General features: G+C 39.3%; 4 protein-coding genes across 5 annotated transcripts; 2 read left to right on the top strand and 2 right to left on the bottom strand.

Annotated features, from left to right (window-relative positions):
• The first annotated feature begins 91,738 nt into the window (after positions 1 to 91,738).
• LOC116728834 (voltage-dependent T-type calcium channel subunit alpha-1I-like) lies at positions 91,739 to 98,026 on the top strand. Its single transcript, XM_032577150.1, has 6 exons — positions 91,739 to 91,837; positions 93,086 to 93,243; positions 94,781 to 94,835; positions 94,931 to 95,056; positions 97,370 to 97,518; positions 98,023 to 98,026. Exons 1-6 carry the CDS (start codon positions 91,775 to 91,777, stop codon positions 98,024 to 98,026), a joined length of 555 nt encoding a protein of 184 aa, XP_032433041.1. The 5' UTR covers positions 91,739 to 91,774.
• A 1,596-nt stretch (positions 98,027 to 99,622) lies between these two features.
• LOC116728832 (voltage-dependent T-type calcium channel subunit alpha-1H-like) lies at positions 99,623 to 119,793 on the top strand. The gene is made up of 21 exons (XM_032577148.1): positions 99,623 to 99,798; positions 99,877 to 100,009; positions 100,083 to 100,238; positions 100,347 to 100,397; positions 102,599 to 102,706; positions 104,184 to 104,257; positions 104,536 to 104,659; positions 104,880 to 104,948; positions 105,041 to 105,228; positions 105,339 to 105,465; positions 106,172 to 106,297; positions 107,837 to 107,926; positions 109,367 to 109,529; positions 109,832 to 109,983; positions 110,073 to 110,182; positions 110,262 to 110,395; positions 110,479 to 110,537; positions 112,286 to 112,364; positions 115,245 to 115,366; positions 118,022 to 118,183; positions 119,497 to 119,793. The coding sequence occupies exons 1-21, from the start codon at positions 99,725 to 99,727 to the stop codon at positions 119,584 to 119,586; spliced, it is 2,391 nt and encodes a 796-aa protein (XP_032433039.1). The 5' UTR covers positions 99,623 to 99,724; the 3' UTR covers positions 119,587 to 119,793.
• Positions 119,794 to 146,367: 26,574 nt separating this feature from the next.
• ints2 (integrator complex subunit 2) lies at positions 146,368 to 170,001 on the bottom strand. 2 transcript variants are annotated; one of them, XM_032577021.1, is made up of 25 exons: positions 169,680 to 170,001; positions 168,233 to 168,542; positions 167,979 to 168,117; positions 167,667 to 167,769; positions 166,731 to 166,844; positions 165,752 to 165,882; positions 162,186 to 162,356; positions 161,406 to 161,626; positions 161,175 to 161,300; positions 160,372 to 160,443; positions 159,006 to 159,120; positions 158,434 to 158,502; positions 157,709 to 157,843; positions 156,420 to 156,596; positions 155,985 to 156,099; positions 154,811 to 154,915; positions 153,600 to 153,764; positions 153,133 to 153,334; positions 151,817 to 151,942; positions 150,689 to 150,890; positions 150,327 to 150,593; positions 149,147 to 149,254; positions 148,867 to 148,972; positions 147,743 to 147,919; positions 146,368 to 146,764 (listed from the first exon to the last, which is right to left on the bottom strand). In XM_032577021.1, the coding sequence occupies exons 2-25, from the start codon at positions 168,523 to 168,525 to the stop codon at positions 146,583 to 146,585; spliced, it is 3,621 nt and encodes a 1,206-aa protein (XP_032432912.1). In that variant the 5' UTR covers positions 168,526 to 168,542; positions 169,680 to 170,001; the 3' UTR covers positions 146,368 to 146,582. The 2 variants fall into 2 exon arrangements, with proteins under 2 accessions (XP_032432912.1, XP_032432913.1); XM_032577022.1 differs by having other exon boundaries at positions 155,985 to 156,096.
• Positions 170,002 to 173,190: 3,189 nt separating this feature from the next.
• med13a (mediator complex subunit 13a) lies at positions 173,191 to 271,684 on the bottom strand. Its single transcript, XM_032576368.1, has 30 exons — positions 271,030 to 271,684; positions 254,934 to 255,168; positions 238,487 to 238,655; positions 212,565 to 212,710; positions 204,299 to 204,499; positions 204,014 to 204,208; positions 203,726 to 203,888; positions 202,004 to 202,114; positions 200,301 to 201,029; positions 197,838 to 198,051; positions 193,734 to 193,764; positions 192,072 to 192,193; positions 191,760 to 191,850; positions 190,310 to 190,521; positions 190,005 to 190,201; positions 187,086 to 188,008; positions 186,600 to 186,767; positions 185,682 to 185,905; positions 184,010 to 184,199; positions 183,223 to 183,601; positions 182,579 to 182,810; positions 181,341 to 181,532; positions 180,589 to 180,812; positions 179,408 to 179,550; positions 179,106 to 179,264; positions 177,246 to 177,434; positions 176,394 to 176,530; positions 176,144 to 176,308; positions 174,848 to 174,948; positions 173,191 to 174,290 (listed from the first exon to the last, which is right to left on the bottom strand). The coding sequence occupies exons 1-30, from the start codon at positions 271,093 to 271,095 to the stop codon at positions 174,158 to 174,160; spliced, it is 6,441 nt and encodes a 2,146-aa protein (XP_032432259.1). The 5' UTR covers positions 271,096 to 271,684; the 3' UTR covers positions 173,191 to 174,157.
• Positions 271,685 to 288,358: the final 16,674 nt, after the last annotated feature.

The following is a 288,358-nucleotide window of genomic DNA, read 5'->3' as shown; positions in this document are numbered from 1 at the left end:
TCTAAACAGGTAGGCTTTTAGTCTTGATTTAAAGGAACTCAGTGGTTCTGCTGTTTTGCAGTTTTATGGAAGTTTGTTTCAGATTTGAGGTCCATCTTTGCTGAATGTATGTAATCTCATGCCTTGTAAGGATAGCAGCATTTAAAAAACAAGCAAACAAACAGAATTATGTAATTTTTGAACAGGCAATGTAATTATGGGGTTTTAGAATCATAAAATCTACAAGAGGATGTGTGTTTTTACACAGTACAATATGAATGATTGAAGGAGAGGCAGCAGCACAAAGCGGTAAAAGCCTTATTGTTCTACTTTATTTGAGAGCAAGAACAAAGAAACTAAAGTTGAACATTAAAAATTAGATTTTAAAAAAACTACATAAATGCATTAATCACTGCAGTTTCTCTGTTCACCTGGTTCCATTCTCTGTTTTGGCATTATAATATTGACTAGAGGCCCGAGAATTGATGATGTCTTTTTATTAGCTATTTTGGCTGTCGCCGCTTTGCGCTGCAGATGCTCTGTAATTGCATCTTCTGTCATCCCCGACAGGACGGCCGCAGAATTAGTTGATGATCCTCTCATGGGCAGAGCTTTCACTTTGAGGCTCCTGCAGCTTCGCCACTTATCATGTAGCTGAGTCAGAGCATGAAGGACTTGATTAGTCCTTCACAGGGAGCTCCAGGTGTCGGGTTTTTCCACAGGAGGAAGGTGAAACGCTGCCGCCGAGGCGGGCAATCTCTGGGTTTGTCACAACTTCTCACTTAAACTGACGCTGATGGGATTGAGCTTTGGAAATTAGCAGATCCATTGCTTTCATAATTGTGCGCGACAGGGTCAGTGGAGAGTCTTGCAATTACGGAACGCCAGCAGAAGATTTTTTTTTTGTTTTGTTTTGTTTCTGCAGCGCGAGAACCAGAACTGGAGACCGTTGGCTTAACGGATGTTTTGAAAGCGTCGACAGAACAGAGACGGAGGAGAGAATGGAATTTTTATTTATTTTACAAAGGGAACAATGCGTGTTTATTAATATGAATACATCACATATTCATGTTAGATTCAGCCAGAGAGGCAAATTTTCATCTGTGAGTCTCCTAGCAGGTTAATGGCAGGGATTAAAAAAATAAAAAATTAACATGCATAACAACATAAACGACCCATGATTTATGACAGATTTCATTGTATGGCAATAAGTAGTGTAATTTACAGCAAACATTTATAACAGAAATAAAAATAAGGAGGGGTGCACCGATTTATTGGCCAACTGATTTATCAGCACCGATTTCCTAAATTTTAAGAGACTGGTGATCGGTCGATACATGTGAAGACGATCTTATCTACGTTAGCAAAGGTTTACAAATCAACAGCTATTCTCTTCCGCTTCCCCGTGAGAGAGATTTGACTCACTGACCGGCCAACCAGGTCATGTCTGCGCGTTTTGGAGTTAACAATAGTCACCCCACTGTTGCCAACATTTCTGACAGAAAAATTGGTATCGGACAAAATCGGAATTGGTAGGTTTCAAAGATCGGTAAACTGCAATCGGTGCACTCTTAAAGACAAGCTACATTCGTCGAAAGAAAACATGTAAAAACTATTAGTTCAATTAAAAATTATTCAAAACATGAAAACATCTGAAGCCCAAATAAAAAAAATAACTGACCGAAAGAACTTTTGCAAATGGTATTTTACAATCTCCCCTGCTAATTGCTCTTGTAGTTGTGTTTGATGGAGCCAAATCGTGAAGGACTTTATATAAAAGTATGACATCTGAATAACTGAGGAATGGAATAACGTATAGTGGAACATGGCTGTATGGTAAGCACACTCTGTAAAGTGGCTGAGTGTTTCTTGCTATGGTTCCAGTTGGTAGAATGAGGACACATGGAGACACTGAGCGCTGTTGTTGATGTATCTGGTCCAGCCACCTGTCTGAGCGGCTGACTGGGGCGTTTTCTAATCTGATGGATAATCAGCCCAGCGGACACGCCAACAAATGATTCCCGGTGACCTCCACCTCTATTCCCACCTGTGCCAAGAATCAGTCAGGCTTGTTTCCAAATCTGGATGCAGCTACGGAGAACTAATCAAACCAACCGGGATGCCAGAGGCGGACTGCACAGCCTCTGTGGACCGGAAGGGTTGGAAATATGATGCCGCATTAAAGTATTCACGGGGTTTCTGTTTTTATGGATGAAAAGTAAGTTAGCGTAAGAAAAATATCTGTATTTCTAGCTTTTAATCTGTACAAGCTGTTGTCTAAAAGTTATTGTTCCTATAATTGTTTCTTCCTTTATGTCCTTGTTATCCTCTTATTTTCTATCTTCCTCAATCATTTCCTTCCTTTCTAGTTTGTTTGGGTTCCATATTGAAATCCCTCTTTAAAAATATATGTAACATAATATTTTAAAATGAAGGTAACAAACTGAGAAATGTGGAAGGTTGAGCTTTACTACAAATCCAACTAAAAGGTTTTTTTGTTGTTGTTGTTTTATTAATTTGAGTATCCCAGTTTGTTCTTGAGAAAGAAATATCCTCACAGCATGATGCTGCCCCACCGTCTTTCACACTGTAAACTGTGTTTTCCAGTTTTTGTCGGGAAAAGAACAATAATAATGAAACCATCATATATATTACGGTAAACCGCATAAAAAAAAAACTCGTTGTTGGATTGCAATGTGACAAAATGTGGAAAAAGCAGGACTCTGAATGGCAGCCTTATTAACAACAACATCGATCCAATATGTGTGTTTAACATCTTTAGAACATAGAGAGAGATGATACGTAGAAAGCACATCACCTCCAGGGACATAATATGTCATTTCTAATTGGATATTTCTAAGCTGCACGATAATGATAAGAGAATGAACAGCTCAACAGGAACCAGTTGCACATGAGGATTTATCTCTGTGTTCAATCCATCTTAATGAGGCACCTCAGCTGCCGCTACAAGCCCAACTTCTCATAGTTTATTGGGAAACAATGATCCACCTCAGCAGTGTCAGCGATGACAAGAACCTGGAGAGAGCAAACAGAAACTGAGTGTGAATTGTCCTCCTGGGTGTTTGTGTGTCTGGGAGGGGGTGGGCGTTAAAATCTCATGGAACAGATTAAACAGAGGAAAGATCATGTCTAAATTTACACTGCAGCAGTAAAACTCCAGCAGGCGAGCTCCACCGGTTGTGATGTGGCTCAGTCAAATCAGGGGAAACTGAGAAATCTGCAGGTGAGACCTCTGATTAATGACCGATAAGCTGGGTCGCACTATGTGGTGCGTTACGGTGGCGTAAGAAAAATGATGTGTAGGGAATAGATTTGTTTTTAGGAACAAGGACAAAAAGTATTTCCAGTAGAAGTTTATAAAAACATATTACCCTCCTTAATTATTCATCCTTTTGTTTTAGTTAAATGTTTTAGATTATCAAATTCTTTTTAAAATGTCAGTTAATGTAACCTATATTTAAAGAGGCAGTATTCTGTATTTTCCAGGCATATTGTGGCATTTAATTGCACAATAATGTAACTATGTGAGCTTCAGTTGCTATAAAAATGCTGAATATATCAAATGTGATTAAAATTACGAAGTCAAATTTCTTTTGACACCTTGAAATTGGGAAATTGGAAATTTGCTCTAGCACGCAGACTTCAGGAAGTCATCATAACAACACACCTCTATGAACCCTTTAACAATGTTTTACCAGCTTTGCACTGAGAAGTAGCTCGTACAACGAGCTCAGCAGATGCACAGTTTCACAAGGTGTTTGCTAATTGCTGCTGGCTAGTCTGAAGGAGCTGAGAGGGGAGTCGCAGGGTGAGGCAGACGCTTGGAAACTGCAGCTGAAAGGAGGAGGAATGTCCTTAAAGGCATCGCTCGGTCCACTCAGGCATTTTGCACAGCTGACTGGTTGCCATGGGAGATTAAAGGATTTCTCAAACATGCATGAAAGAATCAATTCCCCAACCCATCAGGAAAAGTAAAAGTTTTCTGCATCCTTGTAATAAAAATGATGCATAATATCCAGACAAACACATTATTACTTATAAAAACCAAAAACATTCAGACTTGTTGGCTTTTTGCGGCAGCTTGACCATTTTATCCCTCGACTAGCTCGATTTTCCTGAATGACAACACATAGCTCTGTACTACTCTAACTTAAAGCAACAAAAAGCCTCCGGTGGCCGCCTAATGTTGTGACATGGCTGCTCTGAATTAGCAGACAGAGAGCATTTTCATGTATACAAGTGTGACGACAGGAGGAGCGTCACCCTCGGCGGCACAAGTCTGAAATATTCCTCCCTGCTCTGTTGACTCGGTAAGATTGGTTATTTCCATTTACATATATTGTGAGGATATGCAAGCAAATGAGGTAGGCAAATTGGAAGAAAGGAAAAGCCAAAGTGGTTCCAGGTGGTGCTCTGTGATTTTAACAGGAGTGGAATAATTGGATGTATTATAAAGTCATAAAAGATTCATTACAGCAGCTATACAGGAAATGGGATGAGAGTGGGGGGGGGGGGAGGAGGTGAGCTGTTTGTTCTGTGCAGAGGAAACGTAAAAATCGGTGGCATGGACAGGAGGGTGTGGAATTTAAATGGAAGAGAATAAAGTGTTTATGAGATAGTTTATCTTAAACAAAAACATTGTTCATATCCTTGCAATGTTGCTCTTTTTTTTACGTGCAACTCGTTTTATGAGGTTTAGGCTCAAAACTAGCGAGAGAGAGGAAGTCGGAAATAACCCGTTGGTGTTTCTTGTTGTGCACATTTTGAGATGAACCGCTTCAGTTTGTTATTTTTTTTTAAAGAACCAAATGACATGCTAAAAACTCAAAAGTGACCAAAGTCGTTGTGTTCAGGGGAGTGGCAGTAGATGGGAATGTGCAGGGAGTCAGCTGGATCTCTGACAAACGGACACACCAGATATCAGACTCCGTATGTCAGCCAATGAGGAAACAGAAGTCATTGACACAGATGTTGTACTAAGTGGAGAGTAGCTGTAGTATAGAAATCTTTGGATATTGTAACAACCAAATGTGTGTGTTTAAATATAAATAACCAACAACACAGTACCCTGATAAAACCAAATGTTAGAAGTCGGCAGATCGGTACAAAAACATTGATAATATCAATACCAATCGGAATCAGATTGACACAAGCATGGAAAGATCAATACTTTAGCTTCAGATTCCCTCTTGAAATTTTATTTTATTTCAGTATTGTAGATTCTCACATCTACCTCATAAAACGTTTTGCTTTGATTTGCTTCATATTATGTATTTTTTTGCACTTTGTTTATTCAGAAAAAAAAACACAGACAAATTTGTTTTGTTTCTCTGTTTATCATGTTCAAATTGTATTATTTTTACTTTTAATAAGAATTTTGAAAACACCTATAAAGTCTGTAAATTCTGTCCTAGGTTTTAACAAAATAATAATAATAAAAAAAACATCTAAAGGTCAGAAGTTTGATGACATATTAAACTAAAATAATAAACAGTATCGGTATCGGTATCTGTATCAGTATCGGCGATACCAGCCCTGTGCTTACTTGGTATCAGATCGATACCAAAAGAGACGTTTTATTTGACAGTGTCTTAAGTTTTCTACTGTACTTCAGCTTGGGACCTACAGATCCATTCAATAAATTAGAATATTATTGAAAAGCCAATTTATTTCAGGAACCTTATCATTTAGTGATGATTATTGATTCATTACACACAAATGGGTGTTTGAAAGCTTTTATTTTTGTTAATTATGATGATTTTCAGATTACAGTTCATAAAAACATAACATTTAAAATTAGTATATAAAAACCTATTTCTAAAAACAGAAATGTCAAAAATTATGTTTAATACCTGCTTAAATGTACTTTGAACCAGAAAATGATTGAACATTGCTGTACTTCTTGAAAAGTGCTACATAAATAAACTTTGACTTAACTTGACACAACTTCCTCTGCCCTAAATGTGACGGTTTCCGTTTGCTGTGGTTACACAGAAAAACAGGTACAGTAATATATAAATACCCAGCATCTGTGAGTAGTGAAGAATTTATGAAAGCTAATTAAGTCTTGTCGGTTTAATAGGCATGGGGTATGTTCATCATTAGTGGACTCATCACATATTAATTATCAACCTAATTGTGTGTCTTCCTTCCAGCCCTCGATCCAAAAAAAGCTTTTACATCGAACATTTGCTCTGCTTTTCTGCGTATAGCTCGTTATGTCTTCAGGCTACGTGTTGAAATGACTGCTTAATGGCTTCTCTCTGACTACAGGCGCTGAGCAGTAGGCTCTGGCTCGTTGGCACTGAAGCCTGTTTTCTCTGTTGTTAACTGTACAGAATGTGTCCCCTAGTGAAAAGAAATATACTTTAGTATATTTCAAATATACTTACATTTGTGTAAGTACAATATAAGTATACTAAGTATTAAGTGTACTAACTATAAATATATACGAAGTATACTAAAAGTATGCTTGTACCAATTTTGTCATTATAACTTTAAACACACTTAAATATAATTGTACCAAAATACACTCTTAAGAAATATATTAAATAAAAGTATACTTTAAGTGAGCAAAATATGTATTTGCCCAAGAGTAAATATACACTTGATCAAGTGTATATTTAAAATATCTTAAAAATACCTGTCAAAGATATTTTGTGTATATTTTAAAATATATGCCCAAAACAGAACTTTTTAAAATTCACTTAAAATTCATTTAACGCTTACTTTAAATTATTAATTTCAGTATGTTTTAATTTACATCTCAGTGTATACTTTAGGTTAATAAAGAATGCCTTTTTAGGTGCCTTAACCCTCTATGGCATGACTTTTTATTTTTTGGGGGAAAAAATATTTTCCTGCATTCTTTGGGAGCTTGGTGGTCCCTAATTACATGTCAATCATAAAATCGGACTCTGACACCTCCTGGAACCAGATTTGGGTTTGTTGCCTCAGGGTAACATTGGTCTAGAACACCAAGATTTTCTACACTGATTATGAGAAATGAAATACAAATCAAACAAAAACTATATTCATCAAAAAACTTTTTTTCGGACAAAAATATGTCAAAAATCATGCCCCCCAAAAAATAAAATAAAGGAGCAATGTGAGGTACAGATATGTGGTTTGTTGCCTGAGGGCAACGCCATGCCATAGAGGGTTAATAATCTTTTACTATTTTTGTTAAAATGGCAAAGAATAAAAAGATAATAATCCTTATAGTGGAACTTGATGTAATGTTTAACAAACTAATGTGTTCATGCCAAAATATCAAACATTGACACTTTAGTGACAGAGATGCTACAACAAAAACAATACATCGTTTTACATCATACCGAATATGATCTGTTTTTTTCAGTTTTTTAACTAAAACACGGAAGCTGTCTTTACCCAATCCATTTTCAGATGTATGATGTAAGAACTATTATTGAACCATTAGCTCCAGTTCACACTCCAGACCAGATGGTGGCGGTATTGCACACTTTCAGTTTTTTTTTTTAAACTCTTAAAACAGCTGACCAGCTTTTCACACGTTTTCACTGGTATTTTGACAATATAATTTAGGTGATAAACTCCATGTCCACATATTCCACCCCTTAAAAAATGTAATTATGGTCCTGAATCTACCAGGAATGGGGTTTTTTTGTGGCTAACTTGCAAAAAACCCCTTAAAAAAAGAGAAAAAGAAAGAAAAATAAAGGAACAGGACACCGCAGAAAACCGGATTAAAACAAGCATCTTGTAAAAAATCTCGAAACTGGGGCAGAGCCTCACCTTCCAAAAGTATTCCCCAAAAGACTTAAAGTTTTATTTGCAACAAACATAGCTCTGTAGAATCTCACTGTGAAGACCTGGGCTCACTTTTCAGATGTTTATTTGTAGAAATATAGAACATGTATCCTTTTCTTTCCACTAAACAATTGTGCATTATTTTTTCATTGATCTCTTTTAACGGCCACATGAACTCTGTAAAATTCATCCAATTGGTGGCTGCGATTTGACAAAATGTGAAAAGGTTCGTTGGGGAAGGAATACTTTGCAAGGAAATGATGAGCCCTAAAAAGATCACAGCAACTGTGGCTTCATTTCAAATGTGCGCAAACCTTTGTTGATATTCCTGTGCTGTCGAAAAAGCCCAATTTCACAATAATGGTGTTTCTATTAAAGAAGAAACAATTGAAATCACATGTGAATATATTTGTTCACAAGGTAAGTCATTAAGCAACATGTTGCTCCATCTTCCTCCTACCACTTCCTGTCGTCTTCGCTCTGTCTTTTCTGCCAGTAGTAACACCTGGCTGTTGATCACATGACTAATTTTAATACAGCCGAAAAACCGCTTTGTCTTTTTTATCAAAAAGCATCAGTTTTTGTCAAATTTAGCGTTTCCATTAAGCAAATTTGTTTTTATATTTCAAATTTGTGCAATTATGTTCAATGGAGACGTGGCTAAAGACACTAACGTAACTTCTAGAGAAGACTTTTTTCACATTGACTGAGGGTGTGTGAGAGAACAGTGGGAAATTGTTCCCGTGTTTATAAAGAAGGATGGAGATAGAAGGAGATGTGCTGGGAAAAGGCCAGCGTAAGGAACTAATAAGGAAATAAACGAAGTAATTCAATCATATCCAGACATCTCTGTTTAAAGCCTGAATGCACTCTGACATTCAAACTAAAAGCAGTTGAATCTCCTCTGCCGTTTCTTTCCCCTCCTACATTACACTATCCATGCTGTCAAAATGATTTAGTGCTCCTCGGCGTGGCTTTGTTCTTTACCTGCCAACAATATCCAAAAAGGTTATTTCATTTCCTGATTCCGTTCCTAGTCAAGATCTTCATTCTTCCCGCCACCCACCCACACACACACACACACAGGCTGGACCCTTCCCCTAAAACACTGTTTAAACCATTTCCGATTTGAACTTATTGAAATGCTGCGTTTTACAGACACTGCGGATTAGCAGCAAATAGAAGAAGCCATGTTTAAACAGTGGCTAATCCGTTAATTGAATGCAGATTTATTCAAGTCCCGCGCTTGGACTGGATTTAACGTCCTCTGCTGGGAACGGGGAGGGATATTGCCTGACAGAGTGGGTCAGACTCGACTGCTGCAGATTGAAAATTGATTCTCCTCCATTTTTATTTTTTTTAAAGAGAAGCTACTGTCATTTATGTGCCATATTAATTCCTACCCCGCTGTGCTGCAATGCTGGGGATTAACCTCTCATGGCTCCGATCTCAGCGGCGTTGACATACCTACCTGACTGAACTGTTAAAATGACCTTCTGTGTCGCTTTGGTTGTGCAAATGAATGTCATATTCAGGCAATCAAATAGTCCGTCGGTCGATTATACAAGGTTTCCATCAGTGTTACAGTCCAAGATCACACCAGTCATCCCCTGCAGCCGGAGGCAGAGTGAGGAATAGGCATTACTCTGTCACACTGTGAAGCGCTGTTATTACTCTGCTGCAACTCACATATATTTATGATGATGGCTGACACGCCAGAGGGAACGCCAGAACTGTGCTGCGTGTTTTATGTGTAACAACAGCAAAGGAGAATCATCCGCTGGGTGAATAAGATGGAAGCCCTCAGTTTATGTGTGTAGTAGTATGCAGATGGCACGACTCGGAAGGTTTGATTACGATTACGATAATCTATTTAGAATCTGACTGGTGAGGCAGAGATACTCGAAAATAGCTACCTTTCCATTAACCATGGAATTACGCAAATCGAGATAAATACATTTTTTAAAAAGTTTCTTAATGGAAGTACAGCAATTTCGAATAAAGTCAAGTTTTTTGATAAAAACTTTTCCCGCTTGGATGAGGTGGGTTTTTTTGGTCCTATATCGATATAGGCGTATTTTGCAAAACTGCAAAGGAAGTTTTTTGGGGGTTTTTGCATGCCACGGGTCATGTGATCAACAGCCGGATGGAAGAAGACTGAGACTGATGGTGCAGCTGCAGGAATATCCCATGTAAACACACAGCATATAGAGAATAAAAGAATAGATTGCCATGTAACATCATGGAGCATAGTATTAAAATAGCTGTAAAAACTGCATCCATTTTTTTATGATTACCAAGAGCACAGCAGTGTCATGATTGCCTTCGGCCTAAAAGGAGGTTCTCAAAAAAAAAAAAAAATAAATAAATAAAATAAAAATGCCATGATTCAGCAACATTCAGAAAGCAATTGAGGTCCTGGAGCCCAGAGTTCGGTTATAAACCAACGTGAATCCAAGTGAGGTGGGAATCATTGTTTTTATTTATGTGGGATGCAAAAAGATTGCTAAACTTGCACGAGGATTTTCCAATCTTTAGCACGCAGGAAGACATAAAACCCTGTCTGATGGAGCTGTTCACTGCAGTGGTTCTGCCCCAGAGTCTACTCCTGGGGCAGAACCAGCTAATGACTCCCAGCTAATGGTTGGGCCAAAAACTCCAGGTTTTCACAGGGACAGGAAGGCTCCTTCTCCTAACAGAGAGAACGACTGATCAGATTACCGACTGTTGCTTTCCGATTGTACACGCAGAACCGACCTGACCCAACGGCGACATAATGCGGAGGCAGTCTCTCTTTGAAATAAGCGCATCAACTAAATTTGATGATTCTGCAGTTTGTACAAAGCTCTGAATCCTGCAGACAGTGAGACTATTATACAGTATATCAACAGCTGTAAAATCGATCCACTCTGTCTCTGCTGGAAGATATTGAATTTACAAGCCTCACTTACAAAATAACCACTGTGAGAAAGACATGAGGTAAAACCAGAGAGAGAGAGGGAAAAATACCCATCAATCTACTGTCTTTAGAAGACAGAAACGAGAATCACAAAGAATCTGCGTATCAGCATGTGTTAGCTTATTTCCCTGCGCGGGACGGATAATTTCCCCATCTAAATATGTCAGAAGTCCATTAGGACATTCCCAGCTCCTCTGAAGTGTCAGTATATTAATCAAGTATTTTAATTTGCCCGTGTCCCCATGTTGCTCTTTTCCTGCTTATGAGGCCCATTAACCTTTGTTTGTGTACAGTTTGCAGCCCACTGCACTAATATGCTGCGCAGATTGAGGGCCGAGCTCACAACACAGCGCCATGATTAAAATCGTCCCCGCCATCCTGAAATGCACGTGGGAATGCCAAAGTCATTAAAGGCGCTAATATTCTATCATTTCCTCCAGATAATCAAACTGAATAATGGAGTGGTGGTAAACGCCTCGGGCTGTACTCTTATTAATCAGCTTCTGAGGGCAAGGCTGTGTTTGCTTGTATGTGTGCAGCTCTGCTCAGACGCTGTAAAAACTATTGCCGCTCAGGACGAGTTATCCGACCGAAACGACTGGCTTGTGAATAGCTCAACGGCGTTAAGCCGACTGCTTTCAGCTGCTTTAGTATCACCGAGATGTGTCGGAGGAAACATATACAGCGTTGAGTAAGACTGAAATGAACTTTTGCCACAGCGTGTCTTTTTTTCTTTCTTTCTCCATTTACATTTTAGTGAGTTGTTTCCTGTTTTTTCCCCTGCTAAGAAGTGTAGTGTTTTGTTTATTCCTACCTGTTTTGCTTTCCATCACTTCTTCATCCATCCCTACATTTATACAAGAATTACATGTACTCCAAATTTAATTGCAGTTTCGAAGCCTGTTGTTTTCCTCTCTCAGCACTAACAGATGAATAAAATGTGTTACCACAGGTCTGAAGTCTTGATGACTGGCAGTTAAAATAGCCTTGAAGTTTGCTTCACACCATCTAAAAGACTTATTTAGTAATGAGTGGAGTGGGCAGCAGCTGCCTGACTCCTTTTCTTTCCCTTTTTTTTTTTTTTACACATTTCACACAACAGCTTGCTAAAAGAAAATATTCCTTAGCAGATCAATTGTGGCTCACATTAGCAAGTTGTCAAATTTTCAAGTTAACACAATAACGTCGTAGCCAAATGTTGGAAATTATTGCTTGCTTTTAACACGACTGACAGACCGATACTTGTTGACTGTTAGCTGCAGAAAGTGAGTTTTAAAGTCTTTTTGTCACACATAAGCATGTTTAATTCCCAACATCATTTGCTCTACAACAAATGTGCCACAGCTTTTGCCCTAGAACAACTGGATTTTATCAAACAACCTGAGTCAGGATGAAAGACAAAAAGGTTACGATGATTTACTGGGGGGCTGTATAAGTAGAGATGTAATTTGACATTTACACATATAATGTAAATAAAACTGAAATTGTTATCTATTTCTGTTATAGATGGAAGTTGATCTCCTAAAGGTTTTTCTTCTTCCTTCATCCCTAAGTACATCTATGGGGAGCCGTTAGCAAAGTTACACAGTCAAAAGAAGGAACAGCAATAATCTGGATGATTTAGCCTGTCATAAAAAAACAAAGTCATACTTTCATCATGTAATTCAATCAAATGTCACAGTCTCAAAATAAATGTTTAATTAGCAAACTAAATATTAAGTTCACAAACTGAAAAGCTCCAGACAAAATATTTAGTCAGAGGCTGAATATTTAGCTAGCTAGCTAAATGTTTAGACCTAGGCTAAATATTTAGTTAGCAACCAAGCTAATTATGTAGTTTACAAACTAAGTAGCTCCAAACTGAATATTTAGTTAGCAAGCTAATTTTTTATATTGATGCTAAATATTTAGTTATTAAGCTAAATATTTAGTTCGCAAAATATGTTTTTGTGTTTATATAGCGTTTAAAAAATACTCACTTTTTATTTTTATTGTCTACTTCTGTCAAGTGATTTTTCATGCTACATTTGTAGTTTGGAAGCTAAATCAAATAAAGTATTTACTTTGTCATTTAAATATTTAGCTTGGTGATAAATATTAAGGTTGTAACTATTTAGCAAACTAATTAAACAAGTATTTAGTTTGAAACTGTGACATTTATAAATGGACAAATAACCTGGTGAAAATGACTGAAAAATTTAATCCCACTAATTTTCTCTTATGACAGGCTAAATAACCCAATTTATTGCTGTTTATTTTTTGACTGTGTAATTTCACAAACACCCCTCCATACACACTACACTCTACTGTTCTGCTCAGCCATCTTTACCAGGAGACGCTGACAGCTTGAATTCTGTTTCAAAACCAGCATTCGTATTAATCCTGGCTGTTGTAAACCAACACAATGATGTGACCGTGGCTGAGGTGTTTTGTGGCTTTCTAATAGGAGCTAACTGTCCTTTGTATGTCAGCCAGTTCCTCTCATACAGGATGTTCCTCTGTTATACAGAAAAAGCAGAGTCCTACTTGAATACAATAGAGTGGTTTTGAAGAATTAATCTTTATGTATAAGATCTCCTACATTCACATTTCCAGTTTTTGTGTATACCAACCACCGCATTTCTCTTTCTCCTTTCTCTTTTATCTCTTTTCAGCCCTGTTCTTTGTCAGCTCAGGGAGAATTTAGCGGTGATGTATAAGAGAATGAGAAACATGAGAACAGACAGCATCAGGACTTTTAAGATCCAAGAACCTGCCAAATCCTCTGAGGTGGGGAGCTGTCAAAATGAAATTTCTGCCTCAGTTTATGTAGCTGGAGAGAACTGCTCTTTATGATATAGTATCTTCTTTTTTTTGTAGGACACAACAGCACCCATTAAAGCAACTCAAAGCTTTTAGGCGCAACAGAAGGTGAAAGCCGAGTAACAGATTCAACCTAACCTTTGCATTTACCAAACGGCTGGGGATGCCTTCAGGAAATTCATGAAATAAACTTTGTTAAACCCCTCTGTCTGGTGTGACTTACTGCGTTAAAGCCTCATATCATGCAGAAGGTGGAACTTAGTGGGACCTGCACTTAATCTGATAAAAAGATAATCCATTTCTACTAATATCAAAGATCTGGATGCTGCGGTCTGTGGAGAGAAAACAGAAGTGTGGATAAAAGCCTTTTCGAATATCCAGTCCCATTTTTTTTTATCCTTTTAGATTACGCGCATTGTTAGAAAAAAAAAAAAAGGATGTGCTTTGTGTGTCTGGGATGTCTTGTCAATGCATAAGTGGAGGATTATGTCTCATAAGTCACAGTGCTGCAGGATTTTTTCTGGGTTCTTTATCCGTGCTAATAGCCTCAGAAGAAGCGGGAATGGGCCTAGGGGAGAGAGAGAATTGCCTCAACATAACAACTTCCAGCTCAGACATAAGCGAAAAACATTCACACGCCGCATGAGTGTGGCGAAATAAAGAGTTAAAAGATAAATGACAGAAAAGAAGGGATGATAAACTGCTCTGCCAACATGTAGTGTAATACACATGCACCTTTTTTTGTTAGATGAAATCAATTTGACTGGGAAATTAGATTTCTCTGTCATATCACTGATGTGATAATAGTATGGTGTAACCTTTCAGGGCCCCTGACAAGACTCATATCTCCCATAGATACGAAGACAAATCCTTATGATAGCAGATCTACTGTCTGAGGCAGAGGAGAAAAATGTGACAAGCTCATTTTACTTTATATATCTCATGTGTCGTAGGCGATACTATTCTCCTCTGCACAGCTCGGTCTCAGATAAGGTGATGTTTGATGGGGGGATAGAGCAACCAGGCAATGACAGCAGAACGGAGACGTTAAGGATGTGTCAATACTGTTTTGATTTTCAAATGGCTTTTTAACAAAATAATAATGAGAATTTTATTACCATTAGTGGAGAAGCTGCACGGTGACACAAATTGGACACTGACGCTAATTAGCCTTCAATATTACATTACTACTTACACAGAGGTTTTTCCATGTGGTCTAAGGTGCAAAGTCAATAAAGGTCAAATGTCTGAACAGTCACTTTCTTGACAAAGCTGCTACCATGACAACATAGGAGGAACAGAAATTTCGCACCACAGATAAGTAATGGTGCGTTCACGCTAAACGCGTTTTGAGCATCAGGCGCATGTGGAGGCGCATCGAGGGCCCATTATTAGCACGGCATGATTTGAACCATTTAGAGCGTTTTGAGCATCCAACTCTCCACATAGACCTTGAATGTAAACCAGAAGTGCCTGACGCTCAAATCGGGTTTGGTGTGAACGCACCAAAATGCACGCGCGTCAAACTTGGAGCATCAGATGCGGTTTTGATGCACGTAACACATTTGGTGTGAATGCACCATAACTCTGAAGTTTACTTGCATTGAATCATTAAATGTACATTTTCAAGGTAGACGCATCCGTTTTTTTTCCCTGAAGTCTGATCAGTGATCGGCTGGTTGGAAAACGAAATATTCCAATATGCTTCCCTGTCACTGTTTGTGTTTCCATCCAGCTGTCATGTGAAATTCATATAGCCAGATCGCAGGTTTGTTTTGGACCAGGAGAAAAAATAAAAGAGTAGAGAATATTTCTCAGTCAGTTTATTCATGCAGACATGAGGTCGGCAGTTAGAAAACCATGTAAACAGCTTAACCTGGTGCGCATAACCTTAACAGGCGGCAGGCCAGCAGCAGTTTGTACTTGGAAATGTAACCACTGGGCCATGGTGAAGCAAACATAAGTCGGTCTCAGGTGTCAAGTGTAGATGCATGTAGCACACATGACTAAACACACGATAGAGCACAGAAGTGCGCCTCCAGCCAAAGTAACCCGGTGTTGTTATTGTGTCAGTGGCCAAGCCAGCCTCACAGCTGACTGGTTTGCTCACGCTCCCAGCAGAGTACCGTGTGTTCGTCTGAAAGCTGCTGGAGGATGAATAAGCCCAGTGCTCCCCGCGTGCTGTTCCCTATTAAATGGTAAGTGGTGTGGCTCGGCCCGCTGGGCTTGGAATATAGGTATTACCCCATCGCGCTTTTGTGATACCTAGAATTCAGTGCACTGTCACCTCCCTTTAAACGCATCCCGAGTCGACAATCAGCAGGTTTGTGCCCAGCTGGTTCGAGGCACCGGCGATGAGATTGGAGTGCAGCTCGCTGCCGAGCACCAGGTGCGGGAAGCAGGAAGCAGTTCGGTAAGCGGAGAGCACTTCAGTCTGTTTGCTTCCATGCATCTGAAAAAAGGAAACCTGCTGATAATAAAAACTGCAGGATATACACTTCACATGCAGTTCAAACCAAATGTTTATATAAACTATTTCAAAAGACAGCCATTTTTACTCACTGTGTGACATTAATTCAAAATAAGGTTTCCCTATTTTAAGTCAGGTAGGATTACTATAATTATTTCTATTTGATGTATTTGTTGCGTTCTTCAAAGTCAGAAGTTTACATACACTAAACTTCTGACACAGTGAACATAAGACCGCTATGCCTTTAAAAAAATGTGAAAAAGCACAAATGATGTCATGACTTTGTATGCTTTTTTTTTTAAAGGCGCACTTTCTGCAATCATGCATGTCGCACTCTGTGTGCGGACCAAATTCTAGCGAGACAGAAGCCGCTAATCTCTTGAATCACTCAGGTCCCAAAATATACTTCTCTCCCCTAAACTGTCCAATATTCTAATCCAGGCAGGATAGAAAAGCAAGGGATAATCGCATTAGTGTAATCACGCTGACCACATGAGGTTTAGCTGCTTAGCTTTGAGTGGATTTTAGATGCAGGTGCTTGGCAGCGAGGCATTACAGCTCATAATGCATGTTAGCTTAAACCCTGATGAGTATCTGTTTTTGTTACACAGTTCGCTCAACCTGATGGCCCTTTTAAATCTAAACAGGTCCAACACCTGACAGGGAGCAAAGGGTGTAAATATACTCATCATACACTCACCCATCCAAGTTATATAATTCAGGTGATCCAGTCAATGCACATATTTACATATTTAAAAATTCAGAACCGAGGCATGCAGACCGCTTCTGCGGACATTTGTCGATCTCAGAAGCTCACTGAATTTCAGCGTGATGCCATGCTGACTTTGCAAAAAGTCCCACTTGGAAATTTCCTTGCTATTAAATACTCCACTTTTGGCTGTTAGTGGTCTTATAACAACGTGGAAGTGATTAGATTGAAAGCAATTCAGCCACAAAATGGTAGGCCATGCAAAATCACACAGCAGACTCAGCAGACGCCGATGTGTATGGCGGACAGTGGTGTGCAGTCAGTAGTTTGAGCAGTATGACAGACAGCCTCATGGATTGGTTTTTAATGACCAAGAAGCTACACCCAAGTCATACATCACTAAAAGCAAAGCAAAATGTTGGATGCAGTACACCACTGGTGGACCTGAGTCTGGATTAATTCCTTTCAGTCCAGCCAGTCAATGCCAGTGTTGTATAAAGTACTGAAATCTCAGAGTCAAGTAAAAGTACAAGTACCTCTCCAAAATACGACTTTGGTAAAAGTCGAAGTCACTGACTGAAATGTTACTTGAGTAAAAGTCTTAAAGTATCTGAAACTTCTTGTACTTAAGTATGGAAATTACTGTAAAAATGGATGTACTCAAGTAATGTAATGAAAAGTACAAGTAAAAAGTAAAACAAGGCAAGTTTGAATGACATTTCTTATATTTTGGTAAACTTGTCAAATAAACTTAAAATAATGTACCCAACCAAGTGCAGGCAAAATGAAACCTGCTAATAAATTGTTCCAGTTTTAAAGAGTAGCACATGTTAATGGTTTGTGGTTTTGAACTTGCATGCCTTTCCTATATTCGTTAAATTTAGTCTGAATTGCTATCGCTATGGCTTCTGTCCCCCATTGAACTAGGGTGACCAGACGTCCTCTTTTTCCCGGACATGTCCTACTTTTCAGACCTAAAAAGATGTCCGGGGGGAATTTAAAAATTGTCCGGGATTTTGGTCAACTGCCTCAAACACATTACATAGCTTACAGTGCATGATAGGGCACGGCGCTGCGTGTCACGTAATCCCTGAGCCGCGTCAGTGCGGGCAGCACTCTTCTGTGTTCGTCCCTCCCACCCGTCCGCTGTAAGGTGTTCTGATTTCTGATTTCCCCAACAATGGGAGAAGCGAAACAGGTGTATCCTATTGGAGGTGATGAACAAGCCCAGGCAAGCAGGCTACGGACTTTGTTCGGTAGCCTACTTGCTAATCAGTAGGTGGGGTCAAAACACTTTGTTTCTCTCTCTCGCTTTTTTGTAACGAGTAACTAAACCACACATTGAAAATGTATCGGAGTAAAAGTACGCAATTAAGTTCGGAAATATAGTGAAGTAAAAGTGAAAGTCATCAAAAATTTTCATACTCGAGGAAAGTATGAAGTACTCCAAAATATACTTAAGTAAAGTAGTGAAGTATTTTTACTTCGTTACTATACAACACTGGTCAATGCACAGGTCTGGGTTGGCAGTTGCCAGAAGAAAAAGCAATTGCCTTTCTACGTCGTGTCAAGTGGGAAGTTTGGTGCAGAGGGGTTATGATTTTAGCTCCAACTTCAACAAACCAAGAGCTTTTGGATAATTCCATGCTTCCAACTTTGTGGAAACAGGCATGCTAGTGTCTGGAAACTCATTTTTGGGCGTTTGTATCCATGAGCACTCCTAACAGACTCTAAAATTGTCATGTTCCGTGTTTTTCTGTGTATTTATTTAGAGGTTTCCTTGTCCTTGAGTTTCTTCGTTGTCCTGTCCTCCCCTTGATTGTTCCCAGGTGTGTCTCGTTTCTGTGATTACCCTCCAGTGTATTTAACTCCACCTGTGTTCCTTGTTCCTCGTCGGGTCCTTGTCAATGTCTTGTCAGTGTTGACTGTGCGTTTAGTCCTTCGTCCTGTCCATTGAATTTACCAGTTGCTACCGGCGTTGAGCCCTGGCTTCTGCTCAGTTGTGCTGCCTGGTTGTGTGGACTTATTCTGGACATTCTTCATTAAAATAATTTATTTTACACATCCTGGGTCTACAGCGTCTGCCTCACCACATCCACCGCACCAACTCATGACAAAAATACATGTAGAGGATCCATTTTTTTCTAATTCAAGGTATAAACACAATAGTACACAAACTGCAACTTCTCAGATTTCCACAGGGTATTTCCAAAGATCGCTGATGGGTGTCACCAAGTTTCCACAACAAACATGAGATGCTGTCTACACTCTGACCACTGTGATGCCATGAAAGGCCTATTCTGTCCAACTATCAGAAACAGAAACATGTCAGTCTTGCTAAACTCTACTGTGACTTTAATTACATGGGACCAAGACTGAGAGTTTCAGTGGCAAACACTCCTGGTGGGTTGCCTTGACGCAAAGAGACCAAATGACCACTGTCAAGCATGAAGAAAGACCTTTAGTGCTGCAAGAATGCTTCTCTTTGAATAAGCCAAAGAGTCTTATTGGAGTTCATAGCCTTGTGGTCTCTTTGACATATCAGGACATTTAAAATAAAATCCTCTGGGATTCTTCAAGTTCCTCTGCAGGGTAATGATCCAAAAATATGGTCAAATCAGGAGAGGAATGTTTGGACCAGACAGAAAAACAAAATTCTTCCATGACCATCTCAGCTCCCAGACATACATACTCCAGAAAACCTTTAGACTGAGCTGCAAAGGAGACAGCAGCAAAATAAGGACTCTAGAGCAAGGGTGCTCACGTCCAGTCCTCGAGCTGCAGTTACCGTCCTGCAACCTTTAGAAGCATCCTTACTCCAACAGACCGGGATCAGCTCTGAACAGGCCTGCTAACCTGCCATTCATTTGATTCAGGTGTGTTGGAGCAGGGAAGCATCTGAAAGTTGCAGGATGGTAGCTCTCAAGGACTGGACCTGAGCACCCCTGCTCTAGAGAGACTGTAAACACTGAATCCCTCTGTCTTTATACTCTGACCCTGACGACTAAATGTTGTCCTATTGGGAGAATGGGATGGTATTAAGTGAACCTTTTGACTAACTCACTGAATGATTGTACTCAGATTAAGAGTTTGACCTTATAGTTTCAGATAATACCACTGCAATAAAAGATTCATTTGTTTAATGGAATTTTGCAAAAATGACCATGGCTCTCCCATAAATACGACAGGTAGCTACTGTACCTATCCAGGTCGTCTTCACTGAGTACGCTTTCACATGCAAAACCTCCCACTGCAAAAAAAGAGAGAGTAGATTTCTCTTCGTAAAGAAGAATCCCCGCGGCTGACTGTTCAATTACAATGATCACCGCACTGTTTCAGCAAGCCACAGAGAGCGATGGTAATAGGAATAGAAACGGTTGCATAAGCCGAATATTGGAGTATCCGTTAAATCACGTCTTTTTCAACAGCTTTTAAAATCTGAAGTGGTTATGAATGTGTCAGCATGGAGAACACTTTATATTCACACTTTCCTTCTGCGCGAGGTGACAGACTGAGGCTGGCGGCTGTAAAATTGAGTTATGCCACACGTCATTGTGTTTAAAATCTCTGTGTAAGCATCCGGCTGAATTACACAGTAAATTTGTGAATAGCAGGCCAACTGACAGACGGCATGAGCCCCTCCGGCAGGGTGAGAGAGGCGGGGAGGGAAATAGGGAAAACAGCCCTGTCTGACAAAAGCAAGACTGATGACAGTAATAACACAACGTCCACGTAACTCTTGTCAAATGCAGTGGCTTACAAAAATATTCACACCTCACAAACTTGATCACATTTTGTCACGTTATCATTACTAAGGTCAATGTATTTAACGTACAGAAAGAAGGGCAAAGCTAGAAAATAATACATTCCTGTGAATCAGTGTACAACAGTTTCCAGATTTCTTCTGTTTTTGCCATTTTGTCCCAATTAGGCCCTTAAACATAATAACTGTCTAATTATTGAGTATGGATAACATGCTTAAAGGCAAATCCCTGCATCTTAATTTTATTTTGACCGATTTTGGATCATTGTCCTACCCGAGAACCCAAGTGCGGTTGAAGTTTGGGTTCTATAATGATGAACAGAATGTTCCTCCTTACGTTTTAGGAGTAGAGAGCTGAATTTATGGTTCTATCATTTTAGACAAATAGTCTCAAAAGCAGCAAAGCAAACATCGGACAGCCACCACCGGGTTTATTCTTCTTTTCAACGCTGTAATTCTACTTCTTTGTTTTTTTATGTGCTTGTTTTTATTTTTGTTGGTTTTTTTTTTTACCATTTATGGATTCCCATACTTTTTTTAGGGGTTTAGTAGCCTACTTCAGATGTCCTGACATTTCTTAGCTCTAAATGTTGGGTAGTAATCGGGTCTGGGAGCGACTAGTGAAACTAAATTCAACATTTAAAAAAACGAAATTAACTGATCACAGTTATTTGATCGCTAGCCCTGTTTGGACAGCATTTTTTCCCCCTTGATAAAATCCTCATTTTTAGCTTACTCTGGTTATTTTTGGCTGATATTAACATTTGTTTGATGATCTAAAACACTGAAAATTTGATTTTAAAAAACCAAAAGAAGAAATCTCTAAGGGAGCAAATTAGTTTTTCCCCAGTACACATGGTTTTCAAAAGTTTTTATGAAATCTGAAAAGTGTGAGGTGTATCCAGTAGAATGTATATATTCATGAAAATCCAGGTAAAATATTCTGCCTGTGATCATCTTTTATTCTCAGCAAAGCGTTGCTCTTGTTCACATATATTATTCTCGACATCGGAGATGTTCATTTACATACCGTGCGCTTCCATTATTATCATCTTAACCCTCCAAGAACAAGGAAACAGTAATAAATGGTTGTTGTTGTTTTTTTCCTTTCCTTCTCCTTCACGTCTCATTTCCGCAGGAATTCATTAATCTATTCATAGTAGAGAGGCTGTTTTACTTTCCTCTCACTTGTTTTAATTAATGTCAACCTCAAGGTTGTTGCATCTTTAGAAACAATATTAGCATAGGTATGCAAATAGAGAGGCTTCAGCCGATTGCCCGCGAATCTGTTCAAAGCCGAGGTAACTTAAAGCGAGCTCAGTTTGCCGCCAGACAGAAAGCGGGATAAGAGAATACGTCTGATTTTGAATGACGTCCCAGAAGCCATCGCTACGGAGAATTTGCCGAGGCACTTGTCAGTCACTCCGCTTTCCACGCCGTCTATGACTTCACTAATTGAAACTTTCCCTTCCTCCCCTATTCATCTCGCACAACGAAAATCCCTGGCACTTCCAAACTAATTACCACGCTGACTGTGGCTAATTAATTTAGAAGTGGTTTACTTTTTTATGCCACGCAGCCCCTGTAACACATCATGGACAAAAGTGTCGCCGCGTGTCTCGCACCAGCTGGGCCTGTTTTCTCCACTCTGCTGGCTCACCAGTCTGCATACATGAGGGGAGGGCAACGAGGGCAGAGCCCAACACTCCATCACGGCGAGGAGGGGAAGCTGTTTCGAGATGACAGCAATGGGGGGTTCGGGGGGAGAAGAGGTGCAGGAGGAGGGCGTCTTGGCACGGTTGTTTCATGAAGCCCCACTGCAGAGACCGCAGTGTGCCGGAGCAGAGCTGCTTGGATAACCGGAACTGTCGGAAGCACTAGTCTAACTAGTTCATCGCTCCCATCTAATTATGCAAAACACTGATCCAAATAGACGGTACGTTCACAGACAAACGCAGTGGCTGAGGACTCTGCAGAGCTGCAGTGTCAGCTCGTGGCTTCTCGAAGGAGCTTTTTGTTTTTCGACCTTTCGGTTTAGGTTTTTGTCAAGCGGTCAGCTCTCACAACAAATGCTTTGGGGAATACTTCTTTTTTTAAGATTTGTTTTTAACACAATTATAAGTCTTCTCTTTAAAGCTTAAATGGGCTTCCCTATTGTTCTGAGTGTTTGATAATCCTGTTTTTGTGCGTGTTGGTAAAGAGAAACTACCAGCTGCAGTCAGTCATGATCAGTGACAAAAAGTCAGTAGGATTCGGTCTTGTCAAGTAAAAAGTAAAAAAAAAAAAAAAACATTTTAAAAGATTAATTACAATTAGCATACAGTGTGGGGCACTGGGAATTGTGGTATTGATCAGATAACAAGAAAGTGCAAGGCTTTTATCACCAATAGCAAAACCGGTACAGTTACTTTAAAAAAAATTTAATTACTTGGTCATTTGAGTATTGGTATCGCCGATACCAATATCAATATCGATACTTTAAAAAGTATATATTGTGGAATTATTTGGTAATTTGAGTTCAGTTGGTAATAATTATCAACATCTTATAACAAGTGTTTTTTTATGAACTTACTACAATAGAAACAACACAATTCCTTTATTACCTAACATTACACCCAATTTTTTATTATGTTAACTGAATTTGTAACTGTAATCTGCTTATAAACTAAACAGGATTGATATTTTTACTTAAATAGTTAATTTTCAGCCATGTTCATATTTCAGATTTGAGGTATATTTCTTTATATAAGTGTATATTCTTGAGTTCTGGTAAGACTTTTTTTTCAGCTGCCTGAATAGATAATAATAAAGCTGTGGTTTTGGGGGGGATTAAACAGATTGCATTTGAAAGAAAGCAAATGTTTTGAATGCAAACATTACAAAGGCATGAAGTCCTGCTCTCAAAATGAAAATGTAATTGATATTATCAATATTTAGATCAATACGACCACCCCTAGATTCTGCACCGCTCATTAAAAAAGTTTGCTAAATGTATATAATGTATGCAATCAGTTATTCTATTGTCTATACTTGCTTATACATGTAGGGTTGCGGGGGTGGGCTGGTGCTCATCTCCAACCATCATTAGGCAAGGGGGACCTTGGACAAGTCACCAGTTAATCACAGGACAAACATACTGTAGATGAGCACACACACATGCACACACAACACGCACACGCATCATAAGAACAATTAAATGGGTCCTATTAACTTAACATGCACATTTTTGGTTTCAGGACCTTCTTGCTGCGACAAAACAATGTATTCAATTCTTGCTCTTAAAGTGTAAAATTATTAACAAGTTTCTTATATTGAGTTTATGTGAACTTCCGATTGTAACTGTAGACGTTATTGGGGGAATGCTTGTCAATTTGCTTTAAAGAGAGAATCTTATACTTTTATCTTTTGATATATACAGCATTTTCACAACAACCGAAGCTAGCATAGTTTCTTGGGTTTGCTAAAAAATGACACTATGTGCCTCGAAAATCCACAATGCCGCCCGTTTAATCACTACGTCAAAGATGGTTGGCAGCTAAACCAGGAGAGAAAAGGAAAGTTCCGGCGTTAGCCTGATGAGTACGCTTAATATTGCAATGCTGCATGACAAGCAGGGCTGCCATGACAACAAACAACTTGAGGATGCTTGATAAAATTGTGATATGCTATGAAAAAATTATATAGAGCTCAATAAAAACAAAATGGAGTTGCAGCTTAGATAACAAAAAAAAAAAAAAATCCCGCCACACTGAACTCTGCTGACACCCCGTCTTGTGTGAAAAATGTAATTTGTACAGACAGACAGACAAGGACAGACAGAGAGAGAGAAAGAGAGGCGTATATTTGCATATATTTGAATCACCTTTTATTAGACAGCCATTCTGCAGGGTGAAACTCCTTTCCCTGCAGATAAACACTGCAGGGCCGCAATAAAAATGCCCAGCACACAGTTTATATTCAGCCGCTGTAGCAGGAACTGAAAAACTCCCCGCTGACCAAAATGAAGTTTTAGTGTTCAAAGACAGAACCATCCGCAGATAAATGTAATTGCAAAAATCCCCACTGTCTGTTCAAAACTCTCTGCCTCTGACTGAAAAAAAAAACCAAGAAATCCAATCGTCACTTAAACAACAGAGCTCTCTGTTACAATTAGCATACAAGTAAACTTTTCTCAATGGAAAGCGAGGAAGGTTTAAACGATAATATAGCTTTATGATTTAACCGGTGTGACGAAAGAGACAGATATTTCTCACCCTGACGCCGCATTAAAACAGAGCCCTGGGTCTATGATCTAATCAGAGAAAACCGGCAGCAGCAATAACAGGAAAAATGACACAATGAAAAGAGATAATCTCGTGGGAGCGTCAGTCGAAACATTAATCAGAGGAGAACGAGATCAGGCTTCCTGTAGGCCTCTGCAGGAGCAGCGCGTCTCTGTGATGGATCACGAGCTCACAGCGCCGAAGATCCATCACTCCTTTCTCTTATCAAGGTGCATGTTGATAAGTAAGTTGTCGTAAATTATGCCCACCAGACGGAAACCGGATGGTCGGGGACCTCGCACCCTCTGAGTAAGAGAATAGCCACTGAGGAGGTGTTTCTATGCCCCTTTTAATGCGTTCAGGAATCAGACTGTGGGGTTTCATAGGCAGCTAATCGTGCGAGGGATGAACTACAAAGACTGAAGGGGAGAGAGTTGATAGCCTGGAAGGAAATTTGAACTCTACTGGCGGCTCAAACGTGGGAGAACACAGAGTTTAACAGGCAGCTAGAAAAAGAGCCTTTCATTGCATGTTAGCAGGTGCGGCTCTTAAACGGTGTAAAATATCACCACGTCAGATTCAAACATCACTCAGGGTCCTGAAAGCTAAAGGATTCAAAACTGAACAGGGATGTTATAAGAGGAATGATGTGAACTCCACTGTTTCAGTTGTTGCTGATGTGAGAGGTCCATCACAGTAGCCTAGAAGAGTAGAAATAAGGGCATGCATAATAATCTAACCAGCCTTCTTAGTTTGAAAATATTTTTAGTTTTCAGTGTCCGAGCTGACTCGTGTAGAGAAAAAATGCTTGTCTTCTCAAAGATCAGTTGAAGGGATTTATATTTTTATAGAGTGATGCAAGCTAGATATTCCTTGCATAACAGTGAGATTTCATGAAATGTATTCATTTATCATTTACCAGTTCAAGTGGGTCAATATACTGCATAAAAAAACTAAACACAAGTGGGCCTTAAACAGAGTCTTGTGGTACCCCATATTAGATTGATGCAGTCTGATAGGCATTACTATAAGAAATATTTTCTAAGGTTTTTGAAATAAAATGTATTTTAGAAATAGGAGTACAATAGTTTGATTTGGAGATGTTCAAGCTCTGTTTTTTTTGTTGTTGTTTTTTTTAAAGAATTTGTATCCGTTATGCTGGGATCAATCAGAGAAAAAACATTCAGATAAAACAGAGGCTGGGAAGTTGCTGACTTAGACTTGAAGAGTTTTAAAGAATGATGTCGATATCATGATCCACATCATTTGGATGAATAAAAAAGTATAAATAGAGAAGTATGACATTTGTAGAGATAAAAAAACCCCCACACAATAGCCATGATATTCCTCATTGTTTGAGTTACATTTTCCCATTTAATTTTTTTTTTTTTTTTTACAGTTTAGGATTAAGAAAAGCTTAGTCATTCACTGAGTAAGTGATTGAAGCACTTTGTTCTTAAGCAAATTGACATCACTTGGTTTTTACTCTTGTATTTTCTGATATTTGATATAGCTCTATATTCATGTTATTTAAAAGTTGTCAAACACACCGTCTTATATTAATCTAAAATTGGTTGATGTCAGCATCTTCTTGTGCAAGCAAAAATCATGATTATATTTAGCTACAGCTGTTTCAAAACCCCGACAAACAGAGTTCCGCAAAAACTGAAAAGTTTTGTATTTAAAAATATCGTAAAGTCTGATTCTTGTTATAGTCATCTTTCCATATAAAGATGAGGCAGAATCCACACAGCACAATTCCACAACGTCTCTAAATACTTCATACTTGCTCGATGGGAATAACCTGACCTCCTGTAATCTAAAGGAAAAAAACAACAAACGTATACATCTCTAGTAATCACTGACGCCTTATGAGCAATGCAAGAACGAAGACATAAAAGAAAAGCTGATGGAAATAAATGGTATCATCCAGAAGAGCAGGATCAATATGTAATGATGTTTAATGGGCCAGAAAAGTGTCTAATAGAAATGATGGCAGCGGCGGGCGGCAGCCTCACAATGTATACACAATGAAGCCAAATAAATTTCCTTCCTTGAGAGCACTTTGCTGTGAGTATAAATGACACAGGGGGATTGGTTTTTATGACCCCTGTTTATGTAAATATGTAGCCTGCAGTCTGTTTGGCTTATTATGCAACTGAGGCTCTGCATAAGAAATGTCTTTGTGAGAAAAGTAGCCGGGTTTATAATGTAATCCTTTACACAAAGCTTCGCTGTCATGGATTTTGTTCTCGTCTTATTTTCTCTGGCAGCTTCATCTCACTCCCAGCTAGTCTTTTGTGTTTTTTTAACAGTTTGAGATGATTGACATCCTCCTGTGTAAGCATCAAAGTTCAGACACAGGACAAGCCTTGTTTGCATCAATCAGTACATTACCGCAGGGAGCCAGCAATGATGAGGAGTATGTTGCTGTAATGACATGTTCTCACACAAATCAAATTGTGTCCCCCCCACCCCCTCACACACAAAAAAGCAGAACGTGTGTGTGTGTTTTTTTTCTGCTCATAAATTAGGCCGTTTTTGCGGCTTCTGAGTGCAACAGAAACTACACAAATGACCCAATTAATTCAATTAAACATAAATTATTTGAACAGGGCTTTGTTCTGCTTGTTAGCGACGCTCTGCCTGTGCTTGTTTAACCAAGTACCGAGTGCTGCAGATGATGCTGTAATCCTCTGGCTCGTACGTGGATTTTATTTCTTTTTTTATTTATCAGCACATATTGACATCTGCAAAAATCATTCACGATAACAGTAGAAAACGGTTCGGTGGGAACCAAAGCAGACAGACGGCGCTTGTATGTCGTCGCCTTGACTAAGCCTGTTGAGCCTGGAGTGGGCTGAAGGCGAACAAAGGAGAGGAATGCAGAGGGATCAAGACTCGCCAAGCTTACCCCGCCCCCCAACATCACGCTACTCACCCAGACTGTGTGCTGAGCCTGCACCAGTATCATTTAGCAACGTTTCAGCTGTGACGTACTCACCCTCGTCCTTCTGTCGGTCGGCTGTGTTTGTTCTGCATCTTTACAAGAGTTGCTATAGAGCTGTCAGAGAGTTGCCTTTGATTAGCTGTCACATAGTCGATGTGTATTTTGCTTGACGATTTCGATGATGGCATTTGACAACGTGTAATGTCTATTTTTTGTTTCATAATTGATGACTGTGTGATGTTTTTATGATGTAAAGCATTTTGAACCGCATTGTCTCTGTCGTGTGCTATACAGATAAACCTGTGTTAATCTGAATCAATGTAAATAGCATTATCAGTGGTGGTAATGGCAACCGTGGTTGTTATTGCTATTACCGTCTTGTTTCAGCTTTAAAATCATCCACAAATTAGGTTTATCTGCAAACGAGCATCAGTTTATAATAAGCAAACTATCCAGCCATTCATCGTCTATACCCTCTTGTCCTTGTAGGGTCATGAGGGGAACTAGTGTCTATCTTCGGCAATCAATGAGCAAGAGGCCCAGCACACCCTGGACAGGCAGGGCGCCAGTCCATCACATGGCAACAGAGACAAACTACCACACTCCTGGCAAAGGAGTGTGGTAGTTTCAGAGACCAATTATCCTTCAATTAACAGTCATGGTCTCTGACTGTGGAACGAAGCTCCCTATTTCAGTCACATATATAAAAAGCAAAACGCACGCTCAGTTGTTTGCTTCACTCAATGTCATCCATACAGATGGCCCCCAGTGTAAAATGTGTTTTTTACATATTTGTTAAAACTGTCACCATGTCGTTACAGTATGTTACGAGTCAGAAACTCTGTGAAAAGATCAATCTCTTCCACCTTCTCCCTGAGTTACTATCTGAAGAAACTCTCCTCTTCCAAGGTGTCCCCAACCAAAAACAAACCAATCAGAGCCCGGAGGAAGGTCTTAGTGCTGTCAATCAAGCTCATGTACCCGCTGCTAAATGTGCTAATGATGGAGAAATAACTTACTGTTCATCCACCGTCATCAGTGGACATCCTAACTAACCTGAGCATTCATGACAAGCTGTGATAGCTACAATGTAACAGAGAGAAGGGGCCGGAGGTCGAGCAGCATCATATGGAGTAGTGATTAACAGTTCTAAGACCCACCTACTGGCTCTGATTGGTTGTTTCTAGATAGCACTGGAAGAAGGTTGATTTTTTTTTTTTTAGAGATTATCTGTCTCATGCCATACTCTCACAACATATTGACAGTTTCAACAAATATGTAAAAAAAATATATAGATTTTTAAAATAAAAGTTACACAATGCAGATTTAGTACAGTGAAGCACAGCGCTGGACAGTGACTGACTATGTATTAACTGTATCTCTGTTCGAAAAGGAGTTCATATTTTACACTGCATCATTGGACAGTACATATTTTTATACACAAATAATAGTCTCCTCATTCTTTAAGAGTGAATGAATTACTAGAAATCAGATCTGGTTTAACCTGGAACTAGAGGTATCAGGGTAGTGCTGACAAAAACACAACTATGTTGTTCTTTCCATATGTCCAAAGCCACTGCATGAGAAATTACTCTCTGAGGACTCTTTCATTCAGAGTATATAAATGTTCTTTTACGGTATATTACATTTTTAGACCAATGAAACGGGTATCAATAACGTGCCTAAGATCTTTAAAGGATCAAATGCTTGAAGTTTGCCATGCCGGGCAAAATTTGAAAGGGCATCCAGCCAATATATTTCTTACTATGACCTACTGAACCGACCTCATGAAAAGAAAATATGTGATGGTAGCTCCATATCTTCCATCCCACCAAGGAGGACTCGGAAGCCCTTTTGTGCTCGAGTGTTCTCAGCACCATCCTTACCTTTAAGCGGGCTAAGATGTTTTCTTTTTGCTGCTGCTTGGGCATTTTGCTCTTTTACAACACTTTCTATCTCTTTGTTCTCTAGACTTTCCCCCCTGCAGTCATAGATGGTTTAGTGTATTTTTTTGTTGTTGTCCCTGTCTCATTTGACTCATCATTTTCCTGCCTTCAGGTAACAAGACAGTCTTCTGCTGTAATATCCATCAACTACTGAACCTTCCCTTCACAGCAGACAAACCCTGCATATTGAAACTGTGACTCTTCTAAATGTTGCAGGGCGTATTTTACTAAGTTGCAGCTGTCAAAGCCCCTCTTGTACTTGCTTTACTCCGTCTTAATCTGTCTTGCGCTCTATTTCCCCAAAGTCAGCATCGGATTATATTAAATATATGAAATGCAAACCTTGCCAGCTAAATCTCAACTAATCGAACTGAGCTTGCTCGGACTCCGATGTTTACATGTGTAAATGCATGCCAAATGGAGGTGAAGAGGTGCAGATTTTACCGAAGTGATAAAGTCACATAAGACACAAGATTGATGTTTTAGGGATTAAATCGTGGCCTATCCAGGAGCCTCATAACGTCAGGAAGAAACAACATAAAATATGCCTGAAAGGAATAAAGTCAAACACTGCATGCATGTAGCCTTGCAATTTAACAAACTTCACAAATGCGCACACGCACACACACGCAGTGTCTACTTTCCCCAGAGCTCTACAGGATGTAATGTGCTGGTGTTCCAGCTTTTTGCTTCCATTAATCAATTTCCCCTCTGGGTAGCTGCCTTGCACATTCAAAGCAATTTAAGGGAAACTCTAACCTTCACCCACCTCTCTCCAAAAGGGTAATATTGGTCAATTTGCATGATTTTACATCTTTTTTCTAATGAGTGAGTATAAGTGTGGCCACGCTGGGCTTCTCGGTTACATCTGAGCAAGTTTTAATGTTGCAGCTGTTAAATTGAAGCTGTGGGGGCATTCCAGTGGAAAAAAAAAAAGTCGACAACGCTGTAAAAAGACACTTTTCTTTATTTTTCGTCTCATGTAGCAGCAGAATTTCCCTGCTGACTACATTATGTCTACAGTCTGCCTTTATGGCCAAACAGAGTCTGGTTTAAATAAAAAACAGCAAAGGAATTGCCCATAAACTGTGTTAGAGACCCAGATACATATTTTTTAAAATGACCTATTGCCTCTGAAGAAATGCACCAGTCCCCACCAAAAATAACCAATCAGAGGCGGGAGGAGGGTCTTAGCACCGTCTTTCAATCTCATGTATTCAAGGCCCAATGTGCTAATGGCGGAGAAACTGTTACAGGAAAACAGTTTATTAGTCATCATCGGTGGCCATGCTAACTAGCCTCATCATTCATGACAGGCTATGCCTCAGAAAAAAACAAGAAAAAGTAACTTCTTCATTCAACAGGGCTCGTTGCAATCAGATATGAATGCGGGGGGAATGAATTAAACCAAAATGTGGTTACAAAGAGTTAAATCATGAGTTAACATTAAAGGTAATAACATTTTCTCTCTTCAACTCTCTTCAATTAAAAAAATAATCATTCAAAAGTTGCACTTAGTTTGATGAGCTTAACCATTTAAGTATACGTCTCCAAGAGGATAATAACTCTTGTCGCAGCAGTGCATTTAAAACATGTTCATGTATGTCTTGTCAGAAACAACATGAATCTAACCTGCTGTGGGTGTTTTCAGTACTGTCTATGATGCAAGTTAACCTATGTTCAGTATCATTGGTCGTTAAGTCTTGTTTTTTCCCATGTTCCGTGAACGCACCGCTTTGCTGCACACGTTACTTCTTGTCTACACAGGAAGCAAACATTTTCCCACGGTCGGGAGAGCAGAACGGCCTTGAAATTAAAAAAGATTTGAGCGATTCAGTCATCATTTTGTAAGCACAGAAGCAAAAATAGTCCAGTGACGTGTAAATGCCACTCAGAGTGGACTAAGTTTATGAAGAATCTCCTGGTAAGTTGGTGCATTTGTACGCAATGTGCTTTTGTGCCGTTTTTCTTGATATGTGTGAACGTGATGCCGATTGGAGTTTGTTGGTAGTTAAAAAAAAATACAGTCAGAATATGCTTTTTGTGTGAAATGCGTAAGCTATGAGCTGCTTATGTTTTGTGAGCTGTATTAGCCCTGTGAATTGTAAGCTATATGGTTGTGAGTTTTCTGAGTGTTGCTGTAAACCGACTGTGAGTTCAACATGTCTACCTTTCATGGGTGATTGTGCTCTAGATCAGTCGTCCCCAATCCCCGGGCCGCTGACCGGTGCCAGTCCGTGGACCAATTGGTACCGGGCCGCACAAGAAATAATTAAATATCTCTGTTTAATGTATTATCTGCCCGCTCTGCATGACGTGTGGTGACGCTCCTCCACCCAAACATATATTAACTGGCTAGTGACATTGATATGTGAAACTTGAAAAGACATTTTCTAAGAGATGGTTCATTTATTGAATTATCTTATTTTATTTTGAAAATGCAAATGTAACATAAGGGTAATTAATTTCACTCATTATTTTAATTTTTAGGAATTAATAGTTGCTTGCACGTTGTGTACAGGCTGGTTTTTTTGAAAGTGAAGCCGAGATGCCTGAGGTATGCTGGAGGTATCGACCCAAGACTTTCCATACCATAGACACCTGATCCCAGGAGGATGGTAGGACCTGAAAGACTTTTCTCTCTCTTCCCCCCCCCCCCCCCCCCCTGAAAGAATTTGGCATTGTTTTAAATTATTTTACTTGAGATATCAGACATTTTATGTGCTACTCTCCTTTGGGTAAGGCCTGATTCCCTAAAAGAGCTGATTCATTGAAAATCAAGTGTAACAGAATTCTACTCTAAATACTCCAGGACAAATGAACTTTAAGTGACTTCACTGGACATTACAGGAACTGAACTGAGTTCAGTGGATGAGGGAACCTGAGGGAATCGAATGTATTGTCTTTTCGGGGAGAGTTTAATGACTCTTGTTAAAGATATGTCCCGTTAAGGTTAAATTCTTCTAAAATACTGTATTCTTTACCCAAAAACTATGGTTGTGTTTTATTGTGGTTAGTTTTTTTTTTCTTCTTTGAACTTTATACAGTTTCCATTGCCAAGCCTCCTGTAGACCTAAGAGAAGTGACCCTAATTGTGTATTCTTAGATTGGTTGATCCAACAGATCGGGCCACCAGATATTTAGGTATATTGGACTACTCAATTTACGAAGGGTTACATAAGTATATTAAAGGCAACAAGATCGATTGTTGCTTTTCCCTCTTCTCCTTTTCCTCGCCGATAAAGCATAAGCATTAATCAAAATCTAATTAAAGACAAAGATTTAAATGTGATAAACATTTTTTTTTTCTCTCCACTCTGACACTCTGGAAACCCCAAGACACTTCATTCTGAATGAGATAATTATGGATGCATTAATTAATACCGACAAACTGCATCTCCTTTTTATATTGAGCCAATTAAACTGTTTTGCCATTTCTCTTAGCAGTCATTAAAATCTGATCCTAATGACAAATTCTCCAACCTTCTTTTACACAGTTCAGTTTATACACTGTTCATTACGTCACATTACATTTTTTCCACTGCCCTAATAGGCTCACTCTTCCATCCATCCAGTGAAAAATCCTCATTTATGAAGCCGTTGGCATCATACCCGTGGTTCGTTCATACACGCCAGACAAAGCTCCAGAGTGAATGAAGGTTTCTCCTTTGTTATGTGGCATAGGGTGATGCAACTCTACCCATGCCAAACCCTTTGCTGCTCTTTTTTAAAGGTTTTTTTCTGGCTCTGTATTTGATAGTGAACAGACGCTCTTCCGCTACTACCACGCCCCATATCCACCTTTTAAGCAACAGTATAAACAGCTGTTGTCACCCTAAAGAAAGTCCGATTTGAGACTCTTTCATATGCGGTACTAAATCAGATGTATCTGAATGTGTTCAGATTGCCTGCAGTCTGAACGGTCATGTCACATTTAATCCGACTTTTATGTCATCGACTTGAGACAAGCGCCATAATTCTGCGCCAGAAAAAAAAAAAGCTCCATTCAGTTTGAACTTCTGTCCAGGGGAGGGCTGACCGTCTGGGATACAGACTAATGCACATACTGTATATGGGGCGGCCCCAGGCTGTCATAATTTAACAAAAAAAGTACATGAAATATAATTTTTATCGACCGCAACGGCCCATTGGTTGATTTTATTGACGGATATTGGGCTGATCCAATGAAATCCCTCAGTCCTCCTTGTTCCCCCCCCCTCCAAGTTTATAAATAGCGCTATTTCAGCTAATCGGAGTCCGAGCAAAGTGAGCGGATTCGAGACCGAGCAGGTCACAAAAACTACGATAACAAAAGCTAAAAAGGGCATAAGCCCATTCATAAAAAATTGTCAAACTAACTGATAAGTTTACCACACAATTTTTGACCACTGGAGCAGAGAAGGAGGGAGAATTAGCAATTCAGGGGATTTATTATCGTTGGAGGAGGAAGATGAGAGAGACGTGATGGGGGACAGATTGAGGAAGAGTTCGGATTAGCTGCTGCTGCCCGGTAAAAAGGCGTGAACATGTTCACGAAGAGGCAGGAGGGCAGGTGTGAGTGAGTGGGGAAAGCTAACGCTAAGCTAGCAGGCAGACTGAAAAACACTGGGATAACACAGGAATAATGACGGCCGTGGAATTAATAATGAACATGTTCTGAGATGTTTTTAGTAAAAATAAGAATTGTGAATTTCGATAGAAAATGTAATAAGTAAGGGAAAACGAATAGAACAGTTAGAAAACAGCTATTAATACCATTTAAAAATGTTTTAAAAATCACTAGATACATCTTAACTTTATATGATCTGGGGGAATTGTAGCCTATATGTGGAAACGTTCAACATTAGAAATGATTGCAAGAATTTTAGGGTTGTGTAGTTAAAGTTTGCTCTTAGTAATTACTTCAAGTGAACTTATACACCTCTTTCACACCTATGTTAAGGTGTCTGACTTATGGTAAATTAGTCTGTATATGTACATATGTATGGTAAACTTATTGTCAGTAAATCGGTTTTCATAGCGTTAAGAATAAATCGTATATTTTATATCATTTGCTTGTACAGGTGGGGTTTGTAATCAAAAGAAAAAATCAGTGGCTGGTGAAATGTTTGAGTGGCTGGTTAAAAAAAATTTCTCTACCCACCACTGTGGCTGGTGGAGAAAAATTTTAATTTCGACCCCTGCTACTGATGTTGCAGTCAACGCCGAGATTATTGCTATTAGTTGTGCTTTCTTCGCATTATCTTCCTTTGTGTTATGATTTTGTGATAATCCACTGCGCAAGTGGGTTTCTTTGGGATTGCAAGCCTTTCACACAGAAGTTTGATTGTGGTCACATCATGGGGTGAAAGTGATATGAACAACCACCTGAAAAAATATCAGATTTCAGCAAAACAAAACAAAAAAAATTTTAATAAAATCAAGACCTGCTGCAAATATACCCTAAATAAACACCAGTTTGCAATAAAGGTAAAACTGTGTGTACTAAGGTAGTACGTTATTAGCTGTCTGTTTTAATAAGGCCATTAGATCATGTCGTGCAGTTTATTTTTTTGGTTAAGGCTGTCAAACGGTAATATTTTCACTGATGGCTATACCAGTTCATGTCTGCTTTTACATATTCAGCTTCTTTTATTATGTTTTCATTCCAGTTGCTTCATTACTCTGAAACTGCCTGAAAAAGACCACTCTACATACATGACAAGTGTAATCAACAGATTATTTAAAACTAATCTTAGAATACATTTTACAGAGTGTAGCAACCATCCCAGCAGCTGATGGACAGAAAACATGTTGACCCTGTCTGACAGAAATATCCACATTGCCTCCAGCTTGTAAAGTCAGAAGCACTCAAGCACTTTAGAAAAAAAGAAGCAGATGTCAGGAGTCATTCTGTTGCTGCTTATAAGAGAAAAAAATATGTCAGGATGTGATTGAGTCGTCTATCTGAGTCCTAGTGTGTCAAGCCTCTGCCAGCTATTTCAGTGGGGTGTCTCTCATATCCTCGTATCGTAGTCTAACTTTGTCAGCAGAGGAGCCAAGATGCAGCCAGCAGGGTTAATGATGGGGAGGGGGGCAGATGGTTTTGGTTGTCAACTTCAGTAATGGGTGCCAGCATTAATGCCTCTGTCATTGAACTTTTGCTGATGGACAGACAATCTCAGACAACCATGGTGACACTGCTATGGGCTGGTAATGCCCTTTGCAATACAACAGTTTGCTTTATGCACTATTCAGCTTTTAGGTCAATGGTGTGGATGGGCACGGGTTATCCAAGCTTCCAATCGTTAATCCAGAATTACCTTTGGAGCAGTTGAAATTATATTTGAACACTCTGGTTCTAAACCATTATTGCTGTTACAACCCAGTAACAAGAAGTTGAAACCAGTGTTGATTCTGCACTGGTTGTACAGAATCAACGCAATTTTGCTATTTAAGTATCAACAATAACCTAATAATAAATTTACTTAATCCTATATTACGCTTTGTGTCTGCATAGGCGAAGATTTTTTTTAACGCTTTTCTCACCTCGGAATGCTGGATTCTTAAAGCTGCACTGTATAACCTTTATAAAAAATCGCTTTTGCATATTTGTTGAAACTGTCACTGACGTGACATTTAAGTACAAGGCAATCTGTAAAAACTAAAATCAAGCTCCTCTTCCTTCTCCCACTGCAAACAACCAATCAGAGGCATAAGGAGATTTTTAGCGCTGTCAGTCACTCTTGCATAAGCTCTTGCTTGCCCCCCTTCCTCTCTGCTGTGCTACAGCTTTGTCCTGACAGCAGAGCTAGCTGTGAATGCTAAGGCTGGTTAGTATAACCACCGATGACTACGAATAAACAGTTTTTCTGAAATGGCAATTTGTGTCTCTACCATAACGTGGCACGTTTAATAGGAAGCATGATGGACAGCGGTAAGACCTTCGTCCTGGCTCTGACTAGTTGATTTTGGTCAGTGGATGCATTTATTCAGACTGGGAGGAGGTGGAGCTTGATCTTTTCACAAATACTGTCTTACATTTAACAAATATGTAAAAAACATTTTTTACTGAAGTTACATGCTGCAGCTTTAAAACTGAAAGTGAAACTGACTCACTGACCTGCTTTCATATTAAATCAGCTAATTATTATCTGACAACTGACGGTGTCCGATAGTGTTGACATTTCTATCACATATGGTCAGCTAACCTTAAATATGAAAAGAAGCAAACCAAGACAGTAGTGTCATGTGTAGCCCTCTTTGGTGGCTCCCCACCTTTTCCTAGTTTAGCTTGAAAATGACATAGAGTCACCCTTTTTTATTATTTGTCAAGGGACTCTGAAACTTTATCAGTCAGTCTTTGACGGCATGTTCTCTTGGGTGTTAGTGGAAATGACTGCAGCAAAATGAACAAAGTACACATTTGAGTCGGCCTGGAAGAGAAAAAGAGCTGTACTTGTGCGGCTTGATACCATAATGAGACAGAAGTGATTCCTCACGCAGAGACTTGGCTGTTTTTTAATTGACTTAATCATTTTATTACTGTACAAAGACAAAAGATGAATGTCCTCTTATCTTTGAGGAACAAAATTAACAAGGCTGCCACAGAAGACATGCTGAATCGTAATGGAGGAACGGTTCCGTTCATAGAGTTTAGAGGTCCACGGGGAAGCTTTATCTTCAAACATTTCAGCTGCAAAAGCACTTTCATCTCCTTGATATCAAAGAAAACGTTCTTCTTTTTTTTTCCCAGGGCATGCTTAGCATTGGGATGTCAAGAGACCAATACGTTAAGTCTGTACAACCACAAGATCCTATTAGTTGCTTTGGTATTTGACAGTACTATTGTGGAAATAGCACAATGGGCCACACAAGGTTGCAGTAGTTCAAAGACTGCATTTTTAAGCTTTGGTGTTGGGGTGATTCACCTGAACAAAACAATCTGATGTAATAAAATAATTTCAATACTGTTTTACACAGCCAGGGCCTTAAAACAAATGCTTTATAAAGTCTATACAAAGGTATGTTTGACTATGTATTCATAGCCCTTGAACTTTTTCACATTTTGTTGCATTAAAATCTCAGCATCAGTGTATATTGTTGGGATTTGTGTTAGGGATCAACACAAAGTAGTTAAGTACATCATTAAGAAGCGTAAGTGAAATAATGCACACCACTTTGTGAAGTTTTCTCAAAGTCATTTGAAAGAACAGCATGTTCAAAAGGCAATTTCTTTTTCAAGTTTTGTCATCGATTCTCAATTGGATTTAAGTCCTTCCATTACTATTGCAACACATAAATACAGACTGACTGTATTTTTATGGTTGTGCTCCAGGGTTAGTACTCTTCCGTAAATACCAAATTTGTTGAATGCATAACTAATAATTTTCTTTAAACAGATTTTCTCTGCAGGTCTTTCAGAGTTACTATGGGATTTCTGGGATGTTTCTTTAAACAATTTGTACTTATAAGCAGCTTTGGTGGATGGACATTTTGTGGCAAGTTTGCAGTTTATGTTTTATTAACGATGGATGACAAAGATGTTCAGAGCTTGGGAATTTGTTTTAGAAGCTAAACTGTTTAAACATTTCACAAAACTTTCTCCCTTTCCAGTTGCACTGGACTTTATTAAAGTGTGTCAAAGCTTACAGAAGTTGTTGGAATTTGATAGATAAAAGTCAAAAACCATGTTTTTTTTTTTCCAGTTTACAATAATTCGTTGCTTTGTGTTGGTCACAATCAGTAAAATCCCAATAAACATTGAGGGTTGTTGCTGTAACTCGACAAAATGTGGGAAAATTTCAAAACGTTCCTTTTCTCCCTCAGCTTAATTCAGTAGCTGCAAAGTTTTATAAGAAATGCTACAAAGTGAAAAAGGCCTTCCAGGGTGTCGATAAATGGGTTTTATAGAATCACAAAGTCGTTAGCAGTCACCTTCCGGGTCCCATAAATGTCTGCATAAATTTTCAGTGGAATCATTCAAAATGTTAAAATACTTCAGTCTGGAAGTGGAGCTAGTCATGCGCTCCTGGATTCAACAATGTAAAAAAAACAAAACAAAACACTCAGTGGAATTTACTGATGTTCCTTTTCTTAGGCTCAAGATTTACAACCAAGGAAGTCATGCTGATTGATTGTTTGCTAGAGTAAAAAGAAACTGTGCCAGAAGTTGGAGCTCAGAAAATTGCAGTGGGACAAATCTCTTTCAATCTTAGCGACACATTTATCAACAGGCACTTTGTATTACACTGAGTCCTGTGTTTAGTGGGAGGATTAAACAATGATATCTTTCTGACTGAACTCCAAACCTAATCCTCATCCATCAGATTCAATGACACAGACAAGTATCTGCCATTCCAGCTTCAAGTCAATCAGACCACCAATGCAGTTTAAAATGATGGAGCAGCAGATAAACCAGCAGTGGATGAAGCTAAAATTACACCTGTTTGGACAGAGATCAAGACTAGTGCTTTGTAATGAGCAATTTCCTCATGGGTTTAAGAGCTTTTTTTTTTTTGCTCTGCACCCTATTGTTCACAGGCTTTAGTCAGATGTCTTATGTGATAACTGGGTACAGCTGACTAGGGGGAGATTGGGAGTACGTGACGGGAATATGGGAATTCAAGGATACGACGACCTCAGATTTTTCCAGAGTGACCTGCATTGCTCCCTTTATTTGATGGCTGCTCAGTGTTCTCTGACAGAGGGGCAGTCTTTTATGTACCATCTGAGATATAACTTCAGACAGGCAAATTCACACGCACCCTCACACATAACGACACACAGGGATTGCATAAACAAGAACTGCAAAGCATAACCTGCAGGCAGATTGTGTGATCTGAATGAGCACTCCTAACAGGATGCTTGCTCACACTCAGAACAAAACACTTTTGTTAGGCATCCAGTTGAGCTAATAGAAATTTTGTCTTCAGTTTTCACCGTTGTTCTAGTTGCAATGAATTAGCATCATAAGTGACACTGACGGAGATAAAGCAGTACAGTGAGAAGTAGGCCTGTCACGATAGCAAAGTTTGCTGAACGATTAATTGTCTCAAAAAATTATTGCGATAAACGATAATATTGTTTGAAGACCTTTTTACACTGATTTAATGAAAATGATGTAATAATGCATGCAATTTCCTGCCAAAGATAGATACACTTTATTTTCAAAATAATATTTAACACTGGAAATGAACAAAACAACCAAAAACAAAGATAAAATGGATTCTCAGTCTCCATTAACAAAAAATGTACTTGATAAAAACTAAAAAACATAAAGCCAAAGTGGAAATAAATACTGCATTCAACCCAAAGAGTGCAGATTATGAAGTCTGTATACTATATTGCCCTTCAGTAATAATTAGATTTAAATAGAGAAGATGGGCACATCGACTACCTGATGCAATAATTCACACTACATGATTTTTTGCTGCTATTTTTCACCTTACAACAATCTTAGCACGTTGGTCTTTCTAAGATTGTGTGGTGTGTTACGGTAGATCGTCGTTGCCGCTCCGATCTAAATCAGGGTTTTTCCCCGACTGGGATCTTAACGCAGCCTGTTGAATGTGACAGGCAGCCAATCAGAAAGCGCGGATTCTCCTCCGCGCTTTCTGAGGGGAAATTACGTCGGGGAATCCCAAACAGCTGATACGGCGCAACCCGAAGTCCAGCGGACATTGGAGATGATACGTGGAAACAACATTAATGTTTATTCAACATGCAAAGAATATAGAAATGACAAGAGGAGGAGTTGGAGCAAAATTGCTACTGCAGTTGATAAACCCCGTAACTTTTCAGCTGTTCTTCGTTAACGTGACGTAAATAGGTTCTAATGATTTTCATTAAGTCAGGACTTTACGCTGACACTAGCCACATGCATTGCAGGTAGACTGTAGTAAAGCATTGATTAATGCCTGGTTTTAAAATTAGTTCACTGGACTTGTAGCCATTATTTTGTGCCCATTGTTGGACACCACACGGCAGGAACGAACCCGATCGAACCGTTATATCTAGGATTTCTGTCGGCTAATGTGTGGTCTCTCAGGTTTTGAAAATGGGCCGACAATCGGCCGACAGCTCTAAGATCGTGTAATGTGCGCTGGGCTTTACACTGAGGAAATGAGGAAGGGAGGAGTCAGTGGAGAGCACCGGAGTTGAGCCTTTTTTCATTCAGTGTCATTAACAGAAAGAGAAAAAGGTCGGGAGAGACGATAATGCCGATAATTGAAATGACGTCGATAGTTTTAATTTATCGTACGATTAATTGATTTATCGTTTATCGCGACAGGCCTAGTGAGAAGTGATAAAGCTTTTCCTCTTCTCCTTTTTCAACTCAAGAGATTGTCTAAGAATGTTTATCCGGCTCGAGATACCAGTTTCTACCTATTTTTTTCCTGATTTTGGGCTCGGTCTTGGTTCGACAAATTGGGTCAAGACTGGTTCGAGACTTAATAGTTTTTGTCAAAATTATAAAAACTTAACTCCCTTTTATTTACACAGGCAGGAGCACAATAAACTGTGAATTAAAAGCAACACGTGTGATCAGAGCACAGCTGCATCCCACAATCTCAGAAAAAGTGCTGTGTTATTATTGCTAATGATCACTAAATCGTGTTGCATGTGAATGTTACAGCATCTGATCCTTGGATTTAAGAGATTTTTGTCAATCCCACAGATTCTATTGGCTCCAATGGTTTTGGGAATTCCCCCTGTGAGGCAAGTTGTGTGCCTGCATGGACTAATAATAATAATATTTAAATGCGTAATCATTTATTGATATGTCCAGGATATGTGTTTTTAGGAACAGTAAGCTTTTTAACATCTGATACTCTGATGAATTGCTTTTGTCTAGATGATCACATAAAAGCAGTTTTTAAATTACGACAAATATTTATTGGCCTAATCTCTCACTGTTTTTTTTTTTTTTTTAGTTTATCATACAACTATTGTCCAATGCAAGCTGATTAATTCAGTTTAGAGAATGTGCCTGAATGTATGTCTGCTTTTAATCACTAGAATATTAGTTTGTTATGACACTATTGAGAGTGGGAGCACATCAAAAGCAACACAGACACTTCAATTACAGGACTGTTTCTCAAAATCCTCTATATTTTCTCATGTTTTGACCCACATTGCATGTTTTTCAGTCTGATAGAATGCATACAAAGATCGGAGTGACTGCAAATCTAGCGAGGGGAAAAAATAGCACCATAGCAGCCCCTTTGGTGCCAGAGCGGCAACTAAAAGGCTTGAAACAGCAAAAATTAAAGGAATGTTTGTTAGAGAATAAAAAAAAAAAACACTTGCTTTTCTTCACAACGCTTGTGGTTTTATATTGAGATTGGGTTGCACCACAGATTGCAGAACTGGGATCAGTTTGAAGAGAAACCCAGCTTCCTCCGCTTTGCAGTCCATCAATATTTGTGGGCATTAAAACCAAATCAATGTCTCTCGAGTGGGAAATAATCCCTGTGGCCTTGTGCTTTGACGGGGCGCCACCACCTTTCATTATTTAACATCAGTTTTCCATGGAGAGAATGAAAGGGCCACAATCACATTACTGACAGGTACACTCCATCAGATGACAGCATCAAAAAAAAAGGAGGGACCCAGCTGCTGGATTTTTATCAGCTTCTTATCCATAGACTTTTATATCATTTCTGGGACAGTGTGTGTGATTTATTGAACAGTTTATTGAAATTTTTTCATGAAATGTTGCAAGTTGTTTATATGCCTTCCGGATGTGTGTTGCTTTTCTAAAGATATTATTCAATTGAGAGTTTTTTTATTCTTTTTTTCCCCCACCAACAAATAGTCTGTCCTCTATAGGGCTACTAGTCTGGGACAGCTCATACTCTTGAAAAAGAAAAGAAAAGTTGTTGTTTTTTTCCAGTTGCACGATGAATAACTTTTCTGTTACTTATTTCAATGTTCCGTCTATTGGGAATGGACACCTCTCTGAGTTATGAAGTGTGAAACCTGTAAAATAAAATCATGTGCATCTCATTCAGGAATTCTACTCTGCATTTTTTTTAAAGGAATAAGACATGCTTTTATCTCTCCTTTAAAATCTAAAAACTTAAAACTTCTCCAACTCGAACTGGAATATGAAATGAGACGAGACTGTTTCGAACCTGAACAAATTTCCTATTAATTCAAAGTTCTTCAAAACATGGCTTTGAATTTGTAAAGCTGTTACTCTTGTGAAAACAAAGAGTGATTATTCAAAAAGATGCTAATGTGGACGCTGTGTGGGGATGGGTAAATGTAGTTACGAAGATGCACAGCAATCCGACAACTACAGATTCTGCATGAGTGTGAAACTACATCTAAAGTGAGACTGATTAATTTGACCAAAAAAGCTCAGGAGTAACATTTACATTTCTTCAACGCTACCAGACAGTCATAATAATTCTCCTGTGGTCTCTGTGGAGGACAGTCTGACCAGGACTGACCTGCAGATTGGAGCCATCCCTCTCCCAATCCCTCCTATTAGATCCACACCCCAAGGCCTATCCTAATCAAAGCAGTGGTGGATTTCATCTGGCGCTGGGCTGACACCCCATAGATTAAACCCTTTATCTCTCTTTCAAAAATTCATCTGCTGCATTTTTTTTTTTTTTTTTTGGTCTCCTCCTTTTCTCATTTCTCCTCAGAGTTCCAATTACTCTTTTCTGGCTAAGTGTCAACAAAAGAACCAAATGCACTGGATCTGATAGAAGCCAAGGCTCCTTCTGTGGAACAGAGAACATTACAACATATAAACTGCTTTATTTCAATTTAATGACACATTAACTTAAACAAGAATTTTATTATAGACTATTAAAATGTTATATGCGTCGAGTAAAGCCGGAGGGGGATGATGTTGAGTTTATGAAATAAAACTCATAATGGCTTTTCAGTACCCTCCCAAGCTATTAAAAACAGATATTTCCCTAAAGAGCTGTTCTGCCAGCTTCAGCTCTAATAGAAAAAAGCACAACTTCATCCACGCAAAGTTAAGGGAGGTGTGGAGCTGATATAGATTAGTGTCGACAGCCCGTCAGGTCTGCAGGAGGACTCAACCAGAAGTGTTTAAATGCCTTGAGAAATGCTTTCAGTCGTTATCTAAAGGGAGGTTGAGCCCATTGAGTGCCATTGGCTCTGGCAGAAAATCAGTGTTCACTGAGCCACTAAAGCACCCGCTCCCAATAACAGAATACAATAAGGAACAAAAGCTGCTCCATAAAATCTGAACGGGATCCATTTTTCCTCCCCCATGTTGGGTTTTGCAGTGAAAGTCAACAGGTGTAGCTGGAGCGAAGGAGCAGCACACAGTACAAGGGAGAAGAGGCGTACAGCGACATTATTGAGATCCACTGCCACAGCTGCATAAGCAGAAAGAAAAGTTTGCAAGTTTTCAGACGACTACCCAAAGATGGACTTTATGATACAATCTTCTCAGACATCAAATAATGAAAATGTATTTTTCAATTTATTTTTGTCTTTAAATCCCCAGAAACCTTTTTTTTTTTTTTTACTTTTACTACATCACTACAGTTTTTATGTTTAACAGGAGAAGGCATTGCCTGGTTTGGCTCAGCATATCACAGTACAAGAAATTGCTAAAAGGGAATTTGAAGAATAGCTTAAATAACTGATGACAACATGGGCAATGGTAAGTTTCCAAAAATTGAGCAATTTGGCAAAAACGTAAGGTATAATGCATACAAACACATATTACGTTTTGTTGTGAAAAGATTTTTGCAATCATGAATTATTTTCCGTACACTTCCACAACTTTGTCGGTTTACCACATGTCATCTCAATAAGGTTTCTATTTGTGATTAGGGAAAATATGAACTATATTAACTAGTATGAATTTTCCGGCAAGGAACTGTAATATGCTCTTAGTGAGAGGGACGCCACTTATCTGAAGTTTGTAGGAGTTGAACTTGATATGAACCCGTTATGGTAATATACCTCTGACAAGCATCAGGATTCTAGCAACAAAAATTGTTTTGCATCCCTTTATATCTTATTCAAAAATGGAAGATAAGTTCAGTTAAAATGTAATACACATATCTTGCATATATTCTGCAACAATATGTTTTTTTTAATCAACTAATGTTCCATTCATTCAGCCTTTTCTTCAGTTTCAGATTGATGTGCTATTAGTAGTCATTCATGAAAATGCATTGTTCAAACAATTTTTTTTTATGTTTGCATAAGAATTTATAACTATATATGCAATATAAACATGGTGTAAGAAGGTGCTAATATAACGTAAAAAAAATACATGGTAATAACAGTAAATTGTACAATATGTAAAGTATATTAGACGAATGCAATTTTCCCATTATAACTTGAGACAGCAGTATTTTTCTTTTGCCTGGGTGGCAGCTTTATGCTTCCACAAGTTTCACAGCAGACACGGCACGTAACCCCCCCGAGACACTCCAGGTGGAGCAGCTGGGCCCCTGGGGGACGATGCCAGCTGCTGTTCCAGTCTGCTGCCAGCAGCCTCATCCACACCTTTCACCTGTTGAAACTGTATATGTCAAAGGATGGTTTATTAAAGCCATTTAACCAGCTATTATAATGAATGAAAATGAATTAACCACTATGATACTTTTATTGCTTTATGCTGGTAATTGTGGCTTCAGTGACATGTGAAAGGCATCTTATCATGCTCCCCATCTTCTCCTGTTTATCCACCCCTAAACCTTACTCCTAGTGTATCCTCACTTGTTGGAAATGTGGACCTTAGAATTAATGAATAGCCACAGGAATAATAGATTTATGCAAAGTGGATACTGTAATTCCTTATAGGTTTTGGCATCGTTAACAGAACTGCATTTTCAAGCGTATTACATCAGAAATGAAAATGTGTTGTCTGGCAGAACAGCATAATCTAAACTAATGAGCCATGACTTTGGCACCGCTGATGCACAGTAAGAAGGTCCATCTACGATTCCCTCTACGGACAAAACATGTCAGCTTTACTGCTCACCTGACTGCTACAGAAGGATGTCTGCCTTCAAACATCAACTTTCACAGTCCTGAAAGAGTTTATTGAGCTACATAAAAGGATAGAGAAAGGGGAACTTTTATCAGACCGGTGCATTTTGGTTTTCTTTGTATATAAATAATATGTGCAAAATGCAGAAGAGATGCAATGATGAGAGGTTTTGGCCATATTTCAGATTTTTGAGTTTTGTAATTTTGACCTGGCAGTATCGGTTTTAGTGTGTTCTGATTTCTTTTAAGAACTAAGGGTGTCTTCAGACCTGATGATCCAGTAGACTCGGTTCAATTTGGGACCTAAACTGCAATATTTGATATATGTTCAGCTGAGCAGCCTGATCATCCCCTCACCTGTGGTGACTCTGCACCAAGAATCACTGAAGAAAATGACACAAAACATTAGAGGACACTGCGCATAAAATGTAGAAAAAAATGGAGTGGTGTAGAATTTCTCTTTTGTCTTTGACACAAGATCTGGAGTCATTTCTCCTGCTAGTGCTAGACTTGTGTGTTTGTTTGGGTTGTATTTACCCAGAATGCCCTGCATTGAGTGGTCTCTGGCATTCACATATCCATTTAAACCGTGCCAGAGTTCACTTCACTCATTCTAGGTAAGATTAAATATATTTACTAAGTTTCACTACAGATGAATACTTTTTGAGTACTGCCATGTGATCTAAGTTATAACAGCAAGATTAGCTTCACTGAGAAGCAGTAAAACTAATTGTTGGAAGCTTCATAAAACCACTAAGCTTTTGCCTAGAGCATCAACACATTACAAATTTAATCTAGGATCAAAATCAGGTCTGTGCCAACAAATAATCTTGAAGTCCTCCTAATGTGCAGCAAACAACGGAGTACCAACAATGAATGAAACCACTGAGAAAAACTTTGCTATGAAAAGTAAAGGTTGCTACAAAGACCAAGTGCTTTCCTTTGTGCTGTGTGTCTCTAAACTCTAAGGAATACAATGACGGAGGTGACCCACTGCGTCATGTGGGATTCTGAAACAAATCTCTGACAGAAAGAGTGAGGGCATGTTTCTGTGTTTGTGCTGTATTTTATTAAGAGACACGGATGAGTCCGGGAAGGAAATGAGAAGCTGTGAGGCAGTGAAGGAACAGGGAGCAGCTTCCTATTTCACAATAGGAACCTGGTTCTATGTTGTTGCTACAACTTGTAGGTCAACACTTGCAATATAGAAAACAGGAACAAAGAGGCTCATATGGGGCGCATGGATGAGTTTATGAAGAACACAGAGAGATTTTATAAAGAGATTAAGAATATAAATGTACATACAATGGCCGAGGACAACCACATCATTCTGAACATTATAAATGTTAGAGACAAAGGGACAATCTGAGGCGGAACATCATCACATTTAGGACAATAGTTACTTTTGCTTCTTTTAATTAGAAATGTTCCTTTTATTGTCTTTGTGACGATTTGATCCAAATAATGTTCTTGCAAATTTACTCAAAGACAACTGCATTTTTCTAAATGGAAGAGTATCTGAACCAACCTGGTTATGGAAGCTCTAACCATACGGAAAGGGTTATATAGCCGACTTGAATGTTTTGGGACTCCAGCAAAACACTGTATTTAATGAAAACATCTTGATCATCCCCCTAAGTTTTGGAAAAATATTTTGTAAATAGGTCTCTCTTGCAGAAAATCTTGACATGAATGTCTGATCATGAATGCAACAAGCTCAATTGGTTCATGCCAAAGGACATTGATAACAAACCACACCAGTAAGTCAACCTCTAAATGGGGAAAAAAAAAAGGTTGCGAAAAGACCTAGTCAAAGTCTGGACTTAATCTGTAGTACATTATTGTGGTACAAAATGAGACAAGCTGTTTATTAAACAGTTCTGTAAAAATGTTTCCTCAGCAATTGTTGCCCCCAAGGATGGCACAACTTGGAGGTCAACTACTTTTCCCCATAGGGGTATGTGGATTTGAATAACTTTTTCTACTTATTCTGAATATTTGTATCTGATATTAAAATTTGTTAGGAGATTTAAAGAAACGTGCGACAAAAAACAATGTGACACCTCCACCCCTTCCTGGGTGTTGCTCCTCTCATGCTTTAGCTATTTAGAGGGTAAAGTTTGGGAATCAGAGCATGCTGGGATCACCTGGGCTTGAGGTCCCAGTATAAAAAATCTCCGACAGTTTATTCTTTCATGGGTTCACAGGGAATCTCTGAATCCCATTACACCACGCAGCTTTTGGTTTTCTTCATGCAACACTTCACACAGGCCTGCATTCACACACTGCTGAATTACTGATCAGCTGTGTTTCCATTGCAAATGTGCTCAAATCTTTGTGTTTTGCTAATGTCAAAACAACACAATTTTGAAATTGCGGCTTTTCCATTCAATAAGAAATTAATTTAAAATCACACATGAATAAGTTTTAAGTCATTAAAAATCATAGCAGTTTTAATTTTGCCATGTTTCCATTAAGAAAATGTATTTACGCCAATTCAATTTGTGCAATTTTATGTTTTAATAGAGACACCACTTCTGGTGTTCTTCATGTAATTTGGGTTTACTTGCATTTGAAAATAAAAATACAGTTTCTTTTTGCTCTGTGACCTTCCTCCCTTTACTTTGGGGTTGGCTTTAAGTCGCTCACAACAAGTAAAAACAAAAGAAACCTGTAAGGGTGTGAATTGTTTTACCTTTTAGTTTTTATGAGATATGTGTTGTCGACTAACTTGTCAGAGAAAAAGGCAGAAGATAAAATAGAAAATGTTGTGACTTAACTTACTGTAAGTTTGACTTAATTCAGAATTTAATTAGTTTGAATCTATTTTCATACAAAAACCATTCAGGGATAATACAAAACAAGTAATCAGGTCTACTTCTAATCCATTATTCTTCCTTTTCCATACCATTAAGATCCAGACTAACATTGGTCAATATAGCACAGATTTTGTACATTTATGATTACTATAAATTGAGACTAAAAAGAAAAAACTGAGGAAATCTCTTAGGGAGTAAATATTTTCTAACCACACTGTTTAGTGATTTTATCATATTTTGTCATAAGCACACTCATATATATATATATATATATATATATATATATATATATATATATATATATATGTATATACAGTATATATATAATATTGGAGGACATAAAATCACCTTTTCTGTATCACTCATCAAAATTGTTACTTACTCTGAATCCAACAAGCCTAGGTAGACAAAGTGGACAACAGAGGTGAATGTTTTCATAATTCCTAACGTGTGCAATACATGTTAATTATTAAAATAAAGACTAAATGATGTGAAGACAGCCGTAATCATTTTTCCAGGTAAGCATGTGTTCTTTACCTCCACACTTTGTGTTTACGAACCTGCAGAAAGATTTGCATAAAACCTATGTGTGGTCAAATATCGGCTGGTAGGCAGTCAGAGGTTTCTTCTTAGCTTATGAATATTGATCAGCTTATGATAATCAGAGCCTTGCTTTGACTAACAGTAACATGTCTTGTTTGAAGACGTTGAGGTTTAGGTAAGAGATAAAGGAGTGATTTGTGACCTTGCTAATTTCTAATGTGGAGAGCAGCATATTGTTCCAGACTCATCTTCTGTCTTGTGTTTGACAATGGAAGAATGACTGAAAAAGACTAGGAGGAAAGAGGGACTGAGTCAATTCAGGACATTTAATGAGAGCTAAAGGCAATTTTTCATAAATATTTATCAGACAGTTTATGAGAATCAGCAACAAGGAGACAACAAGGGATGCATTTAGAATATCTAAATCGAGAATTGTTGGGAAAAACCAGGCTATTATGTTAACAATGACAGGCAGAAAACCCAGCGTCAAAGGAACATTTCTAGCAATGCACCTAGTGCTGCCTTAGAGATGCACCTCCTCCTAGTGTTAGGATGTCAAATTTCATACATACATAATTTTTATAACAACATACCTACTTGATTGTGCTATAAAATTGTGGTGAATAATACAGAATACTGCCCCCTAGAACTTAAAATGAAGAATGTGTTTGTTGTACAAGTATTTTCTGCAGTGGCAATAAATAAATTAAAAAAAGACCAACAAACGGCTGTGATGGAATCATGAAATATTCAGGCCCATTTTAGCATGCTAATTTCCGTTGGGATCGCGTTTCAATTTTATCGCTCCATTTCATTTCCTCCCCATCACCCCCCCCCCCCCCCCCCCCCACAACCTCGCCGGCAGCGTTTAACGTCATTTGTGTTGAGAGCGTTTCTTTACCTGTGGCAGTCTGTTTCACGGTGTGGAGATTACAGGCAGCAGTAATTAAAGCCGTTGTTATATTTATAGAATTAGCGGGGTGTTAACTGAAGCAGAACAGGCCAAAAGAATGTGAAGCGGGCGGTTCACACGCAGGAACGTAAACATAATTCTTTATCAGGCTGCGCTTTTATCTGAGAAGTCAGGGGTGCCAACTGTATTCACAAGGCATGTTAATCCATCACACTTCAAAGACCCTCGTGGGGAGGGGGCGCTAAACAAACAGCACAATGAGCTACTAGCAGGACCTCATTTCAGGAGAAATCTCTCTGTACATCTGCGTTTCATTATTGCTCCAGCGGGTCAGACGACTCACGATGAACCAGAAGCTCCTTCAAAAAGGGTCAAATGTTCTATTTTTAACCTGAAAGGGACTGAACCATATTTCCTCCTCTCTCGTACAGAGAGAAGTCTTTTACTTCATGATGAATTACAACATTAATGCATTATTTTGGCTAACCTTTACGACTCCATGAGAACATGGCTTGAATGAGGCTACTTAGATTTTCTACGCTGGATATAAAATGTCTACCCCGAATTTCCAAAGGTTGCAACTTTTTTATCTGAAACAATAACAACATTTGTATATTCAAGTGGCAATCAAAACATCTGCAACAATCTAGTAAAATATCCAGATGTGTAAGCTAATATGATGATGGTAAAGTGATATCTGGATGGTTTCTGACAGTATTGTGTGGTGCTTCTAATTTTTTGGGCTTTATAGCAGATATCTAGAGAAAAAACACGAGGTCTTCGTGTTCTCAGAAGGAGGTTTTTCATATTTACATGCAGCCATGCTGATTGCAGTACTATCAGTTATACGTCACACTTCCCTCTGTGCTTTCTCCCTCTTTTAACGTGACAGTAATTCGAGATGTAATGGTGGTTGTCAAGTGGTGCTTGTACATATATTTATTTTAACATAGTTTTGGCTTTTATTTGCGTCTTCACAAACGCATTATGAGGTTGATTAATACATGCGCATTATAATGAGCAACCAATGAAGTGTCCAGTATGCAGGTCCTTGTCTGCCTCTGTCTGCGTGACCCCAGATTTTACCGCAGGTCACTGTGACCCCGCTGTCGCTATGGAGATGTTCTGAACTAGACATCAGTTTAGACCCCCGAGTAGAAATTCTTCTGTTTGTCAGATTTTTCTTCATCTAATACGTCATCTTTGAGGACAACATGATGTATCTCACATTCTTGAGGTACAGTGCTCATAATTAGAAGTGTGCAATACTGCATATTTTGCTTTCGATATGATGCCATATCAGCCCCGTATCGCCGATAACAATACTGATACCAATACTTTTCATTTTGATATATTAAACTTTTGACCCTTGGGTATATTTGTACTTTTTTCTTTGAATTGGACAAACTTAACAGGTATCCACAAAACACTTTAATAACACGTGAACACAATTTGTGTACATTTTTCCCCCAAAATAAACAAAGTGTCAATAATTAATCAAAACACTTTTTTTGAGGTAAAGTGGACAAATTGATACAAAAACAACCAAAATTTCAAGAGGGAATCAGAAAACAAAGTATCGGTCTTACTGCACCAGTATTGATCTGATACTGATACCAACTTATCAATATCATCTGTATATTGATCTGCAATCTCTATCTCTATGCATAATATGAAAAGGTGAGTATAACTTAACAGGAATAGAGAGGCATCCTACTACCTAAAAATGAGATCTTGCGCTTGTTTATCCAGTTGAAATATGGAGAACAATGAGCTTTAAAAGAGAGGTTTGTGCTCCACTACACAGACAAACAGAGCAAATGAGCAGCGCTTAGCTTAACTCGTACTGCCGAGCCAATAAAGCCCGCCTGGAAAGTGTTTTTCCAAAAAGGCAGTGGAGTGACAAATCGGCCCCTCTCTCACGATGCAGTGGGCTGCATTGATTTTGCACCAGGGTCACTTCTGTCTTGCTATCAGCCAAAGCATGCACAATCTTAGGCAGACAAAAGGCCCAATACTTTGGCCCAGATTTTACCTGAAAACAGTCTCTATTGAGCTTCTTATCGATATTTGTATCAAGCAAAATCATTGTCCTGCCTGAGTCAAGCACCTGTTCTTTATTAATACCTGCTGTGGCTCTGCACTCCCGTCAATAGAGGGGATGGACACACCTATTACATGTGTTATCTGGTCTTGGTCGCCTGAATGAGACACCACTGAGTGGGAGTTTATTGGCTTTAGCAAGGTCAAAGTGGGACAGAGAGGAGAAAAACTGCTGGCCCAGCACAATGGGCCTTTTATTTTGTCGGGTCGGGGCAGTTGAGGCAATTAAGCCTTCAGCAAAGACAGACTCTATTGATCTGGTCATGTAGCAGTATGAACCCACACCTGTTGTTTTAATTTATTAGCTACCAGCAATTAGATTTGATTGTGGAGCAGTATGATACTTGCAGAGAGTCTGGATCACTATAAACTAATGGCTTAGTATTGTTAATATCAATATGAGTCAGTATTGGTATCGTATTGTATCATATCGTATCTATACAAACATGGTAAGATCAATATTTTCTCCTTAAAACAAATTACTTTTGTATTATGGTTTTTGTTGCACCTCAAAAAAGATATTGTTTAGATTTGCTCTCAAATATCTTTTTCATTTTCTTTAGAAAAAAATGCATACAACTTTGTTTTTTTTATTGTGTCTATGTTAATCTCGACAATCACACTTCAGAGGTGTGATTAATCATGATTGATCGCCATGCTTAACTTTGTAAGCTTGAAATGTAAAAATGTTTAAGAAAATGTTTTATTGTCTCAAACCACACATCTCAGTTTTCCAGTTTTCATATTCAGGAGCGTTTAAAAGAAGTCATTTTGTTTCAAACGTAATTTAGAAATGCCAGCTTTAAGCATGACTATGCTTCAGTGGAGCAACATTACAGTAAGTAAGCTACATGCTAACTTGGTTTCATCTAAACAATTGTTTTGTTTTGGAATTTCCTAAGAAGTTTTTGGCACTTTATTTGACAATAATCTGCAGTGTGCCTTTACCCACCTTCTCACTGCCACCTTTCTATCAAAGTAACGAAGAATGGGATTCCATCTCAGGATGACAACATAAAGGTTCTGCGTACAGAACCTTTATGTGCTTCTAACAGCGCCGTTTTTTTACAGCGAAATTAGCCAGTCTGACTCTCTTTGCTCGTCTTTTGACTCTGTTGGCCACTCTTCATTGTTGACCGCAGTACAAGACCATGTAACGCAGTACTTTCAACTAAGTAACCCTCCGCGGGAGAGAGGCTTTTAGGTCAAAATATGGAATGAGAATAATTAATGTGTTAAACGTTTTAGATTAATTACATGCAGTAACATGAACAGCGTTAATGTTATTAAACTAATTTATGGACACCTATAAACTTTGTTCTTATTCTGTCTTAGGTTTTAACACAATTCAAAGAAGAAGAAAAAACCTAAAGCTCAGATGTTTGATGATATATCACACTTAAATCATTAAAAGTATTAGTATTTGCATTAGTATTGGTATCGGATTGATACTACAATATGCAGTATCGCATACCTCTGCTATAACCTACACATGAATCTCATTATGGTCCTCACAGCTCATCTGTCCTCTCGCCAGCTTCCCTTTGGACACATTGCTTTGGACTCTATGAGCTGTTTCCAAGGAGGTAATTTAATATGACACTTGCTAAATATTACATATCACTCAGATTGGACCAGTGCGACCATCTGCACCGGATCTCTCTTTATATTGACAGATAGGGCAGAAGAGAGCCCAGCGACAGAAGTCCTGGATCAGTCTGTGGAAAAAGCAATTGGGTGGGCCGCTCAAAGCGAGAAGGGGGGAGATTACAGGGTCACGCTGTCTGACAACCCTGAAACCCAGGCATTCAGAGGAAATAGCTGTGTATTTTACAGAGGAGGTTCTCACAGCATTTGTTAGAAAAGCTGCTGAAGCCTCTGGATGAAGAGTGCTCTAAGCTGTGGATTTACACTTTAAATTATTTATATGGTACAAGGCTTCCACTGTTTTCCCCACAGATGTTGTGCTGAGAAAAGAAGATTCTGCTGAAAAGAACCTCCATAACACAGCTCTCTATCTGAGGCTCAGTCAAGAAAAGGCAAGCAAGTGTGTTTGAGTGCGGAAGACATAAAATCCTTTGGCACCGTCAGTGTAATGGTAAAGCTGTTGCTAACTAAAACTAATAAAATAACAAAAACTGAAATGGAGAAAACATTGGTTGTTCAATAATTGAATATTTTTTTAATGGTATTGAGTATTCATTACCTATCAATCACAATACAACACCAACATACTGTATGAAAAAACTGAAACAACTATTATAATAAAAATGAAACTAAAACTCAACAATATTCAACTAATAAAAGCTAGAAAACACATTCCAAAAACTAAGACTAACCGAATTAAACAAACAAAAATTTAAAAACAGATCCAAAACTATTATAACCCTGCTCCCCACAATCCTTTGCTGCATTACTTATCACCGTCACATGACCAAACAAATAACACATGACCGACCTCTTCCAGTCTGCCTCAGGAAACAAATGGCAACAAGATATATATAAACACTGTTAATATCGGCCCAGTTTCATTTATCGGGCCGACACCAATGTGTTAAGAAAATGACTAATATTGGCCAATGCCACTGTTAGTTCTCACATTACAATCACAAGCTCTTAAATGTTTTTGCTGGGATGTTTTATTCCACATATTTAGGGAGTGGAAGGAAAATCCAAAGTGCATTTGTGTTGGAAAACTTAAAAAATATATATTTCTGAATAGTGTTGTGAATAATTACAATTCAAGATCCCTTTACTCGTAGTCCGTTCAGTAAAATCCAGTTCAAACAACTCTCTGGATGCCCTTTGATTAATAAACTTTGTGTAAATTTAGCTCGTCAGTGAAGACCTCAGGGGTTTGTTAGAGAACATTGGTGAACAAACTTTAGGAGGACCAAAGAACACAGCAATAGAAAAAGACATAGAGAAAATTAAAGCAGAGTTATGCTATAAAATAAACTTGAACTTCTCACAATCCAAATATTAAAAACTTACGGCACAACTGTTAGCCCACTAAGGCGTGGCCTTCCAGCTAAACTGAAAGCGTGGACAAGGAGAACATTAAGGAGAATCTGTCGACATGGCAACTGATAGGCATAAGCCACTTATTAAAGGAAGCCATGCGAAGCACCGTTTAAACTTAGCCATGTAGAGGACAAGGCACACATGTGGAAGACAGTGCTGTAAAAAGAAAAAAGATGCGATGGGATTTGTCAAGGTTTCATTTCATACACGATAAAAATTCTGGATTTTAATGTGGACATGTAAACTTATGAGAGCTGCTGTTTATATTCTGTATCACAGCTACTTACATTTACATATTTGTTGTACAGAATGGCAAAGGAAACAACAGGGCTGGTATTTATATTTACAAATTTAATCGGAGTTAACACTCCTCTTATTTGAGTACATTCTAACATGATTTGCTGTCCTCGAGTCTGCCTGTCTAAAAAGATGGCAACATTTTTTCCGAATTTGGTAGAATCGTGGTCTTTTCTTTTGCACTTGTGAAATAACCCTTTTTGTACACAGAAGATTAATATTTTGTCTCTCTTTAAAGGCTATGCTTAGGCTGGGTTTTGTAGCTGTATTAGCTATTTGTGCTTTTACGTCCAGTGCAAGAACCCAAACATCCACGGAGTTTTTTCTCATCAGTCCGGAGGATAGTATCTTAAAAGTCTTTTGTTGATCACAAAGATGTTTTATTTTTTGGCAAATATGAGATATATTTGTGTTAGTTTTTTTTTCCATCCATGTTTAGACAGTTTTCTTTTTTGCCCATTACTTTTGTTGTTTGTTCAGTGTGAGCTCTGACCTTAACTGAGGCCGGTGAGATCTGCAGTGATTTAGAGGCTGTTCTGATTTCTAATCACGGTTCTCATTGTGGGTCGCTGGAGTCCCAAAGCAATAGAAATTATTTTGCAATCCTTGTTGTTAATCTGTTTTTCAAATATATTTATGTATTTAGATTGTTTTAAGTTCTGCTAGCCTACTTCATGTGGTCAGACAGGTTTTATTTAAGGCTGGGTGTGGCAATTAATAGTGAGTTCATTGTGTTTTTCAAAGTTCATTTATGATCAGTAGCAATCACAAGAACATTAGTTTTTCACAGTCAGGTTGGGTCAGATAACTTTTTTACCTTAGAAAATGAAATAATAATTTGACAAAATGTTTGTTGTGTTTTCTCAGCTTGTTTGTCTTAGAATTTTTATATTTGATGATCGTCAACAATAAATATAAAAAACATAAAGTATGACTTAGAAATTTGCTAATTGAGTCAAAAGTAAACATTAGCTTAACTCTCCCCAGTAAACAGAAAATTACTAATAATGATGAATGTATCCAATTTGCTTTGATTTGGCCCTGAGTGGTTCACTGAGTGAGCCCGGTGTTTGTCTCTGAGCGCTGCCCAGTTGGCTCGGTGCTGATGGAAATGAAAAGTGAGGAGCCACCGAAAGGCCACAGTTCCAATTACACGCAGCCTCTGCTCCTTAAATGCCACGCTGTTTTGCCTTACCCAAAGTGTGAAGGCATTTGGCTTATGTTAGCTCCACTCCAGTCACATCTGGAACAATGTTTCCTGTGGCAACCTTAGCAAAAAGGGAAAATGATTCAGCCTCACATGTGTCGAAATCTCCACTTCACATCTGAATGAGAAACGGCCACCAATAAAACCTAGCTTACCACAAAGTCCAATAACAATTAGATGGGTTACATTACTTTTATGAGGATGGACGAGTCTTTTCAGCAGCTCTTGTAATTACTTCAGCGCCGAGATTCATGATGCTTCTTTCTACGCTGTCGGGTTCAGTGACTCCACTTCCATTCACGGCCTCTCGCCTCTCTCCATCAGGAGACCCTGCTGCGCTGACAATTTAGCCGCTTTCATGAACGCTGCGCAGGGAGACGCAGCTCTGCGCCTGTTCTAATTAAAGCCGTGTTAGAATATTGCTCTTCTGCTAATATGACAGGAAGTGAGTCAGAGAGCCTGAGCGGTGGCTGTAGTTGTGCCAGAGTGTCCAGGTGGTGTTCCTTTAATGCTTTGTTCCGTATATGTTTCAGACACACTAAAATGCAAACACATGCTCCTCCTTCAGATTGCAACAGTCGGTGAACATTTCTTGCTTCTACGGGGGAGATTCGTTGCAGAGAGGAGAAAGCGTAACAAAAAATTACAAGTTAAAAAAAAGCAGTTTGCCTTTGAGCCATGATAATATTTCCTTATATCTCATGCACATCTGAACAAGCTCATTTAACAGGCTGAGTGCCTCAAATGGGGATAAAAAGCCATGTTATCTGGTTGTAGAATTTTACAACTCGCCACGTTTAATGGTGGAATTAGGGAAAGAGTTCCCACAGGAACTACGATTGGTCTACGTGCAGCTGGACCAGATATGTACACACACTAAAGGCTGTCGGGTATGAAAAAATCACACACTTATGGATATATATTCAGGCACACCTCAATCACAATTCTGCTGCAAAGTATCTGCAGTCTCCAGGGCTACGTACACACAGCAGTCGACTGCAACCCAAATCCTTTTTTTTTTTTCCCCACCATGTGACCCACATCTGACTTTTTCACCACAGTCCCAACGCTCCAATTCCGATCTTTTCACCACAAAAAAAGATTTGATCCACTTCCCTATGTGGTACTAAATCAGTTGCTTTCAAAGCGTCTGCAGTCTGAACTGTGACTTTGCGTTTAATCCGTTTACGTCAGTGCGTCATAATTCTCCATCAGAAAACAACCAGCTAAATGCTAAAAAAAATAAAAATAAAAGAAATTATGAAAGTTCCACTGAAGCGCATCACATCAAAATCCCACCACTCTTGGCTCCAATTACACATCCAAACACCAAAGTCAGACATCAAATATGTCATAACACCGATTAATACGCACAGCAAAAACTGTACATACCGTAGAAGCTAATATCAACAACCATCATTCAGCTCCTGAGGGTACAGCCAATCACCGCCAAAGAAAATAAATGCTGCTCCTGGATCGGCTGCTTTGCAAAGGCCCGCCAATATCGTGCCATCAACCATTGGGCCGAGGGATTTCGGTTTCCTGAGTCGCATTGGATTTTCGATATGCTCTGTAAAAACATCTACAAATAGGCAAATTTTCAGCAAAGAATTTGCTTACGTTTCATAGAAAACCCAGATAACCACCTATGAAGTGATCTACTCTATATACCCATTATGGGGAAAAAACTGTGTAAGGTTTGTATGTGCTCAAAAAACTGCAGTATACTGCAGAATTATTTAAAACCCGTCAAATATAATTTCTTAAAAAGCCAAGTTTCCACCTTTTTTGAGACGTTGAATATAGAAAACCCTGGGAACGCCAACCGTTGCTCTGGTTCAGTGCTCTGCCTTCATTTTAGTTTGTCTGGAGCATTTTTGAAGCAGAAGGTTTCCTTCACTACTGCAGTAATAAACGACACCCTAATAGAGCCACAGAGGTGTTCATGAACATTCAGCAGAATTCAATATGGCTTCCATAGGGAACATTTTCACCCTCACCGCGACAAATGGCCGTCCTTTTTAACCTGTCCTTTCACCACAAATGGTCTGTTATGTTGTAATCCAACATCTATCCTCTATTTCTTCTTAACAAAAAAAAGACAAGTTGGTTTTCTGCATTGATGCCTACTGGATGTTTTTCCAACTATGGAGTGTAAGCGCAACATAATATTGATTTGTTGCAGTATATAAGCCCTTAAAGGAGTATTTACTTTATTTTTTTTAGACACAGCTGCTTTGTGGCTTTGACTGAATGTTGAAAGAAAACAAAAACATTTACGGACCACCAGGGTTGTACTCATTTTTCCAACCTTCAAGGATTCACAGGAATGATCCGTGTTTACTGAAGGATACAAAAGCATTCTCAAGGAATTCAGACTCCGATTAAAGTATAGATCAATTGATGACCACAACAAAAAATAAATAAATTAGTTACACCCTTTAATGCACTCATCAGCATTTGCTTTTTCTATAAACCTAGAGAAATGAGAGGAAGTGGATCAAGTGGTGAGGGTATTATCGTAGTTTTGCATTCTGTAATGTCATTTTCTACAACGTTGGGTTTACGTAATCATTGCCCCAGGACAACGGTGCTCCAAAAGACAGGGCTTGCTAAGTGGAGGAGCACTGGGCTGCTTGTTCAGTTTGTGGAGACTGATCTGAACAGATGGAGGAGAGATTCCAAGGTCGCCCCAACACTTCCAGTTTCCTTTAGTTTGGACACTCATCTATTTTCCCTCTCTTTAGCATATAAACATTTTAAACCATTTTTGTACGCAACTCAGAAACAAATTAATAGCTTCTGTCTACTGGTGACTAGATATTTCCCTCCTTCCTGCTTCCTTCCTTCAATATAATAAGGATATTGAAGAAAATCCTTATTATTGAAGGATTTTTTAGCTATGTGTACTTTCAGCATAAACCGTCAAAATAGGAACTTAATTATCAAAGAAATCAGCCATCAGATTTTAGATAATAGTCTGAGTTCCTCTTGTTAAACAATTTAAAATTATAATTTGTTGTTTATGATAAACCATCACAACCAGGGGAAGAGGCCTAGCTAATCTACTATAGACACAAATATCACAGATATTATGAGCTTCCATTATTCACTGCGGTTTTACAGCCTGTATTCATTTGCAATGATTAGAAACATTTCCTCAGTAGATTCTGTAAAAAAAAAAAAAAGGCTCTTTGGTTGTACTAACGCAACAGTTAGTAGAAACCGGCAATTGTATTCTGCCTGGAAATAGATAATTAGCTGCCATACACACAGTCTTATGAAGAAACAGAAGCTGTTTTGTTGTGAAACAATGAGATTTTCTTTCATCAGAGGTGCCATAAGAGAACATAAATGTCCCTCGGTCTCTGGCTGGCAGACAATAAAATGGATAAAGCAGAAAAAGAAGTGTCAAAAAACAGAAACCCTTGTGACTCTCTGCACTTTTTATCTGATGAGGTTAAATACGAGGCTCTCCGTACATTAATCCTGACCGAGGGATGCGACCGCCAAGCTTTCTGATCAGATCAACGTCGTTTTACATGTGCAAGACATCGACATGCGGTACTGTGAAAGCATAGGCAAGAAGAAGAATGTCTGGCTCTCTAGAACGGAGCTGAAGACAGGGATTTACAGTAAGCCTGCGAGGAATCACGCTAGGAAAACCACGGGGGGACGCAGTGCCACAGTATCCATAATTGAGTTGAAAGCATTACTGAATATTTCATCTGTGCTATGGGAATTGGATTCTTCAGAGCTCAGCAAAAGCTAAGAGAGGACAGGGTTTTATTTTTATATTAGCCTATTATATTAGATTTCGACTAAACCTTCATCTTGACCTATTACGCAAATATATATTTAGTCTGAAAACAAGAAACCCTCGTTAGATCTAACTGTGGCAATCTAAACAAACTCCATGCTAAATCGCTTTCAGAAGGCTAATGAATGAAGACCTATTGTGTAATGGAGGCACTCTGGAGCAGGCCAATTACCACCAACTTTGTTCTTGGGTCAGAGCATAACTGGGGGCAAGAGGGCCGGTCATTAAACACCAAAGTTAAAGAGAGCCCAAGGACCCTAGAGAGGGCTCAGGGCCAGGCATTTGTAAGCACAAATTCACAGAACCAAAGGCCTCCCAAGTGCACTGAGCACACACAATAGTGTTGTTCTGTGTCATCACTCCAAACCTTAGGCAGAAAGAACATCTGATCAACAGTGGCCCTTAAAGTTGCTGCTTATTCTCCTTCATCTGTGTGCAATCCTCCTCCCGTTTTTCCCAAAGGAGGAAATCCTTGGAGGCCCGGAGGCTCCAGTCATGGAAGGGAGCTAACAGGCTTTAGCATTATGCTTTCTGTCACAAGGGAGTTGTTTGGCTGCTTGGCCCCAGTCACAGTTCTTCGATTCCCTGACTTTCAACAGATGGATCCCGGACAATGATCCCTGGGTGGGGGTGAGGGGTGCATCAGGTCAAAGAGGTAAACTCAACGATGCTAACTCTTCCCGCATTGAAAAAAGCCTTTATTAGCCATAGATACAATTTTAAAAAAAGAAAAAAAGTTGGCATCATAGATTGTGTTTAAAGTGTGACAAATTTCTCTGTTTTCTAGGACATGTGCAGTAGACTTCAAACACTTCCAAACTTTTTCTACAATTGTTGCAACATAAGTCCTGTACAACTCAAATGAAAAACAAACAAAAGGATAAAAACCTGGAATTACCTAGCGGGGTGTGTGTGTGTGTGTGTGTGTTGGTGTGTTGGTGGGTGTGTGGGTGTGTGTGTGTGTGTGCACAACTCTATGATAAATTTAAACAGTTCGGCTGTTTTGGTAGGAATTTCCTCACATTAGCATATTTTAGCTAATGTCAAAAGGTTACAGAAAAGTAAAGTAGAATTTAAATATATATCTTTATGCAGAGGTATTGGTTGAAAGAAGGGTAAAAGTTACACAGCATATTTTTACTGTTGTACATAGAAGAGAGCCATATATGACACAAAATTTATTTTTTGCTTTAAGTTAACAAAAATGCATTAAAGGTCGTGTTTACCGTATTGTTTATTGGGGAAACAATGTTATAAGAAATTTTAGATTTTTGTTGTCGTGAGAAATTGCAATTAATGCAGTTAATAAAACAAAAATTATTAACTTCATTACATTATTTTCTAAAATTATATGTACTATTTTCTCCTCTGTTTATTGAGAGGTAAGAAGACATTAATCCTTTAGTAGGATGGCTTGGGTCAGCTAGTTTTTATCCTTCAGTATACCAGATAAAATAAATGTGACTCTAGTAGCTGATCTATTTAGTATATCCTGTCCTAATTTACCGTAACTTGGAAAAACAAAAAAAGGTTGAACGCAAAGCTACGTTAACCCATTTGATCACCTTTCAGACGTTTTGACACCAACACGGGTGTCCTAACAAGTAGACACGTTACAAACATTAGCAAATGAAATTAGTTGGCTAAAACAAGGACTCAAACATACAGGAAATGCACAGTCTGCACTAAACAGGTTAATTACAGAAAAGAGCGTCATGTTACATAGCATCAAGCTTTAGGGGATGCAGAGATGCTGCATTCATTCTGTAAAACCTCATCATCACAGATTGTCAAGGCACATGTTTATTGAAGTATTCCATCTAACTCCACTTCTTGTAGAAGAACATCTTTGTTAATGATATAATTTCAAAAAACGTGTAAAAAAGAGAGTTTTTTTTTTCTGGTAACTCACCAAACCTCTGACACAGCAAAGCACCAAAACTCGACAGATAGAAAATATTCACTTCATTGGTGAAAAAGCAAACAGGGATACGATTCTTCGCATGAAAGTCTAAGTGGTGACAAATCGGGCCTCATAAGGGCATGCAGTGGCGGTACCCAACTGGTACACACAAGCTGTGGTAAGCAAACAGATGGTGATCTGGGTGTGAAAATAGCAGGTTCCAATGAATCAGGAGAAGGCTCTAGATGTCTACAGACTGAGACTATTCTGGTGAATTACATTAGTCACAGGAAAACATCCTTTTAGCTATTTGCTATTAGTGGAAAAACTACCCTGTCTTCAATGTAACAAAGGCTTGAAATGCAGTATCAGTTCTTGAAAAATAACCCAAAGAAATGAAGCATTTGTCAATCATTTATCTGACTAAAACACAATTTTGGCAATTGAGGATAATGAAGTATTATGTTCAATATGATATCTTTAAGATTTTTTTCTTGCACAAGTCATTGTTATGTCTGTTTGGTGAACATTTTTGCTAATGTGTACGAAAAACAAAACAGATTTACTGTGGGTATTATGAGACGGTTTGCCAAAACTTTATAGAGTTTTGGCAAAACTTTCGAGAGAAACAGAGAGAGCAGCTACTGTATATTAGTAATGTTAGCTTGCTAATTATGTTGCTTATAGAAGATGCTAAAGACAATCTAAACAATTTGCTGCAAAAATAGTTTTTTCTTTCTTCTTTTTTTTTTTTACATAAAACCTTGTTTTACAGCAGCTGATTTGTTTTCATTGGCCACACTATGATTTAAATCAACAAAACTCAACCCACATGTAGTTTTTCTTCCATAAAACAAGATGGCATTGTGAGTTTTTCAGTTTGTTTTATTATTTTGTTGTAAATCAGAATCACTTCCTTAATTTCTTTATTGTGTCTACATGATTCGGAGACATCATAGTAAGTCTTAGTCCACTGCATTTGTAAGTATGGTTTCATTTCTGAAAGTTTTTATCAACTGTTTTTTTTTTTTTAACGTTTGAGCTTCAGGGGTTTGTTTTTATTCTCTGCTACATCAGAAAAACATCCAAACCATTATGTTGAGAACATCACTTGGTTTCTGGATAGTTTGGCAACAAACAAGTGCATGGAAGAAAACCAGTGCAAACTGCAATGAACAGATTTTGTTTTGAAGCACCAGTTCCATATATTTTTATGATCTGCAGATTAAGCAGATCATAAAAAGTTATGGTCAGTCAGTCTGCTTGCATCTATCACAATTGCAAGTAGACTGAATGAGAATGGATTGCTTTTAGCCATGGTTGTCAATGGCATAATTGAACGGTACTGTTACGATGCCGTGCTGAAGGCGGAGCTTTGGAAGGAACAGGAGCTTCTTAAAGAGACAGAAGCCAATTTCAAGGCGACAAACAGCAAAGTCCAATTTCTTTTAAGTTACATTTCAGCACTTTTATAACAGTTGAAGGTGAAACAGTCTTTTACCACATCTTTAAGTGTTGAAAACCATAATTATCTTGCTTTAATTTTTTTTTCCCAATGTTACCGTTTATCATTAATCGCTCATCCGAGTTATGTTCTAAGGTTGAGGCACTTCAAGCTGTTGTGCTCCCTCTGTCTGAGCTCTGTTCCTCGTCTGATTGGATGAAAGTGCTTCAGGATTCTTTCAGGAATCTGTTAAAAGTCACTCGTCCAGCTTAGTGTTTATACCAGCCAACTGATCACCAGCCCTCTTTGATTACAGTTAGCCTAGTCATCTACCGCCAGATTATGACCCTAATGACACACAGTGATCTTGATGTTTACTACTCAGACACAACAGCTTTATGAGCCCACTTTATAATGGTCAAATACAATTGTTGATCTAATACCTCTGCTTATTTACTGTAGAGATAACCCAGAGATTGTTAAAATCAATGTCAGCAGGTCAAAACTTTTCTAAAATCAGAGGTTGGAAATTGGCCATGAAATTTTCACAAACAGAGTGGACTTGGATAACATGAGTTAGAACATCATGTTATCTAATTCCCCATTGGGACTTTAAAAGCTTTATTTTAATTGAATTTAATTCAATAAAACCTTTTTTATTGAAGCTTCAGTACGACTCAAACCCAATAGAAACATCCTGGCCCTAAATTAATCACCATTGACATGATAAAATGTACAAAGAAGTGTTTCGTGTGGTTTTTCCCTCTGGTATAATTAAGTCGAGTAAACTACAATGAGTCACGTGGTATAATTGCATAAAACATCAAGCTCAGTATAAAGCCTGTTTCGCATTGTTATTTGTTTGTGGTGGACAATAAATACGGTAATTAGCTGCTTGCAACGTGGCCAGTGTAAAAACGCATCCATTTCCTGAAGTTTGCATTGTGTCGGAATCCTTTTACGTCTCAATTCACCCTGGTGTTTTTCTCAATACAGATCAGCAAATACGGGATTATCTTCGACAAAAGACAACAGGCTGGAAAACATGCCCGCTGCAGTCGGCTCCAACACATACAGTCTAGTTCTGCTCTGACAGAACATGAAAAGAGAGACGGTGAACAATAGCGTGCCTGCAGGCTACCGTCAGCATGTTGGTGATGCACAGGATTCAGCCATATGGTGCCTATGATTGCTGCCAGTGGGCCCAGATGAGGTATGGGAAGCAGAGTAATTGTTTTCTTAATGACAGAAGACAAGAGAGAAATGTTCAACATGTTGTTGTGGAGAAAACGTTAGGAGTCTCTGAGGTTAGCAGATTGAGAACGGGAGCTTATTTTCTGGTTGGGTTCTGGTGCAACCAGGAGCAAACTACTTCCTCGGCCTACAAAGACATTTTATTTCATGACAGTGCAATTACCCAGACGCCCCACAAGCTTACTTAAACAATGCACAAAATCTACATATCTACTCTATAACTGAATCCTCACATAATATTGGTAGCAGATGACTTAATTTCTGCAGACTGAGCACGTCATTTCCAATGTTGCCACTCATTACCCTTCCACCGTTGAATTATCTGTAGCTCATACAGTGAGTTATGATCTTTTACAAATCACAGTATCACATCTGTAAATCCTCAAGCTCCTCAACAGTATTAATGGCTCCCTTGAAGTCCAGAAGAAACCTAAATTTAAGACACATGTTGGAAAGGTTTTCCCAGAGCGTACATATCAAAGAGTCTCCTGCGTTTCACCTCCGAGGAACCCTACGAAAAGATTACATCTCGGCGATGGCACCGACTCAAACGACATTTTACTTTGCGCTCACCGGGGTCATGTTTCTCTTAACACAGAAAAATCTGGCAAAGACTGACGTGGAGTTTTTAATCAAGAAATGTTCGCAGAGTACTGGCAGCTGTTTGAGGCATGTGGTAGTGCTTATCCATCGTGAACAAACCTATCAGTTATCTCTGCTAAATATTTTGTCAAAATAAAACGCAAAACATTTGCTGTTACAGGACAAATCGGAATGAAAAGGTGAAGAATGAAGACAAAGTTTATCAGTCCCTGAATGTCATAAATAAAATGGAAATCTGCCAGAAAAGCAAACAACTGGAACACATCTCAATTTCACTTTCTCACTTTGCATTTATCAAGTGCAAAATACCTTTCTAACTTGTTTTTCCTACATTCTGAAATTACTCTGAACAGAACAGCGTATACTGTACAAAAAGGAATTCATCTGATTTAAATAATCACTATATTTAAATCTAGAGCTTTCCCGCCAAGATGTTGATGTAGTGTATTGACATTTCATCACAGTTGCTTATCTCAATTATTTTTCTCTTCTTCAGAAGCCTTGTTGATTCTCACCAAATGTGTGTCATTGTCATCAATACCTTGAAAAACCTATGGAAATAAAAGTCTTAAGTTTGACAAACCATGCTTTTACAATTGACATAGATTGGCTAATTTGTTAACTCTTCAGATATTTAACAATACATTGAAAGTCAAAATTTTGACTTGTTTGAGTTTAATATGATTCCAAATATGTAGAGGCCAGCCTTCTGCAGAAAAACCACGACCACGACAGAGCACCGTCGTGGGTTTTTCACAACCGGTTGGCTGTCCTTCCCAATCCGCTCCACTTTGCTGTAATACCTCTAACAGTCGACTGATTTAATGTTTAGTAGCAAACAACTAGGGATACATTTATTGCACTTTTAGGATGCTATCACTCTTGAAGTCACTCCTGAGAGAGACTCGTTCTTTCACGAATGTTTGTAAGAGCGGTCTGCATGCATATGTCACTCTCCGCCTACGCATACATGTGTAGGACTCTATATATCAGTGGCTGTGGAACTGAGCAAATACTTTTGCCAATATAGTGCAATATGTGAAATATATCTACAACATGTTAGCTCAGAATACTTCTGAGCCTTGTACGGTTATAAATACACCTGCAATATGGAGTGAGGTCTCAGGAGAGCCAAGAATATCCTTCGAACACTATTGTTGACTCTAGAGTTCAATTTAAGCAGCAATTTTTGTTGTTGTTTTATTTTTATTAAATGGATTTATTGCAAATTAGTCACTTTTACAGCAATAAATACATTTTGCTGGATAGATATTTTGACAATACTCACTGATCATTGGGAACAAAAGACACAATGCTTGTCATCAGGTTTATCATCAGCTATGAAGTAAAAAAAAAATAATTTAAAAAAGTGCAGAAAATTAGCAGCTGTACACAAAGCTGGCTGTAGACTCCCTGGACAGATTTACATTCTGGGCCAAATTAGGTTCTGGTCACAGTTCCAAAAACAGCCCCTGTGGGAGTTCTTTGTTGTTGTTCTGGTTCTAAAAGCTGAGCAATTTTTTAAATACACAGGCACAATTTTAATAATGAGCGAAGCGATCCGCTGGGAGCGATGCAAATTGCTGCATAGCTGCAGACAAACTGACCTGTTAACAAACCAGGAGACGCAAGTTACAGGCCTGATCCTGCTGACCTTGTTTGGCTTACATTAAACAGGCTAAGTGGGTTGACTGAAATGCATTCCCATGAGTGTCACAGGGTGCCATGGTTTGATTTAAACACATTTAAATCTGTTAGAGCCTCCCAGACTCGAAAACGTGAGCAAATTAGATTTTATTTGTGTGTGTGTGTAAAATTCGGCCAGAAAACAACAATAAACCCGTCAGAAAGATCCAACCGCCAGCTGTCTGCCCAGTTTTGCTTCCCTTTAGGGATATTTCTGCATTCACTCCAGGAGTCATGGAAGTAGATTGTTTTTTCTCCATTTTTTTTGTTCTCAGTGCACTTTGTAAAGCACAATATTTTCATATTTAAATAAATTGCAAACAACACGGCTTGTTAGTAATTCTAACAATTACTACTTCTGGCTGTGGAGGAATATTTAAATGAAGCTTCTCTTTCACAAGAAAGCCGTCTTTACTATAGCAAAGCAGCTACCAAATATTTTAAGACTTTTTTTGTTGTTGTTGTTTGCAAAATAATGCAACAACCAGGAGAAACTTTCCAAATCCCTTTCTGCATTTGTTTCAGATTAAAATTTCCGCTTGCATTCAACACATAAATACGAGGAAAATCTTGTTTTATTTTCAGAACTGCCTCTTGTGGTGTATTAGTTAAACCTTGGTGGCACTGGACCTTTTTTACCATCATAAGATGAGCACACTGTCGTCGTAAAGAGGTGAACATGGCCAGCAATGATATTCAGACGGACTGTGCTGTTTTAAAGCTGGTATTAAAAGACCCAAAATGTGCCAAGAATGTATTCACTATAACATTACACCACCAGCAGCAGCGAAGCAGGATTAATCCAAGTTTATAGCATCATTTATCCAACTATCTGACTGTCGCAGCTGAAATAAGAAGTCATTGCACCATTCAATATGTTTGCAATCTGTTACTATGTGATGTGGAAGTGGGATTGGCAGCGGTATGCTGTTTGAGGGTTTGACTTTTTTGTGCGTTCGGAGGAGATATTCTGCTGAAATTGGTTCAAACGAGCGGTTTGCTTAGCAGCCGTTATCTTCCCGTCATTCTCCCTTGACCTCTCACATTGACGAGACATTTTGATCCACACAATTGCTGCTCTCTGGGTATGTTCTCTTTTCAGACCATTCCTTGTAAACTTGAGAGACAGGTGTCTGAAAAAATCCCAGCAGATCAGCAGTTTCTGAAATAGCCTGACAAGCCCGTCTGGCACCAACAACCATGTCACATTCAAAGGCATTAAAACTCCCTTGCATTCCTGTCATGACTTTAACGATTCCTCTTTACCTCATATATAGTGTTAGATATATTGCATCCATCATTCATTATTTATGTACGAGGCCAGCTTTACCTAAAGCGTCTCTGTAAGTTTATGTGAATCCAGCTGTAGACTTGTGAAAAAACAAATATAATTGACCTTTTGAAACTATGTATTGAACAGACGACTGCAACTGTTTTCTACGTTGGTTTTGCAAATGTAGACTTCTACTTGTTAAACTTATGGTAATTTGTCAGTGGAAGTAGCACCTAGTTGGGGCCAACAGACAGCTAGCTTGACACACTTTACAGGAGTTAATAACGAGGAAAGGTTGTTGCGACAGTCTGCCATGACAGTGTGTGCCGCTCTCTCATAATATATTATTGGCCATATCCAATATATTATTTGGATTTGGCCAATGGACTAATTTAGATTCTCGCATGGAAGCTTGTATGACATTCTAACATATATCCTGTGCGTATTCCTGTTCTATGGCTCTTCAGCATCTCTACCTCACCAGGTCAAAGGCATAAACCCCAAAGAGAGATGGCCATGTTATCTGCACCCATTTATTTCCAGAACAAGTCAGCCTAAATAACCAGATGACCATCATATAAAAGACTAAAGCGCCCCCGACCTGGCTTCCATTAGCCCAGACAGAGGCTCAAAGAAACAGAGTAAGAGATCACAATCATCGCTTCTATCTGCTCTATCTTCATTTCCCGTCACTCGCGTCTGGCCACCACAGGAATTTTTTACTCTCTGTCCTCTTTCTATCTCGGTAACCTCTGCATGACTCTGTGAAATCAAGCCAGGTGGCCGGGCCAAGCTGTTGAACCAGTTGCTCAGGCTCTTCTTATTGCTCTGCATCGGCAGCTGTTGTCAGCACAATCTGCACCTTGCACGGATTTTAGCCATCCTGTTTGTTGTTGCGGCTGGTTTTTTATCTTACTGTGTGGGTGAGAATGCATGCCTGGCCTAACTTATGCTTTGTGGAGTATTAAGCCCAGGTGTGAACTCAGAGAGTGTACACCTGTGGCAGCTGTACTTTGTGCACATTAGAGAAAAGACCCAAAATCTTTGACTACTATAAATAGGTAAGATATAAATGAAATTACACATTAATATTTTTCAGACTTTATGCTAAAACCACAAAACTATAATGTATTGTATTGTACCGAGGCATCTCACCTAAATAAAATGACTAGGTGTCATATGTTTCCTACTTTTTAAATTGAATTAATCAGTAGTTTGACCATGTAACAGCACAAATTGGAATTAGGAAAACAAATATGCTTTATGGAAAGATGCCAATTTTGAAAAAACTCCTATTTTTTTAGCTACGATGAGGCAGTTTTTCGCAGAACTGCACTGGAAACATTTTTCTTTCATCACAGGAGTCAACTGATCAACAATAAAATGTTACTGCTGGCAGAAAAGATGTAATATGTTACAGGAAGTAGTAGGATGATGGCGTGGAATGTTTTTCAATGTCCTGTCGCGTGAACAAACTTATTCAAGTGTGATTTTAATCATTTAATCATTAATTTTGTTTTACAGAAACACAACAATTGATAATTTGTGTTTTGTCAGCAGCTTACTGTCACATAACATTTTAATAGCATTGTTGCGGTCACCAAGCTGCTGGATAGTCGGATAACGCCAAGAAACAAAGCTAATGTGGAAAAACTCAAAACATCTGGGAATTTTCTCTTTAAGTAGAACCAGCTTCTTTTTTAAAATCAGACATCAGGCCCTTTTTATCTTACTTTGAGAGGTATTAAGTCTTTAAAATTTGTGATCAGTTCAGACGAAATGACTGGACAAGCAAACAAGAGAAATAGTACGCTGTTTGCTACAAGCACAGGCAGCCCACATGACTAAGAGCAAAGCGTTAAGTGTTTATATTCTGCGAAGGAACGCAGATCTGCGTTCTGCTCCTCAGTGAACCCTCTTAACTAGTGAAAGGTCATTGCTAATGAACAGGCAGGTGGCAACACTCGATGACTTAGCATATTAGTGGTTTGCCCTTTGACACCCCTGAGTGAGAAAGTGAAGGAGGTAGTAGAAATGAATAGCAGGGAATCTCAGCAGTGTCTTTTGTCCATTTTAAAGTGATTGAATGTGAAGCTGTAAAGTCTGGTGAACAACCTGTAACCAAGAAGAAGGGCAACCAAAAGCAGATTTGTAGGAATTCACTGTCTATTTTATAAATTGGACAGGTATTTTTCATTTTTCTAGGAAACATACAGCAAAAATCTTTACAAATTTCCACACAAAAATATGATATCCTGAAATTGTTCGTTTTTGTTTAATGGTGCTCAGATATACAAGAGAAAAGCAGGAAACTAATGTGCATTGTTTTTTTTTTCCTTCAGTTCATTCTACATTTTGAATATTCTACAGTGGTTCTTAATCAGGCTCGTTGAATCCGGTCTGTAACACAATGACAATTCACCCAGCCAAAGGAAAAAATGAACTAAGTTTATTCTGCTGACTTGACTTCCTTTAGAGGTGTCGTTTTGTCAAAGCATCCAGATGGAGGCTTTCATGGAGAGCCCCAATATTGTAAATAAAATTAGCTGGGGCGAGTAAGCAATAATTGACAGGTGGGGTCTGTGGCAAAATACGAAGGCTAATTTTCCTGGAGCCTGAATGCGACACAGTCCAATGTGCTGTCCTTGCTGCTTTTAGAGACACAAACTCAACAGTCAGATCCATAAATATCAGGTCCTGTTGACTGAAGCCATGTCATTACAGTGGTATCAATAACAACAATGAGCATACATGACCTAAGAATGAGACCTCTACTAATAGCTGCTAAAGAAACTCTTAAGTTTAACCACAAGCAGCATGTATACATGTGAATGGCATTATAAGAAACCTCTATTATATCTCTACCTCTCTTGTCATTTTGCCTAAGCACAAACATCAACTATCACCGTTGCCATGGAAGACGCTATTAATGTTTCACTGTTTACTATTGAAATACAGGGGCACTTTAGCTGCCCACTAATGCGTCTTGAGGATTCCTGTATTAAAACCACTCATCAAATGCACCGACTTTCCCTCCTGCCTCCACAGCTCAAGGCTTTTAGCTGGCAAGATTTGGTTTTGGCTGAAAACCTAAGCAGTAACACTTAGGTTTTACCATCTCTTGGTAATTGAGTCTGCCAGAAAAGATCCGAGAGGCAAATTTGTGTGTTTCTGAAAAATATATCGTCATAGGATATGAGTCAACATTTGCCAGAACAATAAAATCTGTTTCTTTTAGAGAAATAAAGCATCCAGCCTTGGCTTACATGATGTGGGAATATCCTGTCAGGTCCATCGCACAAACCACAACTATTTGTGGGTTAAAGTAAGCAGAAAATCAATGAATGATGAGTATAAAGGCAGAGTGCCGAAATAGAACATGGTGGGTTTGTAGCATTGAAGTTGCCAAGGTGTCTGTAATAACACTTTAAAATTGTTCCTTACATATCTACAATATTCCAGAAATATCTAAGAGAAGTAGAATCCTCAGAAATGGGAAATCGTTAGCTGTAGCAATTACTAAATATATCACACCACTCCTTTTAAGTAACAGCTGAACACAACGTTGGACCAAATGTAGCTTCTTTGAAGAGAAAAAACAGAGAACATAAAGTTATTCATTGGAGAGTAGTAGGAGAAAGTGGCAAAGTGAGGAAAATGAAATGTAGCCTAAGCAGCATAACTATAGAGATAGCTTAGAGTAACATATAAACCACTCCAACCTCAGTGGATTCATGGTATTTGTGTGGGTTAATTAACTACAACTGCTTGCAAATACCTAAGTCTTTGAATACCTGAGACCTCCTCTAGAAACGTTTTAACTGCCTTGTTATTTAGACACCAAATATGTGTTAGAATACATATTATGTAAAAGGGGAAACTTCCTTATCTCCACTCTTGGGGAGTACAGCCAATCAGCTCCAAGATAAATGATTGGCACTTCTGGTCCGGATAGCTTACAAAAGGTGTGTCAACTAGAATCATGTCTAGGTTATTTTAGCTTCCCAAGCATTTTTATGTAAATAATATGGAGCTAAATTCCACAGAAAAACTAATGAGCACTGTACTGTATAGGCTTTATCAAATAGGAAGGTTTTAAACCTCGTCTTAAGAATAGATAGTAATAAAACTGGGAGCTGGTTCCCAGTTTTATTTACTTTTAGAAACTCTAGGAACCACCAGTAGGCCTGCATACTGAGAGCAAAGTGCTCAGCTGGAAACATGTGGAACAAACCGATTTCTGAGAAATATCAGAGCAGGTTTATTAAAATATTTTTCCAGAGATCTTCTATATCCGTTTTTTTGTTTGCTTTCTCCGTTGCTACTTTCCGCTGTCTTGAAATTCAAACACATGCAGTCAGCAACTCCGTGATTCATAGCTGAATAATTATTAAGAAGCCATTCTGATCTTATGCTGGTAGCCAACCATAATGTAGCAATTTCAAACAGATGACATACTGTATATCACAACAGACAATGGCTCTGTGCTGTGGAGGACAGGGAAAGTGCTTTTGAATATGACGAGTTTTATGGAACAGATGGACTTCTCCCATCCTAAAGGAGCCTGGACTATTAGTTTTTATTAAACTCTTATTAACCTTGGTTAGGGAGGATTAATTTGGCACTAAATGTTTAAAGCGGGTGATCGAATACCGAAAACTGACAGAGCATTTGTCTGACACACAGAGCGTCAGAAGAATTGCTATTTAAAAGATGAGTCATACCATTAAATTTAGGATTTAAAATCATCTGCATTGAATAAGAAGTTTGTTTCTGACGGGAAAAGAGACAGGCTGTTCTTAAATAATAATAGAAGAAAGGAGAACTTTCAGTTTTTTGGGTTTTCTACATGTACAACAAAACCCATTATTTATACCACTCTGTAACCAAAGGAAAATTCATTAAAGCGATCAACCCCTTTTTATAACTGCGGAGTAGTTTTTTCCATTTTTCCTCTGGTATATTGATTGTTTCCAGAGAGAGAAAACAAGTCGGTAAAAGTTAAAGGGGCAGTATTATGTAATGTTGACTCTTTGCGCTTTACATCATGTTGTAAAGTCATTCCCTTATCAAAATCATTATTTTGATATCAAAATCATTATTTTGATAAGGGAAAATAATAATCAAAGCAAAGCAACTGGAGAGTTGCTTTGATTTTTTTTTTCTTGCATGTTTGAAAAATTGTTTGATCTTCCATGGCAACCATTCAGATGTACAAAATGCCTGGGTGGAACCGAGCGCCGCCTTCGAAGCGCAGCTCCTCCTCGGAGCTGCGGTTTCCAAGCTGCCGCCTCACAGAGCAGCCCTCCCCAACGACTCCCCCACTCAGCTCCTTCAGACTAGCCAGAGGCAATTAGTTCCACACTTGGTGGAACTGCTCATCTGCTGATCTCATTATACGAGCTGCTTCTCCATGCAAAACTGGAAAAAACATTGCTAAAGAATTAATAGAGGAGCGATGTTGTGATGACTTCCTGAAAGTTCAGTATTGCAAAGAACAGAACTTTCTTAAAGACATAGATGCCCAAATTCAGATCATTAAATTTCAAAGTCAAATTTCTTTTAAGTCGTATTTGATATATACAGCATTTTGATAACAACTGTGGCAGTATAGTTACTTGATTCACTCACACTATGTGACTGGAAAACACATAATAACCTTCCTTTAAGATTATTTTAATTCTCTGCTTTTTTGTGAAATCAGCCAATGAGCACATTTATAAGTCTGGGTCATCCTTGTTTACAATGCCTGAAGATGATACCTGTGTTCTTCTTGTAAGATAATTAAATGCAAGTAATAACAGCATGGTAAGGTCCAGCCATCATAAAGATCAGGAAAGAGATGTCAGTCCTAGAGATGAATAGAGATAAATGTTTGAATTGCCCCCAGAACAAAAGCAGAAGACAAAAAGCAAAGGCAGAATATACTGCCTGAAACTGATCTCTAGCCACTGTGACATGAGTCCTGTGCTAACAGAAACAATCAGGCAGAATGAAGCCAACTCTCTTAAAGCAACAAAGAAAGCTAAATTTTAAGCTATTTTGAAAACGTACAGACCTTCATTTTCCAAACATGTCCTTTGTTTGAATGTAGCTGGAACCAACTTTTTTTGTGTTACAACCGTCTTTAAATCCAGAAAAGAAACAAAAAGCATGCAAGCCTGAGGACACAATCTCAACTGTGAAGGATATGTGTGCAGATGCTTTGCTGAAGGAGGGACTGGTGCACTTCTTAAAACATACGCTGAGGAAATAACATTAGGCGGACATAATAATGCAAAATCTCAAGACGTTAATAGAATAGAATATACTTTATTGATCCCCAAGAGGAAATTGCTTATTTGTTGAAAGCTACTCCATCTCAGGTAAAAAAAATACAAAGTTTGTAAAACATATAAATACCTTAGAGTGATAAGTTCAAAACAAATAAATAATTAAATAACAAGCAATCACATGCAATATGTTAATCAATAAATAACCTAAAATGATGATGTTTGGGATCTTTGAGCTTGGACAATGATGTCTTACAAACTGGGCAACAAGGTTAATGTTTTGGAGTGGTCATCAATAACTTTTTATTTCAGTCTCATAAAAAACTTTTAATAGAGCTGAAAAGTTGTGAGCCCACAAACCTGACTGAGCTACACCAGTTCTGTCAGGAGGAATGGGCCAAAAATCTATCAAACTACTGCAAGAAGATTCTGGAAAGAAGTCCAAAACATTCTGATTACACTACCAAATCCTTAAGGTGCTTAAGTATGAACCTACTCTTTTGTTATATTTGTCTTCACATACTGAGCTCTCTGGTTGATATTAAGCTTTTGGAAAACGGTGAGCTTCTTTTCATCAAGACTTACAGAGTAGTAGATCTTACATTGCTGTCAGTCGTCACTTTGATTTAATGAAACTGGCGAAGCAACTGAGAAAAACTTTACTTTGTTCCTGGCAATTCCAAATGTAAAAAAAAAAAAAGAAACTCTTAAGTTTACGGTCCACATCGGACCCAGAAAGCCATGGCTCTCAAATCTTGATTGAAATGAGTTACAGCAGGAAAAAAAAAGGTCATGGAGAAAACCTGCTGGATTACCGGGGCTTTAGAACAGTAACAAACTCCATGTGTCTGTGTTTCTGTTTGCTCTCAGTGGAGAATTGTGGAGAATGAGATCCAGCAGGGACCTTTTTTTTTGTAACCATAGGAATTTGTAAGGTTTGAAGCAAGAACAATAAAGGCTGTAAGATGGAGCTTAAAGGTGGAGGAAAAAGAGCATAACATTTTCAGGGTTACAATTCTTTGCTGTCAGTAGGAGTTTAGTCGTTAAACCCAGCTAACCTTTTACCGCCAGTTTCCTTGATTGTGGGTTTCTTTAGGTCCATCTTAACATCTATCCACGTCTACAAAGCTTAGTAGGACTTTGACTCAGTCAGAAAGACAGCAGGGAACGCTTTGACAGCAGAGGTGGAAAAAGACACACACACCTCATAGAAATCTGCTCGGATGACAAAATCATAGCAACAACCCAATTTCACATTAATCCGTGGTGGGAGTTTTTTACTTAGATAATCCCCTTATCCCTCAAGAATGTCAGAGGGAAAATATTAACATTTTATTATTGATAGTTGTTTGAGTTACCACTAAATTAGAAGCTCCTAATTGGGAAGCTTGTGTAAATCTGATTGGTCGGTGAAGGTCATAAATGTTTGTTCAAGAACATTGGTGTACATCAACCAGCATCACAGGGACTAGGGACGCATCGATCCACTTTTTTCACTTCCGATACCAATACAGATATCAGAGGTTCAGTATCGGCAGACGCCGATCCAATACAGAAAAACGGTGCTGAATTGACTTAAAACATTTCTTCTTTTTTTAAACAGACATTTATGTATGAATTATGTTGTAATTAAGACATAAATGAGCTGAATTACGAATGTATTTGCTAACTCTGCACCGGTTCAGCACATTTAAATACACTAATAGCTTCACAAGCTTGGTCAAACATGTAATAACAGCAACTTTCATTTGTTCAGTCAGTGCAAATAGGAACAGAGACCAAGGAATCCAAGCGATGAACATCTCAAAGAGGATCATTCAATCCATCATCTGGAGATAGAAAGATTATGGCAATCCTACAAATTTATATAACTGTCAGGTCGACAGGTCTGGGAAGGATTATCATGATCTTCCATGTTTTCATTTTGCATTACAGGATTGCTTTGAGTGGTTTTGAGTTTGTGTCACAAGACAATCTGTCTTTAATAAAAGCTTGTGTTTATTTTCCTATTATCTGATCTGCTTTCATATTCAGTTAAAAATACTTTGTTAATCCCAAATGGAAATTAAATGTCATGCTGTTCAATTTTATTTAAATCAATTATGCTTATTTGTGTTGCAACAATTCACAACATAAGTCATTTCAGGGCACTTTACCATCTGTCCTTTGTGTTGTAAGAATGCAAAGGAACAGCTGTTTAGGCTTTTTTTTAAAAAATGTGTTTCTCCTTCCCTCCAGCACCACATGACCTGCCTCTCCTACTGTACGCCGAGTTCCTGTTTAATGAAACAAACGCAGCTCTTGCCATCAGCTGTCCTCAGATGACTGCTGCCAGACCGCAGTGAGTCAGCAGAGAAAGCAAAAAAAAACAAAAACAACAGAACATGGATGCCACTGAGGGCTCAGGGAACATTGCAGCATCAGCTCACAAATCAAATGGCACTGTGAACCAGAGAGACCCCGCTGAGATGACTGTCATGTTTGACCAGAAAGTCAACCTATTTTTTTGGGAGATTTTTTATTATTTATTTAACATTGGTTGTTATACTAATTGAACTGACTGAACAGATGAAAGTTGTATTGTTTTTACATGTTTCATCATAGCTTGGAAAGCTTTTTATGTATTTAACTGTGTGCTACTGATGCAGAGTTAACAAATAAATGTGTAATTTAGTACATTCATGTCTGTTTTTTTTTTTAAAAAAAAGCATTTTATGACAATCAGTGATGTTTTTCAGCAATGGATCTGTACTGATACAGAAAAACTAAACCTCAGATATCGGCATCGAAAGTGGACAAAAAAATGGATCGGTGCATCCCAAATTTACCCCTAAAAAGATACTGAAGTGTATACCTGTGATATTATGTAACACTATGTACACAAAGGATGACACCTGGTGCCATTTTCTCTTCCTCTCCCAAGTCAGCAGCAGTAAAGCCTCCTATCTTCACTATGGTCATCTGCCGGAAACAGGTCTAGGAGGAAATGTGGAGAGTTGCAGCAGAAGATGCCTGTCTGCTGCATACCTCTGCAGCAAATGTAGATGGAAAAACACCTCAGCAGGAAGAAGAGGAGGAGGGGAAAGAGACAGTGGGAGTGGGGGATGTTGTATGGCAAGTGGTGCAACACTGCCCCCCTGTGAGCAGAGGTTAAGAGTGTGTGTTTAACCTCGGTGTGTATGGTTCCTTTTGAAAACCCTGTCTCTCCTTTTGAAAGTCTGTCTCTCAGCAAAGAGTTGTCCCACACATCCCCGTGTTGTGGACCCCGCAGCCTTTTGAGTAAGACGTGACGCAGCTTTTAGCCTGGATCCCGTGTCGAGCTTATAACCCATCTCTTGAACCTTTGACATTTCTCCTTCTTCCTCTCAACCAGCAATTTACTTGTCAGTCAGCAAGATAAAAAAAACAATACAGATGCAACAAACTGTCACGGAGGAATGGCAGCAATACGAGTCAGAAGTAGAAGCTCGCTCTGCAGATCACCTGCTTCCTGTGAGATTACATGTTGAACAAAGTCTTGGATTGATGCCTTTCTTTGCATGGAAGGGATAGATAGTGAAAAGGCAGTGAGGATGGTTAATGTTATTCTGATCTCTGACCTTTTTGTGGCATGTTTGCAGGCTTCATGAAAAGGGCACCCATGAAACGTAAGAGCCAAGCAGGAAAGCAAAGGGGGAAAAAAGCCTTTCTAAAGCCGGGAGCGTTTGTAATGCATGAAGAGTCGACTACAGCTCTGATCCCTCCGGCTCCGTAACACAAACACAGCAAGAAAAACACAGAGGCGACAACAACAGCTACCAAACAGAGTGATGTCTATAGTAATGAGACATATTTCGGGGGTGGGGAACAGCAAATACAGTGCCTTACATCATTTATTTGCATACAGAACCGGTTGAACCTATTTGTTTTCTCATGTGACTTTTACAAACTTTGGGGTTTTTTGTAGTGATTTCTCATAATACACCAACACCAAAAATAAAAATCCTGGAAAGTCTGGAAGTGACATGGATTTCTATTCAGCAATATGTTGTAAACCAGTTTTTGATCAAATTTATGCTGCAGTCTTTTAGGGTCATTTGCATTTTGCAATACATGCAATCTAGTGAGACCAAGCTAACAGGACAGGGGGAGGAGATTGCATGTGGAGGGTTGGGGCCACTGGCTGGATTGGGCTTGGAACCCATTACTGCTTGCAGTTATCTAATTGCACTTTGACTTGCATCTAGAACTTACAATAATATACTATAAAGTCTAGTACTCTTTATTTTCCTTTTAGACAAACACTGCAAAATTCTGCCTGTGTGCAAGTATGATTATCAATTGATGTATGCACAAAGTTTTTCAAATAAGGCCGTGTTCACTAATGAGCATATTTTCTCCCACTGTCTCCTACATTTTATTCATAAAGGTTTTTGTAGGAGAAAAAAAAAAGAGCTCCTTGTTGAGCACAACGGCAGCTTTGTTCCTAAAATAGTCGGCCTTGTGATTTAAATTCAGTCTGGAGTCTTGAGACCAATGAGACAAGATCAAAGAAGTCTCTTTAGACTCACTTACTGCAGAAAAGAGAGCGGCGAGAGGAGAGGCGAGAGAAAATGCAAGTCTCGCTGGATCACACGAGGAAATTGTTCTCTGCTCGCTTCCACCAAATTATATTAGATTGAGTCACTGTGGCAACCAAAGAAGATCATCTTTAATGTGCTCTTTAATGAGAAGGAAAATGTTTGTCTCCGGTGATTGAGGCTCTCGCTGCGCAAATTATAAGCGAATCAGCTCAGCAGCATGGGCTCCTGACTGATGAAAAGTGGCTGAGGGACAGCATTCAATTAGTGCATTAGATTGACACAATCAGAACATGTAATGGGTTTCAGGGCTTTAGCTCCAGCCTCAACACTCTGCGACTAAATGACTCCTAAAAGGTCATTTTAAGATAGCTGAAGTAGACTCTGACTGGTTCTGACATCCTTTCATCACACACACGCACACACACCCCGCCGAGGATGTTTGTACAGGATTGTCAGCTGTTTATAGAACATTTTTATGTTTATTTGCAGAAAATAAATTGGAAACTAAGTAAATAGTCAGAGGAGCAGTTTTTCTGCAACTATCAGAGCCCAGCAGGGTTCGGAAAGGTTGAATTTTCATTTCTGAGTCGTGAACCACCTGATGTTATTGGGAGTCAAAAAGGCTAACAGTAGCTAGATTCATTATAGCTACTGAATGTTATCTACGAAAACACTGAATGTTATCAGTAATATCCCCTACATCCTAGATAAATATCTCAGCGAAATTAAAATAAGACGAAACTAACTTGCACGTAACTTTTCATCAAGCTGCAGGAGTTTAAGTAAAATAATTCTTGAATATTGATTTTATTTTATTTTTTTAAAAACGTGGGTCAAGATTCACCTTTTCGCCATTAAATCCTCAGCAGAAAGATGCTAGATCATTTTGATGTCTAGGTAAACAATCGCAAAGTTGAATTTATCCAAGAAAAGCCAATGTACAGTTTTTTTAATGTGATGAAGAGATTTAGTCAGTTTGTGTATGATCTCTCTAGCATGGTGTTGTAACCAGTGTGTGTGTGTGTCTTTGGTAAGAGTACGGCCATAGATTGCTATCAGGTGTATTTATTTGTTTCTCTGTGTTAATTTGGCCCGTTTCTGGAACACTGCTTCAGTCATTATTTAGATTGTCGGCATGAGCTTGTGTGTGTAGATCAGTGCAGGTTCATTACTTCACCCACTGAACTGGATTCCGCCACCAGAGTTCCTAATGGAGAAAGGATAAGAACTTGGTGCACCAGTAAAATGGTGTTTTAAAAGAGCTAAAAAGACAATAATATACTGGATAAAAGGTTTTTTTTGTAAATCCTCTCTGATTGGATATCCTTGCAAAGCTCAGAAAAACAAAAATTTAAATAACAAGAATAACAGTAAAGTTACAGCTGTTATGGCTCATGTTTATTGGGCTAACTAGGCACTAAGAAGGTATAATTGAAGATGTCAAGAGAGAGTTTCATCACAGTCATTTGGGATGATATTACTACGTAAAAATAATAAAAAAATTGCTTATACTTAAAGCCAGATTGTGCTGTCTGTGTGAATGAGACACACTTCCCAAACTCTGACCGAGCCAAAGCTTCTCTTTGAGAAATATGAGCTGTTGTCATAGCATACAAATAGTTTTAGCAAACATGTTTGTTACATTGGAAACAGTTTTAAATAAAATGGAGACAGAAGGTAAAAAAATGTGTCATTCGCTGTCAAATGTGAAATCTACAGGTGTCCAAAATCTTTGAAGATTGTGCAATAAAAAAAAAAAATCAAAATTATATTAACTTTTTTTGGCTGCTGACCCCTGAGTGCCTGATCAAAGTGTTTTACAAACTGCTGGTCAACTTGGATTTTCAACTCTTAACTAGGACTGGAAAATATGACTTAGAGGAATATGGTTGAGGTGTAATGGAGGAACATTTACATCATGGAGCGCAACCTCCAAGAGTAAAAGAAGAAAACAGAGGGTTTGTATGAAATAAGAATAACTTAAACAGCTTTAGGTCAGTCATGTTGCACACAGACCCTGGTTTCTCATTTGTTATTAGGCTGACTTCCCACTGTTTGCTATTAGAGGATTCCTAAAATATAATATAGAAAACCCTGGTGCTCATTTTAATCCCTGCTATGAACATGGCATCTAAAGTGTGGCTTGAAAAGTTCATTTTTACTTTAGATTGATGGCTAGAACCTCCCCTTCCCCTTGATAAACATGAAGCCATTTCTTCCACACAGGCTGAACACATCAGTTCTTTAATGAATGTCATCATGGCAACACCTTCAGCTATCAGCGCTAATAATATTCACACCTTATAAAGCTGCTGATTTCTTCTTACGCTCAGCTGTCTCTGTTGGCTGTCAGCGGAAAGCGGCCCTGCATAATCACTGCTAATAAATTAAGCCCAATAGAACTGTCACATCTCATTTGGACTCATTTGCACATGATTGTGTTTGTTTATGTTCAGTCTGGTAGAAGAAAAAAAAAAAGCAGAAGCTTTGACTGGCAAATGGCTGGAATTAATGAATTTCACTGCTGCCCCTCCTCGGCGTCCTCCCCCCTCGCTTGCAAGAGAAATCAAACTCCTTTGCCAGAAACTCGACATGATGAGCGATCCTGAGTTGAACACAGCTGTCAGGCGTCTGCAGACGTTCTGCTTTGATATGCTCTATGTGTGTTTTGGAGTTGACGACTCCCTGGGATGATTAGTGTGGTAAAAAAAAAAAAGGAGACAGCTGCCAGGAGAAAATGATCAGGGCAAAGATGATGACAGACATCAGACTGAATAGTGGAGGACCGTGTGAGCTCCAAACGGTACTCCCTTTCATTGAAGGTCCAAGCCCGCTGAACCTGTAACCAACATCGAATTTAGATAGCTTAGAAAGCAACACCTGGAAGTCCTATTGACATTTATTTGAGGCATTTTAGATTTTTATTACATTTCTGAGTATATGTCAGTATCATGAACCTTGCTAAAATAAAGGTTAGTAATTTTTCTTTGTAAAAACAAAAATCCATTTACTCTAGAAAGATGATAAAGCACATATTATTCTGCAAATAGACATAGTGAAGAGAGGATACTTAGTGAATGTTGTGTGATTGATGTTAACAATTTTTCATTGAGAAAGGATTTGATACATGGATGTGGAAATAAAAGGATAATATTACACATATGGCACTTTCAGAACATTTAAATTAATAAATAAATAAACGCCATTTAAATTAGGGATACTAAAATACAATAAATTGACACCACAGGTAGATATTACCATTTGAACATATTTTTGGTCATTTATTGATAAAAACTGTTTTTTGTAACTTCAACCCGAAGAGTTGCGAAACAACTGAGGACGTGGAGACAGAGGCACGTCAAGTATAAGAATCGGTTCATATACCTGGGGCAGCCAGAACAATTTATTTAGCTAAATTGCTATGGTTGGTTAATATCATTGTTGATTGCACGGACAGACCTGCAGACACACACTTTAAAAAATGACAAAAATATTATAAAAGAGACAATTGGGGCATCGAGGATAAAAGGTATAGGTGCTCAAACCCCCCTGCACGCGCCTGCTCTGCTGTGCATGGAAATTACCATGACAACTACAGACTTAACTGGCTTGATTTCTATTATGTGTTTGTTTTTTAATACTCGCAGGAACTTTGAGATAGTTCATTCTGTCCACAGTTTAAGGGCCAGTGCGACCAAATAATCATCTCCTCCTGTCTGGTAAGTGTAAAGCTAATTAAACCGGGGATTTAATTTGAAAATGTATCTTAAATCAGTTAATGCTAGTTTGTGCGGCACCGTGTATGCAGTCTGTTGCGGTTACTCCTGCTCGCCTCCTTACATTTGAGTTTTCCTACTTTAATTTTGTTTTTGAACGTAACCCTGAAGCTCCCTTTCTAACATATTGGTGGAAAGAAATAGCTATATTTCTTTCACTCGACAACTTGGTCGCATTGTTTACAGCCTAGAGCAGCTGGTTGCGCGAAAGCCGCATGCTGTCGAGGTCCACAGAAATTCCCGGAGAGATCTGGAGAAGACACACCAGGGTTGTAGGGGAGGAAAGAAACAGCACAAGAGAATAGACACAATGGAGGCTTATAGATAAGAGGAGATATAAAAAGTTTCTCCCCTCTGTTACTATGGGCAACGTAAGGTCGCTCGTTAACAAGATGGACTTAACGGAGGTCAGAGCCGAGAGTATAGTTTGTTGTGCTTTTCGGAGACGTGGCTGCCCGAGGATATTCCTGACGATAATGTTTCCATTATGGGCCAGCAGACGGTTCGGGTCTACAGGGACTGGACTGAGAGCGGGAAGCGGGAAGGGGATGGGGGCTTGCCGTTCTAGTGAACAACCGTTGGCGTAATCCCGCTCATACCGCCATCAAGGAGCGAACCTGTTTCCCGGACATTGAACTTTGCGCTGTTGGTTTACCTCCATCACTTTTACAAAGCTCTCCCCCTTAGGCAGATCCTATTGATCTGCTCTATATAGTGGAATTTATTGGAAACTAGGATGCTTGATTGGAGTATACCTTCCAGACCACTCCGCTCTTCTGGTTCTGTTCTGCTCTGCAGCCCCAGAACCAAAACCAAACTCAGAGAAGCAGAATTTAGCTATTAAAGCACCTCAAATCTGGAACAAACTTCCAGAAAACTGCAAAAAAGCTGAAATACTGAGTCCCTTTAAACCGAGTCTTAAAACCCACCTATTTAGAAATGCCTTTGAGAAGCAGTAACTGGAAAATTTATCAATACGTTTGATGATGGCATTAGATGAAATGTAATACTTACTTCTTGTTTTATAATTGATATGATGTTTTTATGATGTAAAGCACTTTGAACTGCCTTGTTGTTGAAATGTGCTACAAATAAACTTGACTTGACTTGGAGAAAAAATGCTCTGAACCACAAGGTGAAGGATATTCACTTCAAAGTTTTACTCTACACTCATCCAGCAAAAAAGACATTAGAATAACTTAAGCTTGTAATTGATTACTCTTCTTTTTGTCAATCCCATGTTGAAACAACTGCGCATTTATTTTTTCAATGTCAATACAGTAAGGTAGTCATTCTCAATGAATAGAAAACGGCCAAGATTGCAACAGGGATGAGGTGAGAACAATACAGAGGTGCTTGAAGGTGAAGATCAGAAGAACTAATTGTTCTGGTGGAAATTCCACCTTCACACCTCATCCGTCGCTCTTCTACTCAGTGCCCCTCCCCCAAGCCCGCAGCTGGTCACCTCTTGCTAGGAGACACCTGGTGAGGCTGCACTCTGGCTAAGATGCAGGCCTTGGGTGTGATCCCAAGGTTGCTCAAAGCCTGTGCCACTCAGCTCTGTGGCGTACTCCCTCTTCAGTACAAGCCTGAACCTACAGAGGGACCCAATGATGTGGAAAACATGCTATCTCCTTCCAGTGTAGAAGACGTTATGTCCCTGTGCCTCCAAGGACCAGAGTTACGGCCTCTGGTCAAACCACACTGGGAACTCTGGTAGTTTGCCTACCAGCCCAAGCTTGGAGTTGAAGATGGCGTCATCTTTCTGCTCAACCATGTATACACCAATCAGTGAGCATTGTGAGAATTATGTTTTTCTTTCTCCAAAGCATTCAACACCATCCATTTGGCTCTACTGGGCGAGAAGCTGTCGGGGATGCAGGTGGATTCCCCCGCCTTGTGTCTTGGATTGTGGACAGGCTGACCACAGTTTGAGCGTCGTAAAGCATGGAGGAGGTTGTGTGGAGGGAAGAGGAGTGTAGGAAAGAGCTGTGAGGGAGGGAGACTACTGAGCTGCCTCAGAGGAGGAGGTTGGGTATGGGACAGAAGTGAAGGAAGGGGGCCAAAGTGGCAGAGTAACTGCAGGCATTCCTCCACCTGCCTGCAATGAGGAATGCTAAGTGAGGAAGATGCACTGAGGGAGAACAAGATTCAGTGACAATGGAGGACGTAGTAGAATAGCTAAAACTATTAAAAAGGCTAATTATTGGCTCTGAGTACCAGTGGGTGTTTCATTTGTGTGATTTTAGGAGTCATAGGTTTGAATAACATTTTTTTTTTTTATTGTATTTTATTGAAAATGTAAAACTTTTGTTTTCTTCAGTTGCAGTAACTTGTTTATACTTCTTGAATTTTCAGGACTGTTAAAATGTACCTGGCTCTCACAGAACGTCCACGTTTCCTTATGTATCGTAGATCGGATTGTGTTCCCGGGGATGGTTCTGAAAAACACACGTTGTTGTAGACAATGCGTGTTTATTGACTGTGTAAAAACAATATTTGAAAACATAACAGAATGTTTAAGATATCATATATGACATGGACATTGCCATGGCAACTTCAGACTTAACTGGCCTGATTTCTATTGTTTGTTTTTAAATTAGTTGAATTAGTTGATTTTGTCCAGACTTTCAGTGTGGGACCAAAGAAGCCCCCTCTTCTTGTCTGGTAAGCGTAAACAAAATCAAAACAAGAGTTTTAATTTGAAAATGTATCAGTTAAATAGTACATTGACTATTAAGGTTTGTTATTGGGTGAGAGTACAAGTGGATATTTTATTTTTTATAATTTTAGGATTTATAAGTCTGAATAACATTTTTATTGTAATTTCCTTTTGAAAAGGAGTTTTCTTTAGTTGTAATAATTTGTTCATATGTGTCAGGACTTTTGAACTTGATCCATATATGATTTTAAAAAAAATACCCCGTTTTGTCCACTAAGCAAAAGTCTTTTGTATTTTAGATTGGATTTGTCTTGAAGATGGTTCTAAAAACAAAATAGTGGCGACAAGTGTGTATTTTCTTTGTTATAAAAAATTGTTAAAATATCACACATTGTGCAAATATGGTAATTACCACGACAACAACAGGCTTAACTGACCTGATTTCTACTGTTTGTTTTTAAATGCAGAAACTAACTGAGATAGCTGTGTTCAAACTTTCAGAGAATCCTCTCTTCTTGTCTGGTAAGTGTAAAGATAAACAGGGATTTAAAATGTACCTGTCAGCCAGTTAATGCTAATTTATAATCTGTCATGTTAAAAACAAATGGGTAATTTATGCATATTCTAACATATTATCAATTACTCCTATCACAAATATCTTACAGTAAAATTACTTCAAGTCTTTAGACAAAGCGTTGATATTTTTAAGGAATACAAATAATTCCAAAATGAAGCAAACTATGCTAGTTTTATATGCTGAATTGTGCATGTAGTTGTGAGGGACTGGGCCGGTCAGCCATGAGGACACAGTAGTAGATTTTCAAAGAACATGGGTTTTATTCCCCAAAATAACAAAATTCAAACAATTATTACAGGGCCTTTAAAAGAAGGTGTAGGGACAATCATCTCTTCTTGAATGTAAGCTAAACAAAGAAGATTTCATAGTTTTCAGGAGAAACAGGTTTAGGTCAAATCCTTTTTACATCATGGGAGAAGAAGCTGAGGTGGTTGCGGAATATAAATACTTCTGTGTTCGCCTGGGCGACAGACTGGACTGGAGATGCAACAGTGAAGCTGTCTATAAGAAGGAACAGAGCAGACTGTGCCTCTTGAGGAAACCAAGATCCTTTAAGGTTTGCAGCAAGATGCTGCAGTTTTTCTATAAGTCTGTTGTTGAGAGTGCCATCTCTTCTGCTGTCATCTGTTGGGGCAGCAGCATCAAAATCAGGGACCTGAAAAGGCTCAATAGCTTGATAAAGAAGGCTAGTACTGTTCTGGGAACGACTGGAACATTTGGAGATAATGATGCAAATAAGGATATTACACCAAGTAAAGAAATGCATGAACAGCCCTGACCATCCTCTTCACAAGACTGTCTTCAGAAAACAAAGTGTCTTCAGTCAGCGGCTTCTTCAAATTAACTGTAATACAGACCATTACAAGACTTACGACAGTCGTGACCATCACAACACTTTGCAGAATTTTAATTAATGAGTTACAACAACATATAATTTGGGATCAACAAAGTATTTTTGAATTTGAATGTAAACATAAGGTTAACAGTACGTGTATCTCTATTTTTACTGCAAGACAGGGACAAGCTCAGCTGCTGTACGTCACTATGACTGAGACCAATGACCAACTGATGACCCAGTGTGATGCAACAGTCATCACACCATTACCAGAAAACGGGGAGCCCAGATCGACCACGGATGGGTCAAATGACTCAGCCTTCCAGCGGTTCTGCACTAAGTTTCTCTTTAGCCAATATCCTTTGATAATTACTTCAAGTGATATTTGTATCAAATAACAAGTGTTGTTTAATTTAACCTATCTAGCACTACTCTCCATTTTTTTAGACTAATCAGGTTACAAAAGTTGTAGGTTGTAAGTCTCAACCTCCGTTGCAATTGAATAATTTTATTAGGTTTTGTCCTTAACTTCACACACTTGGCCAGGCTATATTTCTTTTTTGGTCATAGCGATTGGCTGTATTGTTCATGGAACTTACCTTCCTTGCACAGATGAACATCTCCTTCAAAAGGTGGGAGTTAGATCTGAACTCATTTAGTCACTTGTAACCAAGAACTGTAGTCATTGTCTGCCAGTAATGCATGAATTTCACTTGTTTCCAATCAGATTTCAACACGCACGATGCTTGGCTACTTCTGTGTGGAGCTGATAATCAGACTGAAGGCCCTGGGCCTCCAGGAATTCCTGACATACAACTGGCACATATTCGACTTCTTTGTTATTTGTGTAGAGTTAGTAACCTTATAAGACTCAGGTCAATTTTGTGTCGCAATGCCATCCATGTCTGAAACAAAGTAAATGAAATATAAAGTGTTGTTGACGGAACATCAAAATCCTCCATAATGTATATTTTTTTGTATTTGCTAATTTCTCCTCAGGGTTGTGGACTTAATTTTTGAACTTTGTGATACACACCTATCACTCTCCTATTCAGTTTCCCCATTGCGACTGTTGTGCAGAATTGAAGGTAATCTTGACGGTCACTTGGACATTTACCACAGTCTGCACACTTTACTGCCTGGATGCAAAACAGTACTGGTCAGCATTCCTACGCCGTATGGATGGATGAATAGATGGACTTTATTTAATATTTTCCTGGAATTCATCCATCTGTCAGATTTCACATTTAAGTCTCACCATAGCAGAACTATATTTATATGGAACTTTTGCATGAAATATGTCTGCCAGTTATTTTTATTAGATTGTAGTAAATAAATACATCAACTTTAAAGTGAGATAAAATCCCAGGAATTTGTGCAATGCCAGTCTATCAATTAAAAATTGCTTTCAGTGGTCAATTCACATCTTAAAGGGGCAGCATTATGTAAAATCAACTTTTTTTAGCTTTACATCAAAAACCTTGTCCTGATTCTTTCATGCATGTTTGAGAAATCCTCTAATCTCTTGTGGCAAACATTCAGCTGTGCAAAACACCTGAGTGGACCTAGCACCACCTTCGAGCTTCCAAGCTTGTGCCACACAGAGAAGCCCTCCCCTGTGACTTCCCCACTCAGCTCCTTCAGCAGCAATTACCAAACACCTGGTGAAACTGCGAGTCTGCTGAGCTCATTATACGAGCTACTTCTCAGTGAAGCCTTAGTAAAAACGTTAAGGGATTAACAGAGGAGCAGTGTTGAGGCTTCGTAAATGCAGAGTGTTGGAAAGAGCAGGGCTTTCTTAAAAAGAAAAAGGCCCAATTTCAGGTTACGATGTCAAATTAGGTCATATTTGACTTATACAGGATTTTTATAACAACTGAAGGTTACATATGAATGTGATCTAAGATGATACTACGTAGATGAAAAACACATATTGGTGCCCCTTTAAAGCTGAACATAGAACCATAGATATCTATGGCGACACAAAAAAAACCTGAAGCTTATCCAGTTGTCTTTACCTCTGCAGAGATGCGCAAGTTGGTGACCATGCTCCTAGGGCTCCTGCCCATGCTGGCAAATGTAATCATACTCTATGTGCTCGTCATATACATCTTTGCCATTGTGGGAGTCCAGCTGTGGGCAGGGGACCTGCTTAACCGCTGCTTTTTGCCAGATGAGATGCTTGCGTAAGACACCTTCCAAAAGTTTTTTCCTTCTTCTCTTCTGCCTTCATTAAACTCTTTGGGAATATTCAGTCAGTGAGATCATTCACCAGTTTAAAACTTTTATATTTGTCCCTGAAGTTTCACATATCGTCAGCAGAGCTAAATGAAGGTTCTTCATAGGACCAATAGAGTATCAATCCAGTATATAAAAAAGAGGAAAGAATAATTATTATAATATGTCATAATGTGAATTAAACAACAAATAATACTATTAAATGAAAGGCAAAAACCTAAATTTAAATTGTGAAAACTGTGCATTAAAGCTAGGGTTTAAACAGTTGGATTAATTGTGATAAATCAATTACCAAAATAATTCTCAACTAATTTAGTAATCGATTAATCATTAACTTTAGTATACACATTGTAAAACATCCCAATTGCTGAAAGAACAGCTCCCTCAGAGCTGTTATTAAACCAAAACTGTACAAAGACTATCTATAAAAGAACATATACAACCAAGGACACGTCAAGTGTCATAGTTTTAACTTTAAGGTTCAAATTCTGAAAAAAAAAATAAAATAAAATTCCTAAAACTGTATTGATATTAGGTCAAGAAGAAAGGACTCAGCTTCACGCATGTTGATCTCAGAAATATTTTTGTCAGCTGTAGTTGGAACAAATGATCATATTCCCACTAAAAGAATGATATGTTAATGCATTTTAGGCAGTATAATCTTTATTTTCTTATTTAAAAATGGAACTGTAATATAATATAACCTCTGTTTAAGAGGTTGAATGAAAAATCTGCAGCGTGTACCAATTTTTAAAAATCTGATTACTTGATTAATTGCCCGATAATTGATGGAATAATCGATTGATACAAAAGATGTTAGCTGCAACCCCATAAAATAGTTGCATCTTTACTAGACCCCAATATCTTGCTGGTTAATCTTTCATTACCACACCAATCATTTTGAACTCTCAAGGTTAATAGCCTCTGCCACTGAGAAAAAAATTACTTTTCAATGGACAACAAAGCCATACTTCAGAAATATGATTCTTTTTTTAATAATTTGAATCTTTCATGTGCTTCTATTAACACAGAATGTACAGCAACTTAACTCCGAGCTACGCGTCCGTCCCTGGCGAAAGATCTCCCTTCATCTGTAGCCTTGAAGATGGCATGCGGGTCTGTGAAGACATACCTCCTAGTCGTGAAGGCAGTCTCATCTGTACATTACCCGCTCCCCATCTGGATCCACTTGCTTCGACCCGTAATGGTAGTGAATGTGTTAACTGGAATGCATACTACAACATATGTCGTTCTAGTGGACAAAACCCAAACTTGAACTCTATAAATTTTGACAACATCGGCTACTCCTGGATTGCCGTTTTCCAGGTGAGTTCCAGATTTTTCTCTATTTGTCACTCTGTCACTTTCTCCATATACACTACATTGTCAAAAGTATTTAATTTTCTGAATTCACACACATATCAACCTGAGTGACGACCCTCTCTCAATCTGTAGACGTCAAAATGCTGTCTGCCAACCCCCTGCAGGTTTAACAGCTTCAGCACCTCCAGGGATTAGGGGTTTGTTTGTTGTAATATTTGACTATTGTTCCAGGAGTCTATTTATGAGGTCAGAGACTGATTTTGGAAGAGAACAGCGTTTTACTCAGGCCAGTCAACCTCTTACACACTAAATTTAGTCCTCCATGTCTTTATTGACCTTGTGTTGTATTCAGGTCGTATTGAAACTAGAGGCTTCATCCCCAGACCTTTCCTGAAGATTTGGAAGCATCAAATTCAGCAAAATATCTTGGTGTGCTGAAGGACTCTGCATAAGGTTGACACTGTGGTCTGGTTCCACAGACAGCATCCAATCATTGTCCAAGGACAGAGTTCACTGAGCTCCTGATAGTGATACATTCTCTTACAAATGTTTGTAGAAGCAGTCTCAATGTCTAGGTGCTGAATTTATTGATTTGGATGGGTGAGTGAATGTAGAGCAATGTAGAGTGTATACCATGAGCCAAATTAGAAAACAGGACTTTGGTACTTGTAACTTTTTGCTTTTTAATGTCTAGCTCAGAGTGGACTACTTCAAGATTTGCATTTCTCTGCAGACATGCAAGGTTTAAATTGTAATTACTGTGAACTTTACGAAAGGATGATCTGAACTTTACAACTATCTAATCTATCCTGTCTTGTGACTGGACTTCTATGTGTTCATTCAATTTTTTTTATAACTCTGACCCACGAGATCTTAGTTTCATTCCGTCTTACCAGAAAGTCAATTCACATTTCAGATTGTTGTTTTTTTACTACATTTTTCCCTTTATTTTTTCTGTGTCTTTTTCTCTTCAGTCTGTCACGCTGGAAGGCTGGTCTGACATAATGTACTATGTGATGGACGCAAAATCCTGGTGGAGTTTTGTGTATTTCATCGTCCTCACAATTGTAAGTTTCTGTCTGCATCAGCTGGTAATCTATGGATTTTTTTTTTAGTCCCAAAAAAGCTTCAGGGTAAAAGGTTGTAGAGAAAATGGACATTTCGTATGCAGTGCTCAACAACTGAGATTTCCCCATCTGTAAATGATTTAAGTCGTTTTTTGTAGATGATAGGGTTTGTTTGTTTTTTTGCACTACCTCACATTAGTATTGCAATAAGTTTTGTGTTCCATTGCAATAAATAAGCAAATACACCCTATTTTGTATACAGTCAGTACTAACAAATGTTAATTTAAAATGGCACACATGTACACCTTTAAAGAGCGTGCTTATACATTCTTAACTCTTTGGTTAAAACGAATGTGTTAACTGTGTGTTCATAGGACTGCACAGGACAACAGGCATTATTAACTATTCAGATAAACACAAAAAAGACACAATCAAAACTGTCAGATGGCTTTATTACCCCATGAAAATAATTCAAAAATAAGTTGAATAATTAGGATGTATTTTTCTTTCTTTCCCCCATACATACATCTAAAAGCTTTTCAAAACCTTATATTGTAGCAGAAGTACTTTCACTATTTAAGATGCTGCATGAACAGACCAGTAAATACATTATTGCAAGAGAACGCAAAACGCATTGCAAGGGAACGCAGGGGTATTGCGTGGAAATGCAATACTTTTACAAGGAAATGCAGACTTGTTTTGCTAGGGGATGCATTACTTTTGTGAAGTTTTTTTTTTAACCTTAATGTCATCAATCATTTAAACTTTGCCATCAGAAGTTCAAATGTATGTGTACCACAACTAAAAGCGATGGTTGCTATTAGCTACCAATTTTTTTCTGAAGATTTCTTTTGTTTAAAAAAAGGGATTTTCTCTCCACCCCACACCTAAACATACTGTCAGCATAATCTTGCTCAAGATGGCAACTGCTACAAAGTTATTGATTCAATGCAATCAGCTGGGCTTCAATCTTTAGCTTAGCATTATAAACTGAATTTCACTGTATTTGACTGCTACAATCAAGTTGGACTGTGCAATGATTTAATCTGCAAACATGATTGAAGTGGATTTATTTTTACAGTATATTTGTACATCACATAATAATGGTTCTGTTTGTCTTTTGTAGTACATTTTTCACAGTACAATTACTGTGGATTGGCCCTCACAAGAGCAAACTGAATTGAACGGCACAGTTAATGTCTCATACAAGCTACAACCTAATTATTTGTTGTTTATGTCTTGATCCAGCTCGCCTCCTACGTCATAATGAACACATGTGCCGTTGTTATTGCCACCCACTACTCAGATGCCATGAAACATGAACCTGGAAGGAAGTTTCCTGGTACTGTGAGCTTCCGTGAAGTTTGGAAGGCTATAAAGGCGAGGGTTTCAAAACTCATCTCAAGGTTAGAGTTACATGAGTGGTTATATAAATATTCCTTTAATTGTAACAAACATCAAGGATGTGTTTTAAGGGCCAAAAGTCTACAACCACCTGAAAAACTCAGACAAAAACTTAGGACTTATCATCTTGGAAATACAATAATTTGTAAATAATTGAATAAAGGTCATGCATTGCAATCCATAACTATGAGTTATGGAATAAGGAAGTAAATAAATAAATAATCTAATAAATAATGATTGTCATTTAAACTCAAAATTTGCTATAATATGAATTAATATTTTTCAAATAAAACAGAATTTGTTCAGTATTTATTTAATAGTTTATTGGTTCCTGTCAAAAACCTATACATAGTTTTCATATTTAACAACATATGAAAACATACTGTCAGCATAATCTTGCTCAAGATGGCAACTGCTACAAAGTTATTGATTCAATGCAATCAGCTGGGCTTCAATCTTTAGCTTAGCATTATAAACTGAATTTCACTGTATTTGACTGCTACAATCACATAATAATGGTTCTGTCACACTTCATATGTGACAACATATGAAAACTGATGTAGCGACATCAGTTACAAAGTCCATGAACTTTGTAACTGACAGCCATCTTGGCAGGCAGTTGCTATGGAGTTGCTATGATAAGAATAAACAAGCCACAAGCTTAGAACTAACTCTCAGACCATTCCTATGCAGCTTATAAACAATATAAAGGACATTACAACTACTTGAATACTATACTCATCTCAGATAATAAGATGAATATCATTGATATTTACTATAGTACTGATGTAGCAAAATTAGCTTAGCTCTATTAGCACTAATCAGTCCGATTTTGCACAACTGCACTGTGGCACACTTGCTGTACATATATTTACATCTACTACTCAGTGGTAGTTGTTATTGTGTCTTGTCTCTATGCTGTAACTGCGAAGTAATTTCCCTGCTGGGATGAATAAAGTACTTCTATTCTATTCTATTCTATTCTATTCTATTCTATTCTTTATTTGCAAGCTATGATGGGCATGTATTCTATGTGGACGTTACTACTAGGGGTGCACAGATTTATCCGCCAACCGATTTATAGCCACAGATTTCCTTAATTTTGGGAGATCAGTGGTCGGCCGATGCTTACAGCGGGTAGGAGAAGTATTCAGACCCCTTTCATTTTTTTCACTCTGTGATTTACTGCAGCCATTTGCTAAAATCAAAAAGGTTTATTTTGTTTCTCATTAATGTGCACTCAGCTACATAACATAAGGCTTTCGTGAGGTTTTTCCATACATCTTAAAATCTAGTTTTGATCTGAAGTTTTATATATTGTTCTTTAGGATAGAAATGCACCACGAAGCTATGATATAAACAGGAACTTTACATAAGTAGGAAAGAAAGAAAAAAATACATCCAAACTATTTGGACTATTCAAATTAAATTAAACTAGTTTTTGTAAAAGATTAATTTCAGGAGCACTTCAGCTTGAAAACAGCACTTCTTGGTTCTTGGGGAATTCATGTTGCCCTCATTGTTCCCTTTAATTGTTAGAGTGAGTGACATATGGGGCTCCAATCATCACCACTTAGCGGAATCATCACCACTGGTAAGAGCACAAACAAATTCCCACCCACAAAGTTTTTTTAATTTTTTTATATACTACTAACCAGGGCTTCCCTACCTGACTCTATTTTTCACCAGGGCCGGTGCTGGCTGCCTATCCGTAGGAAGCTAGAGGCGCTTGTGACAGGGAACGTCTTCAACAGGTTTATCACAATTGCTATTTTGCTCAACATCCTAACCATGGCCATCGAGCACCATGACCAGGTAAAATGTTTGCATTTGTAAGTGTTTTGAAATGTTTTTGGCAACATATACAGAGAAGATGTTTTAATACGAATTGTGATTCTGAGTCACATTTTCTTGGTTGCTTTATTATTTTGAAAAGGAGTATTTTAAGCTCTGTCTCTCACATGTCTTCAAAGGAGTTTCAAGCTGCCTTGTTTCTCCACTAGGGATGCACCAATTCTCTTTTTTCACTTCCGGTACTGATATAGATATCTGAGATTTCGTACCGGCTGACACTGATCTGATACAAAAAAACACATCGCTGAATTGACTTAAAAAGTTGTGTTTTTTAAATATAGATTTAGATGTAAATGTACTGAATTACAAATTTATTTGATAACTCTGCACCGGTACAGCACATTTAAATATACCAATTGCTTCACAAGCTTGGTCAGACATGTAAAAACAACATAACTTTAATTTGTTCAGTCAATGGAATTAGGAGTACAACAGCCACTAATAAACTAATAAACTGACAAAAATAATAGGTCGACTATCTTGGTTAAAGATGAAAAGAATAAACTACAACAAACCTGATTTCAAATTTTTCAAAAAGTACATTTAGGAATTCTAAATATAATGTAAAATAAATAAAGCATGTGTTGGAGAGTTTCCCTTCTTCAGCTCACTTCGTAATGTATGAAGTTCAAAAAGAATCAGCGAGTTGAAATCATCAATCCTGTTTATTAAGGCCAAAATACAGCTCTGGTCCATCACCATGTTTCCTTGTGGGAAAACACAGCAAATGGCTCCTGACAACAGTTTCTGATTTCTTTTCTAGGCCTCTATCTAAGCTACGCCCTAAAGAGGGCGTTCTCTGATGTGTCATTTCCTTAGCCATACGTGTGTATGTGCGCGTGCACATATGCGTGTGCGTATGCAAACATGCAAGCAGCTAAAAGAGATAGAAGGAAACACAATCATTTATTCTGAACACATGACATTGCTCAGTTCACAAAACATAGAATTAGACTGAAAAGATCTGCTCTTTAGGCCTTTTGCAATAAGCAATTAAACAGTTAATCAATTAATCACACAATAAATTAAAATTAAGTCAATATTTTTTTATTTATCAGCTTATTGTTTCTTTGTGCCTTTCTCTCTTTCTACTGAAGACAACTTTGGTTGCAACCTTTGGTATGACGCATTTGTCATTTTTCAATAGACAGCGTACAAAAAGGACGGCGCAAAGTGCTTTGTGCTCAGACACATGCGGTGTTGTTCACTTAATCGCTAAAGAGATGCTGCCCATTAATGTTGTTGAAAAGCTGGCATTTTGATAAAGGTTGCAAGCGTTTGGCAGCCAGTACAAAATCCCTGGAAAAACAAAATGCATAACGAACGGCGATTCCACAACTGTACAAAAGTGTTAAAAAGGACATACGTAAGGAAATCAAAGACATTCCATTTTACTCTGCCCTGTTCAAATATGACCCATTATATGAGCTTGACCAGATATTTCCATACCCCTGACACCTTTGGGGAAAACCTGAAATCTGGTTTAGCAGACTGGGGACTGGATGAGCACAAACTGGTCTGCATCACAACAGGCAACAGTGCCAGCCATGGCCTTATGGATCGGACACATTGTCACCAAATCTATAATCTTTTCTATATCAGGGCTAATGCAGATATTAATATCAGATTGGTGCAGCTCTAATCTCCACACACACTGTATTCAGTGTTTGTATGAGTGCTTGAAATCCTTGAAAATGCTTGAATTTTAGCTGGGGTTTATCAAGGTTTGTGAAGTGCTTGATTTATGTATGAAGTCCTTAAAAGTACTTAATATTCAAACTCTGCAATTCTGTAATTAAATTCAATCTAAAGTTTTGTTAATAGCTTAAATTTGGAAAACATTATTTTCAGTTTAAACCAGATATTTACTTACACCTAATAAAAAGATACATAGACATTGCTTTCTTATAGAAAGTTAAATCAGACTAAACTTCTTTTGTTTTAGGTTAAGTTTGAAGGTTAGAATTACCAAAATTATAACCAGTCAAACCAGTCAGGTGTGTAGGGTGTGTGTAAGAGATACATCTCTAAACGTAAAATGTTGTTATTTTCTAGTTTAACTTTTCCTCACTGTTGAATGTACACAATACATTCTTGATAACAGTAATAAATGATACCATATAGCGAATTTAAATGTATTTTTTCATTTTTCATTAGTTCATTTGCATTGCTTTGCTGGAAAAGCTTAAAAATGTACCATGAAAATGCTTGAAAAGTGCTTTAAGTTTTCTGTGGGAAAAGCACATGAACCCTGTGTTTCTCATCTTCCTGCAGCCAGAGATGATGACGAATGTGTTACAGATCTCTAACTATGTCTTCACGGGTGTGTTTGTCGTGGAGATGGTCCTGAAACTGATGGCCTTGGGGTCTGACTACTTTAAGGACTGGAGCAACAACTTCGACTGTCTCATAGTTATCATTAGGTATGATCTCACGCAAATGAATATATCCCTTGACTCATAGGTTTGAGTCGGTATCCAGTGAAATTCAAATAAACATATTGACCCTTTGCAACTATGTCACTTAATCGTTTGAGACGCCATGATGGACGACAGAAGTGAGGGAGGGGAGTTTTGAACAGAGCAACTGAAATCGTTTTTCCGAGTAGTTTTTGCCAGTTAGCCACGGCATCAACTTGTTTGAGTCGGGCTAATTTGCCTGTGAACGTAACACACTTGGTTGGAGTTCACAGACGGCGGTATTTACAAAAGTTGGAAATATCTAGCTTAGAAACCGATCAATACTTCCTCCCTCCTGACACGTTGATCAAATTACTGACTTTACCTGAATTCAAACCGGATGATTTTTATTACTATATCATAAGCAGCGTTTCTCCTTACACTGGAGCGGCGTTAGAAATGCACAAAAGAATAGGACCAAACCAAACCAGTTTTTGGTTTGGTTTGCATCCTTGTCTGTTTGTGCAGCTGACTGCGCATCATCCTGTGACCATTTTTAAAGGGAAATCAACTAAATAATACCAATATAAGGTTGTAGATGTCTGTTTTTTGACAGGCTTTAAAGGGGCGCATAGGTTGTTTTGAAGTCCGTCATGGCGTAGCGGGCAGAGTTCTGAAGAGCATGACGACACGCGCAAAGGGTCAAATACGTAGTTCTCGTGTGACGTCACACTTCCATGAACTTTGTAATTGACAGCCATTTTGGCAGGCGGTTGCTATGGAGTTGCTATAACAACAATGACAATCTACAAGCATAGAACTAGCTCTTGCCTCATTCCTATCTAACTGGAGCAACAACATAAGTAACAGTCGCTACTCGATTACAATTTTTGAGTACTCTACCAACCTCCCTGTAATACTAAAATAAATATCAGTGATATCTGCTGTTCTTACTGGCGAAGTTGTAAAATTAGCTTAGTTAATGTAGCTTTTATCTCCAAGCTAAGACTGATATGTTCTTTGTGTTCACTAAGTAGTTAACTACAGTATATCGCAATATGAGATCGGTTGCATGCGCCTGCCTGCTAAGATAGCGCGGATCACTTTCGGTTCAGACTTGTGGGAACTATGTATTGGATTTAAATTTCAAATGGTTCTCTGTTTCAGAGTTATACATTAGATGTAGAGATGGACGATAGGGCTGAAAAACGTATCACGACATAAGCATTTCATATTGGTCGATATTGATAGTAATTGGTCAGATTTTTTGTTTTAAATATCTGAAATACTGTCAAACTAGGGGCGTTACCTTTCATGTTTGAGCCACAGTTTTCACTCCATGCAGTTTTCTTTTATTATTTTGAAGCAGTTATTACTAGGCCTGTCACAATAACACATTTTCCTGGACGATAAATTGTCTCAGAAGTTATTCCAATAAATGACAATGTTGTTTTAAGACCCTTTTCAAGTTATATAATAACATATTCTCAAAGATCAATAAACTTTATTTCTATCAAACATTTAACACTGGAACTGGAAAACATGTTAAATATCCCAAATATAAACAAAACAATAGAAACAACAAATAAAATGAATTATGAAGTCTCTGTAAACAGAATTGTCCTTCAAAGAAAGAGCTAACTGAGACCAGTGCACCAGACTGAAGACTTTCGTTATCCAGTTTTTGGTAGAAAGAGAGAGAAAAAAGAAGAAAACGATAAATCATGCAAATCAAAATTATTGAGTTTGTTTTAATTTATCATGCGATTAATTGATTTATTGCGACTGGCCTAGTTAAGCGGTATGGTGGCAAAACCGTAAACTGCTGCTATGCAAGTTGCTCTACTGGTTGTTGCTTGGCAACCAAAGAGAAAATGAGTTGGTTGACGCCACCCATCTTACTTAGATGGCCATGAGAAGTTGAGCAGCTAAATCCTTTCCTCTGCCTACTGCCCCCATAACTCTAAGCTGTTCTGGGTAAAGCTATTGAAAATTTTATCAAACGTAACATCTATTGATATTGATCATGTGTCTATCGCAATATGTATTATTAATTTATTGCTCTGCCCTAAATTAGACATTAACAGTAAAGCAAACTAAAATGTTTGTGCCTTTCAGTTTGTGGGAACTGCAAGCTGATACTGACAGCAGACTGTCGGTTCTGCGTGCATTTCGAGCCCTGCGGTTTGGGAGGCTTGTGCATTTCCTCCCCTACCTGTACAGACAACTGATGGTGCTGAAGAGGACCATTGAGGAGGCAGCCATGCTGTGCTGGCTGCTGTTCTTCATTGTCTTCCTCTTCAGGTACATTCTCACACCGAATCTTAAGTCTAGCAGAGGACAGATGAGCAACTTTCACTTCCATCTGGTTTGTCTCTGCAGCGTTGTGGGAATGCACATCTTCGGCTGCGAAATTAAGGGAGACGTAGGCGATTACGGCAGCAGAAGCTTCGACAAGATTGACTCGCGGAAAAACTTTGACAACCTCCTGTGGGCCATGGTCACAGTGTTCCAGGTCAGAATAAAACAATTTTTTTGCACTGTTGTTTAGTTTATTTATTTATTTATTTATTTTGATGCTCATGCAGGTTCTGACGTTAGAAGATTGGAACTTTGTCCTTTACAACTGCATGGCCTCCATCTCACCATGGAGTGCTCTGTTTTTCGTGTTGATGATTATTGTGGGAAAGAACGTGATTCTCAACATCTTGGTGGGGATTGTTGTTGAGAACTTCCAGAACCAGGTCAGAATCAGAATTTGTTACCCCACCACCACCCCCTATCCACTTTCAGAGAGTGACTACAGTAACAAAAATACATTGTCTTTTTTTTGTTGTTCTTTTATCTGAAAGCCTGAAGATCACGCAACACTTTCAGGAATTCCTTCAACCGTTATCCCTCATGTAAGTCTTTAACTTCCTTTATTTATTTCAGTCATCCCTGCTGTAAGTAATATGATGGAGTATTAGGGCCAGGCTACGAGAATTTCTGTTCATTTACGAGAATATAGTTATAATATTAGCTAAATGTAGATTCAGCTTTGTGTAACGGGTACCGTAGCGACAGCACCGCTGTTGACAGATATACTCCTGAAGAACAGGAGAAAGACGAGGAAACGGCTTGTTAACCTCAAGTGTCATGCAGCAATTTATTCAAGTTTTACATCCAAACATACTTGTTGTATTGAGTTTCTTTCTTTACAGTTTATATATTCAAAGTTCAACCTTTTTAATACATTTCAGTGTCCATAAGTGACAAAAACAAACATCTTTTAGCGACAAAACAAACATCTCTTTCCTAAACACATATCCACTCATTCTTCTTCTTAGCTTTCTAGCTGTTTATCCCAAATGAAACGCATTAGACAGTGGTTACATTAACCAGCTACTTTTTAACTTAAGACAGTACTGCATTTGACCTTCAATAAACTAAAGTCCTTAATAGAACCAAACATCATTTTTAAAGTCGCTTTTTTTCCATCCTGAATCCTAATGGTAAAAGAACTATTTTAACACTGGTGGTGGGGACCTTACAAAAGCCAAAACAGAAAAATAGACATAGAGTTCTTCAGTTTCTAACGGTTATTCCAGCATAACCTGAAGTGGGTGAAGCGCATAACAGACTTGGCTAATGGCTAATATTAGCATGTACACCGTGCGTAGTTACTTTCTTCGAACACAACGACACAAAGTCAACAACTGAATAACTAATACAGTGCATAACTATTCCAAATACGTTCACAAATATTCCAAATACGTTCCAGCATGTCTAGTTACTGGATTAAAAACCTATTCGCATATTTACCCACCTGAAGAACAGGAGAAAGACGAGGAAACGGCTTGTTAACCTCAAGTGTCATGCAGCAATGAGGGAAAATACAAGCAGGACACCAAAACCGCCACCCGCCCCCTGCTGGCGTGGAGTAAATGTTACAGAGCACATTACAAAAAAAATATAGAAAAACTCTTCTCCAAAATAAAGTACAGAACTTGTATTAACAATTTCAAGTCATAAACACAAATGTCACACTTTTGTGGTCGCCACATTTGCCACAAACCAAAGTCTTTGAGAAATAAACTTTGATAAAGTTATCAAAATATGACGTGACAGGTCTTGTCATTAATTAGAGGTAAGTCCAGAAAAGCCCAGATCAGCAGTAATCAGAATACTTTATTTCTGTAAACTGAGTTATTTCTCATATAACAATGCAGACATGAGCTACACTGAGCAACACAGATGATCCCGCAACAAAACAGAGACACGGGTGAATTTAAATATGCTCAGAGAAAATTAAGAAAATAAAAACAGCTGCGTCAATTACGCCCAGGTGGCGAGGATGATGATAAATACTAACGACCAAAAAAGCCCATCATGACAGCACCCCCCTCCCTTAACGGCAGATACCAGACGCAAAAAAAAAAAAATAATAATAAAAAATCCAAACCAGGGGAGGGAGGAGGGAGCCCGGAAACAGAGACAGGAATTGACAAAAAAATGCGGATTTTCCAAAAATTAATCGTAAACCAAAATTTTGATTAACCAATGAAATCGATTTATCACCCAGTGCTATGGCTATGTTTGATCTACTCAAGTCCTGCCCCCGAGGGCTACTAGCCCATCTCCTATAAACATGAATCACATCAACAGCTCATTACCAGCCAATTAATCAATCAACCAGCCAAGTTTATTTGGATAGCATATTTCAGCAACAAGGCAGCTCAAAGCACTTTACATCATAAAAACACAAAAAGAAAAAGCCATAAAACCAACATACAGTCAACAATTGAGAAATCATTGATAAACATTACATTTTGACAATAATCAAAATCATCAATATACGTCAAATATATTAGTCAGTGTTACATTTATTATGGTTCAAAAGCAACTCCAAGCAGAAGGGTTTTTTGGCCTTGATTTAAAGGAACTCGAATTTTACTAAGATTTTATGGACATAGATTAACACAAAATAATACATAACTGTAAAGTACAGTAGAAAGAAATATTAGATAGTTGAAACTTCTGGCAATGCTCTGTACATGTCATGAGTTCTGATCAAGCAGACCTTATTTCTCATTCATAAATATTTCAAAAAAAAAAATTTCAGGGCGCTGGAGGTACCGAACAAGACCAACTGAACGCTGAGTCCACCACTGTTCAGGTGCAGCCACTTCAGGTGGAAGAAGCGCGAGCTGTCCCGATTGACCAGGACCTGGTGAGTCTGTGTGAAAGACTCGCTTTAGCAAGAGGCTAATCTTGAAATTAATTTTATTTTTAAATTACTTTTCATGTGAACGCTGGAAAAGCAACTTAATTTTTAAGAAAGGATTTTGAATACCATTAATTTTTTTTTTTTTTTTTTTACATTTGTAGGGATTTTTTATTTACCTTGTATTTATAAGCCAATACAGAGGTTTGTAAAAGTATTCACACTCCTCAATCTAGTGGTGTCCAACGTCCCGATGTCCTGCATATTTTAAACATTTCCAAAGCTAAAGGAATGTACATTTGGCATCTTTCTGGAGGTCTTCATAACATGCTGAGTAGCGAACAAAGCCATTTGAATCAGCTGTGTTGAAACAGGAGGACATCTAAAAACATGCAGGACTGAAGACTGACTTTGGACATCTCTACTTTAAGCCAATTTGTCAGCCCCAAACGTCAAAATATTTTATTGAGTTTTTGAGTGAAATACCATAAAATAATTCTAAATTATTTGACACTGGCACATGGTTTGAAATCATGTTTACAGCCTGTGCATTGTAGACATGGGAAAAGACCACTGAGCCAGTGCATAACCAATTGCTTAAAAGCCAATTATGCAATTGCCTGTTGCTAATTAAGCCAGTTGCTTAATTTAAATAGCTGATATAAAATGTAATAAACTGAAATGACAATCTATTAAAACAAGGATGCAGAGTTTAAAGTGTAACTAACCCCCAAATCAACTTTTTTGTGATGAACTGCCTAAACGCTGGAAGCATCTAATGATACATCCGCACCAACCGCATTACCTGCGTTAAAAATGCATCAGACGCTTCAAGTTCGACGCGTGTGCGCTTTGAATCTAGATGCTTGATGGTGCGTTCACACCAAATGCGTTTCGCGCATCTGAATGTCTATGTGGAGGTGGGTTGAGGGCAGTGATGGCATAGTTACTTTGAAAAAGTAACTTTAATAGGATTGCTGATTACGCCTTGAAAAAGTAACTTAGATTACTGATTACTTCATTTGGAAAGTAACTAAGTTACATTAAAAGTAACTTTTTAAAATTACTTTCAGCAGCTGCTAACAACAGCGCTTCGCCACCTGTGAAAATTACATTGATCTTTGCCAATACTTAATTGCAAGTTATTTTATAATGATTACATCAACAATGAGTCTCTACTTATATGTTTGAACTGAAAGGGAGATTGTTTAATGGTTACAATAGTACAAAAAAACTTTAGTAGTTTTTGTGTGTTTTTGTGTGTTCCACTATTGTCTGGAAAACTACAAATAGGATTTTAGACCCCTCTAAAATCCCATTTAAAGGAGAAACGGTGGTTACTCCCCAAGACGAGTAGAGGAAATAAAATTAAGCACAGCCTCAGTTGAGTTCAAGCAGTAAAACTGCTTGAAAACTTTCAAATTCTTTTATTCATCTTGTTAGAAAGGAGGGAGAACTGACTTGTGACTGATTTACCCCATAGCGAGCTGTAGGCTGGAAGCGCTGGTTCAAAGAGCGTGAAGATTGGTCCTTCTATGTGTTTTCTCCACAGAACAGGCGAGTCACACACACACACACACACACACACACACACACACACGTTAAGAAACAGAAATGCACTGTCGGTGCGTGTAAACATGATGTGTAAAGCATTTGAATTATTGCTTAGACTATCAAATTCTTAACAACTAAATTGGTATTTATATTTCTCACAACCTGAAGAAAGGAAGAAAGTAATATGATTTGTATGTTCAGAAAAAATTATTATCTTCTTTAATATAATCATCTGTTTCATCATCTCCAAATGTTTAATAACTGCATCTGTGCGTTCTCAGATGGCGTCTATTTTGCGACAAACTGGTGTCCCACAGGTATTTCAACTCGGGGATTCAGTTTATCATCATGCTGAACTGCATTACTATTGCTTTTGAGAGGCCTTCCATCCTGCCCGATAGCAATGTGAGAGACACTTCACACACAGAGGTTCTCCCCCAGCCCGCTTTTTCACACACACATTCACAGACAAACACATCCCGATAATGAAAGGCGAGCTACACGTTCTGCAGTCACACAGTGATGTGTGAGAAATGCACCAACATACCCAACCCACCGACAAGACACTGAAAGAAATTAGCTGTGCTGTACAAGTTATATCATGTGAAGTTCATGTGTTTTTCAGGAACGATATTACTTGGATATATTCAATGACTTCTTCTCCGCTGTCTTTCTCGTGGAAATGCTACTGAAGGTCAATTTAGCTTTTTAGCAATTCTATGAGATTTTAAATAAGTAATTTGTATTTCAAACATATCAGATGTTTCTTTTATGTTTTTAAATTAGATGATGGCACATGGACTGATCATTGGGGAGACCACCTATTGCCACAGTCCCTGGAACAACTTGGACGCCTTTCTGGTATTCATGTCTATATTAGACATCGCCATCCTACTGGGAACAGAGGAGGGAAGTTCCAGACCTCTGGCCATCCTTAAAATACTGCGTCTGCTGCGTACGCTACGTCCCCTCAGGTACTTCCTTCATCATGGTTTTGTTTATGAAGACTGACGTTTTAATGTGTCTCTAGAAGAACGCACCAACCGACTGACAGACACTGATATGTTGTGTTTGTGTGATCTAGGATGATTGATCGAACCCCCCAACTGAGACTGGCCGTGGTGGCGCTGTTAGCTTCTGTTAAGCCCATGGGAAACATCATTATCATTTGCGGCATTTTCTTTTTCTTTTACGGCATCCTTGGAGTGCAGGTTGGTTGGAGAGCACACTCAACTGTTTTTTTTTTTCTTTTGTCCATCACTTTTAACTTTTATTAACACTTTCAATGAAAGATAACAAATCATAGATGTAACAGAAACAATTTAAAATGGTCTATAAAGGCCTCCCCCACAGTAACCATACAGAGAACATAGAACAAGATGTCCTACATCCTTCTAATCTCTAAAACTCATGACTAGGAGACTAAAAGGAAAACATCTCCATTGCAAGTGTCCAGGATCTAGAACAGGTTGCTCATCTTTTAAAAGCCTTATTAAGGCCTTAAAATATTTTAATTTCATAAAAAATGTAATTAGCCTTAAATATTTTAATCATAGCTCTTATATTTTGATGTAGCCCAACTATATACTCTCATGGGACTTTTGTGTCAAGCAAAAGTTTAAAATGTTCACTGGCCAGTTTGGACAGTTTTCAGGCGGTGCCACGGTGACTACCATGGCACCGCCATGGTAGTCACCGTATATAAATGTGATTTTCCTTTCACATTTATAACAATTCCCTACTTTTTGTTGATCTATCACTATTAATGCTCAGTGAATACTTTACATTTTTTGTAGTAAAGTGACAAAACATCAAAAGAATCAGTAATAGGCCTCTGAGTACTTTCTTTTTGTGTTGAAGCCTGCATGACAGGTAGTAAACTAAACACTGTACTTTTGCCTTTCACTCCAACTACAGCTGTTCAAGGGAAAGTTCTTTTACTGCCATGGTTCCAATGTATCGATGATCGTCAACAAGTCGGACTGTCTCTCATCCAATTACGAATGGTTGCTTAAGGAGTACAACTTCGACAACCTGATGTCGGTAGGAATTGTTTACTATGTTGTTTTCTTTCCTTCAGCTTTATTTAACAGCTGATTGTATGATTTGTTCAATAAAGGTTTCATTTTTAGACCAATAGTTTAACAAAGCTGAGACATACTTATGGAAAAGTACTGTTTCTTTTTATTTCATTAACTCATGTTAATGATATTTTGAGCTCATTAAACCTTTGGTGGGCTTATGGCAAAGTTTCTGTTAAGCTACTTGTTATGCAATCTAAAACAAAGAAAATCCAGTTGGCCAAATCAGAACTGGGAGTTCTACAATGCGTGTCAAACTTAATGTCCGTGATCCGAATCAGGCTATTTCTGTGATCCTATCAGGTCTAAACTCTGGAAGAGTGCAGAAACAGAACATTATGATGTGTGATTATATATTATTTTACCAGTCAAATCATATCAGATTTTATTTGTTTAGTGCCAAATTATGCAAATGTTAAAAGATGATAAATATAATTTAATCTTCAGGCTTCATCAAATGCGGGGAAACGGTTTGATAATGGGTAGTTTTATCAATGCATTCTCCCATAAGAGGCCCTTTGAGGAAATTCATGATCTTCATGTGGCCTGAAATATGAATTAGTTTGACATCTCTGCTCTATAACATAAGAGTGACCTCCAGTAATCATGTACCTTTTGTCTTGTCTTAACATTTCCAAATTAAAGCAAGGTCTGGTTCGCAAACATTTCTCCCATAGCAATCACGTACTTCCACCTTTTTTGATATGACTTTATGTGATAGATCAACACAAAGCAGTGAATAATTATTAACTGGGAGCAAAAGAGAGTAGCTTCTGTGAAAATACATTTTCATTTATGTACAGGAATTATTATCCAATGATTGTTCCAGGGAATTTTCTTCTTGGATTACCCCTTTTTTAGCACAATTTATCCTTCTAATAACTCTGATAATCTTCCTTTTCTTGCTGAAGTAAAACATCCTTTTAGAATGATGCTGCCGCTACATTTCCTCATGACAAAATAGTGTACGCATAACGGTTTGAAAAAGTGTAGTTTTGATCTCATCTGAGCTCCCACATGTTTGCTGAGTCTCCTACAGGACTCATGACAAACTGCACCTTTGACTTCTGGTGGCATTCTTCCGAAGGTGTAGAGCACATCACCCCGGTTCTGAAGTCCTTCTTCCAGCTCAGAGAATAGACTTTAAAATACTTCTGTTTGTTTAAAAACCACTGAATGATCTGGCACCAAAATACATTAAACACTTGTTATTGCAGTCTTCTGGTTCAAATATGCTCTGCATCCCCAGAATCAGAACCAAACATGGAGAAGCAGCATTCAGTTTTTATGCTCCTATAATCTGGAACAAACTTCCAGAAAACTTCAAAATGTCTGAAACACTGAGTTCCTTTAAATCAAGGCTAAAAATCCACCTGTTTAGAATTGCCCTTGATTAGTAGTAAGTGAACATTGACCAATATATTTGAATTATATTTGCGTGATGATTTTTGATTATGGCTTTGACGAAATATTATTGCTTAGCATTGTGCATCTCTTTCAGGCTCTGATATCAGTGTTTGTCATGTACTCCAAGGACGGCTGGGTCGAACTGATGTATGACGGGCTTGATGCTGTTGGAGTGGACCAGCAGGTATTTGGTTTCACTCCTACATGCAGCTAGAGCTTGACAGAATGGAAAAGAGAAAGATTTAATTATGGAAGAAACACAGTTCCTGAAGATTTCCCAAGTTCTTTTGTAAAAGCGCCTGCTGATAACTTTGCAAAGAAAATTAGTTTAGTTGCGAATAGGGACTTTTTAGATCTTGCTTGCCCTTTCTCCCTAAGTTTGCTGTGTCTGCACAGAAAATACTGGTAACCGCAGCAACTATAGAAGTGGTTAAAAATTTTCTAGATGGGGACACATACTGATACCAATTGGTTGTTTCCATGTGGTTAAAAAATAACAGCAGAGACCAATGACTTGTGTACTACTAGTAGAGCAGTCTTTCACATACTGCGCTTCTCGGAGCACTGGCGTTCCTTGGGCGCCCCCTACTGGTCCGCAAGACACTGCCTGTAAACAACCGTTTATTTGCCGTGACGTGAGTTCAAAGTGCGACGTATGTAGCTAGCTTACCACAGAATAATAAATGATAAGTGGCTTAAAACCGGGTCACTCTAAAGAGAAACTGAACATACCTGTGGAAAGAAAACAAGGTCTACTTACATGATCAGAGGAAGTCATACCTGCTGAGGGCATTGATGCCGTTCACGAGCAATTCAGTTCTTTTGAACGGCTCTATGGCAAGAACGAGTCTCAGTTGGTGAGAACTGTTCTTTGTTTTAACGATTATTGTTGTTAAAACAATAGTCGTTTAAAAATGAAAAATTATTTTTTTATTAATTTTTACTTAATTAAAAATGATTAATTAAATAAATTAAAATGTAGTTAAATTAAATTTATTAAATACAATAGGTAAATACAGTTGATAGAAATAGGTACTTAATTTTATATTTAATGGTGCAGAAGAGGATTTTTGTTTCTGGCAAAGCAACTCAAGTCTATTTTTCTTTTATTCTTCTAAGTAAAAGAAGCTGAATAATAAGGGATAAGTGGCGTAAGTGGTGTGTATTAATAAATGTTATTAATGCACACAATACTTGGTAGTAAAGAACAACTTCTTTTTTGAGTTCCATGTGTTTGACATAAAGGGAAAGCATAGAATCCCTCACTTTCAGTACCTGTAAATAACTTAAAATGCCCTGAATTACAATTACCAAACAGCATGGATGAACAAAGAAAATTACAATAAGTGAATTAAGAGACTAGCATATTAATTTCAGGTTGTATATATTAAGACGTCGTGTTATCGCGAGGCAATTTCAGGTTTGGTCCGTGAGTGTTTGTTAAATAGGTTAAGTCATCCTCAGCCTGAAAAAGTTTGAGAAACACTGTTTTAGAGCAAAGCAGCATTCCTACCATTTGTGGTGTTTTTAAGAGAGAAAATTTATTGCACCAACATCAAGCATGCAGGTACAGAGACTCCAGTGAAGGAACATAGATGTTTTCTGTGTATGTGTTTGTTCTCAGCCTATTCCCAACCACAACCTGTGGATGCTTCTCTACTTTATCTCGTTCATCCTGATGAGCTTCATATTGCTCGACATGTTCATTGGGGTGATGGTGGAGACATTCCACAAATGCCAACGGGAGCAGCGAATAGCTCATAAAACGAAGTCCAGGCCGTCCTCTGGTAAGACTGGTTATGATCTGACTTATCTATAGTGAATACAATCATCTCTACAAGCTGAAAGCAGCAGTGTAGGGCTCCAAAAACTATTGAGTCAACTTGTGCTAAAGAGACAAATGCCATTACTTGTAAGAATGTAAGCGAAAACCATGTATAATTTTCCTTCCGCATTGCAATTCTACTCTTCTTTATGTTGATACAGAAATACACTGGAGTTTGCAGCTGTAACATGAGCAAATGTGAATACTTTTGTAAGGCACTGCAGGTATCGTTATGCACGTATGTTTTAAACGTATGTATTCCAGAGTTTGAAGATGAGGCGTTTTTCCTTCAGTATTCCGCTTCACGTCGAAAAATACATTCCATCTGTACCAGTCCTGCTCTGGAATATTCCATTACGACCTGCATCTTCATCAGTATGTTTGTGATGGGAGCAGAACACTTCCAACAGCCTATGGTAACACCCTCACACAGGTTGAGACAGACTGAAAGATTAGCTTGTTTCAGTTCTTGGTAAGAGATTGAGCAAGTTGTGTCTTTGTTCAGTATGTAACAGTTATTTTAGAGAGCGTCTTCTACATCTTAACCCTCTTGCTGGTCATTGAAATCATACTGAAGTTCATCGCATTTGGCGTCGTGAGGTTCCTGAAAGATGGGTAAGAGACCTTCTCTCACCGCTTCTCTTTTCTACTCTAGTTTCCCAAACCCTTAATGTGTCTTATTATACGTGTTTAGCTGGAACATACTGGACATTTTTATCGTCCTGATTTCTATCGTCAGCATCATTGTGGCTCAGGTGAAACACGCTGAAAAGATCCCAATCAATATGAGCATCTTCCGTGTGATCAGAGTCCTCAGACTTGCACAAGGTACAAAACCAAACACTGAGGTGAAATGTGTTGTGGTTAGTCTCGGACTGCTCCTCCTGACAGTTTCTGTTGTTTCTGTTTAGTTCTCAAGACCACAAAGATCAAAGTTTTGCTCAAAACCATCATCCGGACTCTGTCGCAGGTAAAACACACTGTGGTAACTTGGATTTGAGAAAAAAAAAAATGCTTCTAACTTGAAATGTTCCAAAATAAATATTTTTTTATTACCTACACAAAGTAGTTTCAAACCTTAATAATTTGATCCAAAACAAAATTTAAGACAGGGAAATAAAAAAAGAGGTTTTCAGGAACGTTTCATAATTTGCTCGCCTTCAGTTATAACTCTTAACATAACTATCAAAGGATGAAGATTTTTCTTTACATGACAAAAACTGGATGCAGTTGTGGCATTAGAATCACGGTGTCCACACGTTCTTAAAAAGTCTTAAATTCACGTACATAAAATGAAGGCCTTAAAATGTCTTAAATTCATAAACCAAAAATGTAAATTGACCTTAAATACATTAATCACGTGTATTTAATGTTTTGTCTCAAATTTAAGGCTAAATTTTACTTTGTCTTAAATTTTGTCATGACAAAATTATTTATTCTCATATATTCTCATATGTGTAGTTTTAAGAAGGGATGGGAATTAAAAGTGTTATCATAATGTTTTGTGGTACTATTGTGATAATGATAAAGGTGACAATAAGAACTATTTGTTACTGTTTTTTAGATAATTGAATGGCAGCAATCACAATCTCTTAAGGAATATGCCCATTTTTTAAAACACATCTTCAGGACACCAGTGTGATTTGTATCCCTAAAATCCACATAGTAACTGCATATAAGTATATTTTCACATTTATTGATATTTATTGATACACCTTTATTGAACAAACAGTGAAAACTGTAAATATAACAATCCCAACAATATGAACAACTCTAAGGGCTTTATACATTCATTTGAATTAATAATGACAACAATAAATCAAAATTTTATGAAAAAAAATTAATTAAGATGAATGGTAAATGCCCGCCCCTGGTTTTAGGAGTTATCTGTCAGGAAGAAGTTTAAGTCTCATGCAGACATCTTCATTGCGATCTGTGACTCAAGGCAGTTGAGCTGCTGGTATCTAGCTGCTAATGTACTCTTGCTAGCTAGCAAGCTAGCTCTTTTTCATGTATTATGGGTGAAAGACTCAAAGGCACACGGGGAGCGATGAACGACAGTGACAGGCAAAAGTCTTCGCCACTCATGGGACAAAAGTTGAACATTTTTCCATTTTCTTGTGTCACATAACATTGCAAGCCTGTATGTGCAAGTCAAATTCCAACCAGTTAAAGTAAAAGTCACAGACTTTGTCCAGTTTTCTCTATGGCCTGGGGAGTCTTACAAAGACTGTATAATTATGAGTAAAGCAAAGACGGATTTGGCTAAATCTACACTGGGTACGGAAAGTATTCAGACCCCTTTACATTTTTCATTCTGTTTCATTGCAGCCATTTGCTAAAACCAAAAAAGTTCATACTAATTCTTATTAATGTACACTCGGCGTCCCATCTTGACAGAAAAAAACCCAGAAATGTAGAAAGTTTTGCAAATTTATCAAAATAGAAAAACACATCATATCACCATGTGATAGTGATATGTATCACACATGATCTATTTTATATTTACCATGTGTGGTAAATATCATGTGTGATATTGTGTGTGTGTGTGTGAAGAACATTAAATCTTGTTAGGTCCCCACTCCTTAGAGCAAATGAATACAATTCCACTGAAATACTGTCTTTACTATTAAAGGCACCAAACACTGTTTTAAATTTTCTGCTTCTGCATGGTGCAAATTTCATGACCAGCACATTTAATCTGCTTTTTGATTTCAGGTTGGAAACATCAGTCTCTTGTTCATGTTTTTCTTCTTCATCTATGCTGCCCTGGGAGTAGAGCTCTTTGGCAATCTCGGTTAGTCCCACTATTAACCCACTAAACACACAAAAATGGGCTGCCCAGGAGGTTGGTAATCAGTGTATGGTTCTTTCTTTGGTTTTTTTGTTTCTAAGCAAACTCGCAAAACGAAAAATTATTGTTGGATAACGAAAAAGTTTGTTTTTGTCTTTAAAACCTAAATGAAAAAAAATGTGAAATTAAAATACAACCGGGAAAGACTCACACAGAGAGAAAGTAGCTATTAGAAAGTTTATTTGACAAGTAAAATTCTTTGGCGCCTGGACCTCGGCAGAAGATGTGGCGCGGTTTATCCTGAGGATGAACTGCTGAGGATAAGGATTAGAGACGACTTCCCCCGGGGCTCAGACACTGGTGGGGGAGACGATGCCAGTGGACTGTAGGGAGAGAGCTGAAGGTGGAGAAGGGTTGGAGGTGTGTAGGAGCTCAGCCGAGGAGTAGGCGTACGCAGGATCCAGGGCCTTATGAATAGAGTGATGCCTGGGGAGGCATGAGAAGAGGGGACGGAGCACAACATGAGGTGATTGGCGAGGCGAAAATCCAAAAACAAAATAAAATATTCAGCTGTTTTTTAATATATAGCGATACCAGAAATGACGGAAGTCGCCAAAGAAGTTGAGTGTACAGATTATTCTGCTTTCTAATCTTAATTGCTTTCTTGTAATATTAAATCAATTTTGCTTAAGGTAGTATCATGAGATGTTGATGAAGTGTGTCGACTCCCTCTAAAGAAACACTCCAACTGTGACCAAGGCAGACCAGAATCAACTCCTTACCCTCCCCAAATCACACCCCAGGCAAGGAGCAATAGCAATAGTTTGCTAACAGCTTTTTTTGTGTTAGTGACCCAGAAATGCTGAAGCAGATCAGTGGCTGAGGCCCATTGGAGGCAGTTCATAGTGCATGATGGTGGCCAATCTGAAGGCCTTCATTGGCCTTTTTTATTTGAAGAAAACAGGGAGTAAAAAATATGGACTTGGAGTCTCTGTTTGGAAAAATTGGACTACCAATTTTTCATAGAAATGATGTCCAGAAAAAAATTCAAATAAATCATGATACTTTCCTGTTTTGATAATAATTGCAGAAGACTTTTCGTGAGCACGTTGTGGACAACTGTATATCACTTGTTATTGACCCTGTGCAGCTACATCACCTAACCAGGTTGAGGCACCATGATGGACATCGGAAGTGAAGGGCAGGGAGTATTAAACGGAGCAACTGTGATCGTTTTCCCAAGTTGTTGTTACTTGTGCTACTCAAACTAATTTGTCAATGGAAGCAGCACACCTAGTTGCGGCTAACACATCGGTATTTGCAAAAGTTGGAAACAGCTGTCTGACTTTGACAAGCTTTACAGGAGTTAACGAGCACATAGGTTGTTTGACATCTGTCATGGCGGAGTGATCCACTTTCTGAAGAGCGTGGTGTCGCCTGCAAAGGATCAATGGCACTGATTGCAAATGGCATTTTATTTTTGGACAAACAAGAGCAGTAAGGTGTCTTCTGGGCAAGAACGTCTATGCGACAGAATAGCAGACTGTGTAATCATCTGATTTAGGTTATTGATATGTACAATTTAATGTCCACCAACAGTTACTTGCTAAGCTCAAGAGGAAGAACTTTTATATGACACCGAGCTGATGTAGTGATCGTGTGAGCTGCTCACGACAGTTTTGCTCACCATGGTGTGATTGACCATTGATGTTACAAATTGATATTTAATTGGAAAAACGAACTGAAAAGCATTGATGAATCAATATTTTCAACTACACCGATTGCCGAGGAGGAACTCTGCAAGGTAAGCACGGATCACTTAGTGCTAGCTACCACACTGTTCGAAGTCAGAAAAAAACAAAAGCCTACCTTTCAACCAATGCTGCCTTCTTTCCACTTACTTTGAGTCCTCTTCATTTTAACCTTCATTTAAGTTCCTCCACACTCTGCCTTTGTATTGAAGAATATTGAAGCAAAGTTCCCGGGATAGCCTCATCTTACAGTGTTGCGCCCTCTTCAGATGTCGCCATTCTGTTTGTGATTTGTTTGTCCACAGGAAGTGCCAGGTCCAGAAAAACGGCAGTAAAAATAAAACCGCTGATATCTGCAGCAGATGTCACAAAGCTATGTGTGGGTGTTGCGTCGAGCGAAGAGAGGTGGCTCTAGAAATTACCAAAGTTGTTTCTAGTGCCAAGTAAAAATTGAATCCTCCTGCAGATGGCGCACTTATAAAATTGTAATCTCAAATTTGCTTTTTTAGTTTTGGAATTGTTTTCAATTTTAGTTTTAAGACAAAAGAAACAAGATGAACACACAATTTTTTTTTATTTTTTATGTTTTGTTTTAAAACGGAAAAACCAAAGAATGAATCATATACAGATTGTTGGAATTGTAAAATTTATGTCATTTGTTCAGTTTATATCACTTCAGTTCATCTATATTGCACCAATTCACAACAAATATTACCTCTTTGCACTTTACAAGACAAACACATCCAGTTTCTGTACAGAAATATAGAGTCCATTTCACAAGCCACTCGCACAGGCAGATTTAATTACATGCAGTCCAACTCCATTCTAGTTATAAGTCAAGTTTAGTTTTATCGCTGTAGTTGACAAAAAAACATTTAGCAGCTAAACTATAGGGATAGCTAGGTTAGGCTAAGCCACTCTGAGTTAAAATGTTATTAAAAAGGAAAATTTTAAGCCTCGTCTTAAAGTAGACAGGGGATCTGTCTCATGGACTAAAACTAGGAGGAGCCTGATGACTATTTGATGCTCCTCTAGACCTGACTGAAGCTCTTCACACAGATCATTACAGTGTAAATGCTCACAATAGATTAAACAGATATTTTGAGGAATTTTGTTTGTCTCTGTTGATCAGCATGCTCCTTAGACTTCCCTTGCCTCGGCCTGCACCGCCTCAGCGACTTCAACAACTTCATGCTGTCCTTACTAACGCTGTACAAAGTCAGCACAGGAGATAATTGGAGTGGCATCCTGAAAGTATGTATGAACACAATGAATTATTAAATAATAACATGTGAGCATAGTTTATTAATAATGTGCTAAAACTACTGAAACTCATTATATAAAATCTTGTGTCATTATCTAATTGCTTATTTAGAGTTTCTCAGTCACTTCTCAAAACAGATTTGAAATTCTCCACACTACTTGTTCAATCTTCAAATCATTTTGGCTGGCACATATCAGGAAAGCAGTTTCTTATTTCCTGCAACAAGTTGCAAATGCTTTCGCACATCACCTAAGCAATTATGTACATTTCTCCGTTTTTTCCTACATTTTCAGTTGCTTTTGTCATGTTGATCAAAATGTATTATACAGGTCTCCGTTGAATTGTCTCAACCTCCACGACATTTCAGCATAATTTCATTGTACCAGAACTTCTTACAATTTCTATGGCATAAAAACAATGAAATGGTACAACCTATTGTGGAGTATTGCATGACAGTACATGTTCATGGCAGCAACCCATTGTCTGCAGTAGCTATAGGCTTTGTCATGCATCAGAAGACCAGGAAAGCCATAACAATAAACACCAAGCTGATATAGTGATTGTGGCACCAAATGTCACAAAAGATGTTTTGTGACAATCCACAAAACATCTTGTGGAATGTCACTTCTACATTGATGATGGCCTTGCCTCCTTTTCATCTAGCAACGAAGCAAGCTCCATTGACAAAAACACTCAGCAAATATTGACTATATCCAATTTAAGGTTGCACAAGATTCTATGAAATGGCATTATTATAATGGAAGCATTCCACAAGGAGGACCTGGCAAAGGGCTTTAGAGATCTCAACCTTGCAGCAGCCCCTCCACCAATTCAAAGCCACCTTGGAGGAAGGTGGGGCATCAACACAGACAAGTTAACCTTCAAACCTCAAGTGAACCCTGAAATATTTGCAGGTATTAGGGATCGAAAAGAAATCGTAAACATAGCCATCTCAGAAAACCGTCACATTGCCTCAGAGCAGGAGACTGTCTCTCACAAGTCAATCTCTAAAACGATGAAGCAAACCCATACATTTTTCCTAATCATGACCATCTGATGATCCTTCCGGTATCCCACTATCATTAGACATTCCTGATGCTGTACAAGCTATTTCCAGAGGATGATGTGAGATCAGCTGGCCTTAGGATTGTCGGTGGAAAATGATGCATCTGCTCAGTTATGTACCACTGTGTCATCCGCCGTGAATTGAGATGAAATATGGAAAAACAAAAATATGGAAGACCTACCAACCCCTAACCCCTTTGAAGATTCATTTCAATTCATGGACCGGTGAAGCAATTGAGATCCGACTGTGGAACTAACTTTCTTGAGCACCAACTTGCATCCTTGAAGGTGCTATTTACCAGCTGAGGGAACCATCATTGTGAGTTCTCAAGCTTTGAAATTGGACTGAACTTATATGGCGCTTTTCCAGTCATTTTGATCACTCAAAGCGCTTTACACTAGAGTCACATTCACCCATTCGCACTCACAAACGCGCACACATTTATACACCGATATTCAGATCGGTTAAGTGGGGCTAAGTGGTTAAGCCCAGAGGCACATCGATACGTGGCAGGAGGAACCTGGAATCAGACCTACAACCTTCTGATCGCAAGATCTGACTACTCTACCCACATAGCCACAGTTGCTATAACTCCGGTCTCTTGTGATCCTGCCTGTCCCTTTATTCTCACACCTGCTACCCTCATTCCCTAGAAAACTGGAGATTCCTTTATATTCTGGAGGCTGTTGCAACATCTCTCCATTATTTTCTGGAATCGCTGGAGGAGTCAATACTTGCCCACCTTACAGCCATGGAGGAATTGGCAATCAGTGAAGTCTAATCTTCAAGTTGGAGATCTTGTGCTAGTAAAAGACTGTCAAACCAAGAGGAACCAGTGGCCCATGTGGGTTGTGGTTAACACCTTTTGTTGCCGAGATGGGAATGTTAGGAAGCTTCAAATAAAGCTCAGTTCTTGAGGTACATGCAAGACCTTTTTGAGGCTTGTTACTGGAGTTGTTCTCCTTCTAAAAAACACCTGTGGTGATGTTAAGTTTGTTATTGACCAGTAGAATGAGATCAGTAGCACATGCGTAATGTTTGACGCAGGCTGTCCGTCAGTATTTAGTTAGTCTTTCTCCATTCCCCTTTGTTGCATATTTGAGACATTGTTAACCTATATTTATGGACATTTATATTGAAAACAAAAGAGTTTATAAAGTGGATTTTAATTTCTTCTCTTTTTTTGCACAATCAAGTTATTTTGGCCAAAAATTAAGTATTCAAAAATACTTTATTGATCCCAAAGGAAAATTAAATGTAGTTGTACCTCGTATTAGTGATTGTAGATAGTGATGGCTTTGCAGTAGAATAACAGTTTGCATTCTAAATTGTGTTTTCCATGTTTATTTGTATTTTCACTCTTTTGGCACTGAAACAAAGTAATGTCAATAAAAAGTGGCACATGCCCATAAATCATCTAAGAGTTTATCTATCTGTACAACTGCTAAATGGACACACGGTGGGAATAGAAGATTCCCACTATTAAATTATTCATTTGTGTAATGTTTCTATATTTATTGAATTTAGCCATTTATGACCCTAGAAAATACTAAATAAAATCTCCATCTCTGCCTTGCAGGACACAATGCCAAACTGCGATGTCGATGACGAGAGGTGGTGTCATCCCTACCTTACCTGGGCTTCTCCCATTTTCTTCACCTCCTTTGTCATCACGGTCCAGTTTGTTCTCGTGAACTTGGTGGTGGCAGTAATCATGCAGGCGCTGAACGACAGCAAGAAGGTAAAGTTGCCAATTATGAACAAACATAAATTGTAACTAATCTGACGGTATGCTTAGGCCCTTTGTCCATTTAATATACCCAGGTGTGCCTAACCCTCTCATGCATGCTGGATTATTAAGGGTTAATAAGATGTCGGCCCACAGGTTCAACAATACTGGGGATTCTTTCTGGAAGGTTTAAGAATGTATTTATGGGAATTTTTAACTATTCTTCCATAAGGTCAGACACTGATGTTGGAAAAGAAGTCCTTGTAATCTTCAATCTAAATTATCCTAAAGATATTCTGTCGGTTGAGATCAGGACTTTGTGCAGGCCAATCATGACTGGGTTTGCTGTGGAGCAGTCATGCATGTCTTCATGGATCTGTCTGTGCATCTCCATGTCAGAACAAGAATGGGGCAAACCAAACTGTTCCTACAGATTTGAGAGCATAAATTGTCCTAAGTGTCTTGATATTCTAAAACATTAAGAGTTTGTTTCACTAGAACCAAGTGATTGAGTCTGACTCTTGACTGTGTTTACACTGCTGCCTGAAATGACCCAGTTCCATTTTATTTACTTTTTTTTTTGACGTAATGCGATCTGTATCTGATCCTTTCATGACAGACTGAACAATAACACAGGTCAGAGTCTTTTCAAATGCGACCCAGGCCATTTAGGTATCCGATATGTATCCGATTCAAATGTGACCTATCGTCCAGGTCGCATTCATCTGACCTGAACGTCAGTGACACTCAACAAATGTTCCTATTCTGCATCCTGTTACGCGCAAGCGAAAAGAAAAACAGCCACCATGGCGGACTATAATGAGGATTAATTTGTTAGTTTGTCGGCACCAGTCAGACAACAACTTCAAAATCGGAAGCTATGCTCCACCGTTAGCATCGATGTTTACTTCCGCAAACACTGAGAACTTCTTTTTTGTGGCGGTTGGTAAAACACTGAGATCGCTCTCTACCTGTGACGTTACTGCGCCCTCTACTGCGCATGCGGCACCCTTTCAGGTCATTTGCAGTTCACACTGGAGCACACATACTGTATGTCGCATATTTTTGGAAGTGTGAATGACAACCGCAAAAAAAAGATCCAAAAAGATGACAAAAAGTCAGAATTGGGTCACTTCAGGCTGCAGTATGAACACAACCCTAAAAACAGTCAGTCCACTGTTTGTGTCTGAAATGCTGTTGCCGCCAATCATTTTGTTGTAATTAAAAAAAACAAATTATATATATCCATGTTTAAATTTCAAATTTCCAACTTTGAAATTTAAACATGGAAATGCTTACCTGCTTGATGTTTCTTTCTGGAAAAGGAAGGAGATGGGGAAACACAGATGAAAAGGAGTGTACTTCTCAACGAACCTTCGCTACCTGAACACCTCCTACAGGAGGACGACACGTAAACTCCAGAGAAACCGCCATATTTTCTTTGTATTGTTTCAGCATCTGTTTTAATGTTAAAACACAGTTTAAGGATGTTCTTGACTTGTTTATGTATGAACTATACAATGTTTATACTTTTTATGTAAGTTTTTACTCAAGTGTACATAGAGATGTCAAATGTGTTGAAGAATTGTACAAACGCATGTTAAATTATTGAAGAAATGTATTTTGCCTAATTTTGAAACAATAATCTATATTTCTTTTATTTACATGCATTTTTCATACGTATTCATTAAAATGTGTACCGTTTTCTTTATAAATGAAATTTAATTTATTTATATTTTTTTATGTGATATTGTATAAAACAGTGGTTCCCAAAGCGTGGGGCGCCCCCCTATGGCGGGGGGTGGTGCCATTGAGGGGGGAACATGAATATTTAAACAAATAGGAATATTTAAGGTCAGTTCAGTTTCTGTATTGTCCCCTAAAGGGGTGATTTGTTTTTCAAACAGGCATTTCAAACATGCAAAAACAACATAAAATATATAGACGATGTTAAAAACATACAAAGCACACAAGCTTTGCAGAGACAGGTTTGGTGGATAACATCACCTTCGCAGGTAAATATTGGCCGATCACCTATCCCCCAAAATTAAGAAAATTGGGCCTTTTTATCGGCTGGCTGAACAGCAAATAAATGTTTTGGAATTGTCAGTTGATACAAGAAAGTTTAACACTTGATGAACTTAAAAAATGATCTCTTTGACACTTCTTACAGTCAACTGCATTTGAAGTTTGATGTATCAAGAGTTTTGGGGGTGAGGAGGGTTTGGAGTGTGTGTGCAGAAATGTGCTGAATGCACATAAAATCATATGTTAAGAAATAATCCTCAAAAAGGAGAATGAAGCTTCAAGTTATAATGGGTATGAATACCTTCGTAAAAATAAGCTAATTATCTCCTGGTGTTAAATTTTAATATCCGTTTTGAGGCTTTAATCTCCAACATTTAAGAATTTTCGAAAGCAAAATGTGTTTTCTGAAGCTCCAGAATAAAACCAAGAAGCTCCTTCTCAGAACAAAGCTCGAAGCAAACTGCCTGTCTGCACTCTTTTAACGACGCAACGAACACAGAAACTACAGAGAGGCGCTGGAGCCTCTTAAGGTGGAGGAGCGCTCCACAGATAAATAATGTAAAGCCTCACAAAGTGAGACATGGTTCCTGCCAAATCAACATGACTTTATTCAATAGTTGGCTGTGTCAACATCCTTGCCCTTCCAGATACGTCTCCCTCTGCAACGCCTTCTTTCTAACGCAGCACAGGGGAGACAGAGAGAGGCTGAGATTAAAGAGCCCTGAGGAGAGAGGAAGGCTGCGTTAATGAGCAGAGAGACGACGGCGGAGTTTGATGGGAATGGGTAAGCCTTAGTAGCAAACATCTTACCCCCGTGCTTCTCTGCCTGCCACGCTGCGTCCCTGTGTGGAACAGGAGCATCAATAAATCATTCAGCAATCATGTGAGAGAGGTTGGAGGGGGGGGACGAAGGAGCGACTGTAAACGCAAAAGCTCTTCACAAGCCTTCGCAACACGTTTTACATTGTGTCAGAACGAAAATATCATTGAAATATATAAATATAGATGTGTTTATGTTGTTGGTCATTTCAAGACCGGCCAGTGAAAAGCTCAAAATCTCTTGTGAGACACAAAACATGAAAATAAATTTAAAACAAACTAACAAAAAGATTTCAAGATTTAGTGCCTTCCTCTTATACGTGCAATTCTGGCTGATGTTTATAAAGATTTCCAAGGTTTACAAAAAAAACGGTGAAATTTAGATGTGGTCTGTAAATTTATTACAAATGAATCCTCTGGGCCCCAAGAAAAGAAAAAACAAATTCTTTTAACTTATTTTTAGTTATTTGTATTTTTTTGTGTATAGGAGAAACTAAACACATGCTCCTAATCATCCTCAATTTCACGTTTTGTGTACTGCAGTTTTTCCTTCCACTCAGCTTTCCAAAGCCATGTCCTTTTGTACCTCTCCTTTAATCGTACAGCTTGCAAGTGTCAATTTGTCGTTCATTCTCTTAAGTGTTGAGGCCGTAACATGGTCATATTGTAATATTTATAGATTTTTAATTGTATTCTTGTGTTATGCCAAGTTTTTTTAAAAACCATTTTGTTACTCACTGGAAATCATAATTCTCAAAATGAACAGCAACGAAAGCTTGCAACTAAATTGAACTTGCACCTCTACATTGCAGTGACCGTCAGTTTTTGCTTTTTATGCTTGAAATGTTGTTTATTTATTGTTAAAATGACATTCAAGAAGGTAAAAGAAATGTGGCGAGAAACAGGTCTGTCTTGAGGATGATACCACACATTTCCAATTTAATTCAATTACCTCAAAGCAACACTGAAGCGCAGGATGTGAGAACTGACTTCATTGCTGGACTTTCAGCAATTAGTGTTTAATAATGAGAGCTATTTGCACTAAGGACAGTAAGTGTCTCTGAAGTCCTGAGGGGGAGCCCTGGGCTCTTTGCTCTTCTGACAAGTTAATAGTCATGATCACACCGTGTTAGGCTGGCAATTAAAATACGGGAGAACAGAAGTTATTAAAAGGCAAACATCACCACCATGTGGCCAGGAGCTCAATAAACTGATCCAAAAACAAAAAAAAGAAGTAGATCCTGGACAGAGTGGTTTTTATATCCTTGTTTTATCTATACACTGATCATAAGTGACAATGTCTGTTCAAATCAGCCGCTTGTCTCAATTCAATTCTGACACACTGTAAACCACAGTTTTATCACGCGAGTGTGTTGAAGGTGGAAGGTCAATATGGCTTTAAAACCACAAGACCCTGCGGTGCTTCGGCATCAGCAGAGAGCCCCCTCACACCTCTCTCCCCCCGCAGTTACGCCTCCGACTGTAACTCTGATCTGCCGACATCCATTCGACAAGAAACGAGACGCAGCTTAACGACGGTCTGAAAGCGTTAGAGATGGTTTCATCGATGAGTCATTTTGGGTCAGAGGAGCGCTCATCCGCAGCCTTGAGCGGAACTGGTTTAACAACAAGCACTTTCCTGGGATAGGAGAGATGAATTCAAACATTGATTTCATTCTCCCTCCCCTCCCTTCCTCTCTCTCGCCTTTATCTGTCTTTAAGCTTTAAACCGGAGCAGAGGACGGCTGCTCGTGTGTAAAATGCACTTCTAATTTATCCCAACACCACATGCTGTGAATGAACCAACTCATTAGTCAACAGCCACAAAAATTCCCAGGCCTTTGCTACATTACACGGATCACCAGGGGCTTAAATCGAGTGTTGAGGTTAGTTTGAAACGGAATTTTATTCTCTTCTTTATGTCAAACCCTATTATTATTAGGGTTATTATGTGCATGTTTTGTGACTAGATTAAAGACGTATTTGGAGGCTTTGCCATGAATGAAAAGTTTTCCTACAGAATTTAATTACCTTTACGGCTGCAAAGTAGAGTGGGTGGATTGATAGATGATGTAAATCAAATCTGTCTATCCTGCTGTGATTCCATTAAAAGTACTTGGACATATTTCGTATGGTAAACTGAGACACCAGCTGCATTTCCATAGCAAATGTTTGCAAAACTTTGTTGGTATTCCACTAATGTCAAAAAAACAATTCCACAATTGTGGCATTTTCATTAAATAAGGAATGAAATGAGTTTGAATAAGCTTGTTCACGCGATGTCATTAAAAATTATGGCAGTGACGGAGGAAGTAACAAAATCTTTTTGCCGAAAAACATGAATTTATTTGCTATTTATGGTTAATGGAAACTGAGCTACTGAGACAAAATGCTTCCTAGAATATTTCAGTCTTAGTTGGGGAGATGCATCCAACACTTTTTGTTCCACCAAGTTCTTTTGCCTGGACAGTTTGACCGAGGAAAGCCCACAGCGCAGAGGAGTTTTATTCTGTTCCCACCTGCATTTTTTTTTTTTTATATATAATGATGCCAAGACCAAGGCAACTGCATACCAGTCTAAGCTGGAGAAGTGTAAAAGCCGCCCACCAGTGCAGGTTACTGTGACCTGAAGTTGTCAGGAAGAGGCTGAATCAAAACACCGCTCTGGGTACTTGGATTTAAAGTTTGTGAAAGAAAATAGAATCAGTAAATTTTTTTTTTAAAAAGTAAAGAAATGGGAAGCTATGTGAAATAACTTCACACATCTTTTAGGACAAAACCCAGAAATACTGATCAGGCAAATCTGACGTTCTGTAATTAGATATTTCAATTCAGTAAAGATGGCTCTGCCCAACCCTGTAACAGTGCCAATAGTTTTTTTTGTTTGTTTTTGTTTTTAAGGAGCGTCTGAAAGTTCAAATTCTCCACCTCATAATTATGTGCCGCTTTGAAATATGTTTTTATTAAATCCCAATAAAAAATACTGACGTTGTAAGCTCACGAATGAATTCAAAGAGGTGGAAGTGAAAGTCTGACAGGTTTTGTGATCTACAGGCGAAAATACATTCAGTTGTTTACAAGACGGTTTCAACTCCACATATTTATTCTTAATCAGTGGCTAAAATGTTCAGTTAATTACAGGGTCTGTACTTGATTACTTGAACACTGTACATCAGCAAATTGAGCAACATTTTTAATTCAAAAACCCTTTTTTGTTGCTAAATTATTGAGCAAATGGACATATAAGCTCAACAACAAAGATTTTGTTTTGTATTTAGCCTGGTATTATGATTAGTGCTATTATAGCCTTTCAGCTTCCAGGAACTGTTGATTATTCATGGACTGTCTTCAGAAATGTGGACTGTGGCCGATGAGATTAGCATCGGGGGCTAATCATGCTAAATGTTTAGCACTGAGATGCTATTTTAGGCCTGTACAGGTTTGGTGATAGGCTAACTACTCTTAGCACATTTTGAACACAACAATAGTCTTTTCTGCTGTCCAATCAGATTAATTTTCGAAGCTAAAATTAGCCCTCTACGAGCCAAGAGGAACAGTCTTGTCCTCCAGTATTGTTGTTGCTTGTGTGTCAGATTTTCTGCCGTACCACAAACGCGAGACGACAGAACCTTTGTAAGGTTCCGTCTGGAAAAGATCAGAATTATGTATAGCAGGCTGATTTTCTGAGACATTGAATTTTGCGTTTTCTTCACCTGTAACACCTCATCCTCAAAATTACAAGAAAAGGCTTTTTGAAATCATCTACGCTCTAACGAACGTATAGAAATATGAGATACCGGAACATACCGATATGTCGGTAGGCTATGTTCCGACATATCGGAACATACCGTTCCGATATGTCGTCATCATCCAGCCACTCTGAGCCGCGTCCTCTCAAACCAAACCCTAAATAAGTAGAAAAGTACATTTGTTTCTGTTCATCAAAGAGGTGCCAACCCTACATTCGCTAAGAGACGCATCGAAATTGAAGCAGCCACAGCGGATCTCTGTGACGCGAGAGAGCGGGGCTTTCCGGTGAAGACAGCTGCCACCCTGATCTACAGCCCCCAGCAGCCTCAGTAATGCGGGCCAAATTGCCCAGAGCTGCTGGAAATGATGCAGTTATTGTGGAGGAAATTGGAAATCAATTCTTGTCATCACTGAACATAACTCCCCTCGTAGCAGAGCCACGGCTCGCATATATTTGTGCGAAGCTCGGATGAAGATTGCCGTTGTGCTGGAAAGGTGGAAGTGGACTTTAACTAGACGAGAGGAAGAGCGTGTGAAACCAAAATGTCATGAACTGCCTTGCAATGGCGCCGTTACTCTTTGAAATGTTCCGTTTTGTCGCATTAAGCTTCAAATCTAATTGTACTTTATTGGGATACCTTATAATTGTAAAGTAGAAGGAAAGTGACATACTCTAATGAAGAAACAATCAAATAATAATAAAAAAGTGACGCGTGTTAGCATTCTACAGACTCGTTTCTTCAAGAAACTTCCTCGTTATAACGAGACGACTTAATGACAGAGTTTCTGGTTAAAATGAGGTGAGTCATTACAACAAAAAAGTTTCCAGTTTTAACTAGATATAAAACCAGTTCCTCTGACTGGTTATGACTTGTTAAAAACATAAATTGTCTCACTAAGACTTTCCTTATCGCCTTGTTTTTTCTGGGCGACATTTAAAAATCCCAATAGGTGTTGCCATTTTACTGTTACTACCTTAAAGGAGAATGTATTTTTGTTTTTAATGAGCTAGAAATCTCAGAATTTGTTTTTTTTTTTTTTAGTTTTGTTGAAATGAAAACGTTTTCTCGTTTTGGCTAGTTTTGCATCACAAAGTTTTCTAGTTTAAACAAGATGCTGCTCTTGAATTCATTTCTAAGCTCTGGCAGTTTAACACCTCTGCAGCATTCAGCCCCCTTTAGTCAGAAACCCCTAAATAAAATCTAATATTAGAAGCATTTACCCCCTTCTGTATGTTTTATAAATGTAGGTAGGTCTTTGAAGGAGAACTTTAGTGAGCAAACAGCGTCACGTGAGAAGTTCTGCCATCTAGGCTTCAAACCCTAGGCGATGAACCATGTAGGGTAAAAAAAAATAAAAATGAATCACCCCGACAGCAGCATCCACTCACTGAAACATGGTGGTGGTAGCATCATGCTGTGGGGATGAGTCTCCTCAGCAGAGATAAGAAAGCTGGTGAGAGTTGATGGGTTCCTGAACGTAGCCAGATCTGCGATCCAACCAAGGCTTTAAATTAATGCATTTCGACGCGTTTGAATGGTCTAGTCAAAGTTCGGTCCAAATCCAACTGGAAAAAAACTCCCCAAGACACATTAAGGACAAAGTTCACATGCATTCAAGAGGTATAAATACTGCTGGACGGATATGACATTGATAATAACAGAATCGATAAAGAGTGCGGAGCGATGTGGGAAGATTGCATTACCTGCATAACCCCGAGGCAACAGCTGACCTCTGGAATATTCATCTATAAATATAGACACACTAACTAAAGATTTCCCCGTCACTCTGCCATGCTGTCCTCTGGGTGCTGAGCTCTCATTAGAGATGATTCTTGCCAGTAATTCTCAGCGGTTCTCAGTAATGAGTTTTCTTAACAGATTTGCAGGCGACGAGAGCGAAGCTTTAGCTTCCTGCACTCGGAGATTTTCGCCCCACCGTAGGAGCAACGTGGAACTGATGTCAGGGAAAATGCATTAACCCTCTATGGCATGGCGTTGCCCTCAGGCAACAAACCACATATCTGTACCTCACATTGCTCCTTTATTTTATTTTTTGGGGGGCATGATTTTTGACATATTTTTGTCCGAAAAAAAGTTTTTTTATGAATATAGTTTTTGTTTGATTTGTATTTCATTTCTCATAATCAGTGTAGAAAATCTTGGTGTTCTAGACCAATGTTACCCTGAGGCAACAAACCCAAATCTGGTTCCAGGAGGTGTCAGAGTCCGATTTTATGATTGACATGTAATTAGGGACCACCAAGCTCCCAAAGAATGCAGGAAAATATTTTTTCCCCCAAAAAATAAAAAGTCATGCCATAGAGGGTTAATGACTGTAAATCAGAAGTTTTTTTGTTTTTTTTATTCAGAGCCCTGATGCACTGTTGTTTGTAATCATGTAGGTCGTAGCTGGAGGCCAGACTGCGGCACGCTGAGCGCCTCATAACAACACTCCCTGGTGGGGAAACGGGAGGGGCTCCAGCTACAAGAAGCAATCAGGCCCTCTCTCTGGTTCAAATCTATCTTCCCATAAGGCACTGCTTCAACTCAAAGGGCCATCCATTATGATGCATCAAAGCCTGCAAAACAAATCTCCTTAAACAGAACGGTGTCAGGTGTGATGAAGAACAATCGACAGAGGGGAGGGAGTAAACAAAATAAAGAAAGAAAACACATTCCCTGGATAAAAAAAAAGAATCCCGTTCTTCTCTCGGATGTCCTCCTTTTGTTGTTCTTTGTTTGCCTTGTTATTCAGGCTGTATGTTCGCGTCTCTCGTGGGACGCTCGGCGAGGCGCGAGCCATTCGTCATCCTAATTGGCTGTGTTTAGAAAAAGCGACTGTTGTGTTTTGATAGAGAAGCTCCTCCACTCCTTCTGGTCAGAGCAGAGCTGCTGTCCGCCCGTCAAGAGATGGATCGCTATGGAAATGGGAGTCGCCACAGACGTGTTCATTCAGAATCCAGCCTCGCCTTTTTTTGGGAGGAAGGTTTCCACCGCAGCGGGCCGGCGTTCTCGGAGAGTGTGCAACTCTCACTTTATAGGGTTAGATTTCAAGAAAATTCTCTAAAAGGAGGAAAATGAAAGCCTGTGTTCAGAATAACTCTAATGTTCTTGCTAACATCTTCTTGTCTCCTTAACTCTGTTTAGCCAGGAAAAACCTGAAAAGTGTGGTTTGCTTTGAGTCAATTATTTTAAAGAACTACAATTTGTAATTATTGCTCGACGTCTTTTGGGTTTTTGTCTTTCATAGTTTGCACATCTAGAGAATAAAACTTTTAATGACCATTTTGTGTCCCAAAAATGGAGCCTTTGCTTACACTCTGGACACCAGTCGACCACAGACACACACACGCTACCATTTATCACACACACAAGAAGCCAGAGTACCTCGAGAGAACTCACACATCCACAGAGAGAACCCAGGATCTTCCAGATGCACGGCTTGTTTTTGTAAATAGGTTTTTTTTTAAAATACACATATTTGTTTTCCTTCCATTTTACAACTATGTGTTGATTTGCGCTGGTTTGTCAGATCCAAACCAATGACACACATGACAAACTCTAACTAAAATCATGTCAACTAAAAGTATTTTTTTTTATCCAAAGCTGAAAAACATTTAAAAATACATCCTTGGGTGACTTAGCAGCTTAAATTTGATGTTTTTGAAACTTCTGACGGTAAAGACGACAAATTACATCCTTGAAGTGTTCCCTAGCAACTCCGTGTCGCTGATAGGACTTATCAGCGAAGGACAAAGTCGGCCGCTGCTGATGCATCGGACACCGGAGATCTAAGGGAAATCCATCTCTGTCAATCGGCTACTTTACATGGTGGCAGTATTTCTTATAATGGCCCATTTGTCACTCCATCTAATCTCATCACATCTTCCATTTCCTCCCATCCTTTCCTGTCAGATGGACATTTAATAGCAGTGACTGACCATCACTCAAATTAACGAGTATTAGCCAAGGAATCGAAAGCCCCTTTTACGACTTCGCTGAGTCTCATTTGGCCGGAAAGATTAGAAGTTAGAAGTTCATCCAGGTTTAACAAGAAGTTGTAGCTTTGTGAAGGGGGGCAAAGGAGGACGATGATGTGATATATGCAGTTAACACCATTAGTTAACCACTTAAATCCAGGCTGCCAATCAATTTTTGAAAAATTCTGCCATGTAGTCATGACCAGATAACTTTACTTAGCGGCGGGCAGATTGATGCAAAATATCAACAATATCGACACCAAGTCAGTGTCAGCTTTGGACTGGTGTGGTAACTGGTTTCAGATTTCGTCTTGAAATTTTATTTTGGTTTATACGCTGCAGTTTCTCAACTCTACCTCAAAAAAGAAAGAAAGAAAGAAAGAAAGAAAGAAAGAAAGAAAGAAAGAAAGAAAGAAAGAAAGAAAGAAAGAAAGAAAGAAAGAAAGAAAGAAAGAAAGAAAGAAATGTTATTTAGATTTGCTCTCAAATTGTAATACTTTGAACTTGGCTTATTTAGGGGGGAAAAAATTTACACAAACTTCTTTTGTTTTTCTATATCCTTTCCAAGGCTTTAACAAAATTATTCAAAGGAAAAGAAACACCTAAAAAATAAAAGCTTGATAACATATCAAACCGGTAGAAAGTTATCCAACTCTTTGTGTTGCTATTATTACCTCATTTCATGTTGAATTAAATTCTTTATCAATGATATTTTTATTTATTTTTTCGGTACTCTGAAGGGCAGCATCTGGAAAAGCCCAGCAGTCTGACTGAAGTCGGTGTGGCAGCCAGGTGTGTATGAAAATGCACATATAAAACAGGCGAGGCCCGAGCCGCCCCGTCTCTGTCGATGCTGCCTTCGCGGGCCGCCCTCCATCTGCTGCGCCCTCGCCGCCGCTCCAGCCAGGAAGCTCTGCAGCCATATGTTAGTGTTTGGATGGGAGAGGTCCGCCTTTCATCTGCCTCTTTGATGAGCATCTCTGGTACTGCAGCTGTGGAGGGAAGCAGAAATAAGTCCAAATATGCACAGAGCATAATAAAGGCATCAGTCAGCGTCCACTTGTGTTCATCGGTCTTTTCATGTGTGGAGTCTTGTGGTGCAGTGCAGAAGTATTCATGTTTTACCTTTTTGTCCCGTTGCAAACTTAAACTTCCAACTTCAAATTGGAGGGAAATAATACCTGGTTTCAGTTTTTACTAATAGAAACCTGAAACGTGTGACTCCCTCAGATAACATTACGGAGAATCACCCTTTTCTGCAGCTGCAGGGTTTTTTTGGGGGGGGGGAGGATGTGTCTAACAGCTTCATGCATCTAAAGCAGAGGATCTCAGACTTTTTTCTAACGAGTCCTTTTGTTTTGTTGCACGCTTAAGGACATGTTACAAAAGGACGTTGATTTTAAATTCTCACTGTGAATTTAAAAACATGGGCAGAGGTTTTTAAAATCTAACTGAATTTAAAGCGCTTTAAATCTTAAGTCAGAGGCTTTTTAAAAATTCGTTGCGATACAGGCCCCTACAGGAGATCCTTCCCCGTGAACAACCATCAGCATCTAACCACTCTTTGAAGAGCCTTGGATCGTGTGAGTTGCAACATTTCATTTCGTTTTGGGATCGGCAAAGTGTCTTTGAAATGAATCACGACTGCAGTTGAGTAGAACTTGAGCTTTGCCAAATAAAGAAGTTTTGTTTGTGTGTAAATATTGCGCTGCTGGTCAAACATTCAATTGATTTATCGTAGAATCGTCAGATTCTAACTCTTCCAATCAACAGTGTCTGTAATGTCCTCGCCCGGCTGGAGCATGACGCTGCCATATTCATGTACGCAGCCCAGAAAGTTCAACTTTGGACTCGTTTGACAAGCGCACATTGTTTTACATGTTTGCAGTTTCCATGGAAACAAACCCATAATCCATAATTTTTTCAAAACTTATGGATTTTTGAAAAGTAGCATTTCAAAGCTATGGATTTTCAAAGAGCACGACTGATTGTTTTCGCGCTGAACTGTGGATCTCTGCAGCTCCTTTACTAATCAGTTAGCGTCTGAATGCAAACGGGTGCAAAACTTGGGATTTCAGAGAAAAGGAGACCCATTCAAATGCACGCCACACTTTTCAGATTTAGGAAACTAATCACCGTTTTCCTTCCACTTCACAGCTGCACGTTGCTCTGTCTAGAATAAACCGAACTTTGTCACTGTAACATGACAGAACAAGGAAAAGCTCGATGGGTGTGAATACATTTACAACGTGCTGTACTTGACTCCATGTATAATTAACACTGAGGGAATAACAGGCGTTTTAACTCCCATCTACTCTGCAGGAACCCGCCGCATCTCTGCATCGATGCTGTTTATTCAAGCTCCTGCTCTCAGCCTTTGCAGAGGACAGCAGCTAGTTGCTACATCTGTCCAGTCCAAATCTGCTTCAGAGCGTATTAGTAAAAAAAACACACAAAAAAAAAAAACACTGCGAGCTTCGATACATGAACATATAAACAAACCGAGTGTGGATGAAGGGAAAAAATAAATAATAAAAAAAAAATCACAGGAAGTCAGAGTCATGACATCTGTGTCAAAACAGCAATTACACGCTTGCCTGATTTCTAACGATAAACAGACCAGCGACACCAAACCATGAACGGCGCCTCGCTGCGACAAGGTCCCTGAATTCAATTAGTGACAGACAGTCACTCTCGCGCTCTCAAACACACGCACGTGCACGCGCGGTTTGGGTGTTTTTGCAGCTAAATCTGGTGCAGAAACCTTGAAATTTCCAATTTAAGCGGAAGTCATATTGAGTCCTCCCCCCCTCGGCGTGTTCATGCCAGCGTGACTCCCAAGTTTCCTCGACCGCCCACTGAGCCGTCACTCAAAGCTCTCCAGAGGTGAGCGCGGACTCCCGTCTCCAGTACGACTCGGTCTTCCCTGTTTGTGGAGTTTAATTCCAGAGCCACAAAATGAAATGCAAAAAGAATCGTAGCTGGAACTAGAACTATAACTCAGAAAATGGAGCCCAGGCTCCTCCTTTAAAGGCAAACCTATTTATTTACATTATTTTTAATATTACGTTCACTAAATAGGATTTTATGTACTTAGACCAGGGAGCGGTCTAATGTGGACCTTCTGCAGTGGCTCTTAATAACTTTGGCTAAAATTGACTATCAAAGCAGTTACTCTGTTTTTATTCCTGGAAGAATTTATTTATTTATTTATTTATTTATTTATTTATTGTTTTTAATTTAACAGAATGATGCTAAAAGAACCGCTAATGTTTGTTTAAGTCTATTTTCTTAAACATAAATAAAATGTTTGGGGTTTTTTTTTTAACACCACAATTTCTTATTGCAGGTATACGTCTTTTTTTTTCCTCAACAGGTCATGTAATATTTGCGGCTCTAGATGGGTTTTATTTAGCTTTACTGAGAAGGAAACAAAAATAGCTCTTTGGATTGTTAAGAGCTATTTTTGCAGACCCATGTTCTACAGAGCATTCATATAATTTTTCTGATGTTATGTTAGTTATATCGAGGGGAGGAGGAATAGTAAAAGCAATCTGAAGGAAAATCAACCAGGACTTGATAAAAATGTATATAGAAACATATATAGAATGCTAGTTTTATTGCAGAAAAGAACAAATGAAACTGTTATTGTTTTGTCAAAACAGGCTGGATAAACAAAAAGGTAACCACCTTATCTAGCTTATGTACAGTCAGTTCAAGATATAAGAATATATGTCCTGATGAGGGTTGTTTGTGAGATTAAAATGTCCTTTTTTAAAATATATATATATATATATGTATATATTTTCCAATCATCTGTAAGTTTATTAAAATAACTATGCTTAGATTGTTTCTCCTGCCCCACTTTCAAGTGTTTTCTAGTAAGTTTTGTTCAAGGTTCAGCATCTTCCACTCTGAGCGGTCGGCCTGTTGTGGGAGACGCACAGCGCTACCATTTATCACCAAATAGTGTCCTTATGGTGATATGCAACGTTCTCACATTCATCACATTTTGCATGTGGGCTCAGCTCCATGTGTTTGGTCTCCAACGTGACTGCTGGTAAACAATTTCGACAATAGCTTTCCTTTTGCCACTCCGCTAGAAAGGCCACATTTGTGAAGCATGACATCAATAGGCCTGTGAGATGTTTGAAGGTTTTGTTGTTTTATAACCTCACTCACATTTAAACTTTCTCCCTCCCTGACCAGTCCGCCGTGTTCCCTTCTCTTCATGCAGTTTATTCTCCAATGTTCTCTTAACAAACCACATAAAATCCCACTACAATACATTGAAGTAACATGAGAAACCATGAAAAAGTTCTGGGATTAGGACTACATTTCTGAAGCTGTCTAACTTCTGCGTTCCTCCACTTCTAGCTGACTGATTCACAGTTTTCCCCAGAGGGGGGAGCGGCAGGCTTACAGTCCTACTGGGCCCCATCAGCTCGTTGCTGGGATGAAAAGCACCATCTGATTTCCTCTTGTAGCTAATTGGAGCTTCGGCGGTGCTAATTAAATCAAGGAGCCACCTGGCGTGTGAGCGTGTGCGTCCTCGCGGAGGAACACTTAAAGCCGCTGTTTTATGCAGATATCCCACATTATGCTCTACCAGATTTTTCGACATCTTCTCTGTGTGTACAGGTTGCTCCCCTCCTCACTTTAAAAGCCATTGTTGCCAGCGTAGAAACCTGCTTTGGTGTCTGCACGGCAACAAGAGACCCCGTGAAAATGTCAGGCTCCCTTGTTAGCGATTCCAACAGGCAAAGAGGCAATTATGCTATTTTCATGTTTCCACCAAGGCCCCGCTGCCTCCGACATCATTCCGACACAAGGGCCCGGTGTTTTAACAGCGGCATTACATTCCTCCGCTTCGGCGAAAAAAAAAAACCCCTCATCCTCCCCTCCCGAGCTCCCGTCCCCCGTCGTCTGCCTCTCCTATCTCTCTCAATCACCCTTATCTCTCTCCCCCCCAGCTCTCACCTCCTCTTTCATTTCCCAGACAGTCTATCATTTGGGCAACACGGCGGCATGATTGTGGCTTCCGCTGGAGGAGGAGAGCCGAATGCCATCATCGCTCCCAGGGCCATAATCAATAGTGTCAGTAATGGCGGTGGCGGGAGGAGAACAGCGGATTGCTGCGGGTCTTTGTCTCTTCTCTGGCTCTCCCAGCAGTGCTGTTGAATTATTCTGCAGGCGTTCCCGCTGTCAGCCTCACTTAACTTAAGGCTGCGCAAAGGGAAAATGTATACCGTCATAAAAAGGTATGGAGCTCATATTGCCCGTTGAATGGGCTCCAAATGTATTGTTATTGGCAAGGCTGTGCTTTATAAAACAACTGAATTTCTGCAATGGCCTCAGTCATGTAATGGGCTTCAACAGAGCTGCTTTCTATATCCCTTTACGTGGCTCGGCTTGGTGATAAAGTGAAGTTTCACCTCTCCATTTATTATTTACTCCATTGGCTTTTGAATTTTTATTTCTACAGTTCCATATTTCAATGTAGATATCGGTTTTCTTGAAAACGTTAATATAGTCTTCAGTGGCAGGACATGCTCACGTAATAGTACATATGCAGTGGACAGAAAAGCTCTACTTGTTAAAACTGAATCCTGTATTATTCATCTGCACAATGAACCTGTCAGGGGAGGAAGTGGGAGATTTTCAAAAATTAAAATCTGCAATGACCCGGATTCAACAGTCTTTCCTGAACAACTTTATGATTCAGTTTCAGTCTTTGTAGATAAACACCTACCTGAGGTCGAATCTGATTATCCAGACATAAAGTTTAGCGCCCTAGAGGAAGTTTCATGACATTTGCGTGCTTGAGCTAACGGCAGGGTTGCCAGATCTGACTCACAGTTTCCAGCCCAAAAAAAACAACATGAAACCTGCCCAACTAAAAAAAAAGAACAATAAATGGACTGAACTTATATAGTGCTTTTCCAATCATTTTGACCACTCAAAGCGCTTATACACTAGAGTCACATTCACCCATTCACACACATTTATGCACCCATATGCAGATTGATAGGCAATTTGGGGTTAGGTGCCTTGCCCATCAAAATGTTAAAGGATTGACGAAAAGACGACAGAGAAACTGGCATGTTGCAGAGAGTCCGAATAGTGATGCAGTTTCATAAAATGTGCTTCACTTCTTCTACCTATTAAAAGTGACTGTTGATACACCAAACTCAGGCTGGTTTGCCATGACTTTATTACATCCTGCTTTAAATGGACTCTTACGGAGCTTTTCAGCGCTGCGTTGGATTCATTCCCTCTCAGAGCTCTCACCAGGTGACAGCACCACGTTCAACCAGCCAAGTGAGAAGTCAGCTGTCTCGACTCTCGCGGCCACCGAGCTACTTCTGTGTCAGGGTGTCGGAGCCCTTCAGTGTCAGCTCCAGTGGAGGGGGGAGGGAAAAAAAGGCACCTGATCATGTGGATGCAGGGCCAGAACGCCTTCACTTTGACGAACGTTGCACTTTGTTTTTGGAACCAGAGAAAATTCTTCTTTTTTTTTAAATTTCCGCTGCTGCGCAGAGAAAAGGAGCGACAGGGAGGAGAGCGAGGGGGAGCAGAAAATACACAATTTCACAGCTGAACACGCCCGCTTGGTTTTCCAGCGTGAGCAGGAAGAGATTTCACACCTGAGGTAATAACAGAGCAAGCGTAGAAGATAGGATCAGGTTTTTTAACACCGCTACCCTCTATTTCTCTTCATAAGGATAAATAGTGTTTTCTGCTAGAAGCACTTAAACTAATACATGCTTCAAAAAGGAAACAGTCTGTCTTACTTCCCTTGCGTCTGCTTGAAATGGAGACCGCAAAGGTGAACTAGTAGGGTACAAAGAATGATAGTTTCTTTCTTCTTATTTATATGTTCATAGATGTTTACAGTATGTTATTTTCAGTATGCATTTACCTTTTCTTCTAAAGAAAAATACCCTTCAGATTATGTTCCACTTCAGTCATTATACATGGGTTTCTTGTGGTCAATGGGGTGTCATTATGTTTGGGGTAAAGCATCCAATCGTACAGGCTTTTAGATATAAACATAAAAGACAAAAAGAAAGTGAATGAAAAGAAGGAAAATATATTTTGTTAATACTATCTGATATAAAATATGGTTCAACAGAATCATAACCTGGTACTAACTGATTATCTAAATCGGTTGCAGTGGTGAGGTTTTGATTAGCGGTGCACCAATCCACTTTTGATACCGAAACAGATATCTGAGGTTTAGGATCAGCCAATACCGATCCGATACAGAAGAACTGCCCTGAAATGTTTCTTTATTTAAACAGACATAAATGCACTGAATTACAAATTTATATGATAACTCTGCAGCAGTGCAGCACACTTGGATACACCAATATCGTCACGAGCTTGGTCAAACACGTGAAAACAACACAACTTTAACTTGTTCAGTTAGTGCAATTTGGAGTATAACAACCAATGTAAAATAAATAATAAACCGAAACTGACAAGAACAACAGGTTTGACTACCTTGGTCAAACATGTAAAACATATACTGCAACAAACCTTTTAAATAGTTCAAGAACGTGCAATTAGGAATTCTAAAAATAATGAAAAATAAAGCTTGACGTCGCTCAGAGCAAAAGCATATAATTAGACTGAATAGATCTGACCTTATGGATTGGACACATCGCCACTGATCAACCCAATCTAGAATTTTATTTTCAGGACCAATACAAATATTATCTCTCTGCAGAAGAGAGTATTCCAAAAACTCTACAACAGATGGATCAGAACCAAATGTTTGATTTGAACCTTCTCTCCTAAAGGTCAAAACAGAAGAGGAAGGATTTGTCTGAGTTCCTCTCATTTTGATTACTGTCACTGCTCAGCTAAATGTACAGTTTTCAAAAAGTAATTCCCCAAAGAGAAACCAGAAACATCCATGAAACGATATGAGAGAATACAGAAACGGAGGAGGCCTGGGAAGCGTGTCAATACTCACCAAGGATTGTATCTTGCGTCTTCACCCTGGAAGCCATTGTCAAGTTTCCGGGTGGTTTCCTGACCCACAAGCAGAATTGCATACAGAACTCAGAATTAACAATTTGAGGAATTTATAATCATTGTGCTGAAGGTCTGGGTTTCTGTAACATCTGCAGAGGAGAAGTATGGCGAGGAAGAAAAGAAGATGAATCTCAGTGAGAGACAGAGGAGGACTTACGGGTTGAAGCCGGCCATGGAGGAGGGATGGTGATCCACAGGTGATAGGTGGTGGCGTTAGGCAAAGATTTATGCTCCAGGTAGCAGTGAAGTCAGCAGAGTGTGAGACCCAGATGACCCTGAACAGAGATCGGTGGAGAGGCAGGCAGGTGACAACTGGAGGTAATGGGGGCAGCAGCGGGCGACCGAGGACTGAGTGAACATCACAGGATGACTCTCTCAGAGGTTTCTGGTGAACAGATCTGGAGTTTAGAGATGAAACCAGCAATGCTTCAGTCTGGGAGGTACAGATACAGAGAGCACGAGGAGTGAGCCGGAATCACGTAAACTTGGAAGCAAAATAACTTTCATAAAGACCAGAGCAACTCCAGTGGATAGAAATCAGGGCTCAACTCTGCTAGAGCCCCACAGACCAGGATCCTGATACATCTGGCTTATGTAGAAAAAAGGAACTTTTCAGATTCCTTTTGAAAATACTCTTAAAGAGACAGTACGTTTTTAGCTTTACACCATGTGATGACGTTAGTCCCTCATCAAAAACATACCTGGAGTGTTATCTTGATTCTTTCATGCATGTTTGAGAAATCTTTTTATCTCCCGTGGCAACCATTCAGCTGTGCATAATGCCTGGATGGATCTAGCTCCGCCTTCAAGAGTGAAGCTCCTCCTCTGAGCTTCTCAGCAACTGCCAATCTCAACTCCTGCAGACTAGCAGAAGGAATTAGCAAACACCAGGTGGAACTGCGCATCTGCTGAGCTCATTATATGAACTACTTCTCAGTAAAGCTCTGGCAAAACTGTTGTTAAAGGGATAATAGAGGAGCAATGTTGTGATAACTTCCTGGAGGCGGGGCTTCAGAAAGAACAGGAGTTTCTTAAAGAGACACGGGCCCAAGTTCAAGGTGTTAAACTGTGAAGCAAAATTTCTTTTAAGTCACATTTGATACCTACAGCATTTTCATAACAACTGAAGTTAACATAGTTATTTGATTGTGCTATAAAATGACAGTATGTGGCTGTAAAATGCATGACACTGCCCCTTTAACAGATTTAAGAACTGAACCAAAGAATGAATCAAGAACCTTTGTTTATTGCATACTTTTTTAATACAATGTGAGGTCATTGAGTTTATTTAATTTTAAGAATTTATATAACCAATAAAGCAACTAACTAAACTCTTTGAAGCAAACCTTTAGTCTGACCGTGTGTATTCTCAGAAATGCCTGACCTCCAGGCCAGTAGAATCCACTCTAACACACAAACGACCATCTTCATTTTCCCCACTTTCCCCCTCTAACCTTATTCACTTCCATCATGTCCCAGACACCATCAGTCACAGAGGCCAAATCCAATCTTCTGCTCAAGAATCAATCTCCCATCTCACTGGTAAAGCAGCACCTTATTGCTGTGGCACAAGATAATCAGCCCCCCCCCACCCCTAATTGCTTTTCAGATCAAAACATTAACAGGATTTCTCAATTGTAATGCATTGTGGCCATGCCATCAATATGCATATGACAGTAGAATTGAGCCATCTGTTTAGCTTCCACGGCGCTGGCCGCTTTCCAAACACGGGACGCTCAATTTCAAGGACTTTATTTTGGCCCCCATCCACCGGCAGAATAATCCGAGCGAGCGCCGGCGCCGGGAAAACCCGACGACCGAAATTGATCCATCAGTCAGCCTATTCAGACAAATGTTTATTCAGCTATGCCTCTGTTCAGTTATTCACAGTCGCGGATGAAGGATGGAATAAAATAAAATAATAGATGACGGCAGGGAATAAAGAATTTGATAAAGAGGGAAAAAAAGAGAGAGAAAAAGACTTTTTGCCGCGGTAGGTGATCGCCTTGGGTTACCTCTGGGTGGAATCAATTATACAGGCTTCTTAAAAAGGCACTTTCTGGGCTTCACAGGAAAATGTGAAGCAAACAAGCTCCCGAGGTATGTGAGCATTACTCCTTTTTATGTTGGTACATCAAACTTTCCCCTTTTAAACTTTTTTTTTCTTTAGTAGTTTCTGCCAGAGTGGAAATGTGGGGCATTGGAGATGTTCTCGCCAACTTCAGTCGCCGCCTTCCCTCTCCCTTAACTTTCCCCTCATGACTAATGTGTCTCCCTTACAAAAAGCGAATGTTGTTAGGGGAACTCTGCACCAGCTCCTGGGTGGTGTCCCTATTTTTGTCGTGGCTGTGGGGGACAGGGACATTAAGAGAAAATGGGTTTTAATGGGTATTTCTGACAGCTTTACTTTGCATTTCGGCGTTCCACGATGAGAAAACATAAACCTGACCTTGCTGTGACTTCAGTCTCCTGTTGGAGCTGCAATTCCTGAGTGTTCCCAACGTCTCCAAGAGGCAGTTTCATCGGAAAACATGCTTTTAAGAGGATATTTGAGCTTGAAGTCGTAAAAAAAAAAGAATTTAATAAAAGGTTCTCAAAATAAAACTAAATAGCTTCCAGTATACAATTTTCTTAACCCTTTCGGATTTCATCCAACTCATTTTTCCTCCAATTCAGAATTGAAATAAAATGACATTTTTTACAAGTGGTTGAAGAAAGTCTGAGTTCATACTCATAAAAACACATTTAAAAATGAATTGTGAAATCACAAATAAACTTTAAAAGCTTACAGATATCCTCTCTGCATGGCAACACTGAATAATTAAGCATCGGCTAAAATATTCCAACTCTTGATGTCCATTGCGATGGACGTTCAACTTTGAAAAAAATCCTACCATTTAATGACACAAACTCCTCTCCTTCACCAGTTTCAGAACAACGCTTGCCTTGTCTGATTGCCTGACGCTAACTCATGTCAAGTTAGGAGTTAGAACTTCAATGTCATTGGTCAATAAGAAGCAAGAATCATCCAAATGACAAAATCCATATTTTATTATTGGTTTAAACCCAGAAATATGTCAAGTGGACGTGGCGTCTGAAGACCGATGGTGATGACAAAAGTCCGAATTATGATGGACTAATATAAAAAGTGATTTTTAGTGAAGTGGGGGGAAAGAAACTGTCAGGTTTTGCGGTCATGATGGATCCAGCCAGTGGAAGATGTGGTCAGATGTTTTAATAATGGAAGAACAGAACATGGAGCCATTGTGAGTGCGACCAAAGAAACCAGAGAGGAACAATGAAATGGAGAGCGTCAATAGTGAGGAAGAATGAAGACTAACACTGAAACCAGGTGAGGCTAGTCAGAGGGATGTAGAACAGCTTAGGGATTTTCATTCTTACCTTTTGTTTTTACCTTTGGATAGATGCATACCCCGGCAACATGGTGGTGTTTTTACCAACCGAGAGCAGCTGATTAGCTTTTTAAAAGCTCAAATAATACTTGAACTATGACCTTACATCTCAGAGGCTCCATGGATGGAGAGCAAGACTAAAGAGAGAGGAGGAGGAAGTTCAAACCATCTCTTCCATCAATCATAACGGGCAACTACAACGTTTCTCCCTCTGCCCGGTTTTCTGACCATACGCCAAGACAGAAATGTACAGAGGAGCGGCAAAAGCACATGATGTGGATTAGCAGTGATTGCAACAAATGGTGGTGTCATCCAGAACCCGTTACTGTGGAAGACAGTCTCTGTCGCCCAGATATTGGGCATGTCATGACAGTCATACAGCAACACTGTCTTCAGTCAGAGGCTTTTCCAGACTGGTTGCAAGACTGACAGCTACTGGAGATCCTTCCTGCCCACATCACCATCCTCACTGAAGATACTCACATTATGAGTTATGACAACATTTAATATCGGGATAAATCTCTGAATTGAGTTGCATTAAAAAGGATATCAAATGGAAAAATGCCTAAAACTAACTAGAACTAACAAGACCTTAGCGACAACAACAACTAAAATGTATCAGAAAACAACGTAGATCTTTACATTTACATATAAATCTAAAGAATGCTGCCATCTTAGGACTCCTTCTTTCTTTTTTTCCGCAGCGCAACTAAAACTTTTCAGTTTCTTAACGGGGGAAGTTTTGCTTCACTTTCCTTCCACTTCACAATCACTCTGTGCTTCATGTTGGTCTATATCACATAAAATACATTGAAGTTTGTTACTTTTAACACGGTAAGCATGGCACTACGTTTGAAAACGACGACGCGCTTTGCTCTAAAAGCCTCGTCAAAGCGAACCTCATTTAGGAATGAAGACAGGAAAGGATGAGACGTTTCCGTTCACTGCAAACAGCTTTTACAGCCTCTTCCCCTGAACCTGATTTTGCGGTAGTTTCTTGGAGTTAGCAAAACTCTTAAAAGGGAGCAATTTCTCACATCTTCCTAGCTTAGCTTCAAGCAGCGCGGCATGCAAACAGCCTGTTCATCTCTTGTCTATTATGTTGCTCGGCGGGCTGTTTAAATCCGGGCCTTTTTTTTTTTTTTTTTTTACCTGCTAAAACATTGAAGCTTCGCCTCTTTTTAAGTCTGCGGTTAATTGGCAAACTTGCCTACACTCCCTAAAGGCAGGAGTCGGTCTGCGGGGAGGAGAACAACCGCCACAACACGTCTCAAGTCTCCGCAGGTTTCTTCATCTCTTCTAATTAATCGCGTGTTTAAAAGCAGGAAACCCAAATGCGCCGCTGACACGCTGCCAATTAATTTTCAATCGCAGTCTTCCTGAAGCTCTCCTGTCCCACCGAGGGGAGCACATGAAATAAAATAAATAAAAAAGGAAAATCAAAACTTTGTACAGACTGGTAATGAAAGCTTCAACAGGGCCTCTTTGTTCCTGACAACACATGGTGAAACGTGCATTCGGGCCGTTTCGGTTCCTTGTAATCAGTTTCCCCCCCCAGCAGAAAACATGGCGGGGAGCGCTGATCCAAGAGACAGCAGCGTGGTCTGTCTCCTTCCTGTCTTTGAGGTTCATTCTGAACAGATCCTTTAATTAAGAAGCGTTGATATTAAAACATAACACTTTGTCCAAAGCGGAAATGTTTCCTGGTGAAGCTGGGTAGTCAAATTGTTAGTAATCCAGTTATTGATCACTGTAAGGTCTGTTACAAACAATCAGCAGCTATAAAATGAAAGAACCAATCCTCTCTGGAGGTAATGGATTTTACACTCTGCTACTAAATCAGCACTGCTATTAATTCCTTATCAATGATGGCCTAATTAACTGTTTGAGGGCAAAATTCTTATTATTTGAGTACATTATTAGTCCACATGTATGGATTTTTGAATAAACACGAGGCTGCATCAAAAATGATTCAACTCTCAACTCAAAAATGTAAAATTATTCATGTTTGCATTAAATAAATTCACACAAGAGCAGTTAAATCGCTAAATACAACTAATATTCCAAAGAGTTCAGTCAAATCAAACACTAAAACGCACTTTCAGTGACGATTGTGGTCTTAAAATGATCCAGTAGAACTTTTGATGGGTCATCTCCCGACCTGATCCAGTCAAGAGCTTGAAATAGGACATCTCGTATCAGAAAGCCCGGAAAAATGTCTAAGACGGATCGGAGATTTTTTTTTTTCTTCTTTTAACTTAATTCCGAGAATGTTTGAGAGCAAAAATATATATATATATTTTTTTCCATAAAACTGCAAATAAATTTAGGGGTTAAAACATCTCAGGTTACTTGGTGCTTTTGTAAAGTCAGAGTTGTGGCCCCGTCATTCAACTTGATCAGCTGCAGTTTCTGCGCTACGAACTCCCCAGCGCTGGTTTTGAATGAACAACTGCTGTGGCATGGAGTGCTTAGTCAGCTCATCACTTTATTAGAGTGTCACTATGATGTACCTGTAGAATCACTCTTAATAAGAGTCATCAGGAGCAAAAGAAAGGGATGCTCCACTAACTGAAAGGCTCTTTAAAAGAGTTAAGTTGGACTGATGAGAAAAAAAAAAGCTGTTTATTCTTAGATTTTTCTTTGCTGCCATTTGAAGGTTTGATTCTGTTACAAATGATTAGAGTTGTAATAGGAACTGAAATGAGCTGGAGTGGAGGAGCAGGCTGCACAAGGCTACCACTCCACTGATTAGTGCTTCCAAAGCACTAATCAGTTCTTTAGGAGCTCAAGGGAAATCTTGTCACGTATTAAAAGCACTACTGGGAGCTTTATTCATTTGGAGATGGTATCTGGTGCTGCATTTTCCCCCTAAAACTGCACATAGCATGGCCTAACCCCCACAATGCCTTCTACTGTGTTGCTACACTGAATCTACAGTTTTACCACTCCAGGTGGCAGCATGTTGGCGTACCTCTGACACTTAAAATTCTTATTTATTTATTTTTTAAATCTTATATATAAAATATTACATTTTTGGGGGCGATTATGCTCTCCGTTTTTGGATGCTGTTGCAGCTGTAAGAATTTTTTGCTGATACTTAATTTAACTTTTGGTCATTTGTTATCACGCGTAGCCATGGCAACAAGTTGGTTTCCAACCACAACCGGCTGATTAACATTGAAACAGCTGAAATAAAGCTTTAAATCATGCCTCACTCTCCCATTACACTTCCAAGGTTTCAACAGTTTCTCAGCTGCTCCACCAGATGGATTTGTTTTACGCAAACGTCAAGGATTCAAACATTTCCGGTGCAAAACCTTCTCTGAGAAAATCGGATCACAATCTTGTATTTCTCTGCTCGGAATATAAACCCCATGTTCAGGGGCAACCTGGAAGAGGGCGGTCGAGGGAAGTTAAAGGAGCCTTACAGGGATGTTTTGAGGCAACGGACTGGATTGCTCTTTGCCAGCCACATGGTGAAAATCAATGCCATGGCTGAGTTTGTGACCAACTACATAAATTTGTTTGGACAAAATGAGATGCTTCCATAACAAAGAACCCCTGGATCACCAGCGACCTGAAGGAGCTGTTAAACAATAACAGGGAATCATTGAGATGTATGCAGAAGGCAGGACGAAGTCAGAACCCATTTCCATAAATATTTACTACTCTAGTCAAAAATCTCAACATGTTTGAGTTTTGCTGGTGAACCCCCATAAAGAAAAACATCAGACTTTGTTGCTTCCTCTAAAAAAAACCGAGCACTATAGATGCTTTCTCTCCCTGCCAGCTTTTTAAAAAAATTTTGTTTTTTTTTATTTCTCTTCACAAGAAGTTGTCTTTAAAGATGCTGGATGTCGGAGGCAACGTCAGTGAAAACAAAACTGTTCTGTGATTTCAACTTTACTAGCTCGAGGCGTCTCTCACAGCACCGAGAAAACTGCAGCAGCACGACAAATTGTTCCAGTGCATTTCGTACAAGGCTGGCTTTACAGAGAAGTACAGCTCTGGATATAAGAAAGCCCAATCTCTTTACAAAACAACACCATTTCATTTCTCCCCTTCTGGTTACTCAATATTGATTAAAATACCTATTGATATTTTAAGTTTGTGATTGGTTTCAATCACTGTAACAATGAAGAGACATAGTCCTTGTGTATGATTGTACCGTCAATGCACAAAACCCTTACAACATTTTTAAAAGTTAGAAATAATGGGGGGAAAGAAGATAACATTCTGGCACCTAACCTCTATTTTTCTTAGTAATAATTTAAGTCTAACCGGATGGGGTTGTTTTTGATGTGACAACACTGCCCTCTGGCGAATTTTTAGAGTTCATCCATGGAGAGAAAACAGTTCAATTCAGTTCAATCACTTTAGAGGATTTTATACCGTCACGTGATCCGGATGTTTTTATGTTTATGTTAATAATAAAAAAAAAAAAACATCAAATCTGTAGCACATAAAAACGTGTTCACCAGAGTTTAAAAAAATAAAATAAAACAAAGACTGTACAAATTTAGACAATATAACTCTGGACACTACCGAGAAATAAAAGCCATAAAACAGAAATAAAGCATCGTTAATAAAACTTCTGAGGGGATTTATTATACTTTATTAATCCTTATTTAGATGTAGTTTAGTGTTGACTTAGAGCTGGCCAATAAATCAATAATATCGCGATAGACACTCGATCAACATCAATAGATAACACGTCAGACTTTTCAATAATTTCAACTGTACTCCGATTCCTATACTTTAGCTGCTCAACCTCAACCATGGCCAGCTAACTCTTTCACTTTGGTTGCCTAGCAACTACCTGTTTAGTAACTTGCGCAGCAGTAGTTTCATAAAGACACGGTGGCAAAATAAAAATGAAAACGTGACAGAGTGAAACTTGTGGATAAATCAGAAAAGGCCACATCACCTGTTTGATAGTATTATTTAACAAACCAAAAAAAAATTGTTCAATATTTACCGATATCGAGCGATATGAAACGCTCGTATCATGATACGTTTTTCAGCCATATCGTCCAGAACCAGTCTGACTGCTGATGTGAGCGTGAACACCGTGGTGAGTTTGAAAGAGGCCTCTGGAAGGAAGATAAGTGCACCGTACGAGTTCAGTAGAGGTATAGTCTAAATACAATAGTGGAGATGGAAGTCTCAGTTTCTGGGCTCAGCAGGACCTGACCAGCTCACCATCATAGAGTCCACCGTCTATTCTACAGAGTATCAGAGGGTGCTTGAGCAAAATGTGAAACCATCTTTGGGGAAAAGGAAAGCAGAGCTGGACTCTACAACAGGACAATGAACCAAAACATACCAGGAGATCCATCAAGGTCTGGGTGGCAGTTGAGAAACAGGAAGTCCTGTCTGAGGAGACTTGAAACCAGGAAATGGAGAAAGAAACGTAAACATCACACAGCTGAAAATCAGGGGTAGAGGTCATTTTCAAGCTATTGTGATGTTTAACTTTTTTTTCTCTCAGCTGAAAAAGTATTTCTTTGTTTTAATCAGCAAAACAAGGATCAAGGATATTGGTGGTTACAGCCAATTCAAAGAATCAGGTTCGCCATCAATATGTGAACATAGTTCCTTTATAAAGAATTTTAGATCTAATAGGTTGTCCTAATTTTTCCACATGACTGAAGATTTAAGTCTGGAAGTAAATCCAGCTGGTTTTGAGTTTGATCTGAATATATCTCCCTCATTTTCCTGAATGTTTTTTGGACCAGCACCTCAGCCGACTGCTTCCTTTCCAATATGTGTATTATTCTCTAGTTAGCAACTATGTGAAGTTGTATATGCTGTATTTTCAGCAAGAGATTTCAACCGCTAACTGTTAACCAGTGTATCACTGTCCCAATGATTAGCTTAGAAGCCATAGATTAAAGCTATTTAGTCGTAATGTTACATCAAAGGCTCCTATAGATCAAAAACTTTTTCTTGCTTAGCTCTGAGTGTCGTTAACATTAAATAAGCCCTGATTACTTATCCAGACCTACACTGAGGACATGCACTTTCAAAAAGTGAGTTAAAAAGAAGCTAGAAGTTAATGTATGTACAATGCTTTACATAACAGCGCTCTCACTCATAAATGAACCCCTGGATGTTATTTCTAAAGATAAAAACTATGAAATGTGTTTATTCTCAGACAGCCACCAGATTATTTTTTATTATTTTATTACAAACAAAAACGGTACTAAACGCTCCCCACAGTTCACAGCAACATTTAGCTGCATTAGCTTCGTGCTGTAATGTGCAGAGAGTGACAGCACCCCTGTTAGGAGTGTTGGACAGGCAGCAGGCTGGCTGTCTCTTCAAGTCAGGTCTCTCTGCTTCCACAGAATGTATGAAAGTCTTAATGTGTCTATAGTCCGTGAAGCGTGGAGCTGATAATGTCCATGAAGGTGGCTTCGACGCAGTAGCAGAGCTGCACGTCGGGGTCGGCGCCGCCCAGCTCCTCGGCCGTCTTCTGAGGCAGAGTCAGCTTGGAAGAGCCTCCGCCCGGAGCTGCGGCTTCCTGAGGTTTCTCTCTCAGACTCTGGAGGCCTGGGAGGAGGAGGAAGCTTTTATTTCTACTTCAGCCATAATAAAATGTTTTAAATGTAACCGGTATCCACTTTAATACATGTAATCTGAACATTTGTTGTCTTTTGGAGGTCTTCTGGTAAAGTGTGCTGTAATACCGAGATGGAAGACCATCAGTGCCATCATCAAACTTGACAACATCTCAGGGAACTTCTTACTACTAAATAAATAACTGGGCAGGCGAGAGCCTCTTGTGGCGTCATAATAGTGCGCCAACAAAAGCAATGCATTAGTATGTCTTATAGGTCTGAACCAAATAATCGGATTAATTGTGATTAATCGATTATTGAAATAATCATCAATTAATTTAGCAATCCATTAATCATTAACTGGAGTATATAGACACACAAAAACAACAATTTTGCTGAAATACATGCAGAGCAGCAATTAAGCCATTGATTAACCCAAAAATATCAATAATATCAATGCCTAGTCTGTATCAGTATCGGATCGACACTAGTGTAGTAAAATCAACCCTTTAGTTTCAGGTTTTTATTTTATTTTATTTATGGTGATGTACCTCAAAAAAAGATTTTGTTTTGATTTGTTCTCAAATGATATTTTTTTGCACTCTGTATCCTGCATGAAACAACACACACCAATATGTTTTGTTTTTCTGTTGTTGCTGTTCATCATGTAAATGTTATTAAAGTCTTTTGTAGACACAAATACAGTACTTCGTCCCGAATCGGTCCTGATTTTAACAGAAATTATAAATAAAAAATTAAAAGGAAAAACCACAAAAACACCTAAAGGTCAGAAGTTTGATTAATGTATCAAACGTAGATAAAAAGTATTTGCGATATTTACTTGCATTTGTTTTGCAGTTACTTGGTTTCAGATCGATTGATCGCACACCTCTAACATTTAACACCCGAGCAACATTTATTTTTCTTAGCTAACGGTAAGCCGAACAGTCAAAGTAACTGTTATACTTACGGGCAATGAAAGGGTCGATGTCTCTGACTTTGGTGGCCACATCAGAAGCACAGACCTGGCCCACTTGTACCAACAAAGCTGCCACGTCATCATAAAGAGGAGGGAAGGCCTGACAGAAAGCCACCAGGCACGGCAGCGTGGGCATGAAGAAGGAGAACCGCTTGGCACGATTCAGCACTACAAAGCACAACACACACTTATGAGTCCAAACAGCAGCTGTGCAAACACAGAGCACACTCTTAAGTAGGCTGCTAAATGCCCTGTAATTAAGAGGGATGGCTGCAGTAGCAGCTAGTAGCCAGACGGTGGCAGCATTCTACAGGAATAGCGATACTAAAACACCATGTTTGCTGAATACTAACAGGAGTTAGAATGAAAACAGCCCATAAAGCAGGGGTGGTAGAACTCATTTTCATTTTGGGCCTGTCAGGATCATAAATGTCCTCAGATGGCCGGTTGGATGGAATAATAAAACCACCCCATTAACAAACTGCTAAAATATTAAATAAAATTCAATTCAATGAGAACTTCTTGGGGGGAGTAATATGGATTTAAAAGTTTTAGGATAATATTTTGAGCTGCTATTGTGGTAATAATAAATGTGACAATAAAAACTATTTATTACCTATTTTTTAGGTAACTGTATGGTTGTTACTGCATGACACAGCAACCACAGCCCCACAAACACAAATACTGATCAGTTAAAAAAATAAAACAAACATACCCATTTATAATGCACATCTGTGTGCCACCAGTCATAAAGAAGGATGATTTTGTATCACTAAACTGCATTTAATCAATATTTTGAAACTGATTGATGTATACCAACGCCTTCATTGAACCAACTGTTCAACGAAAAACAGAAAAAGTAATAATCCCAAAATTATGGGCAGTTTTTTGGGATTAAACATTGTTGATTGAAATTTATTGTGACGATAAATCAAATTCATCAAGATAAGTGATAAACGATACGATAAAGACTCATCGCTGGTACAGTTGATTTGATTGATAAAATAATACTTAAGCACACAACTGGCATCTTGAAGGTTCTGAAAAGTTATGGTGGGCTGGATTTGGGCCTCGAGTTTGACACCTGTTCTGTAAAGGAACAAGACGCAGCTGACCTGTTAACAACGTGCCCATCACACTGATGGCCAGCCTGGCCACACTCAGGGATTTGGGTAAGGCGTACTGCGTGCACAGGTATGACAGCAGCTGAATTGCAAAGATCTGTGGGCAAAAGAAAGTACACGAGATGTCACTCATGGATGTAACACAATAAATACAGCACATTTCAACCTAGAGGAGCTGCCGGTGAAGAGTGCAGGTCTATCAGGGAGGCTCTGGCACAAAACCAAGCAAAGTTCAGGATTTTATAGCCTGGAAGCAGCAGGGAGGACTCACCTGCTTCTCCAGCTGGGGCTGGGCCAGCAGCTCTGGGATGAAGTCCAGACAGATATGGATGGAGGGGATGCCTGCCACAGTCAGAGGCAGTAGAGCCTGAGGGTAACCCTGATGCAAAGGGAGGGGGGGGGGGGGGGGGGGGGGAAGAAATATTCATCCTATAATTAGACCATAAAGACAAGGGAGGATGCAGTTGACTCATCCAAACAGTCTTTTTGTGTTTATGTGTTTGTGTGTGTGTGTGTGTGTGTGTGTGTGAGTGTGGATTAGTGGTTTATGTTCAGCAGCGTGTGGACAGAGGTGGATTTACTTTAGAAGAAGCCCACCATATGGCTGTCAGACACTAGTGGGAGAGCTGCAGTTTATTACTGAAGCACAACGTGGCGACTGGTGCAGTCGACGTGATCTGATCCTTCGTTAAAGGGGCGGTATCAGGTGTCTGCCAGCCACATAGCGCCATTTTATAGCAAAATGAAGTTGCTATGTTACCTTCAGTTGTTACAAAAAGGCATATCAAATATGCTAAATATATCAAAGCACCATAATAAATGGAACATTGACCAACATATTTGATGTGTAATTAACATTTTATCGACGGCACTTGACAAAGTGTAGTCTTGTTGGCTTACACATCTGTTGACTATATGATGTTTTTTAAACTCCTGCTCTTTCTGAAACTCTGCCTTCAGGAAGTCATCTCAACATTTCTCCTCTATTAACTCTTTAACAACGTTTTTACCTGTGTTTCACTAAGAAGCAGCTCGTGTAACGAGCTCAGCAGATGTGCAGTTCCACCAGGTGTTTGCTAATTGCTACTGGCTAGTCTGAAGGAGCTGAGGGGGGAAGGCACAGGGGAGGGCTGCCCTGTGAGGCGGCTCTCGGAAGCTGCAGCTGTGAGGAGGAGATCTGTATTTGAAGGCAGCGCTAGGTCCATCAAGGCGTTTTGCACGGCTGAATGGTTGCCATGGGAGACTAAAGGATTTCTCAAATGTGCAAGAAAGAATCAAAGCAACACTGCAGATATGTTTTTGCTGAGGGGATAACATTATATAACATGATGTAAAGCTCAGAAAGTCGATTTTACATAATACTGCCCCTTTAAAAGCCCACAGCTGCTCTGAGCACCAGAGACTATTGCTGCTAAGACTTGGGAGGGGAAGTAGGACGAAACTGTATTTACCTGAAAGTGAACCAGCTTAGCAATGTTTGGGTCAGCAATGAACATCTGATGCAGCAGACAACAGATGAGGCACTGGACTTCCCTCAGGTCACTGAGCAGTCCCCCGTCCGGCTCGGTGTCATCCACGCTCCCTCTGCTCGTCGACAGCAGGCTTCCTTGTTTTGGGCCCTGATTGGTCCTCAGAAGGCTGTCTGTGGCGGCCCCCAGCAGCTGCTCTTCGGAGGTGGACAGACAAATCTCCAGGAGAATCTGGACAGCCGCGCTGTCCTGCAGGCCCCACAGAGACAAGTGGTTATCAGGTTATCAGACCCCCTGCGGGTCCGAAGATGCAACCCCAATGTTTTGATGAGTGTTTCACTCACCTGCGCAGCCAGAAGGGCATTCTTCAGCTCCTCTCTGGTGACCTCGGGCGTGTCTGGCTGACCGGGAGCCGCCACGTTGGAAATGATCTGATTCTGCCGATCGAAGTCGGCCGTCTCCTTGAGGTGACACTGAAGGTAGGCCTTGGAGGCCAGCAGGTATCCGTTCAGCATGTGAAGGACGATGTCCATCAGAGGGGGACATCTAATGAAAAAATGTTTACAACATCCATTTTATTCACTTTGGCATCTGCTTGGGTCTCGATGTCTGAATCAGGGATGTAAGTTATCGGTTAATGAGTTAATCTGAGGTTGGTTGATATAATCTAACAATTATTTGATAAGCAGCCATTTTCATGAAAGGCTGAGTTTGCTCTTATATCAAAAGAGATGACCACCTGTACAGGACTGCATTTTTCATAATATGCTGAATTACAAAAAACATTACATTTTAATATTACTTTGTGTCAGTTATATTAAATACTGAATAAGAAAATTGTGGTTTTCTCACACTGTTAAACTTAGACATATTTATAAAATAAAATATAACAAAAACAGAACCTCTTAGGTTGCTGAATAGAAAAAGAAAAGATGAAAAGAAGAAAATATGTGAAACACTTGATTTCTCATGAATACAGAGATGTCTGTGGTTGCAATTGAAGGAAATTCATTAACTCACAACAGCCCGCAAAATCAAATGTGCTTATTAGTATCATGGTTACCCCCAACCCCCCCATCATGTTGCAGTTTTTATGTGTTTTTTCCTCTGCTTTCCTGTTATCACATGTAACGCATCAGTAATGTTTGGTTGAGAAGTTTACGTTGCAGCACGACTGAATGAGGTGAAACTTAAGTAGCTTGTGTTGATATCTTAAAACAGAACTGTTCTGGTATGGCCCCACCATCTTTGTTTCTGTATCAACTGGCTCTGCTTAAAAGTTACCAGTGGTGCCCTCATCTGGATGATGCCCAAACTACAACACTAAAAGAAGGTCTAAGTGGATGTTGATAGTTAATCGATTAATGGTTTATTAGATTAAAATGAACTAATCGATTAATTGTTTGCATCCCTAGTGTGAATGTGGCATGTTTTGATGATGATGATGATGATGATGATGATGAAGTGTTTACCTGTAGACCCTCTGATCACAGCGCAGAACAATCAGAGGATCAACCATCAGGTCGTTCTGCGTGTACCTCTGCTGCCGGAGCAGCTTGGCTGAAGGTTGAAGAGCGTTTACTGTCATCACCCACAACCTGAAACAGGAAGAGAAATAAAAGAGCCTCATAAACGTCACAGGCAACAAAACTGCAATAAATAGTCCAACAGCTGCTAAAGTATTCTGGGTTTGTCTTTACCAGCTTCAAACACCTGACTGACATTTTTGCCCTATTCCACTTTGTAAAGTAGCTTAAGCTAAATCTGATTGGACGGAGTGAGTTTGTGCTACAGTGCCCCCTATCGGACATTTTTGTTTTGATGAAAACGTTTTAAAACCCATCCCGTGTACAGTATATATTTTTTTTATGACAGGTATTTGTTTATATAATGTTTGTGAATAAGGACTAAGACATTTAAGGCCATAAGTTTAATATGTAGACACATTGACTAAGTTTTGTTAAAAAACGCTACAAAGACAACTTCCTTTATTTTTCTTTTTAACTACTGAAATAAACCCAGTAAACCACATCTTTGTATGACATTAATAGCGTAATTTACTAAAACTAGCTTATGGAAAGTTCGCCCCCGTCAGGGTGAACCAGATATTGATCTCTAAACAGCAGGTAGTGCTGCAGCTCCAAGCCCTTCAAGCGTCTTGCACACTCCTATTAATCAATGTATCTGTGTGAAACCTGACACCGCTGCCCTCCTCCCAGCTTCACCAGGACCCCTCTCTTCTATCTCTGCAACACTCAACATAAGAGGGAGCATGGAAAGATACTAAAGTCATCGGGGAGGCAGCAATCCCTCACATCTCCTTCATGGAGAGTTTTCCTGCCCTGAGCTCTTCTTGTTGCAGGCCTCCTCTGGATCGATAGGTCTGCTTAGGTAACCGTGCTCCTTAGAGCCCTGGGGCGCATTGAGGGCGACCCTCATGTAAGCAAGCAAGTCCACCCACACCAAGAGTTGCTTTGCTCGATAGCGATCTATTCACACAAACAGTGAGCGTGAGGCCCGAAGTTAAGAGCAACAACTTCTGCCCTGCAGGTTTCGCTTTAACCCTTTGACTGAGTCACATTCTTTAGAGGCAGAACATCCAGTCATCATCAATATTCAAGACCAAATTTAGCAATAAACTTTTAATCTGGAAAAGGATGCTTATTTGGAGTTAAAGGATTTCAAACTGGGCAGAATTTGATAGAATTTATATTATTAATATAATACAGTAAATGTATTCTTGTGTGGTTTTTTTTAAAGCTTTATCACATGGAGCACCAAGTAGCACCTGCGGGGCATCACAGTGTTGAGGCCCATCCAGAGCTTGTTGAGGGTCTGCAGCAAGCGTCGGGGTACGCCGGGCTCCAGCAGCAGGGCCGTGCTGGCTGTGAGGGCCTCTGCGTAAGGGATCAGGTCTCCAGGTGAGAGCAGAGTTAAATGCTCCAGGATCCGCATGAGCCTGGGGCTGCTGGAGGGCAACTTCTGGAAGGCTGGAGAAACAAAAGGTCGCATTTATCTTCAAGCTAAATAGCTTCTTGGTGTCTTTCTGCAGTAATTTCTGGCTCAGCTGTGACAACAAACAGATCAAACTGTTGCTGGAAATTTCACCAGGTTAGGGAGCAGTAAGTCAGTTTCCTTTCTGGTAAAGGACTTTTCAACTCTCACCCATGTCTGGTGAGAGTTGGACTCTGCCAAGGATGGATGGGCTTAAAAATGACTCGACTAAAGTTGGTTCTCCGTCCTCATCAATCTTACCTTGGTGCAGTTGGTTCTGGGTGTATCTGCAGGTATTACTGGGAAGCATCATTCTTCTGAGAAGGGGCAGTGTGCCCGTCACCTCCTCCTCACACACCCAGTCCTCCACTAAACACAAGTGAGGGTAGTTGGTGGCCAAAAGTCTCAACAGTGCAGAGTGCAGACCTGGAATCAGCAACAAGTTTTTTGTTTTTTTTTTAAACTTTCCACAAAGCAAATTAATTATGTTTTCAGAAAAATAAAATTAACTAACTGTGGTTAGTTAATTTTAGGTTAGGTTGGAAACTAAAAAAATTCAATACACCAGTTTGGACCATCTCTTGTGTGGATGTTGCTAATGAGTGAAAATGACTCAAGACACTTTTTTTAGCATAAGCAGAGGCGGGTAGAGTACTCAAAAATTGTACTCAAGTAAGAGTAGCACTACTTCAATGTATTTTTACTCGAGTAAAATTAAAAAGTAATTGTTCAAGAAGTTACTGAAGTAAGAATAAAAAAACGTATCTAGTTCAAAAATTACTCAAGTACCGAGGAACTGATCAGAACATTTGATTTAATATTTAAAACTGATGTCATCCGACAGACAAAAATGTAAAGTTAGGTTCAATTACAGGTATTTTATAAAATGTATTTATTTAAAAAAATAATAATAATGAAAACAGTAATGAATAATAAATAAAATATAAGAATTTGACATAACTTCACATTCTCTGTCTAAAAAAAAAAATTGTTTAAAGACTAAAACAATGAAAATTGATCAAAAATAAATAAGATGTATGATTTTGCATATGTTGTCAATATCATGTTTTATTTTACATTACTATTTCACTTCCTAATAGTCTTTAAATATATTGTTTAAAAAACCCAATGTAGGAACAATAGATGAAAATTAGCCTATAAGCACCTTGATACAGACATGGAACTGCTGTTTTATTTAGTTTATCTATATAATTATGTCTGTCCCTATCAGTTAAACAATAAATACTACCCACCTCTGAGTATAACTGACGCATTTAGTCAATTTGTCTTCAAATGTTAGTAAAGTCCTGTTTTACAGCGGCTTCAAGAGAAACCAAATTTGGCTAAAAATCGGTATCGGAGGGTCAAAAGCCTTAAAAAACATTTGAAGATCAGAAATTCTAATCGCTGCGTCTTTAGCTTTTAACAACCTGTTAAGTCTAATGAATGTAGATATCATATTGGAAACTCACCCCCCAGCTCCTGCTGCAGCCCCTGGGCCTGAGTAACCAAGTACTTAATAGGGATCTGGTCCATTAAGGCTGCGGAGTAAGACTTTGGCTTCCTCTGCATCAGTGCTTTAAAAAAAAGAACACACACACAGAGCATCAAACGGTGAACACAGAAGAAGGACAAAGATTTGATTTGGTTTGTATAAGGGCACTAAAGCTGCAGTGCTGATGAGTTCAAGAAATTCAGAAGTGATCTTTCTTTGACGTGGGTTCATTACCACGCTGATGGGCTTCATTACTCCCTCCTTGAAGGCTATGGGAGCACTTGGGTAAGCGCAGCAATTAAAGAGATGAGCATAAACTCTCATAAATCTGGCCTAACGAAGGGCGAGAGGAGCGCCCGTCATGTGGGAGAACAAACACAGACTATGTGGCTTAATCTGGCTTGTGTGTGTCCTAGTTAGCTGTGATCCCACAGCCACCGGACTTGGCTGTTTGTTGGCTCGCCGTTTATTCTCAACGAAGTCGCCAACGCTTGGTGCCAAGAGAGAGAAAGATGAATGACCGCTCATCCACGGTGGAAGCGTCTTCTACGAGATTAAAGAAGTCAAACAGCTTCCTACCTCCTCTTGATGCCTGACAAATTCCCCTCAAATGAACACCAGCGACATTGTTCAGTGAAGGAAGTGACAGTGGATGAGCTACAGCCTTTTCCAACAGAGTAGGGATGCACCGATGCACTTTTTTCACTTCATATACTGAGACAGATAGCTGAGGTTTCGTACCGATCCAATACACAAAGACAGAGCTGAATTGATTTAAAGCACTGAATATTTTGAAACACAGAAATGAATGTAAACTGTACATTTATTTGCACCAATCATCAAACGTGTAAAAAATAACCTGCAGCAAATCTTTTTTTTTTTTTTTAATGGTTCAGAAAGTGTAATTAGGAATTCTACATGTAATGTAAAAATAATAAATCGTGAGGTCGCTCAGAGCACAGAAGCATAGAATTAGACTGAATAGATCTGCCCTTATGGATCAGACACAATGTCAGAGACGTTTGATGATTAGAAATGTTTAAATATTGGTATCAATAAGGTTATTAATATCGGATCACTGCATCTCTGCAACAGACAGGAAGTGAGCTGACGTCACACTGGGAGGGCCTGCATGATGCTTTTTGTCTTACCCAGCTGTTTAGTGCTAGCTAGCAGGTTCTCTTCAAAAGACAGGATGTAGTAAAGGATGAGCAGCTGCGTGGTGATGGAATAGCGCTGCCGTCCTCCTCGACTGCCATCACCCTGCTAAACAAAATATTAATAAAAGAAGAAAAATTACTGACTGTAGGTCAGAGGCCTAGTTAAAGTCCTGGTCTCAAGTGGATTCTCTGTAGCAAGAAAACAGATGTTCACAGATGCTCAGCATTTCAGATATTTGACAAATGTATGTCTCTAGAAGTGCAACGCTGGTAGAGACGAACCATAAAGGGCTTGCAGATTAAAATAAATCCAATTCACACATAAAATTGAAGAAACATTGAAGAAAATGCGATGCAGTGTCTGCTGTTGTTAATTTTCTAAGTTGCAGAATGAGATTCTTGCAGTACCGGTCGGGAATGACTCACCCCTGCTGAGCTCTGGAAGACATTGAGGATCTCCTGCTCAGTAATTGGCTGATTGGTTGCCTCGGGGTTGGCCTTGGACGCTGGAGTGAGGATGGAGTTGATGTAGGCATCGATTAGAGGAATCAGCTGGGTGTGGATTGGCGTGGTTGTTTCACACAGCTGACGATAGATCCAGTCCTGGAAGGTTCACACATATTTAAGTACACACTCAGGTTTCCTAAAGGATTTAGCTCTGGGTCTTCAGGTTGCCATGGTAGAAGGGTGAACCATATGTTCTCATTTGGCCAAATGTTTTGGATTCTTATCCAGTTAAAACAACTTATTTTCTATTAACTGGCAGAAAACATAAGCTTTTATTTTATTAAATGTCTTGTTATTCCAAGGAGTTCATGATGCCAAGCACTCTAAAAGAGATTCCCAGTTCCACTGGAAGAGCCAAACCAACCTTAGTTATAAAGTACAAGTTAGCACATCAAGGAATGACCAAAGTGCTTTTATTTTACAAACATAAAAAACCAAATAAATGAAATTCTAAAGTAGTAGACCCAAAGCATCTCAAATCCTCCACCATACCGATAATCAGGTCTTGTTCCACTTATTCATCCAAATCCTACAGTTTTTACTGGCAAAAAGGTTCATATCTGCCTCATACGACCAAATTCCCAGTAGAGTATAACAAATGTTTAACATCTATGTACGTTTGTAAATTATAGGACAGAAAACCGATTTAAAGAACAAAAAATTGGTTCATAATTCATCAAAGCTGTCGTCCCTCATCATCTAGATGAAGGATGAAATTAGTTTGAATGATTTCTTATACTTTTTATAACAACTGCGTTTGCAGTTTCCTTTTTTTGTATTCACTAATTGTATTGACAAAATTTGCTCAATTTCTCATTTAGAAATTTAGCAAGACAAATTTCCCATAGACAAGGGACAGCAGATGAAAAATAGCCATTCTTGTGTTATCATATTCATTGATAAATAAAGTCACTGATTACTAATTAGAAGTTGCTTGAAAGTCTAGTCTACTTAAAAAAGTATAATAAAAACCTAAAATTAAGAGCAACAATAAATATTCCATCTGGGATTTTGTTAAAAAATAATTCCCAAATTAAAATTTATATTTCTTTTGTCAAGGAAAACATGATATTGCAATAAAATATGAACCTTTTTTACAGATTCTAATCAAGAGTTCCATCAAATTGGTCGACATTTACAAGAACTGGCAAGACGACGGAGCTTTGACGCAGCGTCTAATCTCAGCTGAATGTTAGCATGAGACGAACCTTAATGGACACTTTGTGCTTGGTGAAGGCTCTGCTCCGAAGCAGCTGGTAGATACAGTGGATGGGAAGAAATCCGGTGATGTTGGCACTCAGGCTGTTCGTCACTGCCACCCTCACAGCATGAGCCGTAACCACCTACACAGCGAAACAACGGGACACTTAAACACAACTCTTTAGTCGTTTAATCACTGACTAACTAGCATTCTTGGAAAGCAACGTGTCACCAGATTATATCATATGATTAATTATTTCTAAATAAATGCAACTGCCTGATTTATGTTTTGTTTTTCCTCTTCATGTTGCATTTTTTGACTAATTCCACTTAAATCCGCCCAAATGCATTTTACACATTTTTTTCTTTATGTTGCGTCTAATGCAAATTATAGTCCGGAAATTATGGTAATCTGTTTCACCTCAACAAATAAAAAAGCATTTTGTAGCTGAGGAAAAGTCCGGACACCCTGTCCCCTGATAGATAATCTCTGCTATGGTGTTCAAATAATTATGTTCATGTTCTTTCTAGCAAGCTTATTTTAGAGAGAACAGAGTTCTTCCTCACACATCTGTCGTGGAAGTTAAGCTAGTTAACCTAAAATGGATTTAAAACATTCATGTCCAAATATTTTAGAAGAGGCTGACATGGGGTCTTTTTTTATTTTTCCTCATCGCCGTGTTTAATACCTGAACTGAAAATACACGCCGGCGTGGACGGACGGCATAAATACCTGCTCCGTGAAAATCTCCTGAGTGAAGATGGTTTTCATTTTGCTCAGAGAGCTCGGCTTGATGGCAATCTGCGAAAAGATAAACCGGACAAAAACAACAACAACAAGAAAAAAAAGAAAAGAAAACAATGAGAAACATCGACACCGCAAGGTTCGCTGCGACTGAAAACAACCTCCAGGCAAGCAGCGCTGGTATTTTGTAATTCCCTCCTTTCATATTTCATAAGAAAATTCTACATGGCAGGCAGAGCGCTGAATTGAAAGGAATGCCCTGGGGGTGGAAACAAACAGGCTCTAAATCCAATTACATTACACATCTTAGTGGAAAAACACACTGAGACAGGAAAACTACTTAGATCGCAGGGAGGAAACAATAGTGCACTTAATAAGTAATAAAATGGCAAATTGGCCACAGGGTATGATGCATCTTGCTTGATGTGTGTATGCTGCAAGTGTGTCATTAGTGTTATAGTGTGTATGCACTGCTGCTGCTGCAGATGAGAGGGAGGAGAGAGGGCCAGTACCTGGTCAGTCAGACAGATTTATTGATTTAAGTCTCCCTCCCACCTTACCTTCATCCCCAAAGTAGAGCACACCAACTCAATAATGGAGCTGAGCTGGTTGCTATGGAAATACATGGCAACCAGTAATAGCATCTCTCCAAAAGAAGCAGATACGCCTGCAGCACTGTAAGAAAGAAACGTGCACACACACACACACACACACACACATATATGCATGAGAGGCGACTGAGGATAGGCATCGAGGCTTGTGCATAATCCAGGATCCTATTGGGACAAATTTTAAATAAAACTGATTCGTTTCCATAATCTTCCAGTCCACACACTGCATCAGTGTAGATCAAACTCCAGCTCAGAGCATACATGATATTATGCACCTGAGTCGCATCTGACAGATGCAGAGTTGGCTCATAATTCTACAAAAAAAAGAAAAAGAAAATCTAACAGCTAAATCTAACTTTTAGGCACTGGAAAAAAACAACAACAACATATATGCAATAATTTCAACATCCACAAGAGACACATTTTTTAACGTTTTAATAAACTAAAGCTGAAGTTTTCTCCTGAGGCACGAGAGCAACAAACGTCCAGAGTTATGCTAACAACAACTCAGCTGTGCTGTGATTATGTGAACTCATTGGAAGAGAACTAAATCAGAAGCGGTTTAAGAGATTGTGATTTCAAATATTTAAAACTAGAGAAACAACTGATGAACCTTGGTGATGAGCTATAAATAATAGCTTTAAAGTTAATTTCCTAAAATGCTTTCACATACCAGCTAACATTCCTTCAATGCTAACTACAAGTAGAACCCCCTCTATTATGATATTTATTTATTTTGCTAATCTGAATGTTTACAATATTGTTTTGTACTTAATATAAAAAAAGGTCTCAAAATATTTAACATGCATTTCTGGGATGGAGATTTCCTGGATCCTTTTTAAATTATTTATCTACTCTAAGAATTACATTCAGAATTAATGTAATTCTGAATTGTAACCATTCCAGTGTGAACACTGGAATGGTTACACACTAGAAATGATTCCAGTGTTCTAGGTGATTCCACACTGGAATCACCTAGAAATAAGTACAAATCTCATCATCATTTATTTGAAGAAAAACAAAACAAACAAAAAAAATTCATGAGCTTGTTAGTTGGTTTTTCATTAAAAAGGGCAAAAATAATGTCTGGTAAATTAATTAAACAAACCATAAGCAGAACACACACCTGTAGAACCTAACAGCTACTGTATATTGAGATGAAACTCAACATTTTACGTAACGGTATTCATTTAGCCAGACATAATGACTACCTTTACTGATATTTAGCCAGTTGAAGAGATTCAGCTAAACATTAATTAAACAAAAATATGTGATTTGCACATTAGTTTTTCTCTTTTCTTGCCCAATGTCTTACCTTTCAAAATATTCCTCCTCTTTGATCATCCAACTTAACCACATGACCATAAGTTGTTCTTGCTCTGGTGTGCTGCACAAACACAGAGGTGCAAATAGTTGTAATAAAACTTGAGAAATAAATAAAAACAACACTTAAAGAGACTTTTGAAACAACATTTTAGCAAATATATTCAGATGAAGGTAATAAAGTTAAATTATTACAGACAGGAAATCTGAAAGTTACATTATTAGCATTAGGGATGCACCAATCCACTTTTTTTCACTTTCGATAACGGATCCGATACAAAAAACAGTGTTGAATTGACTTAAAATGTTTCTGTTTTCTTAATACAGACGTAAATATAGTGAATTACACATTTATTTGCTAACTATGCACGAGTTCAGCAAACCTATTTTAAATATACCAATAGTTTCATAAGCTTTTAAAAACAAAACCACTTTAATTTGTTCAGTCAGAGCAATTAGGAGAACAACAGCCAATAAAGAAACTGACAAAAACAATACAACATGTAAAAATAAACTGCCACAAGCAAGTGGTTAAAGTGCAATTAGGAATTCTAAATATAAGGTAAAATAAATAATAATGCATGACGTCACTGAGAGCACAAAGCATAGAATCAGACTGAATAGATCTGCTCTGATTTATCAGACAAATTGTCACCGATACTCAATCTAGAATTTCTTTTCCATACGAGAACCGATGCAGATATTAATATTGCATCGCTGCATCTCTAATTCACATACAGTAGGTGTTGCAGGGCATAAAAAAACAAAACAAACAAAAAAGAAAACTTTATGTACCTGACCAGGGTGGGGAAGGCCAGCAGCTTGCAGAAGGACAGAGAGACAAAGCGAACCCCAGCAGGAGTGGCTGGAGGTCGGCTGGTCATCAGCTGCAGCAGCTGCTCCGCTTCTTCATCTGTAGGTCTAAATACATGTCCAATTCAAGCCAAGTATCGCACTCGAATACAAACAAAAGGTGAAAAATAACGACCCCAACATGAGGACAGAATGACAAATGTGGCATCTCACCTGAGCCCGGCGATGCCCATGAGGGCGCAGTAGAGCCGGAGCAAAGCGCTGGCCTTCACCACGTGCTCCTCCCTGAGACCGGAGTAACCCGAGCCGCCCCCGTCCTCCACGCTGGCGTCGTTGGGCACGTGCGTGCTGCGCGAGCGTGGCAGGATGGCCACCAGCTCCAGCAGCAGCTGTCTGCGCATCTGCCACAGCACGGAGCTGCTCTCTCTCTTCCGCTGGTGGAGTGAAGAGAGGAAGACCTCTGAGCCAAATGCTGAGCTCCCACACCACAGTTGCCATCACAACATAATCCTCTTTTAGCCTTTTTTAGCGAACTACTAAACTTAAGTACCGTATAAAAACCATTATGAAGATGCATGACGTCACTCACGCAGGTAAGACTTTCTTGTGAGCTCAGAGAATAAAAATAGCTGAAATAACTGAATTCTTTTCAGTTTTCTGCTCCGTCTTCTTGGTTACAGAAAAACATGAAGCTAAAGGTGCTGTTGACGCTAAATGTTTTCAATACTGTTCTTACTGATTTGGAGAAGGAATCATCTGTCTGTAAATGTTTTACCTGCAGAATCTTTTTACTAATTTATTTGTTTTCTGTTTTGCTGTGGAAGTAAACTCTGTATACTGCTGCCAAGTGTTGAGCAGGACTCTCTTATGAAAGGGATTTTTAATCTCAATGGGATTTTCATTGTAAAATAAAAGTTAATAGCAACAAAAATGATTTTTCAGGAAAAGGTGTTATGAACAATGAAACAACAGAGTGAAGAACTTCTTGCTTACCTGTTGTCCGTTGCGAATGAACATGCTGAACCAGGTCCGGACTTTGCTATTGGTTCCCAGGAGCAAACCGCTGACATAAGACACAAGCGGGCTGACGGCCTCGTCCGCCGTGTCAGGTTTGTAGTCCAAAGTAAGAGCTACGCCAAGACCAGGCAGGTGGCACTCTTCCACCTGGACACACACAGTAGAGGGTTTATCACAGGGCTGGGCAATGCAGCTTAAAGATAAAACCTCTCTTTTCTTTTTCCTTAAGTTTTTGAGTTCACAACTGACAGAAAATATCCTGAAGAAGGACATTGGTGAAAGAAAAAGAAAATCTAAATAATAAAAATGTTCCAAAAAATAAAATCTTCAAAAATAGAAAATTCGGTTAATCGGTAAAATCAATTTATCTCCCATCCTCAATTTATGAGGATGGATAAATGACACACCGGTTGGATATAAGCCTGCTATGATAAGCAATAAATTAATTAATCATGCGTTTAATTAAAATGAGATCATTTCCATTTAGACAACAACAGTTAAAAAGATTCCTACGGTTGTTAAAAAGACAGTATTTTGAAAAATGCTGCAAACATTTGACACCCAGTATGAAGTAATTAGTTTGCGCCTTTTCTTTTTTCTTTTACAAAAATGCTAATTGGCACTTTTGCCATTTTTCTAAGCTGTCTAAGCTGAATGATCAATATTTTTTTAAACAAAATTTTGATTACAGAGACTTCATAATCCATTTCACTTATTGTTCTTTGATTGTTGTGTTTGTTTATATTGGATAATTAAAATGTTTTCCAGTTCCACTGTAAAATGTTCCTTATAGATTAAGGTGTTTTTATCTTTGAAAGGGTGTACTTGCATTAATATCATTATTGTTACATTAGTTGAAAATGGTCGCAAAATGACAATATTATCGTTTATCTTAATAATTTGTGGGATACTTTATTGCACAGTAAAACTTGCTATCGTGACAGGCCCAGTTGAATAGATGGATCTGTAAACAGACGGAATAGAATAGAGGAAAAAGAAATGTGTAAATTCAACTATTTGTCTTCCATATGCAGCTATTCACTTTTTAAACCCTGATCCAACCCCCAAGACACTTGAATCCAAGTCCATATCTTTCCAGACTTTTTCAAACTGCGTAGGAACCCTGAGATGGCGATCAGACCGTGAAACAGTCGGGAAACTAAAAATACTTTTAAGCACAGCTTCACGTTAACTCCACAGCCCTTCTGTCTTAGTGGAGCCGTGCAGGAGGCAAGTCGTGCTGAGGCATCATTCTGCGGAGCGATGAATTTTCACAACCTCCTGGGGCCTTGTTCAATAACTGACCTAACGCTGCAACCTCCTCCACAGGAGGAGGGAAAGCGAGAAGACAAATTTCTCCCCCCAGGGTTAGCACCGCACAGAGGATCACAACATAAATCAGCAAAGAGACAAATCTCTTTTACTAACCTCTACCACGCGAGTCCATCTTGGTAGAGAGAGAGGAAAAGAAAAAAACGTTGACAGCAAAAAGGGCCAATTACACAACAAGTGTTCAGACTTAACATACAGCAGACAAACGTTACTTCCAAGATCAGGCGTTGATTTTATTTTTGTTTTTAAGATTTCATCACTTTGCAGAGCAGAAACGCAGACTGCTGTAAATTAATTTGTTACTAAGGAAGCCTGCTAAACCACTAAGGATGTGTGACTATATTGGAATCACACTCAATATTTAATTCCACCATGTTTCTACAAACACAACAATCCAGCGACATAAACATGTCCTCCCGCAAACATCTTCCAAGAAAGAAGATGATGAAGAGAGATGTGTGACACGTATTTATTTTAGATTAGCCATGAATAGTAATGCAGGGAAAAAAACATTAAGGATAGCAGAGTGAGGTTGCTGCAAAAGTCTCCAGCAGAGAGATACTGTGCCAAGAATGATGAATCCATCCCTCATCCAAACATTTCAGGGAGGTTATAGAGTTATACTGACTTGCTTTCATTATGCTTTCCTGACCTTTTATTCCCAAGAACCTGAGAGAACTCTGTCTGTATCTAGAAGGTTCTGTTCAGGGGATCGACTGTGAAACCGTGGAGAATATGGTGCAAAAAAGGTTTCTTCATAAAATTAAGAAAAACATTAACAAACCCAAGCATCCTCTTCGTGTGATTGTTATACAAGAACAGTGTGTCTTCAGTCAGAGGCTTCTTCAAATTTGCTGTGATACAGACCGCTACAGGAGATCCTTCTTGCCCACAGCCGATAACTACAACATTTCTTAGAAGAACAACATTTAATTTGGAATCAATTTTTGAATTTGAATTGAACTGATTTGATTTGTTGGCTGAAACATGCAAGTGTGTTGAAAAAAGCAAATGAAAAAAAGTTAAATCACCAAAAGTGTTGTGATAAAAAAAAAAGGATTTACTTAATAAAGTAAGTATGCACTATTTTTAATTAAAGAAATAATTTAAAATATGTAATTATTTAAATAGAAATCCGATTGTAGATCCAAAACGTCAGATGGTTTTTCCACATGTTCCTGTTTAAATGAAAGGCATCCAGTATGCTTATTATTTTGGGCTCGATTGAAGAAAATTGAAAACAATATTGTGTCTGTTTTCAGAAATAAAAACAGGATCTAGATCACACTTCATTTGATGTATTTAACCAAGTTTTAATACAGCAGTTGAAAGGAGATTTGGATGTACCAAGGTGTACTGTAGTTTATAGGTCAATAAGCAGATCTGCTTCTATTTACTATGAAAATCGAAGGAAATCAGAATGCTTGGAAAAGATGATCACTTTGTGTTGCATGTGACATTTTTGTAAGTAGTTTTGATTTAAAAGTATGGCTGGACAACATGGCTGAAAAACATGTCACAATTTCACGTCAGTCGATATGAATATTCGTTAATATCGATAATTCTTGATTCATTTTTTGTTTTAGACATCTGAAATGCTACCAAACTGGTCGGGTGACTTTCCCTGTTTTATCCTCAGTTTTCACTCCAAGCCGTCTTTCTTTTCTTAAGAACTTATGAGGCACGGTGGAGAAACCTGAAACTGCTGTTGCACGAGTAACTGAACAGGTTGTTGCTAGGTAACCAGAGAATGAGTGAGTTTGTTGATGCCACCAGGCTTGCTTAGGTGGCCGTGAGAGGTTGAACAGTAAAAGGTGTTCCTTCTGCCTACATCTCCCAGAATGCTGTGCGGTTCTGGATCGGAGTTTAGTTAAAGTTTTATGTATTGAATACTCTATCTGATGTATTATCTATTGATTTTGATCACATGTCAATCATGATGTATTGGTCACAGAAAAACCATGCCAGAGGCCACAAATGCCTCACAAGCCTCACTTTGAGCATCCTCGGGCTAAATCAAAACGTACTCTCTTAGTTTTGGGGGCTGCTGGGATACCTTTCTACCCTGATAATTAGTTTTCACTCAGGTAGATGAAGTGGAAACCGAAAAGGATAAACAACGACCTCCATAAAATCTAGCTAGGTTCAGGGAAAAGGTTGCCTGTGGGCTCTGTCTGGAGTCTTGTGATTACATTAACAGGGCAACTCACCACCATGGCTCTGATGTTCAGGGCTTGTGATGGGTTCATCTGACAGAGCTGCCTGAGGGCTTCGGTCCTGCGCCGACCCCCCACACTCTCCTCGTCCTGACGCTCCCCGTTCTTGATCAGCCCTCTGCAAACTGAACCCAAACACAGCAGCGTCTTAGCACCTTTTAAGGCATTTGGTCGGTTTTCACATGCGGAGGAATTCCAATCAGATGGTTTACCAAAAACAACAGCCTTGGAGACCGTGATTTCTCTGTTGCTATGGCCCGGTCTCGCCCTCCATTAGCACCGTACACCACTGAATCATGACTCATCGCCATCGGGGTGGGGGGGGAAACGCAATTCTAATCTCATCAGGGAGGCATTATCTCATTTTTCCTCTAGTTCCCCCCACAGCAGACGGCTTATAAAGTAAAATGTTATGACTGAATAAGACTGTGGCATGTCCTCAAATCATATCAGTTTCTCTCTCTGCTGAATCTAACATCTTTTTTATGCATTGTGGAAAAAAAAAATACTCGCAAAGTTTAAACTGACTATCAGTTGTAGTTAAAAAGGACTGGCCTTGATGCTTCTAGACGTCCCATTTATTACACTTAGGCTTTATTCTCAAAAAGTCTTTCAAGTCAAGCAGAAAGGATTTCTTGATGCTAACGCAGGAATACTCTATTGACTCTGCGCCGACCCTGTTTGTGATAAGGAGGCACTGGAGACAACAGAAGATCTCCTCTAATTTGCTTCTTGAAGCACACACAGCTCTCTCTGTGAGCTGGAGAACTCAGTGTTTATCATCAAAGACAAATGCACACACCCTCGGGGACTCTGGCGCGGTCAGAATTAAGAGGGGAACCGGCTGAAGTGATGCAAAAGACTAGAAGTTTAAAATTACATTTGCCTTTAAACATAACAAACCGATCAGTGTTGTTACCTGAACTGCCACTGTTTAATAAAGACATGCGGCCCTCCGAGAAAGATGGCTTACCTTCGCTGAAGCTGTCTGGGACATTAGCGACCAGCAGGCACATGAACCAGTCACCATTGCGGACGTGAAGCAAAGCCTCTGCCACGTCCACGACGGGCAGCAAAGACGGTAGCTCTGAAAGCGGGACAGAAAGCACACAGAGGCTTAAATATACATACATCCCAATAATGCTGCATAATATAAAGGAAATATGTGATAATACTGGTGAATGTTGCAATTAGAATATTAATTGTGATAAGCTTTGCTTTGGGTTCACAGTAAACACCCACATAAGGAGCCGTCTATCCAGGTACTGAAAAAAAAACCAATTTCATCCCAATGACAAGGTTTTACGGGCACAGAGAGTCCAAATGCATGCTACTATTTATTGCAGTCAAAGCAGTTCTTTGCAAAATGCAAATGGCGAACAGTGCAATGACAATAAATCTGCAATAAACCGTGCAGGCCTAGCCAACATCATACTAAATCCTGCTGTAGCCAGCTGGTTGTTTCAACAGGACAACAAACAACAACAGACAACAAAACTATTAAACTTCTGAGATATCAAAACTGCTACAGATTTTTGAACTATGTTTAAAATATGTTTTTTTGTAAGGAAACAAGCTTATTTAAATAAAATCATATAGGAAGAGTGATCGAAATCAAGCCAGGACTATTGCCAGGGCATTTCTTATCTCTACAAGGACACTCATCCAAATAGTAGTAGGGGTGTATGTCTATATTTGAGCCTGAATATAAAATGAATATATAAAGTTGTGTGAGACTAGTTTCTCTCTTCTTAACTTTTAACTTAACTATTTGACTTTTCTAACAGAAGAGCATCTGTGAGGTCAGACATTGATGTTGGACAATAAAGCTTGTTGCGCAATCTCTGCTCTAATTTATCGCAAAGGTTTTCTGTCATCTCCAGAAAAGAAAAAAAAGTGGATTTGTTACCTGCTTGTAAAATACAGAGGACATCTGCCACTTCTTCCAGATAGACGGGGCTCTCGAAGAGCTCAGAAGACTTTAAGAAAAACTCCCCATTGGAGTCTGTCACCTGAAAAATAAAAAGACAAGAGAGAAATATTCAGCTTTTGCCGGTGAAGAACTGATGGAAATAAATAGTAAGTATTTTTGTGCTTTAATTTCCACCTAAAATGTGTTTAACAATAATATCTTATTCTTGTTTTTATACATAAAGAAGTCTCACTAAGACAGCACCAGCAATAAGTTCAGAATGCAGCATGGCCAATGGCATGCAAGAACCTTATTCATGATGGCCAGCAACTCGCTGAGAGTCAGACGGAGCCTTCTGAGGGGATCACTGTGTTCGAACTCCAGTGTGAGTCCGTGCTGCAGCTGCGACACCAGGATGCTTTCACCATTGGAGCCGCCTGCCTTGTGCCTGGTGGCAAATACAAAATATTGTGAAAATCACTAAAGTGAACACTTGGAATTATGCATTAAGAGTACAGACGTATCCTTCATCAGCCGCTGTCACAAAAAAAAGTCAATAATACCTGAGCTGCTGTTCCTTCCGTGCATCCTGCTCCAATGCATGGAAGTCCACAGACAGAAGCGCTACGATGGAGTTGACGGCTTCCACTCCAGACAGGAGGCGCAGGATGAGCTTCTTGTCCTGCGCCCATGATTGACTCTGATCTGCGGGAGCACATAGAGCCATCCTCACCAGACAGGGGAGCAGCAGCCTCAGCTCCGGGTCACTTAGGGCTGCGAGACGTACCACGTCAACTTTCTGCATGGCTTCGAAGGCGTAGGAGCTGACAAACTGGAGCCCCGCGCTGTCTGCCATCTCTGCTCGCTGATTTCCTGTCGGCAAAAGATTACAGTGCTGTGAAAAATTTCAATATCGAAACAAAGATAACCTGAGCATTCAAAAAAATGTGTAGTTTTTAAAACCTATCTAGATTAGAGTATTAAAGTAGCTTCAGATGATCACACCATATCTGTTTGTTGGTTTGATGTTGTTTTTCTGAAATGCTGTTAGTTTTAAAGCAGATGTATTGGCACACACAACTACCCGTAAAGTTTGGGATTCTCAAGATGTGAGAAGGCCACTTGTGCTTTTGATTATGATTTTGTATTCTCATCAGATACTTAAAGCTTATAGATTCAGATATTAAGTGTTGCTTTTCTAAGCCTACTTCATGCTGTCACACGGGTTCTGCTTTTTGGAATTTTTGATTGGACAAGTCAGATGGTATTCAATAACACTCATTTGATCATCAAAACCATTTTGGATTGCCAGGAAAATATATTTTTTAAATAGTATTTTTCAATGTGTATTTCAAGAAAACTTCAATGCAAGTAAGCATACTATTTAAGAGTTCTTGTGGTCTACTATAAACTGACTTAACGCTTATGCATAAGTAACATTTACCATGTTTAAAAACTGCACAGATCCAGAGATAATTGATCTGAAAGGGGATGTGTAAACTAACAGCTGTTATTTATGTATTATGGAGGAACACGTACATTCTTAGTCTATCATAGATAACACTATACTTAGGTAGCATTTGATTTATGGCAATGTTTTCAATAAATCTCGTTGCATGTTTGATCGTCCAGTTGCAACAAAACAACATTTATCCATCTAGTTCTTAACAACAATGTGAGGTTAATGGAGTACTTTACTAACACTCGCTATTTTAACTTAGTGAGGACAATATGTTACTTAAGTTTACAGATTAATACTCCGAAAGTTTTAAGGAAATGTTAAATAAGACATAATATTGGCCAGACGTTCTAACTCTATGATTCGGTGAAGCTAACTGTTAGCTGTTGGCGGCTAAAAAAAAGTCGCTATTTCCCCATGATTTTAGTGCGGCTCTTAGCATGCTAATGCTAAGCTAGACAGAGAGCAACACTCCTGTGTGCTTTACGTGTTGCCTTCGCTGAATGAAACAATTATTAAAAACACGTATATTTAGACAAAGAGTAACTTACCCCACTAATTGAACCGATGCTGTAACTTCTGAGGCAAATTAAACCACGGAGGCCTTCAGACCTCGGACTTGGCTGCGTCCAGTCGGCCACCCAGCCTAACGTCACACGCCGGCTGCCTTTCTCCTGGACGGCTGGGGGAGATAAGTTCGTCCGAGCTGACGCCGGCTATTTTTAAGTATCCTAACCGTTTCTATCTTTCATATTCACACGTCTGTGGCTTCCTCTCGTATTTTTAACCCACTGCATACACAGTGGTTATATCCAGTGAGTGAACTGATGTTGTCAGTAGCGCAGTGGAGCAGTGACTGACAGTAACTACAGAGACTGGGCTCCAGGCAGGCAGTGTTGTGATACAGCTACTGAGATCTGACATTGACACACTGCTTGTCTGCTAGCATCAAACTTACTGTAGCGCTTTAAAATCCCAACATAAGCACATTAAAATGACCTAGTTAATTTTATTTTATACTTTTAATTTTTTTTTTTTATTAGCAAAAGTTTGTGTTCAAAAATATTTGTCTTATTACATGGATACTAATAATTCATGAGGTGGGTTTGATACTTTTTTTTTTTTTTTACATTTTAGTCTCAACACAAAGGGCAAGAATATATATGTATATATTTGCGGGACGAAATCTCGTGTTATTAAAAAGGCTGCTTATTTCTCCTTTAAATTGTGTCACAATTGTAAGGAAAACCTTTTTTTTTTAGGTTGAACATCAAGAGTTGTGGGGTTCCTTAGGCGTGCAGTTAGTTCTTGCATGACCAACACAACCCCAAAGATGTCTTCCTGCAGCAATGTGTGACCACATGCTGTTGTAGTTTCTCAGTCATCCAGGACACAACAATCCAAAGGGCTTAAGTAGAAGTTTATCTATAGCTGGAAGGAAGCAGTTAGATAAGCTCATCAGGAAGGCCAGCTCTGTCCTAGGATGCTCCCCGCCCTGACCTGACTCTGCAGGTGGTGGGAGATAGAGCAACTCTGGCTGAAATAACATCACTGTTAGGCAATATCTCCCACCCCATGCATGAAGCTGTTGCAGAGCTGGAGATCTCCTTCAGTGACAGATTTTTGGTGCATCGTTGTAGGAGATCCTTCCCCCCAGCAGCTGTAAGACCTTGTAACAGTCACTGCTTCCAACAAACTGAAATTATTGCATCCCTGCTGTTTGCTGCAGTTTTCCTAATTTTAAACAGCGCTGTTTTTATGCACATAGAAACACATGTACAATGTTGTGCTTTTTTCCCTTTAACTTACCTTTGTCAGTTTCACATCTTTTAGTTGAAATATGCTCATTTTATTTACTGTACCCTATCAGTTTTTCTATGTTGTAAATTTGTCCTTACTATACAGTCCCTTATTTTTATACATTTTATCTTTGTGTGAATATGTATGTTTCCACTTACCTTTAACTTGCTGCTGGTACACTTGAATTTCCCCCCACTGTGGGCAATAAAGGATATTTATATTATATTCTACTGTTGTTTGTTCAAAGACATTTTGGATTTTTGCTATGTTAGAAATCTAATGTATTGTTTATTCAAACTTCAATGAGACAAACAAATCAACAGACACAATTCAGTAGCAGAATTTAAACTGGTATTGGCAGACATGATTTGGCCAACTGCAATGGTCTAAGCTTACTCACTGTCTCCAGCAGACTCCACTGCAGAAGAAAAATACAAACTGAATTACTGAGAACACACTTAATTTTTGAAGGATTATCACATCAACACACTGTGGCTAAAGTGAAGTTTGCAGGTGGGAAAATCGTGGTGTGGGTTGACTTTAGTTGCCTGAGCTGGAATCGGGGTTGATGAGCCGCCTATGGAAGAATTTTTCTGCCATAATCCAAGAGCACAGATTTTCAGTCTCAAAGCAGAATTTCATGTCTTTTGTAATACTTTTGCTTACATTTTAATTTTGAGATCAGAACTTAATGTCTTTCTTCTCAAAACTTGCAATGCTTGTACTCAAAACTTCTTCTTGCGCTCACACTTAGTCTCTGCTTGGACTATGCTCACTTACAAAACATTGAACTGCCTTTTGGCACAGTCGCCTGGCAACTTCTTAGCCAATATAATGTAAGCGTTGTGCATTTGTTTCCTTCTAGCGGGTGTGTCTGTGTGGCTACTGTCGATTGTATCAATATGCGCCACTCACTGGATGTAGGGAGAAACGACGATGTTAGCTTTCTGCTGACCAAACATTGGCCAGCAGTGTGCTACTGATCGCTAACAGCTACTGATTTTAGGCAGGAGTTTGTTCACACAACCAAAGATGGATGAATGGATGGATGGATAGATAGATATGTCGTGACTATCTATAATGAAGTCCTGCTTTCAAGATAAAAATGCAAACAAAAATATTAAAATTTTGAGAACAAAAGACATGAAGTCCTGTTTTCAGACTGAAAATGTGAGCTCTTTGATTATGGCAGCAAAATTCCCCCATAGCCTCTCTACAGTCAGTGGGTGGCGACTACCACAGTTGACCGAACCTGCAAAGAAAAACTCCCAGCACAACTCAAAGACAACACAATAGAAAACCTTTTAAGATTTGAGGACAATTTGTGTGAAAAAATAGATCAAAAATCACACCTGCGCTCTAAAAACAAGACGTTTTCTCCTTCTTCTGGCTGTTACCTTTACCGCCACAGCGAGTCATCCTCCTCCATCTGACTTCTTCTGCGTCCTCAAACAGGACAGGTCTAGAAGTCGTCATTATCAAAACAGGCTTTTCCACCAAATATTTAATACATTTTGTTTTAAGTGTGTTCAATACGCATTCAGTGTCACTTTGGTGAGAGTTTTGTCAATTGCCCAATTACAAAGATGCAACAATGATTTGAAATTGAAAGTCATTCTTGCCCAATTTCTACAGTAAATTATAAAATAGTTCGAGCTTTCACGCTTTCAATGTGGTTCATTAAATGTACTCTGATTGCGTAACAGAAAGCCCACTGACTGTGAGGCTGACATGATATATTCACTTAGTGCTAAAGTACAAGACAATGAAATAATTACATATTAACTGAAACACTTGCATAGGCTTTTTGAATTAATTTTTTTTTTTTACATTTAGCTGCATATTTAAGAAAATATTTTGATTAAATGACATTTAAATTCTCTTTCTATGATTTTATTATATTGAATTTTGGCACTTAAGCACCTCTATAGGCAGGACACTGACATTAAAACAGCAAACTTTTCACTTTTCTGCCATGATAAGATTAAATACAAATGTAAAACCTGGCAATATAGCTTTTTAGCATCAAAAGAGCTTGACCTACTCCATTTACAGTTTGAGACTGCCACACAGCAACAGTCTTTAGTCAGAGGCCTCTTCAGATTTGTTGCAAGACTGACTGCTAGCGGATGTCCTTCCAGCCCACAGTGTCATCATCCACGACGACACTCTGAAGACACTTGCATGATTTGAATTACATTTAATTTCTTCCACATCACAGTTCACCCTCCCGCCCAAAGCAATGAACACAAGCACAGGAAAATAAGTTGACACACTTTATTCCTAAAACAGAAACCACACCACCAACAGCTGGCGTGTGATTCATATATAATTATTTATATATATATATTTATATATTGCAGTTTGGTTTTTGTGTCTAAATGTGTGGTATAAAATATTATATACAACAATGTACCTCTTTATTTGAACACAGTGAAGTTCATTGCTGTACAAGTCCTCTGTAGCTACAGCTTTGCTGCAAGTCCTTCATGCTCAAAGGCATGAAACATAATTCTCCACTCTAATTCTTCTGTACATTGTGACAATACAAATATTCTGCCTCCTTTATAAAAAATAATACTCTAAAAGCAACCTACTGGGACTTTTATTTTATTTTTATGGGGGTTTTTCCTTTTTTTCCGGTTTCTTTTATTAAGACGATTACATGTCTGAGACCAATTGCTTTAAAGCAGGAAGGCTGATATAAACCTTCATTTTTAATATATAAAAGGTAAGAAATATGACAATTTATACATTTAAAAACTTACAATAAATAAGATAGATGCAGGCATTTTTCATTTGGATACTATTTCATCTAAAGCCTTAAAAAGGAATTTCTCGTATTAAAACCAGAGATCCATTTTGTTGAGTTTTTCCTAGATCAAATATGTCCCTTTTCTTCCAATAACTTTACAGATAAACTCTCTAATACGGACTGGCCAGTGACTCTGCTGCCATGCTACATTACCATGACAAGAAATCTGTCATTTCTCTCACGTTCATTTATCGGGACTCAGCTTCGAGCTCCTCCCATCCCTCCGCTCTCCTTTACTCCCTTGTTGCCAACGTGTCGACTCTGTGGACCTGTAGCAGCCACAGGGGATCGGAAGCAGGGACTCCATCTGGGTACAGGATCCAGCTCTGTACTCCCGGTGTCGTCCTCGCACGATGCGACCGGTTGCTTTGCTCCCTTCTCTGAAATGCGTCTCCGTCAGTAACAGGCTGCTGGTTACAACATGGTCATGATGAAGTTGTACATCTGGTTGAGCACCACAAAGTGAATAGGCAGACATGATCTTCGGTCCTGCGTTGCCGGGTCGCACGTCAGCCAGGAGAGAGCGTTGTACTGCTCCAGCACAAATCTGCTCCAACACACACACACACACACACACCCTCAGTTGTGTTTTCATTCAATTTAAAAGGTAGCTCTGAAAATCTATGTAGCAACTACTGTAAGTCTGGGCGATGTGGCTTAAAAATAAAATCTCAGATTTTTTTTGCTCCATACCAGATCCGATTTTAATTGATAGTTTTTCCTCGGGCTAAGTGATAAATCGATTTTATCGACAAATCAAAATTTTGTCTTTTCAAGATAAAATTTTTGATGCCGATCCTGGGCATTCTGTCATCACTCTGAACTATGGACACTCGAGGAGTGCATTGGTTAAACAAAACAAAAACAAAACAAACAAAAAAACACAGATTTTCCAAAAATTAAATAATCAAAAACCAAAAATTCAACTGACAGCCCATCCCTGTTAGAAACCAACAAGCAGTTATTCAAACTTTGCAGGAAATGTGTGAGGTTTCACAGGAAATTCACTCTATAAATGGAAACTGGGCTTGCCAAAAGCCAGGAGGGCAGCAATAGTAATCTGTGCTCTTGAATCCAGGTGGAGAGTGGAGTGGAGTTGTTTACCTGAGTACGTCTGAGGTCTGATTGGAGTCGAGGGGGTGGGAGTGCTTGCTATGCAGCAGTTCGTCTGATTGCACAGTAGACACATGTAGGTGCAAAGAGGCCTGAGAGAGGGAGAACAAGGAGAGAGCCGGTGTCACATGCACGCCATCAAACGATTTAACCTTTTATTTCATCTCATCATAATAATTATTGATATTTTCACTGCAGCGGGATAGCCATGGTGAATGTGTAGCCAATTCCAGAGGCAATAAATATCCCTGGCAAATCACTGTGCAAATATACAAGCTTGGACTTAACTGGAATATAGGCTCACAAAGCTCTGAATGCGCCTCTAGTAATTTACTTTTCACAATCTGCTCAGATCTTTTATAGTGTTTTCAAAGGCTTTTGCAGTTTTATGGAGTGTTGCATACTGGAAAGAAAATCTCACACACCACTGTAAGTCATTATTTTAATTTCAGATTATTTGTAATAAGGTTACTTTATTAAAAATCAATCTGCCTGAAAGTACTTCAAGTTAATGTGGGATATGTAAATCTCTTGTCACAATCTCTACTCCATTCATGTACATCTTAATATATTGGGGTATATTTGAAAAGGCAGTTTGTTTCAATAATTACTGCATGTTCAAAAGTTTGTACTCTAAGGTCATATAGAGTACAAACGGCATTATCACATCAGAATTTGGCTACAGCAAAAAACAAACAAAAAAACCCCAAGAAAAACAACAAACTGCGTTTCTCAGAAAATCAGAATACACAATATCAATAAAAACATATTTTTTTTCATATGAAATGTGGATAGTGAATGTAACAGTTTGCCCGGCAGAAGGTCACTTGCTGTTCTCAGACTTCTGTATCTTAGAATATTAGTGGAACGTTGAGTGGAAGGGGAAAAAAAAGTGTGGCAAAAAACGGCATTAAAAAAACAAGAGATAACTTCAACCTCATATAATAAATACATTTTTACTTTTTGAGTTGAAATACTGGGACAAATCAAGTTTGCACTGGTCTTCTAATTTTCTAAAATTCACCTGTCTGTAAAGCCTGAGAAGAAGCAGCTCGATGGGACAAATGAGCAGGTTCTGTCCAACAAATAATGTCAGCAGCACATCATGTTCTGATGTTAATCTGGGGCGTATCTGATTTCAAGAACTGGTAAGAACACCTGATACAGGTCGATCAGATTTACATAAAACCTCAATAAGCTCTTTTTACCTGGATTGTAATTATATTTTTAAAGTAACCGCAGTGTAAGGTGCTACTCAAACTATAAGCCCTGGTCTGTGGGGGCTACCTTGAGGAAGAGCGGACACTGGTTCTGAGCCTGCGAACAAGCTGACCAGAACCAGTCGGGCAGTGGGCCGGCCTTCGCTGTGGAGACAAGGTAGCCAAGCGCCAGGGGTTGCTGCAGCAGGTTGGGAACCTCTTCATGAGACTCCATCCGGTCTGTGCTCTGACCCTGCAAAATGGGGGAAAGCTGGACGTTAGCTCTGCTAGCATGCGTCGCATAAAAAAATGCGACGGATGCGTGTGTGCCGACCCACCTTACTGCCGTCTGCTCCATGGTGGTAGTGAGGGCTGGGGGAGTGTACTGGGGAAGTGGTGGGGGAGATGTTAATGATGTCTGGGTCCAACTCATTCTCCTGGTCCAGCAGGTCAAAGATCCCAATATCGGACCCATCTACGTTCAAGCAGAAAAACAAGTTACGTTTAGGGACGCACCGATCCACTTTTTTCACTTCTGATATTGATACAGATATCTGAGGTTTAGTATCTGCCGGTACCGATCCAGTACAGAAAAAAAGAGTGCAGACTTGACCTAAAATGTTTCCTTTTTTAAAAACAGACATAAATGTACTGAATTATACATTTATTTAATAAACACACCAATAGCTTCACAAGCTTGGTCAAACATGTTTAACCCTCTCCCCAAAAAACCAGAAGTTTAATTTATTCATTCAGTGCAATTAAGAGTATAACAGCCAATAAAGAAACTGAAACTGACAAAAACAATAGGTTGACTACCTTAGTCAAACGTATAAGAATAAAAGCATAGAAGCAAACAAAATATATTAATACCTAATCTAGAATTTGTTTTCAATATCGGGACCGATGCAGATATTAATATCGGATCAGTGCATCTCTTTTTAATGACCAATTTTTTATTATGAAAAAGGAACTGAAATGCAAGTAAAAATAAACCAAAGAGGAAAAAAAGTGAAAGACCCTAAAAGGTTTTTCCTGACAACTAAATAAAAAGATAGTATTTGAATCAAGCAGAAAGGAAAATAAAAAAAACATAAAAAGTACCTAAATGTAATGAACTAAACTGAAACTAAATAAATAAGTAAATAAAAAAACAGTGACAGTGAGACGGATGAGGGAGCGCCACTGACCGGTGGTGGGGTTGAGGATGTCGATGTTGGTGTCGATGTTGGTGTAATTGGAGCTGGCGACCTGGAGAGAGGCGGAGGTGGGAAACACCAGGATGTGGGTGCAGGAGGTGTCCTGCGGGGTGTTGAGCTGCGACGTCTGCATGTTCAAGGTGGTGCTCCGGCGAAACACGGAGCCTGTGGAGACGGAGTCTGGGAGGAACAGAGACAGAGAGTCAACCAAACACAGTGAGGAGATGGGGAACGGGACACAGGAGGAGGAATTCCTTCATACAGCTTAACCTGTTTCTGAATGCCTCAAACGTCCCTTAAGCTTCTGGACAGTAAGCTAAGGCTAATATTAAACAAAGATAATTAAAATTCAAAAATACTTTATTGATCACGAAGGAAAATTAAATGTTGTTCCTGTTGGCAAGAAAGATCTCTTGAGTCGTAGAATCAATAAATCACTAGCACAGAAGTAGTAGGCTAAGAGACTTAAAAAAGTAACGCTTGAAGAAGCTGAAGAAAAATAATACACAACTAGAAAATGGTACCAAAGTTATTTCTGAGGTTTCCAGACTCCAGAGAACCACAGTGAGACCCATTATCCACAAACGGAGAAAACATGGACGTAGCAGCGGGCTTTCCAAGATTAAAAGATCCAAGAATGAACCAGAAGGTCATAAAAGATCTAAAGCACTGCAGGCATCACTTGCTTGAGCTAGCATCAGTGCTCATGACTCAACAGTAAGAAAAAAATAAAAGAAAAAAAAAGTGGGAGAGAGACTGGACTGGAGAAAAATGTGAAAACATCAATGGAAGAGCTCTAATAAAAACAACATTACTGACCAAAAAGGACACAAATACAAAAAAACCCAACAACAATATGCAAGACCTTTTGGGGAAAAAAAACATCGAGTGGAACGGTGAGACAAAAACATATTTGGAAATTGTGCCTCCTGTTGGATCTAAGGCTGCGTTCACACAGCGGGACGTATTTCATTTGGGGGAGGGGGGGGGGGGGGAGGGGGGGGGGGGTAAATTGGGTCGTTGCATATAGGCAAAAAAGGAGAATTTGGGTCACATTCATCTGCTGTGTGGACATTGCCATACTGAAACATGATACAATAAAACATGGTGGTGGGTAGTGTGATGGTTTGGGGTTGCTGTGCCTCTTCAGGATGTGATTTTGATGAAAGGGTAACTTCTGGCCATCAGCTTGAAACTTTAAGCTCAAGAGCACACAAGTTATTCAGAGAGTTTAGACTTAAATCTGACTGTTGCATGACCATAAATGTATCACTCAATTCTGCAGAATTTCTCCAAACAGGTTAACCTCTTTTACGGTTTGAAATATTTCAACGTAAAAGCAGCAAACACTGAAGAAGTCTATAGAAGTGAATAAGCACTAAAATGTTTCTTTACAACATACAAATGATGTAGCAACATTGCCGTAGCACCTGTTCTGTTTTTTGTCAGAGGTTAAGCTTTCGCTTTGAGAGCTTTCCAAGCAGGCGACGTTCTCCGCTGAGCATAACTCTACATAATCCTGGCATGATGACTGACACTTCCCCCAGCTTGAGTCCCCAAAATAAACCCATCGATCTGGCTCTCCATCACTGAAACGAGATCGATGGGGATCTGAGAGGCAGTGCTTCATGAGAGAAAGGTACACCAATGTCTCCACTATCAATCTGCTCTGGACAAGGAGGCGGATATGTTTGTGATTTGTGGAAGCCATCCATCATGCCACACGCACACAAGCGCGCACTCAGTGCGCACTCCTTCAAAGCGGCCAGTTTAAGAGGTGCACATTGCAACTCAAACTGAAAAAGTCATATTCATAATCGACACTTGGACGTTGATGTGCACATGTTGTACCTGGCATGATGATGAAGGATCCCTGCGGCTCCATGGCGACCAAGCACACGCTGAGGATGCTGGGAGTGTCGGAGGAGGAGATTCCACACATTCGACACATTTCCTTCAGACGTCGGCTGAGTGACTGCAGGTTTCTCCTGCTCAACAAAATGCTCCAGTCTGAGATGTGGAGACAGGAGAGATGCGGGGATTTAATGAGCAAGTGATGAAGTGCTGCTTTTTGTTGGAACTGTACACTGTAAAAGATGCGCACCGATCAATTTCTGTTGACGTAACTTAACTTAAAAAGTTTTTTTTATTACCTTTTAACTCTCCATGCCCCATCCTGCCCAACCGGCCAATCACCACTCTCCAGGGAACAGATGTCATCTGCACTAGCCCCAAGCACCAATCCCACAGCTTCTGCAGGCCCAGTCGACGTACGGAGCCTTTTTTCCTCCGAGCTCTATGCAACACAAACACTTTGGGTTAGATTTACCACAGCAAATAATTATTGCAGTTATCAATTATTCTATTCTTTATTCTATTGAATATTCTGATGATTAATTGATTAATTGGATAAGAACATTGGCAGATTCTGAAGATTTTCCATATATCCACCAGTCTTGTTTATGCAATATTAGAAATACAATAAAATATCAAAATGAACAAATAATTTAATTCATTTTTTAAATAAGAAAAACATTTTAATGCCTAAAATGCAATAGCATGGCTTTCCTAAAGTGAACACTTCATTATTTGTAGCAAAGGAAGCAACTACAGCTAACAACATCACCATGTGAAAAGTTCTTAACACAAAGCAGCGCTGATCAGTTGATTCATTTTTGGATAAACCAATTAATAACAGCTTAACAATAGGTGCTTATTATGCTATTTGTGGAGTTTTGGCTAGGCCTGTCCCAATAACAAGGTTTGCTGGATGATAAATTGTCCCAGTCATTATTGCGATATTTTTATTTTGTGAGGATTTTTAAGAATTACGTTGATATTGGCATAATAATGCAAAATTCACCTCTCAAAGGCCAATAAACTTTAATTTCGCAAAGAACAATTAACACTGAAATTGGACGGTATTTTAAATATATAAAAAAAACAAAAAACATGAAATAGTTCAAAATGTTTTTGCAAACAAAATTACCCTTCGAAAAATATTAGTCGTAAGAATGGAAATTATCGAGTTCCTTCTAATTTATTATACGATTAATTCATTATTGCGACAGGCTAAGGTTTTTCATCTCAAGTCCAAAATGTATGTATGTCCTGTACAGTTTTGATTTAATTGCTGATATGAGTGTGTTGCTCTTTCAGCAAGTGGTATTTTTTTTGAGTCTGCATACTACAGTTAATGATTAATCAATTGGAGACTATTTCAATCAATCAATTCATCATGATTAATCATTTCAGCCCTAATTTCTAATTCACATTAATTCAACAGGCAACACTGGAAAAAAATAAACCCTCCAGAAACAGGTTTCTGTTCTACCTGTTGGGCACGTCTATGTTGATGATGCTGGTCTCCAACAGTTCGCCGTACAGGTCTGTGCATGTGGCCAAAAGCCACCGCTGGTCGTGGGACAGGCAGTATCCCACAAACATCACGTTGTATTTTTGCGATGCTTCACCAAACGTCTCGCCGAGTTCCGTCTGTTTGTCCTTAACTGGCGCCAAGATGAACGGCGGCGTGTAAAGACGTAAACACTCCGGCCTCTGCAAACATAGGGGAGTAAAACACTCTAAATATGAAGTGGTGTAACACCGCTAAGTGTAATAAGCTTTTGGTCACTTGAAGTAGACCGATTGGTCTGTCTTTATTCTATGCTGTACAAAAAAGGAGCTTAAAAGTTTGGCAGTAAGAGGAAAAGGTCAAATTTGCTGCAAGGAAGGAAGCTGACTTAATCAGATCCCGATCTAAGGTCCTCCCTTTGTCTAAACCGGCAACAGAAATCCCATTATGAATGTTTCAGGGAGCTAGCCAAGCAGATAATAAAGAACAAACTCTGGAGGAACAAAGGTTACAAGTTCTTCTGGTTTTACTCCAGTATAAACTAACATCTTAGTAAGGATATAAAAAACTAATTCTATATTTTCAGAGATGAGCTGAATACAGATAGATTAACATCCGTCTAACAAAGCCTTAGCCTCTGGGATAATGCTGAAGAAAAATTATGCGTACATAGCAACATAAGTAACTTTGTGGGGTTAAAGTGCAACAACTTGGCTACATGTCGCGCTTACCTCTGTGCTCTTCAGCGAGTTGTCGATGGCTAAGCCGGGGCCGAAGCCGGTCAGCGACTTGACGTTGGTGGAGGTGGGCAGCGGCCGTCTGCACTGAGCGAAGACGGAGAAGGCTAGAGATTTGAGGTGCTGTGCGTAGATATGTCGATCTTCTCCTCTGACTTGCTGAAGTAGATACTGACATGGGACGATCTGAAGACAAAAAATAACTGTTATCTTTATTACCATCACAGGCCAGAATCTGTAGAATCTAGAGATAACTTGTATTCTTTAGAAGAGTCAGTGTGGCTCAGTGAAAGCCTTGATATCGATCTTCTGAAAAAGGTTTCAGCTTTAATAAAATGACCAGTTTATATAAATTTTTGGAAGACGAGGGCTCAAAATGTACAAGAATTAGGTCAGGATCTTGTTACTGATTACAAAAGATAAATGGTTTCCTCAGGGACATAAAACCAAATATTACTCGGACTACATGTTTATATTTGAATCTAAAGATGTGTTCACATGAGTCCTGCTTAGTACGCCTTAATCAAATTCTAATTTGCTTGCCGAGAAAGTTTGGTTAGTTTGTGGAGGTGTGAATTTGGAATATGATGAGGATCAAAAAAGCAAACTCTGGTCCGCCTAAAATCTCGGTCTTAGCTCGGTTGAAGTGAACTCTGCTTCAGTTTGAATGCAATATGTAACTGCCAAGTGGACCGGAGACCGCTCCAAAAGCAGTAAGTGGACTATTGCGTAGGGCATTCTGGGTAAATACCAGCAAAACAAACATCTAGCGCTAGCAAGAGAAATGTATTGTGGTTTTTTGCCAAAGATAAGAGAAACCCTACAACCGCTTAAATCCTTTCGTGAAGAAGGAAGTTGCGCTCAGTGTCTTCTTCCGGGGTTTGTCGTTTCCTTCAGTGGTTCTTGGTGCAGCGACACCACAATCGAGGAGGTGAACAGGTTATTCAAAAGGGTTTGGTTTGTTTGACATTATAGTATGAAAGTGAACTGCACCAGCTGAAAATATTACAAATGTTGCAATTTTGGTCCAAAACTGAATCAAGTTTACTGAAGTATTAAGTGTAAAAACATCTCAACAATTGTCGATTCAATTTAAGTGTGTTGTGTTTTTTAATGAATTTATGTTGGAGATTGCGTTATCATTCTACTCTAAACAAAATGACTCGCATGCCCATTAAAAACCAATGCAATGCTCAGCCCAGGATAGCAAGCTGCTCGTCAAGTCGCCTCACCTGTACAGAAATTGAGTTGCGAATGTGTGGAGGCAGACACTGAAGCATCTCCAGGTAACAGCGAAGCAAACCAAGGGTCCACACGCTGGAGTGGGTTGGCACGGGCCCCGAGCCGCCGTCGGCCTCCTCGTAGCTGAAGGGGTCTACGATGTAAACGATGATGGCGGGAGGGTAAGTCACAGCGTGGGACTCCCCGTCTGTGGGCACGCCGATTTTCTCCCGCTCCAAAGTGCTAAGAGGAAAAAATAATAATAAAGCTCACTTTCAGTATTAAAATACAAATAATCCGTGAGATTAAATAGTGATGTGATTACAAAATTTAAGACCCGTGCTTAATGTATTTACATTTTGTTTTACGAATGTAATACATTTAAGGCCTTAATTGTAGATAAAGTAATGGAATGCTGATGTGATGACCTACTGAAGGCGGAGTGCCAGAAAGAGCAGGGGTTTCTTAAAGAGACAGAGCCCCATTAAATTACAATGTCTAATTTCGTTTAAGTCATGTTTTGAGCATTTTTTTTAACTGAGGGTATCATAATTGCTTGATTGTGTAATAAGAAAGGTTACTATGTGGCTGGAAAACACCTAATACTGCCCCTTTCAGGCTTCTTAAGGATGCGCGGACTCCCTGTGTGCCGAACCTTTCAGGAGGCTCCGTGGGTCCCTGGGCCTGGCTGCTGGAGTTGTCCCCTGAGGTGGCAGCGTTCTGGGTGCCAGCCTGCTGTCCCAGCTGTCCGCTCTGGGAACCCTGGCTGTTCATGTTTCCGAAAGGCGGGAAAGAGTTGGGTTTGCCGGACGGCATAGTGCTGCCAGGCTGGCCTGAGGATGCGGTGAGGCCGTTGGATGATGCTGAGGCGCTTCCAGAGCCAACGTTGCTGCTGCTGCTGGGAACGGAGGAACCTTGCTGGCTGGCTGTGCTGGAGTTAGACTGTTGAGTGGATGACGTCTGATTGGATGAAGAAGAGGCACTAGGCTGTGTGAGGAGTGAACTGTCTAATGTCTGTGAAGCGAGGTAAGGAGCTACAGGGAGAGACAAGAAGACACAGTTAGAATTTCAGGAATGAAACAGAGCACCAAGTGAGGAAATCCAGTTATAACAAATATGCAACGAAACATTTTTTATAAAAGTTACATACTGCAAAGTGTACAGTAGGTTTTACCTAGTAAATATACAACTAGGTAGCATAACGCTTCCATCTCCTGCTGTCTGACAAAATTAATTCACTCCACTGAAACATCCTCCTACACTGATCTCACTTTTAAAGCTCCCTGCCTGGCCTCTCTAAAATAAGAGTTGGACAACTAAACCAAGAGGTGTTGAGGGTGGAAATCGACAAGAAACAAAAAAATAAATGTTGCATTAAATGCACAAGAATCATAAAGGCCGCGTTTCGAGAGCAAAAACCCGGAAGCATGTCCAACGCGTACCGAGGTTGTGTCGGCACACTTGTGCATAAAGCTTGAGCTTGGTGAAGGCGTCGCTGTTGCTGCCGGCAGCCTTATGGAACCAGTCGCTGACGGGCTGATCCATCACGCTTTTGGTTCCGCTGCCGCCGACGACCACTATCCCGTCGGGGTAACTCCTGGAAATCGGCCGGTGCTGGCCCAGACGACAGGACTGATGAAGAAATAAAAAAAAGAAAGACAGAAGTGAAATGAAATATTATTTTCAGAAGTGTTACTACCCAGAATTTAGGTTGAAAGCTTGCTGAGCTTCAAATGTAGGTGAGGTTTGCTAACATGTAAAACTTTCAGATCATTCATTTTGGTGGCTTTATAGAATTTTATATGACAAAACAACACAGATGTGTAAGAAAAAGTCCCTGTTTTTTTTATCAGAGAAGTGTGGCATACAACTGTATTGAAAGCTTTTTACTTAGACACTCAAATAGAATTCAGTGAAAAACAGTTTTGGTTGGTCTGTGTTAGAAAAAGTGTCCACCTGAGTTAATTAAAGCTAAATTGAGATCAACTTTGTAAGTAAACCTGTTGGAGGTGGGTATTTATCATATCATGCACTGTATTATCATTTACCATGATAAATTTCTTTACATTATAAAAAGTTTTTTAATTACCTGTTGCCATGATAGATTCCAATTAATAATGAAACCCCCTAAAGCCCTCTGTGTTGTTAGTTTTATCGTGTTCACACTGTTCAATTACAGCGAGGATGTCCAAAGTAAGGCCAGTATATATTTTTTTGAGATCCACGGCCACAATAATAATAATAAAAAAAATTACAAACTTGATTTTCCAGCTCAGGTTTATATCTATACAAATAAAAACAACTTAGAATCTCTAAAAGTGGAAGGTATAAGACAAAGTACTCATCTTTTATCAACCATGTTTTTCACGTCAGTTCAGTTTTATAGCGCATTGGACTGCAAACATCCAGCGACTTTTGCACAAGAAGATTTTGTTTATAGGTGTTCACGCAAGAGGGGAAACGTTTTGAAAAAAGATAAAGATGACAGATTTTCTAATTAAAATAAAAATTATATATATTTACATTTTGTGGCCTTAAATCACTTTGGTAGTGAAAAGCTTGAACACCGTTGAATTAAGAGTATCAATAAATACCAATAAACTTGGAAATACTATGTAACACAGTTACTGTGTGCAGTTTAGTGATATAAATCAGACATATTTATGTGATGGGTGTCATATAGAAGCGTATTACAAGTAGGAATGTTTGTCGTTATCACAATAGTACTACAAAATGTTGTGATAAAACTGAACGTTCACCACTATTGGAGAGTGAAAAAAAAAAAAGCTTGAGACTTGGGCAAAGCTTCACTTTCCTTAACGGAATGGTTTAAATCAAAGTATATAAATGTGTTGCTCAGCTCTCCGTCCAATCTGACGATGCATTGTGCACCCATTTTTCCAGAGAAGAAAGGCCAAGATCCAACTGCACCCTACGTTTTTTTATTTTGTAAGATTTTTTTGTTAGTTAAATGGTTTACAAACCATGCATCATTCCCCTTCTAATTCTCAACCGCCTTGTGTTGGTCTATCATATAAAATCCCCATAAAAACACTTTGAAGCTCCTATTAACCGTTAACAGCAGATGCTTTACACTGCCCTTTTTTTTTTTACCTCGTAAACGGCTGTGAGGTCTCGGAAGAAGCTTTTGGCGCCGCTGAGCATGGCTTCGCTGTCGGGGCAAACCACCAGGTACCCAATGTCCCGCTGGGAGCCGTACGGGTCCAGCAGAAGCTTTTCCCAGTACGGCAAACCGAACGGAGACAGCACCACGAAGTCGTACTCGTAGCCCACCAGGAAGGTGGGGATGGGCAGAGGCTCTGGAGACTCATCTGTGCCTGTGGATGGAAGAAAGAATAAATCACTTAAGCAGGGGCCGGGCAATGCAGATTAAAAATAAACTCAGAAAATTTGTGTCCAATTTTAAATCTTCCTTTAAAATTCCTCCAAAAAAAAAAAAAAGACATTAATACTGACGTTAAATATTCTCAAGTTGTGGCTTTTATCTCAATTATTCCTTCTGTAAGTTGGACGTCGGAGTATTAAGGGCCAGGCTGCAAGAAGTTTTCTTTCATTACGAGAATGTAGTCATAATATTAGCAGAATAAGGATGCACTTTACCAGAAGAACGTCTCAAAATTAAGAGAGAAAAAAAATCATTTTAATAAGAAAAAATTCTGGGTAATTGATTTTTTGTTTTTCATGTAAAAGTTCTCATAAAACTACTGCTTCAAACTCCGAATATTACAACTTTTTCTTATTATTTCAACATTATTCTGATATTACTTGTATTCTAATAACGTTATGACTTGATAGTGAAAAATAAATCTCAATTTCAAACAAGGCGACGGGCCTTGATGGTGAACTATGGATCCCAAAACAGTGAACTGGTGGGAAAAACAAATGCAAATTTTCCAAAATTACATCTTCAAAAACCAAAAAGTTGATTTATTGCCCAGTTCTGACTGAAACTAAAAGATATTAAACAACATTTTATTTTATGCCTATAATGAAGCGGACATCCGACTTTACCATAAGAGCCACGTCCAGCCATCTTGTGGAACTGCTGCCAGGTGAGGGGACCTTGAACCCCCCACGACCGCACCATCCTCTTCTTCTGAATGACATCCTGGAGAACAGGCTGGAGCGACATCAGCACCCGCAGCACATCCTGAGAGCACAGAGAACTCACGTCCACCGCTGAGGATCATGGGAACAAAAGACAGACTGATGAAACCAAGAGTACCCAACGCCCTGAACAGAACATTATCCTAATGAACAACAGAAGAAATGCTTTATTAACACGACGCCAAGGCAAAACCGCTTGGTTGTTTGGTCCTCCGGGTAAGGGGTGTTAACTTTTTAGCAAATAGCGACTGCTTATTGATTAGTTGCTGACAAACCCAGTGGATTGATTGACAGGTGGTCTCATGTCAATTAATGTCTCAGTACTCAAAAAAATCTCTCAGAACTTCTTTCCGAATATATACTGACATTGTGCTGCATGATCCCACTCACCGTTTTGTTTGGCCCAGTGATGAAGGCAGGTGCTCTTGACCAGCGCCTCGTCCACTTTGCCGCCTGACATGTTGTCCATGAACTGCCTGCCGTGTTCCAGAGCCATATAGCAGTCGTTCCGGTAGTCTCTCTCCTCCACCCGTTGGCAGGGGGCCGCCGGCGCGCCGCTCAACCCCCTCGACGCCGCCTCATGCTCCATGACAGAAATGGGCGAAAACGGGTTCGTGCACTGGTCCTGCAGGAGCACGATGAGCTCGTCGGGAACGCGCTCCCCTCTCTCGACCCCAGTCCTCTCCAGCGACGAGAGCCGCAGCTCCTCGAAGCTCTTCTCCGCCTCCTTGCTGACGTCCGAGCCGCGGCCGATGATGTCCAGCTCGTCCTCCAGGAAGAGGCCCGAGCCGTTCCCATATCGCCTGTTCACCACGGCGCTGAAGCCGCAGCTGCAGGGGTCTTGGTCCTCGCCGTCGGCGCCGCTCAGGTATACGCCCACGTCGGCGCCTTTGATGTTCATGTTGCACACGCAGATGCAGCAGCTGTCGAAGTTGCAGTCCTTGAAGAGGTTCATGACCGACTCCGAGAGGATCAGCGTGACGTAGAGGCTATGAGCTTCGGGGATGGAGGGGACCGTGGCCGGCTCCACCGAGTTCAGCGGCCGGCACGTGGAAGGGGTGGACGCCGGGGAGTACAGGTCCGAGTTCTCGTACTTGAGGGAGCCCTGGACGCTGGAGGGGCCCCGAGGGGTGCGCGGCGTCCGGGGCGTACGCGGCGTGGGGGCTGAGAACCGTGGGGTGGCGGGAGAAGGCAGGATGCCGGTGCCGCTGTTGCTGGGGGGAGCGCTGTTGGACATAAAGGGGGTGTGGGTCTGAGGGGTGTAGGTCTGGGTGTAGTCCTGGTCCATGGCGCTGCCAACACTGGGAATATTACTGAGAGAAGACACAATGAAAGACAGGAGTTAGCGCAAAGAAGGGTAAAGATATTTCTCCAAAACTAAAAATATCTTTACTTTAATTCTTGGTTCTAAAAACCACCGCCAAAATTGGCACATTGAGAATTTTGTAAAAAAAAAAAAGATAGAACAGAGCTAATTTACTGAACATTTGAAGGCCTTGATCTCTTGCAGCCTGAAGAAAGTGCAGAAATATCTGTTAAAATACAGTTTTCATTTCATTTCAAAAGCACACCTGTCAGATCTTTCTGACATTATTCTCAATGCTTAACTAACAGTGAACAGGATTAGTGTTCTTTGACAATAAAGTGTTACTGTAAGCGGGACCTGGCATCACCTGGTGTGTTCACTGCTAACAAAAATATCAGATTTCTGACTGCTCTGACACAGATCAGCCTGAAAAAATCTCAGATTATACTCAATAGTCTATTTTCTCAGTCCTACTTCAAAATATTTTGTCATATGCAAGTGCCAGGAATTTATTATACAGGACGTGTACGAGATGACATTTCTTTTTGTAAGGCAACCATTGTATTTTTCTCACTTAACATTTAAATATCTTGCACATAAGAGAGAACGGGTAATACAGAAGCGACGCTGAGTGATCTGCACTCAGGATTCTTATCCTAACTGCACAAAAACACCAAAAACAGACAAGAGAAAATGAAAAATGGGTAGCAGGAAAACATAAGGAGGAAAAAAAACCTTCAACGAACAACTCGCTAAGTGTCCCTCTGAGGTAAGAGTTTATTTTGGAAGGGGAACTAACTGCAAGGCCTTGGAGAGTCACAAAGGGAGGAGGATAGAGAGAAGGGGAGTACACCATGTTCCTCGCTGCAGGAAGGGAACACTTCTTGGCACAGGCCCATAAATAAGAAGTCCCAGCTACAGTACAGTACATTCAGAGTGGCATGGACTGCAGCACCTGTGCTACATATTAAGATCTTTATCTCACATGCTGAGTTGTGTCCAGACTTATTCAAGACGGAAGAGAGAAGTGCCGAGCTGAACGAAAGTGTTAGTTCAACATTTGGAGGCGTGGCCAACACGGCCTGAACGGCTTCGCTCACTCTGCTGCCATCGCTGAAACTACAGGGAGACTAAAACAGTGCAGAAAATCAATGTTGTCATTCACAAGTTCTTTGGTTCGCTGAGTGGCGCGGTTGAAATTTTAATGGAGAAATCCACGTCAATGGGAGAGATTCCAAATGGAGCATGAAAGGGAGATGAGAATTGAGCTTTTCGATGCACATGCATCCTTTGCTAGACATGATCAAGTGAACACTAAAGGAATGCTGGTATTGCATTTTAGCCAATAAAATGTTTACATTCTTACTTAAAAACTGAATTTATTTTTTTCAGTTTTGTATAAAATAAGCTTAACGTGTCACTGACAAGATAAAACCACTCACATGATTTAAAAAAATTTACTTAATTGTGTACACTTTCATTCTGTGTACACAAAACTTTGTATAATAAGTATTTAATCACTATTACTATTAATTAAAAGCTTTTGTGTGCACAGAATGAAAGCTTTTTAAATCTTTTTAAATCATGTAAGTAGTTTTGTGGTCAATGACACTTTAAGTGGATAAATAAAATATCTGCAGAACGAGCCTATTTTTTTTAAACCTGATTAATCAGAATAATCGATAACTAAAGTAATCATTAGTTGCTGCCCTAAAATCTTGTGATAACTGGAATAATCTGTTTTAAATTAAATCAATTTGATCTTGCTGTATGGTTTTGGTTTCAGTTATGTCTCAATTGGAGCTCTGCCATCTCCCAGTGATTCTCCAGACCCTTAACTACTACTACCAAAAAGTGGTCATGCATGGATAATGGAGCTGGCTGCCAAGGTGGTGTCCAGTGGGAAAACAGTTGGTGAGCACAGACAGAAAGAGAGCAGAGAATAAATATACACCTCCAGGCACAAGTAGAGGGGGAAAAAAAACAGGTGGTGATGGTTTTACCTGTCTTTGTTTAGGAAGCCCATCACAGGAACAGTACTGAGCATCTCCCTGCCCATGGTCCAGCTTGTTCTGTAGACGCAGTCCTCTGGTAGTTTAATGGGAGGGAGACACTGGCTGGGCAACGTCTTCAGGGGGGCAAACATGGAGCAGCCTACAAATGCCTGACACAGCTCAGGTTTGTACACAAATGAATAATCCTATAAAGAAACAAAAATGGAGAAGAATCGCTTGGTTTCTTAAATCAAAATATCTCAACATTTACTTTCAGCCTGTATCAAAGACATGAACTGCCAGCCTGCACTCACCTTGATCTCAGACGGCTTAGGGCTGCAGAAGCTCTCCTCCACCTCGATCTTGAAGTGGCCCCCCAGCGTGGACGTGCCGTCCAGCGAGGTCATGCCGGGGTTGGGCTCCATGATGTTGTACTCCTTGTTGCACATGTTCATGGGCGAGAAACCCATGATGTGCTGCTCCAGGGAGGGAGGCGTGGGAAACATCTGGTGCAGGTCTGCTGAGCCTGGCGGAGGGAAGAGAACAGCGATCCATCGATTTGAAGGAATCTCAATGTTGAAGTTTTCATGTCGATCATGCCACGGAATGTGCAGACAGTAGATTTCCTGCTTTCAAACTGCAAAGCAAACATCTGCAAAGATCCCATTTAGCATAATAACTGTGAGCGTCTGGATGTGTCTGATGGCTCGTCCAACACGAACCATCAAAGATTCTCTCAAAGATACTTGCTGATGTCAGCTGTCTTCTTCAGCGGGGAAATGTGGCCATCGCACTGCTGTTGAATATACGTAAATATGACAATGATAATAAAAACCCTGCAATACAGGATGTGACACAGGTAAACTATATCAGTCCAAGATGGATTTCAGTTGAATCTAAACACTGCTAAAGGGGCAGTATTATGGAAAATCTACTTTTACGATCATGATGTTATTCTCTCATCCAAAACATACCTGCAATGTTGTTTGATTGTTTTAAGCATGACTGAGAAGACCTTGAATCTTCCACGGCAACCATTTGGGGGCGCCTAAACGCTTGTTCTCACAAAGCATTTCCTATATCCCAAAGCTCTGCCTTCAAGGTGCAGCCCCCAGCCAAGCTTCCCCCGAATTTCCCCCACTTTTTTCCTTCAGACTAGCCAGAAGCAATTAGCAAACACCTGGTGGCGCTGCGCATCTGCTGAGCTCAACATACCAACTACTGCTCAGTGCAACTCTGGTAAAAACGTTGTTAAAGGCTTAATGGAAAGTCACTGTTGTGACGAATTCTTGAAGGTGGAGTGTCGAAAGAACAGGAGCTTCTTAAAGAGACAAAGGCTCAACTTCAAGGTGTTAAATTTTAAAGTCAAATTCCTTTCAAGTAATTTTTAATATATACAACTTTTTTAAAACAGCTGAAGGTAATGCTATGAAATGGCAAACACAGAATACTGCCAAAAAATAGACTAAGAATGGATGGATGGACTAAGAAAAAAGTGGAAGGACCGGTGGATGAATTGCTGGATGGATGGAGGAGTACAGCCAAAAGCATGGATTGAAGAATGGACAGATGAATAAACATATCAATGGACAGACAGATGGAGAGACAAAAGTGTGGATGGATGGATCGGACATAAGTGCTGACGAGGAAACTGATAGAATGTTAAATGGATGGAAAGATGGACAAACGTCTGGATGGGCAGATGGACAAAAGTGTTGATGGGTGGAGAAATGTCTAGACAAACGAGAGGATGGAAATACATACTGATGCAAGATACAGGGTCCAACGAGGATGTCTTCGGCTCCTTGTTGCCAAATCTCTCATCAGTTCCATTCACGGGTCGTCTGGCACCAGGCTGCGACAGAAAAGTCAGAATATTAACTCTAAATTTAGCCCCGTTTAATTTCTTACATCTGTAGAAGCGAACAAGTGTAACACATGACAACAGTTTAGATTAACAGAGAGAAAGTGATGAAGAGAAGAGCACAGAATGATGAAAACACACACACAGTGCTGACAGACCGTGCTGCGTAACGAGATACGCGCCTCAGCGTGAAGCGTGAGGCCTCCACTCACCGTCAGGTCATCCTCGTCTGAATTAAAGAGGTTGTCGAGGTCGGTGAAGGAAACCACCAGGTCCGTCACGTGCATAAGGCTGGACGAGGCCATGCGATTGTGAGCAGCCGCATGTTGTGCATCTGGACACGAGGAGGGACACACAGGCAGGAGTGACGCTATTAATAAAGATTTTTTCGGCCTGAACTTCAAGTTCCCCGTGAGGATGTCAACGCTGTCCGAGAAGCAAGTGAAGCAAAAATTTTCCCTTTCTGTCAGAAAGGCCTAAACAGGTAGTTGAATATCTTCCTAATTCAACTTTTTAAACACTTACAGTGCGACAAACTTGCGATGAAACAGAGAAATATTTTAGGATGCTTGTTTGGTGAACACTGAATTGTAGATCTTTAAGTAATCATACTTAAACTTTTCAACCATTTTCACATGCAACAAAACACCTAAAGGTTTTCACCTGAAGCATTTATGTGACAGACTGGCACAAAGTTGACAGAAGAGTCACTGTTAGTACTTTGTATAACCGCCTTTCATCGCAATTGCAACAGCAAAAGCAAATGGTAAAGAATTTGACGAATCTTGTTTGGAAATTAAGTCAAATTCAGTCAGATATACAGTACAGACCAAAAGTTTGGACACACAGCTGTGTCCAAACTTTTGGTCTGTACTGTATATATATATATTAAATCTTGCCACAGATTTCCCATTTGATATAGGCTGTTTTCACATCTGTTGATTTGATTTGCTTTATTTATTTCAAGCAGGTTTTTAAAACAAGAAAAATAAAATAATTTGTTTGCCACTACTTTTCTCTTTGAAAAGGAGTAGAAAGAAGTGAACACTTATTTCATCCAACCCCTTATCTCGATTTATTGATCTATATTATCTACTGACTGATTTTTTTTGAGTACTGACTGAAATATTTGTAACTAAAACCATGTTATAATATTGATGTGCCTGTTCAATATAATGTGCTAAAGAGCCAACAACTAAATTAAATTACATAGACTAAAGGGTTACAAGCTGACTCATACCTAGATAAGAAAATCTACAGATAATATTAGTTAGACTCAGTTTGATTGCAACGAGGCCCGTCATGATAACACCGTTAGCTAGACGATAAATTGTCCCAGAAGTTATTGTGATAAACAATAATATTGATGTTTTGAGATCATTTGTAACTAATGTAATTGTAATGGCAAAAGAATGCAAGCACACATTCTCAAAAAGCAATAAACTTTAAATTGTAATGAACATTTACCACTGGAACTGGGAGACATTTTAAATATAAAAGAACAGTAAACAAAAAACCTCCAGTTTTTGGTAGAAAGAGAAGAAAAGAGAAAAGTTTGTTATAATTTATCATGCGATTAACTGATTTATTGGTTATCGTGACAGGCCTAATTGCAACAGTTGTTAAATGTTTAGCTGGCGCTGTTTGCTTTCTCACTGCACTGTGTCAAACGTTCCAAACCTTTTGGAAAACCTGTCCATCCACTTCATAGCGGTGCTTCCACTCACAGTCCTGACCTGACGGTCAGCTGTGCTATGAAGTGGATGTGTTTGTGCTGCTCTGTCACATTAAATCCTGCTAAAGTTACAAGTATGTAATTGTAGGGCAAACGGTGTGAAACGTGTCAAATAAAGTGTTACAAAACAACTGTTTACCATCTGTTTGACCGGTTCCTTCATCTTCACCCTGAGGGGAGAAAAGAAAACAAAGATGAAATGTTTTAAGACAACACATGCAGATGAAACTGAAAGTGAAAAAAAAGACAAGTAAACCAGGTAGGCAATGCTTAAAAGTAGCTAACTAAAGACACACCCCCACCTCCAACAATCAATGTGAAAATCTGGAGGGGGGGGGGGGCATCAAATGATGGAGTGGTGAGAGAGAATTGAACTAAAACAGAACAGCAAAGAGGCTCTGCTTCTTTCCACTGTGGCAAATGGGATTTCCAGCATGGGCCACAGTGAAATCATGATCCAAGGAATGGTTTCTCCATCTCCTGCCCAGACATCAATATCTGGGAGGGCAGGGCTTCTGTGGGAGCGTGTGTTCCTGCGATAGTGTGTGTGCTGAGCAGAACTAGCTGGAGAACGGGACTGTTATGTCCTCTTCATTGATTTCATTTTGCTCCGGGGCTTTTCTCTGACCAGCGAAGGCTCTAATTTGTCTCTCTTAGAGGCCCGACACACACACGCACACACCAAGGTCGCAATCTATCGCCCGCAATGATGCCTTATCGCAATATCAATACGTTTGCCTTGGGTGAAAACATGTTAAAGTCTGGTTTGGACTATTGCAATCTCTCTAATTTCCCTTTTTCGACTCGTCTAAAGTTGTTTCCGTGCCCGCGTCCTCGGCCTAATTCAACAGGAGCAGCACTTCTGATGATGCGCCCATTGAGGAGTGTGTGTGTCGCATGGCCAGCCGTGCAGTCGGTAGCGCTCCAGTCAAAAAGACTGCTTGATCGCTGCTTGACGTTCATGCATGATTCACATAAAGTCGGTTTAGTATTCTGGCAGGAAGTGAAGGTGGGACGATTGCGGTGCTCCAAGCCTCCTCCGTCATAACGGAATAAAATGGCAGTACTGACATGTCCCTTCCAGCACACTTCCAAAGGATGATCTGAAATTTAATTCATGGCAAATATTTTACAGTGGGCAGGATTATGAATATATGGAACTTGCAAACCCATCAGAATAAAAGAAGATTGGTGGATGGACAACGGACAAATAAATGGACAATCAGAAGGATGAAAGAGTGAAAGGAGGAGAAACAGATGGATAGATGAAAAACAGAAGCAGAAACATAAATGAATGAACAAAAGGATAAAGAATTAACAAATAGAACAGAAGGAGAAACAGGGGAATAAACAGAAGGATAGAATGATGGATAAACAGAGAGAGAGACAGATAGATGACCATATAAAATGATGGATGGATGGATGGATGGATGGACAAACATGAGAGCAAGTTAGATGAATGAATGACAGAGAAACTGATGAATAGATGAGAAAATGGCCAACATTCTCATTCTCTATTTTTACCTTTCCACACTAGCGGATATGGAAATGAATTGAATCAAATTTCAAACTTTCCCAGATTCATCCAGGCTGCATTGGAAACCCAGTGTAAACTCCTAAGACGCAGCATTTCAAAAGAAAAGCAGACAAAGAGTAGCTTGGGTAAAATTTGACTTGGGAAAGAAAACAAATGAGTGTGTCCGCTTAAACACGGACATATGTTGAGGATGCAAACGCACACCGCCTGAATTACTGTCACTCCGCTGAGAGCTGCCTTCATCCCAACACCAAAGCGGTTTTCACCGTACCGATTGGCCAGTTGGAAGACAAACTGCAACAGGCTGGAAAGTCGGACATATACAGTTCCAGTGGCTTTCCTTCAGTAGGAGTACACGAAGAAAAAGGAAAACAGTGGAGGAAACTGAGCATGCACACTATTGGGCTGCTCCGTTGGGGAAAAAGCGACAACAGGGCATGAGGAATGACTTCCTGTTTGGTTAAAACGTGGCCAGTCAAAGAGGAAGCACGAAGAAAGTGACTGCGGCATTATCTTTAGTGCTGTGCTGCTAAGGATGCCGATGGCCTATTTTCTAGCTCGTCTGCTCCCGGATCTCAAACAAATCAACCCCTCTTGTTCGGTTACATTAACAACTCGCCGCTCTTTAAACACAGCGAGATATCCTCACAAAACGCCGGGAACTAAAGCAAAAAGCTGAAAGAAAGAGGGAAAAAAAAAAGCTACGTGTATATTCTTGACACATCAACGCCGGCTTAGGTTGTGGTGTTCGTATCCCGGCAACATCTGAGCTGATAATATCACACAAAGCATCGTAAGGCAACACAGGTGCACCTTCAACGTGAACACCAGAAAAATACTGACTATTAACAGCTTTTTTTTCTCCTGAGCTCCACAGCAGCAGCAGCACTAACGAGCACTGGAGTCTCTTCCTGTTACTTCATCTGCTAATATCACCTCACAGCTAGAACAACAAGTGCTGGGAGTCCGACGTGTTCCTAGGGCCGTGTCTGTTTCTTTGGACTTATTTTCTGTACTTTCTCATAAAAAAGGTCGTCGAGTCTATTTTTTGCGATAAGCCCCTGACGCCTTTCGAGAGCCCACGTCACTGAGCGCAAACCATTAAAAAGCTGCTTTCAATCACAAAGGGAGTTCAGAGTGTCCAGATCAGATGCTTAATATGAGCAGGTCTGCACATTACATGATGGGTGGGTTTAGGAACATCACAAGAATAATGGCAACATGTTGGGATGGTGACCACTAGTCTTTAAGCAAGAGGAAAGAATGAAAGAAAGAAAAAAAGAGATGGTTGTAGGGATTTTATATCTAATTATGCTTCGCATTAAAAAGATTCTGAAGAGACACTATTCTATTTTGCTATGTACTAATTAGGCCTGTCGCGATAAACGATAAATCGATTAATCGTACTATCGACGTCATTTCAATTATCGGCATTATCGTCTCTCCCGACATTTTTCTCTTTCTGTTAATGACACTGAATGAAAAAAGGCTCAACTCCGGTGCTCTCCACTGACCCCCCCCCCCCCCCCCCCCCTCATTTCCTCAGTGTAATGCCCGGCGCACACTACACGATCTTAGAGCTGTCGGCCGATTGTCGGCCCATTTTCAAAACCTGACAGACCACACATTAGCCGACAGAAATCCTAGGTATAACGGTTCGGTTCGTTCCTGCCGTGTGGTGTCCAACAATGGGCACAAAATAATGGCTACAAGTTCAGTGAACTAATTTTAAAACCAGGCATTAATCAATGCTTTACTACAATCTACCTGCAATGCATGTGGCTAGTGTCAGCGTAAAGTCCTGACTGAATGAAAATCATTAGAACATATTTACGTCACGTTAACGAAGAACAGCTGAAAAGTTACCGGGTTTATCAACTGCGGTAGCAATTTCGCTCCAACTCCTCCTCTTGTCATTTCTATATTCTTTGCATGTTGAATAAACATTAATTTTGTTTCCACATATCATCTCCAATGTCCGCTGGACTTCGGGTTGCGCCGTATCAGCTGTTTGGGATTCCCCTCTGTAATTTCCCCTCAGAAAGTGCAGAGGAGAATCGCGCTTTCTGATTGGCTGCCTGTCACATTCAACAGGCTGCGTTAAGCTCCCAGTCGGGGAAAAACCCTGATTTAGATCGGAGCGGCAACGAGGATCTACAATAACACACCACACAATCTTAGAAAGACCAACGTGCTAAGATTGTTGTATGGGGAAAAATAGGAGCAAAAAAATCATGTAGTGTGAACTATTGCATCAGGTAGTCGATGTGCCCATCTTCTCTATTTAAATCTAATTATTACTGAAGGGCAACATAGTATACAGACTTCATAATCTGCACTCTTTGGGTTGAATGCAGTATTTATTTCCACTTTGGCTTTATGTTGTTTAGTTTTTATCAAGTACATTTTTTGTTAATGGAGACTGAGAATCCATTTTGTTTTTGGTTGTTTTGTTTATTTAGTTTATCAGCTCCAGTGTTAAATATTCTTTTGAAAATAAAGTGTATCTATCTTTGGCAGGAAATCACATGCATTATTACGTCATTTCCATTAAATCAGTGTAAAAAGGTCTTCAGACAATATTATCGTTTATCGCAATAATTTTTTGAGACAATTAATCGCTCAGCAAAATTTGCTATCGTGACAGGCCTAGTACTAATCAATATAGTTGATTTTGATTGATTAGATTTGACTCCAGCTTCCTACCTTGTGTTTCTTTCCAGGCTCCCGTTCTCCTCCTTTATCCTTCTTCGTGGAGAACGTAAACTTGACGTCTCCTTCCTCAAAGGCGTAGGGGTCTTCCTCTGGCTCGTGATCTCCGTCAGTGACAGCAGCAGATAGGTACTGGTTCCTCCTGGCTCTATACATCTGAAGCCGGTCCTCAGACACCTTCAGAGGCATTTCAGATGTAGACATCACTCTGAAAGGGGAAGTGGGGAAACGCAACACAAAGATGGATTAATTCCTAATGTAAATTACAATTGCACCAAGAAAAATTGATCAGAAATTTGTGTCCACTTTCCAATTTATGGTTTTCATAAAGCTCATGTGTATTTCGTCCATCCTTTCAGCTGTGAGTGGTCATTAATCATTGGTACTTGGTGTTTCCAGAGTCAAAAAATGGGGTTTCATGTTTTATAACTTCAGACAAACGGAGCACTCAATATATGGGATTAACAGTTAGGTTCACTAAAGCGACAGTGAACCGCACCAGCTGAAAAATGGAACAAATTGAACAGTATGAGACTATCAGGTGTTGAAACACACCAAGACTGAAAGTTTAAAAGCCTAAAAAGAGCTACTATGCAGGCAAAGGTCATTAGATCCTTCCTGTTATCTGGTTGCAGTCTTGCTCATTTCATCAAAACTAGTAAGTACTTCTTACCGAAGTTGTGCTTCTTCTGATCTCGCTTTCATGATGAAGAGTGTGACTGTCAGTACAGCCTGGCTGTTTTTAAATTATTGAAAAATCTAACTTTTAAGTCTGGTACGGTGTGGTCACCGGTTGACAGCCAATTTTCCTCTAAAACGTAACTCCTAAATCGTCTTAGTTTACAAAGGGCGACTTTTATAGGCGGAGTGGCTCTGTGCGAACAGATGGCACCTTACAACATATGTCAGCATTGCTGTCATGTTTGCATGCAGCAACATAAATGTCAGCGGATGCAAACAGCTCCGACAGCTGCCGCGAGGTACAACCGATGCGGCGTGTTTGCCGTCAATTACGTCTCTGCAGAATTTCTGAAAACCTGTTCGAACATTTAGGAGCTTGTGGCTTGCCGTAACTGCGGCCTACTTGGATATGAGGCATCAGAGGCTGGGGGAACGAAAACACGTCGCTTGGCAGGAGAGCGGGGGGCTGAGCCGGCTGACGTGTTGTCCCTCCGTTTCCCTGGACCTCGTCTCGCTCGACGACGTGCCTGTCTGGCCCAGATGTAAGGTGGTGTGTGCAGTGGCCCGAGCAGGAGATTAGTGGCCATTCAGAGCTGTGGCTGGAGGGATCACAGCTCACTAGAAAAAGGCTGTCCGAACAGCTGGTCCCTTAGGACTGCACAACTCCACCAACCCAGTAATCCCTTTGCCCCTCCATCCCTACCACCTCCAACACACCTGCTGGTGAGCAACGCCGTCTCTGCCGCTTGATAGCCAACAGACAGGCGCTCTATCAGCTTCAACTTCGTTCCAATAGCCGGGGTTTATCTTTATCTATGCCGATCGTTATTCTTCCTCTCTCAGAGCTTCGGAGTGTGTTTTGTGTGTAGGAATCAATGAGCAGTGCTGGGCCGGCACATTCGTAACGTGTGATGTCACAACGGGGCAAATAGGAAGTGATTAACGTGCTAAGGATGACGGGAAGAAACGAGGGGAATGTTGACTGAAACTAGGCCTGGACGGCGGTCCCGCAAACGGTGGGTTGCCGGTTCGATTCCCGCTCTGTCCGCCTCTGTCAATGCAGGCAGTACTTTTTACCCAACTTGCCTGCAATTACCTGAAAGAAGTAACCTATTTCTGTATATACTTAAAGGTATGTCATACCGATTCACATTACTGACTTTTTAACTCTGAGATAATCCAGAACGTTTTCCCATTTTTAAAAGAATGGGATTTTCCATTCAGACAGTATCAGAAATTATATTTTTTCACAACTGGACCAATTATTATTTTTTGGGTTATTGTTTATAATGTGTTGTTTTCGTTTTGATATTTAAAGTGTCTTCCAGTTCAAGAGGAAAGTGTTCTTTACAAAAACATGAGAGGAAACATGAGCAGTGAGAGGAAAAGCTGCTCAACCTCTCACTGCCCGATAAGCAAAGTTGGCATCAACATGGTTACCTAGCAACAACCTGCTTAGTAACTTGCGCAGCAGTAGTTTCAGGTTTTGCTACTGTGCTTCAAAACTACTAATAAAAATTTGAAAAAACAATGGCGTGGAGTGAAAACAGGAAATGTAATGCCATCAGTTTGGCAGTATTTCAGATATTTCTAACAAAAAGCTCTATAATTATCTATCCACACTTACTGATATCAATATATGAAACACTTATGTTGTGGTAAGTTTTTCAGTCATATCGTTCAGCCCAAATATGTTGGTACTGATTTATTGCCCAGCCCTAACTAAGCCCTTAAAAATTGCTGTTTGGGCGTCAAGTTCGAAGCGTCGACACTCACTCTGTAACCGACACCAGGTCCTGTGAAGCAGCTGCCTCATCCCTCAGTTTGTCTCCGGGCAGCGGTGGCGTGGGCAGCTCAGCCTCCTTCCTGCGGGGCAGGTTGAATAACCTCCACGGCGTGTGGCAGCCGTCATCCTCCAGGTTGACCGCCGAGCCCACAAACACTGTGGGCTCGGGAGGCTCCGAGAAGGCAGAGGTTCCCGGATGAGAGTGGGGGTTGTGGAAGTGATAGCTCAAACTGTGGGGCCCGCCGGGCTCCTCACCGTCGCCCTTTGCCCCAGCCAAGCAGGGCTCTGGGGGCAGTTGGTAGAAGTGTTGGCTGTTGGGGGTGGAAGGGTTCTTTATGCCCTCCCCTGACTCTTCGCTGCGCTCGCTGGGGCGGGGGCTAAGTGGCGGCGGCGGCGGCGAGTTGGACTGTTCTGAAGGCCCAGCGCCAATCGCTCCACCTTGGAGCTGGGGGGGTTTAGGGAGGGTGGTGACGTCCGCAGATCGAAATCGTCCGCTGTCCTGAGCCCTCATGGCCAGCCTCTGGGCTACCGCCGCTTCGGTCTCTATGGATGTTTCGTCACTGGTCAAGCTGCGGTGATGGAACGGCGTTTGGGGTCTCTTCTGCTGCTTCTCTGGCTTCTCGCCTCCAGTTTTGTGCTTGGTTGGAGGCTGGGAGGGCTGACCCGTCAACTGGGTTTGGCCCGGAGTGCTGCCTGTTCGCTGCTTTCCTGATTTGTGTCTGCGAAAGAAAATGAAAACAAAAACAAGTTGTTAGAAAAATTATTCTCTAGGTTCATTTACTTATGAGTTTATTTTATGAGTTATGTTTTCATATTATTCTTTTTATATTATTATTCTGTTTTATGTTTACTTAACTTCTCTCTTTTGTAGTACTTTATTAATCTTTTGTAGTACATTATTAACTTTGTTTAGGATGTTTGCCTGGAAGCTAAAAACGTTAAAACATTCATGTGTTATTAGCTTCATGTGAAACTGATTAGTTGTGGTCAGCCACATGCCCTTGTAAGGGCATGTCCACAGAAGGTTCCAGAACATAAAGATCGTTGATCGATTTTCTGTGTGACTGTGTGAAGAAGCCCAACCTCCTTTTTCTATACATAATAAAGAGGAATGCAGACAAAAGATCTAGCAGAGTTGATTCCAGACAGTGTTTGACAGCGATTTTTCGCGTCTGTTTTCAACTCTCCTGTTCTGCAGAAAAGTAATCTTTGTCTCTGGTTGATTCTTTGCAGGTTATGACATAAAATAAACCTATCACAAGTGATGACAAGCACAAGTACACGAAAACAGTTTCTCATTAGCTTAGAATACTTTTTTTTCTTGCCATCTCCATAATGTTTTGTTCTGAAATAATTAATCAGATTAATCATGATTAATCAGATTAGTCATCAACTAATTTAGTAATCAATTAGACAGTCTCAAAAGAAAGACATTTAAGATAAAAAGACCCTATGTTTTTGCCAAAACTCAAGTGGCATAGATTTAGCTTCACCCAGTTCTGATTCATTAAAAGAATGCTGTTATTGTCTTTTAGGCAAGAAAGTGTTTATTTTCTTATTAAAAAAAGGAACTGGTTTGTTTATATTCATGTTTTAATATAGCTCTAATATTGTATAAAAATGCTTAAGTGATTAAATGATAAATCTGTAGCATCTTTATGCGATCGATTGTCAGGAAGTACAAGTGACTTACCTGGAGCAGCTGCAGTAGGACCTCTGTGAAGGCACCACAAATTCCCAGGCTCCAACCTTCTCTACCTCCTCCTCCTCACAGGTACCGTTGGATGCAGTTGGAAACTTCCGCCTAAAAGTAAAGATGTGAGAAATAAACACATCTAAGCCAAATTCCAAACTCATTTTTTATTGCACTGTGAGGAAGAATCTGCTTTTACACTGTCCGTTACGCACAATGCTTGAAATAATAGGGATAAAAAATGTGCGTCTTTGGTTGGTTTTCTGTGGTATGCAGTCCCGTTTGGTAAAAGCTTTGTTGTGTGGCTGCACAACAAAGCTTTGTTGCCACAGTATTTTGGCTGACAGGGCAAAAGCTAAATTTAGCTGGCAGTCTGTGGCTGGTCAAGGGGTAACAGAACCCAGGATGCACCCAATGTGTCAGAGTCACTGAAGTTGAATTATACAAAAATTGACTAAACTGAACCCAGAGTTTTTTGTTTTTTTTTAATTATCTATCATCAAAGATATAAAACCAAAACTCCACATATGTTCCCAAGGCATCGCGAAACAAACAAAGCAGTGGGTTTACGTGGATCTCGTTGCCACCACTCCGGAATTTAACAGAAAAACATTCGAGTCGGCTCTGGGAAAAGAAAGTTAATGAGACGTTGGGGTTTGTGGAGAACCTGGGCAGCGCTAGGAGATTATCCATAATCTCCCCTGCTACCCAAAACGCCTTAAAAGCAGAAACATTGTGAACCTTTCATAGCAGATTCTCTTGATCAAGCAGAGAGAGAGCCAGGAATTGTTTCAGAATGCCTATAATTAAGCTAAACGCAAATGTGCAAAAGGCAGCTCTGGCTGCTGGCTGCCTTGTTTGCATGCTTGCCTCCTCCATTTCCATAAACCCAAAACCTTTTAGTAGAATTATTATTTTTTTGGCTGAAATAATTAACTGGTTAATCATGATTAATTGATTAATTGAAATAACTGATTAATTGCGATTAATCAATTAACTAAAATAATCGTCAACTAATTTAGTAATCAATTAATTGTTAACTGGAGTACATAGAAATGCCATTTGTTCAAAGAACAACATACTCAGAGAAGTAGTTGAGCCAAAACTGTACAAAAAAATTTACATTTAAGAAAAATAAATCTGTATCTGTACATGTTTTACCAAGAACTCAAATGGCATAGTTTATCTACATGTGGTTCAAATTCTGTAAAGCAAATCTCATATTAAAAGTTTCTTTGCTGTCCAATTATTCATCTAAAACAGTGGTCCCCAACCTTTTTAGTACCGCGGACTGGTCTAGACTTCGCTGGGGACCGGGGTACGGGGGGCGGGGCGCTACAGCAAGACTTCGGAAAGGGGAGGCGGGGGGGTTGAACGCCGAGACAGAAGTATTTAATTATTTCTTCTGCGGCCCGGTACCGGGGGTTGGTACTGATCTAAAAAATGAATCACCAAATCTGCCCTACAATGTATTGATGCTAAGTCAAGCAGAAAGGGCTGAGATTTTCACATGTTGATGTTAGAAGGATTTTTCTAGCTGCAGACAATAAAAGGTTTGTTTTCTTATTTGTTAGCATGTTTCTGATATTGTATACAGTAACATTAAGTGGTTAAACAAAAGATAATAGTTAGCTGTAGCCCAAGAATTTTTTTGCAGATGAGAGAATCCCATCTCTATGTTTTTTTTTTTATTTCAGCCTGGTAAAGTGGTGTGTTACTCACTTGTTCTGCACTCTGTTGATATTGCACTCTTGCCAGACACGCTCCACCACCTGACGGGCCAGCCTGCGTGGAATCTTCCCTCCGTGGTGACTTGTTCTGTCCACACTGAATGCGTCAGATGATGATGGCATCTTGACCCACTTCTGGGCCGACTGAGAGTCCACTGGAGAGAGGAAGATTGGGGTTGACAGACCGAAAATCCACCCCCCAAAAATACAAAATGAAAAAATCGACAGTGAAGAAAGACACGACTAGCTTTTTTCCCCTAAATTTTCACTGCCCGCTCACCTGTGTGCGTCTCCTCGGGTGACGTGGGAGGGGTGAGGGTCACCAATGACATGGCAGGCTCTCGCTGGGAAGCAGGCACTTGGTGACCACCCGAGTAGACGGCAGTGCAGTGAGAGGACCCCACAGGGGCCACAACGGGGATATCTGACTGGGGTACAAGCACCAGGCAGGCTGGGTAGACCATACGTACCCCACCTACACCAACAAAAAACATATCTGATGCTTAACAACAAAACAAAACGCAAAAATGACCACAGAGTGGGTTATTAAAACTTAAAAACTGACCAACGAGGACCTCTACAGAGGCCAGAGAATCATCCTCCCAGTCCATGTCCTCAGGCTTGTCGTCTGAAGAGCCCTCCTTGTTACTGCGACTGATGGGATAAAACTGGTTCCACTCCTCGATCAGCTTCTGTGTGGGGGGGTCTGACATCTTAAACGACTGGCCAGTCAGTGTTGCCTTCAGGCCGAAAGGACTCAGGATGACTAGTGGGGACAAAAAAGAGACAAAGAGAGAGAGAAAAAAGAAATGAATATCCTCAGCAGCTTTCTTGTCTCTCTTCACCGGCCACAGGTGATTTTAATGGGTTTTTTTGACACAGCTATTAATTTCAAAATAAATTTCCTCCTTTTTAGGTTTTGGAATATTTTGATCTCTGCTGTCCCACCAATTTGATTTCTCTGATTGTACTTGGTCGTCTTCAAAATAAAGTTTCGTCTGTTTTTAGCTGCTACAAAAAGGTGACTCACTGCAGAAAACATACAGTAGATGCAACATAGGAGTGGGGGGAAAAAAACAAACAAAAAAAAAAAACAATCACTCTGCATACAGAGCACACTAACATCCATCAGCCAATGCAAATTGTTCCATTAAACACAATGCATAATGCATACATGTGAGCACAGAAACCATCAGCACTTCAGCTGGCGACACACACACACACACACGTGGGGTTTCATCTTTCACTGCGTAGAAAATGCATTGAAATGTGGAGAAGGGGGCATAATGGCTCAGCGGACAGACTGTCTGGGTGGGTGTGAGGGTGAGCATTTGTTAATGTCCCCCTCTTCTCTGCCTTTCTGGTATGTCATTACTAGACTGGATGGGATCTGTTCCCAGGTATCGATCCAAGGGCAGGACTGAAGGAAAAAAAAAAAAACAAGGCAGGAGGGAGCATGGAGCAGAAATAGGCAGGAAGATGAAGCCAGGAGGCACTTACCTTGGTGACTAAACTAGTTTCTCAGGAAACTATTCATCTTTTAATTTTTTTTTTTACATTTTTCAACCTTCTTCTGAGCTTCCTCACCAATTAGGAGGGATGCAATTAAACAGTGATGCAAGAGATGCGCATGGGGACATTTAGGATATAATGTGCATTGTTCGCTTCTCAAACAACAGTCAGTGCGACCGCCTGAGACTCAAACATTGATTGATCTGTGAGCGACTAACACAGCAAGTTACTTGAAGCTACGGATTACAATTTGCCTTAAACTCAGCAGCGGCACATAGAGAAGCAGATATATTTGATCATGTCTTGGTTTTGATTATTGCTATCTGTGTCAATTTTTAATATATTTTTTAAATTTATTCTTAATTTGCCATTGATTTAGCCATAAATGTCCTTATCTTAAATTTGGGAATTCTAAAAGGTTGCTAACATCTCTCATGTGTCATAAGAGACCGAGACTAAAACTTCCAAAATGTAAATCAGAACAACTTTGCCGTACTCCAAACAGACTTCCTTTTAAGAGCTAAAAGTTTAACTCACACGTCTCTTCCTTTGACTTTTTTTTTCTAACTTTTTAACACATTGCTGATCCTGGACAGAGCTGAGTCGTTTTTCTGCTATAGCAGCTTTCAAATCAAGAGTTTTGTCGTCACTCGTCAGAGCTATCTGGAAGAGATGAAAAGGGATCACATTTTTGCGTTTCCATCAGTTTGAGTATCGGTTAAGGCTGCTCTGGGTGAAAATCTGGTCAACGAATGCCTTCTCAGTGCATCTAGTGCAAATCCTTTATAATTACTGCTTGTTTTTGGAAAACCAAAGCACAGTTTGGGAAATGATAGGTTTTTTTTTTCTCTCCCGCTCATCTTCCCATCTGCTTCTTTCCCTCTTTCACTGCCTGGGAGTCTATCCTGGGGCTCCCTGAAGACATGTCAAATGCGCTCAGATCAGTGTAATGGGCTGAGAGTTCATTACATTCACTCTGCGCCCTTTTATGAGGTCACATCCTGGAGAGGTCCGTATGCCGGGGCGCTCTGCCGCACAGTAAACCAAGCTTGGCGAAGGTGAGGATGAGTAGTGAAAGGGGGAGGTACGAGGTGTTGATGGATGAAAAGGAGTTGGATGTCCTCCCTTCCTCAACGCTACGCTTGGTTAACCAGAAGGAGACACACTGCGGCAGGAAAAAGCCTCACCTGCACACACACACACACACTCAATACCCACAACAGACCTGCTTTATGTGGGCGCATCAGTGTTCGAGCATTACAATTATGTTCTAATAAATATATAACCAGACGCAGACAGAAATGATATTTAGACCAAAAGAAATGTTAGATTTTATTTAAAGGGGCAGTATTATGTGTTTTCTATTCACACGGTGCCATTTTATTGCATAATCAAGTAACTATGTTAACTTCAGCTGTTATAAAAAATTCCTTATACATCAAATATGACTTAAAAGAATTTTGACTTTGTAATTTAACGACTTGAAATCGGGGCTCTGTCTCTTTAAGAACTCCTGTTCTTTCTGAAACTCCGCCTCCAGGAAGTCATCACAACATTGCTCCTCTCCTAACCCTTCAACAACATTTTTTCCAGCATTGCACTGAGAAGTAGATTGTATAGTAAGATCAGCAGATGCGCAGTCCTACTTGGGGTTTGCTAATTACTGCTGGCTAGTCTGAAGGAGCTGAGTGGGAGAGTTGCAGGGAGAGCTGCTCTGTTAGGTAGAAGCTCAGAAACTTGGAGCTGCACCTTGAAGGTGGTGCTAGGTCCAACCAAGAGTTTTGAACAGCTAAATGGTTGCCACAGGAGATGTAAAGATATACAAACATGCAAGAACCAGGGTTTTATGTTTTGTGATGAGGGAATAACATTATCGCATGATTTAGAGCTAAAAAAAAGTCAACTTTACATAATGCTGCTCCTTTCAAACATGCAGGATTGGGTGTCTTCATTCGATAAATTCCAGGAGTCACTGTGACCCAGGGGAAATACAATCATCTTAACTGAGTAACTAAACCCATTATTTTCCCAGTTAGAACTCAAATGTCAAGTTACAATAGTCATTTCGTTTTAATCTGAGGCAGTAGTCTTTAACTGAGGGGTTTTATCACCTCGCCTCAGGAGGGCGAGAAACACAGTGGAGGGGTTTGGCTGTAGAGGAGCTAACACAGTGAGCTGAGGAAGTAATCCGTATTATTACCCTTACAGAAAGACAGCTGAATCTGGAAATTTCCACTGTGATTTGTCTTATCCAGGTTATTTATTCTTCACGTACAAGTGGGAACATAAAAAAAAAAAAGATTTACAGAACCTCAGTATCTAAACTTCCAGACATTATCTTTTTTGAAGTGGCTTCTTAGAGGAAGTGCAGAGATGGAAGACGTCCTTTAGAGAGAAATCTGCTTCCTATGGCAGGTCAGGACATGTTTGACCTCAGGCTGTGAGAGAGGAAGGTTTTCAGCAAGTAATAGGAAGGTTGAACATCTATGTTTTATCCTTCAGGAATTTCAACGCGTCTATCACAAAGCGTGTTGCATGTTAAGGGAATGACAATATATATACAAAGAGAGTGCTATTTTTGTAGCCCTAACCACCAATACAAGACACTAAAGGTCAACTTCAAATACCTTGTCTGTTTTAAAACAACATATAGCGGGAAGTAAATACTGCCAGGTAAACACTGGTTGAAAACCAGACTGAAATTGGGTAGCGGTAAACCTATTACGGTTTTCTGTTCTATCAGTGGTCTCTAAAAACCTGTCATTTCCGATTTTGGCCGATAGCGATTTTTCTTTTGCCTGAAAAGTTGCTAATTATAAAAATTAAGGAAATTGGGGCTGATTTATTGGTGCATCCCTAGAAATTGATCACAAAATTTTGATCACTACATAATTATGATGAATTAGGAAGAGGTGATGTGTAAAAAAAATATTAACAATTTACAATTAGAAAATAAGTGGACAAAGTAGGGTTGGGCGATATGGACTTTGAATTTTATTTTGTGGCAATATAATAATGTATGATGTAAATAAAGAAATACTGTTCTTGAACATTTTTCCCATATAAAATAGATTTCTTCAGGACATTTAAAGAAGTGTGATGTCAATCACTAAACTGCCCTCCGTAACTGCATTTAATCATATCTCCAAATTCACTGACATTTAATGATGCTGACGTGGGAAAAAAAATTTTATACAAAATCCTTGGTGCATAAATAGAAGCAGTGAATGGACGTATAAACCCCTTACCCTTATTGCTCTCTGCACATTGTACATAACGCTGTTTAGGACCTAAATCCCAAATCAATTACAGTTTAAACAGAACACACCTAAACCACACAAGCCTCACAATCTAACTCCGTGGACTTGAGCTTATCAGTCCCATGAGTCTTTGAACTAACATACATGAAAGCATCTAGGGTCAAAGCACCGACCGCCCTCTGCCCAGAACAATCATTTCCTTTGAGCAGAGCGGCTGGTGATGGAAAGCAGAGTCAAACGCACCAAACTCCTTTACTCACACTTTAACCTTTATGACCACCTTGAGTATCTTTAACACGCTCTTTGTGACTTTTGCAGCAACTAGGTTAATATTACGGGCAAACCAAAGTCACATTTATACAGTGTTGGTGTGAAGCTTCAAACCATCATATCACATCAGTATAACGTACATAGAATTGCAATGTGAACAGCCGAGGCAGATAAACAATGCAATATTTTTCGTAAATAATAATTAAAAACATCTTTTCTTTTTAAATGCCAGTGTCAGTAGTGCATAAACTGGCCACATAGGTCATATGACATCTGATTTTTGAAGCAAAAGAGAATCTTACCCCCAAACCCCCACTTACTGTGGGTAAGTTTTTGGTTGAGTAGTTCACTGAGTCATCGCCGTTTCCTGTTTGGTATCTGATTTTCATACTCTGGCTCATCATTGTGCCGCTTCAAAATGAGAAATCTCATTGTAAATATAAAAGAGAATAGAAGTACAATTCATTATTGGTGAATTAATTGTTTAGGGCTGAAACGATTAATCGGTTAATGGTGATGAATCAATTATTTAAATTATTGTCAACTAATTTAGTTATCGATTAATCATTAACTGCAGCATAAAGACTCGACAAAAGATCATTTTGCAAGGGAAAAAAAAAAATCATACTCAGAGACGTAATTAAGCCAAAACTGTACAAAAAATATACCTTTTGCATTTGAGACAAAAGCACTTTTCTGTAATTATGTTTTACCAAAAACTCCTCAAGTGGCAGTTTCAGCTTTACACTAAAATAAAGCCAAGTTATTGCATTTTAGGCAATGCAATGTTTATTTTCTTATTTAAAGAATGAATTAAATTATTTGTTCATTAGCGTATTTCAGAGTATCTCTAACAATTTTCAATGAAAAATCTGCAGAATGTGCCAATTTCTTAAATCCAACGAATAGACAGAATAACTGATTACTAAAATAATTGTTAGTCGCAGTCTTAATTGTGTGTAATGTATACCTGCCTTTTTAAGTCCCGGTCAGTTCCTGTAGAATCTACTGTATATACTGACTATAAATCTTAATATAAATTTGTTTCTTAGCAAGACAAACAACGCTTACACCATAAAACCTTTAACAAAACACAGAGATATTCACTAACGTCAAAATCAAAGCATTTTATTCTTGTAACTAAGCAGAAAGGATGTTTAAAAATGTCTTCTGACACAAAAGTCAAATGCAAAACTGAGCTACAGTTATAAAAATAATGTTATATCAAAAAACATAATCCAGAAAGTACACCATTTGTCAGTCACTTCTCGTAAGGGCAGGGCAGAATGTAAATTACAGTCATTACACCGTGACGTCTAAATGAGAGGATGCAAGCTGGCAATAGTTTTGACTTCCAGAGCAGGGCTCCAGATGAGTGATGGGAGATCATTAAAGCTGCAGGTTTTTTTTTATAACCACACCACAACCTAATCTAAAGTGACTGTGCAGGCTTTTCTTTCACACTGGCTGAGAGCCATTCAGTAATGAAAATCAGCCTGACAGAAGATTATATGTGCATTATCTTCAGCAACAGCAGCCAAGACATCTAAAGCAGCCATAGTAATATTTTTCGTTCCAATAAAGTGCATTTAGTGTGAGCCTTTCCTTCTTGATATTTTTAGTCTTTTTGGGCTTGTAAAGGAGCTGCCCTAACGAGAGACACCACTGTTTTCTGTTTGATTCAACACATCATACTAAGACAGGAGTCTGTGACCTTAACAGTCCAAAGGGACATTTTTACCCTCAGTGCAGCTGAATAAAACGGGTATAGAGCAACAAATCTGAATTAAAATTAATATTTTACAACAGTTTATTTTGGAAAAAGACATTTTATAATTTTTGAGAGACATCTACTGCAGAACATCTGTTGTAATTTTTAAAGAGTAATCGTTTTATCTCTATTTTTGGGTTTTAATCTAAAAGATAACAAATCTTTTTTTCTAAAAGATGATGGCTACATTTTCTTATATGGGATATTTGCACACAGTTTACAGCCTAATAATAAAAATTAATCCAAATAAAATTGATTGGGAAATTTAGTGTCATTCTGTTGTGGAAATTAGATACAATTACTCCATTAAGAAGAAAAAAACCTGAAAAATATTTAAAATACAGAGAAGTAGCTCAATCAATTGACCAGAGATGAAAATTGGCCAGTTTTGTTTTTGCTTCATAAGTTGGTAAAATATTGAACCCCCTCCACCCCCACAAAAAAACGATTTTCTTATTTTCCTGATCACCAAATGCTTAAAACTAAAAACACCTACAATTATTGGCTCATAAAAGCATCAACCAACAGTATGCACTTTCTGTTTGAGTGAACTAAAATATGTTAAATGGCCGTATGCTCTGGAGAATAAATGGGCCAATTTATTCATTGAACACTGCCTCTATTAAAGAACATGTATCACATTTTTCCCCCTTTTTCATTCAAACTAACCTTAGAGCAGTGGTGTCCAAACCTTTTAGACTGCAGGCGAAAAAAGTTAAAAGCATCATATTTGGAAACAAATATGATGTTTCCAAATATCATATTTGGAATTAAAAATGCAATTTTAATTTTGCAATTAAAAATACAAAATAATTTTATTGTAAGTTTTTAATTTTTGTGATTTAAATACACATTATTTTCATTAAACAAAGTAGAAGAAAACAATTAAGTATAGTTTATTATACATCCTGAAAACTGTCTCAGATATTTTCTTTAATAAAAGAAAGCTTTCAGATTAATTTTAGGTCTAATCTTATGCATTGTGTTGGCCTTAGAGGAAACAATCTGAATCTGTAGCTGCGTTTCCATTAGAAATGTGCGCAAAACTTTGTTGATATTCCGCCAAAGTCAAAAATAACAATTTCGCAATTGCTGTGTTTTTAATAAGTAACAAAATGCAATTAAGATCACATCTTGTTTTTGACCACACGTCATGTGAAGCGGAAAAATTGCAGTATTGCAACATTAACTAATTTCAATACGGCATCCTAGCGCAAAAACTTTTTATCACAAAACATAAATTTTTTTCAAAATGAAAAGTGTTTCCATTACGCTCATTTATTTTTGCAATTCCAATATGCACAATTATACATTCAATGGAAATGCAGCTAGTGAGAATTGCAATCAACACATCAGACTTATAGAAATAAATAGAAATCAGCAATCAAAGTAAAGTCTGATTGGTGCATCTCCAAAAATAGAATGCAACATTTTACACATTTCTAATTTTTGGAAGAGAATAGATTACCGAGTGCTGAATATATGCAACCTTATTTCAGAGGTTAAGTGATGAAATCATTATGTATCAAGTAAACACATAATGAGATTCATGCTAAACTAAAGCCTAATGTTTTCATTTTATTTAAATGAGCATTGTTCAATGAAAAGCTTCTCCTCAGATGACTTGGTGTGTCAGTGCAAACGTCAAATGTTTCTGTGGTTAGTCTCATCCGACCAACGTCTCGGCTGGCCTTTATATTGAAACAGGGAAATTCCAAAGCAGTGTTGATGCATTAAATTAAAAACAGCACATGCTATCCTCGCAGAAATGAGTCCTGCTATGTGCAATATTCCAGACTCGACCAGTAAAAGTTTGTCTCATCTGCAGCAAACCGGTGCGTTTAGCCTTAACGCTACACTGCTCCACTTTAAGAGTCAAATTAAAGTAACATGAGCAAGAAAACCACAGTGTTCACTCAGTTGGTTATTTCAGATTTTTTTGCAAACACGTGACGAGGAAATGCAGTACCCGTGTTTTAAAAGTAAATCCACAACTAATAAAAAAAATAAAGACCAACCTTGAAATGGGCTGGACGCCTGCTGAGCCAGAGCTAGGTGCTCCTCTGTGAGGTGGTAGATGGGCTGGTGCTGGTTGATCTCCACGCTGGTACACACGTTGCTCTCGCCGTGCAGAAAGAAGGTGAATGCGCAGGACAAGTGCTCACTGTGAGGGAACGGAGGCAAAAGCAGAAAAAATACTGTAACTTTGGGCTGGAAGATAAATCAACTATATATATGTATATATATATATATATATATATACATATTTATATATATATATATATATATATCAATTGTTTCGCCGCTCAACCTCTCCACTAAGCAAGGTGAGTGGCATCAACTATCTCTGTGTTATTCAGAATGGGGGCCACCAGGGCAAGTTAGGAGGAAAGAAATGTGCAAAATATTAAAAAATATATAAAAATTATATATACTGTAGGTATATATATATATATATATATTTTTTTTTTTTTTTGCATAAAATCTAATCTGCTTTGCTCCTCAAAGTACCTAGCTTAGCAAGAACAAAATGCAAAAGTTTTTATGCGTTTATGCATATGCCAAACAAATGTAATATTTCTTAAATATTGAATAAAAGTGAGATATTCTAAAAGTTGATATTTCTTTACATATTAACATCATTTGTGGGCTGGGGGTCCCCGGCCAGGCTCTTTGGGGGCCTGTGAAGTGGAAACGTTTGGGAACCCCTGAACTAACTCACTCACTTTTTGGTTACTTAGTAAATAATTCCTTAATATTGGTGAAAAAGTACCAGTTCCATTGACAGATTATTTCACTTATAACAAGACATTTTTCCCATGTTAGAGGTGAAATAATCTGCCACTGGAACTAGTACTTTTTCATCAATATTAAGGAATTAATTTCTTAAAACAAGCTTATCTTGCTTAAAGCAACTTGTAAGTTAGTCTTGACCTATTTGTAGTGTACCAAGATATTTGCACTAGAAACTATAAAAATAACTTGTAAGATTTTGTGTTTCTGCAGTGTTCCATGCCTTCCCAAACTGCTTCGGTACTCCAAGAATCCGATGTGTTTAGCGGTAATCCTTTCAGTAAATGGTGTGCATGGTTGTGACTTTGACATTTCCTGAGTTGTGCAGTGGCCTATTGCGGGAGTCAATACAGCAATGCTTCACAGGTATTTATGAGCACTGCTGGGAGCTAGTGTGTCTCTGCCTGCTTACTGTGTGGCCCTGTGTGTAAAACAAAGGGGCAAGCCCTGACTAACCCTGGCATTCTAGCCAATAAGCTCAGCAACAAAACACTACCTTATACACACACACACACACACACACACAAGATCTTCTCTGCTTCCAACAACGCCTGCCTGTGCCAGTCTGACCTCAGCAGCAAGGCGAAAGAAGAAAAGATAAACCACTGAGGGAAAGCCAGGACGAGCAGCGAGGAAGGAGAGCAGCAGGGTAAAATGCTGAGCATTGTCTGTGGGCTTTCCTCTCTCTGCCTGCACACACCCGAGCAAACACACACAAAATGAGGAGAGAGAGAAAGAAGCAGAAAGAGAGTGGGGAGACAGTGCAAGTGACAAATGACTGAATAAGAGTGGATGCAGTGAATTTGGAAGTAGATAAAGGAGGGTTGCCTCCCTGTGGATTTGGTTAAGCAAATATGAGTCTTTTGCCCCCCACTAAAGCTGGTGATCTGACACACCTACTCTGCAGAGGATTAAAAACGAGGAGCGGGAAGAGAGGGTGGGAGGCGTAAGGGAGGAAGGACAGAGAGCTTCTATGACATAATGGCACCTATCAGGTTGGGTGGGGGGAAACAGTCCACATGTCTCAGTTAGCGTTAGCTTCCACAACAGTCTACAGGGTTGAACATCTGTGCTCCATCCACCTTACGTTTAAGGTATGTTCCCACCCGATAGTCTGGTAGACTCGTTTAGCTTGGGGATGAAGGGTTTCCCCAGGAGTATATAAGCCTGGCGGGCCACCAGGACAGACTTGCTCCCCCACCACGCTAAGCCTCACACAGTATTATTCCCAAATTATGATGCCTACGAACACGAACTGGAGTTTGATTAAAGCGGACTAAACGGGGCTCTAGTGACCAAAAAAGGGCCATTTCTCAGTTTTCTCTTTAGACAAATTTTAAATCAAGTAAAGCTGGATTTGTGGTCCTTAATTACCATCAAATCATAGAAAAATGTCTAGAAAAAGAATCTATAAAATTTAGTCTGGAAAAGTATAACATTTTGAAATAAATATGCAGGGACTCTGCTGAAGGGAAGACATGCACTTTCCTTCCATCTGATAATGACGAGCCACTTTGTATTAATGAATCACAGAAAAGCCCAACAAATAATGTAGACATCTGGTTGTGAAGACGTTAAAGGAACTGATTTAAGGCCTTTTCTTCAGGCCTTAAATCAGTGTCGATTCTTAACTTAAATATCCTACGTTCTAAATGCAACCATCTCCATGCAAAGTTTCCGCATTGCTGCAGAAGTATTCAGGCAACAAATAGTCATCAGAAAGAGCATGGGAGCAAGTGTCGTAACTTTCCAGCAGTTGTGTTTGCAGGTTAGAACGCAGAAAGCAACAGTCACTGACAGGTACAGACGAGAAGCTATCTAAACGCTCGGTGCCTCGCTGTGCTCTTTGCTAATGAGAGTGCAGAGGATTGGTGTAATTTGCCAGCCAGGGTGTCAGAACAGTGCTCGACATCAGTGCAGCCATTCTTCTTCGCTTTCGCACTGTAATTATTACACGCATATGCTGACAAGTTCTGTGCTGTGGAGGCTGGCTTGTCATACACGAGTGCAGCGGTGAAGATACTTGCAAGGTTCAGCTCACAAACACAGTGCGGTGCCTTTTCTAAGAAGAAAAAGGGATTTTGATTAAACAGTACATTTAGATGGCTTAACGGTGATAATTATCTGCAGCTCAGTGGCGAGATGAGGGACGAGAAGAAGAGCATTAAACTTGAACATGGGAAAGTTGTTTTTTTTTACCTGCTTTGTCTGGCTTTGCGTTCCAAAAGTATTTATACTGTTTGTTGTGAGGATATTGCATAATACCAGAGAAAGGGATTACAATGAAAAACGTGGGTGAATTGCCCCCCACTAAAGCTGGTGATCTGACACAGCAACATATAGGTATATTTCCTGATATCCTGCAGCGATCGTTTTCCATCCGATGCACAGTTATGCGCCAAGTTGTTAAGTTTATTTCAGAAAATACTCAAATCTATTAGTTTGTGAAATGTAAAAACATGCAGGGGCTATGAATACTTATGCAAGACTCTGTACACAACGGGTTAACATTACTGATGGGTATAATTTGGAAGTGTTTGCTGCCTCTTTAGCAGAATGCGGCGATTTGAAACGGGTAAAGTTAAACAGTGAAGGACACCTTGTGTAAGCTAAACTTGGAATCACAAATAAAATCTCACAGATAGGTAGTTTTGTGATGTGGTAAATGAAAGTTCTTTTTGAAATATTTATTTTACATTTATTCATTAAAAGTTCATTTTAATTAACAACAGGTTCTCATTTTCAAGAGCCACTTGTTAAATTAAAGAACAAAAAACAAGGTTAAACAAAACAAAAAGACTTTACACACATTTAGTGTTATTAGGTTTTTGTCCTTGAGAAAACTGGATGCCAGAGAAAGTGAGGACAAGTCAACATTTTGTCTAAATTCCTGTCTAGGTTAGGAGTAAAAAAGTTTTTTTTAAGTTAATTTGACTGTATTTTATTGAGTTTAACTGTCCAGTATATGTGAAGCAGACTAAAGAAGGGCACAGGTGAAAGAAGCAGGAATGAACAGCTTCTCCAAGCAGGCGCCTGCAGGAGAACAACGAGCTACATAAACAGAGGAAAGAAACACTGGTACGCTGCCAGGTGAGCCTGTGAAAAGACACCTGGGGAATCTGGGCACATGCTGACACAAAGAGCAAAAAAGCCTTTTTGTTTGCTAGGTGTGTCATGATGTCTAAGTGGTAAATTACACTACTTTGACTCCAGTGTGTGTCCTGGTGGGGTGAAAGGTGGAGGTGTTGGGGGAAGGTGGACGGGATAGAAATATAAAGATATTCTTCTGTTTTCTGCTTGATGTATTTCTGTTGTCTGATGTTTTAGTGTTTTCTGAACAGGTTGTTATTAAAAATGAGAATTTCTTCTCAATCAACTTTCACAAGTGTAAATAAAGATAAATCAAACAAGAAATGCAGCTTATCCGAAAAGCGGGTAGGGGGATAGATGGCCTTGAGATTGGTGAGAAAGTGTGGAGAGGGAGTTAAAATGTCTCCGTGTATTTTGCACACATCAACAAAAACACACAGCATCCTCTGCTCACGTGCAAAGAAAACCTGACACTACACATTCACAAACACACGCACACACACGTACATCTGCACTGTGAGCAGGGAGAGAGGGCTGCCATCTGTGGCTCAGCAGGCAGAAGTACAGCCGACACACACGCCATCACACCAGATTGGAATCAGCTTCTTTACAAACGCAATAGTGCAGATTTTAACCTTAGAAGATTACACACACAAACACACACACTGACTGGGGTGTTTTAAATATGCTTGTCTCTGAGAAAACGACTTAAAATATCTGAATGTTATGTAACTGTTTATTGACTTAAACTGTTCAAGTGTTTTCTGTTTTTTTTGTTGTTTTTTTCTTCAGATAATCCTAAAAAGCCAGCTTTCCTGAGCGGCATGATACTTGTGTTTTACTATGTTCGTAGCGGGGTTTATAAGAGAGAAGGGGTGTGTATGTGTGTGTGTTTTTTGGGGGCGGGGGTTCAAATGTCAACAGGTGCCCCAGTCTGTGCCGGCCAACTTAACACGGCATCAACAGCAGCACCTGACGCAGCTCCTCACTGTCTCTGCTCTCCTCTTCACAAACACGCATTCAACAAACACCCGGAGTGTGCTGCTGCTTTGCTGCCGGGCTCGCACAGAAAAAAAAAAAAAAGAAAAAAAAAGCTCACACACCACAGCATGTGAGGAACCCACACACTGGCACAACAAGCAGCTGCCAAGTAAGTGTGTGTGACTGCTGAGAAACACTGATCACACACACACACACAGCAACCGGGTTAGGCGTGGATTTTTGGGAAACCACAACACGGATTGATGAGTGACTAAACAGCTAGGAGTGTAAAATGTATGAACTATTGAGCAAATCAATCAGGACTGCACAATATATCACAAATATTTCATCCTTGATATTAATATTGCAAAAGACAGTTTGAAATGCAATATTTGTCAGTTATTGTATTAAAAGTGTCAACATAGGTACATTGATACTGTTGTTAGTTTACAAATCACTGAACGGCTTTAACGACAATACATTAAAGATCTGCTGTTGTTGTATCAACCTTCCAGACCTCTCAGGTCTTCCGGTTCTGGTCTGCTCTGCATCCCCAGAACCAGAACCAAACGAGGAGAAGCATCATTCAGCATCTATGCACCACAAATTTGGAACAAACTTAAAGAAAACTGTAAAACAGCTGAAACACTGACTTCCTTTGAATCTCGACTAAAAACCCACCTGTTTAGGATTGTATTTGAAACGTAATCAATTACAAATTTAATGATGGAACTTGACTTAATGTCGTGTTTTGATTGTTGCATTGTGTTTCTGTGTTTGATGTAAAGCATTTTGAAATGCCTTGCTGCTGAAATGTGCTATTCAAATAAAATTTGATTTGATTTGATCATTTGTGATCTTTCTTAGGCTGAAGCCTTTGACTAGTCCCTAATTACACAGATTTTCACTTTAAGACCTTAAAACTCTAATAATGTGATGCATTCTGAAAAATGTCAGCCTCTGCCTATGTCAGAGGCTGACATTACTTACATTACTTACATTAATGTAAGTAATGTTTTACTTACATTACAATGGAGATGTAAGTAAAAGGTTTAACAAGTTGAAAAATGTTTACCTCACACCACCCCCTACATTTGAAAATCTTCTAATGACACCCTTACACCACAAGGGGCAGCAGAGCTTCATCACACAATGTTTCGATGCAGGCCGTGGTTCCTTTATGTTGCAAAATGCCATTAAAAGACAACAAATGTACTTATCTATGTGTGTGTATTAAATCTGAGCCATCGGTTTTCCATAATAACATATATTTAAGATACTGTAATCCTTATATATTGTAATGATCTTTCAATGAATACACCAAATCAATCTATTACTTTACCTCCTAAATAAAAGGCAAACATGTTTTAGGTAAAAAAGAAAGAGAAATCAAGCTGCTTTCACTCATCACATTTAATATAACGCTGTTTTAACAAAGCAGTTATGCTGTAAGCAAGCTGTCTGACTAACCAGCTACTTATCTAGTTAATTAATTGTTATGCTACTGGTGTTGCTCTGTAGAGTATAAAAAGGAATGTTTTCTGTAAAACAACTAAATAAATCTGTCCATGCCAGGGATCTGCAACCTTTACAATCCAAAGAGACATAGTTGACCTCAGCTTAGCTAAATAAAACTTGCACTTATGTCTTAATGGGAAATATATATATATATACTGTATGTATATATATATATATATATATATTTTTTATATATAAAGATCTACTATATGACATTTGTTGCCATTTTACTTTTTTCTATTTTTAGTTTTTAAAAGAGAGATAAAAACTTTAGCAAAAAAAAAGAAAAGATTTTTAATCTTCAATGAGATGTTCATATCTGTGGAATATTAAGAAAAAAAAGTTAATAAAAAGGCACAATCTATGTGGAAATCCATCCATCCACCCATCCATTTTCTGTACACCCTTGTCCCTTAGAGGGGTCAGGAGGGGTGCTGGTGCCCATCTCCAGCTAACGTTCCGGGGTTCACCCTTGACAGGTCACCAGTCTGTCGCAGGGCAACACAGAGACAGACAGGACACCCAAACATGCACACACACACTCACACCTAGGGAGAATTTAGAGAGACCAATTAACCTAACTGTCATGTTTTTGGACTGTGGGAGGAAGCCGGAGAACCCGGAGAGGACCCACGCATGCACAGGGAGAACATGCAAACTCCGTGCAGAAAGACCCCGGGCCGGGAATCGAACCCAGGACCTTCTTGCTGCAAGGCAACAGTGCTACCAACTGCGTCACTATGCAGCCCTTTTCTGGAAATTCGGTGCAATTATCCCAACAACTAACTGAAAACTGGTAAAACTTTCATTTGTTATATTCTACACTTAAAAACATTAGTTGGTTCTTTATCAATTTTTCTTCAGCTAAAGTTACCGAGAGCCATGGTGGAAGGTCTTCAGAGCTACAGGCTGAATTATTGATTTATTTTTTTTAAGGCTTTTGTGGAACTAGTGACCTTCATTTTGCAATATTCAGACAGGAAGTGGGCAGAAAGAGAAGGGAGGAAGACACGCACCAAAGGTCAAAAGGTCTGCAACCTAACTACGGGCGGCTAAAAGGTACAGCACAAGGGGCCTGCTGTACCTCTGCACCACCAGACGCTCCTGATTTTCTGTTATTGATGAAGGCAGTTGGGCCCTGTAACACATCTTCGTTTTGAATTTCAGTGCTAATACGGCGTTATGGTGAGACTGCGGTATTTATTCTCATGCTCATCATACAGTGAGAACCTCACACTACCTATTCCTAGCGCATGCATGTCATCTACATTTTAATCAGCTGATGCAAAGAAATCAACAGGAACTTGATCACAACAAGTTCCTCAAGTTTAGGCCACTGGTCTGGAACGCCTGATGGCTATAAAGCTATTTTTATATTCGGAACAAAATCCGCCTCAACTGAAAGTTAGGGAAAGCTTTGCACACGTTGTGCCAATATTAGCATTACCTATGAAAGCATGTTTCTTTAACTTGTGATCTGTCTGGTAGATGCATTAATGAAATTAAAAAATGAAGTAAAATAAAGTTTAATATTGAAAAAAAATTTTTAAAGGAATGTTTCCTCTGCTACTGCAATATTTGGTATTTGATTGTAGTAATTTTTAAAATTATTTTAAAGGGCAGTTTTATGTATTTTCCAGGCACATTGTGTCATTTCATACCACAATTAAATAAATATGTCAACTTCACTTGTTATAAAAACGCTGTTTATATTAAACGACTAAAAAAATGTTGACTTTGCAATTTAACGCGTCCTAGTTAAATTGTGTCTGTCTCTTTAAAAACTTCTGTTCTTTCTGAAACTCTGCCCTCCGGACACAACACGTCTTCTATATGAACCCTTTAGCAACATTTTTACCCGGCTTTGCACTGAGAGGTAGCCGGTATAATAAACTCAACAGATGTGCAGTTCCAAAACGTGTTTGCTAATTGCATCTGGCTAGTCTGAAGGAGCAGAGTGATTTCTCAAACATACATGAAATAATCAAATCAACACTCCATTTATGATTCGGATGAGGGAATAGCATAACACGGTGTAAACCTAAAAAAGTTAATTTTACATAATACTGCCTCCTTTAAAATGACAATTAAGACATAGCTTCATAGTCGATCTGTTTCATGTCATAATTTTAAAATAAAAAAAATTTAATAAAATTTTATGATAATTTACTCAGTACTGGAGTAGCGGTCTCCTCAAAAACTTTTTCACTCTTTTTACTTTTACTTGAATAAAAATATGTTGAAAGTGTTACTCTTGCTTGAATACATTTATGGTTACTCTATCTGTTGATTCTGATTCTGCTGGTTTGTCGGTGCATCTCAGATTTTCAGGTAATTTTCCCCTAATTTTGTTCTATTTCCAGTGTTTCACAACCTGATGTTTTTTTTTTAATCATTATTATTTCTAGTAAAGAAGCACGATTTCTCCTCTGCACCAAGTCCAAATTATAATCCGAACTTTACTAGTTTGATGTGAAAACTTCACGCTTTTCGCCTCAGGGTCTACTCTCCTTTGGGAATTCCTTGAGGGTGCTTATCCAGGCACACAGTCTTTGCTGCTCCAGCTTTGGCGCTCAGGTTCTCAGGGATTTCAGAATGTCATCTTCCCTGCAGCGAGATACTGCTTGCTCTTCAAAAAAGAAGAAAAAAAACAAAACAAAAAGGGCCAAACCCTGAAGGTGTGTATTGAGTACGAACGGCTGCAATTAAAACCCAAGCTGTCAGCAGCGTGAGCTGACGGACACGGGCGAGGCCGGGACACCTCTCGTTTTGGCGTCAGAAGTGAGACGGGAGAACGTGAACGGGAGATCCTGAGTAACTTGTCGGAACATTTTGTTCGTTAACCAGATTTGTGAGGAACTCTCTTCATACTCTCATGTGCATCTCTCTGCGTCTGTCATGTTCACAGGGAGGATAAAGGAGAATAAAAAAACAGCCACAAAATCGTTTAATCATTTTCTTTCTTTTTTTTCCTCCCTGTCACTGCCTTTCCTCCCGCTTCTCTCTGCTCTGCTCTTCATCTGTTAACTGGCAAATGGCTGGGGCTGCTCTCTGATCTGCTCTCGTTTCTTCCTCTCCTTCCCGTCGCACACGGCATTCGCTCGCTCTGATCATCCGCCGAGGCGCTTCCCCTTGTTCTCCTCCCCTCCGTCGCCCCTAAAATGCAAACGGCGGTTTCGTAGCTTGGTGAGAAGACAATGGGATGATCCGATGACAACATGAAGACAAAGAAAAGCTTGGTGGGCACGTTTGCCTTCAGATGGCACGTTCTGCTAGCAAGATTCAAGAGAGCAGAGGCGCCCTGTGCGGCGGCAAAAGGGAGGACCATAGTGAGGGACACAACCAGGGTTGATAAGCTCAATAACTGAACAACTGGATCTAATTAGATCCCTTCTTTTTTCTGTAGCTAAAATATTTTGCTTTCTGACAAATTGACAACAGGTTTCTGCAGTGGTGCACCTTTCTATCTGCATAAAACCAAAATTATGTGAAGAATGGCTCATTGTGTTCTGTTGTCCGTTTCGATGTTTGCCATCAGACCAATCTGATGTGTTGGAGCAGCAAATATTAACAAAGCACATCTACTTTACCGTAGGATATCACTTTTATTAACTTCTCATTTGGAAGAAATAGGAGGTGTGTGTTTTCCAACCTCCGGATTAGGGTTGTCATTCCACTTTTTGTTGCAAAGGTTTCCTCTGCAATCTCTGGTGTCTTGAAAAAGTTTTCAGACCCCTACAGTTTTACGCATTGTCACGTTGCAAATACTAACTTTAATATGCATTACTGGATTATGATGTTGTAGACCAATAAAAAGACATGTTTCACTGTAAATGTTTTTTTTTAAAAACATTTTCACAGTTCAAACTCAGACAAGAGTGATGTATTTGACTCTAGAGTTGCAACTAACAATTATTTTAGGAGTCGATTGTTTTATTGATTATGTTGACGAATGATTGCATAAAAATTTGGACACGTTCTGCAGATTTTTCATTTAACCCACATGAGCTCATTTTATACAGTATTAGAAACACAAATATACAAATAAATAATTCAATTCTGTTTTTTAAACAGTATTGAATAAAAAGCAACATACAAAAAGCATTCTTACTGACAAAGAATACTTTTTTAAGTATTTTAAAAAACATGAACAGCTTTGAACATCTACAGTAGAAATGGGCAATATGTGGGGTTGCACCAATTGCAGTTTTCTGACCGATCATTGATCTTTGAAAAGTTGACGATTCTGATGCCAATTTTTTTGTCTGAAAAGTCTCTAAACATGGCAACAAAGTCGCTGAGTCGGCGACTATTAACAGCACAGTTGCAGACATGACCTGATGGGCGGGTCGGTCAGTCAGCCATACCTCACGGTTGATTTTCAGATATTTAATAACATCGGTTTGACGAGTATTGGGCAATTACCAATCTCCCAAAATTAAGAAACTTTGTGCCGATTTATCAATAAGTTTTCTTTTAACCCGATACAGATTAAGTCACAGCCTTTTCAGCAATGCATTTTAGCTCAGTATAAAGTCAGAGCCCCACAAACACCAACACCTATTTTAAACTAAGACTATTTGAGTAAACCAGTTTTTTTGTACAATGCATATATCAGTGTATTATAAGCCTGGCGGGCCACCAGGCTATACTTGTGCCCCCACCAGGCTAAGCATTACTTATTTATTTAAGTCTTTTTAAAATGTTTGCATTTTTTAAGACTTTATAGTTGGTGTTCATGTATTAATCTTCCAGTCTTTCAATAACACATATTTATTAAGTGGTATTTTCAAATTTCCTGTCAACTTCAAACATTTTTTAACTCACAAACACGACGGGCCCCTGGATGAATGACTGCCCTAGCACTCTACCACTGGGCTTAGCAAGTCCTCTGGGGAAAACCTTGTATCTGAACTATTTTTACTGTACAAATAAACTGCAATCATATAAATCATATTTTCCAGTCCATTAATCTTTATTGATCCTCTCAATGAACAGAGAGTGAAAATTCCAACCCAGTCTCAAGGCTTCTGCAGCCTCCAATAGGTTTTCTTTCACAATTCAATTGTATTTATGCATTCCCACAGCATGATACAGCCACCACCATGTTTTACTGGTGATGTGTAGTGCTGGCTTTCCACCATGCATGCAGGTGAAAATGTTTTACTTAAATCAAATTCAATTACCATGTACGGTTTTTTTTTCTCAATTTAACAGATCTATGCACTAATTGACTCATCGCGTACAGAAATGTCCCAATAAAATACGTTGGAAATGATCAGCAGCTGAAAAGGATGCACTGAATTCAACATGCCGCCTTCGTTACCTTTTGCTGTGTCTGCTTGAAAGAAAGTGGTTTAATGAAAAAAGAAGAAAAAAAAGTAAACACTACAAAAGGACTGCAGCAGTGTTCTGAAAACAGAAACCTGTAAAGACAGTAAAAGTAGCAACAGTTCTCATGAACCACTGGCTTCCTGTGTCATTCACACTTTCAAAGGGTAAAACACAAGTCAATCTGAGGTGAATGAAACGGTGTTTGAGGAGGAACGGACGGCGGAGCTGCAGCATTCCACAGATGTTTGTTGGGCTTGGCCGGGTAAGGTCTAAGAACCGACCTTCCGCTTTGCTCATGTACACTTCCTCAGTCCTCTTCCTCTGAGAAAGAAAGTAAAAAATAAAAAGAGACTCCTCCATATCTTTTTTCTTTTCTGCCTTGTTTGTAAATATCTGCCACTGGTGTCGGCGTGTCACAGTGATCAGGGGTGTGGAAAGGTGTTTTGACTGATCATGTGCTGCTGCGGTGACAGGACGTGCTGGCACGGCCACGGATCCTGGCGAGACTTTAATAAACGGTGTTTCTGGATTGGAAGCTTGCGGTAATAAGACATGGCAAGACCGGCGACAGACTGCCATTAGCCAGGACGGAGATGCTGAAGAGGCTTTATCCAGGTGACACACCAAACCAGAGGAATTAGTAGTGGCTCCAAATGGAATGCAAGGTTAGAGTTTTTATCAGTTATCATGTGGATTCTGATTTGTGGTGCTGGGTTTGAGTTCTGGTCGCCAACTCAAATGTAAAACTTTTTGAGACCTTTTTGAGACCATTGGGAATGAAAAACTGGCAAGGTAGCTAGAAAATGTTAGCAGTGAGCCACAGCAGCAATAAAGATGTCTGCTTGTGGCTCAACCTTTTGCCTGACAGAAAAATCTGGTGAGAAAAAAAATAAATAAATACATAGAACATACAAGTAAATATCCCTGCCGAGACAGAATTTAAGACCTATGATCAACATATTTAAGGCTTTACGTTTAAGACATCTTAAGCCATTTGTTTCAGACGTGAATTTAAGGATCCACGGACGTCCTGAAAAACATGACTGTTGGGTAAGGCTGCACCAATAACATCGTCCACGATGTTATTAATTTTGGGAGAGCGGTTGACATTTAAATGAGAAACAAATCTTATCCACCAATCTTATCTTCAGGGCATCAGCAAATCTAATTTAAGACTTTTTAATGCCACCTTGAATGAACTCTAAGATAAAAAAAAAAAAATCTATAAATATAGCGGATGGTTGGGAGAATTTGCTGCATTACAATTAAACATAGCAGCAACTGTGATGCTGGCTTTGTTCTCATCACACTGCTCTCTGCAGCAGAAGTCAGCCAGCCAACTGCTAATAAATTTTCACTTATGTATTTGAGAAAAAAAACTAGCTAGATAACAGGGGTATATTAGCAACCAGTAGCCTCCACAGCCTCCAGTGACAGAAGACAATGAAGATGTTTACGTGTGACTCAGACTTTTGCCTGACAGATAAGACCCATGAGAAAAAAACTACATCAAACAGTCCTGCTAAGACCTGTGATTAATGAATTTAAGGGCAACGTAAATATACAAATTTAAGGCCTTTTTTTTTTAGACATGTGAATGTAAGACTACAACTGAATGTAGACAACTTGTATCTACCACCGCAAAGATCTGAAAATCAGCCACTGTACTCTTTTGCTCTGCCATGAGAGAGCGCTGATTGACTGGCCCACCCACCAGGTCATGTCTGCACGTGCGCTGGTGACAATAGTTACAGCACTGATGCCAGGTTAGCAACTTTGTCGCAATATTTAGCAACTTTTCAAACAAACAAACAAAAAAAATCGGTACCACCATGTCAGGTTTACTAAAAAATCTGTGACTGTTCAAAAAACTGCAATCAGCGCACCCCTACTGTTGGATCAGTCCACCAAACTGCCTTGTGATAGGCTAGTGACTTCTCCAGGATTTGCCTTATGACAGAGATGGGCATCTGTGGCCCTCAAACTGAGTTTGTGCGGACCCCTACTATTAACAACATAATTTTCTTACAGTGGAAAGTGTTCAGTACAACACAAAGTATTCATGTTCTTATAACCAAGTTTTTATAATAAGCAAAATCACAATGATCCAGAGACTTTTACTGAAAAGTCGACTTTGATTTGTCGACTCAAATCAGCTTTTATTGAATTTATTGAAGCGTTTTGAAAGAAAGTGATCCAAATCCTGTTTCTACAGGATGAGAATAAACTTGTTCAAATGAGTCCAAAAGGGTTTGAAAAGTAGATGGCTTTCTTTTCACAGAGAAACATCTTTTCACACAACAAACATGGAAAATCCTTTTTATGTTTGGGATCTGCGATGAACAACATCCTTCTTACAAAAATCTAAACAAAAAAACAGAAAAAAAATTGGACTGTTAAATTTGCTCCCAATAAAACACAGACAAAAAAGTTCATGGGGTCAGAATACCCCGTGAATTCAGGGGTATTCGCGGGAATACCCCTGAATGCTCGGCACTGCAGCGGGATTAAAGAACCAAAGCACAATTAGAAGGGAGAAAACAAGGTGAGCGTAGGTAAGCAACAGAGAATCGGGTGATATCACCTTTCCTCCAGTCTAGCCACCTGACCGCTGGGAAACAACAGCTCAGTCTGCTGCCACAGAAACACCAAAACACACAGCAGCTGCCATTCACGCCTACGCTTCAACGTGGAGAAAACGCTCGGCTGAAACTCTGAAGCCCGGCACTTTCCCACATGTAGAACTCTATTACTTTGAATTGATCTCCTTCTCCCACAGATGGAAAGCAGGCCGAGCAACTTTATAAATGTCAGATTAGACTTGGAAGGGAGAGAGAAATAGGAACAGATAGAACGACATGCTCATGATAAAAAAAGAAAGAAAAACGGATGAGGAATCCGATCCAGAGTGAGCGGATCATAACCACACAGAGCTACAGCTGGAGCTGAATAAAAATGATTCTGACATAACCCTGATGGCAGGTCAGGTTCCAGCCACACAAAGTGACACGCGGGGGGCGTCTCTGAAGCCCCTGCTGTCAGTCACGATGTTCCTGACTCAGTCAGAGAAACATCTTCCTTCTCTAAAGACGAATCCGTTCTGCAATCAAATCACAATTCTGACGGAGTAGCATCTGAAAGAATGGGAATATCACCCTGGTAATGAATGCATTTGAACTAGGGCTGAAACGATTAATGATCAAACGATTATTGGAGTAATCGATTAATCACGACTAATCTGATTAATTATTTGATTTCAAATCATTTAGAAATCAAGTAATCGCTAGACTGCACAGACTGAAAAAAGATACATTTGGGAAAAAATTACACACTGAGGCATTAAGTAAACCAAAACTCTAAAAAATACATAAACATTTCGCATTTAAGATGATAAAAAACTCCTCAAGCGGCATTTTTAGCTTCACCTGGTTCAAGTTATGTAAAAAAAAACTCCAACTCTAAGCATCTTTTGATGTCCAATTATTAATTAATTAGCTATACATGCATCCTTTGCTACAAATGATCACATTTAAAAAAAAAAAAAAAGGAATTTAGTTATTGGTTCATTTGCCTTTTCTTATGCATTTCTTATATTGTATGAAATATGCAATCTAAGTGGTAGATCAAGAATCTGCAGTTTGGCAATTTTGTTTTCAGATTACGCGATTAATCAGAATCGACAGAATAATTCCAATTTAACCGTAGAATATTGTTATTCTAAATTCTGTTGCGACACCTCCAGGCGCTGCAACCATCTTTTGATGTCTATTTATTTCTCATTTTGTACTATTTATTTCTTTATCTTTGTATATTATGTATATACACATAACCTGCATCTTAACTCGAGTCGAGCAAATCTCAATCTCGATGTAATCTGTTGATGACAATGACAATAAATCTTATCTTATCTTGTCTTACTTAGTAATATGATGTCACAATCAGATTTATGAGAAATTCTAAAAACTTGTATTTATTTAAAAGCCATTAAGTGACAGAATCCTCACGAGTTGTAAAATAATTCTTAATTAGCCACAATTAATCTGTTCAGCTTGTGTTTCACAGATTAAATTCAAAGATAACTATTTGTTACGGCACCACAGACACCAAACAGTCTTCAAGCTTCTTCAAAGAGACATCTGCCTCTATTGCACTTTTCAAATGGTTACTGATGACACAATCAATATCACTTCACCGTCATAAATACTGCATGAACTACGAGTCGGACCGCTCGTACTTAGGAAGTGGAGAAGAAATGATGACGTGCCGGTATTTTGCTGCAGCCTTCCAGTTGGTTTTGCATTTTTCTGAATTGAAACTGAAACCTGCATTCGGTTTGCAACAGATCACTTCGCGCAGCCTGAACTCCCGAGATTTGTGGCGCGCTGCACGCGCCGCCGGAGATGGGGTGCCTAAAAGGACACAAAAAGGATTAGCTCTAAATGCGACCATCTGTCTGAACCTCTGGATTAAGACACTACGGTCGGAATGGCGGTTTCTTAGAAAAGGATCGACGAAAAGGGAGGGGCGGGGCCGAAGGGAGTGACAGCTGATGGATTAACTATGACGAGTTTTTCAGACCTTCGCTTGGCCCTCTGCTCCACTGCAGCCTTGAATAAATCTTTTAAGGAGTTCACTTTAACTCCAAACTGTAAATCAAGAAAAAAAAGAATAAATAAAGCAGCAGTGATGTATAATTGTGCAGAAGTTAAATCCATTTTTTTTTAATGGATAAAAACTATTTTGATGACATTTACAAGTCATATTTATGTTTGGGAAATTGTCTCCTTAGCAACAGGGTTGAGCTCCAGGGCACATGCATTCCTGGAGTTTCTGCTCTAAAGAGGTTCTAGAGGTTCTGTGTGTGTGTGTGTGGGTCGGGTCAACTGAAGACCCCCATGCGACTACTATGTTTGCACAGTTGCACACTGGGAGTCGTGCACTTAAGCTTAGTACAAACTAATTACTTTTCTTAAGTAATTAGGATCACTTAAGAAAACGTGAATGAAAAAATAATTCAAATCCCTTTTATAAAATAAAAAATAAACATTTCTTATTGCAAACAATGCAGTAATATGGCATTCCTTTGGCGTACACTTAATCATTTGCAGCAATGTGTGCATCTGCAACTAAAAAAAATACTTTAACACATGAAAAGCTCAACCATTTCTACTCTACTTAGCATCAGTACAGTGTAGAGCTGATTTGCTGATTATTTTTTGGATTAACCGATAAATAATTGTATTGTAAAAAATGCTTATTGCAAGATTTTTGCTTGTTTTTTATTTGAATGTGGTGAAGCCAAAACCGCCATTTGGTGAGTCTTGTGTAGAACTTATTTACAAAGTAGTTGTTTTTTATCTTAAATGCAAAATGTGTATATGTTTATACACTTTTTGTTACTTATTGCTCTCAACGTGTTATTCTTTGAGAAAGTTGCCATTTTTGAGTATGTTCACTCAAGTTAACGATTAATCAATTACTAAATTGGTTGACGATTATTTCAACAATTGATTAATTGCGTCTCAGCCTGGTGCGCTGACTTAAAGGCGAGCGGCTCGCGGACATCTGACGACTCGTCTCCCTGTGTTTGTGTTGTGCAGCCAGGGGATAAATTTAGCGCTTTAGCCCCAGACTGGAGGCAGCGGCCCTTTATCCTGCTCTGTCCTACTTATCCGAGCGCTGCGCTGTGTGTCCGTGAACCGGCGTGTTCACCTCGCGACATTCCACGGCACTCAAAGCGTCCCGTATGTTTATGGATGCGTACATATAGCTCGCATTTATACATAAATTGGCACCCTGTGGGGAGCCTTTTTTGCAGAGTAGCCCTTGTTCTGTAACAACTTGAACTTGTTAATGATGCTCACAGTTAGACAAAAACAACGACAGACTAAACATATTTAAATAGTGCGCAGCAGCAATCTGAGGAATACACCACGGATCCGGTACGAATGCACGGAGCCCAGCTGGACTGGGATGCAGCCCGTCCTCTTTGTCCGGATCAAACTAAAACATCAAAGCAGACGGGATTTAATGTTGCTCTCGGTTTCTCTAATGCGGCCAATTAGGAACAAGTCGACGAGTCGGTGTGCCTGAAGGCGGCCAATAGACCACGAGCATCCCGCTTCACCTTGGAAACACACCATCCCAGGGTGCATTTCCCTGCTGCCATGACAACGGAGAGGAGCTCTCCCTCTCTCATTCCCATACTCCCACCGTCCCTGTGCTCTCTCTCCCTCTCTACGTCTCCAGCAGAGGACGGTTCACAGAAACAGCCAACCTGAACCCCAGACAAAGAGAATCACCTGCAGCTATATCAACACACACAGGCAGAAAATTATATATATTTTTTTTTTCTTTACTATCAACTTAACCAATATTGAAATCGGATGAAAAATGTTTGCCATCGTGGTAAGAATGAGTCGAGATTTAGAGAGGAGGTGTGTGAGGGATGATGTAAGAGTCTACAGGCCAGCTACAGCTGAGGTCAGGGGTCGAGGTTGTGAGATGACTACAGCCTCCACCAACTGGTGGCTTTGGATGCTGCGCCGGAGCTGTCAGAGGAGCAGCGGGGTATCGAGTGTCTTCCCCCTGCACCCTCGCACAGGAACATTCTTGAACTGCTGTCAAATCTAGCTGCTAAACAAGTGGGGAGTAAGAACCGAGCACTGAGGTCGAAGACTGCTACTGGGGAAAAGCAGAGCGTTTGCGCGAAGTCGGAACTGAGATAACAACATGAGTAAATACAGAAAAGTGTTTACGGTTAAGTTGGGCTCAAAGAGGATAACTCCAAGGGTTTTCCCTCCAATGGTTTCCTGTTTTTTTTTTTTTTATATAACTTGATTACTGTATATAAATGTTTTTGTTTCTACTGGTGGTATATATATAAATATAGTATATATATATTTAAAAAAATCAACAGCCTTCCCAATGCAAAGTAGGTCTGGGTCAATCAACCAGAGACTGGACACAGCCAATCAAATTCCCTCAGCAGTTTTACACATTTTTAGCATGGAAATTTTATACTTTTCCAGACTTAATATTTTACATCAAAATGTCTTTTTTTTTTTTTTTTTTAAAGAGCAGTGATACTTCACGAGATGTATGTTAAATATTTCCACAGTTTTCACACAGAAATAGAACGGAGGCACAAAGAAAGAATTTTTGGTTTAACGAATTAACAGCAGGAACTTTGACGCGCAGTAAAGTGTGATCAAACTCAAATGCACTTCAACATATAAACAGAGATTATCTTTTGAGTTCTTCAGTATTTGTCTCATTCAATATCTATCCTCTACCAAAAGGACCTTCAGCACATTTTTCTTCTCTGGTGTATTCTGGTCATTAAAAGTAAATCTGATAATGTCGGACCTTAAGCACAAATGGAAATCGTATTGGCCACGAAACCGTCAACTCTACCAAAACACTCTGTGGGAATCCCCAACTGAAAGCGTTTTTGTTTAAGACATCTAAAGCGTTGCGTGGTTCAGAAGAATTTAATTAAACAAACAAATTCTCAGAGTTTAGTGGCTGAATTCCAACAGAGATATGCAATGCAAATTGGTTTAGAGAGCAGGCCAATGCAAAGCAGCTTCTGGCCTGCTCTTCAACAAGAGAGACAACGTGTTTGGAGGTGAAGCAATGATAAGCTGTGTAAGGCAGTTAATTCACTGTGTGAATCTAAATTAAAGAAGAGGAACAAGAGGTGTCACAGTACAGTGGGTTTAAATCAATGTACCGTCAAGAAGGGTTTTTTAAGGACAACAAATGAAGGACTTCCTCACAGTTTTAAACCTATTCCCATTTTATGGGAGTCTCTGAGAAAGAAGCAGACATGCTGGCTCTCTCTCTTTCACTACTGCTGGGGACTTCAGATAAATCTCTGCAATACCGTTCTCCTGTTTCAGGTTAAATCAGGTTAGCATTACAAGTATGTTAATAAGAGTTTGAACCAGGCATCAAAAATATAAAGCTGGTTATTATAAACTTAAAAAGATCTGGCAGAGAGGCGTCTAAAGCTCCACCGGGGCCGCTGAGATTCAATAGTGATATCGGACTTTACATCTAAATAAGCCTGTCGCAATAAGTCATTAAATCAATTAATTGTATGATAAATTAAAATGAGCTCGATAATATCCATTCTGATGATTAATATTTTTTGAAGTAAAATTTTGTTTATCATAATTTATCTTCATAATCCACTTTGTTTATGGCTTTGGTTGTCGGGTTTTATTTTGGATATTTGAAATATCTTCCAGTTCCCGTGTTCAGTGCTCTTTACAAAATTAAAGTTTATTGGTCGTTGAAAATGGTACAAAAACAAAAATAGTATTACTTATCGCTTTAACTGCGACAAGGAGCAACGAAGAGCTTTTGAGGAAAATATTTTTTTTTTCTTTTACTTTTAGCTTTTATCTGCCAGGATATCAGAGGAAGCCGTTGCCTTCCTCTGATATTGCCCTCGGAAAAAATCTTGCTTACATTACAGTCTCTGCTTTCTCCCGTTCACTTGGAGTCCCTCTGGTAGATTTTTCAACAGGGCCAATCAGCGAACAGAAGGAGAAATTGCGAACTATAACATCAATTTTCTGCATTTTTTTAGAATTGTAGTCTGCCTGTAATTTCAGCAATGGCAGTGGAGGAAGTGAACAAAGCCATTCAGGCCATGTTGGCCACACTTCCAATTCCTGAATTAGCATTAACTTTGAAGTGGAGGACGGTTGTTTACAGTGCAGGCAATTTCAGGCAAGCTTCATAGCATCAAAGTGACTACCAGGAAGCATAAAGGATGTAAAAATGTTAGCAGCCTGTTAGAAGGAAACAGGAAATATTAACAATTTTGAAATTACACTGAGAGGCAGCTATTGCATCTAGTGAACTTAATTGTGATTGTCACTAATAAAAGTTGTTAATTTTTTATATATAAATGTCCAATGTTCTAGACTCTAACTAAAATAATAAAGGACTATTCATTATTCATCTCGATCTGTCATGTGCACACAGTTAAAGCTTTACAGGTGAATAAGTAATAACATAGTGACTGCTAGGAGCAGAAAAGTTTGCTAGAGAAACATTTGTTACAAATGGATTTTGTAGCTAAATATAGAAGCCTTACAGTACATTGTTTCCAGTATTAACACCAATAAAGCTCAAAAGTTACCAAAAGTAGTTTTGAACAACTCTTTAATTGTAATGTTCACTGTGTCCTCCCAGCACATCCTTAGTCTCAGCAGTCTATATACACCGTGTTCCAAATTATTATGCAAATTGGATTTAAGTGTCATAAAGATAAAACTTTTTGTTGTGCTATTAAATTTATAAATGGCGGGGCGTGCTGTGGTGGCGCAGGGGGTTAGCACGCCCCACGTTTGGAGGCCTTAGTCCTCGACGCGGACGTCGCGGGTTCGACTCCCGGTCCCGACGACCTTTGCCGCATGTCTTCCCCCCTCTCCTCACCCTCCTTCCTGTCTGCCTACTGTGGAAAAAAATACGAGCCACTAGCGCCGCAAAAACTCTTCGGAGAAAAAAAAAAATGTATAAATGGTATTGTGTGTCAGGGCTCTTTGAATCACTATAATTAATTTCAGAGAGCTGGGTTGATTAGTTTGTCTGGTGAGCTCAGTTAAAGGAAATCTACTTAAGAAGGATGTTCCACATTGTTAAGCAGGCCACAGGTTTCAAGCAATATGGGAAAGAAAAAGGATCCCTGCTGACGAAAATTATCAGATAGTGTAGTGCCGTATGACAAGGTATGATATTTAACAAAAACTGAAACGTTATTGTACTGTGAAGAAATTTGTGGAGAACAAAGATGGATTTGTACAGATAAAGGCATAATGAGGAAGGTTTCTGTTAGACAAATTCATCAGATTAAGAGAGCAGCTGTTAAAATGCCCTTACAAAGCAGCAAACAGTTATTTGAAGCTGCTGGTGCCTCTGGAACCTCAAGGTGGAGAATCCTGCAGAGGCTTGTGGTGCATGAACTATTCGGCTGCCCCTAACCAGAGCTCACAAGCAGAAACGGTCACAGTGGGCCCAGCTGTACATGAAGATTAATTTTCAAACAGACTTGTTCACTGATGACTGCTGTGCAACCCTGGATGGTCCAGATGGACGCAGTAGTGGATTGGTGGTGGACGGCCACCACATCCCAACACAGCTGTGACGTCAGCAAGGAGGTGGTGGAGTCATGCTGTGGGCTGAAATCATGGGGAGAGAATCATTGGTCGGCCCCTTCAGAGTCCCTGAAGGTGTGAAAATGACCTCAGCAAAGTAGATGGACTTTCTGACTGATCACTTTCTTTCATGGTTCAAAAAGAAGAGCCGTACCTTCCGTAGCAAAATTATCTTCATGCATCACAATGCACCACCTCATGCTACAAGGAATACCACTGTGTCATTGGCTGCTATGGGCATAAAAGGGCAGAAACTCATGGTGTGGTCACCATCCTCCTCTGACCTCAACCCTATTGAGAACCTTTGGAGTTTCCTCAAGCAGAAGATCTGAGGGTGGAATGCAGTTCATATCAAAACAGCAGCTCTGGGAAGGTTTTCTGACATCCTGCAAAGAAATTCAAGCAGAAACTTTCCACAAACTCACAAGTTCAATGGATGCAAGAATTGTGCAGGTGAAATCAAAGAAGGGTCCTATGTTAACATGTAACTCGGTCTGTTAAGATGTTTTTGATTGAAATAGCTTTTGATTTTAGTACATGTGACCACTTAATGCTGCACATTCAAAGAATGACCATTTGCAGTTTTTATAATCCATAAAATGTTTTGAAAATCTGCTGTGCATAATACTGTAATTTGGAACAGTGCATTTTGAGTTTTTCATTTTTGAAAAAAATACTGTTCTCATGGGGAACTTTGTTCAGTAAAATTTGATTTACACTGTAATAGTTTGTGACTTGAAAATTATACTGAGAATCATTTGCATTGACCATTTAAGAAAATCTGAGAAAATATCACTCGCATAATAATTTAGAACACGGTGTAAATTCAGCAGCTCTGTAAGTTTAACTGGCTTTATAATTACTACTTCTACAGGAAACATTCAATTGACAGATTTTTTTAGCATTTTTTAAATTGTCCACAGAAGTGGATTTAACTCTGTCTATCCGGAGCAACAGACAGAAACAAGCTTTTTTTTTTTTACCCTCTTTTAACATATTTTATATAGACATTTTTTTGATGGATAAATCTATTTACTATTGGTTTGTTAGTTTTAGCGTTAAAATAACCACCTGAGAAAAAGTCAATAGGGAATCTTCTGTCGTATCTTTGTGGTTCTTCGATTATGAAAATCCCGGTGTGGTTGTGGTTACAGTGGATCGAACCAAAGGAAAGAGGAAAACATCCTCAACAACAACAGAGATTCACCACTATTTATAACCTGCCCAATCTGCTTTGTGATAGCAGAGGAGGATGAAGAGGAGGGCAGAAAGAGAGAGAAAATAGAAAGAGAAAGAGAAAGAGAGAGAGAGAACCAGACTGACAGAGGGTGGCCTGTGAATTCCAGAGAAAGGAAAAGACCATTGTGTTTTTTTTTTTCCTTCACTGGGGCCTTCTGTAATCAGTACAAATAGGTAAAAGAAAAGAAAAGAAAAAAAGCCTACAGGGCTTAAACATGGTTGTTAAAGTTAGAAAGTGTTTTTCCAGTCGTCAATTATTCACTTAAGATGTTTAACAAATATCCCTTTTAGAAAGAACCCTTGTTTACAGCTGAGAATAAAACCAGGCTAGATTATACGTTAAAACAATTCCCAAGATGGAATTTTACTGAACTGTGAATCTGAATGAGGGAAGGAAACAGACAGAAGAGCCCAAAAGGAGCACAGGTGCTTGTGTTGTGACTGAAGGACTTTCCACTTCCACTCAGCAGGACCACAGAAGTAAAGATCTGTAAGTAAGTAAAATTTATTTATAAAGCGCTTTTCACATATAAAATGTATATAAAATCACAATGCGCTGTATAATAAAGAAAAAATCAACCTTAAAAACCTTACAAAACATAAAACCACCAGAAAAAAACACAACAAAATAAAGAGATAAAAACCTGGGAAAATAAAAATGTTTTAGATGCTTTTTAAAAACCTCCACAAAGTCAGCAAAACTCTGTGGAGATTAAAAGGTTAAAATCCTGAATGTCTTCATTAGGAGACTCTCCTAATCTCCTATTGATTAGGAGAGTTCCTGAACATTTTTCACATCTTAATTCCATTGAAAACTAAAAAATACTTAATTCGTTCCAAAGAAAAATTGAATGCTGTAACTTAAACCATCGTGGTATCTTCAACGAGTCATTGTGCATGGTGATGTTGTGGGCAGAAAGGATCACCACTTTCTGCCCAGGATCAGTTCTGCAATAAGTCTGAAGAAGTCTCTGTCTAAAGACAGTTTCTGTATAACAGGCCAAAAGCTCAAGAATATTCCACAGTAACATGTCCTGGACGACACCACCAGGTGTTGGTAAACTTGCTAATCCGCCTTATTTGCTTTTGCCGCTCATCTTTTAATCTATCTTAGTTTTGCCAACATAAATTAGCAATTAGTTGCCAGGCTTCAGTATGTTTACAAGAGTTCATTATGCTGATATTTCTATCCGGGTCTGGTTTGATATAGAGTGGAAGGAAGAATCGACTGAAGCATATAAGGAAAAAAGCATAAAAGGAAGAAAACAAGGAAAAAAGGAAGGAAGCACTGATGGTAAGAAGGAATAACATGTCTCAGGCTGAGTTCATGCAGCACATCTAGATGCTCAATTCCATTCCATTCAGCTTTTTTGTGTGTTTATTCATAGAACTAATTAAATGCAACCGCAGTCAGACATCTGTGTGTACGGTTTGCGACTCTGACGTCACACGGCAGCACACCGTTTATGGCATGGCTGTAAATGGCCATAAAATAACTTTATTTAAAAGCTATTCAGAGCAAACACGATTGTCACAAGATCATAACAAAACAACGGAAGCTAATCAAGAGAATGCACCACTAGCAATGTCATTTTGTGGCACGTTGACTTCAATTTCTGCAGAGAAGTCTGTTTAGATGTGCAGTCAGAGCTGAGAGTGGTGGGATTGGGAGGCGATGTGTTTTATTGACACATAATTATAATTTTCAGCCATTGTTTATGTCTGGATTTGCCACATCTGGCTTCTTTTGGTGCAGAATTATGACACTTGTCTCATGTCAGTGACGTCAAAGTCGGATTAAATGCAACATGATTGTTCAGACAGCAGGTGCTACGATAAATATCAGATATGTATCTGAATTAGTACCGCATATGGAAGTGGCATAAGTCAGATTTTTTTGGACTGTTCAGGCTGCAGTGAAAAAGTCCAATTTGGGTAGCATATGGTCAAAAAGACAAAAACAGCTCATTTTCCTGCTCTGCAAACAAAGTTCACGCTTTTCTAAACTGCATATAAACTCTGAATTAAATACATACACAAAAAAGTCATAAAAAAAGCAAACGTCATCCAATTAGTTTTATATCCCTACAACAAGCCTGTCAATACTATCATATTAATATCATGATGTCCTCAAACCAGTCAAAGGGAAATCAAGCAAGAATTCAAACAATAAACTCTGATGCAGGCAGATTATGAGCTAAACAGTAAACAACACCATGTACTGCTCCCTCTACTCTCTCTTAAACACAGCCGTCTTATCAAACTCTCTCCTGTTGTTACGTTTACACAAGTATTAAACCTGCAGCATCAGGTGCAGCTACAAATTTTGAAAACAACAACCTAAAAGCATCTTTGACAACAAGCTGAATTTTTTTCTAGAGTGGAGACGGGAGAAGTCAAGAGCAAGTGCAAACGAAATAAAAAAAAATTAAAAAGCAAGTAAAGCCACCATGGCCACAGTTTCCTTAGTACACAAGTACTGCATCTGTTATCTATAAGAGCAGACACTGACTGTAAGAAATCCAGCTCAGCAGATAGCAGCGAGAAGGAGCATGGCTCAGCTGCAAACACTCTCAGAGTAACAGGGAAGATATGAGGCAGACAATGGGGCCACTAAAGCACCTCTGTGGCCAATATTTAAACTCTAATATCACAAGAGTTATGTAGAGCACTGAATATTTTCAAAATGATTGGCCATTTCAGGATTTTTAAAGCAGGGAATATTGCTTTCATAGCCCAACATTAATGAGTCTAATATGGTTTTAAACAGCAGCGAGGCAGAAAACAGACGAGTGGAAGAATTTGTGGCGTACCTCTTGTTGATGGGCTTCTCGTGCTTCTCGTAGGGTTTGACGAACCACTTGCCGATGCGCACAAAGCTGCGGTTCATGAGGCAACGCTCCAGCAAGTTGTGGATGGCTTTGAACAGCAGAGTGCGACACTCGTAGGAGAGGCCGTTCTCCCACAGGTCGTCGTCCTCGGCTGGGAAAAGAGAAACACAAAAGAGCGGTGATTCTCACTTTACCCATTCGTAAGAAATCTCCAAGACAAGCAACGTTCGGCTTAAGAGCACGGAAAACAAAAACGAGAACGCTGAACTATGCTGATGTGACAAGCATGTAATATTGATCTACCTGTTTGAGATTAGGGATGCACTGATCCACTTTTTTCATTTTTGATACCGATATCTGAAGTTTGATATCGGTCAATACATAAAAACAGAGCTGAATTGACTTGAAACTTTTTTTTTTTAAACCAACATAATACTTAATTACAAATGTATTTAATGACTCTTCACCAGTATAACACACCTAAAGTGTCACTGACACATCAAAACCAATTACATAATTTAAGAAGTTGAACTACCATGCTTTCATTCTGTGCACAAAAAAGCTTTTATAAATATTTCTCACAAAATATTATAAATACAGAGTGTCGCTGTTTTCGTCTGTACTCACTGGGTCAAACGCCAGTGCCATCTTGTGATGTAATCAGGGTAGCTCAAACCGTAAACAACTATAAGTACACAGAATCGGGGGAAGTTGTGAGGACTTCAGCAAAGAATTGAGCGATTTATCAGTGGTTTTGGAGGAAGAAGCATCTTTAATTCTGGTTTAATTCAAATAATCAAATTACTTTAAAGTAACTGGTTCCAAGTCCTGCATTTAGTCCAACATATGAATATTCTGATCATGGCGATCAGTAACGAGCCATCCAATTCCTTGTGTGTATATAATTTTTATATACACACACAAATTATACATATAGACACACAAATGCTCATCCCAAACTCTCATGGTATATAGATTTTGGTGGAATACAAAGAGAACCAATATGAGATCAGCATTTTCCAGCAGCAAAAATAAGTAAAACACATGGATATCTTGTCAAATCAAAAAAATCAAATCAAATTTTATTTGTATAGCACATTTCAGCAGGAAGGCATTTCAAAGTGCTTGTCCATTCATTTCATTCTTATGGCCCAATACGCCGATAAAAAAAAAAAAAAAACTCCTGTAATCTGTCGAGCGTGATGTTCAGGACACCATGAAAATAACGGCCCATTTCCTCAAATGCAAAACAGCGAGCCTGAACGCTGCCATTTACATGGCATCACAAGAAGACGCTATGTAAATGAGAGCAAAAGTGCTCAGTTAGTCTAAGAGAGGCTGGGTAGAAACCCTGCTGCTGAATCATTTTAAGCACCGAGATCTCAATACAAGATGATTTAAGAAGGGCACAACATTTAAGGTTGAGTAGCATTCTGCGTTTAGTTATGAGAACTGGAGTATCCAGAGCAAACCTAAGTGAATCAGTGATGCTGTACTTCAACCAACTGATGTTGTAAAATGCTGCATAAGCAGTCTTCGTTTAAGCCCAGGTATTGTTCCCACACTAGTGCTGTTAAGCCATCAAACAGCAACATGCACAGAGCAAGATTACAGTTAAACTTGCACTTGTGCATTGTGTGAAGAAAGGAGAAGAAGAAGAAGAAAAAAAACAACAAACTACTACTATTTGGTACAACGGGCTAGAAAAGAAACAGCGAGCGCTTGCCTTGCTGCTTACAATAAAGAAGTGTGCCATTAGACCCGTATCAGTCTTGCTTTCTGAATCACATTCTGCGCTGGCCTGAATGCAGGTCTAATCTCATTAACAGCCACTGCTCACATCTTGTAGCACTTAAGCTCCTTTCAGTCAAGTCTGCAGCAAACATCTCCCCGAGTGTGCCGTCTCCGCGTGAGCTCGGGCATAATAAGTACAGAGAGCGACGAGGAGGCACAAGATGGCCCAGAAGTGACTTCATCGGCTTCACTGAATGATTAAATGAACCCTCTGCCTGCTGATTAAATGTGACAATTGGATATATTTAGAAGGAACTAATATCTAAGAGAGTGGTTCAACTCAACTCCATCCAAAAATACTATATTTGTGCCAAAGAGAAATTAAGGCTGAATTCACACCAGATCTGCTCAGTCCGCTTTAACCGAACTATAGTTCATTTGAGGAGGTGTGAGTGTGTAGTCAAACTCTCATGCGGACCAGACATAGGTCTCAATTTGGTTGAATGCAACTGTGAATGGAAGCAGACCGGAGACCGCTCCTAAAGCAGGAAAGGTAGCATAGCACAGGCCATTCTGGGTAAATACAACAAAAACAAACAGTCTACCATCAGCAAGAGACAAGACTCATGGTCTTTGTTGAAAGAGAAATTGTACAATTGCTAAATTCTGACACCACTCCATTCTTGTTTACATCTTTGAAGATCAAGTCTTCATCGCCAGCAGCTGAAAATGCAGCAAATGTTGCAATTTTGGTCCTCAAATCAAACTGAGTCTGCTGGACCATCAAGTGTCATAACTCATCAAGAAAGCATCCCAGTCGTCTGGAATGATGTTTTCCACAGAAACATATCCCGGATGACACCATCAGTTCCTGGAAAGCACTGCTAATCCAAAACATTAGCTTTTGTCGCACCTCTTTATATCTGTAACTGGCTGAAAGCCAGACAGAGAGACATTTGAGGTGGGGACAAGATTATGGGCAATTATGATTGGTGGAAGAAATGGTCTGAACTTCTACCTCCACTCTGCTCTGGCTTACGCCTGTCGCAATGAGCAATTAATCAAATTATAATCAATGAACTCTCAAAAATTTCCATTCTGATGATTAATACTTTTTCAAAGTCAATTTTATGTATTTTTTCTGTTGAGTGTGGTTTTTATTTCCATTTTGTCAGTTGTTTTTGGTTGTGGTGTTTAATTTTGGATATTTAATATGTCTTCCAATTAAAGTATGGGTTGTTCTTTACAAAATTAAAGTTTACTGGTCTGTGAGAGGGTGGCCTTGCATTATCATGCCATTATCAATATGTTATTTGAAAATGGTCTCAAAATAAAAAATTTATTGTTTATCACAATAGTTACTGGGAAACCTGATCAATTCCTCTGGGATTTGGGGTTTAGGTCTTGTTTTAGACTTTAAGATGCTAATCAACCACTCCCATTTGTAAAAGCTATGAACGGTTGCCATGGTTACACATGTCCAAAAGTTTAAAAGCAAGGGCAAAAATCCTTCCAGCTGCACAGCATTTAAAACCAGAAGGAACAACTGTCCATTTCAGACTCTTCTGGACTACAATAAGCTAAATTCTCTTCAGGCTCATATATAAACATGAAAAGCAGCAGAAATTTTGCAGCAGATAGTTTTATCAGGGTCAGGTGTGAAAATAAAACACCTGCAAAAATCACTGCAAGGACAAAAGGAAGGCAAGAAATAAAGTATGCACAGTGCACAGTGGTTTCTGGTGCCGCAGGGAGAGAAAAACAACAGCCAGGCTAGAAATTTTACTTTATCTTTTATGACGATTTCACCATATTTCCAAATCATCCAAACTGTTTAAACCTTGATAAGAAGAAATTAACTAAATCTATTTAATTAGAGAGATCGGATATTTCGTAAGGATAGCAGAATGAAAATAAAAACAGCTTTGCGTTTCAAAAAGATCCATTTATCGCAACTCCACTAAGGCTCTTTATAACAGCTGTAACTCTGGTAGACTTGAAGTAGCCATAAAACTCTTACCAACTACCAAAGAGGAAAAAAGCAACCTCAGGCTGGCTGCCAACAAACAGAGAGGACTCTTGGGGGGGGGGGGGGGAGCTACGTGCACACAGCCATTTCTGAGAGGACCCAAACTAATTCATCGGATGCAAGCGTATCATGAAGGATAAGATCTGGGAACACAGAAAAGTGGTGCAAAAGGCAGGGAAAGGGAAGGAAAACAGCAATTTCCTATTAAATATTTACAGCGCCGGCTAAATAACAACAGAATAAAGCCATTTACCTTTCAAGATATAGTGGAAATAAGCAGAGCGTGCAGAGAGCTTGTGTTTTTCTTTTTTGAAACTAAGTCGGAGTTAAGTGATTTAGCAGCTGCTGCGGCCATCCTGAGACACAAGGCAGACAAGAGGGCAAAAAGTCAACAAGCAAAGAAAGTTCAACCCTCAAGGCACTCGTGATGCATTAGGAGGAGAAAAGGAAGAAAACGACGAGCCAGATTCTCAAATTTAAACAGACTCGGTGAGAGTGATAACGTCCACGTACTGGGGGAAATGGCTTGTGTCTAGGATGAGGAAGATATCAAACCGGCGTTTAAAACCTACAGCCTTGCTGCAGCGCTCCCCTCCCTTTGCCATAACCTGGCAGAAACCTCCCTACCCGCCCCTCCCTGCCAAGACCACATCTGCCTCTTCTGTGGTCCTCCCTGTCGCCTGTGACTCCTCAGTCCCTCCCTTCGGCAACAAGAAGCCCTAAAAAAACACACACACACACACACACACACACAGAGGCGTCTGGTTTGCATCAAATGTTCCTAATGACCTGGTGTTCGCCGCGCGAGGCCCTCTGCGACGCTCGCCACTTCAGACAGACCTAAGTAATGCTGCAGTCCAGGGCGAGCTTTTGTTCTCTTGTAAACAAAACAACACTGATTAGAAAGGACAATATCTGTGTGAAGCTTCCCACAGAAGATGCAGGCGAATAAACCCAGACATCCGAGGGGAAGGGCGACTTGCAGTGGCAGAGGATGAGGAGGTGGAGGCCCATTTTCCTTTTTTTTAACATTTTTAATAGTTTCTGAAAAATCTCTGTCACGGTCTCCGCCTGATGATTGCGGGAAGGTTTCCTGGGGACAGAAAAACGACCAAGTCGGAAAAAGAAAAAAAAAAACAACAACACACTTTTAAAGCTCGAATCCCTGAACATGTTTGTTGACCTTATTGCACTTGTCTGCACAAGTCCCCGAGCAACACCCATTAGTCTTCTTATGGAGGAAAAAAAATAAAATAAAAACAGAACAGAAGTCTTAGCTGGCATTATCGTTAATCCACTTCAAAGCATCTAAACATGCGGCAGCTCATGAGGGTTGCCTAAATAGCTACTTAAGTTTTCGCTCCCATAAGTCGAAAAATTCATCTGTGTGAATGCAGTGTTGCTTTAAGGGGGCAGGGTGTCACTTAAGATGCCTGATGAGGCAGAGGTGACTTAATAAAGTTGTTTCTTACAAATGTTCCCATTTCAAAATTCCACACTTCTTGCGGTTGGCTTTTACAACAGCATTAATAACAGTAATAATCAATTTTATTTATATTGCCCTTTTTATATCAAATTGAGATATTAAAGGGCACATTCACAATCGGACACACCAATTGCAGGGCGAACTCGTTCCGCCTTCGCCTCATATTATGATACTTGACTACAAACATGTTTGAGTTACAGTTCAAATCTGTTATACAGTGAACCCTCGCTATATCGCGGTTCACCTTTCGCGGTCTTGCTGCTTCGCGGATTTGCATCGTGCATTGTGTTCTGCATTCTGATTGGCTAAACAGTCTCTCCGCTTCTTCTCTACCTGTGTGTCAATAACTTTGCGGGTAATATGTACACGTACGTAAAACAGCTTGCCAAATTTAACATAATCGATGGTGGCATGTCGGTTTATAAGAATCTTTTTGCCCAGAAGAAAAAAGAGCGACAACAACTACCGATAACTATGTTCTTCTCTCAAAAAAACACACCTGCACCACGAGCTTTAGAAGAAAAAAAACGCGACAGAGCGGAGTCAGGAAGAGCAGTGAAATACAGGTGAATCACTATTTGTCCAACTGCACTTTGTATTGTTTTTTCATAACCATTTTTTCACGTTCTAATCCAATGACTCGGGTCGCGGTGGAGCGGCGCTGATCTCCGCAATTTGAAGCCTTCACTTCGTATTGATTAAAATTATTTTTCAGTATAGTAGTTATTTGTAAAAAAAAAACAAAAGAAAAACATTTATACAGTACTTTTATTTGTTAAAAAAATGCTTGGCCCTGTAAAAAAGGTTTTGTTCTTTGTTTTAAATGTATTATGGAGTATTTCATTGTATAATAATTGTTAAAAAAAATAAAGGTGAGGCGTGCCGTGGTGGCGTAGTGGTTAGCGCGACCCGTATTTGGAGGCCTTGAGTCCTCGACGCGGCCGTCGCGGGTTCGACTCCCGGACCCGACGGCATTTGCCACATGTCATCCCCCCTCTCCGTTTCCTGTCAGCCCACTATCATATAAGGGACACTAGAGCCCACAAAAAGACCCCCTGGAGGGGTAAAAAAATTTAAATAAAAAAATAAAAAATAAAGGTTCCTACTTCGCGGATTTCGCTTGTCCCGTAACCCCCGCAAAAAACGAGGGATCACTGTATTCAGAAAATCCTGGGCTGGTTATCCAACATCAGATAGAGGAAATGTGGTAACGCTAATTGACGGGGTGTTCATAAGACTGACATTACACTGTCATAAACATGACATGACATCTGTCATGAACAAGTCTTCATGAATGTTTGACTGTTGTCATGAAGCGTCATTCGGTAAATAATGACCATTTTACTGCAAATATGCATTGAAAGTTGCATTAAAAGTATCAACTTAGCATTATTTGGCAAATAAATACATTTTTATGCAAAGTTGCATTATAATTTACATTAAAAGTCAATTAAAAGAGTCAACTTTGCATTAACAGTGTCATTATTTACCGACTGACACTTCATGACAACAGTCGTAAACATTCATGAAGGTGTTGTTTATGACAGTGTAATGTCAGTCTTATGCACACCCCTTCAAAAGTAGTGCTACCAAAAATACTAACTCACTGTTTCAACAGTGAGTTGTTTCCATTTATTCGCTTAAATGGAAACAAGGGGTGCACCGATTGCAGTTTTCAGGCCCATCGACGATTACCGATCTTTAAAATGCCTCACCTGACGGTTCTGATTTTGCCTATAATGGCTTTTTTTTATGTCTGACATGTTGCTAAATATGGCAAGAAAGTCGCTGAGTTGATAACAGTGACTAGTGTACTATTGTTAGCTGTAAACATGCAGACATAACCTGGCGGGTGGGTCTGTCAGGCTGATATTTAGACCTTTGCTGAGGCAGATAAGATCGGTGATAAGATTAGTTGAACCTGCAAGTATCAGCTGATCACAGATCTCCCTAAATTAAGGAAATCAGGGGCCGATTTATTGTACGACGCTAATGGAAACATGTTGAAATGTCAATGTTTTGTGTGTCCGATTGTGAGTGTACCATCTCAAATAAACTTTTCCGTTCACTTTAAAACTCACAACTAAGAGGACATGAAGGCTAAAAGAAACAGCAGTGAAATGAGCGTGTTTAGCTGTAAGCAACTCAAAACCAAAGTGGTTGATAAGTGGGACAAAAAGCTTCAAGTCGTGATGCGGCAAATGAAAGATATGGGCCATCTTCTAAATATAATTACAACATAAAAGACCATTTTTCACAAGTTCTGATTTTTATCATGCACTAGTTGGAAAAAAAAAAAGTCTAGACAGTTTAAGTTTTTTCATGCCTAATAATTCATCTATCATCTAACACGCTTATCCTTGAAGGATTGCCAGGAGGCTTTGTTGATGTTTTCCCCCCCAAAGCAGTATTTTATTGTGGGTTCCATTTTGTTTATTAAACATCGTGGAAATCAAGCACAATGCAGAAAGTGCTAGGTGTGGCTTAAAAATATTACCTTTAGTTTTTTCACAACAGATCTGATTTCTGGTTTCAATCCATTTTTTTCTAGCTTTCTTTTCTAAATACAAAATTACACATGATGGGAAATATTTTCAAGAAGTGGCTTTTATTTCAATCATCCCAACTCTGAGTTATACGGCGGAGTATAAAGGCCAGATAACGAGAATTTACTTAATTATGAGAATATGGTCATAATAGTAGCAGAATAAAGGTGCAATTCTTACCAGAATATAGAAGAACATCCTAAAATTACAAGAAAAAAACTTGTTTTAATGACATAACAGCTTTGGTAGAGTCAAGATCTGATGTGACCAGCTCAGTCAATGTGTTTTTTCTTCAAAACAGACTCATCTATTAAAGCTTTATTCTCATTATTCAACTTCATTGTCATATGGTTTTATTATTCCTAATTTAAAATAAATAAATAAAAATCTTACCCAGGCCCCAATATTCTGTCCCACAGTTGACCTGAATTCAAAGTCAAAATAAATAAATGCTGGAAAACGCACTTGTCAAACAAGATGGAGACCCTGCGAGTGCTGACATCTCTTTGAACTATGGACCCGCAAGGACAGCAATGGTGAAAAAATAAATCACAATTCTCCAAAAAATTGAATCGTGAAAAACCAAAAGTTTGATTAATGGATAAAATAAATGTACTTCCCATCCTACTGTATGGTTTTGGACAAATATCCAGATGTAAATCAAACACTTGAAAAAAATACTGCCTGCTACGCAACCTGGAGTCTCATCTGTTGTCACTGGTTTCTTTAAAACTACAGTAAAGATATTTCCAAATTTAGAAGGTTTGTACGCAACAGCTCAAAGCTGGAATCCTTTTGAAATGTTAGCGAAAAGATTCAAAAAGTTATGTTAATTCTCAACATTAAAGAAATGCATTGAACTCTATAGAAATATAATTCAATATGTACAGAGGCAAAGAAAGGGTACGTAGATTTCAAACCTGCAGTGCTGATCGCTTAAGATCCTGGTTTGCTTACACATCTGAGAGTGTGCATGTGGTAGGGAGGGTGGGGAATGGTGGGAAGCGGGCAGTGTAGGGGCTGAACGATGAGCAACCTCATTTAGACAAAGACTTATGGGCTCAGGTGAAGCTTGGGACACTTTCATGTCTCTGCCTCCTATGAAGCCAACCCAGATGAGCTGACCTTTATAAGAGTGCTTAGAAGAAGCACGGCAGCGCCATAAAGAACATTCACGTCTCCGGGACGGAAAAACTGCTACCTCTGCCGTGCCCTTACAGAACATGCATTCAAAATATTTTAAGTGGTTTGTTTTTGTCTGGACCAATGAATCCTTTCAACTTAAGGAGGGTGGGAAAGGACAGGTGTCTTTCTCTAAAAGTTGCTCATCTGTGTTTACGCAATTAGAGCAGCAGTCAGTCATTAAACAGAAAGATTAATGGCTTATGATCAATGGTGCTCAGGGGAACTGAACCCAGGCTGGCCAAGAGGCACTCTCCTTCCCTCCAGTTCTTCCTTATCTGCAAGGAAAGAGAGGGAGCACTCAGTAAAAAGTCTCCATTACTAATTAAAGAATATTTCTTCAGCAGAGATGAGGAGGGGGAAAAAAATGCTGGACTACACCCACGGGCCAGGATGGTACGCATGGCCGAGTCTCTGCGCTATGTCAGCCAAAGGAGATCCATCAGAGAGAGACCAGGAGAAAGAGATGGAGATTGAGCGGGAGGAAAAGAGGAAAGCACAGGGTGGTTTCACAGGGCAGGAGATTAGCCCTGGAAAATTGATCCCCAAGCACAAAAGCCATTGGCCACTTTTTTCCCTCCCAGGAGCCGGGCCCGGGTTTATCAACTCATCAATCTCGGCCGTTACGCGCCGGAGTTTCGAAGATGTCTGGAACGAGCGGAGAGGAAGCAGCGCCACTCCAGAGCTAAGGTTAACCAAGTGTGTCTAATTGTTCTTTGATGCACATCCTCTCAGCCTGGCAAGCCCCATGGATGGGACACACACAAGCCTCCCGATTAATGCTTCTGCACACACTTTGTTCATGCTGACGGCTGGGCGATGTGTAGAGAATGTCATCTTTCTGCCCGACTTTCACAGGTTGTCCGAGTCGATAACGCTTGGGAATTCCAAAGAGCGAGTGGCATTTCTCCTTCCTGAATCCTTGCCTGGGGTTGTGGGGAGTGTTGGCATTCGTTGGACTCTGGCGCTTATGTATTACATCATCTCATGACTGGGTCGTCGTGGTGTGTGTCACCGCTTCTGCGACTGCTCGAGGAGGCAGCATATGTCGTGGCAATCTGTGTGACGGGATTACAGGTGCCGAGTCGGGCCTTTACAAACCAGATGCGGTGATGTTTCAACTAACATTTACCACAGTAAAAAAAAAAACTTGTACAGTTCCAAATTTCAAAAGTCATACACTTCTGAAAATAAATAAATAAATACACACACACATATATGTATAACATACATATATCAGAAAATGTCTTTTGACTTTTGGAGCTCAGAAATTTCCTTGGTTTATGGCGGAAATTTACTCCTTTTTCTATGTACAGTGGCCCTAATACGCCGTCGTACCTGATGGAAGCCCTTCCCCTCAAACACATCTCTTGTTCTACAATTACAACCGTCAGTGGGGAAGCAGCTTCTTTTTAACATGTTCGGCGTTTGAGTGGAGACGTGAAAACACATCTGCCACTTTGAGCAACAGGACCGCTGAGCATGCATGAACAGAAGATCATAAAAGTGAGCAGAGAGGTTTACCAGTGTGTTTGTTGCCAAAGAAGCTTCCTTGTCAAGTATTCCTTCCACAAATGCAGTCCTTTAAGGACACTTATGAAACAAGCCATTACACAGGCACAAGAGGGTTGGAATGGCTGGTGAAAATTGTGTAAAATGCCTGTATTTCTTTGCAGGAATAACAACTCACTTTGAAATTTTTGGAAAATTCATAATTTGAGTATATTCACTGAATGAGGACAAAAATCGGAAGGACTCAAAAGAAACACTTTGGATGAGGTAATGACATTGTGACATGATATAAAGCTCAAAAACGTCGATTTTAGAGAGAATCTGTTCAGTATGCACAGGCGGTCGATGAGGACGACAATTATTTCAGGGGAAGATTTTCACAGACAAAATTATTATTCTTTTTGGTACAACAAAGTATTTCTCTATCAACCAGGTTTCATTGATTAAACTTGGTTATTTACGGGAATTGATGACACAAAGAACAAAAAACAAACAAACAAAAAAAAATACAATGGAGCGCCAAAACTTTTTTGGAAATGATTTGCCTGTTTTTTTTTATCATGGCAATTATGTTCTTTTTATCTTTGGCTCGACAATAACTTACAGATTCTTTATTGACGAAAATTAAACTAGTTTACTTGCTTCAATTAAGTCTAAGAAATAAAAATATCAAATGTATTCAGAAATTAACTTTTTCCTCTTAATTTCATTGTGATCTCAATGTGACAATTTTGGTCCTCGTAGCAAAAACACCCCCCAAAAAACAGCTTGGGGATTAGACACTTAACCGAACCTGCTGAGGGATCACAGACTACAAGATTTATGAGACAAATTAAAGTGAATTGAGAACATTTCAAAATTATGCAATGAAGATATTATTGTTACAGTAAAGCAAATGGGCCTCTATACAGCAGGTGTCTCAGGGATAGAGTGGATAATTAACAGGACAACTTAAACATCGGATCAGTCTAAAATCTTAAGTGTAAATTTAAAAAAAGCTTCAGCTGAATGTATTTTAAAAAGATATGTGAAGTGCTCAATAAACGTTTCACTATTTGACAAAGAATTATTTCATAAAATAGATTTTTTTTTTGCCATGTAACAAAAGGAACTAAATTTCCTACTTTTTGATGTGAACTGCAATACAAGATGACATTATTTTAAGCCTGGGATGGCAACAAACTGGGACATGTCAGTGTATGCTCACATTTGCTGTCAGCAAACATCTGCATTCTTGAAGCAAAGCTTCAGATATTTTTTTTCTGCTGCAGTGAAAGCAGTTCAATAATTTTCTGCTGAAACATCATCAAAGAACAGAAAGGAGAAAAAAAAGAAAGAGAAAAATCAGGCTGACCTGGAAGAAAGTGAAACTTTCAGTCAACATGCCCTGCACAGACTACTGAAATATGCCCTTTGGAACTAGATGTTCTGCCCTGAGGTGCAAGACAGAGCCCCTTTTATTTCACCCTTGATTCAAATGCACAGAGGAAAGTCATGACACAAATAAAAAAAGGGGGGGAGGGGAAAGAGAACTTGTGAACTTCGTTAAGTCACAAAACCTACACATAATCCAGAGACCACTGACAAAAAGATAATAACCAATTACAGACGATACAAAAAAAAAGTTTAAATAGAGCTGCCATCATCAGCTTCTATCCCCTTCCATCAACGCATGGATCTCAAACAATGTTCATCAACCTAGTGGAGGAGACAGTCAGACCCATCCCCCACTTCTTCTTTAGCAATCCCAGGAGATTGTCTGTAGCGCCCAGCAATGAATACATTTGGGGACTCCGGTGACCAGAGTAGAGATGGCGCGGCAATAAAATGTTACAGGCAGCAGATGACTGCCTCTTCCCTTTGACCTTCCCTGTTACGTCCAATCATTTCTCAGTCTTACTAAAAAAAAGAAAAAAAAAAAAAAAAGAGAGCATACATTTTGTCTTCGACTCATTGAGGAGATTAGAACATCGCTTGTATTTGTTGCAAACTGTACAGTGGTTGATTCACAGTGAAGGGAAAATTTGTGTATCGTAAAAAAAAAAAGGAGGGGGGAAAAAAGCGGCTATTTATCTTTCATGTCGGATGCCTATGGTCAGAAGAAGGATTGGAGAGATCATTTGCATGAGAATGCATGCCTATGCTGAACTGGTAAGATGGGGGAGGCAAGTAGTTTAATTCAGCAACAGCGCTCGCTTGTTGGGGATAATTCCTGTGCATGGCCAGGGGAAGATTAGAATTGGTTTTCTCGTAGTGTCGGAGCGAGCAGGGCGGGTCGTCCGGCAGCGTAAGAAGAAGAGGGAGCTCTGTGGTTTGTTCCTCGCACTGTTCCTTCAATGGTGATTAAGAGCCAGACGTTAAAAGATCCCTCAAGTTTTCCGCCCTTCGCTGCTCCCGGCTCTGCGGCTCCCTCCTTCTCCCTCCTCGTCTCCCCCGGAGAGCGGGGATTACTGACACACTGGTACGCACAAATGGCACTTGCTCAAAATTAAAAGACTTTCACAGGCTGCTAATCTAATGAGGGTGGAAGAGGGTGGCGGGGAACGAGCAAGCGCCATTTCAGACGCCCAAAATAATAATAAGAAGAAGAAGAAGAAGAAAAAAAAAATGGGACAAGAGTGGATTTTCATGTTTACTGCCAACACTGCCCGCAACGGTAAAAAGAAGCTGCAAAACACAAGAGAAAGTTCCAGAATTCCTGGGAGGTAAAGAAGAAAGTCAAAATTAAAAAAATAAATAAAAAAAAAACCATGGAGCAAGTGGTGAAATGTGTGTGACAGCAGGAAGACATTTCACATCCTAACAAAGTTTAAAGATCATTTATCAACCTGGATCTCCTCAGGCAAAGCATTTTAGGACAACCTGTCCATAAACTCCTTCTAATCTCTAATACAAAATGCAAGAAACTGTAAAGGTTCAATATTGGTATTCTAGAATATTTGTTAAAACTTGTCCAACTGCAGAGCGGTGTAACACTGACTGCTCTGTGCCACCCCATCTGGCCCCAATATCAATAAATAATGGCAGATAATGACAGTAAAGCTCCTTAAGGCTCATGAACTTAAGGCGGTAATAAATACATTAATAATTATTTAACAAGCTAACAAATAACAGGAAATCCAAGATACTTACCCTCATCTATTGAACTGAACACAACTGCTACCAGTCTTCAATGGATTTTGTAGGAATTAAAGTGAGTATTTGCAACATATAGTAGTAGCTAACGTTGTTAGCATTAGCTGCTGGGCAGGTAATCAGATAAGGTAATGTGTCATTCCATTAATCAGAACAAAAACGTGTATTATAACAAGTCTTTCTTGTCCAGTTATAAGACTTGTGCTCGTTTCACATTCACCAGCTTCTGCTTGTTAGCTAGTTAGTGAGCACAAATCTGATGTTAATTTAATTTTAAACCCGGTAATAGTAAGTAAGGCTGCTAAATATATAAAAATATCTGTACGCAGCATCACCGTCACAATAAAACCACTTGGACAGCAATAAATATAAGCTGATTACATGCAGTTAAGCACTGCACAGTCACTCTCTCTCTATACCACTGATATATTTGGTGATACTTGTTGTTTAATGTAGCAGAAAATGTTTTAGGAAGGCATCTAGATGTTCTGGTGAAGTCATTAAGAAACCAAACAAAGCTGGTTTCTTTAATTAAAACAGCAGATGAAGTCAGACGCAACTTTTTCAATGTAGCTCAGTTATTAAGGAGAAAATAACGAAGCTCATTTTTCCCCCCTTAGTATCTGGACAGACAACTTAATATCTGTAGTCTTTCCAGATACTAGGCACTTTAACGCCCGCAAGTATTTGATTATTTATCTGAAGCAGGGGTGTCTAAAGTGCGGTCCAGGGGCTATTTGCGGCTCATGGGCCGATTTTGTGCGGCCCACGACTCCAATTCAACATAATGCTTACTGCCTCCCATAGCACGTGTTTGTTGCAGACTGAAACTTTTTATTTTTAACCAGGGCAAAATTATTACAGAAATTAACATTTTACTTCAGAAATGTTGGCTACTGCACACAGTATTCAATACTCAGGCTTTTTGTATTCTCTTGTGAGGACTCCATATATCCAACACACTTTGACGCATCCAAATCTGCTTTTAATGAATTTATTAAACTTGGCTATACTATTTAATACAAAAGTAGCCTAATTCTTGTTTTTACTGCTCAAAATTGACAAAACAAAATACATTTTCAGTGGAGAGCTTTAGAGATTCACAAATTGGGCCCTCATTTTTAGAGGCAAACCTGAAAAACCTTTTTAAAGTTTTGAATCAACAACAATTTACACATCACTTGCCAATATAAACATATTTTTAAAAAAATAGGAGTGGTTTACTCATATTAAAAAAGCAATGCAACTTAGTTTATTGTCAAGTATGTTTTAAAAAAAGTCTATTTTGTTTCTTTTTCTGTCAATCTTTTCCCCTGGTTTTTATTTTGGCCCACAAGTCATTTTAAAATGTCAATTTTGGCCCATTTGACAAAACTTTTGGATCTAATCTAAAGTTAGATTGTTCATCGTCACAGAGAAAAAAAGATTTAATAAAGATCCTAAAGATTTGATCTATAGTCAGGAGGAAAGAAAGTAGTACACCATCCATATTGGATCGACTTAATCTAAAATATTGAGACATGTATTAAGACATGGTAAAAAACACACAGGGCTCCCAATGCAAAGCATTCCAGACGTTGCTCAAAGAAAACACTGCGTTGAAAGTCAGGCCAGCGGTCAATTATCTATTTTCTATCAACAGAACACTCGAGATACATTTCTCGTTTCCAGCGCTTGTGGAAAGCACAGCAGCATCTCCAGCAACCTACAAATTAAGATGCTCCATAACACATCCTCCTGCTTGAAATGAAGCCCACTCCATCAGAGGGGCCCGAGCCAACCGCTTCAGGTTATTACCAGCACCGGTTAGGCTTGAATGAGCCGCCCATCGTAGCCTTCAGCTCCCAATCCGAGAGTCCACTTCAGGCACAAAGTCTCATAATGAAGGGGGGGGGGGGAGTAGAAAAGGGGCCGCAGACAAGCTGTGTGTGGTTCAGGAAGCAAACTTTCATCTACATGGCAGAAAATGTGCATGAAGACAGCTTTTCCCCCCCCAAACACCACCACCAATCTTCCACATCTCATGCTGCTCTTAGGAGGAAAAAAAAGCAGAAAGCAGAGAGCAGAGAGCGGATGCGTCGGCCTCGTTTCTGCATGGCTGCCTGTGCTGAACTGTACTTCTCCCTCAAGTAATGATTGCCCACCTATTCCTCTTCTGAAGAGCTGCAGCGCCTGGCTCTACGTCTGCTGCCATTGCGCCAAGCTAGAATGCAGAGTGCTGATTTGTCCGGAAGATTTGTCGCGAGCATGTGGGCGAAACGGCACGGCATGTCGCCCGGTGTCTGCAAGGAACCCGAAAGGCCCTGCAGATGTTGGCACCGGTAGCCGGGTCAGCTGGATTATCAGTCAGCTGATTGGGTAAAGGCAGTATTAGATTACACGGATAACAACACTTCCTTATTGCTCTCACTTACAGGGCGTCTGACCTGACAATCACCCTCTCGAATCATTTATTTCTTTTTTATGGCGCAATCAATAACAAATCTTGACATCATGTTCAAGTGTTTCCTTTATAAAAGCTCTGAGCACCAAACTTTCCCTTTTTATCTTTTACAGCCATCATTCATTTGTAGGCGTATAACCTTGGCTGAATCTACGAACGGTTCACAGGTAAGAAAGTTAATTTTCTTGTCATACCTTTTTCTTTCCTTGTTCTTTCAGCAGCAGAGTAAATTATTTCCTTTTTTTTCTTCTTCCCCCCTAAACTACCCGATTTCATCAACCTCCATTATTGAGAAACTGCAGCCACCTTGAGCATCGCTCCGTAAGCCTCTATAAAAGCGAAGGGAAATGGTCTCCTCTTACCTGCGAGCTCGTGGTGAATCAGATCGGCGAAGTTGGGGTCGTCCCCCCACCAGAAGAGCCACAGCTCCCTCCAGCCCTGTCGCTGGCTGCGCCGCCACACGCTCAGCACGTCGGCCTTAAGGCAGCGGCTGAAACTGCACAGGATGGGGTCCTCCTCCGTCACCGGGAAGAGGATGGGGGCGGAGGTGGGACCCTGCCACACAAACTTCTTCCATTTGATCCCCGTCAAGTCAGCCTGCAACCGAGGGGAGAGAGGGAGGAAAAGACAGTGAGAGGGGAGGATTCGCTGGTGTACAATTCAGCACCTTTTGGAGGAGAGGCGAGAAATGAAGTGTACTGAGCAGTTTTTACAAAAAAATAATATTGTTTCTCTTTGATGGGGGAGCAATTCCTATGAGTAAATATGATTATTGCTGTGAAAAAAAGAGGGAAAAACTAAAGGAAATGGTTCTTAAAGGGCCTTGCAACATTTGTTAGAAAATTTGTTATTGTTATATGTCACGGTAACAAATTTTGGCTGGAAGATACATGGCCTCAGATGAACGATTATATTGCGATGAACGATTATATCGTCATTTTCACAACAATTTCCAAGTAATACGCTGAAAGTGGCATAATAAACATGAACATTTATTGCTGGAACTGGAAGACTTTTCTTTTTATTTAAATATCCAAAATAAATAAAACACAACAACCAAAAAGAGTGAATGTATTAGAAATAAACACCACACACAACCAAAAGCATAAATGAAACAGATTAGGATGTTTTTTGTGAATAAAACAGGCCAGTTACTTATCGGATTGATACCGATATGTTAAAAACCGTCCGATGTCGATTTATCGTGCATTCCTAGTAAAATGACTCTTTACTAATTAGATACATTCTTAAGGTAAGTGGATGCGGTCTTTAATTTAGTAGCATCAAACTAAATGGGACTGAAGGAAAAGGAATGGCAAACTTTTCAGATATTTCATTATCCAAAGTAAAAATAAGAACTATGTATAAGGACTTATGTTGGCTAAGTGAATAAAAATAAATAAAGAAAAAACTTTTTTATAAAATTTTTTTTTACTGCTATAATGCAAGGCCAGACTTTAGAAAGGGCTTACAGGGGCAGTCTCCCAGAGCCTCAAGTTTTGGGGGCGGCCCACAGATATTAATGTTCTAAGTTTTTTTTTTATTAATTTAAAAACAAACATTGTTCTTTGTATGAAATTCATAGGCCCAAATTATGTGAGTTGTATTGTATTAGATTTTTTATGAACATAATATTCAAGGGTTTGAAAACTATAGCGTTACAGTAGATTTCTTTGGGAACAACATCAGCCAGGGGACGTATTAACCATCCTGCTGATGTACAGGACTACCTATTATTTGCATTGATAAATTAAGTTTTCATTAGTGGATAGGGACCCTAAAGTCTCCAGCTCAGGGGCCCAAATCCTTGTCAATCCTGCCCTGCTATATCGTGACGAAAGTTCAGGAGTTTCAAGGAATTCACGAAGGCAATGTATTTGGAAGATTTTGTTCAGGACTGTTTAGGAGTTTAGGAATACAAGGAACAGAATGTTCAAAACACAGCATGATGAAGTAGTTCTGCTTCGTATAGTTTCACTGCTTTTAATCCATATTATTGCCGATTGCTGGCTGTGGTGGAGTCTGCTTTTATGCAGAGAACCCAGAGGAGAAATCCTCGCAGGCACTAAATCACCAGCAGGGTTATTAAGTGTTAAAACAGGAACATTGCGCCCCGCTGCTGGCTCGGGCTGCTGCTTATCAACCCATGTTTACCTAAACACACGTAACACATGCCCGCTACCTTAGAACACAAATGCGATGCCTTATAGGCACTCACATGCGTTCCCTGCCGGCGTTCGTGGGCCTCGATTTATCCTTGTAGGCATTTCAACTAATCCGCAACAACACGGTCTGTTCATTACCCAGCCGTTTAGTCCTGCTTCGTTCGGGCAGACTGAGAGAGCCTTCCCGCCGTATATTCAACCAATTAATCCATTACAATGCAGGGGGATACCTTAACTCAAGTTCAGACGCATCGAGCGTGGAAAAGTGATTACTCGTGGTTGTGGCGAAGCAGTGGTCTTTCGCCTGAGTAGGGATAAGCTGGGAAATTTGTGGTGGAGGTGTACGCTGTTTGTCATCAAGCTGGACCTAAGGTGGCCCTGAGAAACAAGTTGATAGTGATAGCAACAAACTTCCTGGTCTATTTTAAAGCCTAGTCTCGTCTCCCCAATCACCATAATTAAGGCGTTTTGAAATAAGAAACCTTAAAAAATAAATAAAAAAAGGTCTTATCTCTGGTAACAGAAAGCTGAAGGATTTACTCTAATTTAAAAGATGTGAGCTGAAGAAAAAAAAGAAAGAACATTTTAAATAGAGAAGCACAAAGCAATCAGATGGTTTCGGCTTGATCGGCGTCTTAAGAGGCGAAAACTCAAAAATCGACTCGTTTTTTGATCATTAAACACACCATGCCGTGTCGCACAGAGAACACTCTTGGGTGTGGAAACTGTTATCGACTGAAGAACCCAAAATTTGCAGTTTTCAATATCAGTTTCATGTTTAAGAAGAAAGTCGGAAGAGACAAATTTGAAAGGCAAACATATTTCCTCCGACATGTCAGCATATGTATGTTCAGGCTGTTTATTCTTTATTGTGATAAAATATAAATTCTATTTAAAGATGTTTTTAAAAAAAGCTGTCCATATTATTGGGATTGTTATTTTCTCCAGTTTTTTTTTCATCGGCAGCATCAATAAACTTGAACATACAATTTGGCAGTTACTGTGTCTAGTTTAGTGATACAAAATCCCACGTATATGGCAGGTGTCCTAAAGAAATGCATTTCAATGGTTTTTCAAGAGCAGTGTTTGTGGATATATGATTGCAGTGAGAGCCACTTAAAGTTACCTAAAAAATAAGTAATAACCAGCTCTTAATGTCACTTTATTCATTACCACAATTGTAGCACGAAATGTTGTGATAAAATTTTAAGTCCATATCGCCAACCCCTACTTTCTGCAAATAACAGAAAAGCTGAACAGAGGGCAGAAAAGGCTTTATTTTACTATTTTGAGTTTTCAAACACGCTGCATTTGGAAATGATGGCAGGATTTGGTTGTACCCCTGTTAAACTAAGAATCTAGATTCCCTAGGAAAGTTGCTTCCCCCGCTGGTGTTGCAAATTGACAACTGCTGGTAGGAGGAGGCGATAAAGACTTAAAATATCCCAATATTTTGTGGAATTTATTGTGAAAATGACAAAAGCAACAATAAGAAAAAGTGTCTTTGCCATCTTTTTTAAGTAACAGTATGATTCACTGCATGACACAGAAATGAAAGCCCCAGAAAGACAAAGACTGCTCTTAAAATACCAGCTGCACTTGCGCAGAGAAGTGTGATTTTTATCACTAAGCTACTAACTGTAACTGAATTTAATCATGTTTTTCAATTTGCAGGTATTTGTTGCTGCTCCCATGGAACCAACAGTGGAGAAAATTGCAAAGATAAAAAAATTCAATACAATCTAGTTTTATGGAGTTTTCAAATATCATTAACTGGAATTCATCATTATGCGAGTAAATCTAAATTCTTTTCATGTAAAAATATTCACAATAGCAAAAAAAATTACAAATGCCCAATCCTTGAGAAAAATTACCAATAATAAACCATTTTTATGCCATTAGATTAATAACATAGATTTTAACACAATCACTTTTGTTTGTTGTTTTTTTTTTTTGTCTTGTTTTGTTTTTTTCATGCAAAAGTCCTGAGGCGTAACCTTTGTATTTGTATGTCTCTGGTACATCTGTAAATCTGATGAACAAGCGACATGCATGAACAGCGATGGACACTGAAGCCTTGTCCCACTGGAGGTTAATGTTTGCTAAAAAATAAAAGATTATATATATTTTTTTAAATGATCTGACTGAACACTGAAAAGACTATTGCATGCTCAAGTTCTGCTAAAAGGAATTGACCTATCAGCGAAGCTATTCAAGCCTAAAATAGAATCTCAATGTTAAACACGGTGCAGCAACACAGACGTCCCCGATGCCAACGTCAGTCCACATTTCTAAAGAAGGATTCCTTCAAATTAGTTCCATGAACGATCAGAGGTTGCTGAAACACTTGAAAGCTGAATGGATATAATCTTACTTTGTTCTAATCTGATGGTAGAATAACCTAAATATAGATTAAAAACAAACAAAAAAAATCTTTGTTGTTGAGCTCATCTGTCTGTTTTTTCAATAATATGGCAGCAACATTTTTTGAAATTCAAATTTTGTCAGCGTATAGTTTTCGATTAATTACAGACCCTGCGATTAACTCTGTTGAAAAAACATGTCATCGAGTCCCACCACTAATTTGATAAAAACACTACTTGCTGTTTTTCAGAATTATTTTGTGGATCAGAAGCGGAAAGGCTCAAGGGAATCCCCAAAGAGAATGCTACTTTTGCTGTTCTCGCAGTATTAACCACTCACATAAGATGCTAAAACTAGTTTAAAATGTAAACCACTGCCATCCTTTGGCCATTATAAAACATTAGTACAAATGTGTATTACCGCTCCTCATCTCCCGTGACTACTGCTAAGATTAAAAAGAAAAAAAGAACAACCTCTCATTACACGGAGGCCAGCACAAAACGGATTTGGAATGCAGTTTCTAAATCTTGTCAAAATAATTGACAAAAACACTTAATGACAAGTCAGAGGTTTACAAAAATTGGTGGCCAGAAAATTCTGATCGACGCATCTCTAATTGTTTTTTCGCTTCTTTCTACCAAACACTAACTAAACGTTGATCACAAAAAGGAAAACCTCTAAACACATCACAACAGCGATGGTGTTCTGTCAACCACCTTCCACACGTCGCTGTCGTACACATCAATCTTCACCAGAAAGATGTCAGAACTTTGATTCAGCTGCTCTACTTTATGCATCAAACAAAACAAAGCAAATGTTTGCTTTGTACCCAACACCAGCAACACAGAAAAATTTTTTTAAAATCTAAGTCAGGTTGCAATATATTCTTGTTTCATATATGAACACACCATAATTACACTACATGCATCAAAACGTGATCTCTGATGAGCGACCAGACTTCCTGAGGAATTCTAAAAATGCTGCCTACTCTGGGGGTTCAAACAGCCGAAGCGAGGCCTGAGTGCGATGGCAGCGGTGCAGTGAGCGGTTGGGCCCCGCTCTTTCCTGCTGGAGTGCGAGAAGCACCACTTTACACCTGCGCCGCGCTCGGAAACATCTGTGCTCACAATGGAAAGGGAGGGTGGAAACAACGGTTAACTGTGAAACCAGATCGCAAGCGGTGGAGACCGGCAATTAGAAGGTGAGCACCCCGTGTCGTCTTCACCACCACGTCCAGACCTCCTCTGTGTGTGTGTTTTATCTTATGGTAGGCTTTTTGTTCTTCCTCTCGCAAAAATTGGTTTTTACACTTGTATGTGCTGCTCAGGTGGGGGTGGGGGGATGCAGGAATCTAACAGTTGCAGAAGCCCTGAAAAAATAAAACAAAAAACTAACATTTAAATAGGAGTTTCGGTTTGCGCTTTCACTACTGCAGCCATTTTCGCTCTTATAAGAGCTAGAATTCATTACACACAAAGTCCCTCTATTTCTGTTTCCATACAATTATGAGTTTTGAGCCATAAATTGTTCTCATACGACGATGATTAAGCGTATTAAACAGCCGAAGTTACTGACGTAGAGAAATTGCCAGAAAGATACCGCTTTCCCGTTGCTCTTACAGGTCAGATCTAAATTGCAGTGAACAAAAGTGGATACAGATAGAGGGTAATTGCTTGACATTAAAGGATAATAAAAAAAAGCTCTTCTCGTATTTATATAGAAGATTAAAGGCCCCACCAGACAAACACTATGTCCTATAGTGAGTTCTTGCGTGTAAAAATGTTCAAGTGCATATCCACTGCAAACTCAATCTGAACTATTTGAGAACAGCAATTAAACTGCAGAAAAATGTTAAAAGGGGGTCTTAAAATAATGTCTAAAGGGAAGTTATTGGCTTAGAATAAAAAAAATAAAAAAGAAAGAAAGGGGAAAAAAAGAGCAAAAAAAAGAGAGTGGATTTATTGAAATCTGCATGTTTTATTTAAAGAAAAGTACAGCTGAGTAGGGAATTTATTCCATAATTTATTTTGAACTCGATGTCAGATTTTATTTGGTAAATCTTTACACACTATAGATCAGAGGCAGATCAGATGAAAAACATTTAGTGCAACGCAACTGGCTGCAGGCTACTGGAGCAACTGGTCACTTTAATGCAAATGCTTCCACTTCTTTAAACTATACCTATAAATGTATGGCTTTCTAACTATTAGGGGGATATGAAGTTAAAAGTTTTATCACAATATTTTGTGGTGCTATTGTGATAATGATATGTGGCGATCAGGACTTTTTGTTGCTTTATTTTTTTTTAAGGTTTTGTTGGCTGTAGTGGCCTTTATTTGAAAGTAGTTTGACAGGAAAGACGGTAATGAGAGAGAGGGAAGACAAGCGGCAAATGTAGCCAGGCCGGGAATCGAACCTGCGACCACCACCACGAGGACTAAAGCCTTAATACGTGGGTTGTGCTTTGCCCCTGCGCCACCACAGCACCCTGTTGCTTAATTTTTAGGGTAACTATACTGCTCAAAAAAATAAAGGGAACACTTTAAGTGTTAAACACCTGTTTAAGTGTTCCCTTTATTTTTTTGAGCAGTGTATATGGCTGCCACTTTGTGTCACAGCAATAATAGCCCCACAAACACAGTTGCTTGAAAAACATCCCTTTTTGTCATACGTCTCTTAAGGACACCAGTCACACAAAGAAGCGTGATTTATATCACTTAACTGTAAATTGTAACTGGATTTAATCATGTTTTGTAATTCATTGATGCTTTCATTGAACAAAAATGGGATAAACTTGTAAAACTAACAATGCCAACAACAGTTTCTTACCATGATAAGAAACGTATCACGAGAAACGATAAGCGATACAATAAACGGTTTAATGAGGAGCAGTAAAAGTTAACAACTGATGGTGTCTTCCAGGAAAGTCATCAGACTGTTACACAGCAACAGTCTTCAGTCAGAGGCCTCTTGAGATTTGTTGTGAGACTGACTGCTACTGGAAATTGTTCCTGACCAGAGCGAGTCTTTGACGATACTTAACTTTTAAATCCTAACTTTTAAGAGGTATAATGTATAATACTAAATATGGAGCACTAGGAAGTTCCCAAAGCACAATAAAACTCAGTGTTTTAACAGTAACAATATGCACGTTTGTTGTTTTTGGAAACAGAAATGCAGCAATTATTCCCTCTGTCGTTAAAATAACATAACGCAGAAATTACTAGTTTTGATAATGCTATGTATAATAAGTTATTTATCATATGAATTCTGATATACTTAAAAAGAAAATAAAGGGGGAAACATATTTAAATTTGGAATATTTCAACAGAATATTCTACATTTTTTGTTGTTCTCGGCCAAATTTGTCTTGCAATCTATGGAAAAGCTCCTTTCAGCCAGCTGAACAGCAGTGTGCAGCAACAGGTGTGGATAGAATCAGCCCTCCACCTCTCTTTGCTCCAAACAGCAGAAGAAAACTCTCTCTGCACACCATTAAAAATGACTTCAACATTTTAAAACAACGTTTTTGCGGTTTGGGAACGGCAACTTTTTTTTTTCTTCCCCCAAACCTTAGCATACCTCCTCCTGGCCAGTAATCAGCCCATCTCTCCGCATTATGCGGTCGGAGTTTCTCTCCTCTCAGTTTATTGACATGAAAACAACTGGTATCCACTTACAGAACTTACAGAAAGAGAGAGAGAGGGAGAGATTAGTTTTTGTTTTATTTAAGTTCAACTTCAAATGTATTTTCTGCAAAAGCTGCACCTAGATCATTACAAACATCTGAACATTTACAGTTTAGATAAAGACGTTAAAAAAAAAAAATGGCTACACTGTACTAAGCTCTGTCAACACTGACATTTAAACTCAGTGTTGAAGTTCCTCCGGTTTGCAGCCACCTGTTGCTGTCTAGCTGTCTGCTGCCGTTGCTCACCACCTCCGCTGGATTTTTTGCTTTGTTGACCTTCCTTTCTGTATAAAAGTATGCAACTGTACATATTTTTTTCCTTTATCTAAAAATCTACATGTTAAAAATCTACTTTCTGAAGTGTACCATTTTTAATGGCACATCTAATTTAAAATCCTTTAAGCTAGTGGCAAGGCACTTCAATATAAATCAAAACAATAACAAAAATGTTAAGCAGTTTAATGTGCCGTGCTGCTCCTGTCAGACACCAACAAGCTGCCTGTAATTATCCCCAGTTTTTACAGTGCGACAAAACGCATGAGTCAAGCAGAGAGAAAACACAAACAAACAAACAAAAAAAAACAAAAACTGATCAAACACAGTGGTAACCTGAGTTTGACCCAGTTCATTGCAGGGATTTAGCCGCTGTCGTAGCTAAAATACTGATTAGTGCTGCAGCCACAGCTGCTGCTGCTCGGCTGTTAACTTACAGGAGCAGCAGGCCGCTCTCCTCGTCTTACGTTACAGCTCTGGCCATGACTTTTTTTTAATTATTATTATTTTATTTGCGGTGTGTGTGACAGTTTCTGGTGTTACCAGGACTAGCGCATCTGTCCTGCGGCTGTTCTTGAATGAAGTCACCTGAACGCGCAACAAGTTGTTCCTACTTTGTAACAAAAAAAAAAAACACTTTTCCAGCTCTACACTTTGGAGATAAAATTAATACAGAAGATAATTTCAACTCGCCATTGTATGATATCATTTATTACTGTTATGAATAACGTCACGTGATTCTACGTTCTACAGGAGGGACAAGTGAAGTACAAGATAGCAAAATTTTATGTTTTTAAAGGTCTCTCTCACACACACACACGCACACGCATACACACCCTATACACTTGACTGGTTCAAAAAAGTTACACAAAAAAAAATCTCTGAAAAATGTTCTAACCAAGTGTTCCAGCATTTAGCAAAAAAAAAAAAAAAATTTAGGTAATTCTAACTGACCTAAAACAAGAGAAGCTTGGTCTGATTCAGACAAATATGAAAACATTTTTTTTACTTTAAAATTTTTGGTTTAAACTTTAAACGTCGCTTTGCAAATTTAGGTTTTTAATTGGAGGTGCACCGATTGCAGTTTTCTGTCCGATCGCTGATTACCGATCTTTAAAAAGCCTGACCTGCCGATTCCGATTTTGGTCGATACTATTTTATTTTTTTATCTGAAATGTTGCTAAATATAGCAAGAAAGTCTTTGATTTGGCAGCAGTGGGGTGACTACTGTTATGTGCAAATATGCAGACATGACCTGGTGAGCAGGGCTGTAAGTCAAACCTCCTTCATAGCAAAAATAAAAGATGACAGTGGTTGATATTTAGACCTTTGCCGAGGTAGACAAGATCAGCTTCACACGTCAGTACCGCCGATCACCGATATCCAATATTAAGGAAATTGGGGTCAATTTATCAATACACCCTATTTTTAAATTAAGTCAGATAGCACTTTATTACAAAAATGTCCAATCTCAATGTCTAATACTTTTAAAGGCTTAATACAGAAAGCAAGCACCAACCTTGAAACCACCTACTTGAAATTCAAGCATTTTCAAGTATTTCAAGCACCAGTACAAACCCTGTACGGACCACAAGCACTTCATTAGAAACGAAATGGATGGATGGACGCACAAGAAAACTTCTCAAGTTATGCACAAGCACCATAAAGTTGACCAAGCTCAGCACGCGAGTTTTTCCTCCTCACAGGATCTATTAAATCTGTGAGGATGTTGTGATGACGTAGATGTTCAGGATCTTAACATAAATGTCCAACATTTGGTAAGCAATGCTGGATACACAACAAAAAGAAAAAAAAATGTTACCACATATTTTCTACGTTGGTTTCTAGTGAAAAATCTTGGTACACTTGAAGTGAAACTAAACTAGCTTACTGGTACAAGCAACTTACTGGTACAAGATATGGGAGCTTGTTTAAAGTCAAAAGTTCCCTAATATTGTTTTTTATCAATGTTAAGGAATTTTCTTGCTGAAAAGTTGCTTGTAAGCTAGTTTTTATCTCATTTCTCAATTGTACTAGTTTGCACTGGAATCTAGACCAAAAGAAATTCTTGGAAAGCTTTTGTGTTTTTACAGTGTAGTGGCTCCATTCGGTTTGACGCTCATCCGACTGGACGTACAGGGAGTCTGTTGAAGTAGAAGTGTCTGTACCTGCTGTAAGAATTAGCAAATCTCCTCCTAAGTCATTTTTAATGAAATTTGTTCTCCTCTTCCAAGACTAAGCTATTTAAGCATGAAGCCAGGTAAAATGTTACCACATGTTACTGTGGAAAGACTGAAAGTTTGTCTTCACAGTCTCCCACCACGAAGTGTACACAGCGATAATTCCGTCAGGGGTTTGTGTGGCATCGAGTGCGTCATAAAAACGTTGGCTGAACAAGAGCGCCAAAAGCCTGTCGATATCTAAGGAAAGACGTTCCACGACTAGAAATGTAAAACGAAGAAATCAGCTGTTAATCAGAACCGACCTGACCAGTCGAAAGGTTTCATTGTCCAGTGAAACTACCATAAGGAAAAACGAGGTTGTCCAACGATAAAACTAAACGTTATTACTGAGTGAAGAAGAGTCGACGTGAGCTACATCCATGTGTTGTTGAGGTTTTGGATATCAGGGGAAGCACTTTAAATACATAAAAAAGCAGCAAGATGGAGAAGTCCATTCAAATTCAATTTAAAAACACTTCATTTATCCTTAAGGGAAATTAAAAGTTGCAGCTCATATCACCATTGAACCTTCAGAGTCATTCTGGAATATGATGCTGTGGACAGGAAGGATTTTTGCTAGTAGTCAGTCTTGCAACGAATCTGAAGAAGCCTCTGACTGAAGACTGTTGCTGTATGACAGCCCAATTTCCAGACAGTGGAGACGATATTCCACAGTAGCATGTGTAGTGGATGACGCCATCGGTTGTTAGAAAGCACTGCTAATCCGCCTCATTTGCTTTTGTCACTCCTCTGGCTCTCTGTCAGAGCGTGTGGTTAGAAAGCCGAGTAGAGACACGACGGAGTCGGGGATTTGATCCTTGTCCATTGTGACAGATGGAAGATATTATTTGAACTTCCTCCATCTCCTTTTCAACTCCTCTTGGATTTGGGGGTCATAGTTCAGGTATTATTTGAATTTCTGAGATGCTAATTAGCTGATCCCAGTTGTAAAAAAAAAAAAATACTTTGTTGCCACAAAAAAAAAAAGCAAAAATCCTTCCAGCTGCACAGGATCCAACATCAGAGGGAATAATTGTCGCAACATGTAATGCCTCAACCAAAAAAAAAAAGTTCTAAACAGAAAGAACCAACATGCTGCCACCAAGAACGATATAATTCTAATAACATCATCTGCAATTCATGACAGCAGAGATGCTCAGATCCAGGAATTTTCTGATCCGAACGAGATACAGTATATGTGCCGATACCAATATTGCTGTTACCCCTGCGATTTGTTCATATATGTTAAATCCTATTTATATCTACAAGGTCAGTAATTACATAATAAACCTCAACAAACTGTCTTTCTATCAGGATAAACTCTGATTTCAAATGTTGGATCTGAAAAGTACCGCATAAACAACGTAAAAAACGCTTGGATCTGTGACCCATTTTGTCATAAATTATGCTGAGATTTGAACTGTTGGCCAGATGGATACCGGTTCGGATGAGACTAGATTGGGACCCAAATTCTCTAGAATGTATGCAAACATTATTATTATTATTATTTATTGTTTGTTAGCAGAGCAAGCAAAAGCTAACTTAAAAATACAAACTTTGATCACTGTGCTTTAAAAAGTGACAAAATCTTGTCTTACAGTACTCTACGCTCACAGAGAAGTGTGACGTCTCTTTTCCAAACATAAATATGGTTACTCAGTTAGGGAGGCTAGAAAACCTGCTTCATAATGCTGTATTTTATATTTTTAAAGAGAAACTAGAATTGGTTGAAATTGTTCCCAGTAGGTCAAAGTAAGGGAGGACATTTATTGTATCGTTTATCATTTATTGTGATAAATTTCTTATACAAATTGTGATTTATCATCGTCACAATACATTCCAATTAATGAATGCAATTATTGTGAACACTTATTTACATGACTGCTGTCCAAAAGAGGCGCGTTATAATTTTTTTCAAGAGCATCATTTTGTGGAGTTGATATCTGTGTCGTGAAGTCACATTCTTACATAAAGTTACCTAAAAAAGAAGTGATAAATTGTTCTTTTCATTTTTGTTGTCATCACAATAGTACCACGAAATATCATGATGAAAATTTTAAAGTCCATCTCCCCCACCAATAGGTCAAAGGTTTACAAACTGTAGTCTGCTTGGTGCATCTCTATTTAAGTCAACCTGTTGCTTTTATCTGTTACAGGTGAGTTTCTTCCAATTTTATGCACACACACAAAAAAACACAAATTCTAGATCAAAGTGTCCTTAAATCCCCTTGAGATCAAAACGGAAAAAAATAAAATAAAATAGACAGCATGCCAAAACTCTGCACCCAAAGATAGCTTTGCCGTCTGCAGTTGCGCTGTTTGTACTTTCTAAATAAATTAGTTACAGACTGTGTGTAAAAAAATATATATATATATACGGAGTGCCAAAGATTCCTGAGTATTTCCTTCCAACAGCCCTGCTTCCCAGGCTGTGCGCATGAGTGTACCTCAGACATTTCCAGCCCTGTGAATCAACATGGCGTTCCTTCCTGCTCGTTTCTTACTAAATACTCAGGTATGTAGAGCAACTGCTCGGGAGAAGCGTCCCGGGCGGAGTGGCCAGCTCCAGTAGCGGGGAGTTTTAGATTTCATAACGCCAGAGCCAGGAATCACGCTGGTGCATTAGCCGGGATTGTGAGGCCGAAGCCGCTGGATAGAGAGAGGGGAGAAGTTTTCCTGAGGTGACGCACACTTTATAACTTGGCGGGGTCACGACCTCTAGTATTCTGCCAACTAGCTTACCTTCCCCTCTGGCAACATCGGGTTCTGGGTCTGAATAGGGAACACTGTGTTCAAGCAGCTGCCTTTTCAAGATGCAAGACAACAGGTGAGGCTGGTCAAATCATGTCACAGATGCTCCTCTCCTACCAAGTTTCTTTTTCCTGCCTATTTACCTTTCCAGCCCAAGTAAGCTTGTCTTGAAGCAAACCTGAAACTAGCAGGTGCTTTGGCATTTTTCTTTTTGAAAGTGATGCAAATTCCCTCCCGTATTCGATGATTTCAATCAATTAAATGTAGAAGAGAGCCGCTAAAGGTCTCACAGGTGCACCTGAGGACACACCTGGAGTTAGTTCTCATGGTCTTACTTGCAATAATAAGAATATAACTGCACCAACAGCTTCACACCATCCACTTAAGAACGGGGGGGGGGGGGAGTAAACTACCACAATGTGTTCACATTCTTTTTGCCATAAAACCACAAAGTGGACTCTGTTGAGCAAGTGAGTCATAACAGCAATAGTGTTATGCTTAGTCTCAGCATGCAGGGAAAGAGAAAGAGGGGGAAAAAAAAAAACGTTAGCCAGCCGGGCGACCAGCCTCCGTCGTGTCCGTGGCGTCGTAGCCAACGCTGCCTTCAAGTGAGGTCGTAAACGTTATAATTACGAGCTCGGCGCAGCGCGGTCCGGAGCCAGCGGGAGCGGCGCTGAGGGGAGAGAGTGGGAATTTTCTGCAGGAAAATGTTACCTTCAGGAGGGCGGACGGCGGACGGCTTCGGAAGCGGCTAAACGCAGGGTGGCGTTTCGGCAGTGTTGTTATTTTGAATTAGTTTAATGTCAGCATTAGTAATGAGGCATTTCCCTGCTCACGTCTTCCCCCCCTTTTGATTTCGCTGGCAGAGCTCTGCATATGTAATCTGTGCAGTCTGCACAGCACAAGAGGGACTGCAACAGGACAAAAAAAAACTTACTTTTCTCCCCCTCCACTCCTGCAGCATTTAGTCACTTTATTTTCCAATGAAATTTTATATCAAATGTTAAAGTTGCGGACATTAAACTGACGGCTACCATAAATGTACGAGTTTCTCATAATATTGAGATGGTGTTGCAGCAATTACACAAAAAAAGCAAAAATTATTCATACTGCTGCTAAAATAGCATTTGTTGTTACATTTATAATAATATATATTATAATAATATATATTACCCTTTGATTTTAACACAAAAAAAATGAAAGAAGCGCCTGTTTTGAGCCCAGTGTCTGACCTGAACAATTTCCGGGTCATATCTGCTGCAAGCCAGCTGACCGGCAAGGCGCAGCAGGTGTTCATGACTCTGTTTTACACAAACTCCTGACACTTTGAGCTGGCATTTCATCAAAAGAACTTCAAACTAAAAAGCGTAGCGATCAGCTTTTCCGTGGTTGAATCGGATTTTCTCACAGGCCTGCTTTTCTTAAAAAAATAAAACATTTAAAAATTAAATCTGCAGCTGGTTTGGTGTTTTTGATTCAACAGAACATGAATTACAGGATTATCCCAATTTTTGGAAGAAAACATACCGTATCATCATCTGATTTTCAATTATCTCAAAAAAAAAATGCATACATAGACTAAAGAAATTATGGGAGAACTTAAGTTTTTTTGCATGTAATAATGCAGATTCTTATCTGTTGGAGTCGGGCTGTTGCATCTGCACTTTAAAATGTAACAACAGTGGAAACTGTCAGCTATTTTTTTTCCAACTTTAACCTTTTTAAAGGTTGTTAAAACTTCTGCACCATAACCAGCGTACAGTTAAACCTGTTGACAAGCTAATTAACTGCAACAACAAACACCCCCCCCCACACACACACTGTTTTCCTGATCATCTGGCCAGAGGACGGACTGTAAACAGGCCCACTAGGTTTGCTGCTGTGGCTAAGAATATGGAGCAGGCAGGCACTGTTTGTCTCAAATGGGACTTAAATAATATCGGAGATCTCCGACCGCAGCTATATAGGGTGATGTTAACCAGCCACAACTGGCAACACAATCACATTAAGAAACATCCAGATGAAAGGCGGGATAAGTTTCTTTGCAACAGAGAGGCATGCTGCTACCTTTCTTCTTTTTTTTTTTTTTTTGGTTTGTTTGTTTGTACTGCCAGGGGTTCTGATTGCCAACCATTATATAATCAGCCTGTGCCCTAGTTGGTGCTGATACCAGAATATGAAGTCCAAGCAGATTAAGGCACAACCAAATAAATAAAAAAACACACATAAGCAACAAAAACTACGTTACATGTTTTTTTTGTTTGTTTGTTCTTTTTTTACAATAACATAAAGTGTGAAAAACTTTCGAGGAAAAAACAAAAGAAGAAGAAGAGAAGGCTTTTAAAGAGGGGCGGGCTTGTCTGGACAAGCTGTGCAGTGACACCCGCTAGTTCATTCGGGAGGTGTCAGCATTAAACATAAACAGTAGCCCTATCTAGCAGCGACTGCTCAAAGGTCTGGCAGTTTCCAACTCAAAGCTGCTCAGCGAAGTGCATCAAGTGTTTGGATTGCGGCTCCCCGCTTGATAAAACATAGTGGAAATGCGAGGAAAACCAGATAGTAGCAGGTTAATAATAAACAAGGCGCCGAGGCGAACGGGAGAAAGTGCAGCGACATCATTACTGAGAGGTTTGTAGTAGTACGGAAGGAGGTGAAAAAAGCATCGTTTTCCATCCCTTGTGGAAAACTAAATGTTAAATGAGATGTAGTAACACAAGCTTTAGCTCTCAAGGAGGGTGAGAGTTTTGTTTACGAGCAGTAACCCTTGAACAGAAAGTTAACGCCAACTGACAGGTCATTGAAGCCAGCTGATAAAGTGTTAAAAATCATTTTCATTTAAAGTAAAATAACCCTGTCGTCTACTAATGTCAGCTTTGACAGGGCCTTAAGCCTGGCTAAGCTACTATCAACTGATGCCTCTGTGGCTAACGTTAGCATAGCCCCCTTCAGCTAGTTAAAAATGGCTCCTTTCCTTTAGTTTTAAATCTCTTACCAGACAGAATAGATTGGAATGGCAATCCTCCAAGCTGGCCCCGTTCGGTACGAAACAAGAACTCATCCTTCTTCACTGCGAGATCCAACTCTCCATCGTTTTCACGTCCAGGGGAAATTAAAAAACAATTAGCCTCTGTGTGTTTTCTGTGCAAGCCTAATCAGCGAGAAATATTTTTCTGTAACATTTGGCTGGAGGAGTTAATTCAACAAACAACCTTCCGACTGCAGTTTCCTCCGCCAGAGATAAAAAAAAAAAAAAAAAAAGAAGCGGATAAAAGAGACAATGCCGTCCCTACGCCGACATCCCAAAAGTACGCCGTAAAACCATGTTCAAAAGAGCGTAAAAATGTTCATAAAACAAAAAGGAAAGGAGAGCAAAGAAGCAACTCTCCCCCTCCCCCTTAGCCCTAAAACGGTCTCCGCTTTAAAAAAAAATAAAAAATAAAATAAAATAAAAACCCCTCGTCTCACTCTTCCATCGCTAAATTTATCCAAAAAATGAAATACATCCTGGCGAAACGTCTCGAAATTTGGCACCGGCCTACGTTTCAGCAAAGATTTTGATCATTATTAGAGCCTCGGTTCCTGTTGGTTTCCATTTGAATTCATGGATTCCTTTCTTTAATGGCGGCCACAGGGACAACTCTGCCTTCCACAGCCTATTGGCTCATTCGTGGTCAGAGCTTCGTCAAGCTAGCAGCGCGTCCACGGAGACACCTCGCACACAGAACGACGTTTCCGCCAAAGTAAAAGCTAGTTTTACAGTTTCATTAGAAACATTTAGTGGACAATTTTGACATAAAGCTTTTAATAAATAAAAGAGAAGCAAAGACATTTCTCCCGCTCTGCTACTGTCTTATATTTAAGATGTCTTTTGTCCCTTTAGCTTACCAGAACGTCCTCCATATTTTCCTCATAAAGCACTGCATCTTGTCAACATATATTCTTCACATTTGTCTGTTCTTTTCTCTGTGTTGGAACCTTCAGTTTAGTCATAAATTATTATTATTATTATTATTATTATTATTATTATTATTATTATTATTATTGTTATTATTATTATTATTATTAGTATCAGATAAACAGAAGAAAATACAGTGTCATGCAGTGGAGAAAATCAGGTGTACCAGCAGAAGAAGGTAAATGAAAGCCTGCAGTCATTACAAATTATGGCAGACATCACATTATAAGCATACAGTTATTAAAAATAAATAAGATCTCAGATTAGTTGCAACTCAGTAGCATAATTTAAATCAAACTGAATTAATGAATATAATAATTATTAGTATTATTACTATTGTTACTGTTATTGTAACCCTTTCTTTTTAGTCATAACAGCAGTATGGTTGCTGTTATTACCATTTGTAGTTTAAGTTAATAACATCCATCGATCCATCCATTTTCAAACACCCTTGTCCCTTAGAGGTGTCGGGAGGGCTGCTGGTGCCTATCTCCAGCTAACGTTCCGGGCGAGAGGCGGGGGTCACCCTGGACAGGTCGCCAGTCTGTCGCAGGGCAACACAGAAACAGACAGGACACACAACCATGCACACACACACTCACACCTAGGGAGAATTTAGAGAGACCAATTAACCTAACTGTCATGTTTTTGGACTGTGGGAGGAAGCCGGAGTACCCGGAGAGGACCCACGCATGCTAAGTTAATAACATTACATAGTTTACTTGGTGAAATTTATTATTAGTATTAATAATAATAATAATAATAATAATAATAATAATAACAACCATAATAATAATAATTATTATATAACAATAATTGTTGTTATAATTATTATTATTAACAACAATAATAACTTATTGTTATAATTATAACTACATTAATAATAATAATAATTATTATTATTAATAATAATAATAATTATTATTATTATTATTGTTATTGTTATTAATGATTATATTAGGCATAATATAAATCAGTTCTGTTCATCTAATGTGTACAAAAAGACAATTAAGGCTTAAGTTAAGTTATATTACCTGTGAACTACAGTTTGTCTTATTTTGACAGCTCAGATCCAGACTTTCTTGGGTTAGTATTGCTGTCTTGACTTTGTCGCGGTCATGAGGGCTGTAATAACACAAGACTGATAGGTATTGCCGCTGGGCCAGCGCAAGTGGCGCTACTGAGCAACAGATTTTTTTTCTTTTCTTTTTTTCCCCCTGCTATGATCAAATCCTATACAGTAAACTTGCTCACTTACACAGTGCACCACCTAGCGCATGCCATGTTTCACTTACATTTAAAATGTTCACAGATTGTGCATTGATGCGCCCTTTGTTATCCTTTTCTGTAATAAAATAGATCCATTCATCCGTGAGGTGTCTGAATACGGTGAAGAATTGAGTAAATGTTAAATTTCCTAGAACTACAACAATGAAACAAGCAAGTATTAGAGATAATGAGTTGGGTTAGAGGGGGGGTATGCTCAACACATGATCAACTTAGGAGATGAGATGGCCATATTAGCAACACTACAAGATAGATGAGCGCTGGTGCAGTGTGTTTTAAAGCATGAATAATACAATATACCAATATCTCTCTAAATATGGACTAAATATTATACTTTACACTGACTTTGATGCGGTCTCATTCCTTTAAAGCCTCATGTATTGTATTTAAAGAGGAGTACAGTAGTGAATTAAATCAAAGTACATTTTGTTTATAATTGATTTAAATTTGATTATGTTCCAAAAAAGAAAAGGCGCATCGTCACCAGTCATTTCAACAGGTTCACATTGATTGTTTTGCTATTAAAATGTTTCTTGCTCCCTGAGAGCAACAGCAGCACAACCAGCATGTTGATTATTTATGAAATCTCAGGTCTCCTGGTTGCTGTTTTTGAGTGCCTGATCAGACCTCCTCAATTCCTGACAGGTACCTCTTTTTTGTTCAGGCGGAAAATCAGATTTTTTTTATTATTATTATACATTTTTTTATTTTTTATTTTTTTACAATGGCACCAGCATGAGTAAACACTGGCCTTACAATTTCGGATTGTGCAGTTTAAACAGTGGCTACCTCTGCAAATCACAAAACATCGCCTTCAGGATATTAAGCGTTTGTGGTTTCAACATGTTGTTTCTGTTATTTATTTGTCTGGGTTTACTCAATGTGTGACCGCTGAGACGGAAAGGCAGCTGCAAACGTGAAGTGAAGAGTGCAACCGTGTCTGAACGCTTTGCTGCAATAAGAAAACAATAGTTTCACAGAATTTTATGCTTTTGACTTTTCTGGTTTTGTTTTGGTGTCACAAAGAAATAGGCAATATAAGAGATCTGGAGACTGGAGCTCGAGTTTCACAAGTAGTCAAGTTAAATTCAATCAGTCTCGATGGCAGTTCTCATTCTGGTCTTGACTTTGATTGAGCCATTTTAACACGTGAGTATGCTTTGATCTAAACCAAGGGTGTCCAAACTTTATGTCACCTGGACCAAAATCGTGGAGTCAAAAGTACTTGTGGGCCTAGAAAATAAAGCAAATATCGCAGTTATTTTATTTTATTTATTAATTTATTTGTATATAATGCATGTTGTACATCATAGATCCAAAACTTGGAAGGATTTTGCATATTTCCTGTAGTAAAAAAAAGGATGTAATTTCCAAATTCTTTGGACTCTTGAATAAATTTAGTCTCAGTTATTAGAACAGGATTCGGGTCTCTTTCTTTCATAATGTTTAGTTCAGTTCAATAAATTAAATAAAAGCTGGCTTTTCGGTAAAAGTCTCTGGATAGACGTGTTTCTAATGTTGTACTCAACCTTTTCCATTGTGAGAAAATGATAATTTTACCTTGATTAAAAGTAAAAAGTCTACAACTGCATTAACCATCTGTGTTGGACAAACTTGAGTCATTCTTGGATGTCATTCTAGGAGATATTCCTTTTTATAAAGACCTGGCTACATGCGCACAAAGTCTGCCTCGTCCACCTCAGCTATGAATCTCTGCAGCTCCTCCAAAGTCATCATGGGCCTCTGTTGACATGTCTTTGTAGGGGTGCCACTGTACTCCTCTGTTTCCAATTTCAGATGAGGCTCTGTGGGAAGTTCAAAGCTTATAATATTATTTATAATCTAATCCGGTCATCAAAATAAGTGAAAAAAAAAAAAATGTCAAAAGATTTGTAAGACATTGCACCAAGCCAAATCCTGACTGCATCCTACTGTATGCGTTGCAACATGTCTGTGAGAACTGTCAGCTCATTACACAACGTTTCTGTTCCAGTTTCACAGAACGGAGTCAACAGATACAAATGTTTGGACCCCAGCACACTTGGATCAGCCTGGAGCAAACAAGAATTTCAGTTCACACACAAACACACACTCTGGCCAACACAGTTCAAGTCTTGGTCAAACATTTTGTTGAGGAGTGTGCTTTGCTAATAACGGGGGTCTGACAGTTGATCTCTACAGTTCATCCACCACAGCTTTCCTTTATTCATTTATTTTTACCAATGACGCACTCTTACTCAGTTTGTGGCCTTCATAGTGTGAGTACAGCAGGTTTATTAAAATAAAATAATTTATAAATAGCTTCAGCAAGGGCTTGCTCCTAATTAGAATATGGCGCAAGCTGTCTTTAGACATAATTTCTTTATAGAAGTACATGACAGCCCTCTGGCTGGGTCTCATGAAGGAGTAATTATGGTCCTATAAATTCAACTTCTGCTAAGCGCTTTCCCCCAAACCAAAATCACAACCGCTTTCACAACTTCAGCCCGACATGCCGCTGTTATTCCCTCACGGTGTTTGTAGTTTTGCATAGTAACACATGAACACGTCCTTGTGTGCTGCACGAATCAAATGAGTGCAGACTTCTTTCAACAGATCCTTTCCTCCAGGCCCTAGAGGGGTGAACAGGTGAAATTTGTGAGACTTTCTGCTAGAACTTGGGGAAACCTGGTCGTAAAGGAGGTGATGATAGCATATCCCAAGGCCGAGAAACAGCTGGCTCCTCCAGAGACCTGAAATTGTAATCGCCTGAGGGAAAACAAGTAAGGAAGACCGTCTTGGTGCAGGATCCACCAGAAAGATGCTTCACCGTGGTCTGCACAGATTTATTTATCCTCAAATGCTTATTGCCTTGGAGATCCGGCATCTTCTGTTTGAGCCGGGCGCAGTGGGATTTTAATCTTGCATGTCAAACACAGAAAACAGGTCTGATCTGAAAGATACAATCTGGCACTGATGCGATAATTGGCCCTACCAAAGAAACGCATGACAAAGAGATTGTGCTGTGCCGTCTCAAAAGGCTCAGCTTTGAGCATTTCATCTGATCCTGAAGGACTGAGAAGCGTTTTAAACCTTAAATCTCCTCAAGGGGTGATAATCTCACACTCACTGTTTTCCCTTCTCCTTGATATGAAGAGACAATCGAACACGATACCATCTGCAAGACACGGAACAAAAACCCACATCTAGAGGTGCGGCAGATGTCACTGTTCATTGAGCGACGTGGACGCCGGATGGCTGTCATAGCCGTCGATGGGTTTCTCACGTTTATCTGCCGGTTCGCCTTATCTGAAAACCCACAGAGCAACTCTGTCGTTTCAGAGCACAACTGGAGAAGATTGAAGAAATGAAAGTCAGGAGATAGTTTGGGGTTGCCTCGCTGCTCTTTTGACATTTGATTGGACACGCTTTGCAGCCCCCGTCGGCCTGCTGCTGGAGCATTTGTTAAGACAGGGAGTTTGCCTCGCTTTCTTGTGTGACTAAAACCTGCACGGGAACGTGAATAGTAATTCGGAATTCAACAAGAGGCTGCATGTGTTCGGATTAGACGGACAGGAATCCGAGACGCAAAGTTTGAAGACTTCGTCTTTAAAAGCGATAAAACAGTCGAGGAGTAAGAGCAGGCGTAAAAACGGATCTCTTTCTGAGAAGATTTTCTCTTAAGCTAATGAAGCTGAACGCCCAAACAGAAGAGGCCCTTTAGCTCCACACTGCTGAGGCCTCCAGCAATTAGGAGGATGATTCAGAGGAGCAGAGGTCAACGACGTAACGTGTGTTTACTGAGGCTAAGTGCTAATATCCCACTGTTCATCTGTGCAAAGAAGGCGATAGTTATAAAGCGGGTTAACAACTGTGCCATGTTCTTATGAAGTAGCCCTCCTCCTAATTCACACACACACTTTACTTTCCTGTTCTCTTTCTGCTCTGATAACGCAAACAAATATGCACACACAGCATATTTTGAGCATTTACGTCAAAGCTCCCACCCAAATCTGAAACGGTCGGATTCAATTAAAGTCAATCGTCTTTTGAGAACTGGAGGGAATCGATGCATTATTTTTATGTTCTACTCTTTATTGCCAGAGGTTTCGTCACCATCTTGAATTAACACCTCATTCTCACTCCTCTAGAACCTCGAACGTGTTTATGCACAAATCTGAACGAGTGTGTATTATGGGAGTTCGTGTTTTGTGGACTTGGAGAAGGTGTTCGAGTATTTTTCCCAGAAGTTCTTATTGTTTAAAAATAGAGCATTTTGTATTACTCGCCATTAGAAGAAAGTACAGAAGAGGATTAGGGCCACAAAAAATGAAATAAAATAAAAAAATTCTGACTTTAATCTCAGAATTTTGAGAATTCTTAATTTTTTTTTCCACTGGTCCTAATGCCCTTCCGTAGTAAAGGCTTATGTTTCAAACAGCTTATGTTCTCAAATGTTTATGATATGACATACTGTGATTTAAATATTGTATGAATGGACATTGACATGTTGAAATGAACAGATTCACCTGCAAATGCAAAAGTAACTCATTTTATTTCATTCACTGTCCCTGTCAGCCCTGCTCTTCTCAGGAAGAGATGAGCGCTTGAATAGGAATTGCTGAAGTTAATGTTTCAATTTTACCACATTTTTTATTCACCCCAAAAAAGTTAAAATGATTGATATGTAAGACTTCTTTTCCCAGCGTTCAGGCTAAAAGTTCAAATGTAAAAAAATCTAACAGACAGTGCACATTTTTTGAAATCCAAAATAAAACAGATAGCACAGACATATAGTGTATTTGAACAAAGCTTAATAGTAAACATCAGAATGTGTGCTTGTATTAGACAACCTAAACAAATAAAGTGTTACTCAGCTAAAAGAATATGTAGCACAGGCACACACACGCACACACACACACACACACACGCACACACCTTTAAAGAATGTGATCACATTTGTAAATGTTTGCAGCTGTGTCCTCTTACTAACAAATGTGTTTTCATTCTACGGTCTAAAATTTGGGTGTTCATGGGGGAATTTATTAGGTGGCACCTACCCAGCCCCTCCAGGCCCTGCCGTTGTTCAGACGTTCGTCTCGTACAATTCATTGGCTTCACATGGATATCACATGTCACATGGATATCACTTCAAACCTTGGGAGTTTGAAGTGGATGATTAACACCTAAGCATGTGGTTTTCCCATATGTTTCACATGAGTACAACTTGCGAGTTTTGCAAGAAAATTTCCTCCAAGATCATCTAAGCTCATCCTGAAAAAGGTCCAGCAGATAATTTGTGTATCTGTTGCGTGGTCCTCAAGTGGAAAAAATCTCATCTGGGAAAATTTACTTTTTTGAGCATTACACCATTTTCTAATAGAGGAGAGATGTTATGATGACTTCCTGAAGGCAAAGTTTCAGAAAGAGCAGGACTTTTTAAAGAGACAGAGGCCCAATTTAATGGCGATAAATGAATTTTTATTAAGTCATATTTGATATATATATAGCATTTTTAGAACAACTGAAGATAAAATAGTTACTTGATTGTGCTACAATCTGGCACTGTGAGCCTGGAAAATACATAATGCTACCACAGGAGATTAAAAGATTTCTCAAACATGCAAGACAGAATCAAGGCCACACCCCTGGTATGTTTTTGATAGCATTATAACACAATGTAAAGAAAAGTTGATTTTACATATCAGTGCTCCCTTACAGTGCCACCTGCTCAAATCGGTATACTACAGCGTGAATGTGTTCTGAGCCACATCAGTCTCTGTGATTCAGACGGGGCTCTTTGCTGGGTCACTTCTGCAGTTAAACAGAGCTACAGGCCTGTCGGGTCACCTGCAACAATAACTTGCGTCTGTACATCTGCAGCGATGTCTGGCTCAGGTCAGATCCATGTTCCCTCTCTAGGTAGAGCTGAGAGATGGTTGTTTGGTTGCTGGCCCTGCGCACACAGGAACATTCCAGGCTCACAAATAAAGCCGTGGCTGTTTCTTTGTTGCAGTGCTGACTAGACAAGTGCCTTTCTGCAGGGCCGATGAAGTCCCGCATCCCCCGCTGGTAAACGATCTGACACACTTTTTAACCGCCGCAGTCTTTTTTTTCCACAGGCCCTTGTTATGAGGCGGGTTTATTCCCGCCTTCTTGGATTCCTCTGCTCTCCTTATCCACTTCCCTATCTATCCTCTATCCATCCTCTTTCCGGCTTTTTACGTCTCCCGGTCATTTTCCGCACATGTTGTAAGCAGATGGAGGAAAAAAGGTGTCTACATAGAAGATATTTTCTCCTTCTTAAGCAGCCTTCCATCCTGCAGAACCAGCATGGGACTAATAAATTCAACATGAATTGAAAGCTAATGAAATGTGCCTCCCCCCACCTCCTCATCTCTCCCTGCTTACAGCCAGCCACTTGGAAGAAGGCTGAACACACAACTCCTTGAGCACAGGGAGAGAGAAAGACAGAAAGAGAGAGAGAGAGAGAGATGGAGAGAATGAGATCATTGTCACATTAAAAGCAGCAGTCGACAAAACTACAAAACTGGCCCGCTGTCATCAGGCTGACCTGGGCGACTGGCCACAACATGTTCAGCATTCCTCTGTGACATGGCGCTTTGTCATTTTCCTCAGAGGGACACCGAGGGACGGGCCACATCAAAGCAATCATCCGGGGCTTCTGGTTGGAGAAATAAATAAGAAAGCGGAATAAAAAGACACTTTGAAGGAGCACACATGAAAGGAGCTGGGTCCAACGCCTGTTGTGGCAAAAAGCAGCGCTGAATTCTGATTGTTATCGAGGAGCAGGCCATAAAAACAAACATACGCTCCACAGGACGTCTGTACAGGTTTGCATACACTGCAGTTTTCCCACCGTCCATATGGACCGCCACAGTAAGTTCAGAGACAGAGGAGGAGGATGAGAGAGAGAAAAAGGAGGAGCAACTGAAGACAGATACACAGTCGCTCGGATCCTGAAAGTTCAACTCAAGGACATGGTCAGAGACACGGCGTTGTCTGCAGGGCAGTTCATGCAGTGGAAGTTTCTCTCAGCAGGACCAGTCATGTTTCAAAGTTAATCAGCTCTTAACTGATTAATTATGCTGAATGCTGAATGTGGGATGGAGTAGACATGTCAAAGTCCATGTAATTCTCTCTACTACTCAGCAGTTTGAACGATCAGATCAGTTTACCTTTGAATCATCTCCTAGTTGATTCTTCAACCTACAGTTGAAATCAAATGTTTTCGTCATTTCTGTTTACTAAATGCCAGAAGTTTGAAGTGGAAAATCTTTTAAGAATTAACTCTAAACATACACCTGACCTGTCTGCTGTGTTCCTTGGTTCATTGTGATGCTGTTTGCCAACTGGCGCTCTCTCTCAAAAGAAAAGTAATTGCTGTACTTATTTCAAGATTATATTACACACAGGAAAACTCTATTTACTAATTAGTTGACTTCCGGAAGCAGTTGATTATATTGGATTTCTATGGGGATATCAATACGTTACACTCTTACCCTCTTCAAATATTTACTGTGCAGTACTTCTAAATTATGTTTCCTATTTTGGTTCCATTTCACAGTTTAGTGTAACTTTGCATTGATCAATCAAAAATAATTCCAGATAAATCATATTGTAATGTATCTATGAATGAAAAATGTCAGAGGTGAGGACTTTTGCAATGCACTGTACACTGCAAAAACAAATATCTTGCCAAGTGTCCTTTGTCTAGTTTGTAGTGCAAATATCTCAAGTAAGATATAAAACAAGTTGAAATAAGACAAGCGCGGCAAAACTAACTTACAAGTAACCTTTCAGCCAAATTAACTATCCTAGACTGCAGAAAGTTGAATACTTTGGTTGAATACTTGTTGCAGGGAGTTTATAAAGCTAGTGTTGTGACTGTATGAGTTCCGATTCAAATTCTATTTTTCTGACTCATTGAGTTCATTTTCTGAACCTCTGTCATAATTTTTTTGCCCACAAAAGTGGGGGCTTATCCAGAATCTCTTATATTTTTATTTTTCATTTACTTCTCACAGACTTTAGTTTGAATGAATAAAAATGAGCAAACACAAACCTTACTGCCAAAACAAATTCTGAACATACTCTATTGTCGCATTAACTACCAGGTGGGGTGATGACTCATTTCAACATTATCTTTATTAATAAATATGTTTTACTCTCCTGAATTTGTTTGAATAAAGCAAAAAAACAAAACAAAACAAAAAAAAAAACAGTTCAGCAGCATCCCATCCATCCATGCTTTCACAAATTCACTACCCAGAATCCAACTCTGTACGCTCTTCTATATTTTATGTTTGTCAATATTCATGAACAGGTTTTATTTGGACATTTCAGTCAGTGCTCAATAAATATAACAAGTGCAGCATCCAAGGTCTCAGTAAACATTCTCCTGTCAATAAATATTATCGACAGATACAATATCTCCCTCTGTTCAGTGATCAGTTTGTATGTATTATTACCTTTGCTCAGAATATAAAATAAACACAATGTAACAACGATTAGTATAGTTCACATGTCATTACCGGCTCAATACAAGGCGCACAGGTTCTCACCCAGATGTATTTTGTTGAAGCCGCTCCTACGTCAGACAGATTCAGTGTGTTGTGTGTTGGGGTGTGCGCATGTGTTTGGAGCCATTATTCACAGTGTAATATGCCAAATATCCTCTCTCAACACTCCAAACTCACATTGCAACATGAACACTTGCCCAGCATAATGCATTATGGATGATTGCATCTGTGTTACATTTACTCTGTAGATGTCTACTTGTGAGAGGCAATGCAATTAATACATTGTTGTGAAAAGCTACTTTCCCCACACCAGATTTTGTCTGATTTTGCTTTAATTTTTTATTTTTTGGTGACAATTGGATATTTTGGCTCAACATTCATTTCAGGGTAAACAGAAAAAGGTGGATTAAAATAATTATTTTATTCATAGGAAGAGAAAATGCTGCCTAAACTAACCTGCTCCTTTATGAAACATAATTTCCCCCTAAACTTAATAGCTGCTTGTGGCACCACCGGCGGCAGCAGTTGCCGTTAATGAGTGTTTTCCATCTCCGTGGAAGAACATAGTCAAGTTTTTTCTGCTAGGGAGCAGAAATATGGTTCAAGTTGTTCCATATCAACAATCACATTTTGATGCAAAATAATGGTAATTAGTTGAATTGTTTAATTTGGCCACATTTCTAAATTCGTCTTAAATAAATCTTGTTTCTCAACATTCACAGTTTATACTAAACTGTGATCTCATTGCATAATTTTATCAGTTATTGCTTCTATTTCTTATTTGTATATTTTAGTGTTTTACTTTTTGGAGGTTTATTAGTTTCCATTATTCTTTAATTTTTTTACTTGATTAAGGTATTTGACTGTAAAGTTTAATTATTTTTGTTCATAAATGTTTGCACTTTGCTCCATGCGTATGTGTAGAACTAAGCTGTTTGAAGAAACATTTGTTCTTCTGAACTTAAATCTTAAATCTGTTGTTATCTTAATACCTAAGCTTTCGCAGGGAGACATTTATCACCAATAACTGAGACTAAGACTATTTGGCTATTATTTCCTAATAATCACGTGTTGCCCCAATTTGGTAATAATGATCTAATTTTCTTACTAATTGTCTTTGGCATTCATCAGCAATTATTCATGGCCAAACTAAACCTATTGCACAGTGCTGCCATGCCTGACTGTTTACTTCATGTTCTTTTTTCAGATGTGTGTTACACCAGATGAGGTTGGCACAGGGTGACTTTTGTAGGGGCAAGCAAGCTTCTCTGGTTGAGGCAGTGATTTAGTGAAGGTGTGCAGTCTGTGCAACTAGCCAGCAGCAGGACTTACAAATCTAAACAAATGGTTTCCGCTTTGAAGGGAAAAAACTGACTTAGAGAATTTAACCTTGAAAATTGTATTCAATCGAAAGTATCGCAACACTTTCGATTGGACGGTGGACCAACAGTAGATTGGTCCACCATTAATTGTTTTAAAATGAACAGGATGGGGAGACTTTTGATAGATTTTATGGTTATGATCCCACTCTGCCAGCTACATACAGTAACTCACATCTGTGCAGGCAACCAGGCTTAGAAATGACATTGCAACCCTTTTCAGACTGATAGATGTCAATTATGGAGAGCAAAATGGACAAAATTAAACAAATAAATACAGGATTAAATCATTAATTAAATGCACCATCAAGTAAATAAATGTTTAAATGCTTAAATACATTATTTAATAGACAGTTTTTTTTGATATGTCATCAAAATGCTAACTTTTACAGGAATGCAGATAGTTAGGGGCGGTGCTATGTGTAATAATTAGTGGGCAGTTCACTGTGTAAGTTCGGCTATATTTATAGAAAAATCATCTAGCAGAGGCATGAAGAGTCTTAAGTATTGTGGTTTTGAAACTGGAAGATTTTAATGTGAAAAGAGACTATTGAACTTCCACAGTCTGAAGTGGAGTTCCACTGTTCAGTGGTAGCCCCGCCCGCAGCCATGCCCCTGGACCTTGATGGGCGATTTTGGCAGATAAAATCATTCCTTGGTAATGCTGCAGAACCAGAAGCCACGATAGAATTAAATATACATTTAATTAATTAATGATTTGATGATGTATTCATTTATTTATCTATTTATTGTCTCTTTTGGCCCTCCGTAGACGATACCTTCTCATCTGTTCTCGAATATTTTTTCTCGTTTTGGGCATGATGTGCTGCTTTTTGATACTTTTGACCTACTTCATTTTGTCATGCAGGATATGTTTAAGTAATTTTGCGATTTTACCAATCTGATAGTAACCTGTAAAGAAATTGGAAATCAGCTGTTCAAACTTGGTTAATTACAGTTAATTTACACTTTTAAAAAATGAGGTGATTCCATGTTGGTTTGGAAAGTACTCCCACTTTAAAGAGTTAAGCTAATTTTTATATATACTCAGGTTATTTCTGTCCAATATTAACATTTATTGTGCAAAAATGTATTGTGTGATCATACTGCAGGATTTTCTGCACAATCATTTGAAAGACAGAAGTTTATGTTGCGCTTTTTATCTAATGTCACCATGCAGAACTTTAAATGTACTTTAAATGTTTGCTTGTTCACAGCAGATTAGAGGCACTGGAGCAATACTTTGCTGAAATCTCCTTGTATCTAAATTGATCAGATAATAACTGCTGCTATTTTAACCACAGATTCTCTGAGGGGACGTAGTTTAAAGGCACATTCAGTTTTGTTTTAGTCTCTTCAGATCCCCACTCCCTCCACACACAGAGGTTCTCACACACGCACACGTGAAAAGTAAGCACCGCTCACTCTGGACTTTTCTCTGTGATTCATGACAGTGTGTGACCCAATGAGTCAGAGCTGGCTCCAGAACAGCATGAATTAAAGGAAGGAGTCGGTGTGTTATTCTGTGGCATTTCAACCCTGACATTTACATCATGCATCTCCAACTTCTCTGCATTCAGTGGACAATAGAGTTCTGCAAAAAGGAAGAAAATAGAGCCATTTTGGCAATTGTGTGTTTTTTTTTTGTTGGGGGGGGGGGGGGGGGGGGGGGGGGGGGGGGGGTATTTGTGTGCCATCATCCGGCATGTTTTCACCGAAGCAGCCCACAAACTGAAGACACTTCCCTATCTGGTGATGTGAATAAAACTGAATGCAAATCAGCTCTTTGCAAAAATGTGTTTGTTCACGCTTTGGCTGAAAATGCAACAGTGTTCTTCTTGAATAAATCATTCCGTTGAAAAAAAATAAAACAATTTTTTTGTACAGATTAGATGCATGCCACTTAATTCAGCTGCTAAATCATTCAACAGAGATTACTCCTGATTTACAATGCAAAAGGCTGATTTTGCTGGGAAACTACTGCCATCGGTAAAATACTGTCCATCCTGTGGCAAAAATATGTAGAGACTCTTAAGGTTGGAATGAAAAAACTAACTGGAAGTGAACACTATTTAGGAAGTCTGAAATGATCAGGATTATTCATACTAGTGAGTGTTTGACTGGTTGATCAAAAATATTTTTACAGTTCATTCTTATCGTGTTTGCACACTACCACTTCTGGGTGTGGTGGTATTGAAATGTAAATGATTATTTCTTTAAACGTGCACAATTTATGTTCTGTTTAAAACTGAATAAGTATTTATTAGTGTAGGGAGAAGGACAGCAAACCTTTACTACGACATCAGATTGTAGCAGAATAATCTTTTATCCTGCAGATAATGATCATGAGATTGTCGAGCAATATCTAAATGCAATGCTTAATTGGTATTTAGCTAGTTTAGAACTTAAGGAGGAATGGAGTTGTGGCTGTTGAGTCGGAAGGAGCAGGAGCTTCCTAAAGAGACAGAGTTAAATTTGAAGTCAAATTTTATTTTAAGTCATGTTTGATATATATATATATATATATATATATATATATATATATATATATATATATATACTGTACATATATATATAGCATTTTTACAACAACTGAAGGTTACATAGTTTCTTGATTATGCTATGAAATGAGACTATGTGCCTGGAAAATGCATGTTACTGCCCATTTACGTCCATTCTTGAATGGATAGCTTGAATTTTTGGTGTACAGGAAGTGTTCTCGAATTTCCCACTAAAATGAGCAAATTTGACAAGTTTGAGTGCTCAGCTGAGCGTAGCGAATAAATCATAAAGGTTTGCACATTTTGCAGATGAGCAAGAATAAATTTACAAGAGGGACTTTAGAGCTGTAGACCTTACCTTACATATAGAGATAGATGAAGGGGTTTTAGAGGATTAGAGAGCGCATTAAATAATTTATTGCTTCTGGATCTTCACCAAACCTTGTTAGGGCAGGTGGACATTACTCCTAACTGTTAGTTTCCATTGAAACTAATATTTGAGAGGGAAAGAATCGCTTCTCAGCAAAGACAATCCAAGTTGCTCTCGGGACAAAGCAATGCATTTTGTCTTTTTTTTTTTACAAAGTTCTCAAATTCAGTAAAGGAAATGAATACAGCTGTCATAAACTACAACTCTGAACACAATTAGAGAAGAAAAATTGTCCAAATGATCTGTAGTTTTGTACACTTTTAATTATTGAATATTTTTGAGTCTTTTGACTGCCTACTGATGAAAAATGTATGAATTTATAAATATGGGAGCAGGTTCTGAGATTAACTCTAATGTGGGAGCTGCTTTTCACTTACAGCAGATAAATCAGCATTCTTGAAAAGACCACTGTGGGATGCACTCTCTCTTAAGACCCCCACAAAGAACACACACACACACACACCCCAACACCCCCACACGCACGCACACACACACACACACACCCATGCCCACACACCCCCACACGCATGCACGCACACACTCCCCCACACGCACACACACAGCTATCACTGCTGCCGTTGCTCACATGGTGACCTTCATTTTCCGTCTGGTTTCATTTTCAGAACTGGGGTGTCATTCAGAATGTTTGATAGTGACACTGTTCATGTCATGAAGAGGGAAAAGAAAGGATGAGGAGGGTTCAAGTAAAGATTAGCAATATGCATGTGGAAAGGAACGCCAGTTTATCATAATGTTCCACTGTTGTTAAAGAAAACGTTTTAAAAATTTATGGATTTCTTTTTTTTTTTAATGCGCAATGTTAAATGTAACATGGTGGCCCTAATAAATTATTAAAAGTCACATAAAATCAATATTAGGATGAACTTTTAATATGATTTTAGTGTTTTATAAAAGCACTATAAGACATTCTGCTGTCTCATTCTGGAATACAAATAAACACTGGGAGAGTCCAAGACTCAACTGGATACTAAACAGCAACACCCCATTTATTCCTTTGCACTTAATACGGGTTGTCCCAATCCGATATTTTTATCAGAAATTGGTCCGATATCAGCCAAACAACAAGTATCGGATTATATCTGCCTGCATCTAAAATCTCAGATAGATGCACTCAATCGGCGATAAAGTGCTCCAACATTTCGTCTGCTCCAGCATTTCTATCCAGCGGCACTTGCATCCCCCATGCAGACCTCTTGGTTAATAATAAATAGGTCAGCTGTTGTCATACCAATTGTCGTTGCATATTGTTCTTCGAGTAATCTCGCATGATCAAGCATTTTCTAGCATCCTACACTTCCAAAATAAGTAATAAAAGTATGTATGACTTGTGTTCTCACAGTGATATTGCTTGTTGGGGAGCATGGTGAAGAAGAAAGAAGAAAGCGAGCTAGGATGCAGCAAAGGGCAGTTGGACATGAAAGCAAACCTCAAACCACTTAAGATGTTTATAGAAAAGCTTTAAAAAGTAGACTACAACTAGGGTTACATCTACAAGATGTGTAACTGACAGATCAAAAGAGTTTTGTTTTTTTAAATCTAGACTCATTACATACGGCTAAAGAGAAGTAAGGGAAAGCAATTAATCTGTTACTACTTGTAAACTTGGGTAGTCAGAATACCGCTTTTTCAGTCCGAGAGCAGATTTTGAGGAGCAATTGTCCAATGCCACGAGAAAGTACAGTACGTGCGGAAATATTAAACTCCCCCTGGCCCAGTTCTGGTCCGATGTAGTAGGAAAACATTTTACTGATGCCGTCCCTTCTTTTTAATTATCAATAACATGACCAATAAAATGAGCTTTTGTCAATTACCATTATTTCCTCCTCCGCAGAACTTGTGAACTCATAATAGTTATTCATCTCTGCCATAATCGCTGTGTTTACTATGTTGTTGCAAATTACGCATGGCAAAACTCCATGATTCACATCGTTAACGAGAGCGGGGAGATCGGCTTGGTGTGTTTCGTACACCGTGAAAGGTCTGTGCGAAACAGACGAAAACCACTCGACAGTTCGACTTTGGTGCGACCACACCGGGCCCTTTCATCAATGCAATATTTATATTCGCTTGGGATTTTTAAATTGTTTTTGTTGTTTTCAACATGCGTCCTAAATAATGGAATGTTTTTTCCTTGGCTAGCAGTGGGCCTCTTTTATAGGACCTTTTTGGGTTGACTGAATACGACCAGGCATAAGGTGTGAATCATGACAGAAATGACTTCCCTCC

The sequence above is a fragment of the Xiphophorus hellerii genome, chromosome 11 (assembly GCF_003331165.1).
Source record: "Xiphophorus hellerii strain 12219 chromosome 11, Xiphophorus_hellerii-4.1, whole genome shotgun sequence".
Taxonomy (NCBI): Eukaryota; Metazoa; Chordata; class Actinopteri; order Cyprinodontiformes; family Poeciliidae; genus Xiphophorus; species Xiphophorus hellerii.
Note: the sequence above shows the minus strand (reverse complement) of the source record. Positions and strands in the feature narration are given on the sequence as shown.

Bases quoted from the DNA above. Each gene is read 5' to 3' on its own strand.
- LOC116728834 (XM_032577150.1), top strand. From the start codon at position 91,775: ATGTACTATGTGATGGACGCAAAATCCTGGTGGAGTTTTGTGTATTTC. The intron at 93,244-94,780 runs GTTAGAGTTACA...TTTAATTGTTAG, and splicing joins GTTTCAAAACTCATCTCAAG to AGTGAGTGACATATGGGGCT. The intron at 94,836-94,930 runs GTAAGAGCACAA...ATTTTTCACCAG, and splicing joins TAGCGGAATCATCACCACTG to GGCCGGTGCTGGCTGCCTAT.
- LOC116728832 (XM_032577148.1), top strand. From the start codon at position 99,725: ATGGTGCTGAAGAGGACCATTGAGGAGGCAGCCATGCTGTGCTGGCTG. The intron at 100,398-102,598 runs GTAAGTCTTTAA...AAAAAATTTCAG, and splicing joins CTTCAACCGTTATCCCTCAT to GGCGCTGGAGGTACCGAACA. The intron at 109,530-109,831 runs GTAAGACTGGTT...TATGTATTCCAG, and splicing joins GAAGTCCAGGCCGTCCTCTG to AGTTTGAAGATGAGGCGTTT.
- ints2 (XM_032577021.1), bottom strand. From the start codon at position 168,525: ATGGCAGACAGCGCGGGGCTCCAGTTTGTCAGCTCCTACGCCTTCGAA. The intron at 168,118-168,232 runs GTATTATTGACT...ATTTGCCACCAG, and splicing joins CGGAAGGAACAGCAGCTCAG to GCACAAGGCAGGCGGCTCCA. The intron at 151,943-153,132 runs GTGCTACTTGGT...TTCCTGTTTCAG, and splicing joins AACACTGTGATGCCCCGCAG to GTTGTGGGTGATGACAGTAA.
- med13a (XM_032576368.1), bottom strand. From the start codon at position 271,095: ATGAGTTCTTGTTTCGTACCGAACGGGGCCAGCTTGGAGGATTGCCAT. The intron at 201,030-202,003 runs GTAAGTCACTTG...TTTCTTTCGCAG, and splicing joins TCCTACTGCAGCTGCTCCAG to ACACAAATCAGGAAAGCAGC. The intron at 198,052-200,300 runs GTGAGTGTCGAC...TTCCCCTTTCAG, and splicing joins GACCTGGTGTCGGTTACAGA to AGTGATGTCTACATCTGAAA.